Source organism: Saccopteryx leptura, chromosome 3 (assembly GCF_036850995.1).
Source record: "Saccopteryx leptura isolate mSacLep1 chromosome 3, mSacLep1_pri_phased_curated, whole genome shotgun sequence".
Taxonomy (NCBI): domain Eukaryota; kingdom Metazoa; phylum Chordata; class Mammalia; order Chiroptera; family Emballonuridae; genus Saccopteryx; species Saccopteryx leptura.
In genome coordinates this window covers 334883850-335172207 of record NC_089505.1, presented here as the reverse complement: position 1 = coordinate 335172207, position 288358 = coordinate 334883850, and the positions used below count along the sequence as shown (strand labels likewise).

General features: G+C 42.7%; 3 protein-coding genes across 5 annotated transcripts; 2 read left to right on the top strand and 1 right to left on the bottom strand.

Moving 5' to 3' along the window:
• The first annotated feature begins 104092 nt into the window (after nt 1-104092).
• On the top strand, nt 104093-186745 carry NIPAL2 (NIPA like domain containing 2). Of its 2 annotated transcripts, none has more exons than XM_066379203.1 (11): nt 104093-104325; nt 122895-122963; nt 123975-124143; nt 145570-145629; nt 156025-156146; nt 166776-166872; nt 173366-173501; nt 175386-175474; nt 180615-180678; nt 182301-182395; nt 183978-186745. In XM_066379203.1, the coding sequence occupies exons 1-11, from the start codon at nt 104191-104193 to the stop codon at nt 184088-184090; spliced, it is 1149 nt and encodes a 382-aa protein (XP_066235300.1). In that variant the 5' UTR covers nt 104093-104190; the 3' UTR covers nt 184091-186745. The 2 variants fall into 2 exon arrangements, with proteins under 2 accessions (XP_066235300.1, XP_066235299.1); XM_066379202.1 differs by having other exon boundaries at nt 123972-124143.
• Nucleotides 186746-213463: 26718 nt separating this feature from the next.
• On the bottom strand, nt 213464-262256 carry POP1 (POP1 homolog, ribonuclease P/MRP subunit). Of its 2 annotated transcripts, none has more exons than XM_066379199.1 (16): nt 262170-262256; nt 259296-259439; nt 257152-257319; nt 255586-255761; nt 253708-253956; nt 247092-247179; nt 246144-246331; nt 245179-245435; nt 244971-245064; nt 240880-240991; nt 240177-240296; nt 232351-232466; nt 230149-230340; nt 227569-227723; nt 217196-217513; nt 213464-215523 (listed from the first exon to the last, which is right to left on the bottom strand). In XM_066379199.1, exons 2-16 carry the CDS (start codon nt 259435-259437, stop codon nt 214887-214889), a joined length of 3012 nt encoding a protein of 1003 aa, XP_066235296.1. In that variant the 5' UTR covers nt 259438-259439; nt 262170-262256; the 3' UTR covers nt 213464-214886. The 2 variants fall into 2 exon arrangements, with proteins under 2 accessions (XP_066235296.1, XP_066235297.1); XM_066379200.1 differs by having other exon boundaries at nt 230149-230247.
• Nucleotides 262257-262335: 79 nt separating this feature from the next.
• Nucleotides 262336-280903, top strand: RIDA (reactive intermediate imine deaminase A homolog). The gene is made up of 6 exons (XM_066379198.1): nt 262336-262536; nt 274649-274754; nt 276438-276492; nt 276719-276787; nt 279342-279397; nt 280473-280903. The coding sequence occupies exons 1-6, from the start codon at nt 262472-262474 to the stop codon at nt 280533-280535; spliced, it is 414 nt and encodes a 137-aa protein (XP_066235295.1). The 5' UTR covers nt 262336-262471; the 3' UTR covers nt 280536-280903.
• The last annotated feature ends 7455 nt before the right edge of the window (nt 280904-288358 follow it).

The following is a 288358-nucleotide window of genomic DNA, read 5'->3' as shown; positions in this document are numbered from 1 at the left end:
TTAATAATTACATTAAATGTAAATATTTACACACACAAATTAAACAAATATTTTCAGGATGAAAAATAATGAACCAACCATTTGTTGTCTATAAGAAACTCAGCTCATGATAATGGTATAGGTTGGTTAAAGGGAATAGAATGGGAATTACAATATATAAACACTAATCAAAAAGAAAGCTGTATAATTTTTTTTTAAAGGAAAGCTGTAGTGGCTATATTAGTATCAGTATTATATGGTAATTTTAGGGCAAAAAAATTACCAAAGATAAAGAGGGATATTGCATAATGATAAAAGGGTCAATTTTTAAAGAAGTCATAACAATCTTAAGTGGGTATGTACCAAACAATAAAACTGCAAAGTAAATGCAAAAAACACTGATGGAAATGAAAGGGGAAATAATCTTCAATTATACTTGGAGATTTTAATACTCTTCTCTCTGTAATCAGTAGAACAAGTAAACAGAAGACCATCAGGGATACAAAACTGAATGACTACATCAACCAAATAAATCTAAGAGACATGTAGAACATTCCACTCAATAACAGTAAAATATACATTTTTTTCAAGCTCACATAGAACATTCACCAAGATAGACCATATCCTGAGTCATAAGTCATAAAACAAACTTTCCCAAATTAAAAATAGTTGAAACACTAGCAACACTTACAAAAAGAAGAGGAAAGACACAAATTATAAATATTAGGAATGAAAGTAAGGCTATCATTACAGACCATTCATACCTTAAAAGCATAATAATGAAATAGTACATGTATGTTACACACACAAATTCCATACCTTAGATGAAATGGAATAATTTCTCGAAAGGTACAAAGTACTAAAACTCACCAGAGGAAAATTGATAACATAAAATGTCCTATGACAGTTTTGGTTTTTATTTATTGATTTTAGAGAGCGAGAGGAAGTTAGGGGGGGGACATTAATCTATTGTTCCACTTCTTTATGCATTCCTTGGTTAACTACTACTGTATAAACAAAAGGCATCACCCTTTCTGTTACACGTTACAAGCTGATGTTCCTACTTACAGGATCTGCAGATCACTAATCATATCCTTAACTTTAAGCCCCTGCCTACTCAACAGCCTCATGCTCCTCATTAAAATAAGTCAAAGATTTGACCCATGGTATAAAAACCAATGGGGAATGTGATGGGGCAAATAAGGTCTGAATACAATAGAAAATTTTTAACTTTGCACAATAGTAAAGTGGCTGAGCATGTAGGCATAGGGCGTGAGAACGTGGTTTTCTGGTTGGCTGAGGACAGAATGACAGGAAACTGCTCCCCAGAATACTGTACAAGCTCTGTGTTAAACTGTTTTTGCAAAGGAAACGGGTAAACCAGGATGTGGGGTTTTGCTTTAAAACTAGCTTTGCACCGAAGGTCGGGGCTGTTCACTGGAATCCCTGCATGGAGTGGCAGCGGGCAGTTGCCGGCCAGCTAATAAAGGTTCTCTAAATTCCAATTAATTTGAGCTCTAATCAATAATTACTCATGGTCGGTCCACAACACCCACCTGTTAGAATGTTTTTAAATAAATATACTGACAGCACCAATTGCCAATGAGGATATGGAGCAACTAAAACTCATACATTTCTGGAAGGAGTGCAAAATGGTACAGATCCATTAAAAAAATGTTTTAGTTTTTCATTGAGTGAAACATACTTATGACCCAATAATTGCACCTGCATATCTACCCTAGAGAAATGAATATATATGTCCACACAAAAAGCTGTGTATGAATATTTATAGCAGGTCTATTTATAATTGTCCCAAACCAAATATCCTTCAGTGGTTGAATGAGGGGTGGGTCGTGGGATCTGTGTTGCATCTATCCATGGACTAGTGTTCAGAAATATAAAAAGGAATGCACTGTTGATCCATGGAACAAATAGAATGAATCCCAAAGATTTTATGTACAGTGGGGGAGGGGGCACGCGAAGCAGTCACAAAAAGTTTACATACCACATGTTTCCACTGACATGATGGGTTTTTTTTGTTTTGTTTTGTTTTTTGACAGAGACAGAGAGAGGGAAAGAGAGGGACAGACACACCAGAAGGGAAAGAGATGAGAAGCATCAATTCTTGATTATGGCACCTTTGTTTCTCATTAAGTGCTTTCTCATATGTGCCTTCATGGGGGGGGGGGAGGGGCTACAGCAGACCGAGTGACCCCTTGCTCTAGCCAGCGTCCTTGGGCTCAAGTTGGTGAGCTTTGCTCAAACCAGATGAGCCCGTGCTCAAGCTGGCGACCTCTGGGTTTCGAACCTAGGTCCTCTGCATCTGGGTCAGGCAACATGATGTTTTTGATAGGACAAAATTATTAGGATAAGAGTAGACGAGTCATTGCCAGGAATTAAAGGTAGTGGTGTTACTGGAAAGGGGACCTGACCCTTCAGGTCTGCCTAGCGACAACTGGTAGTGTGTGAATTCTTTGTGCAGGAAACATTTCACAACATGAGTCCAGGTGATTTTGAGAGTAAGTTTATTAAAGCTGGGGGCAGTGAGACAGGAAGGACCGAGAACAGAAGAAGCAACAAGAGAGAGCCTAAGAGGGCTGCTTTGGCTCTCTCAAAACCTAATGGGAAAGAAACAGCTACACTGGGAAGTCGGCAAAAATGGGAGCCACGGTGACAGGTTCAGGGGCTTATCCTGGGATGAGCTGCCACTGCCCACTGCTTCCCTGGTTGCAAGTCTTGTGGGGACCCTTCAGAGTTTGGGAGATGCATGCCTTGAGGGGAGAAGATGGGGAGCGGGAGGGGAAGGCTCAGCATGCTCCCTGGAGGGAGAGGGTGCTGGGTCCTTTGTTTTGAGGGTTTTAAAGACTGGCAGTTTAGGACAGGATTTCAATAGAATAGCCACCAGGTGTTCTAGGTGTGCTCTTTCTGGGTTCGTTAATCAAATAAGTTTGTAAATATGATATATATGTTTGCTCACTTACTGTTTGCATTGGGTGTGGGAGACAGGCTGTAAACTGGCAAGGTCCTTATAGCCTAAGGTGTGGTTTTAAGACTAAGCCTTTCCCACCCTTTTAATACTAAGATCTTCTAAAAACTAAGCTTTTCCCCCACACCCTTGACTGTTGCATGATGTGGGGTGGTGCACTCTTATGAGGAATCCCATTTATGCCTTAGATAAGTGGCTTTGTATCAGAGACTTTCTTGTTTGTATATTGGCTTAAAGGCTTTAATTTCTACATTATAAGATAAGGCAGATGGGGGGAGGCTCTCTCATTCAGATCCTGCCATCAGCATTGCAGAAGAAAGGCAGTCAAGATGGCGGAGTGCTGAAGGAGAAGCCAGTTTGTGCAGAGTTTGTGCAGAGAGAAGGAGATGGGGAACAGAGGTGAATAAGGCTGGTGAGGTAGAACCTTTGATTCTAGGAAACTTGGATGAGTCAGTGGCTTTGGGAGCCCTGAATGGAAAGGGAAGTGCTTTCTCACTGTGTGTATTTCTCACCCACCGGGTGCAAGCTATGATTAAAGGTAATGGCCCATCAGTTCTTGGCTCCGTTGTTTCACTACCGTCTGTGCAAATCAAATGCGAACCTGTATGGGTCAGGCTGTGATGGTGGCCGCAGCCACTGGCTTTACAGGGTTGTTGTCTTTATTGATTAGTTAGCCCCAGGACAGGGGGTCATTAGTCATTGCAGCCTGTCCTGGTATTGCCCACCTCTGTTTGGCTGCTTTTCTGGGCCTGCAGCTGTATTACAGCTGAGGCCTAATGTTACCTCTAGGGAGGTCACCGTCTGTATCTGGCTGTAAATTGCTTGTCCAGTTTGTTCAGCTCTCTGTCTCAGTTTCTCCATTTTACTCGCCACAGAATTTTCCTAGCTTCTGACTATCCTGTCTCAGTGGGAAGCAGGGACATTGAAGGGGTAGCACAGACAGTGTTTGGGTTAATGGAATTGTTTGGTCTCTTGATTATAGTGATATTACATAAATCTATACATATGTTAAAATTGAAAGGTCTGTCTCAAAGGGGATCAATTTTACTGTATATTAATTTAAAAAATAAAATATTTAAAAGTAGGTAATGAAGTCTTCCACCCCCACCTTCATTTATCCCATTCTTAGTCCCCCCTCTTCCAGAGCTATCCATTGTTACTAGTTGCTCATGCATCCTTCCAGAGTTTCTTTATGTATATACAAACAAATTCAAATACTATTTCTGTTTTCCTCTGCTTTCTCAGGAGAGTAACACAGTTTACATGTATTTATTTTACTTAATATATCCTGGGGCTCTCCCTGCATCAGCAGTAGAAGGCTATTCTTTGGTTCCTAAATTCTGGGCGGTTTATTTTCAGTCTTGGGTTTGGTTTAGCTGAATGTTTTCACATATTGTATACACAATCTTTGGGGATGAAGGATTGTTCTCCAGGACTGACAGCACCCAAGGGGCAGGGAGGGTCTATTTACTGAAGTGTTCAGCCAGGTACAGGGTACACACAGGCCTGCAGCAACTGCCAAGGGCAAGTCACTGCCAGAAATAAATAGTCAGATTCAAGCTGTTATTGTCTCAGACTCTGGCTTATCTGGTAAATATTTGTAGAATAAAGGGCTGCATTTTACTGTGGTTGGAAGGAATTCAGGCATCACCAATTCTGGGGCCCTTGGGGTTCATTCTGTAAAGCCAGCAAATGCCAGAGACTGATGCCTGGACCACTGGCTTAGACAGATAGACCCTTCCCATGACCAGGAAACCTTGACTCCCCACCCGCCTATAGTCAGTCAGATCAGACAACCCACACCTCACCCACATGCTTCTCCCAAGATGCTGTCTATCACCAGTGTCTGATCTTAGCTGATCTTCAGCCTTCTGCTCTAAGATGTATAAAATGTTCCCTTCATCACACTCCCCAGAAAGTTTCCTGTGCATTTACTTGAAAAATAATACAAATTTTTGGTTCACATAAACCCAATTAAGACTAGACATGATTGCTACTGTTCTCAGCACACTTCTCCAATGCGGGTGGAAGTCCAAATTCTTGATTCTAGATCTAGAAAAACAGAGCCCCTTGTCCCCCTTAAATTAGTAATACAGGGAATCCTCAAGTTACCACACAGTTCCGTTCCTACAACAGTGACGTAACCCAAATTTTGGTGTAAATTGAGACACACCCTAGCCTAACACAAACGGAACAGAAGTAAACATACCAGGGGACACTCCCTCACTCATATACCGTGTTACAGTGTCTTGTCCCACTGCGCGCAACCAAACTAGTTTGCCCATGTAGTCCATAAGTATGACTGTTGGGCAAATGAGTTATAAAATCTGTATTTTCTGATTTTGCTCACTCTTATTGTTAAAAATGGCCGCTGCTCACATGATGATGTTCTCATGAGACACAGCTGACTGCTTTCATGCTTGGGGAGGGGCTTGGTTATCCTAATGTGTGCTGGGGGAGAACTTTTGAGTCAAAAAATTTTTAAAGGAGGAGCTAGGAGGCCATTTTGGGGAAAGAGACCATGTTGTTGTAGAGAAGAAGAGGCCATGTGGTTGTAGAGGAAGGAGGTAGCCAAAATGGTGGAATGCTGAATGAAAAGTCAGTTTGTGCAGGAGAAAAAGATGGAGAACAGAGGTGAATAAGACTGGTGAGGGCCTTTGATTCTAGGAAACTCGGATGTGTCAGTAGCTTTGTGAACACTGAATGAGTGAGTGGGTTTTGGTGCCTGTGTGTTTGTTTTTTACTCACTGGCAGAATATAAGGCTAGAAATAAAGGAAAATGGCCCACCAGGTCTTGGCTCAATTGTTTCATTACCTTCTGCCTGAATTAAATGCAAACCTGCAAAAGCCAGGCAGCTGTGATGGTGGTCGTGGCTTCTAGCTTTACAATGACTAATGGTGTAAGCTAAAACACTCATGTCTCAATTTTTTAAAGTTTTTATGGGAGTGAGTGTTGTAAACTCAAAACATCATATGTCAAAACTGTTATAACTTGAAGATCCCTTATGTAGAGAGAGAAGACAGTGTGGTATAGTGAGAAGATGGAAAGAGTACAGATTTTGGGCTCTGATACTCAAGATCTGGGGTCAAATTCTAGTTCTTCTACTTACTAATGTCAACATAAGAAATTTACAAACTTGTAAGCATTTCTTATAAGTTTATTTGAGCCAAACTGTCAACAATCGCAGGGAAGCAAAGTCTCAATGGATTGAGAAAGTGCTCCAGAAAATGGCGGTTTTACCACTTATTTTATACAGATATGTAAAGGGGTTACATGAAATTGATTGGATTGGTGATAGGTTAGGGAAGTGGGAGAAAGCAAAATGGAGAAATCTCTGGGATTGGATAAAAAGTGCTGAAACTTCTTTTAGGGTGGCATGAATAAGATAGTTCATAGTTAGTTAACATGATAACAATAACAATGAGGGGATTTGTGGGTTCCTGCCCTGGTAGGACACCTGCCCAGAGGGTGGGGCAGGAAAAGATTACCTGCATGTTATCAGGTACAATATTGCAGATGCAAAAGACAATGGACAGGTTAGATCAAGGTAAACATTGACCTTTGTTAGAGAAAAATATCTCCCTAGGATATGATTACCCACCATGAACTGCTTTTAGTTAGAAAGTTTTCATTTCAGACCACCCTGGGGGGTTACTTTAGGTATCTGAGTTTGCAAGGCCACCATGCAGGCCTTTCTTGAGCATGTCAGGTTTTTGGTTTAGCCCCTTTTCTGTCCACGCTAACCATGTGACTTTGGCAAACTCCTCAGATTTTCTGACTTTCAGGTTCCTCATTCATAAAAGCCACGGCAGTTGTAAGGATGAGGGACAAGGATATAATACACATCATATGGCGCCTGGCATATTGTTGAAGTTCAAAAGAGAAAAAAAAAGCAGATTTTAATTTTTTAGTGTCTTTAGACAGAGAAATTTCTACCAACCTCTTCAGGTGATGTGGTAGCATGGTGTGAAATGTAGCGATCACGCATGCCAGAAGGCCTGCGGTCGCTCCAGGCTCCCTAAATGGTGTGACTTTGGGTGAGCTATTTAATCTCTCGTAGCCTCAGTTTTCTTATCTGTGAAAATAATACCCACCTACAGAGTTGTGACAATTCAATAAAATAATAAAGAGTAGTGTTCAACATATACAAAGTGTTCAATAAGTATTATCAGGAATGCAAGACACTAAGGCAAATCTTCTGTCATGTCATGTCTGCTGACATCCCACTGACCAAAAGAAGTCATGCGGAAAGCCTTCTCTGCCACAGTGGGAAGAAGCAGACCTTACATAGACAAGGGTATAGCTATATAATCTTATTACAGGGGAGTGAAGATTGGGAGCAATAACCCAATTTACCACAGGTACCTACCTGGGATTTTGACCCTGGCTGGGGCAGATGAGCTGTTAATGGCACCGATCTGTTTCAGCCACAGAACCTTATAAACAGCAATAATAAAAAAGTAATTATAACACTTGCCATTAATGGAGCACCAACTCTGGTGGGAGGGGCCATTCTCAGAAAACAGAAGTATGAGCTGGGCAGACAACTGAATTAATTTCATTTCTGATTCTAAGTTTTCCCCTTCAGATAATTCTGTAAGTTATGGTGTGGACTGTCCCATTTCAGGGAAGTTAATAATAAAGATGAAATACAAGAACAATGATAAGATTAATAGTAATAATATTTATTGGTTATTTTCTATGTGTCAGGCACTTCATGCGCATTATCTCATTTAATCCTCATAATAACCCCATGGTATGGATGTTATTTTTCTCATATTGTAGATGGGCACCAAGGCTTTCAGATCAAGTGGCTTTCTAATGTCATACAGCTTGTAGGGAGCAGAGCTGGAATTTGAACTGTTAGTCAGAAACCTGTATTCTCATTTTCCTACTCTTCCCCTTCCTTTTGCACCAAAGTCTCAAATGCATCTGTTCTACAGACTTGAAGTGGAGCAAATGTCCTAGACCCTTCAACCACATTGGGGAAGTGTATAAACAGTAACAAGGCTATAGGTGCTTACATTAACAGAAAATTTTATTCACCCAATTTATGAAGCATGTTCTGAGCAAAGAGTTGAACAGAAAGTACATGAGGGAGATATGTGTCCAGGAGCTGAAGCCTGTTTTGTCTCGCAGAGATGGGTAAAAGGGGCTGAGGGATGGTGGTATCCTGATGGTGGAACGTGTAGGCCTACCTAGCTGATGGCCAAGGCACCAGGCTCAGAACTTGGAAGCTGCCCAGAAGAGCCCTCTGTATTAGTTTCCCAGAACTGCCTTGACAAAGTAATACAAACTGGGCTTAAAACATCTGAAATTCATTCCCTCACAATTCTGGAGCTGAGTATTCTGAAATCAAGGTGTCAGTAGGGCCACAGTCTCTCAGAGTTGGGAAGAATCTGTACTTGCTTCTGGTAGGAGCTGGCAACCCGGGGCATTCCCTGGTCTGCAGTTGGAAAACTCCAATCTCTGCTCTACCTTCACACAGCCTTCTCTTCCATGTTGATGCTGCACCCAAATATCTCTCCTCTTATAAGTATACCAATCACATTGGATTAAAGGCCTACCCTCACTCAATATGACCTCATCTTAACTTCATGACAGCAGAGAAGACCTTATTTCCAAAAAGAGTTCACATTCACAGATCCTGGGGGTTAAGACTTCAACGCGTCTTTTTTTGGGAGACACAATTCAACTCATAACATCCTCCATGACCTAGGACTTAGGTGGGGTAAACACAGTGCCTCCCAGTAGGTACTGCTTTGGAGCCCTTAATGCAGCTGAGACAAGGGCTATAGGTGCTTACGTTAACAGAAAATTTTATTTTCTGCTAGTCGGCCTTTAGAAAAATTAAAAAGCAGAATCCAGAGAGGTCATTATACAGTTCTGCTCTCTTGCAGGTGTGGGACCATCCCTTGTTTTGTGACTAAAGACTTGCCAGGTCCTGGAAACATCTGGGAAGTGTTTTCATAGAGAAGAATTAGACATTTGAGGAAACTATCCGAGAAACATTCCTGATGCAGCTCTTGTACTGCCTCCTGCCTCCATGTGTTCTGGGTGCCTAAAAGATCACAGGCTTTTGAGGGAATACCCGGCTCCATCTCTCACTAGCCATTCCACCATAAGATTTCACCTCTTTGAGCCTTGCTATTCCTCATCTGTCTAAATGAGACTATTGATACTTTCTTGGAGTTAAGAGAATAAAATTATATAATGTACAAGGAAGTGCACCTAGTTCAAGTGTTCAATGGTGTGTTCATTTTCTTTCCCTTCCCTGCCCTTAATAGATGAGATCAGAGGGATAGTTAAATCACTTATCACTTTTAGTAGTCCAATTCAATAAATGAGTATTGAGCACCTACAGTATACCTTCCTTTGTGCTGGACTGTCGTGGTCTAGCCACAATGAGTCTATTATGGGGTCTTCAAATGGGAAAAGGTATGAAATTAAATAAATGATAGAGATTTAAAAAAACACACACACACACACACACACAAATGGGTTTGGGATAATGTCACAGAGAACAGTCTCTACCATTCCTGAGCAGTAACATGGCTGCTCCCAAAAGTGCATCAGTCTTCATTTAGGGAAAAAAACGTAGTCCATTAGCAATTCAGTTGTTTCCAAGACAACTCAAAGACAACCCCCACCATACCATTCAAATCTAACTTTACACCAATAAGAAACTAGCTTCCAGCCTCTTCCAGAGAACATGGATGGGACAAGTGAGAATCAGCTATAGTTCTTTATTAACTAGGCAGGTGAGGTGGGGGGTTAAGCCCAATACCTCTGTCCTCAAGATATACAGATTGTAAAAACACCCTGTTTATATTTCAGTCCCCAACAGATCCCCCTTCTGTATTTTTTAAAACTTCAATTCATGTGTTGTGATTCATACTCATTTGAATTCCCATGTTCCAGTTTGGAGGCAGACTGGAAAAATATAAAATAAACAACAAAATTAAAATAGCTAATGCTAACAGATACTATAACAAGTGTCCTAATATAACAAAGTGATTAAAGCCTATTAGATTATCAAGCAAAGTCTTAACTAATACAGTAGGATCTAAAATAAAATTCTTACAATCTTAAATGTCCTTAACATGTTAATATAATTTTACCAAGTTCATGCTGACACCATCATCACTTCATATTATTTGTAAATGTAACCCAACCCCACTTCAGTCTGAGAACTGTCCCAAGGAGCAAGAGTCACACACATTCAGGAAAAGTCCACAAGGCACTGGAGTTGTGGTCACATTTCCACACTTTGCAGCTAGAGTCCAAGTCCCAACGACCACTGCTTTTAGCTGGTAATGACTCAGGTAGACTGGAAAAACCATTTGCAGCACATATGGAGATGGAGCTTCTGTTTTCTTTAAAATGGAGAGATGAACCCAGGGTGCCTTTCTCTGGAGCTTTGCAACTGTGGCATGCTGAAGAGAACCTTGGGATACATTATGCTGGGTGGCAGAGGTAAATTCGTCTAAATTAGGAGCAAGTCCCAGCCTAAAATAGGCATGGGACATTGAGGCAAGAGGAATAAAGGAGACACTATATATTAAACAAAGCAGCAGAAAATAAGACTATCAACATCCACAACAGAGATCTTTGAGGGATGAATAAAAACCCAAATATTTTCCAAAAAATAAAAAAACCCCAAATATTCAGGCAAGGCATGGTAAGTGGCCCTTGTGTCCATAAGAAATGAGATTAGTTTACCTGCTACTTGGAAGAAATACCCTAGGCTCGTCCACAGAGATGTGAGATGGGGCCAATGACCCTGGGCATCTTTAGCCTTCAGTGGCAAGTCCCAGCAGGCTGGGCAAGGTCAGGTCACAGGTGGCTGGAGCAGGGCTGGAAGAGACTGAACCCTCCTTTAGAGGAAGCAAGGGGGTAGCTTACCTTCCAGTGTCCCTTTTTCCCACAGCAAAAGCATGGCCCTGGTGGGGGCCGAGAAGCCTGGTAGGCGTTAGCTCAATGACCTTCCTTTCCACTATTGAAGCAGGGCCCAAATGGAGTCCTATGAAGCCCCTTCGGGACATTGGAGCCTTTAAGGGCGTATGCTAAGAGCTGGTATTTTTCTTGATCTCTTTTGGGCTCTGTCTGCCTTTTCTGTTCCTCTAGGTCATTATAGACCTTAAAAGCCATGTTCAGAAGATCTCACTGAGGGGTTTGAGGGTCCTCATTCACCTATATAAACTTTTTCTGTATATCTGGAGCTAACTGGAAAAAGACAAAACAGCATTATTAGCTGGATCAAATAAAAGAGGGTAGAAATTTGCAGGAGAAAGAGGTTTGGCATCTCCTGTAGGATTTCAGAGTCTCTCAGCTGCGGAATAACCCTGTACATCAGTATTAAAAAGAAATTTTTTAAAGTAAAAAGCATGTTAAAAAAAGATTTGCAGGAGTTCCAGGATATGACTCCCCACCTTTTTTATACTATTTATAATTGACCTTTAATTATTTGTTGAGTATATTGTATAATACCTTGACTTCAAAAATTGTAAGAAATACTTTTCTTTATGTTAACTTTTAACAAAATATAGTAAATGTGTTTTTAAGTAATATTCCCATATTTATTAAAACATTTTTATTTCTTTTGTTCACTTACAATCTAAAGCATAGGTATTCTTGTACTGTATAAAGAAATTAGGCATATTACACAAATTACAACAACATAACAAATTATACAATTTCAACAATTACAAAGATAAACTTCACCAGTCTTTGAGCACTTTGCCAAAAGCGCAAAATGTCTTCAGACTTTTTTTTTAGCCATATGAAAAGCTTCCTGGGGCTGGATGAAGGCCTTTTGCAAAGCCGCCCTTACCCCTATTAGGGTATTTCATATTGTCTAAAATTTGTAAGTCCATGCAACAAAGGAGCCAGTGCCCGCTCTTGTCATAGTTTAAGAATTAGTCTAAGCACATAGGGTCTTAGCCATCCCCTTCATCCCTGCTGTTTTGGCAGGTCTTACACTGTCCTAAAGAGGAGCACATGGCAATGGCAGTTAGCATTTCCATCTCTGGTTTAGAAAGCATGATGACATCTACCCTTATGTTCTAAAATCACAGACCTACCCAGAGAATAGTAGGTACTAGTTGCTGCTGGGCTCTCACCTTCTGGAGACTGGGGATCACAACTCCAGCCCAATTTTCCTCATCCTCCCAAGAGTAACTGGAAATTATTAGCTCCTGTTGCCAGGCTTGGGCCCCAGACCACCTCCACCTTTTGCTACGGGCCTTGCAGTCCCAGCCCTGGCCTCCTGCCGCCATTGGCTCTCTACAACATCTAGGGCAATTTGCAATTTACAAACCTGTGATTCTTTTTGTAGAGGCTGCTCCATTACTAAGCAAATTTTACGAACCTGATTGGCTTCCTCTGGTGCTTGCTTCAGCTTTAGGGTCGGCATTTCTTTCTCCTGCATTTGCTCCAGTTTGTTCTACTGATCAGTTTGCAGGTCCCAGGCAGCCTCTTTCATAGAGCGCTTGGTTTCCTCACACATGGCTGTAAAAGTTAGACAGCCTACGATCCCCAATAGGACAGCCATAACAGCAGCCAGTTGGCACTTCACCATCTTGGCTGTTTCTTTTCTCCTCCACGTGTCCTTTCTTTGCTTTTTTTGCAATGCAAATTCCAGGAACTGAGTGAGAGCAAGCCCCCAGTCTGCCCCATGTCATAGTGTAGAAATCAAAACCTTTAAGCCAATATACAAATAAGGAAGTCTTTGATACAAAGTCATTTTTTTGAGGCATCAATGGGATTCCTCATAAGAGTGCACCACCCTACATCATGCAATAGTCAAGGGTGTGGGGAAAAGCTTAGTGTTGAAAAGATTTTAGAATTAAAAGGGCAGGAAAAACTTAGTCTTAAAACTAAGCCTGAGGCTATAAGGAAGGACTTTGCCTGCTGATAGCCTATCTCCTACACACAATGCAAACTATAAGCAAGCAAACATATATATTATATTTACAAACTTATTTGACCCATATTCCATTTTATTTAAATTTAAATGAGCACTCTTTACTTATTCTAATTAAAATAAAAAATTTGTAGGGATGATATTATTTTATTTTTTAATATTAAAGCCGTCATATCCAATTTTTGTATGCAAGAACTTAATTCAGGCCTTAAAATTACATTTAGACAACATTAAACAAAGGCCAAAGACAAACAAGAATTAGACAAATTAGACAAATTAGAGAGGAACCCAGGATTTTAGAGTACAATTATATTAGAAAGTTGCCTGCTTGATTTTACTTAGGGCTATTTTGATAGGAACATAAAGGATAGAAACTAAACAGAACTCTCTCTCAAAAAGTTTCGAGAATGCCGTTTATGAGATTCTGTTTAGCCATATTCAAACAGGCATTCCCTCTGCTCTCTTTTCAGGCATAGAACAGGAAAGAAATAAAATGACTTAAAACATTAAAGAAAATTAGATAATAATATAACTTTAAAAAGCATCTCAGTTTTCTAATTATTTTTAAATTCAAATAGTTGCTATAACCGGCATCCAAAATCCCTCCATTTCAACCCCGGCTTGATGGCAGATTCAGCTTACCTGGGAGGGGATGCTTCTCCCCTGCCGCTCCAGGTTTGCATGCCCATCATGGCCTGGAGTCCCCAACAGGCTCCGTGCCGGCATTTTGCTTCACACGCCAATTGTTGTGGCTTGCACTTCCAAGAGGGGAACATGGCCGGGCTGTGCTGGTGGCTGCTCGGCCTCAAGGCGGCAGTAGCCTTCGTGGCCTTTCTGAATTCTTTGCCCCTCAGCATTATATTTAGATTTACACTTGTTCACCCAGAGTTTCCCTTTCCTACAACATGGGCAATGGTCTGGATTCTTAGGAGCCATTTGGGCTCGAAAAAGAGGCCGAGGATGATATCCAGGGGGAGCAAGGGAGTTTCTAACAAAATGCCCCAACTCCCCACATTGGAAACAAGATCCATTGGCATAAATATTTCCCTGACTTTCCTTCTTTCGTTTGTTTTGCCTTTTATCAAAACACCCTGGAATTCCTGTCTTAATACCTGTGGCAAAAAGCAAGACCTTCCATGTATGAAGGCCTAATATCAGTACATATTTTGATATAAACTTATTTTTTTACTACTATTCTTTTAACTTCTGGAATCAGCTGTGAGACAAATTTTTGATATTGCTCATTAGGACCTTGCCTAATATTGGTGAATTCCTCCATTTCTTCCCCAGCATCTCGAACTTGATTCAAAGCTTGTTGGAGTGGGGATTTCCAAGGGTCTGAAACAAAGACCTTGGGAGCAGAGGGAGGCAGAGGCACAAAGTTTAAAATGGCCACGGTCGTGGTATTCTCATTTCCCTAGTTATTCTCAGACTCCAAGTTCTTCTCATATTTACATTCCTATGTTTCTACCTCATTCTGATCAAACAACTTATTCTCAAATAAAACCATTTGTACAAAAAGAAAAAGGTCACTCACTTTTGAACCTATTTGTCCCATGGTTATTTACTCCCAAATTACTTTATTATTATACACTCCCCCCACACTGTACTTAAAAGCTTCACTCTCTAAAAGCTTTTTACTTACTCTGTGTGCACACTTCTGGGGGCTTTTATTACCTCTCCTCTTTCCCTTTTTCGATGGCCCCACATTGGGCACCAATTGTCCCAGTCCAGCCATGACAAGTCTGTTACAGGGTCTTTGAACAGGAAAAGGTATGGAATTAAATAAATGATAGACAGAGACTTAAAGATATATACATACAGATGGGTTCGGGAGGATGGCATGGAGAACAGTCTCTACAGTTCCTGAACTGTAACATGGCTGCTCCCAAAAGCACATCAGTCTTTATTTAGGAAAAAACATGGTCCATTAGCAATTCAATTGTTTCCAAGACAACTCAAAGACAACCCCCACCATACCATTCATAACTTTACACCAATAAGAAACTAGCTTCCAGCCTCTTTCAGAGAACATGGGTGGGACAAGTGAGAATCAGGTATAGCTCTTTATTAACTAGGCAGGTGAGGTGGGGAGTTAGGCCCAACACCTCTGCCACCCAAATATCCAAAATTTAAAAACACCCTGTTTATATTTCGGTCCCCAACACTGGACCCTGAGGATACAACAAATAATATTAATTCTTGTCCTGCAGGAACACAAAAGCAAGTAAAAATATGGTAAGTATTAAGTGCTTAATCTGTGCAGTTCCTTCACATATAACACCCCGCATTTTTACAACATTCTATCTGGTCTTATTGTCCCGTACAGCAGACGAAGGAATGGAGGCTCATATGGAAAGAAAACAACCAAAGATCATTCATCTGGGATTTGAATGGGCCTAACCTAACCCAAAGACCTTGTCCCCCAATGAATATTACTTATAATTTAAAAACTATGGCCCTCAGGGAACAAGGTTATTTTTTTACCTGGATCTAAAGCCTGGCCTAAAGGGAAGATAGTTTCAAGAAAAAGAGGGGTGGTGTTAGTGTCTCTGGTTGGTGTGTGGCCCACCAAGACCATTGGGAAGATGGCACACATTTGAGTTCACATTTCGCATGCTTCTTGGTTTTATTCCTAGTCTTGCCATGAATACGTGTTTGATGAGTAGCTATGAGATGATCAATTTTACCTTTGGAGGTGCCAGTTCTTATTAAGAGGCCCTGCTAGTTTATTATATAAGACTCTGAAGCTTGGGGTCAGTGTTAAGACCAGTGTTCTTTAAGTCACTTCAGTCCCAGACCAACAGTGAAGACCCAGAAGGCCCTGGGTTCCTGAGAGCTAGTGGTGTTAGGGAAGGAGGGTCTTGTCAGGCCATGGAAACAAACAATATGCATTACCCTTTCCTGGACTGTAAAAGATTAAAAATTACATTTAAAATTTTTGACTGCTGATAGCTTTCAAACCTCACACCTGGGCAAGGTGGTAAGAATGCTCAGGGGCACCTTCCCTGAGCAGTAGCTGGAAGTTCAAGGCACACAGGCCCCTGGCAGCTCCACAGCCCCACTCCCTGACTGCTGTGGATAAAAAAACAATTTTTTTAAAACTAAATCAAGATGTGGCCACAAACTGAGCCTGGCAGGCCCTGGAGGGCCTGCACAGTGGCCTTGCGAATGCAGGGAACTAAGGTAACACAGGATGGCCTAAAACAAACCTGTCAAGCTAGAAGCAGTTCATGGAGGGTAGTCATGTATTAGGGAGGAACTTTCTCTAAGCAAAGGTCAATGCTTGCTTTTACTCAAGCCTGACTGCTGTCTTTTGCATCTAAGATAATGCACCTGATAACATGGCTTTGGAATGTAAGGATCATCTTCCTTCTCCATCAGGCCAGACATCCCACCAGAGCAGAAGCCAGTAGACCCCTCATTGTTATTGTTCTGTGGACCATTAACTGCCCTGTTCCTGCCTATGTAAATGTTTCAACAACATATACGCTTCACTTTTATCCAATCCCAGAGATTTCCCCACTTTGCCTTCTCCCACCTCCCTAATCCATCACCAGTCAATTTCCTGTGACCCCCTACATCTTCCCCTTTGATTCTGATGTATAAAGTAAATGGAACCACCATTTTCTGGAGCACTTTCTCAATTCGTTGTGACTTTGCTTCCAGTAATTGTTGACAGTTTGGCTTCAAATAAACTCATAAAAAAATTCTTACAGGTTTGAAAGTTGTTTTACATTGACACTACCATAAAATCTCAAGCCATTTTCAGATCTTCTCAGGAGCCTGTCCTAATCTCCCTAGAAAGTTTCATTATGTGAGTAAAACCTTTTTTTAATAACCACTTGGTGCATATGTGGTGACATCAGTCTCAACATTTGAACCAAATTTTGGGGTGGGGTACAGCTCATCTTTATGGAGTCACTCAACACAGCTCCTTTGTGTTATCTCTGCAGGCTCACGCTGCTCTAACATGTCTAGAATGATTTATTCTTCCTTCACTACCCCCACCCCCACTCTCCTTCCTACTAGGAATTCCCATTGAAGGGAAGACCCTCACTGAAATTGTATGATACTGAAGTTTATTTTCTGGGGTCCCAAGTCTTCCTTTGTTTTATTTTTCCTGCAGGACATTCTTCTCATGTTCCTCAGTTGTTGAGTCGCCTGGTCATTTGCCACACCTCCACACTCTCCCCACCCGTCCTTACTTAAAAAGCAATAAAAAAAAAAATCTAAATAACTCTTTCCCATTAAGGCCTGAATGACTTTTGAATTTTAATACATTAATTTTGTTGGGAGGGACCCCTCAATAGTTTTAGCAAAAGACCTCACTTGCTCAGGGTGGGATTTTAGACAACAGCAGGACAATAAGCCTCTGTGTTGTTTGGGTCCTCACTCCCAAATGTTTTGCCTTTCAACTTTCAGTTAAAATTCTATAATTAGAGCTCCATTCCTCTGGTTCAAAGCTTCATTCTTCTATTCAAAGGAGACTTCTCCACCCCATTTGTAATTGATACCCAGTGTGTACACAATTATCACCTCCTTTCCTAGCGGCAGACTTTTATGGGGAAGGAATGGAAGCCAGCAGGATGTCTGATAAGGGAGCAGGAAGAAAAAAGAAACTTCCATGGGATGAAAATTACAGGGCTGAACAAGTATGGTCAGAGGCCTGGAAATTTTGGCATGTCCAGACTTCCAGGGACCCTTAAACATGTCTAGTGGCACACAGCACAAAAGGAGTTTGACCTAGAGAATGTTAGTGCTGTCAGTGCTCTCAGAGGCCACCAACCTAACCTCATACCTTCACAGATGAGAAAACCAACATACTGAGAAGTACCCTATCCAAGGTCACTGAGCTAGCACCAAGACCAGGACTAGACATCAACTCTCCTGTCTCTAAGGTGGCACCATCATTATTGTGATGTATCACAATGAGCCTGTTATAATCAAGAATAATCTTTATGAGTGAATTCCTTTTCTTAATACATTACTGGAGCTCACTCATGTTCTAGTATGCTTTTGTAAATGCAGAAGAAATGGGGATGCCACTTCCTGGAACTGGCCTAGCCCTAGACATGTTCATGGAAGTGTGGTGTGCGTATGAACATTGCCATATATTCGAAGGTATGTGTGGGTGTGACAACAGAGTGGGAACTGGTATGCTACCATGTTAGCATATCAAGGAATGGGAATCCCTTTGTTCCCCTAGAATGGACAGCTTCCTCAAATCCCTGCAATTTTAAACATAGGTTTAATGTTCCTCTTTCTTCTCAAACATATAGAAATGTTATGGAAACTCAAGGTCCCCACTTGATTTAGGAAAATACTAGACTGTTTAAGAGAAAACTCTTGAGATTCCAAAATGGTGACAAAGTAGGAAAATGTCTCAACTGCCACCTCCCAGAACCAAATTAGATTGCAACTAAATTTAAAAACAATCATTTTGAAAAACCAACTTCAGACTAAATGAAGAAGAGTCCATAACCAAGGATCACAGAAGAAACTACATCAGGACTAGTAGGAAGGGTGGAGATGCAAAAAGGGCTGCCCTGCTCCCAGGGACTAGTGGGGCTGAGGGTCCAGAGGGACTATCACTGTGGGGAGGTTTGCCCTGAGAAGTATCAGTCCTAAGCCCCAGGCTGGGTGAGAGGGAAGTTCATTACATTATAACCATACTTTAAGAAGCAAGAAAAAGCTCAAATAAACAATCTAACCTAAAGGAAATAGAAAATAAAAAACAAATAAATCATAGAGAAAGTAGAATAAAGGAAATAATAAAGATCAGAGAAGAAATAAATGACATGGAGGCTAAAAAAGCAATACAAAAGGTCGATGAAATCAAGAAGTGGTTCTTTGAAAAGGTAAACAGAATTGATAACCTTTAACCAGACACACCAAGAAAAGAGAGAGAGGACCCAAGTAAATAAAATCAGAAATAAAAGTGAAGAAGTAACAACTGATATCAATGAAATACAAAGGATTGTAAGAAAATACAATAAAGATCTATATGCCAAAATATTGGACAACCTAGGCAAAATGGATAAATTCTTAGAAACATACAATCTTCCAAAACTGAATCTGGAAGAATCAGAAAACCTAAGCAGACCAATTACAACAAATCAGAAAACCTAAGCAGACCAATTACAACAAATGAAATTGAAAAAGTTATCAAAGAACTCTCAGCAAACAAAAGTGCTGAACTGGATGGCTTCACAGGTGAATTTTACCAAACATTCAAAGAAGAATTAACACCTATCCTTCTCAAGCTATTCCAAAAAATTTAAGAGGAAAGAAGACTTCCAAGCTCATTTTACGAGACAAACATTATTCTAATTCCAAAACCAAGTAAAGACACTACAAAGAAAGAAAAGTAAGGCTAATATCCCTGATGAACATAGATGCTAAAATTCTCAACAAAATATTAGCAAACCGCTTCCAGCAATACATTAAAAATATCATACATCATTACCAAGTAGAATTTTTTACTGGGAGGCAAAGCTGGTACACTATTCAAAAATCAATTGACATATTTCATCAAATAAACAAAATGAAGGATAAAAATCATATGATCATATCAATAGATGCAGAAAAAGTATTTGATAAAATCCAGCACCCATTTATGATCAAAACTCTCAGCAAAGTGAAAATACATGGAACATACCTCAACATAATAAAAACCATATACAATATTGCAAACCAACAGCTGACATCATATTCAATGGGCAAAAGTTAAAACAATCACTTTAACATCAGGAACAAGACAGGGGTGCCCCCTTTCATCACAGCAATCAGACAAGAAGAAATAAAAGGCATCCAAATTGGAAAAGAAGAAGTAAAACTCTCATTATTTGCTGACGACATGATATTATACATAGAAAACTTTAAAATCTCAGTCAAAAAACTACTGGACCTGATAAATGAATTCAGGAAGGTGGCAGGATATGAAATTAATATTCTGAAATCAGTGGCATTTATTTTAGGTGAAAGGAGGAGAGATAATGAGACAAACTCCCACATGCACCCCAGTGGGGATTCATCAGGCAACCCCATATGGGGTAGATGCTCCAGTACCAAGCTATTTTTAGCTCCTGAGGTTGATGCACTCTAACAGAGCTATCCTCAGCACCTTGGGCCATGCTCAAACCAATCAAGCCAGTGACTGTGGGAGGAGATAAGGAAGAGAAGGGGTAGAGGAAGGGGAAGGTGAGAAGCAGATGACCATTTCTCCTGTGTGCCCTGACCAGGAATTGAACCCACAACATCCATATGCCAGACCAATACTTTATCCACTGAGCCACTGGCCAGGGCCCAGTGGCATTTTTATGCACCAACAACAAACTGTCAGAAAGAGAAATTAAGGAAACAATCCCCTTCACTATTGCAACAACAACAACAAAATAAAGTACCTAAGAATAAATTTAACCAAAGAAGTAAAAGACTGGTACTCAGAAATTATATGACATTGAAAAAAGAAATCAAAGAAGATATAAAGAAGTGAAAGTATATACCTTGTTCATGGATAGGAAGAATTAACATTATTAAAATGTCCATACTACCCAAAGCAATTTATAGATGCAATGCAATTTCTATTAAAATACCAATGGCATACTTCTCATATCTAGTACAAATATCCCAAAAATTTATATGGAATCAAAAAAAAGTAGCCAAGTAGCCTCAAAAATATGAAAATGAAAAAATAATGGGGTTGGGGTATTACACTTCCTGATATCAAGTTATACTACAAGGCCATTGTAATCAAAACAGCCTGGTACTGGCATAAGAACAGGCATATAGATCAGTGGAACAGAACAGAGAACCCAGAAATAAACCCACACTTTTTTCTTTTTTTTTAATTTATTTTTTAAATTTTATTTTATTTATTCATTTTAGAGAGGAGAGAGAAGGAGAGAGAGAGAGAGAGGAGAGAAAGACAGGGGGAGGAGCTGGAAGCATCAACTCCCATATGTGCCCTGACCAGGCAAGCCCAGGGTTTCGAACCGGCGACCTCAGCATTTCCAGGTCGACGCTTTATCCACTGCTCCACCACAGGTCAGGCCTAAACCCACACTTTTATGGTTAATTAATATTTGACAAAGGAAGCAAGAATGTACAATGGAGTAAAGATAGTCTCTTTAATAAATGATGTTGGGAAAATTGGACGGTTACTTTCAAAAAAATGAAACTAGACTATCAACTTACACCATTTACAAAAACAAACTCAAAATGGATAAAAGACTTAAATGTAAGTTGCAAAATGATAAACATCTTGAAAGAAAACAGCAGTAAACTCTCTGATATTTCTCATAGCAGTATTTTTGCCAATATATCTCTGCAGGCAAATAAAAGAAAGGACAAAATAAGCAAATGGGACTATATCAAACTAATAAGTTTTGCACAGCTAAAGACATTAACAAAATAAAAAGACAACCCCTTCAATGAGAGAACATATTCACTGATATATCTAATAAGGGGTTAATAGCCAAAATGGATAAAGAACTTCCAAAACTCAACACCAAGAAGGCAAACAATCCAATTTAAAAATGAGCAAAGGGGCCCTGGCCTGTTTGCTCAGTAGTGAGTGTTGGCCTGGCGTGTGGATGTCCTGGATTTGATTCCCAGTCAGGGCACACAAGAAAAGCACTCATCTACTTCTCCATCCCTCCCACTCTCACTTTTCTTTCTCTTCTCCTCCCTTCCTGCAGTCATGGTGCAATTAGAGTGAGTTGGCCCTGGGTGCTGAGAATGGCTCCATGGCCCTTGCTTCAGGCACTAAAAAATGGCTGTGGTTGCAATGGAGTAAGGGCCCAGATGGGCAGAGCACTGCTCCCTAGTGGGCTTGCCGGGTGGATTCTTGTTGGGGCATATACAGAAGTTTGTCTCTGCCTCCCCTCCTCTCACTAAAATAAAAAAAAAAAAATTTTTTTTTAAAGGGCAAAGGATCTGAATAGACACTTCTCCAAAAAGGACATACAGGTGGCCAATAGGCATATGGAAAAATGCTCAACATTATGAATCATCAAAGAAATGCAAATTAAAACCACAATGAGATACCACCTCACACCTGTCAGAATGGCGCTCATTAACAAATCAACAAACAACAAATGTTGGTGAGGGTGTGGAGAAAAGGGAACCCTCCCGCACTGCTAGTGGGAATGCAGACTTGTGCAGCCACTGTGGAAAACAGTATGGAGATTCCTCAAAAAAATTAACAATAAAACTACGTTATGACCCAGCTATCCCACTGTTAGGAATATACCCAAAGAATCCCAAACAACTGATTCATAAAAAGATATGTACCCCAAGGTTTATTGCAACACTGCTTACAATAGCCAAGATCTGGAAACAGCCTAAGTATCCATTAGAGGACGAGTGGATAAAAAAGCTGTGGTATGTATACACATTGCAATACTATGTGGCTGTGAAAAAGATGGAAATCTTACTTTTTTGCAGTGGCATGGATGAACCTGGAGATTATTATGCTAAGTCAAATAAGCCAGGCAGGAAAAGACAAATATAATATGATCTCATTTATATGTGGAATCTAATGAACACAATAAACTGAGTAACAAAAGAGAAACAGGACAGCTGTCAGAGGGAAGGGGGATGAAGGGATGGGATCAGAGAAGGTGAAGGGATTAGTGAAACTATATACACATAACACATAGATACAGATAACAGGACAGCAAGTCCCGGAGGGAAGGGGTGTGTGTGAAGATATGGGGAAGGGGCAAGGAGGTGAAATAGGAATGAAAAGGGACTTTGTATGAGACATGGGGGGGCCCAATGTGGGGAGTTGAAGGTGTTATATTCTGTGAGACACTGGAAACCATGTTAACACAGTAAATTTAAAATCTTTTTCAAAGGATTAAAAAAAAGAGAGAGAGAGAAAATTCTCACCCTTTCCAAGTCAGAGGAATCTCATGGCAGAAGGAACCTGCTTCAACTCCCCTCGCCAAACCACCAGCACAGGAAGAGAGGCTGTAGCCCTTGGGTGTTTCTCTCTGAGCGATTTGACATAGTTTTCATTTCTTTGAGGATCTAACATATTGTTTCTTGTAAGACTCAGGCAAGATTTCCAAGTTAAACAAGGGAAAAGGGCACTCTCCTCCCCACTGTTGTTTTCCTGTTGCTCTGAGCCCTGCAGTGTCCTGGGACCATGGCCGGAGCTGTTGATGACACAGTGCAGATGTGAGTGGTAGAGTCAAAGAAAGCTGGTAACCAAAGTGTCCAGCACACTGCTTCTCAAACAGAATCAATGTGGAAATACATATGTGGATATATGTGTTTGCTTTTCCTGCAAAAACTTCAATTAGCAAGAAAATTGCAAGTGACCGTAATTCCTCCAGCATTAAAGGGAGACTTCATGCTAGCACTGGAATTTTCAAGTCAATCAGCTTCCTTCCTCAATGTGGTTCCCATTAGTCAGAACGCTGCCCAGAAAGGCTGTCTTGTTTCACCTGCTTCCTCTAAGGAAAACCTATAGTTGCTTTGTTGCTATGGTAATCACTAAAAGGATAGCTGGCTGTAGTCCAAGCCCAAGCAGTCCAGAAAGAAGGGAGGTGTCTCCCTTTGGCTCTGGGTGCCAGAAGATGAGAAACCTGGGCTAGGATGTCATTCAATAGACAAGCTTGCTGTGCAAGTCCAGAGCCATAAAACAGCTATTGACCCTTAGCCCTGAGGTTCAGCAAGAATAAAATAAGATTTCTGAGGGCTTCCCATCCTTGTCAGCTTCCTCTACTCAGTTTTCCTGTTGTTCCTGGGAGCCCCAACCAGAAGAAGCAGAGCGGAAAGGAAAGCTCTCCAAAGATGACTTCTACCCCTACTCACTCCCACTCACTCTTGCCCAACCCCTGCTGGGATGCAAAAGCAGGAATAAATGGGCTGGGGTAAACTTCTATTTATTTACTTTTTTAAACTTTGGCAACTATTGTGTACTTTTTATTCAAATTTAGCTGATGTTTACTGAACACCTATTATGTGCTAGGCACTGTGCCAAGTGCTTTTACGTTAATAATCTCACACAGTCCTACGACAATCCTGCAAAGAACTAATATTCCCGTTTTATAGATGGAAGTCCTCTGAGATCAGATGGGGAGCTGATTGTGGAGGTCCTGCAGGCTAGAAAATGGAAATAGAGTACCAAATCAACACTCCGGGGGAAAGGGCCTGGGTTCTAGCCCAGTTTTGCCTTTTACTGGCTGAGACATGGACAAGTTACTCAATTTCTGAGCCTCAGTGTCTGATGGCAAAACAGGAATTACCTTTGAAGGTTGTGAGAAATAAATAAATAATATATGGGTAATTAGCATACAGCCTAGCACACAGTAAGCAATCAATAAGTTAAATGATGATAATGATTCTTTTAAAAATAGGTCTAGAGTGCAGGTCAGAACTGAGGAGGAGGATGGGGAGAAAAGATAGGAAGCTATGGGTTTTATTTAACATTAACTCAATAGGAGATGGGGAGGGACAGGGGGAAAAACTATCAATAAAACAGAAGTAAATATCATATCAAATAAATGTTATGAGACGAGTAGCATATAAATTAATGGAGTAAGTATGAGTCTAATAAAAATGTTAGGATGGCTGGTTTCTTAGGTGAAAAAAAATTACATTACATCCCTTCCTCACACCACACTAAAAAAAAGCTCCAGATGGCTTAAAGATCTAAATGCTTAAGAGAATGTTTTTATGACATGGAGACAGGAAATAATTTATAAGACATGAAAGTCAGAAATCAAAAAAATTGTTGGAATTTAAAACTTTTGAAAAGATAAAGTAAAAGGCAAGTCACAAAGAAAGATTAATATTTGAAATACATAAAGTAATTCTTTAAGTCAATTTTTAAAAAAGACAGAGAGACCAGCAAAAAAATGCGGAAAGACTATAAACCAAAAAGTTGCAGGAGCACGCTGAATATCCACTATACACACAAAAAGATCTCTGGACCTTACCAATGAACAGGAGTGTTCAGTTTAATTAAGGAAACTCACTTCCGGTCAAGAAGGCAGCAAAGGTAAAATGCAGTACTCGAATGTTCCCACAGCCACATCAAAATTACAACTAAACTACAGAACAACCATCATTCAGAACCACCTGATATCAAGCTGAATGGAAGTCCTACAACTAAAGATACAAAGAGAAAGAGAAGTCTCCATAACTTCTGGCTACAAAAACCTACAGAAAGCTGCTAGAGTCTTAGTCAGTTCCTCTTAAAGGATCCATGCATGGATTTACTCAGACTCACTCTCCCTGAACTTCAGTGCCGGGGCAGCAGCTTGAAAGGAACCAGGGACATATGGGGAGGAACTGAACTGTCTGGCATGAAGGCAAGATTTGGAGGGGAGCAGCTTTTTGCCAGACAAAAGTGCTGACAGAAGCCATTTTTCCTTTTCTGAGACCATCCCCATAGAGCCATCGACCTTGCTCACACTGTTTGCCCTGCCCAGGTGATTCACTGAGACCGCACTGTACCCAACTTGTGAGCCCACCTAAGCCATTTCCAGTGGCGTTTCCATACAACTGGCCACTCTTACCTCATGCTTCAGACTTTCTTAAAATCTTTCAAACAAGTAGCATCTGGCCTCTGTGTACCCCGTACCTCTTGCTAAGTGGTCACAGACCTGGCACTAGGAGCAGCCAGCCTTGGTTTACAGCTTGACCTCTCCGGGGCACCTCCAAGTCCAGCACAAGTAGCAGCCATTTTCATATCACTAGCTTGTGCTAGGTAGCACAAGCCATGGCTGACCTTGTACCTCCTGGGAGGCCCCACAGCCAGTGCACACAGTGGACAGCTTCAGACCATGCTGAATTACAACCCCACAACTTCCATGAATGACACAATTAAGGCCAGATTCAGTAAGCACCAAAGCCGCACTGAAACAAGAGCTGTTCCATAGTGTCCAGCCCTGCACAGCAGCTTCTCCACTAGAGTCATAGGCAGCCATTGCAGCCAATTAGCCTGGGAATCAATCCCTTCCAGTGACACCAACTGCAATCAAAGCTCAACTACAACAGGAAAATGCACACAACCCACACAGGGCACACTTGGACCACCAGCTACAGTGACTAAGGAGGCTGTACCACAGGGCTCTACAGGACACCTACTATATAAGGCAGGGGTCCCCAAACTACGGCCCGCGGGCCACATGCCGTCCCCTGAGGCCATCTATCCGGCCCCCGCTGCACTTCCAGAAGGGGCACCTCTTTCATTGGTGGTCAGTGAGAGGGGCATAGTTCCCATTGAAATACTGGTCAGTTTGTTGATTTAAATTTACTTGTTCTTTATTTTAAATATTGTATTTGTTCCTGTTTTGTTTTTTTACTTTAAAATAAGATATGTGCAGTGTGCACAGGGATTTGTTCATAGTTTTGTGGGTTTTTTTATAGTCCGGCTCTCCAACGGTCTGAGGGACAGTGAACTGGCCCTCTGTGTAAAAAGTTTGGGGACCCCTGATATAAGGCCACTACCAAGCCGGGGAGACAGAGCAGCTCTATCTGATACATAGAAGCAAACATAGGGAGGCAGACAAAATGTGGAGACAAAGAACCATGTTCTAAATGAAAGAACAGAAGAAATCTCCAGAAAAAACTAAATGAAATGGATGCAAGCAAAATACCAGATGCAGAGTTTTAAACAATGGTTATAAGGATGTTCAAGGAACTTAGTGAGAACTTCAACAACATGAAAAAAGACACATAAACCATAAAAAACATCTGAAATTAAGGATACACTGAAATAAAGAGTAATTTACAAGGAATCAACAGTAGAATAAATGAAGCTGAGAATCAAAACAGCGATTTGAAATATAAGGAAGCAAAACACACCCAATCAAAACAGCAAAATGAAAAAAAAAACCCATAAAAAATAAAGATAGTGGGACAATTTTAAGCATACCAACATTCGCATCATGGGGATGCTGGAAGAGAGAGAGCAAGAAATTGAAAATCTACCGTATTTCTCCATGTATAAGACGTTCCAATGTATAAGAGGCACCTTAATTTTGGGGCATGAAATTTGAAAAAAAAGTATTACATAAAGTTATTGAACTCAAGTTTTATTCATCATAAAGTTTATACAATTCCTCATCACTGTCAAAACTCCCATCCATTAGCTTGTCCTCATCTGTGTCTGATGACTAATCACTGTCTTCATATATTGCCTTGTCCTCAGTTCCGTTTATGGCATTTGAAATGCCACACTTCCACAACTACTGTATAAGATTTCCCCAGTTTTTAGACCCCAATTTTTTTTTAAAGTGCATCTTATACATGGGTAAATACAGTATTTGAAAACATAATGACAGAAAGCATCCCTAATCTGGTGAAAGAAATAGACATACAAGTCCATGAAGGGTAGAGAGTCCCAAACAAAATAAATCCAAAAAAACCCATACCAAGACATATCATAATTAAAATGCAAATTGTTAAAGACAAAAAGAGAATCTTAAAAGCAGCAAGAGAAAAGCAGTTACTTACTTACAAGGGAGCTCCCTTAAGACTGTCAGCTGATTTCTCAACAGAAACTTTGCAGGCCAGAAGGAATTAGCAAAAAAATATAATTAGAGGATATTTCAAAATGAATAAGAAGCAATAAAATATCCCCTAATTTTTGCGAGCAGTGTAGTCAAAGTGATGAAAAGCAAGGACCTACAACCAAGATTACTCTGCCCAGCAAAGCTATCATTTAGGATAAAAAGATATATAAAAAGCTTCTCAGACAAGAAAAAGCTATAGGAGTTCATTACCACCAAACCAGTATTACATGAAATATTGAAAGGTCTTTAAGAAGAAGAAGGAAAAAAAAATGATAAAAATATAAATAATAAAATGGCAATAAATAAATATCGATCAACAATTAAATTTAAAGAAACAAAGTAAATAAACAAGTAGAACAGAAACATACTTAGAGACACAGAGAACATTTTGACAGTTTCCAGATGGGAGGGGTGTTGAGGAGATGGGTGAAAAAGGTGAAGGAATTACAAAGTACAAATTGGTTGTTACAGAATAGTCATGGGAATGTAAAGTACAGCATAAGGGATATAGTCAATAATATTCTAACTGAGATGATCACTGAGTAAATTATATAAAATCTAATCAATGAGGTATATACCTGAAACTAATATAATATTGTATTTCAACTGTAATTGAAAAGTAAAAAATAATTAAAAGAAAAAAATTAAAAATAAACAGGGAAATTCAAGTTCATGTATTTAGCTTGGTAAAAATTAAAAAAAAATTATGACAATATAAAGTACTGGCAAAAATTCAGGGAAACAGGAATTCAGCAAGTAAGTAAAATTATTTTGAAGAACAATTTTGACAAACAATAAGGTTGCAAACACTCATACCTAGCAAACTGAGCACTCTACTTTTACAATATATTCTAGAGAAATTCTTGTATATGTTTCGTGAATGTGCCTTATAGCAACCAAATAATTTGAAAGTCACAAAATGCCCACCAGTGAGAATATGGATAAAATAAATAAGCTGTGGAGCATTGATATTCATATAATAGAAAACTATACAGCAACCAGAATGCATGGATCCAGTCTATATGTAGCAATAGAACTAGATCTAGACAAGACGATGTTGAGTGATAAAAGCAAATTAATAAATAATACGTATAGGATGATATTATTATTCATCCAAGTTTAAAAACATGGAACAATGTAATATATTATTTGTCAATACATGAATGCATACTAAAATGTAAAGACAACGGCTGGAGACACATGGAATTCATCATAGTGGTCACTTTGGGAAAGGAGAAAGAAAAGGGAACAGGTCTGGGGTGAGGACATGGGGTATTTTAATTCTAATGTTTTATTTCTTTTTAAAAAAAGATCTGAAGTAAAATTTTTAAAGTAAGCATTTGTTCATTTCAGGTGGCAGGCATATGGATTCTTCTAGATTTTTTTTCTCTTAAAAATAAGCAGATCTGGGATCATTCTGCCTCCCATACTTCTTTTCATCAAGGGGTAAGAGCCAGAAGTCCCATCAATTATGAGAGGAACTTCTTGTTATTCTTGAGGGACCTTTTTATCTGGTCTCTGACAGAGTGCCTTTTTCCCCTCTGGCTCATGGATCTGTCAAAGAATTTAACCTGCCTAGAGTTCAGCTAGAATTTCTGATAGGAATAGTATTAAAAGCAAAGCATCCATTCTAATGGTATCGGTGGGAAAATTATACAATGTTACAAGTTTGGTGAGTCAAACTCTGAAATACAAACTAGAGGACTATTGCATCAATATGGTCTCAACAGGAAACAATAAAATTGGAGACTATTGCAGGAGTGTGGGCAGGGTTATGGGAACACTCAGGGTGGTGAAGCACAAGAGTGGGAAGTCATTAACCCCCTAAGCCTAAGGGGAGGAGACGGAACAGCCTAACTGTGACCCAGTGAAAATGAAGCAACGTAAGGCCTTACCTAAAGCCAGAGACAACGCCAAAGAGGAGAGAGGATAGGGAATAGCTGAAAAGAAATACCCCACACCCATCTTTCCTCCCAGCCTTTAGCCTCTTCCAGATACCTCCCACTGGGGAAGCCAGTTACAAGGGATTCTGGGAGATGTAGTCCATAGGATTCAGTGATGGCATGGAGATTCAAGCAAATGGTGATAACCCAGTCTAAGAGCTGAAAGAATCCCAGTCATAAAGTTAATAAATTGTAGCCACACAGTGTAGTTTGGAAGAACAGAAAAAGAGACCTGGACCTCCCTGTCTTTGGAGAGAGGTCACTGTTAAGGAAGTAGAAACTAGAGAGGAAGAAGGAACAGAGATTGAGATTTGGGCTCTTGCTGAGTCCCTGGGAAAAGAGGTTGGCAGACCTCACTAGTCCCAATGTGGGGGCAGAAGGAGCTTCAAGATGGACCAGAAGGATTTGGCAGCCATGGCTATAAAACCCCATCTGTTTCCTTCAAGTAGGAATTCATAGGTAGCCATAGTTGCTGTGTGCACAGATGTGGAAGGAAGCAGGCAGCTGATGCAAAGCAGGTGAGTGGGAGAGAGAGGAGCCTGTGTGAGACCCAGCATCCGCAGGTGGGAACTGCCAAGACCACCCTCCAGCCTGAGGCTGCCCGAGCCCCATGGGAAATAGGCCTGTCCTCCTCACCAGGCTCCGGGTGCTGGAGATGCCTTCAGGAATCCCTGGCTGGCCGCCTCCCCCAGTGGCCCTCCAGTAAAGTGGCATCTATCAACTCATTAAAAAGGTTTTTCTCAGCTTCTGGCTTTGCAGCTATGATCTGCATGGTTTCATTGAGACACAGAGAAGAGCCCTAGGGGACAGCTCAGGCCAGGGCCATTTGATACTGCTCTCCTGTCCCCGTGGGCACTTTCCTAGTGCCTGTCAGGTTGTGTGAATTTATAAGCCCCGTACTTTAGCAATGGTCAGTAGTGGAAGGACAGAAGGAGTTCACAGGCTCTCCTATGGTCGTGACATTTCTGTGATGACATCATTTCCACTCACCCTGACCTGAGGCTGCCTTTCATCAGGGAGACACAGAACCTTAGCCTCTTAAATCTGGGAGGGGTGGTTCTTAACCTCCTTGGGGGCCCCAAATCCTAGCCATGTGGTGACATCATTACCCATTCACAAGACTTCCTTAAGGAGAATTTTGGCTTTTAAAAAGCTTTATTTCCATCTTAGCCAGATAGTTCTGTTTGTTGAAACCTCATTCCCTTGAGCAGGGTCTGTGAGTTCAATCCCTAATCAGGACACATATAAGAACAGATCGATGTTTGTGTGTGTCTCTCTCCCTTCTTCTCTCTCTAAAAAATCAATAAATTTAAAAATACATACATTTAAATTTTTTCTTTCCCACAGCACATATCTGGCACTCAATGATTGCAGGATTGAATCTGGTCCATATTTCCTGAAGGGACACGGGGCTTGTACTAGAACCCTGCCCCCATTCCTGTCTACTGCTCTTTCTACTGTCACTGTTCTGCTCAGTGATGTCCTTGGGAGTGTTTCCTACAGGTAAAGGGCTTAGCATTTGGATTCACAGGTTTCCTGACTGCTGGCTTTCCTCCAAACACAAACGGTCTCTTCCTGGCATAAAGCTGGGTGCCGTGGAAAGCTCTGAACTCATTTTTTTTATAGGAAAATGTGTGCTGCCAAGTCGGGCTCCCGGGGGGACATTTTAGCTGCGTGACTCATAGGGTATTCAGAGATCCTGCTCCATTTAAGGGTGAACTATTTACAAGCATGTGTAGGTTTTTAGCATTTTACAGTGGTTTGTGGGGAGGGTGGAGTATATATTCAGAATGTATGGACATTTTCTGGACTGTAAATAGAATTGTGCATGTCTCTGTGTGTGTGTGAGAGAGGGAGACACTGATGATAATTATGTGAGAGCTTTCTAGAAACAGATAGCTAAGTCTTCAGATCTGAAAGGATTTTCTGAAAATTAGACCTGCAGTCTCCTTGGTTGCCAAGGTGCCAGCAGATGGACCAGGCACAGGAAAGAGATGCAGTTAAGCAAGTGAAGGAAGCACCCTCTCCCAAGCAGCCCTGGCTTAGCTGTGATTCTGTGATAGTAATTCAGGGGGAAGCATCACATTCTCCTTCCTCTTTACCCCAGTTTCTAAAACTGCGCTATGGAACACTCTGGGAAGCAGAAGGAACAGATGCTCACTCACATCCCGTAAGCAGCCTTCACCCTAGATCTGGGAAGGGATGGATGTCTTCCCAACACCTACTTGGGCAATTAGCTAGATGCCCAGAGATTTTGATGGATGGATGCAGACTTGACTCCAAGGCAAGATTCTGGCCCTATCACCCCCAGCTCTAAAGGACAGTGAGTCTGCACTGGTCTGTGGGGAGGGAAGCTCTGACGAGCAGGATGGTGGAGGAGGGACCAGCAGGACTATCACAGACACTGTAGCTCACCCTGGAAAGCCACCCAGTTGTTTCAAAAGAAGACTGGGAACCATTCTCTCTCCCCTGACCTCATCCAAGCTGTCGACAGTGCTGTCAGTGCTAATTCCAATGAGGATCCCAAACCTGTGCTTTTCCCTCATCTTCCCACAGAGCCACTTTCACCCACGTCAGTGTTCTCCCCACAGTTCCTGTTAACTGGTAAAAGGACTCTTAATTCCTTCCATACCGTCTTTCTTCACTCTCTTCTAAGCACATTTCTTCCTGGGTCAACCCACTTTCAAACACCCTGCCGAAAGGAACACTTTAGTGCAAGCCTCCTCAGAGGGACTTCTGCCACCTGGAATCTGACCTAACAGGCTCCACTGAAGAGCTTGCGCAGCCTGTGCAAAGCCAGCCCCAGCACACAGAGGACTTGGGCTAGCAGCAAGGACTACTCTGAGGTCACCCAGCCTTTGGGACTGGCTTGCATCAAAATGCTCTATTATCTGAATTGAAAAGCAACAGAACTTGCTATGGCTCCTTTGTCCCCAAACCCCAGCACCACATTCTGAAAGCCTGCTTCTGTAACTTACTCCAGCCTGGTCAGACCAGCAAAGCCACTTCATTTCTAGGTCTCTTCTGATTTCAGCATGCTGGGTGACAAAACATTTAATGTTCCAATGAAATATACATCATGTACACAAGATATGCTGCTTTATTGTTCATCACTGTCAACGTAGCAGGGCAGCTGGAGACGAGCATTTTGAACTCATGACTTTAAGGCAACCCAAAACAGATACTATAAAGTCTTTTTATTAAGATCATATTATATGATCTTTTAAATATCTTATTAACTAATCCAATCCTCTCAACAACCCTGAGAGATAGTGTTACTATCCCCATTCTACAGATGAGGAGACTGGGGCACAGAGAGGTCCCCCAAGATCCACAAAGGTGGTAAGTAGCAGGTAGCTTAGCACCACAGTCTGTATATATGTGTGACCTGACTGGTGGTGGCGCAGTAGATAGATAAAGTGTCAACCTGGAATGCTGATTTTGCAGGTTCAAAACCCCAAGGTCACTAGCGCGTCTCACCCTCTCTCTCCCTTCCTGTCTCTCTCTATGTCTCTCTCTGTCTCTCTCTCAAAAAAAAATGTGTATATATACACACACACACAATTCCTATTTTAAAAAAGAAATGCTGTATGTCTGAAGCCACTATCCCTAGCAGTATGGGCAGGAGGCAAGGCCGAGCCTGGGCTGTAGAATGGGTAGGCCTTCCACTCCCAGTAAGCAGCTGCTCATGAACACTTATAAGAGCCAAACACGTAATGTCTCTGTCAGCCACTCTGGTTGTGGATGGGGTGTTTCATGTCATCTAATTCTCTTCAGGTTTCTGCTTCAGTGGGAATCTGACATTAGCAGGTTATCAGGCTGATGGAATCGAATGTTGACCTTATCATTAGATTACCTGCAGAGCTTGGGTCCTAAAGATAAGGAAGATGTGAGAGAGTAAATTGAAACTTTACTTTTGTGGCTCTCTGACAGCCTTGGAAAGTGTTTTAGCAATCCCTGCTCTCCATTTGTTTACATGTCATTTCGCATCAAGGTAGAGTCGAGAACATGTAATCACATAACCTCAGCCCAACTGGCCTGTTAACAAAGCTTCCTAATTGCTGGAATGCCAGGTGAACCACTAGCCTTAACTACTTTACTCTGATATTTTGTTAAGCAGAGATGATGTCCTTAAACACTGAAAAATAGCTTCATAATATTAAAGTAGTGGGAGTATTTGCAAGAGGGAGAGCTCTCAAAGAAGGGCTATTGTTTATGGAACCAAGAACCCAGCCCCATCTGTAACAGATGCACCATTCACAGGCCAAACTGTGGCATCATTTTTTTTTTATTAAACTTTTTATTTATTTATTTTTTTATTGATTGATTTTTTTAGAGAGAGAGGAGTGAGAGAGAGAGAGACAGAGAGAGAGAGAGAGAAGAGGGAGGAGCAGGAAGCATCAACTCCCATATGTGCCTTGACCAGGCAAGCCCAAGGTTTCAAACCGGCGACCTCAGTGTTCCAGGTCGACGCTTTATCCATTGCGCCACCACAGGTCAGGCTGTGGCATCATTAATAAGAGATCTTACTTGATTTAAAAAAAAAAAAAAAAAAAAAAGAGGCCCCAAAAGCCAATGTTACCTTGATAGCTTGAGGGGAAAAATATTTTAATTCAGAAAATATTTTTTGAGTTCCAACAATATGACCGACATTGGACTAGGCATGGGGACACAGCAGGAAAAAAGCCCCACTTTTGTGGAGTTCACAGTCTAGAGGGGTCAACAGACATGTCAGCAGGTAGTAACTCACAGTGAGCAAAAGGTACAGTAAGGATGAGCCCAGGATGACCTGGAAGAGAGACATCAGGGGTGTTCCTCCCATTCTTGGAGCTCAGGAAAGGCTCCCCTAATGAAATAATGTCTAATTCAACTTTTGAAGGATAAAAGAGAAGTGGAGGGCTGAGAAGAGAGCTCCAATATGATCAAAGAGCCAGAGGAAGAGTAAACACTTCGCAGGGGCAAAGCCAAGGAGGGACAGAAGAAGGCATATGTCCCAGTCTCTGGGGGCCTCTCAACCATGAGAGTATGGGCAACTTCTAGCCAATGTTAAGAAGAAAAGACCCAAGATACATTACAGCACCCCAGCACCACTTACCTCTGTTGGGCCACTCAAAACATGGCACATCCAGGAAGCAACAAGACTTTCTGAATGGCTAGACAGAAAGAGTAAGAGGTGATATTCAGAGATATTCTTAGCAAGGAGAGTATGGAGGGCCTTATAACTTGTATGAAAGAGTTGGGCTCTATCCTAGGAACAGTGGGGAGCCACTGAAGGATTCTAAGCAGATGAAATTTTGCAAGATCCTCTGGCAGCACTATGGAAGGAACATGGCGGACAGCATCAAGACTAGAGGTTGGAAACCCATCACAGTCACTCTGGAGGGAGATCACAGTGCCCTGATTCTGGGGTCAAGTATTCATTTAAGACAACACTCATTTCTCATTTTCATCTCTTCCCCTTAGGTTCTATGGAGTGCTATGAAGTCAAGACATTTGCTTTTACTACCAATATTCAGCAGTAACACAGGGACGCTGCCCAGTCTCTGCCCTTGGGAGCTCGCATCTCTTGCCAATAATACCGTGACTTTGTCCTCAGCACAGGAAGGAAATACTGTCTCCCCAGCTCTTTTTCTCAGGAAAGTCCCCTTCATTTACTTCTCCCTCTCTCTCTCTCTTTTTTTTTTTTTTTGTATTTTTCTGAAGCTGGAAACGGGGAGGCAGTCAGACAGACTCCCGCATGCGCACGACCGGGATCCACCCGGCACGCCCACCAGGGGGCGATGCTCTGCCCCTCTGGACGTTGCTCTGTTGCGACCAGAGCCACTCTAGCGCCTGGGGCAGAGGCCAAGGAGCCATCCCCAGCGCCCGGACCATCTTTTGCTCCAATGGAGCCTCGGCTGCAGGAGGGGAAGAGAGAGACAGAAAGGAAGAAGAGGGGGAGGGGTGGAGAAGCAGATGGGCGCTTCTCCTGTGTGCCCTGGCCGGGAATCGAACCCAGGACTTCCGCACGCCAGGCCGACGCTCTACCACTGAGCCAACCGGTCAGGGCCCCCTTCATTTACTTCTGTGAGATGTTTGTGTCTGGACAGGGTTTGGAGTCCGTGAGCAAGTGCGTGTGTGCACTGCAGGCCAGCTAATGGGTGGCTCCGCTTTTCTTGGTTTCCTGGATGCAGGCGAACTTCAAACGGGGCAGCTTCCTCCTGATGCTTATCTCCACAACCCATTCCTCAGAATGTCCTGCCCGTTAGCTTTCAAACAGCACCATTTTTGGTGCCAAGTGGCTTGCATCAAGGTTTGGAGCGCCACTGGAGCATAAAACAACAGCATTTCTGACTCTGCCTCCCTCTCATCCCCCTAAAGTTTGCCTATCTGTTCCCTATACCCCCACAAAACAAAGCTGTACACTTCCTGAGAAGCACCCCTAAACCTGAGCCAGCCCTCGGTCCCTAAAAAGTATTTGGTTTATAGGTCATCACTATAAAGCATTTTAAGAGTTGTTGAAAATGCGGGAATGCCATTCCTGGATTCCCAAAGGCATTAGAGGTATTGGCTGAAAAAGACAGGATACTCAGTGCACCTCCATTATCTCTGAAAATCCTTCAGTGGCTACCCACTGCTCTCGGGAAAAAGCACAATCCCACTGGTTTTCTGGGTTCTTTTGGACAGTAGGGTTCAGCCCTGAGTCCTCACTCTTTAACCCCCATGTGTTTTTTATTGAGTAAAGAGTGGGTCATTTGGAGACTTGTGAAAGCTGTCTCAGCAAGGGGAAGGGTTCCCCCTTCTGGCGGGCAGCTCCTCTGCCTTAGCCCCAAGTGCTTGCGAATCTCCCTCTACGCATTGGGTGTGCTCCTGGAGATTTGCGCATTAAATCCGATCACAGGGTAAGTGTTCCTGGGGCATGCACTGCTGAAAGGAAATCCATGGAAAATCCTGTTTGTGAAGCGAGAAATCCTTTTGTGATGGGCAATAATCACTGCTCTTCCTCGCCCCTCCATCTGTTGACGCTGTGGGTTTGGGCCTTTGTTGAAAGGGTTCTCTAGATGCTGATGTTCCTGCTGAAGACCCCGAGCCTGATTCCTGGGGAAGGGCTATGGGACTGAAGCCGAGCCTGATTCCCGGGGAAGGGCCATGGGACTGAAGCCGAGCCTGATTCCCGGGGAAGGGCCATGGGACTGAAGCTGAGCCCAAAATGCTTGCACATCCGACCTTGCCATGGTTGCCGAGGCTCCGTGGAACCCCAAGCTTGTCTCTGGAAAGTGGTTGCTACTTCTCGAAGCCTGACTGGGGGGTGTTATCAGCAGCCTCAAGGGCCCTCCTCTGGCTGACTCAGCTGGACCAATGCACACATCTGGAAAAGGCTCAACTCCTCCTGTGGGCCTTGGCGATAGAATGATCAGGAGGGAGCAGGAAAGAGAGGGCAAAGAGAAACATCTCCTCCCATCAGAAGGGTATCAACCCCCACCCAAAGGGACTGTGCCTGTCACAATTAGGGCTGTTTTCCCGTCTTCCAGATGTTGTGTGTTACAGGATCCTTTGTTGGTAAGCACACCCATGGCAGCCTTCACAGCAGTCGGTGCCAGCCTGAAGGCTTCAACAATGGGGGCTGCAGTTGAGTATGAAGTATGCTGTGCCAGGCGCTGAGGTAGGAATGCTGTGTTTCTGGGAACATCATGTGGTGGTATTCCCAAAAGCACAGACCCAGTTTTGCTTTGTGAACTCTTTGTCGTTAGATAGAATAAGGGCCCCACCTGAGCCTGGAGACTTGGCCTAAGTGAATAATTAATAGAACTAAACTTCAAGGCCAAATCACTTTTGTGATTTGAATCCTTGCCATGAGAACCCACCTTCAAGGCCAGCATTGTGGTTTTACCTGGAGCCCCAGGAAGATGGGCCCTGGGTAGTTCCCAGACCAGACTCCATAGAAATCAAAGTCGAGAGAAGCCTGGCTGCTTCTCTATAATTGGTTGCTGTGCTAGAAATCACCAAGGAGACCATCTGTGGAATCCCCGCTAACCCAGCCATCAAAGGGGGCCAGAAACCACTGGACTTGAAAATTATGTTCACAGCACCTTTAGCTTGGAGCATGAAGGGGAAACCCAGGATAAAAAGCACAAAGACTCTTTCCCTCTTCAATCGGGAGGGCAGACAGGCTACATGCGTTTGAAAGTGGTTATAAACACCAGACCCACCAACTACAATTTAGGAGGTCTTATATGTAATCTGCCCAGTCCCAGATACTTTAATTCTGTGTTGCAGGGAAGGAGTGCCAGCTGGCCGCTGACCGACCATGCTCAGGGTTCAGTTCTAAACAGCACTGTTTGGGAAAAGCTCAATATAAAACAGACAGCTCTGCATGTGTTTAGGTTTTGCTTTCTTTCCACTTTTAAATATTAAAAATTGACTCCAGCTGTGGGGTAGAAAGTAACGCCTAACCTATAAAAACATTGACAAATAAATCACAATGCAATTTGCTGCGCATTTTTGTGAGGTCTAAACACCAGTTCTTGAAAGGAATTTTCCATTATTGCATCTTGGGAAGATAACTTCTTCATAAAAAATTCATTTGACTTTTATATTTCATAAAATCATCACATAGCATTCCCACATTCGGAATCTGCATGTGTGCTGGAGCACCCATGGCTTTCGGCTTGGCTTTCCAGAATCCTAAACCTCTCTTCCATGACTTTTGCAGGAAGGAGGAGAGCATCAGAGCCTCACCTGGTCGCAGGAGATGATGCTGCATCCCCTGCCTAGGGCCCTACCCTCTGAAAACCAAGATGAGTTGAGTCTCCATAAAAGGCAGCTCTTTCTGTGTCTGCAGTGAGTGCCAAACTCCCCTAAACAAACTCTGTCTGTGTATGCACACCCTTGAGCATCAACCCCTTCCAAGCAAGAAACCCTCGACTGTATTATTTCTTGGTGGTATCACTAAGTACTGGGAAACAGCACTTAAGGATTAGTGGTGGGAGGCCCAGAAGAGAGGAGGAGAGAGTGCGGCGAATTATAATCTCCAAGCACTTTTTCCCAGAAATAATACAGTTTCCAGCCCAGTTCACGTGGTATCAGCCATGATAGTGTAGGCATGTGGCACTAACAAACAGCCCCAAACTTCCAACTTATTTCTGCTTATATTACATGTCCATCACATGTACATTGCATTGTAATATTTACACCAGGAGCAACCACTATCTGAAACATTGTCAATGCTTGTGGTGGAAGGATAGGACCATTTTGGAAGGCCGTTCACAGGTCATTAAATGCTCACAGCTTATTGGCCAGAACCATCCTACCTTAGGGAGTGGCAGGAAATGGAATTCTACCTGCTCAGAAGACGAGAGCTGGAATGACTTGGTAAGTGGCCTTAATGAACATTATATCCAGTATGTCTACTTAATTGTGGAGGTCCTTCGCAGTGTCTGTATGAGCCAGCAACCCTTCTGGGCCCTGGGCCTCAAAGATCATAGCCCTGGGAGTCTAGCTTTGGCGAGGCAGAATGGATTGACTGCAGCTGGGCCTTTAGCAGATCCCCTCTAGCAGGGTCTGGCCAGTCCCCGCACTTCTCCAGTGAGTGCTACACCTAGCGACCTACTCAGAAGTGAGCTCCAGCAGTTGCTGTCACGTTGGTACTGCAAAGCTCTTTGTAGATCTAAATAATTGGATCAAAGAAATGTATCTAACCAAAGCTGAGCCAATAGGATTCATTGTCCCAGGAATTTAGAATTGTAGTTCAGAAATAGCTAGTTTTGATATGGTGCGTGTAATTTTGGAAGCTCTCTCAAAGACATTTTCTGCCATCTGCAAAGTTGAACTACAGGGCAAAAAGAACATGCCAGACATGCAGAGAGAAGTAAATACAAGAAACCACAGGCGGAGAGAGAGAGCGAGAGAGTGCGAGAACGACAGTGAGACGAGGGAGGAATCAATTGTACAAAGGTACTTGATTCTAGCATGAAATCAGCACATGGTTGGCAAGGGAGAATGAATATTGTACATGAAGATATGAGCGTCCACCACAGAAGGTAATCACTTAGGTCAAGGTCACTGAATGTCTGAAAGTTTCCCGTTCAAACACCGAGACTATAGAAAAAGGCAACACCTCACACCATTATCAGCCACAGCCATTTTATGGTGGATATGTTTAGCAAGTTAGGCAGCCATTTGGTGACACCCTTGGGATTACAGAGTTTATGAATCTCTTAAATCTGCATCTCCTTTCATCCACGCTAAGAGTCCTGGTTCTCAAGGACACAGGGTATGATAGAATTAGAATATCTCACAATTACTTATTTGTTTTATCCCAAATTGCATACATAGCTGTCTCAAAATAACAATATCAATTCTACCATCAATATGATAACCAATAACATTTTAAAAGTTTTTGTATATTATCTCTCCATTCCTCCCCCAATTAAAAAGTAGTTATACTATATCTACATTGTTAGAGCATAGAGTTATTGGATACTTTACTCTCCCTCATAGCTTTCATTTAGTCTTAGTGTGACAAGTAATTATATACAATATTTAATGCTACCCACAGTGTGATTGTGATTGTTCAAAGTATATTCTCTAGCAAACTGCATAGGGAGGACTTATGGGACCACTGTCCCTAAATTGTTGCATATTGATAGCAGTATCCCTGTATGCTTTACACCTGAAAGTCAATTTTGCTTCATACAGATCTTTGGCTTGTAATTTCTTTCCTTGAGTATCTTAATCATGTTACTTTACTTTATTCTGTCATAAAATGTCACTGTCAAAGTCTGATGCTAATTTATTTTTTTCTTTTATGCCACATGCTCTTTTTTCTAGATGCCCAAAATATAATTTTTCTTTTTCCTTAAAATATTGAATTTTATTAAAATATACTATGTTAAAAGAAAGAAAGAGCCTGACCAGGCAATGGCGCAGTGAATAGAGCATTGGACTGGGACGCAGAGGACCCAGGTTTGAAACCCTGAGGTCACCAGCTTGAGCGCAGGCTCATCTGGTTTGAGCAAGGCTCAACAGCTTGAGCCCAAGGTTGCTGGCTTGAGCAAGGGGTCATTCAGTCTACTGAAGCCACCCAGTCAAGGCACATATGAGAAAAAGCAATCAATGAACAACTAAGATGCTACAGCGAAGAATTAATGCTCCTCATCTCTCTCCCTTTCTGTCTGTCTGTCCCTATCTGTCCTTCTATGAAGAATTGATGGTTCTCACCTCTCTCTCTTCCTGTCTGTCTGTCCCTCTCCTTATCTCTGTCATAAAAAGAAAAGAAAAGAAAAGAAAGAAAGAAAGAAAGAAGGAAAGAAAGAAAGAAAGAAAGAAAGAAAGAAAGAAAAGAATAGAAAAGGAAAGGAAAGGAAGGAAAAGAAAAAAGAAAAGAAAGACCAAAAAAGGCCTGCTTGTCCAGGCGGTGGCACAATGGATAGAGCATTGACTTGGGATGCTGAGGACCCAGGTTTGAAACCCCGAGATTGGCCAGTTTGAGCACGGGCTCACCAGCTTGAACGTGGGGTTGCTGGTTTGACTGTGGGATTATGGACATGACCCAATGGTCACTGGTTTGAGCCCAAGGTTGTTGGCTTGGTCACTGTCAAGGCACATATCAGGAAGAAATCAATGAACAACTAAAGTGCTGCAACTAAGAGCTGATCTTTCTCATCTCTCTCCCTTCCTGTCTGTCTCTCTTTCTGTCTCTCTGTCCTCTCCTTCTCTCACTAAAAAAAAAAAAAAAAAGCCCTTGCCAGGCTTAGTGAATAAAGTCTCATCCTTGTGCACCAAGGTCATGGGTTCAATTCCCTGGTCAGGGTACCCCTATGAGAAGCAATCAATGAGTGCACAACTAAATGGAACAACTAAGTGAAACAATGAATTAATGTTTCTCTCTCTCTCTCTCTCTCTCCTCAAATCAAAGAAAATATTTTTTTAAATAAAATATATTATGGAGTTGGTCATTCAGATCTATATTCCCAAGTACATGGTGCACTTTTTCCACCTGCTAAATTAATCATTTTATTATTATAAAATAGCCTTTTCATTCCTGGTAATATTATTTGCTTTGAAATCTAATTTTTGACATTAGTATACCAATTCTAGCTTTTTTATTATTTTTAATTGAGGTAATACATATAGCATGAAGTTTACCATATCCATTGTGTTTAAGTGTACACTTCAGTAGTGATAAGTATACACATGTTGTACAACCGATCTCCAAAACTCTTTCCATCTTGCAAAACTGAAACTTTATTCCCATTAAACAAACTCCCCATTCTTCCCTTCCTCTGGCACCTGGCAACTACCATTCTACTTTCTTTCTCTATTAATTTCACTGCTCTGGTTAGCTCATATAAGTGGAATCATATGACTGGCTTACTTCACTTATAATATTCTCAAGGTTCATCCACATTGTATCATGCGTCAGGATTTCCTTCCTATTTAAAGCTATGTATATACCAAGATTTTGTTTATCTTTTCATCTACCAAAACTTGGGTCTATGAAAACTTGGGTCCCTTCCATCTTTTGGCTATTGTAAATAACGCTGTCATACATGTGGTTGTACAAATACCTCTTTGAGATCCTTTGGATATATAACTAGAAGTAGGATTGCTGGATCACATGGTAATTCTTTTTAAAAAATTTCTGTTGTTTTTATATTTTTTATTGAATCTATTGCGCTGGCATTGATTAATAAAATTTTATAGATTTCAGGTGTAAAATTCTATAACACACCATCTGTATACTGTACTGTGTGTTCACCACTTCAAGTCAAGTCTCCTTCCATGTCCATTTATAACCCTTTACTCTCCTCTACCTTCCCCACTCCCACTTCCCTCTTGTAGTCACCATACTGTTGTCTGTGTCTGCGGAGTGTTTCTTTTTTTCTTTTTTATCTCCCCCTCCTCCTCCTTCTTCTTCTCCATTTTAATTTTTGAGGAACCACCACACTGTTTTTTAATAGTGTCTGTACCATTTTACTTTCCCACCAGCAGTAATAAAGTGTTCCAATTTCTCCAAATCTTCACCAACACTCGCTTTTTTTTTTTTTAATATAGTAGCCATCCTAATGGGTAAATAGTGGTATCTTTTATCTTGATTTGCATTTTCTAATGATTAGTAATGTTGAGCATCTTTCCATGTGCTTATTTGCCATTTGTATATATTCTTTGGAAAAATGTCTTTTCAAGTCCTTTGCTCATTTTTTAATCAGGTAGTTTGTTTTGTTTTGAGTTGTACAAGTTTGAATTGCATTGAATACAAGCTCTTTATGTATTCTGTATATTAACCCCTTCCCAGATATATGATTTGCAAATATTTTCTCCTAATTCGTAGGTTGCCTTTTCATTTTATTGGTTGTGTCCTTTGATGAACAGAAGTCCAGTTTTATTATGATTACTATTAGGATTACTTGTTTTATTTTATCCTTTTGTTTTTAACCTATTTGCTTTTTTTTAATTATTATTTTTTTTAAAGATTTTATTTATTCATTTCAGAGATGGGAGAGAGAGACAGAGAAAGAGAAAGAAAGGGAGGGGGGAGGAGCCAGAAGTATCAACTTCCATATGTGCCTTGACCAGGCAAGCTCAGGGTTTTGAACCGGCAACCTCAGCATTTCCAAGTTGACACTTTATCCACTGCGCCACCACTGATCAGGCTTAACCTATTTGCTTTTTTAATCCGTTCTGACCATCTCTGCCATTTAATTGAGGGTGTTTAAGCCATTTACACTTAATATGGTTATAAAGATAGTAAGTTTAAATCCACCATTTTGTTTTCTATTTTTCCCATCTGTATTTCATTCCATTTTTCTCTATTTTTGCCTTCTTTTGGATTAACCGAATACTGTTATGATTCTATTTGATCTTCTTTGTTGATATATAAATTATAACTCTATTTTTTGGTTGTTGCTTTAGCGTTTACATAACATTTTATGCATATTATAAACCTTTACTTCTACCCTGTTTTTCTGGTCTTCCTGCTATTGTTGACACATATTTTACTTGTATGTATGTTATAAATCCTAAAACATATTGCTATTCCTTTAAACAGATAATTATATTTTGAAGAGATTTAGATAATAAAATATTTTTACATTTACATGTGTACTTACCATTTTCGGTTTCTTCATTTTTTGTGTAAAGCCATATTTCTATTTGGTATCATTTTTCTTCTAATGGTTCTGGAATCTGTATAAAAGAATAATTTCTTACAATTTGGGTCTGCTGGTGATAAAAATCTTTCAATTTTTTACATATGAAAAAGCTTTTATTTCATATTTTTAATTTATTTTTTGTATTTTTTGTGTTTTTTGTATTTTTCTGGAGCTGGAAACCGGGAAAGACAGTCAGACAGACTCCCGCATGTGCCCGACCGGGATCCACCCGGCACGCTAACCAGGGGCTACGCTCTGCCCACCAGGGGGCGATGCTCTGCCCCTCCGGGGAGTTGCTCTGTCCCAACCAGAGCCACTCCAGCGCCTGGGGCAGAGACCAAGGAGCCATCCCCAGCACCCGGGCCATCTTTGCTCCAATGGAGCCTTGGCTGCGGGAGGGGAAGAGAGAGACAGACAGGAAAGAGAGGGGGAGGGGTGGAGAAGCAGATGGGCGCCTCTCCTGTGTGCCCTGGCCAGGAATTGAACCTGGGACTTCTGCACGCCAGGCCGATGCTCTACCACTGAGCCAACCGGCCAGGGCCATATTTCATATTTTTTAGAAGTTCTTGTGTGTGTGTGTGTAGAAATCTAGATTGATGTAATCTTCTAATTTGCATTGTTCCCAAAAAGAAATCTGCTGTCACTCTTGTTTTGTTTCTCTGTATATTAAGTACCTTTTATCTCTGACTGTTTTTATGATTTTCTCTGTATCCGTGGTTTGAGCAATTTGATTGTTGTGTGCATTCATGTACTTTCCTTTATGTTTCTTGTACTTGAGGTGTATTGAGATTCTTGGATCTGTGAGTTATAGTTGTCATCAAATGCAGAGAAAAATTGACACTACTTTTACAAATACTTTTTCAGACCTCTTCCCCTCATTTCCTTCAGGCACCCCAATTCCGCATTTACTGGGCTATCGAAGTCGTTCCAAAGCTTGCTGATGCTCTGTTAACATTTTTAAATTTTTTAATCTCTGTTTTATTTTTGATACTTTCTATTGTCTTAGATATTGTAGTTTTATACCTAGAAATTCAATTGAAATCTTTTATATTTTCCATATTTCTATTAAATTGAATTTTCATATTTCTATTGAATTGAATATAGAATAGGTAGAAAAACTATTCTAATGTCTTTGTCTGTTAATTCTAGTATTTGTGTCAGTTCTGGACTGGTTTCTGCTCATGGATTATTCTCCTTGCGGGTTGTGTTTTCCTGCTTCTTTGCTATACCTGTTCAGAACAGGCATTATTCCCAGGTCTCTGTGAGCATAATGTACTGCCCCCTCTAATCCTTTTAGGTGGTTCTTTCTCCAACCTTGGATAGTACTGATCGGTAGGCTGCTGAATAACCTAAGAAGACCCTCTTCAGGTTTCTGGAGTTCTTTCTCGGCACAGCTTTCTTCTCTGTAATCTGTCATGCAACTCAAGCTCCTTTAGGTCCTCCTGGACTCATAACTTTGTTTCCCCAGCTTGAAGAATCTGCTAGAAACCTCCTGGTTTTCTTCTCCCTGCATCACATCCTGGAAACTCTCACAAGACAACAAGTTGGGACAAGTCTCACCTCTATTGTTTCCCAGGTCTTGGGGATCGCTAGTCTGCATGGTTTCTTATATTTTGTCCAGTTTGGGGCTTGTTTCATATTGGAAAGTAAATCCAGTTACTGTATTGTGGCCTGAAGACAGAGGAGTGATGTGCTTTTTCAACGTGTGATTTCAATTTTTTTCAAAAATGTTTTCTTGAGTTGCACATGTTAGTATTTTTTCTGTCCCGCTTTAATTTTTATCTTCAGGGATTTTTATTATTGTATGTTAAATTTTCTTTGCCTGTGATCAACATATTTTTTCTTGAATTCTTTTTATCTCATTCACTCCTTCCTTTATATCTTAAAATTTTTCTTATTTCCATTTTAAAAACATTATCTATTGTATTTTTACTCCTTGTTCCTTACAGTTTAGTCTTTGTTTCTGAAATATTTTTTCTTTTATTTTTACATCTTTTCTGAGTTCTGTCAGCTTATTTCTGAGTTTTTCTATTTCTGACTTTTGGTGTTCTTTCAAGTCTTAAATTATTTCCTTAATGTCTTTTGGTTTATTTTGAAGTAATGCTATAATTTTGAACTATTTTTGTGGGCGCATTTTCTTGTTGTTTTTATTATTTGTAGGGCTGTTATTCTCATTGTGTCTTATTTTTAAGTAGTAATTTTATACAGACTTTGGCTGCCACTTGTTTTTATGTGACTTCAGTTTTCTTAGGCATGTGGAATGAGGCAGGAAATGAGGTTCAGGGAAGCTTTTCTAACTGCTCAGAGCTCCCTCTTCTGTTGCTGTGTACTGTTAATAAATACATGGGGTTGTTTTCTGACACTTCTATACCGTCTTTCCACATTGAATTGGACTTATTCTTTCATTCTGTTCTTATTGTCCATGCTTTGATCAATTTGGCTCCATTCCCATAATTTATTCTGTGTGTCTTTGTCCTAAAAGGGAGGTTTGAATTAGTTTTGAGAGTCTAAACGCCTAGAAAGATCCAGCCTTTTCAGTCCTTGTTAACACGGACCACTTTTAATCACGTGATGTTGGAAAAATCAACACCCTTCTAGTTTCAGCTACTCTCTCAAATTGGCCTACTATGCTTTCCAATGTGTATCTGTTGGCTATTTGTTCCTGGGTGTGTCAAACCCTGCTCCGTTGCTTCTTTCTTCTCTCTCCTACACAGACTACCATGCAGGATTTTTTTACTATTGGTGATTTGTCTCTAGCCGCTTGTAGTTTGAGGTTGGTGGAGATATCCTGTCACCTAGTTTTATTTAAATGTTGTCCATTAGTTTTCTGTTTTGCTATCTAGTCTAGCTGCACTATCTATTTTTTTGAGGGGATTCAGACAGTTTGAGATAATCATGATTTTCTGAAAATTCTGTATCTGGTAACCAATATTTTGAAAAAGCTTCTTCTTTATTAGCAAAGCTCTAGACCAGGGGTCTCAAACTCGTGGCCCGCCGAACAATTTTGTGTGGCCCGCAGACTAATCCACGAAGTTCAAAATATTTTGGATAAAATTAAGTAAGCCTAGGGGCCTACTTGTATTTTTCATTTCTCTAGCATCCTAGCTAGATATTAGCTTAGTTAACAGCAGTTGTGATGCGAACTACAGTTTCTGGTCGTTTTGTGACACTGAGTAAACTGCATGTATGATTGTGCTTGTTGTACTGATTTTTTTTTTTTTGTTTTCAACTGCAGTGAGAAAAGTGTTGGGTAACAGTTGCCTTTTGTAGACCTAGTGCGGCCCGCCGAACGGCTGTGATCTTGCTCTGCGGCCCACATGCTGAGTTGAGTTTGAGACCCCTGCTCTAGACAGACCAAGACCAGAAAAAAAAAGTGAGCAATGGAATTCTTACTAGCATGAAATGAAGGAAAGCACTGGATGGTTGTTTAGTGCCTTCAGTATGGGTGCTGAGTGCTAAGAAACGGTGTTGGTACCTGGAGAGTTGCTGTATTTCTTTCTAGTGTTCAGTAGCTATGAGCTCGTGGTTCTGTGATAGGAATTTGGGCCTGTATTGCCTGATCCAGTGTACATAGACATCAAACCACTTCAGGCTTTGCAACTTGCAATGTTTTGTTTTAAATGAAAATGATCTATTTTCACATTTTCACTGATACCTAGGGCTTTCAACTCTAAAATTCGGTTCTTCTAAGGCTATCAAAATATTTGACTTATCTTTTCTGACCTTAGAGATGCAATTCATAATTTCTGCAACCCTACGTTTGCTACCCTGGATGTCACAGGATAGGAAACGGTAAAAGTCCCGGGCTTCTTGCTCATGCTCTGCTGCTTCGGCCGCGCTGCTTTCCAACTGAGTCTGTCTGCCCCACTCCTGAAAACCAGTCAAGGCCATTTGCGAAGGGGAAGAGAAAAGGCAGCGGGCAGTGAGTATGCCTAAACTATGCTGAGCATGCTGGCCCTGTCCGTCTCCTTCTGGGCTGCTGGGCTTCCCTGGCTGCCTGACCCTGTGGAGAGTCTCAGAGCATTTGCTATCAGTCACTGTCTATTTGTTTGAACCAGAGATACAGGGAACCAAAAAGGCAGAGAGATGGATTCCTAGATGAGGGGGACTGTGGCATTGAAAAACATGGTAGAATAAGATAAAACTCATTTCCAGACGGGAACAGTGCCTTTCTAAGTACTTGGTAGATGATCACACACAAACAAAAAACCAATTGTGTTTTGTTCAGTGGCCTAGAACAATGTTCAAATGGATTTTTTTTACAGTTCTAGGGTCCCACATGGCCCAGTCTCTTTCCAAAATCACATTCAAAGAAAATGTATTTCAAAAACTATAAGCAATTTGTATTTCATTTTATTTCAATTACTTTATTTTTTATTTATTTATTTCTGTGTGTGTGTGTGTGTGTGTGTGAGAGAGAGAGAGAGAGAGAGAGAGAGAGAGAGAGAGAGAGAGAGAGAAAGAAAGAAAGAAAGAGATGAGAAGCATCAACTCATAGTTGTGTCACTTTAGTTGTCATTGATTACTTCTCACATGTGCCATGACTTGGGAGCTCAAGACAAACCAGTGACCCCTTGCTCAAGCCAGAAACCTTGGGTTCAAGCCAGAGACCTTGGGATCACTTTGATGATCCCACTCTCAAGCTGATGACCTTACACTTAACCTGGTGAGCCAGCTCTCAATCTGGATGAACCCACACTTGAGCTGGTGACCTCGGGGTTTTGATGCTGGGACCTCAGCATCCCAGGTTGAGGCTTTATCCATTGTGCCACCACAGGCCAGGCATAGCAATTTTTAAAAGTACACTAGTCTTTACTCGACTCTCTCGAAGATGAGGATCTGATTTCTAATCTCAGGCAACATAATGTACAATCAAACTTTCACTCATCTCCACTTCTCTCACTCCACCGCTACTCCATAGCTCTCCCTATCGTCTCAAACACTTTCCCTGACTTCCAGCCTGTAGCTCTTTATCACGATTTTCTCCACTCCCATTAATCTCTGCCCCGATGGCTTACTAGAAGTTGCCACAGGGGTTATCATAGCTTCCAGGCTGCTCTAAGGAAACCAGGAGACTTTACAGCTCCCTGCTCCTGGTCTGCCCTTGCTGCCCACAGAGGGAAGGGGGCGGGAACCCTGGGGGTTACATTCCCTGCTCACTCTGAATGCTTTCCTCGCAAGTAAGTCCAGAGAGGAATAACTAATAAATAAAGCTATCCTCCTTTATAAACTTAATCAATAATGAAAAATGCATTTGAAAAAGCTTCCAAATCAGCCCCTGGGGTCAGTGAGAGTGATGAGAAGGGGCTTAAGAGGCTGGGTAAAATCATTAATCGCCAACCCTATGGGTGGGCAGAGCTTCCAAGAGACAGGTCTCTAAGGGAAGATTTGGGGATAATCCTGGTTATTGCGGGAGCAGTGTATATGTGGTCCAGACCCCCTGGCAGTTTTTAGGAAAATTCAGATTTGCTTATAATTCTCTTACAAATGCTTCAGTGTCACCTAGGGTAGTTTAAATCTGGGGGGAATATGGAAAAAGTTGAAGTATTATGTAGTGACCTAGGATGATCAAAAGTTACTAATGTGCTTAGAATATAGGAGAATATGGAGACCAGAGAGAGGCAGTATGGTTCGTGTAAGCAGGTAGTCAGCAACAAGATAGTTCTGCAGAAGCAACAAGAAAGTAATTACCTATTAATCTAGAAGGTACTGGGGGACCCATCGGCATCTGAAACTCATGGGCAGTACTAAAAAGCTCAAGGCAAATATTGTTTCCTGGAGAAGTGGATGTCCTGTATGTGATAGGCCTTTGATGCAGGAGCATTGGATAAGGATGCAGAGACCAGAAATGGGGCTTAAAACAAGGAGACTGGTCGCAAGGAACAAAACAGAGCCTAGTTTTTAGAATCAAGAGACAGAAACAGAACTTGACCCAAGAAAACTGAGTGAGGATGAACCCTCAAAGTATAAAATATAAGTGTCAGGTGCTTTTTCCTTCCTGAAAATAAAGAGATGGGCAGGGAAGATGCCTCCTTGCTCTGGCTTCAGTGGTTTTTTGTTTTGTTTTGTTTTGGGTGACAGAGACAAAGAGAGGGACAGATAGGGACAGACAGACAGGAAGGGAGAGAGATGAGAAGTATTAAATCTTCATTGCAGCTCCTTAGTTGTTCATTGATTGCTTTCTCATATGTGTCTTGACTGGGGGGCCACAGCAGACCGAGTGACCCTTTGCTCAAGCCAGCGACCTTGGGCTCAAGCTGGTGAGCCTTGTTTAACCAGATGAGCCCGCAATCAAGCTGGCGACCTTGGGGTCTTGAACCTGAGTCCTCCACGTCCCAGTCTGATGTTCCATCCACTGCGCCACCGCCTGGTCAGGCTGGCTTCAGTGTTAACTCTGCAAATGTAATGGCTGGAGTAGAAGCAGCCATTGTGCAACCGTGAGAAAGTGACACCAGCATTTGGCAATGGTAGAGAGGTGGGTGGCATTTGAGTGACTGCTGCCATTGTTGGGACACCAGACCACCTCTGTACCTTCTCACATCATCTTTCAATATTAAATATTAGATGGTTTTGTGGTTTATGCCACTCCTAGGAGGGTTTTCTGTTATTTCAGCCATATCTAACTAATACAGCCTTCAAATCTTAGTTGAAAATTCTCTGTCCTTAACTAGTTCCTTAGCAGACTTGGCTCTCTGTCCTTGTCCTCCCGCCCTTCACCCATAAGAGCAGCTCATGAGTTAGAGCGCTCTATCTGGCTTGTCTTTATTTGATCTGTGGACACCTCTGAGGAAGGGCTCTGGCTTTTCTTCTCTGGGCATTCTGAGCCTCACACAGTGAGCTCTCGTTACTGCTCAGGAACCTGGCCACCTGCCCCTCTACTGGATCAGGAAGCTCCAGCCATCAAAAAACCTGAGAAATCACTTTGTCCCAAGGATTGCTTCCAGAGCCTGGGGTCTCTGAAGCCTCTTCAACTAGAAATGTGAGGTCTCAACTCTCAGATTTTGCCTCATCAGTGCCTTCAAGTACTGAGCTGTTGATTTATTGCCAGCCCAGTCTCCCATGGCAGCCACAAAGTAAAGATTTCATAAGTTGAATGTCAAAGGTGAAGTTCTGTGCATGTTCTGGAAAAACCACTGGTGTGCAAGTGGGGACTATGGTCCCCCGATGCCGAAAGACAGAGATGTCCCCGAATATGGTATGAGAGCAAAAGCTCTTGGCCTTCCCCATAGCTGCTCCAGATGCCAGACTGAATAGGTGTCTGCCCATGTGGTCATGACTCTAATTGTCAAGCAAAGCAAGGGAGAGGAATCTGGGTATGGGAAAGTTAGGAGGCTGGGTGGTGCTGGTGAAGAAAGGTCCCCTTCCTCCCTTCAGTGCAAATTGCTTCTGTGAGTCCCCTAACTGCCACATGCAGTTACCAAGTCTCAGGCACCCACAGTACTTTGGGTGTGGGTTAGGATGCCTTAGAAGTCATCACATGGACAAGCCACATTATACGGCTTTCCAGAGTCCAAACAGCAGAATGTAGGTATGCAGTATGGCTCCTCACTTCCTAACTATAGCCCACTTACCTCCCTTTTCTGAGCCTTAGTCTTGCCCTTTAAAATGGGAGCATCAGTTGCTACCTTAACAAGGTCAATCCAATGAGGAATAATTTGGTTTAGTCTGTAGCCAACCCTTAACAAACATTACTTGAATCCATATGGATCTCCAGATTAGATTAGTCTTGCAGTGTTATCTAAATGCAGGTAGCGTCAGGCAAGGCTGTATGATGTCAGCAGGAATCATGTCTCCTGACCACTTGGCTTTGCTCACTTCCATCTGTGCAAGTGTAATTCTCAGGTGAGCCTTCTCTCTACAAAAGCAAGATGGCCCCCAACAGTCACAGGCTGATATCATAGTCTTTCAGCTCTCCAACAGATAGAACTTCTTTCCCTTCCTCCATGATACCAACACTAAGGACTGACCCATGGTTCCATGTTCAGACTGGAGACAGTCAGTGTGACCCAGGAGAATGGAATGTACTGACTGGCCAGCGTGAGGTCGAGTAACCACCTTCTACATGGAAACTAGTGAGCTGTTCACCCTGTTTCTGAGGAGGGAGATCTGGGATGCCTGGCAGAGCAGGGATAAGTGTCCAGTGTAGCCAGTGCTTAGTTTTCTGGGATATACCTGCTCGTAGCCTTACCCACAGCCTATGCTTCTATTTGCAAAGGAATCCATGCAGCACCTCTTTCCTTACCAAGTCGTATCAACCTCCTTTTTGAAGACAGAATTTGGGGTCACTCCCAGCTTCAAGACCTAGTTTTTGTGTCCCATTACAACCATTGACTTTTGTTTCCTATTACAATCATTTATTCAGTTAACCAACATTTGTTGAACACCCACCATGTGCTACTCTGAGTTTTCAGGACTGTTAATTATTTCAAGGAGCTCCATCACCCAGGAGCCTTCCAGAGGACATAAGTTCTGTCTGAGCCAGCATCTGAGGCTAGCTTCCAGTCCCACTCAACCACTCGCTGTGTGCCCCTGAAGGAATTCCTTCCCCTCTCTGGGCTTCTGCTTTCTCATCTACAAATGGAGACACTGGGGAAAATGATACCTTGGAACCCCTCAGCTCTGTCATACTGTGTTTCGGTCTCAGAACATGCCTTTCTAGCTGTGAGTCAGCCTAGGACAGAAGATGACCTGAGGCTTTCTATGTCTATGAGGACTGCAGGCTTCGAGTTCCTGTGAGGATGACCAGCACTGCTGCTACAGAAAATCTCCTGTGAAGTGTTTGTGAATCCCAAGTTCTCCCCTGCTCCACACACCCTGAAAGGCAGTTTGAGATTCTGAAAGGGAAGTGTAGGGAGAAAGTCACATGGAAAGAAGGAGATGGGAGAAGAGGATGATGTGCAGCCCATCCATCACCTACCTCCCTACCACTTCCTTCTTTCTTTCCTGCCTACCCCTCCTTTCTCTCTTGTAGCTAAAATTGGTTCTGGCTGCCTGAAAGACTAGAGACCCCTAATGTCTTGGTAGACAAAGAAGGGGTCTCTCTAAGACATGCCAATGGGGAGGACTTTGCCTCTGGTTGAGTCTAATTTCTCTTCACTCTTTGGATATTTGGGGACATGAATTAATTCTCCTGGCCACTCTGTCACTGATCTGTCAGTTCATTCAGCAGCTCATCACCTTATTTATTCATTTGTTTCCTCTTTCATTTATCTTATTTTATTTTAAAGAAGAAAGAATATTTATTAGAACAACACAGAAGACCCAATAACAAACACAGACTAAAGTAGCTGGATGTCTCAAAAGACTGGATCCAACAACTGGTAGGACTGATAACTCCCTGACTTTATTGTTCTGTGACCTTGGGCAAGTCAACCACTCTGAGTAACATTTTTCTTATTCAAAAAATGGTAGGATAATTCCAGAGAGCCATCTGATGTGTGCTTGCATGTATTGGCACAAGGACAGACTATGCATATGAGACTGTTGGCCTTGTAATGTAAAGTGATCAGCAAGTTCCAAAGAGACACCAAAATTACAGGAAATTTTCCAGAGAAGATTTATTAAGTTGACTGGTTGCATGGAGCTCACAGGCTCAAATCATGCAGCTTCGAGGAGTTGGTGTTCAGGGTTTATAAAGGCAGGAACTACAGGATTCAGTTAGGGAAGTTTTAGAAAGTGCAAAAAGCCATTTCCCAGGAGTAGAAATTGTGGTTAGTTCATCAAACAGTCTCTTTTCTGACTGTTACTGACAGTTCGACTCGTGGTCTACCTCAGTTTGCAAGTTTGCACAGAAACATAAAAATTTTCCAAGTGGGGGTTACAGAAAGCATAAAAAATACAAGAAATGGTATTTGCTTATGCCAACAGTATTTTGATTTTCTGGCACTTTGTCACACTTGGTTGTGCCAGGAGAGGAGAAATGGAGCAGGGATGGAGAGGGAGAGTGGCAGAGGCAGGGAGCCTGTGAACTTGCTCCTTATACATTTCTGTACTGTTTTATTTGTCTTTTTGAAATTAAAACAAATAAGCCCCAGGAAGCAGAAAAGTTAAATGAAATCAATGTATTACCTTCCTCTTAGGGTAAGCATTAAATGAGTTACTATATATAAAGTAAGTAAAATAGGGCCTGGTATGTATAAGTATTGAATAAATGTTAGTTGTTATAATAATAACAATTATTATTATCATAATATTTTATTACCATCACTATTACTTTTCAAGCAGCTCTGCAAAATCATTCACATTTGTCATGTAACTCCAGAGAACTAAGGGTCCCCTTTAGTACTGGGAGCATGGCGCACCTGGAGGCCCAGGGATGCTAACAGTAACATGTTTCAGGTAGGGAAGGTAGAAACCTCAAGGTGGTTCTGGTCAGGCTGCCAGCCCCCAGGGCAACCCCTGTGCTCTTGTCTAGTGCTGCCAGCTTTGGGGGCTCCTCTGCACTGGTGTGGGAAGGACAGATATTCCATTTAGTCTCGCCACTGGCACACCCTTGAAAGTCCAAGAAGATCAAAGGGACAGGGAGGGAATATTTGGGTAGAAATTGAGTCAGGGCCAAGCAACTAAACAAATGAAAACTCGGGAAATGAAGAATACAATGACTGAACTGAAAAATTCAATAGGCAGCATCTTCAGCAGACTTGATAAAGCAGAGGAAAGACTCAGTAAACTCCAATACACTGGAGGTTTTCTGAAATTACCTAGTAAGAGGAGCAGGAACAAAAGGAAAGAAAAAAAATGAAGAAATCCTCTGAGACTTATGGAACATCATCAAGAAATGCAATAAGACATATCGAGAGTTCCAGAAAGAGAAGAAAAAGAGAAAGGGAAGAGGCAGAAGCTTATTTAAAAAGTAACTGAAAACTTCCAGGACTCATGAAGCTCAAAAGACCCCAAATAGGCTGAATTGAAAAAGGGTCTACAGTGAGACACAGTACAATTAAGTTGTCACAAGTCAAAGACAAAGAGAGAATTTTGAAAACACCAAGAGGAAAGCAACATATCACATTCAAGGGAACTCCATATTATCTATATATTCAGCGGGTTTTTCAGCAGAAACCTTAAAGGTCAGGGGATAGTAGGATAACATCAGGATAATATCGTTCAAGTGCTGGGGCGGGGGGACTACCAACCCAGAATACCACGCCTGGGAAAACTGTCCTTTAAAAAAAGGAGAGATAAAGATTTCCTAGACAAATAAAAATTGAGGGAGTTTGTGATCCCTAACTTTACAAGTAGTGTTTTAAATGGAAACAAACGAATACAAAACAGCAATACAAAAACATCTGAAAGTATAAGTCTCACTGGATCAGGTACAGACAGATACAGAATGATGTAATACTGTAATAGTGGTATGTAAATCACTATGAACCATGGTACAATAGTTAAAAGACTGAATTATGAAAAATAACTATAACTACACAAAATTGTTAATGAACAGATGCATAATAGAAAAGATGTAAATGCTGACATCAATAACACAAAATGTGTGTTCAGGACTAGATATCTTCACAAGTGATTTTTACCAAACATTTAAAAAGAAATTAACACCAATCCTTCTAAAAGTGTTTGAGGTAAAAAAAATAATAATAATAAATAAGGAACACTTATGAACTCATTTGTGAGTCTAGAATTACCCTAATTCCAAAGCCAGACAAAAAATTAAAAATAGAGCTACCATTTTACCCAGCAATCCTTCTGGGTACATATTCAAAAGAATTAAAATCAATATCTCAAACACATATCTACACTCCCATGTTCATTGAAGCATTGTTCACTTTACAATAGTCAAATCATAGAAGCAACTTAAATATGAAGACATAGAAAAGAAATGTGGTATATACAGACAACCAAATATTATTTTATTTTAAAATGAAAAAAAAAAAAGAAAAACCTGTCATTTGTAACAACAGGGATAAACCAAGAGGATATTAAAGCTTAGTTAAGCAAGTCAAACATGGAAGGACAAATGCTACATAATACCACTTATATGAGGAATCTAAAGTAGTCAAAGTCATAGAAGAGTGTAGAATGGTGGTTTCCAGGGCTTTGGCTAGAAGAAGAGAAATGGGGAGGTATTTGTCAAAGGGTATAGAATCAGTTATTGAAGAGGAGTAAATCCTACAGGTCTACTCTATCTGTAGGATACAGCAGATCCAATGTACAGCATAGTGCTTAGAGTTAATAATGCCTTGTTGTATTCCTAAAACTTAACTAAGGTGGTAGATCTTAGAGTAAGTAAGATGCTTCATCATCAGCATCATCGTCATAATAAACAAAAAGTATAGATGAATCTTCTGGATATGATGAATATGTATATGGCATAGATTACGGTGATGGTTTCACAGATATATACTTACCTCAAACATCAAGCCATATATATTAAATACGTACAACTATTGTATGTCAGTTATAACTCAATAATGTGGTTTAAGAAAAGAGAGGATATAGAAAAACCTGATTTGGTCTACAGAACTGAAGGTTTTATGGACAAGGCCACTGGGACATGTTTATAATCCATGTTAAGTGAGCAAAACTGGCACAGAATGTTATAAACAGTGCCATTTTGACCATATCAAAAACAGCTAGAATTCAAAGCCCAAAAGTAAATACACAAAAATATTATAGCAATTACCTACAGGTGGTGGGGTTACAGATAATTTTTACATGTTTTTCTTATTTCTCACACAAGGAAAAAAATGGTGGTGATTTCAGAAACTGAATTTGTAATAGTCACAGTGTTTAGTTGTAGGTGATGGAATATACTCTTTCTGGTTTGAGAGATTTATTCCTGGGTGCTAAGCCTGAATTTCTAGAACTACCAGAGGCCTGAGCTGGATGCCTCATGACCAGGGACAGCACAACCTGCACAATCACTGAATCCAACCCAAGACCATTGTCCTGGAAACACCACTGACGTCGATGCTCAGGCCCAGAAACTAGAGCCTTTTGTTAGAGGAGAACCTGACCCATCTGTTCCCTACCAGCAAGTGTTCCTATCTCTCCACTACCCTAGGTTTCTCACTTCTACATTTCAAGTTTTGGTCAGAGTAGCTGAGGCCACCTGCACAACCCTAGCTGCAGAGGAGTCTAGCAAACGCAGACTTCAGTCTCACAGAGGTTGATGTACAGAAAACCTTGGAAAGATGGTGTTGGTACACATGTTAAACAAATCAGTCTGTAGGATCCACCAGAGAAGAAAACAAGAGTGACCAAAAGGATCACTTGCACCCTTGACATCTTGAAGGCTACATGAAAGCTCAGTTATCTATTGTGTTATATTAAGGACAGCAAGAAGCTCTCTCTTAGTCCAGAGAGCACTGGCTGTCATAGCACTAGCCTTTCTTTGTAGCCTACTCAGGGCACACTGGCCTGACTTCCAGTCCCTAACATTTCTCTGCCTGGGGACTTTCCTTACTGCTAGAGACCCCATGGCCACCTGAAGGTTAGGCTGAAGTGTATAAAGACTTACCATCCCCCCACAGGAGCAGAGTCAGTTGGTACCCCAGCTGCCTCTCCCCTTGGGTGGGAGAACTCTGTACTGCTCTGCTCTGGCTCCTAGGGCTTCCTAGTAGACCAAGCTCATTTAGCCCATAGTGGCAGGCTCCCACGGTGATGAGTTCCCCCAGCTATAAGCCAGTGGATAACTACCATTTTATTCACTGCCTTCTCTTCCTTCTCTCACTCTCTCACCCTTCAGTAGAAGGGTGCAAACTCATCTGCAAATAAACTCCTTGCACCGGAATCCTTATTGCTAGGCACTTCTGGGCAGCTCAATCCGAGGTTCCCTGGTCTAAGCATGTAAAGCCTCGTTCTAGCTCTGGAAGACCTTCTGGGACAATCCCCTGGGTAGGGGGTTAACACATGTGAGGACCGCTTCTGTGACCTCACATCTGCTCATGCCAGCTAGTCAAGTCATTCTGTTCCTTCTTCTTATCCTCACTGACAGGAAAACAGAGGGCTCCCAGACACTCCTGATGCCTACACACTTATGCCACGACCATGGGCACACACAGATGTCTTCTGCCCCAGAAATCTGCCCAACCCTTCTCTGCCTCTTGTGCCCTAGGACCACTAATAATATACCATCCTCTGCAAATGCCATCCTTGCTTAAAAGTTGCCTCTGCTGTGTTCTATTGTTATTGCATGAAGTTTGAGCCAGCTCGGTCAGGGGTTCACTCAACAAACATTCCCTTGAAGTCTGCTTTGAGCCAGACTGCATGCTGGGCTCTGTTGTGTGGGGATGCATCGTCTTTTACGTAAGTCACCCTTCTCTCCATGCACGGCATGTCTGCCCAGGAGCAGTTGCCCAGCAGCTTTGTGGCAGGGAGCCCACATTCTCAAATTATACCTGTAGGCAGGCAGGGAGAGAAGCAGTGTTACTGATTAACCACTCGGAGGCTTGGACAGCATTCACGGGGGCTAATTGTTATTATCACCTCCAATCCACAGATAAGGAAATTGAAGCTCATAGACGTTGAGTGACATTCTGAGATCAGTTGGCAGGCAGTAAGAGATGGAACTGGCTGGAACCAGGAAGGTCTGACTCAGGGTCTGCTTGTTCTTGGCATGCTCAGGCCTCTCAGACACGAGACATCCTGGAACGATGGGACTTCTAGCATTGTTGCATTGCTGTGCCTCAGTCATTTAACAAGGAGCCTCTCTACCTCAATGTGGGAGACAGAGACAGTACACAGTCATAAATAAGAGCACTTCCAGTGGCACTGAGTGACAGCGGGCGAAGTGATGGGGAGGAATTGTATGTTAGTCATCTATGGTTGTGTAACAGATGACCCCGATATTCAGCAGCTAACAGGAGCAAACGTTTATTGCCTTGGTCTCTGTGAGTCAGGAACTTGGGAGCAGCGTGGTTGGGGGTTCTCATTCAGGGTCTCTGAAGAGGTCATATTCTAGATATTGGCTGGGACCACATCATTTGAGGAGCTGGAAAATCTATTTCTATGCTCAAGGAAAGAGGCATCAGGTCCTCACCATGAGGGCTGCTCACAGGAAGTGGCAGCTGGGTCACCAGGGTGACAGACTGAGGTGAAGATTAAAATTGAGGCGCGCAGACATACACGTACACACTAGCCCAGCCTACTCTCTTTTCCGTCAGGGCATGACAGAATGAAAAGCAGAGACAAAGGACAAGTGCTCCCTACTGCTCCTCCCGGGGATTGCCAGGGCTCACTTATCTGTGACTTGCTTTTGCTTCACGCTTTCTTTTTTTCTTTTTTAAGTGAGAGGAGGGGAGATAGAGAGACAGACTCCCACATGTTCCCTGACCGGGAGCTAGGCGGCAGCCCCCGTCTGGGGCTGATGCTTGAATCAACCAAGCTATCCTCAACACCTGAGGCCAACACCAGGACCAACTGAGCCACTGGCTGTAACAGGAGAAGAGAAAGAGAAGGGGTAAAGTGAGGGGAAGAGAAGCAGATGGTCGCTTCTCATGTGTACCCTGACTAGAGATCAAATCCGGGACGTCCCCATGCTGGGCCAACACTTTATCCACTGAGCCAACCAGCCAGGGGCCAAGCTTTCTAAAAATGGCTTTGCAGAGTCTTCTGGCTGACAGCGGGCTCATCAGCCCCCTGTCCTGTCCTTGGGAAAGGAGACAGCCCAGGTTTCTGTTGGCTATTCCCATCTTCCATCAACTGCCAGTGTAGGGAGCAGTGTGGGCCATGTTGGTATGTGCTGGTGTCCTCCCGTGATTTCGGGACAGGGAGTCCAGTGTCCTTCAAGAACAAGGCAACAGGAATTCACGTTGCTGAGAGCTACTTGCTTTATGTCTCATTTTCTGCTGGTGAGAGCACAGGGGAGGTTGGGCGCTCCCAGGAGAGGCCTGGGTCAGCCACCTGTGATAACAGGGTTAGATGTTCAAGGAGCTGTGAGGACTCTCCCTTTTTAAACTAATAATTTGTTACTTGGTTGAACAAATGCTCATATTCTTCCATTTTAAAATTGTGATTTGTACACATGAAAGGCACACAAATATAGAGGCATACATATGTATATGTATGTATATAATTTGAAGATTCATTACAGTATAGACCCCTGTATTCATGACCCAAGTCAGTACCTGGGACATTCTCAGCACCCCAGACGCCTCTGGTTTGTCTCCTGACGAGAACCTCTCTCCCTAAGGTGACCCAGTACCCTAACTTTTATGACAGTCATATCCCTGCTGGACTGCATAGTGTCACTCCCAGGAGGGCACCTCTCAGCTGAGACGTTGAGTTTTGCCTCTTTTCCCACATCCAGATGAACGGTGATGTGTGCCCTCGCTGCGCACTGGCTGCCTGGGCAGCTCACCCTGATGCTGGCTGTGGCCGGGGCTCCTGCGGTCCCGTGGCTCTTGAGTGTCCTTTGTGAGAATGGGCCACATTCATTCATTGTCCTGTTAGACACAGGGGGCACCATCCAGCTCAGGGCTCCAGAAGCACACTGCCCCGGGTCCCGTCACAAGTTTCACTGGCGTTTATACCTCTGAGCAGAGCCTCTGGGTAAAAGGGTGCTCTTAACTCCCGGAACAATAACACAGTCTTTCGAAGACGAAGCACTTTTTTGTGTCCCAGGCTCTATGCTGGGCAGAATCAGGAAGGTGAGGGGCAGCATTCATCAAACTATTTATTCAAAGAAATCTAAGCTGCAGGCAGGCTGGTGCCATGGGGGAGGGGCAGGCTGCTTTGAGAGGGATGAAGGGAGGGGGGCCTGGCTGAGTAGGAAGAGGGTGGTCAGCGGTGTCCCCCTGATTGAGCTAGAGACACAGTTGCCGAGAATGACTGATGGTCAGGAGGTGTCCACTCTGAAACATTTCGAGCAGAAGGAAGAGTGCATGAAGGGACCGGAGGCTGGAGGGGGTGTATTAGTCAGCACCGGCAGCCAGAACCAAGTGCCACAGCCTGGGAGGCTTAGACAGCAGAGGCTGATTTTCTCACAGCTCTGGAGCTGGAAGTCCCAGATTAAAGTCCAGCAGAGCGTTGCTGGTTGTGAACGCTCATTGGCTGACAGCCACTGCCTTCTTACTCTGTCCTTATGAGGCAGAGAAAGTGAGCTCTGGTGCCTCTTCCTCTTCTTGTAAGGGCACCAGTCTTACTGGATCAGAGCCCCATCCTTTGACCTCGTTTAACCTTGAGCACCTCCTTACAGGCCTCGTCGCCAAATATAGCTACACTTGGGGTCAAGGCTTCAACATATTGAGGGAGACATTCCATCCACAGTGGGGGGAGGGGAATATGAAGAATTAGAGAACGCATGGTGTGAGAGGTGAGATTCCTTTTGTTTTCTGTTTTGAAATTAAACACTTAAATTTAGTAGTTTAAAACAATAATCATTTGCTGGACCTATGGTGGCGCAGTGGATAAAGCATCAACCTGAAATGCTGAGGTTGCCAGTTCAAAACTCTGGGCTTGTCTAGTCAAGGCACATGTGGGAGTTGATGCTTCTTGCTCCTCTCCCCCTTCTCTCTCTTTCTCTCTTTCTTTATCATTCTCCTCTCTCTATAAAAATGAATAAATAAAACCTAAAAATAAATTAAATTAAATACTAATTAAATAAATAAATAAAATAAAACAATAATTATTTTCTCTAGGTTTCACAATTTGGGCAGGCCCAGAGGACAGCTCCTCTCTGCCCCATGTGACATCGGCTGAGGCCTTGTTCACCATGGCTGACACCTGGGAGCTCAGCTGGGGCCGATGGCCACGGACCTCAGTGCTCCTCCATGTGGTTAGGCGGGTTCTTCCTTAGCACAGGGCCTGGTTTGTAAGAACCACAGCAAAAGTTGCTAGTCTTCTTAAAGTTTAGGCCTGAACTGGCAGAGTATCATTTCTGTATCATTGTAGAAGTCCCAGTCCCAGTCACTCTGCATGGGCTTCACATCAGGAGGGCAACTGGCATCTCTGTGCCTTCGAGACGTCCTACCCAAAGTTCCTGGTGAGCTTGGAGGACAGCCTGGAGACCCCTGGGGAACAGAGGAGGGGTCTTCCTAGCTCAGCCCGGAGACCCCTGGGGAACGGAGGGGAGGGGTCTTCCTAGCTCAGCCTGGAGACCCCTGGGGAACAGAGGGGAGGTCTTCCTAGCTCAGCCCGGAGACCCCCGGGGAACAGAGGAGGGGTCTTCCTAGCTCAGCCCGGAGACCCCTGGGGAACAGAGGGGAGGGGTCTTCCTAGCTCAGCCTGGAGACCCCCGGGGAACGGAGGAGGGGTCTTCCTAGCTCAGCCCGGAGACCCCCGGGGAACAGAGGAGGGGTCTTCCTAGCTCAGCCCGGAGACCCCCGGGGAACAGAGGAGGGGTCTTCCTAGCTCAGCCCGGAGACCCCTGGGGAACAGAGGGGAGGTCTTCCTAGCTCAGCCCGGAGACCCCTGGGGAACAGAGGGGAGGGGTCTTCCTAGCTCAGCCCGGAGACCCCCGGGGAACAGAGGAGGGGTCTTCCTAGCTCAGCCCGGAGACCCCGGGGGAACAGAGGAGGGGTCTTCCTAGCTCAGCCCGGAGACCCCCGGGGAACGGAGGCGGGGTCTTCCTAGCTCAGCCCGGAGACCCCGGGGGAACAGAGGAGGGGTCTTCCTAGCTCAGCCCGGAGACCCCCGGGGAACAGAGGAGGGGTCTTCCTAGCTCAGCCCGGAGACCCCGGGGGAACAGAGGAGGGGTCTTCCTAGCTCAGCCCGGAGACCCCCGGGGAACGGAGGAGGGGTCTTCCTAGCTCAGCCCGGAGACCCCCGGGGAACAGAGGAGGGGTCTTCCTAGCTCAGCCCGGAGACCCCGGGGGAACAGAGGAGGGGTCTTCCTAGCTCAACCCGGAGACCCCTGGGGAACAGAGGAGGGGTCTTCCTAGCTCAGCCTGGAGACCCCGGGGGAACAGAGGAGGGGTCTTCCTAGCTCAACCCGGAGACCCCCGGGGAACGGAGGAGAGGGCTTCCTAGCTGCAGGTTCGCCACTAGGCTCCAGCTTGGGTGACACTTCAGAGGCTGGACCGTTTCAGCTGGGCCCTTTCCTCCTTCTTTACTCTTTTCTTCTTCCATTTTTAGCTTCTTACAGCTCAAGTTTGTGGGAGGGGGATGGTTCTTATTAAAGTATTTAATTCTTCCAAGTCTTGTAATAAACTTGATGTTTCAGAAAAATATATTGGATGTTCTTGTTTGCACCCTTCCTGCACAGAATCTTCCAGTTTGGGAATCCTGTAGTGATATAGTACCTGAACTTTTTTGTTTTTAGTGAGAAAGACAGAGACAGAGACAGAGACAGACAGGTACAGACAGACAGGAAGAGAAAGAGATGAGAAGTATCAGTTCTTTGTTGCTGCACCTTAGTTATTCATTGATTGCTTTCTCATATATGTGTTGACCAGGGGGCTCCAGTTAAGCCAGTGACCCCTTGCTCAAGCCATCAACCTTAGGGTCTTGTCTATGATCCCACGCTCAAGCCAGCAAAGCCGCACTCCTGGTGAGCCCGCATTCAAGCTGGGTAAGCCTGCACTCAAAACAATGACTTCGGCTCTGGCCGGTTGGCTCAGTGGTAGAGCGTCAGCCTGACGTGCGGGGGACCCGGGTTCGATTCCCGGCCAGGACACATAGGAGAAGCGCTCATTTGCTTCTCCATCCCCCCCACCTCCTTCCTGTCTCTCTCTTCCCCTCCCACAGCCAAGGCTCCATTGGAGCAAAGATGGCCCGGCCGCTGGGGATGGCTCCTTGACCTCTGCCCCAGGCTCTAGAGTGGCTCTGGTCGCAGCAGAGCGAAGCCCCGGAGGGGCAGAGCATCGCCCCCTGGTGGGCAGAGCGTCGCCCCTGGTGGGCATGCCGGGTGGATCCCGGTCAGGCACATGCGGGAGTCTGTCTGACTGTCTCTCCCCGTTTCCAGCTTCAGAAAAATACAAAAAACCAAAACAAAACAAAACAAAAAAAACAATGACCTCGGGGTTTCAAACCTAGGTCCTCTGTGTGCCAGGCTGACACTCTATCCACTGTGCCACAACCTTGTCAGGCAGTATTTGAAGTTAATTTGGAAAACTGAATGGGAAAAGAGAGAATTATCATAGTAACTCTCAACAGCAACAAATGTGGTTCTGAAGGGGAAAGGCTGTGAACCAGACTGCAGGGCAGAAAGGTGGACCTTGTGTTACCTTCCTGCATTCACAATATGTAACATTTGCAGAGAGACAGACGGGAACTTCTGGTCCTGTGGCAAGTGTTTATTATACCGATAGTTTCACAATAGGGTAACAAAATGTTTCCTGACTATAATGTAGGAGTTAGGCCTTTTCCCTTTCCTGTCAGAGAAGTGCCCCAAAGTGTGGGCCTGACCACAGAAAATAAAGAGGAGGCATGAGGACCAAAGCAAGTTCAGGTCCAATGAACAAACGCCATGGAAAAGACAAGCTCTGGGTTCCATTTCTATCCCCGCAGCTCGGCAGCAAACCCCTTTCACATCTTCAGCCTCTGTTGTCTCCTCTGTAAACTGGGGCACAGAAGTGAGGCTGAGGCCAGGGATGCTGACCAACGTTGCTTAATGGCATGGGCTCAGCTAGAATCCTGGCTCATTATTGTGACCTCTCCTTATGGTGACCTCAGAACAGTTAGATAATCTCAGTGCAACTTCGTATCTCTAACAGGGGGTTAGGAATTCCTACCTCACAGAACAGTCATGACAATTGCACGGCACGATTATTTTCAAGCACTGGTACTACAGAGCAGGGCTGTCAAACCCGTTGGCTCATCTCCTCCTACCACCACCGCCACCATCACCACCGCCATCATCACTGCATCTCACCCATCCATCCAGAACAGGGCTGGCCCCAGACACTGGGCTGCTGATTCTGCAGATGAGTGCTGGGGAGATGTAAGCACAAAATGTACACGCATGTGCAGACGAGATAGCCCAATTTACTCATGTTTGTAAGGCAGTCGTTTGCCACTTAAAACCACTGTCTATAAAAGCTATCCTATGGACAGTGGTTGGGTTGCCAGGCTGATCCACCCGTGCTCTCTGTTCAGAGGAAAGCCCGGAGACCCATGTCTCTCCCTTTGAGTCATGCTGTATGACTCAACTCCTGGCAACCTGCACCAAGCCTCTCCAAGCGGAAGCCCAGATGTTCCAGGGTTGAGAACTGAGGACAAGGGGTACAAATGGACCTTATCTATATTACCCATTATCCTCATTTTTCTTCCTTGCTCTTGCTGAAGCAGCTCCAGTGAGTGGGTTCATCTGTTCCTTCTAGCTATTGTAGGAGAATTAAAAGTCCCATTTGAGATTATGATGAACAATTTAATGATGTGACTGTGAATTAGGGCATAACAGCAGACTTGTCACTTCATATTCAGGCTTCCATTAGTTGAGCTGACTTGATGCTGTCTGACCAGGAAACGAGCCCTGCAGCGCACTCTCTAGGTAGGGCAGCTGGGCTTCTCCGGGAGCGAGAGGAGGAGGGAGAGCCACCATGACACCCGATGGGGTCACTCAGATGCAGAGGATGGACAACAGAAAGTCTCCGGTTAAATGGGAACTCCAGCAGCAATACCTAACTTATTCTGAATTGTTAAAGAAGGAGGAGCTCTAAAAGAATGCATTTTTTTAGACAACCAAAAGCAAATGCTTTTTTCCAAAAATGGAAACTTCTAAAAGCACATTCATCATTGTTCCATGCTGTAATGGAGTTGGGTCCCAAGGAGCTTTGGAGGCATGTAGGGCGATTTGCCCTGGCACTAAATGACCCCCAGCTAATGTGCTTTTCTATTTGTGGACTCTTTTGTCTTTTTTTTTTTTCTGCCAGCTACCACTTTGTCATGTGTCATCTCTCAACATTTCCCACTCTGCTTGTTTGTCTTTAAAGTCTGCAGGAACTAGAGGTAACAGGAAAAAAATGAGAAAATCAATCTGCTAGAACAGTATTTATATATTCCATTTGATTCTAAGGCAATAAAGTTGGACTAAGAATGGTTCTTCCGCTTCACTCTCTGTTTGTCATTGCTGCTAGCCACCTACCCAAAAGGCGTGCATGCGCGCACACATTGAATATCAAGGCCCTGCCTTTCTTCCATCCCAACCCCTGCCATTACTGCCTTCTAGTATTCTGCTCTGGACCCTTGTTAACCACATTCCTTCCAGTTGGAGGGGTGTAGGTGGAGCTCAGATGTCCGGGCTGTCATGAGAGCAAGTCCCCATCCCCATCTCAGAATGGAACAGAGCTGTCGTTGGGAAGAGAAGGGGGGCATCTCCATTTCTATTCTTGCCAAACCTGTGCAAACCTTAGGGTGAACCAAATCCCTGCTTTATTCTAAGACATTTCAATGGCTTTATTGATGACCCACCCTGCACACTCATAGCTTTTTGGGTTCTTGGCCTTCTCAGTTTCAGGTAACTTCACCTGCACTTCCAGACCTTGGCACTGTCCTGCTGAACTTCATGAGTACTCCCAGAGTTGTGGGTATTAAGCACATCAAATATAATTTGCTAACTCAGGCCATTCCCTTCCTAGCCTCTGCCATCTTAGAGGCACTGAGCTTAGAAAACCCAGGCCTTAATTTCTTTTAAAATATGGATCCATTTTTCTTCCCATTCCTGCAGTACCAGCATTTGGGGAAACCAGTTGCTTTCTCTTTGATATCCAACTTTATTTCTTTGATGAGCCTAGAGAACTTTTAGAGTACAAAGGCCTCTAATAAAGAATTTCTGCAAGAGAGCTTATCTTCTTCACCTAAAAAAAACCACACACACACATGCACATGAATCTGAGAGTAACATAATAGTGGAGATGATGGAGAAATACTTTCCAGATTTCAACAGAACAGACACAGCTCTTAAAGAGCACCCAGCCACACATGGGCCTGCCTTGTTCAGAGGGTTTCCACATGTAGTTCAGTCTATTCTGGTATACCCTGCTCCATTTCTCCACTCTGCACCTTCCTCACTTCCGTATCAAGAGCACCTCTTCCCTTGAGTGCGATGTTAGTCCCATATCTGGCCACTGCTCTTTAGATTCATGCTTCATGCAGCAAGACACAAATCAGGTTGCCTACCTTTCCGGGCCTTCTCCATGCAGGATCCCCACTCTTCAGTAGGAGCGCCAGGTTCCTCATGATTTGGCCTCTCCATCTCTCCAAACTCACCTCGCATCATTCCCAGTCCAGTCAACATCAAATCACACGTAATTCCCCTCACACATCTTGCCAGTACTTGCTTCTGCAGGGTGATTTATGATGTTCCTCTTCCTGGATGACCTTTGCTGCTACCCTCCCCTCTCACTGCCCATCCCCTTCTCATGACCAGTTTCTGGTTGTCTCTGACGTACAACTCAGGTATCACATCTTCCAGCCCCGTTCTGGGTTCCTAGAAGGAGTCTGGTTGGTGCCCCTCTACAGGACTCCCATAGTATTGGTTAAGGCTATATATCTTAGAATGTCCCACATTGTATTGAAATTATCCACCGATATGCCTTTAAATGACTTTAAGTGTCTCAAAATTACTTTTTCATCTCTGTGTCCCAGCCCCAACGCACCAAATACTTCATAAATATTCACTGAACAGATCCAAACTGAGAAGATTATGTGGATTTTTGTGATACTTCTTCATAGTGAGTCACTCAAATAAAGATACCTACTTAGAGGTCTGTTTGCTTATTTCTGGGTTTGACTGAGATTTCTAGGAGTCTAACTACTAGTTGATCAATGTCAATCAATTTATTATACATTGACTAGACATCTACCATGTGTCCAGCATTGTGGAGAATTATACAATTATACTTAGAGGAACTAAACATGGTCCCTGACTTCAAGGAGATTACAACCTTGACGATTTTTCTGAAAATTAAAATATCATTTACATTATAATGTTTTGAATAAAAAGGACATTAGAAAATTCTCTTTGTCCTTTTTTGTCTGAAGCTGTTTATTATTAGCTAAGGTTCCCAAGCCACAAGGTTCTGGGTTTTGTTTGGCAGCCATGGTCTGCCTGAGAGAATTGAGGAAATCAAACAAAGACAAAATATTATAGGGGACTGTGTATTTCAGGCAATGAAAACACTAGAAGTTAGAAAAGCAACTATAGACAGAAAGCAAGAAAGATGAAGACCTGTTTCTTTTTTTTTCTCTCTTGGGAAAATAAATCAGAATGACCCACTTAAAGAGATTTTGTGGAATAAGTTTGTTCTCTAGCAGTAGTTGTGTGGCCCGAAGTCAGTGGTTCTCAAACAGGAACAATTTGCCCCACAGGGGACATTTAGTGATGTCTAGTGACATTTATGGTTGCCCCATTTGGGGAGTGGGGTAGTCTCCTGGCATCTATCAGCGGGAAGCCAGGGATGCCACTAAACAGCCTACAAAGCAAGGACAAAGCTCCACAGCAAAGAATTATCCAGCCCAAAGTGTCAGCAGTGATGGGATTGAGAAATCTGCCCTATATATTATAGGGCAGGATTAGCATTAATTCTGTTCTAATATTTTATACACACAAAAAGTCAGCCTCATAAATGGTCCTTGGTATCACAAGCTTGACCCCTGGCTGGCTCTGAGTACAAAGCCGTCACTTTCACAGGGGCTGGACAGAGCTCTGGGCTGATTTCTGTGCTATAATTAGTTTCTAACTAACTACTCTCATTCTCTTTTCCCTTTCTTGACCCCAGCTGCTTTTTTTAAAAAAAAAGAAATGAAATGAACAAGAACAACTCTACAAATACCCTTTGTTTATATCATTGGCTTTTCTTTTTCTTTTTTCTTGGCCGGTATGGAGTAAAACACAATCTATTGGAGAAAATCCCATCACAGGTTGCTGCTACAGCTTAGTGGAAGCTCACAGAACACAGCAGCCCCTCACTCATGGGAACTGCTCAGTGTCAGACGCCTCAAATGGAGATAAAATGCAGAGCTGGAGTCCGATCCTCACAATTTGTTCATTGTGCTCTCCCCCCAGTAGATACTTCTGGATTATTTACTTGTTTAAACACAGTGGTACATGTTTGAAGTATGAATACTCCCATCCATATTGTTATATTTTCCCTGTGCGGGTCATATTTCTTCTGTCAATAACATGGGCTCGGTTCCTCTTGAGTCCCAAATTATACTTCCTCATAAGGAATAAAATGCTGTATTTTTCTTGAGATCTTTATTTCACATGACTTAACTAATGACTAAAGCGAAATTGAGAAGCTCAGGAAAAGGAAATTTCTCCCTCCATCAAAGGGGGTAAACTAACCAAAGGAAAACAGGACACCAGAAGCTAGAATGGCGCAGAGGATTTAAATATGTTCCGTAAACCTGGAGGCTAGATTAGATCTACGGTTGGTCCTCTTTGCCTGTCCATCAAATTATTCCTACAACCATATCATAAGGCCAACACTGACAAAATCCTTCCACCATTTGTTGCCAATTTTTTCCTCTTGGCATTGAAAAGATGTAATGCTATTAAATCTCTCCAATCTCGCCCTGCCTCTTGTCTCCCACCACTCCTGACTCCATATACCCAGATATCCCACAGTAGCTGCTAAGTCACATCTCCAAATCCTCATGCATACTATCTTCCCTATTTGCCCACCTGGACCACTTTCCACCTTCAGGACCTCACTGAGCCAGCACTTTTTGTGGCCTGCGACAGTCTTCACCTCCTTGGATATTTCTGTGTCCCTGCCACAGGTGATGTCGGTGCCTCACTCACATCTCCTAGGGCTACCTCAGAATCCACCAGGGGATTCTGGAGACAATTCTTGCACATGTTTATAGATTTATTTCACAAGTATTTGTTTCTCTTGATTTGAGGGCTTTCTCTGACCATAAGAACATGTCATCCTCACATAGAATAGGCAAAGGTGCCAAGGAGTTAATACCCCAGCAGCCACCCTAACCACAAAGGTGCAGGAATACATTGATAGACACCCCAACATTCTTACTTTACAGTGGGACAATTCTGAAGGGTGTTCTCCACCCAGTGTCACAGGGTTACTGCTAGGTCTCAGCAGCCACTGCACAGCCTTCACCTGCCTATAAATACACTTTTGTGTGTGTGTGTGTGTGTGTGTGTGTGTGTGTGTGTGTGTGTGTGTGTGTGACAGACAGAGGAACAGATAGGGACAGACAGCCAGGAAGGGAGAGAGATGAGAAGCATCAATTCTTCGTTGCGGCACCTTAGCTGTTCATTGATTGTTTTTCTCATATGTGCCTTGACCAGGGGGCTACAGCAGACCAAGTGACTCCTTGCTCAAGCTAGCAACCTTGGGCTCAAGCTGGTGAGCTTTGCTCAAGCCAGATGAGCCTGCGTTCAAGCTGGTGACCTTGGGGTCTCAAACCTGGGTCTTCCGCATCCCAGTCCGATGCTCTATCCACTGCGTCACTGCCTGGTCAGGCTAAATACACCGTTGATTGGCTTTTCCTCCTCTGTTTCACTCTCTTACTCTCTCTTTGTGCTTGTGGATTACCTCTTGCAAGTGAATGGACCTAAATTCTTTATTACAAGGTCTACTTTTTGGGAAATCTAAATTAAGACAGTCCTGTACAAACTTCCATTATTATTTAACTACTCTTGTGTTGTATTTATTTGTTTCTGTGTGTCTCGGATAGTTCTTTTCAGGGCAAACACTCTTTGTTATTTATCTTTATTTATCCCTAGTGCCTAACATCTGGGAAACCCTCTATAAATCCTTGCTGAAGTGAACTGAAAGAGAAACATACTAAAAGGCTTGAGGAATCACCTACAGAAGACCCAGAAGGGTGAACCCACAGGCACAGGGATAAAGAAGAGAAGAGATTTATTTAAAGAAATGGAGTTGTGGCCTGACCTGTGGTGATGCAGTGGATGAAGTGTTGACTTGGAATGCTGAGAGGTTGCTGGTTCAAAACCCTGGGCTTGCCTGGTCAAGGCACATATGGGAGTTGATGCTTCCTGCTCCTCCCCCCTTCTCTGTCTCTGTCTATCTGTCTGTCTTTCTATCTGTCTCTCTCCTCTCTTAAATGAATAAATAAATTTAAAATTTTAAAAGTCACTTTCAGTATATTAAAAAAAAGAGAAAGAAATGGAGTTTTGAGGGAAACCCAGATTAATAAACAAATATTGAAAAACTTCTAGAAGCAGTGATCAGAAAGTGCATCTACTGAGGGGATTTTTCCAAGCAGATGGAAGTAGTACCATAAATGAATAAAAGGTGGGCCCTACAGTGGGAAAAATACACATGGGCATTTCCCTAACAAAGAAGAGGGAATATCCAACTGCATGGAAGGTGTAGACTAGACTGAACGCAGAGTCAAGGTAAATGGGTAACCTGGCTCTTTTTAAGGAGAAACGTCCTGGGATGGTTGAGCCTCAGACTGATGTGTCACATGACATCAAGGTTTAGCTCTCTGCACACTTGTCACCTATTTGCATTAGTGTCTGCTCAGCAGTGAATGTTAACATGGTGGGGGAAATACAATTTGCTTTCTAAGTGGTCAAGCACGTGCTAAGCATCCTGGAGCAGTCAGTGGAAAGAAGAAAGGGGGAAGACGATGGTCTTGAGACCAGGTGGCCCAGGTGCCCAGATTGGGCAGCACAAAGCCCCAGGAGCAGAGCACTGGGTATTTATTGTTTCATCACAATGCTGCAGCATTCTATTTTTATGTGTTTTTTTTTATTTTTTTATTTTTTGTATTTTTCTTTGGTGAGAAGTGGGAAGGCAGAAAGACATACTCCCACATGCACCTGACTGGGATGCACCTGTATACTTACTAGGGGACGATGCTCTGCTCATCTGAGGTGTTGCTCTGTTGCAACCAGAGCCATTCTAGCACCTGAAGCAGAGACCATGGAGCCGTCCTCAGTGCCTGGGCCAGCTTTGCTCCAATGGAGCCTTGGCTGCAGGAGAGGAAGAGAGAGATAGAGAGAAAGGAGAGGGGGAAGGGTGGAGAAGCAGATGGGTGCTTCTCCTGTGTGCCCTGGCCGGGAATTGAACCTGGGACTTCCACAAGCCAAGCTGATGCTCTACTGTTGAACCAACCAGTCAGGGCCTACAGCTTTCTTAATTTGTTTTTTCTTTGAACCTTCTCTTTCCTTTCATTTGTGACAATGCAACCTTAATGAAAAGCTTCAACTGACATAGCTGGAGAGGCAATGTAAAATACAATATTCAATTTGATAAACATTCATTGACAGTCTACTAAGTGCCAGGTCCTGTGCCAGGGGCTAAGCCTGCAACAGACAAAATATTATCTTTACCCTTACCCTCAAGTACCTTCCAATTTAACAAGATCATATTTATAGTCTTGTCAAATATACATATACATAAATATGCCACATTTCCTGGAGAGCACAGGAAAGTTATGCTAATCCCACAAAGGCAACAAGGCAAGGACGGCTTTAGAAAAGAACAGAAGTTAGAGGCAAATTTTGAAGCAAAACAGGTATTTCAGCAAAAAGTGAAGACGGGGCAGGCATTCTAGACATTTATTCATTTGTTCACTTTCTTATGCTGGACATTGTAGAGTTCCTATTTTCTGACAAGTATAGTGAATAAAAGGACAGTCCTGCCAGTTAGGGAGCACACAGCTGAATATTAGGAGCTAATGAGGAACAGGCTGCAACCAAATTCTAGGACAAGGACAAAAAAGAGAGTTAGCACAGAGTGCTGTGGCACACAGAATGGCAAGCATGCTCCCAGCCTGGATCATGTTAAGTCAGGGCGAGAGTCAGGGATAACGTGCTACAGGAGATAACGTGCTACAGGAGATGGCGTACCAGCTGAGACCTGACAGTTGAGTAATTGGCCAGGTGAGGACTGAAGCAGAATATTCTGGGCAAAGGGGCCTTTCTGGGCAAAGACCTAGGGTTGAAAGGGCCCGTTTGGGAGGACAGTGAGAGATGAAGACTGGAGAGGTAAGCTGGGACAGGTCATGAAGGAGCTTTCGAAGGAATTTGGACTTTATTCCTCTAGCAATGGGAAATTATTGAGAGGCCTTACGTATGAGCATGCTATGTTCAGCTTCGCATTTTAGAAAGATTACTCCTGCCACCAAGTGAGTAAAAAACGAATGGGAGAGGAGAAAAGGGAGAGGCAGGAAGACCTATTGGAGGGTGGGTGTAGTAATTCACATGAGAAGTGGGTGTGTAGGAATGAGTGGTGATGGAGGTAGGAATGAGGAGGAGTAACCTAGGTGGCACATGCACACGCCATAGGCACCAAAGAATGCCGTGGAGCTGAGAGCTGCCACATTAGGTGGATATAACCCACAGTCTATGGTAGAAATTGATGAGAACTGAGGCCACCTAAATGTTGGTGGACTTCCAAGGCATGCTAAGAAATTTGAAATGCACTCTTGGGGGAATGATAAACCACTGATAGATTAAAGGAAAAGAAGATTGTAACTCTCATTTTGAAGATGAAATTGTCACCAGTTTGGAAATTAAAGCAATAGTCTAAACGCAAAACTTAGGAACGTGAAAATTCTATGTAATAAAAACAATCTAGGCTAGAAAGAAATGACTATCTTTCACAAATTCAATTTTCCTCTGCTTTTATGTTCTAGTCAGGCCCTCAATGGATTGGATAATGTTCACTCACATTGGAAAGGGCCATCTGCTTTACCGTATTCACCAATGAAATGCTGATTTCTCCCAAAACACCCTCAGAGACACACCAAGAAATAACGTTTAACCAAATACCTGGGCCTCACCTGACCTAATGAAGTTGACACATAAAATTAACCATCACTTATTGTAGGCACTTGGTGTTAACCTTATTTGCTTAATTACTATTGTGAGGATTAGGCTAAATAATATATATAAAATTCTCAGCAAAGTGACGGTTCCTACAAATTGATAAATAATAGCTATTACTATTCAATTATTTTATTATTAATGTTGAAATTATGAAGTAGTACAATAGTGAAGAGCCATAGAATTTGTGTCTGAAAACTATGCTGACCGTAAACTTTGATGAAAACACTTTTCACATACTAAAATGAAAGAAAGCTTTTTCCATTGTATCACAACAGTTGGAGGTAAGGAAGCTGGTTAATTTACTTTGAAATATTATGATATGATTAAGAAAAACAGGCATGTGATGAAAATGACTTGATAGATGTCAAACTCCTCAAACACCTATATAGTATCCTATTTTTTCCCCAATGCATAGTTAGTGCAAACTGTTGCATTGTCAGTGCAAATTGTTGCAAAAGTCAGTTATTTCTTCCTAGCCTAGATTCTTTTTGTTACATGGAGGTTTTACAGTTTGCCTTTTTGGGTCAACAAAACATCAGTTGGTTATTTTTTCTTTGACTTGCACGCAGAAGTGTGTTTGACCGAAAAACAGAACGAAGCAGAAGATGGATAGTGTTTGAAACCTGTGGCCCTGCTCAAGGCCCTGTGACAGCAGGTCTGCAGTCAACCTGGGAACAGCCACCTTGCTATGGAAATCTAGGCCATCAGAGTGATGCAAACACTGTGACCTGGGCTTTTGGATCTTTCATCACCAAAGGATTTACAAGGAATGAGTCGGAGTCAGGCCTCACCTCCTGCACAGAATATGCAAACACACAAGAATAAGAGATTCTCTTCCATTGTGTCAGAACAGCTGGAATTTTTAATGAAGAATTGAATGCCCTTCAAAGGACAAATTGATGGGTGAACACTGAACCCAATAGTATCCTAAACTCTATAAATTCCCCCAGCAAAAAGTAATAAGTAATGCTTGTGCAGTCCTGTGAGATTATTTTCCTCTCCACGCCTCCTGGTTTCACATGTGCTCCATGCACTCAGGAGCAAAACGGGGGCCACTGCACCATGAGTGTTCACTCAGCAAGGCTGGGGGCTTAGAATCCTCTCTGACTCAGCATTCTATGATCTCTTGAGGCTAGTTCCAAACCGGCCCCACAAAGGATCTTATTACTTTTCCAAAACACTGAGGATCATCATTTAGACACCAGAGTAGAAACTGCTGCGATCATCTAGTTAAAAACAAAGAGCTATCTGGTCAGGATAAGAGGCTTATTTCCCTTTGCTCACTCTGTACTTGAGGTCTGTTAGTACCACCTGAGTCTATTGAGACCCATGTTGAATAAATAAGACAAAGTTTTCAAATATGTAACTTTTTTACCCTAACTTACTGATGTAAGTATATACATATTACTTGATAATAAAATCATCAAGGTATAATACATTTCTTGTTTTTCTTCTTTCTCTTTGTCTTTTGGAAATAGTACTTTAAATTAGATGTAAGAAATGGGGGGAAGATGAGCCACAGAGTGCAAACAGGAGCTTGGCGCACTGAGTCAGCATGAGGGTTCTGAGTCCATGTTTCCTTATTATGCCCCATTCAAACCAATTCACGAGCACACAGAAGCCTGCTGACCATTCCCATGGCAAGTATCTGTGTTTAAAAGCACATTAAATAGCATTCCTTGCTGGAAATTTTTCCATTTTATTTCCTTGGTGATATATAGACTGTCCTTCTCAAAGAGGTTACAAGCTTCAAGAGAAAAGAAACCTAAAATTTAGTTAAGATATTGAGTGTGTGGAATAAATCAGGACTACCAACAAAAGAGAGAAAAAAATGTTAGGACGTTGTTGGTCAGTGCTAGAAGTTGTCCTATTGGACTTTATGAAGAAGATTCCGATTAAACATAATCCAGTGCATTGGCACTGAGCTTTCTGTCCAGTTCTATTATCCTTTATCATGCAATTTTGAATAAGTAACTTAAACAGAAACATTTTGGACTTGAACAGAGCATGGTTCCTGAATTCAGACAAATCTGGGTTTCGGTCCTGGCTCTGCTATTTAAATAGATAGTGACCTTTGCACGTAAATGTCTCTGAGTTAGATTCCTCATCAATCAAATGGAGAGGTAATCTTTACCTCATGTGATTTTCTGAAGAATAATAGAGATGATGTGTATAAATTGCCTTCCACTTCCTCTTGTTTTCTTTTCCCAGCTTTAAAAGATGAACTATAGCTGCTATCTACTTGTCTAATAACCTATGGGGAATATTAATTTAGATTAGTTAATGCCTAGAAACCAATGTTTGTGGATAAAATAAATTAGCTTACAATTAAACTGTTATTATTAAGAATTAAGTAGTGCACATCCCCAGGGGCATGACAATCAGTAGAATTCACATGGCTCTTCTGACCTTGAGACTCTAAGCAATGTATTCTCCAAAGCAAAGTGCGGCCCCGGGTGGAACAGTGGGTTTTCCTCTGCCTGCATGGACACTGAAGTTCTGCCCAACTAGTATGATCTTCAATTCAATTAATGACCAACTCTGTTGTTTGTGAGATGCATTTTTTTTTCTTTTCTGAAGCTGGAAATGGGGAGAGACAGTCAGACAGACTCCCGCATGCGCCCGACCAGGATCCACCCGGCACGCCCACCAGGGGCGACGCTCTGCCCACCAGGGGGCGATGCTCTGCCCCTCCGTGGCGTCGCTTTGCCGCGACCAGAGCCACTCTAGCGCCTGGGGCAGAGGCCAAGGAGCCATCCCCAGCGCCCGGGCCATCTTTGCTCCAATGGAGCCTTGGCTGCGGGAGGGGAAGAGAGAGACAGAGAGGAAGGAGGGGGTGGGGGGTGGAGAAGCAAATGGGCGCTTCTCCTGTGTGCCCTGGCCGGGAATCGAACCCGGGTCCCTCGCACGCCAGGCCGATGCTCTACCGCTGAGCCAACCGGCCAGGGCCTGTGAGATGCATTTTATGGGGAAACATTCCAAGACAAGTAAGAGTGACTTGTAGCATCTTCTTTTAGTTAGTAGGTAACGTTTTTCTCGTTTCTAAGGTTTTGTGATGGTACATGAGTGCAGATATTTAAATACAATGACTTTAGTGGTTTGTTTCATGAACAAGTTAAAATTCCCTATCTGACATTGCCCAATAGAGAGTCTTTAACTATTTGGTTCAGTCACCTCTATGCACCAAAGAAATAATATGAGTGACTGTGCATGTGGGGAGAGGGGTATCTCAGTTTGTAGTTAATAGCATCAATATTTTAAAGTCAGATAAGCTTTAAAAAAGTCAAAGTTATCTTTTTACAAACACAATTGCTGGTGTATCAATGTTTTTGTAAGTAAAGTCCAATAAAATCTGTCAGGTTTTTTTTGCTCTTGTCCTAAAGGACCAAGACTATAAGAAATTTTTCTCACACTTAATGATTTAATATTTCAAAAGATTTCTCTTACAATGTAAGGATACAGCTTACAGCAATATCAACTTCTAGGATAAAGGAGGAAGACCCTTCTATTTCTAAAATAAAACATGCATTCTTCATTACCCAGCAGAGCCTGCAGCTGCCTAGCAATGCTGTCCCCAGGGACCCTGCCCACGACGAGCCCATGATAAGATTTTATGTCTCTAATATGAACCTTGTTTATACAAAATTCTTTTTTTTCCTGAAAATATAGCAAAGTGCAAGGAATTTTGAACATGCCATTTAAAATTTTATCCGTACTACTTCTTAAAAAGCCTCTCAGATTTATCTTGTTAAAGAATAAACCAGTTGTTGCTTAATAAAAACCTAAACATGCAAAATTTGGCCAATTTCACTAAGACTCTTAATCTGGTGGCCACAACATCACTTTTGTTAACTGAAAGGAAAATTCTGAAATGTTTAAACCAATTTAAGTCTTTAATGTTGTCAAAAAAGAGATAGATACCTGTAATGCCTTATGGGGCATTTTGAACTTTTTTTCTTTTCCAATTTCTTATCCTTACAATACAATAACACAGGTAAAAAGTCTTAGCAAGTATCTAGGCATTCAGTAAAAGTTATCTTTGTTAATAAAAATTCCCCTCATAGCACTGGGAGCTCCTTTAGTTTAAAAACCAAATGCCAAGAAAACATTTCTCCAATGAAGAACTCAGGTCAATAGGCTAGAAAAACACAGAAGTGGAGGGTCCAGAGCTGGACCGGGTGAAACAGTCCTCAAGTTTATGTTCTTCAAAGTGCTGCTTGAGCTCTACGTCTAGACATCACTTTCAGAGAATGACATTCCTACTTTCAAGAACTTCAGCACCAAGATTTATTGGGAAGTTGGGAATTTGTATCTAAACCGAGGGGCCCCCTACCATAACATAGCCAATGCTGAGGAATAGGATTTATAATCCTTTAGAGAGACGTAATTATTTGGCCACTACATCATTTTCATTAACTGGAATAAAAACTCTGGGTGGTTTTGAGAACTCAGTGGTAATCATACAGGATATGCTGACATCTGGTGGCATTGATTAAGCAAATACTTACAAATTAATAAAGCAGCATTGTACTTAGAATTATTACTGCGTTGTTTTTAAATATTCAGAATTCCTTTGGAGCTTTTCTAAACTTCATTTTAAAAGCCTTTGCTCTTTCCCTGTAATATTTATTATCTGGCCTAGTTCATTCATTAAAGCCTTCAGTAAAACCTTGTATTTTAACTCAGTGTCAATTAATCCTAGATTCATAAGGCTAGGTGTGAACTATTCACTAATTTAGGACTCCAATTTTAATAATAAGATCTAAGTGGTAATCTAATTTTTATGGGTTTTTCTGTTTGTTTGTTTGTTTGTTTGTTTCAAGGAAAAATTTAACATGGAATAAATGTGATTTTACTAGTTTCTTGTTTAGGAGCCAAGAGTAGAGAGCTTCCCACAGTAAAAATGGGCTGTGGTATGTACAATTTCATGCTACTAAATCATTTGACCTTTCAAAAATATATCTAATCAAATTTAGAAGAAAATTACCACTGTCTTTTTATTAGTATGACTCTCTCCAGAGTTGTCCATCAAGAGAAGTAAAACAATAGTTTCCACCCCGCTTTTTTAAAGTAAAAATTGAAAACAGATTTTGACTGATCCAAAGTCAGTGTCAAGTTCATGAACAGAATCTGAGAGTTGCTAAGCCTTGGTTCTTGCCACCTTTTGATATGTGTTTCCATTTAAGATGAGTGACATGTAGTCAGTTGTCATGGTTTTTAAAAGATTTCTGTAAGGTCTGACTTTGCATCAGATCCTGGACTAAAATCATGTTTAAATTTTGTTTCCTCTCATCTTTTCCTGGTTTTGATTATTTTTTAAGAGTAGTTGATGGTCTCATGACACGAGCCTCTATTTTGTATTTTGTATCTCGTGTTTTGAATTTTATGTGAAATTGTGGGTTTGATCTTTGACCTCTGTTTACTATAATACTGATTTGCCACTAATTTGATAGCAAGCCATAGGGATCTACTGTAAACATGCTGCTCACTTTACAAAGCTCTGTTTTACTCTTAAGTGAAGAAATATGTGCATAGAATATAATTGAAAAGCTCTTGCAGAAGTAATAAAAACCACATAAGTTTTCGACTTCCCAGGTAGCACTCAGATTAATCACTTTCTGTGACAGAAGGACTAGTAAATTGAGAGGAAGTCATCAATGTAAGTAGGTATAAGCTTGCATTTAGGTTTGGCCCAGCCAGTGCACTCATCCGGAAACGGGCAACATGGAGACTGCTCAGTCCTGTCTAGCTGGCTTGGCTCTGATCCCAGAGAACATTGATCATAGGTGTGGTCAGCGCAAGAAGTGAGGTTAACCCTGAATTATTTCATGCACTAATCCTGGGGGAGACGGTGTCAGTGCAACTGGGAAGGGATGCACAGCACAGACACCTGGGGACAGTCACTGTCTGTGACAGAGTGACGCAAGTGAGCAGCATCAGGGCTCAGACAGCCTGCGCTGCAGGAAGCACTGAACCTGTGAGGTAATGTTTCCCTGCATTTTATTTTCCAATTATCAGCATTTCCAAAAGTAAATGTCTTCAGTTTTAATCCCACAACGAACAGTAGTTACAAAATAGTCATGTGGATGTAAAGTACAGCATAGGGAATGCAGTCAATAATACTGTAATAACTGCATATGGTGCCAGGTGGGTACCGGAAATACCAGAAATGAGGTCAAGCGTCTGATTGTCTAACCAGTATGCTGTACACCTAAAACCAACACAAAATAACAGTGAATATAAACTGTAACTGAAAAATAAAATTAAAACATAAAAAGAGAGAGAGAGAGAGAGATGAGATGAGATGAGAAGACCTTGGTAAAGCTCCAAGGAAGGGTTTGTCTCATTACAGCTGTGCCCCGAGCCCAGGCCCAGAAAGCACAGCACAGCACCGGCTTCGGGTAGGTGGGCATAGGGCAAGGCCAGCGTTTGGGGAGGAAAACACTTGTCTTTCTCTTTCTCCTTATGATGTCAACTGCCTGTGAGTTGCTGGCCTAATGTCTTATTGGTGTATAGCCCAAATCTTAATTTTTTATGGGCTGGTTTATGTTATGCCCAGTTTGAGATCCCTCAGCCCTTAGGACTCTGGGCTTCAGCTAAACATGGTATATCAGTTGCTGTCCTTGAAATATTTTGATTCAATCGAAAAGAATTTGGCTATTAAAAACACATTTATGACATTCAACCTGGTCTCCCTTTTTCAGTTTCATCTCATTTCTCTTCATTATATTCAGAGATAGCATGAAAATAAAATCACTTGTCTAACAAATATGTATTGGGTCCCCCACCTTCGTCGTGCACTACGCCAGCATCGTGGAGGAGAGGGGAAAACCGGCCGCAGTTCTGTCGGCCACGTGGGGGCGACGTGCGGCACACACGTGCGAGGTTACAGAGCAATTTAAGAATTCATTGCACAGTGCAAACACCCAACCAGGAGAGAGGCGCCCAAAGCATGGTAAGATTGTAAGGAAAAGGAATGGTATCCAAGAAAGTAGATGAGTTCAGAGGAGGAGAAAGGAGTGCTAGTACTGGAGCTTGAGGAGGTTTGCTAGCAGAGACAGGAAGTGAATCTGAACTCAAAAGATGGCATTCCACGTAGAGAAGGGAGCAGAATTCCAGAGGGCAAGAGCAAACGAGAGGAAAGTGAGCATCGGGCGTGTTTGGAAAACAAATCTAACTTAGAGAAAAAATTGCATGGACATGTCACCTAGTGCGGGAGACGAGAGTTTCAGTCCTGACTCAGACCCTTACTGCTGTGTGACCGTTAGCCAGTCTGTCAAGCCAGCTAGCCCTGAGCTTATTTATTCATTTATGTAATGAATATAGTGCCTCCTCCTCTGACATGTATGAGGATACTGTAAAGATCAAATGAGGTAATAGGCATGAAAATGTTTTGTGATACCAGCATAAGGGGCCCATCAGAGAACGCCTGAAATGCCAGCCAGGGTTCGACTTTAATCCTTTAAGTAATAAAAAGCCATTGAAGATCTTTGAAGGAGCAAGTGAATGACATGATGAACAAGGTGTAAGGAACCTAATTCCCTTCTCCAACTCCCTCTTGCAGCCCGGCAATCAGTCTCTCTTTTCTGCTGACAATTTTCTGTGATGTCAATTCAACATCTCCCGCAGGCACCGGGAGGAAACTCCATCCCAGCTCTTGGGAAGAGCTGTGCTCGCCTTGAAACAATCATACTATGTAAATCAAAGTCCTTGCTGCAGCTCAGGCCTCCCATTCACTTGAGCATATCTATTGTTCTTGGAACTTAATCAAATTTATTCACATTTCAAGATGCTTCGTACTGTGTACAGAGCATTCTTGTACTGTATCACCAGAAAGCATCCTTGTTTTATGATGTGCTGTCTTTGGCTAAGTAGCTCTGAAGATCATTAGCCCTTTTCCCCATTTCACTGCCTTGCTGAATCCAAACACACTTCTAAGCCCCTATAATCTCTTAAATATTTACCCGCCTTTTGAGATGAATAGGTTTATTTTTTCTTATATTTGAATGTTACTTTAATCACTGCTAAAAATTCATGTTATTACAGAGTTTAACTTAGCAATGAGTCATTTTGTAGCAGCAAGTTGGAAAATCATTAAATATCCAAATGCTTAATCAAATACAGTTAATTTTTAAAAACACATTGTCTAACTTAGTTTCTCCTTCCTCTGTTTCAAACAATCAAAAGGTTTGCAGAAAATTAAAAGGCAATGTCTAAAGTCTTTATTTTAACCCATGAGTGTTTCTCCGATTTTTAGTTCCTATACGTCCAGGTAAAAGGATGAATGGATGAGTGAACTAAAATAACTAGATCCGGAAAAATGTATTTATTTTTATATCACTCATCTCTTTCAAGAGTTGGCAAACTTTTTCTGTAAAGGGCCAGACAGCAAATATTTTCAGGTTTGTAGGCCATTGGGTCTTTGTCACAGTTACTCAGCTCTGCCATCGTAGTAGGAGAGCAACCAGGGACTATAATACAAAAATGATGGGTATGGCTGTATTTCTATAAAATATTACTTAGAAAAACAGGCAGTAGGCAGATTAGACCTTTAGGTTAGTTTAGCTCACTTGTTCTCAAACTTTGGTGTGTATCAGAATGACTTCAGCAACTATGACAAAAAAAAAAAAAAAAAAAAAAGATGCTCAGACCCCAGATTCCAGTTCCATGGATTCGGGGCTCCCAGGGTTATTCTGACACACCAGTCTAGGAACTTACGCTCCTTTTCCTTAAGAAATACAGCTCCAAAGTTATAACTACCAAAATTTTGATAAGAGATGAAGAAAAAGACAAGAGAATGAATTAAAGTTGAATCAATGAAGCCTGACCAGGCGGTGGTGCAGTGGATAGAGCGTCGGACTGGGATGAGGAGGACCCGGGTTCGAGACCCGAAGTTGCCGACTTGTGTGCGGGCTCATCTGGTTTGAGCAAAAACTCACCACCTTGGACCCAAGGTCGCTGGCTCGAGGAAGGGGTTACTCAGTCTGCTTTAGCCCCACGGTCAAGGCACATATGAGAAAGCATTCAATGAACAACTAAAGTGTCGCAATGCGCAACGAAAAACTAATGATTGATGCTTCTCATCTCTCCGTTCCTGTCTGTCTGTCCTGTCTATCCCTCTCACTGACTCTCTCTCGGTCTCTGTAAATAAATAAATAAATAATCTTAAAAAAAAAAAAAGTTGAACCAATGAAGATTAGCATATTTTAAATTGGATGAAATACAACAATTTCTTCATTTCTAAAAGTTTTAGGGATGAACAATTATTCTATTTTGAAATTAAATTTGATGGGATGATACTGATCCGTAAGAGTGCATAGGTTTCAGGTGAACATCTCTACAGCATTGAACTGTTGATTATGTTGTGTGCCCATCACCCAAAGTCAATTTTCCATCACCTTATATTTGTCTCTCTCTACTCCCCTCTCCTTCATTCCGTCCTCCAGGTAACCATTTCACTTTTATCTATGTCCAAGAATCTTAGCTTTATATCCCACCTATGTGGGATATATATTTCAGGGACAAATAATTTTGATCCATAATCTTAGCTACTATTAGTGTCTACAAATCATTTAAATAGTAACATTCAAATAAATTACATAACTAAAGCTATAGCCAAATAATGTTTTGGATTTAGTCCTTAAAATGTAAATTAAATTTAAACAATTTCAACTTATTTTAGAAGTTTTATCATTCCAGCCTCTAAAATAGTTTACTACTATGATTATTAAAATTATTGCAACCAAAAAAATAACTTAATAATAAGAGCTTTACAGCCCATAAAATACCCTATTGTTTTAGCATACCATCAGTTGATACTTTATAAATCTGGATCCAGACTTTTTCCAGAAAGCTTGTTGAAAGCTATTCAGTAAAGCAATGAAAAGATAGAAAATACTTTTTTCCATATAGAAAATGAGGGGAGCATGGGTCCCACCCTGTACAAAAGCATTTCTCATACAAAGAAAAGGCACTCAAATTATAAACAGATGGCCAATCTCATGGCAATCAATTAAAATGTATCAGGTGAGGTCTGGTTCCAAACTTGAATTCCCTTTTTGTTGGCTAACCCCAAGAGTTTCTTCCACAGTGGGATGAGCTGCTACGTGGAACTGCAGGCTCGGGCCACTCTTTGTCCTCCCTCCCTCCGTGGCAGGGATAAGACTGCTGCACAAGCAGAGATCTTGGCATGTCAGGAGGCTTGCATTGCTCCTGAGCCCATCTGCCAGCTGGTGGTGAGAGATGGGGGAGTGAATGTAGCCCTTCTTGGCCAGTAGAGGAGTTTCCATTTGGTGGAACTTTGTTATTCAACTCAAAGCTAATAGTGTTTTTCTTTTATTTCATTATTTTCCTTCTTTTCTTTTAATAGTCTGCTCCCTGACTTGCATACTGTACAAATACAGTCCAGTTTTTTTTTTAAAAAAAGAATAAGAGTTCAATTCTTGAAATCTAAACCTAGACTGATGAATATATATGCATAAATTTCCTTGCATTTCAATTTTTGATAAATGAAAGAATAACGCTTTTTAGTGTATTGAATGACAAAACAATAAATAAGTTCCTCTTGGCTGTGAAACAGCTGGACATTAGAACAGAAAATATTCAATAGTTTGATATTTTAAATTGGTTTTATAAGTGACACAAAGCTGTTTTAAATATGTGATTAATGATGTAAGACTTTAATGTCTGTATAATTAAGAAACAACTTCTATGGCTTTTTAAATTGAATTTATTGGGACAACATTGGTTAATAAAGCTATAAAGGTTTTAGGGACAAAATTCTATAATACACTGTCTGTGTGCTGTACTGTGTGGTCACCACCCCAAGTCAAGTCTCCTTCCACCACCATCTATCCCCCTTTACCTTCTTCCTCCTCCGCCCACCCTCCTTTCCCTGTAGTTGCCATCTGTTGTCCATGAGTTTTTTTCTTAATCCTTTCACCTTTTTCACCCAGCACCCCCGCCCACTTCCATTCCCTCTAACAGCTGTCAGTCTGTTCTCAGTATCTATGAAAAAATAATTCTTGTATTTGCATTTGGCAAATGTGAACTAATTTATAAATGCTTAACAAACATAGTAATAATCCCTGTATGTGTTCTAATGATGACACATTTAATACTCTGGTTTTTATTTCGAAAAGCTGCTAATCCTCGACTTATCCTCACTGAAATGAGTACTGGTGCTCTCACTGGTTTTGTTCAAAGCAAGGTGAACCATAGTGAGCCCCTTTCTGAAGCCTCGAGTAATGCCTAATAAATGATTCTCAGCAGTGACCAAGTGTCCGCCACAGAATTGCTGATCCTGTTCCAGTCAATAAAGCCCATAGTATTCTGGAACTAATTCTTAGAGGTCAAACATGTGACTGTATTTTCCTCAAAGATAATGGAATAAATGCCTTTATATTTGCTTAATTTAATTTTTTCCCCAAAAGACCAACATCATGGCCCAAAAATGTTGGTTTACTATCAAACTGATATTTTATTTTAAAAGTCACAATTCTTTTAAACAATTTATTCCTCTGAATTATATTTCCTCTGTGTCTCTTTTCAGTTTAAAATCAACCCCTGTAGTTCTCTCATATTGTGAGCCAAGATGCACATTCACATCACACCTAATAGCCGCCTCCCAGTCCTCTACTGTAAAGTGGGCATGTTTAAGTGGTTACTTAACTTCTGTCAAGTGTTACTGACCTCCTTAAGAATAACAAAAGGAGCATCCTACTGAAATCTTTTGGGGTACCATTAAAAAATGAAAGTCAATAAAGTGAAATAAAGAACAACCCATTTGGCCCTGGCCAGTTGGCTCAGTGGTAGAGCGTCGGCCTGGCGTGCGGAAGTCCCGGGTTTGATTCCTGGCCAGGGCACACAGGAGAAGCGCCCATCTGCTTCTCCACCCCTCCCCCTCTCCTTCCTCTCTGTCTCTCTCTTCCCCTCCCGCAGCCAAGGCACCATTGGAGCAAAGTTGGCCTGGGCGCTGAGGATGGCTCCATGGCCTCTGCCTCAGGCGCTAGAATGGCTCTGGTTGCAACAGAGCGACACCCCAGATGGGCAGAGCATCACCCCCTGGTGGGCGTGCTGGTGGATCCCGGTCGGGCGCATGCGGGAGTCTGTCTGACTGCCTCTGGTTTCCAAATTCAGAAATATACAAAAAAAAAAAAAAAAAGAACAACCTATTCATTGTAATGGAAATCTTATCATACAATGTATACTTTTCTCTTTTTTTCTTCTTCCGTCAAGTATCAAACTATTGTATAACAACATCTCAAATAAACAAAGCTTCTCAGTTCCAAAACCAGGACAACAGAAACACAAAGATTCTCTCCTGGAGGAATTTATGTCTTCTCCAGATGACAAAGCATAATATTTTAGGTTATGTATTCTTCCTCCGGTATTGTATCTGACAAAATCCTATCCATCCTCTGACACTCTACACAAGTTTGATATACTCAGTAATGTTCCCTGACCTCCACAAATCATTCAGCCGCCTCATTTGGGCTTTGTGTCTTTCTGACACCATTTGGCACGCAGATTTGCCTGCAGTTGTTTTCTAACGGCTTCATTTCTGTGTTTTGTAGCTTGCCCAAATAGTAAACGCTCATGAGGAAATGAAAGCCTATGGCTGCTGGCTCCAAACTCTAGGATCTTTCTCTCCCCATCATGCATCTCCTTGAACACTGTTCTCTGTTACTTTTTTCTCGGAAGAAGGGAGAGGTTCTTTTCCTCAAAGAACAGTAACTTAATATTTCACACGCTGTCCAACTACAAGTCGGGCCTCTGTAAGTTAACATGCTTCTAACTGGTTCTCTACTCCTTGCATTTCTCCTTCTCTGTCTCCTTCACGGGCTCTGCATCCTCTTTTTGCTCTTTCCAGTTTCCAAGTTTCCTAGAGTTTATCTTCAGTCACATTCATCTTTGGTGTTGTCTATATCAATGACTTCATTTATACCCATGAGTTAAAAAACACTGCTCAAGTGTGAATTACTTAGTTCAACTCTCTAGCCCTGCTCTCTCTCAAGTTACACTACTATATTTTCTAGTACCTTTTTAACATCGCCATTGTATTTAAAAATTCATTTCTTCTGGATCAGCTCCTCCTTCTACCTTTCCAAGTTCTCCTGAGTGAGAACCTCAACATCATCTTTTCCTTTTCTTGTCTCCCCACTCCTGCTGCGAGACAAATCTTACGGGTCCATTCCTTCTTTGCCATTCCCAGTGACATCTCTCTAATTCAAGGCCGCTTTGCCTCTCTTCTGAACAACGGCAACAGATATCTAACTTGTTCTCTCACTCCCCGTCTCCCTGTCCCAACCTTTCCTACACACGTTTTGCCACCAGGGAGTAAATAATACCAAAGCAGAGGAAGTAAGGCTAGACTGGTCCTTGGCCTTAAACAGAGGAAAAACCAACATTTAAGGATCAAGGTAAAATAGATCAATATATCAAGAGTTCTAAAATATTAAAAAATATAAATAGAGGGTGGGGAAAGGGAGAGAGTGAAAGAGAGAGAGAGACAGAGAGACAGAGAGATCAAGATCCTGAAGGGAGTTCCTGAAAGCCCAGGAGAGGCAGGGAGAGATCAGATACTAACGAGAGCATTCTGATACTGGAATGTAAGATCTCTGTTAACCACCTGTCTTCTTACCATATCGCCAAAAATTATATTATTTGGCATTAAAGCAAAACACCCCAAGTTGGTAGTCACTTTATTTTGGGTTTTACAATTAGTTGCACCTATCAGAGCAATGATTCTCAAAAGATTGGCAGAATAGAAAGCCAGAGCAGTGTATAAAAGAACATAAACCTAGATCCTGGGAATGGAAGCAACAATTACTACCACATCATTCCCAATACAATCTCCTTTATAAGGTTGTATTATGTATAGTTAGCCAGTAATGCTGAAGACAAAAAAGGTTACGTTTTTTAATCCCAGGTAAACATTTAGACTTTATCAGAAACAATAAAAGCAAAAAGGTGTTTTTATCTAATAATATACACATTGCATCCTTGAAACAAAATGTTTCTCATTTGACTACACTTTTAAATCATTTGCAACTAAATCAAGAAGCAGAAGAATAAACAACTATTAAAAACTCCTGGGTACATATTTAGTTTCCAGCCAAAGGTAGTCAGCCATTAGGAAGTTTATGCATTACCAAATGAAAGCATCTTTATTTAGAGCAGATTTTTACTAACTGTGGTTTCCAATCCATTAGTGAGTTGTGAAATCAATTTAGTGGGTCATAACCAACATTTTAAAAATAAATTAAATTAAATAAAACAAAGATGTTAGAGTGTATCATTAACTGTAAGGGTATCATTTCATCCAACTTTTATTTCAGTAAATATAGCTGTTTGTGTGTGTGCTATGTCACAATGTAAAAACTTCTTGTGTGTTACAATAAAAAGAAGTTTGAAAAGCTGATTTAGAGCAGTATAATATGCTTCCTGCTACTTAAAAAGAAAGAAAGAAAGAAAGAAACATTAACAGCAGCAAATTCCATCAAATTTTACTGCTCACATTGTCCTACATATCGCTGAAGCGACTGTGTTAAAGAGATAGCTTGCCTCTCTCTTGTGCTCCATCCACCTCAGTGCCTTTCTTTCTGCCTTTTTTTTAGAGAGAGAAAGGGAGAGAGCAGGAGAGAGACAGGAAAATCTCTTTCTGCATGTGCCCTGACCAGGGGTTGAACCAGCAACCTCTGTGCTTCCGGACGATGCTCTTTTAACCAACCAAGCTATCCAGCCAGGGCTGCAGTGCATTGCTTGCATCAGTGATTCCCAGAGTATTGTTCATGGACCCCTGAAGGTCCTGGAGGCCCTTTCAGAGTCTACACATTCAAAACTATTTCACCGGGACATTATTAGACTAGGACGTTATTTGTCTTTTCACTGTGCTGATATTTGCATTGATGGAACAAAGACCATGCGTTTGCAGATTTTTCTGAAAGTACTAATTTCATTTACAATGACCTTGATAAAGCAGTAAAAAGTATTTATTTTATTAAATGTTGACCCTTGAGCGCACATCCTTATATCATAATATTCTGTGTGAGTAAATAGGAAGGTCTCATAGAGACCTCAATGCAAGGAAAGCCACGTGCTGTGAACTGAGCTATGCATTTAAGTGGAAATACCAATTCTACTTGGAAACAGACGATGCTTGTTCAGATGCGGGTGTAGGGCAGACATGGTCTCTAAAATGAAGAAAGTGAGATTATCACTTCAGGGAAAACAACTGAAAGTATTTATTGCTAGTAATAAAATTCCAGCTTTAGAGTGAAAATAAAAAGTTTTTGAGAATACCAATACTTAAAGAATTTTATGATGAAATCAGTGGTGATATTAATGAAAGTGATGGTTTGACATTGTATAATGAAGTGTGTCAACATTTGGAAGATCTGCATAGTTCAGTGAATCAATATTTTCCAAATGACCAATACATAACACAAGACAGACCAACAGATTTTAAAGCAATGGAATACAAAAAGTTTTTGATGTGACTCCACCAGCTTTTAAGAAAGTAACCTCTGAAAAACTACTGCTTGCTGAGTTTGGGTGTCAAATCAAAAAGGAACACCCACAGTTATCTGAAAAGGCTGTTAACATACTCCTCCCTTTTCCAGTTACATATTTGTGTGAAGCCAAACTTTCTTCATCTATTTCAACCGAAATGAGGTATCATATCAGATTGGCTGCAGAAGCAGTTATGGAACTCCTGTTGTTTTCTTTTAAGCTACCCATGAAAGAGATTTATAAAAATGTAAGAATGCCAATCTTATCACCTTTTTTCATTATAAGTCTCTTATTTCCGTTATTATACAGTAGGCTTATTATTTTTATGAATAAATAAATTAAAATTCTTTTTCTCAGCTTTATTTTCTAATACAACAAACATCGGTAGATTTAACACAGAAACAAAAGCTCTTTCGGGTTCTCAATGATTTTTAAAATTTATTTTGAAAGGGCTCTGAGACCGGAACATTTGAAAAGCACTGTCCTAGACCTTATTTGATTCCACTGTGAAAAATCATTCAATGCAAAATATAAATACATGTTGGAGTTTCTGAGTCAGTAATTAGTTGTTATTCAATGTACATATCATATAGTAGGCAAGGGAGACATAGGGCACCAAATAAGATCCTTAATGTTTTCTCTCCTGCTGATCTTGATTTTAAAGTGTTTGCTTTAAATTGTGATCCTGTCAAGCTGAGTATCACAGAGAAACACAACCTTAATTCATTAGTAGAAGCTACTAGTCTAATCTGACACTTTAAATGCCTCTTCTCACCTGAGATGTGCATCACACACAATGCAGAAGGCCTGCCACAGTGCTTCCAACATCAAGAGCTCCCCTTGATGAGATGCCAGTCCGAGAACCCATGCTTCCAGAACACTCCAGAGCAGACATTATCCTGCAATGAAAGTTTGTACAAAATCAGCATGACTTAATTACATTCATCACACTGAAAATCAAATTCTATGCCAATGATACATTGCATTGGGAGCTTATTTTACAAACATTAACTAATTATTCTGCAAAACATCCCTGAGAGGCAAGACATAATGATATATGAGCTAACAACCTAATTATGTCTAATTATTCATAAGATTTCCCCTGTCCACGTGTTTTCTATTGCAGGTTCAGAGAAGTGGGCCTGCTACATGCTTAAATCAGATGTGGAAATCAACTATCGTTTATTCTAGCCAGAATTCTCTTGCTACAAAGCACCCACACTTCTTTTTAGAACAGATCATCCTGTACCATTTTCGACTGGAACAGCTCATAAAAACGCCCAAACCCCAAAATGTTAATCTAGCGCTGAACTCATAGTCCTAGATCTTAGACAACATTTACTCCTTCTTTCTTTTTTTCATTTACTCCTTCTTTTTACCCCTAGGCGATTTTTATTATTATCCCAATTGCTTTGACCAATTTTGCTCTACTGTCCTCTTTTCTTCGCACAGGATCTTCTGCTGTAAAGATACTCACAGACAGAGGCCCTAACATACGTGATGTTTCTGTCCTCCAAATTTTGAACTCAGAAGGCCAATGCTGCCTTCTCTGTGCTTTCGTGCCTGTTTCCATTCTGAACTGAACACTTCCTGGATTTCTTCAAGCGCTCCGCATTCCCACATGTCTTATTCCACTTGAAATTAAGTAACTTTGTTCCATCAGATAATTCCACTTTGGCCTCTCTTCCCCTGGAAGATAGGTCTTGAAAGTGAATGTCAAATGTTTAAAAACATTGTTAGGAGATGTATTTGTGAAGTGGGGTGTTACTATTTTGAAAAAGAGGGCATTATACAAGTGTATTTTAAAATGTATAGATTATTTCAGGAATGAGAAATAAATAATAATACTTAAGAGAGCTGTATTCGGGTTCTCCAGAAAAACAGAACTAATATATAAAGATAAAGGTATAGATTAGCTATAGCTATAGATATATAGATACAGACGTATAGATACAGATATTAGATACAGATATAGATGCAGATATAGACACAGAGATATAGTGCTCACAAAAATTAGGAAATATTTCAAAATGAATATGAAGTGATAGAAAAGAAGCATTTGATTTCTTTTTATTAAACAACATCAGAAAAGCAAATGACAAGTCAAAGAAAGTTGTTCTATTATGCAAATGAGATGCAAAACCAACTTTAATTTCATTGGTGAAAATGCACTAAACAAAAGGTTGATAGTACTGGAGTATCTGCACGTTCCCTGATGCCCTAATCTTTGTGAGCAGTGTAGAAAGAGAGATTTGTTCTAAGGAATTGACTCACCCAATTTGGGAAAAGATAAGTACAAAATCTGCAGGGTGGGCTGGCAGGCTGGGAATCCCAGGAGGAATTGCTGTTGCAATTTTGAGTCCAAAGACAGAATTCCCTCTTCTTAAGGGAAACCTCAGTCTTTGCTCTTGAGGCCTTCAACTGATTGAATGAGACCCATTATGAAAGGTAATCTACTGTACTCGAAGTCTACTGATTTAAATGCTAATCATGTCTAAAAAAAATACCTTCACAGCAGCATCTACTATGGTGCTTGACCAAACAACTGTACACTGTAGCCTAGCCAAGTTAACACATAAAATTAGCTTCACAAAGACCTACCTTGTTTGAGAAAGCATTGGAAGTGACTCTATTTTCCATCTTTGCAATCTTACTGGCTAACAAAGTACCTCCTATACTAGGTGTTCACTATTTATTCAGTGGTCAAGTAAATGAATCTTGTGTTTCCAATAAAATTGTAAACTTGAGGGACAATGTTTCTCTTGCATTTTCTGTAACTGTGGCAATCACATAACCCAAGTTTTCCAGGGCAGTACTGATTTCAAATGTTCTGTCCCACTGTCACACCGTGTGTCCGGATTTTTCATTGTAAAAACTATGGTTACCAGACCTTTAACAAATAAGTAGTTTCATGCTGAACACAGTCCTTAAATCTCACTAAATACTTACTGATTGAAATGGAATTTCCAGCCAATGGACATTTTGTTTAAAATATGACAAAATACAACTGGGAGAAATTATCATTTTTCTTCTCATTTATTCCTGAGACACAAAATGCAATCTGGTTCTTGTGTTTTAAATTTTCCATGTCCAGTATTCAGGGTGTGGTATAATGAATTGCTGAGCCAATATGAAGTAAGATACTTGGTAATCAAGGGCAAGTTTAAACAGTGTTGAACATTTTTTTAGTGTGAGCAAACATGCAGGTAATATATCCAGGAAAGAACTTGTAGAGAAAGGGAGGGACACAATTTAACAAATAAAAATCTGTTTATGGATTCACTGTGCAGGTAATAAAACCTGCTGATTTCAGGAGGAAGGTTGATGAATTTTTTTTTAAGACATAAGAAGACAGAATCAAAAAATAAATAAAACATTAAGGACTGTCTTTTTTCCAACAAAAATGACTTGGGGCTTTTCTGGACTGCTGAAATTATTTTCCTACTTGATAATCTGATGTGATTTTTAAAACTGCTGGTTTGTTCCAAAGTGATATCTCAAAGGAATACAAGTTATACCACTTGGAGTTTAGATAGCTTTGGCGAAAATTTAAAGCTATTATAGAAAAATGAGTGATGAATTATCTTCAGGGAAGCCAGAAAGTGCTTGAACCAAAAGCCTTCAGATAATCAAAAAATTAGTGAGATTCAGTGTCAACTTGGGTACAGGGAGTGAAGTTATGGAAGGGATGAAAGATGTCCCAGTTGCGTGGTAGGAGACTGGAGTTTTGCTGATCTCATTACAACAGACAAAGAAATTAGTACAGAGAACCAGTTTGAATTATTTAGTAGAAAAGCAAAGGTGATGAAGACATATCCACAAGGATGTTCCTCTTAGTGTTGTTTAGTATAACAACAACAAACCAAAGAAACTAAATATTTAACAGTAGATCAGTTAATCAAATTATGGGCTAGCCAAATGATGCAATGCAATTCAGTACTTATAAAATCATATTGTAGAAGGATATCTAATGTCATGGGGGAAGGGAGAGAGACAGGAACATGAATCTCTTCCTGTACACACACTGACTGGGGACTGAACCAGCAACTTCTGCACTTTGGGACAATGCTCTAACCAACTGAGCCATCCAGCAAGGGCTTGTAGTAGTTCCTTCTCATGTGTGCCTTGCCTGGGCCAGCCCAGGGTTTCAAACTGGTGACCTCAGCCCTCCAGATCAAGGCTTTATCCACTGCACCACCACAGCTCAGGCAATATATTAAGTTTAAAAGGCAAGTTATAAACGATTATATTATGATCTCAGTTTTGTTTCAGAAGGGAAGCATAGGTGGCAACGTGTCTCCTTCAGCCCTTCCGTCCTCCCCTGTCCTTTGTGCCTGGTGGTGGAAGGAGGGAGTCCTCTGACATAATGCAACATCATAAAAACTATGCCAACGAAAGTGAAAAAAAAGAAAAGAAAAGCAAAGGTGATGAGTGATTTTGAGCATGAATTTAAGTGAAAAATGGAGATACCCTGTAAACAGCTAGAAATACAGAATAAGAAGGCAGGTGAGAAATCAGAACCAGAGCTGAAGTTTCCAGGAACTTTAATATAGACTTTAAATAAAACCCAAACTATTGGCCACAGTTAACCCTTGCCTCCCCTACATCTATCCAAGCCACAAATGTACTCTTCCTGGACTACAGATAGATGGGGGATTTGAAGGCCCCGTGCAGGTCTCTGTACTTTCTGGGACATGTGATTGGTCTCTTCTCACTGGGCATGCTCTCCTCCTTTCCCTAATTCTATTCCCCAAGAACCCCAAACCCCAACTTCAACTCAAACTTCATGTGTTACTGCCCCCCTTACACACACCTATACACACTCATGTGTTAGATTAGTTGCCTAACTTCCAGAATACATAGTATTTAGTTCTCCCATTACACTATATAACTTCAAGTTTAAGGTTCCCCGGGGCAGGCATTGCATCCTTCCTGCTCATTTTTATACTTCTAATTCCATTACACATAGTAGGCACTCAACAAATTGAATGAACAAATAAATTATCAGACAGGGTTGAATATAGGCAAGATCACAGTAGATAAAGTTCTTGAAAATGTGTGAAAAAGAGGATGATAATGCATATTGTCAAAGGATTGATAGTTGATGATAGTTGATACTTCAGATAACAAGTTTAGCAGTGCCCTGAAAAGTTAATTCTCTGTTGTATTCATGTAAATTGTGGAATGGATGTTGAGGTGAAGGTGCTGTATTCTGATGTGTTTTCTTTGGTGAGACATGCAAGCATAAAACACACCCATGAGGATGGTGGACATATCTTCTAAGACTGTGATGGCGAATCTTTTTATAAAAACCACCCACTTTTGCAGTGCTGGTCAACCTGGTTCCTCCCACCCACTGGTGGGCATTCCAGCTTTCATGGTGGGCCAATCGCGGCACCGTTTGGTTGCTCTGTTACCACCCACCATGAAAACTGGAACGCCCACTAGTGGGCAGGAGGGACCAGGTTGACCAGCACTGCAAAAGTGGGCGGTTTTTATAAAAAGGTTCGCCATCATGGTTCTAAGAAGTCAGAACCTGTGGTGGGATTCAGCTGGTTTGCACCATTTCAGCAGAACCAATACCTAAATTTTTGTTGAATTCTGCAAACCAGTTGTTAAAATGGCACTTGTAATCAGGGTTCTCTCTAAAGAGGGCGCCTGGGCAGCAGCCCAATGTAGAAATCACAAATTTACATTCCTTACTCTATTTATTTAATTATTTTTTTAACGTTCATCTGCGCAACAGCGTATTCTAAGTGCCCATAGTAATGTTCATTCCGTCCATAGGTGAAAAAAACTGCAAGTGAGAATGCCAATCAAGAAACAATATGGAAATATCTTAAATAATAGTTTTATTATTTTTTGTCAGGTAATATTTAATATTTTTTCATTAATATTTTAAACCTCTTATAACATAGTCTAGTTTTGTGTACCTCTTTTATTGTTCTTATTTAAGTATTAAATGCATGAAATAATAAACTACCTTTTGGTATATTGTTTCTTTATACTTAAAACGGTCATTAGGACAGAGAACTGGTTGTTAAGTTATTTGAATTCCGCCACTGGCCAGAACTCATCCTCCAGGGCAGCCGCCTGCAAGAGAAGAGGGTCCTCCAACTGGACGTGGAACTGAGAGGTGGGCTTGACGGTGGTTAGAGGAAAAGGCTTGATCTGGCTTCTGACCTGGAGCTGTGCTTTCAAAATGGCTGCCGCTAGACACGTGGCTGCTGAGCACTGGAAATGAGCTGGTCTGAACGGAGATGTGCTGCAGTGTAAAATACATACCAGATTTTAAAGTTGGCACAAAAAAATAGATAATATTTAATTAATAACTTTTATATTGATTACATGTTGAAATGATAGCATTTTGGATTTAGTGGGTTAACTGAAATACGTTAAAATTAATTTCACCTGTTTCTTTTTAATGCAGCTATTAAAACTTGTAAAATTCCATAGGGATCTCGTATTATATTTATTTTGGACAGTGCTGGCTTAGACTGAAGAGGGAATCTCTGAACGTCCCCCTGGGTGGAGCTGTTAGTGCAGCAGAGGGAATAGGCCTGCTATGTGCCGGGCACTGCGTGCACTGCGCTAGGTATTGGAGTGACAGGAAAAAGCGGGTGGGGACAGCCCTGTCCTCACCAAAGGTGCTATCCAGAGACATGATTCACCTCTCTCCCCAGATGGGAGATTCTCCTTCCACTACTGCCATCCTTGGGGGAAAGAGGATGGTAGAAGAAAGTGCAACAATTGTTATTATTTTGTTTGTTGTTATCATGATTAAATTTGTTGAATCTTTTACTGTGTCAGACATGAGCCTATTTCTGTGAATCTTCATTCATAATCTTACAAAGCAGAAACTATTGTTATTTCCATAAAGAAGAAGAAACTGAGGCTTGGGGAGGTCAGACAGTTGGTTAGGAACAAAGGCCGGATTGAAACTCAGATCTGCTCTAATCCAGTGTCCCTCTGCTAACCACCGTACTCTGCACTTCCTTTTCTTGAAAATACGGAAAAACAGTTACATTAATGTCTTCAGCTTGTGGAAATTCACTATGTATAGACACTATCCTGAGGACTTGACACTTGCATATTTAATCCTCACAGTAACCCTAAGGAATGTTGTTCTTGCTGTTGCTGTATTATTCCTGTTACAAGCAGACTTCAGAGATACTGCAGATTGGGTTCCAGACCTCCACAACAAAGAGAATATTGCAACAAGGTGAGTCACACTAACCTTTTGTTTTCCCAGCGCACATGAAAGCTATCCCTACACTATACTGTAGCCCATTACATGTGCGATAGCATTTTGTCTAAAACAAATGTACATACTTAATTAAAAATACTAATGCCAAGATGCCAATGCTGAAAAACAGGGCTGCCACAAAACTTCAGTTTATTAAAAGAACACGATCTGCCAAGTGCAATAAAACAAGCTGTGTCTGTATACAAATGAGGAAATGGAATCTCAGAAGTTGTGAAATAACCTGTACAAGATCATACAGCTACTAAATCGGAGCATTATTGTAATCCTAAATCTCCTCTACTTAAAGTCTTCTAACTGTTCCATCTCTTTTAAATGCCCATAAATAATACTTTTTAAAATGTGTCTGGCAGGTAAAAGCCAACCTTCTGTGATTAGAGATTATCAGATATCTCAAGAGATTTTAGAGAGAGGGATTAGTGACTCCTAGAGTCTCTCTCTCTTCCTTAAGTGTTAAGAGGAGAAAGAAAACCATTGGGCTGACAAGTAGCAGAGTTTACAATGTGACATCGCACATGCCACTTCCACGTGTCCCCAAAGAACTCCTGAAAATCCCACCTTGTGTGCCGTGCAAGGGAAGAGCCAGACCTACCCGGCTCGCTTTATCATCTAGGGCACGCTGGTGCTGTGCACCCTGACAAACAGGACAAACAGGGTGGAGACAGTATTAACTCCATGCATGAAAACAGGTAGGCTGCCTTCCTTTCTTTTAGTCACGTGCAAATCCAGAAGGGCTTTCCAGAGGATGCCTGTGCCGCTAGGTAGGACTGCAGTGATCAGCGCGGCAGGTTTAAGAAGTTGTGTTTGAGAGAAGATGCAGATGACACTTCACACTGATCCTAGAAATTTTGACACACGGTAAAGTAATTTTAATTGGCAATCTGGGCCTCAATCTGTTTGGGCATGCTGCTCTCTCGGCACCGAGCTGATCAACGGTGCAGCTGCCCACCAGACCACGGCTCACTCTCTGTCCCTGCATCTTTCACTTTTGTTCAGTGTATTCTCCACTCCTGACACACTCTCTCTTCTTTCCAACACTTGTTTTGGTCCACTCTTCCCTCAGACCCTGCCCAAGGATCACAACCTTCTTGAAGTTTTTCTAGACCAGGTTCAGCCTGCTAATTTTTGATTTTCTAGAATCGAAGATTAATATCCTCCTGCAATTAGCACTTGGTTATCTAGTTCACACCTCATTTATACTTATTTATATCTTTATGTACATGTTCTGTCTCCCAAGCTGGAATTAAGCCACTCAAAGCAAGGGACAGTTCTATTTTCCCCTGTGAATTACAGATTCCTTCCTGGAACAGAGCCATGTGAGCCCCAGGCATAAAGTAACCTGGGATGTTGACGATCATAATGACAGGGATAATAATAATGATGATGGAGAAGGAACAGGGGAGAAGGAGAAAATAGGAAATAAGTTCTATTTAAGTAAAATGTTCACAGAAACCTATAGAACAAATCAGATTACTTTATTATAGAGATCAAACTCCAGGCTGCAGAAAAATGATAGAAATGATCACATTTATGTCTCTGAAATTTCTGTCTGCCACATTTATCACATCTGGCTTTATAAACCATTTCATCAATATTAAATGCAAAACAAAATTGGCTCTTTTTTCTGCCTTGAGGAGCTCAATGTGATGGTTAATTTTATGTGTCAACTTGACTAGGCCACAGGGTACCCAGGAATTGAGTCAAACACTGTCTTAGGTATGTCCGTGAGGATGTTTCTGCATGAGATTAACATCTGAACTGATCTCCTTAATGTGGATGGACCTCATCCAATCAGTTGGAGGTGTGAGTAGAAGAAAATACTGAGGAAGAGGGAATATCTACTGGCTGAATGTTGAACTTGACATTGGTCTTTTCCTTTCTTCGAACTTGGACTTAGAAAATGGACTCTTCTGAGGTCTCAAGCTCGCCAGCATTTGGACTAGGATTTATACCATCAACTCTCTGGTTTTTAGGTCTTTGGACTAGGACTGGACCTACCCCATCCGCTCTCCTGGATTTCCAGTTTACTGACTGAAGGTCATAGTACTTATTAGTCAGAGAGAGAGAGAGAAAGAGCGTATATTCTATTGCGTCTGTTCCTCTGGAGAACCGTGCCTAATACATCCGCCTACCCAGACTGCGCATCTGAGCAGCAGCAGTCCTGACTCCACAAACCAGCAGTGAACATTGGGTAATCTACTTCTCTAAGTTGAAATTCTTGCTTTTGCTATTTAAAAATGCAAAATTTAAAAGTGCTTTTAAGAAACACAATGCCTTACCGACTTCACAAAGCTTTTGTAAGGATCAAGTGAAATAAGCGACGTGAGAGTGTTTGTTACTATAAACTACATAGAAGGGAAAGCAACGCCAGGATGTAGTAAATACCTCTGGACCTTGGATGTGTGGCCATTTGTCTAATCCTATATTTTTCACTTCAGAGCATTTTTTTTGGTTTAGCAATTATATCTAAAATCTGTTGTGTTGACACCTAAAATTAAATATTTTATTCCTAAAATTAATATTCTTATCTAACTTCCCTCAATACTTCTACAGTTCAGGACCAGCTTCATCAGTGACAAACTTATTATATGGTAAAATTGGAGGGGCAGTTTTGCATGCCCCACCCCTATCTGCCCAAATTCTTACTCCTTTGACAATATAACTCCTTTGGGCGTGAGGTCATATTACTAGAGAAGTCCATTTGGAAAGCAAATAATGCAGAGGATCTATTATGTTAGAATCTTGGTATGAGTTCATTCCCAGGTGCCTCTTTGAAAGTAGAGAGCAAAAGAATGAGACATAAGACTATGGATGAAGGTAGTAGGGAGAGATGTTGGTATACTGTTTGTGGAGGACCAGGTTGGGCTGGGACACAGTCCTGGAAAGTCCTATAGAGTCAGACATCAGTAAAGGCGTGTAGGGACAGGGTGTAGAAGGATGGGGGGGGGGGGGGGGAGGAAGGGTAAGGAGAGAGTTCTCCAAAGAAGTCAAGAAACAGTCAGCATCCTAAAAGGGGTTGGACACTAGATTAACATGTTGTCAATTGACTACTTGTGTTTTAGAGCTGGCTCTGTTTTGATTTCTCCAGGCCTGAGACCAGATGCTCTCCTCAGCTCTCTCCTCCCTTGGCCTCTCTCACCTCTCTCGCGATCTCTCTCTCTAAACCCTGCTATTGCTTGGGTCCTGCCTTCATGTTCATATGGTTCCCAAAGATGCAGTTCAATTCGCTGCACGCCCTGAGGGTCTCACCGGGACTGTGCTCCACCTTTTAGTCCAGTTCCACCCTTGAGGGACCTCTCCCACTTCGAGAGTCATCTCCTTCTAGGGAGGATGATCCCAGCACTCCCCTCCCCAAAGCCCCCTGTGGCTTCAAAGTGATGTGCAAATAAATAAAACTCCTGCTCTCTCTTAACAGACTCCTAACCTGTTCCTTATCAAAGGTCCTTTTTAATAATAACTAGTGAATTCAAATTTATTGAAACATTATTGTTACCTATAATCTGGCAGTCACCCCAACACTCAACTGAAACTGTTCAGAGAAAAATCACCAATGACCTTTATTGGTCATTATTGCCAAAGCCAATAAACACATTTTATTTCTTGTCATGCTGTTCTTTTGCTGTCAATGGCATTATTCAACATTTTTGTTCCTCTCTCCTTAGCTTTTATAGCACTGCTCTCTGCAGGTTCACTACAATATTGTTTATTGCTTTTGTCTGCTCAGCATTTCTTCACCACACCTTGGTAACTGCCCCCACCTCCCTGAATAAAGTACACACATGACATAGGAGCGCCAATTATAGTACTAAACCTCTGTCCTCAGTGATTGACCCAGAAATGGGTCACATATCCCAAATCAGGCCAGAGTTCTTCACCAGGATTTCTAACTGAAGCTGGTTGAGAATATACTTAATCAGTCAGTTTTCCTGTATGATACTCTCAAAATCTCAGGGCTTATCACAACCACTACTTATTTTCTTGCCTATGGGCCAACAAGTCAAATGTGACAAGGATTAGCTTCAGGTGTGCTTCATAGGTTTCTTCCTTCTTTCTTGACCAGGGGCTGGTTGGGTCATCCTCTTCTCAGGATGGATCACAGGAGCACAGAGCCAGTAGAAACATGTGATACCATAAGGTCTTGGTCCAGAATTGTCACATTGTTGCTCTGTCCACATTTCCAAAGAAAGCCATGTGGCCAAACCCAATGTTATGGGAAGATGCCACTAGTGGGAGGAACTGCAGTCACTCGGCAACATGAGAGCATGTATAACGCAGATATCCCTGCTTTGGGGGGACATCAAGGACTGTCATACTACCTCTACCTTTTTGAACCTAAGCTCTCAATGTGAACAAAAAAGGGGTGCTGTAATATATCGAACCTCACAGATTTACAAAATCAGTTAGATTTACAAAAGTAACCTCACAGGGTGGTCTGATTATAGATAAATTCCTAATTTGTCAGGTCATGGTGGGTAGTCACACCTCAGGCACACAACTTCTTCAGGAAAAGCTTTATCTTTGCCTTAAGCGAGCCCTGTGTAATGTTTTTGTGTGTCTAGATCAGCGGTTCTCAACCTGTGGGTCGCGACCCCAGGGGGTCGCCCAAAGCCATCGGAAAATACATGATGCATATCAGGTATTTACATTCCGAATCATAACTGTAGCAAAATTACAGTTATGAAGTAGCCACCAAAATTATTTTTTGGTTTGGGGTCACCGCAACATGAGGAACTGTATTACGGGGTCACGGCACTAGAAAGGTTGAGAACCACTGGTCTAGATTAAGGCACCTTTGAATGCCTCCTTTTCAGACCCTTCAGGGTTATTTATATTCTGGATGTGAATCCTTTGTCAGTCATATGTGTGACAAATAAATGTTCTCAGTTTGTGATTTGTCTTTTTAGATTTTATGCTCTATTGATGTATAAAATTCCGTAATTTCATTATAATTGCATGTATTGATTTTTTCCATGTGATTTGTCTTTTTGTTGTTTGTTTAAGGAATCCTTTCCTATCTTAAGGTCATAAATAGTAAAGCCAGGACTTCCTGAGTACTTTCTGTGTTTCAGTACTCACTATTTCCCTTTTACAGATGATGAATGCAAGGCACAGAGAAATTAAGCAACTTGATCAAGGTCACACAGCAAATAAGCAGTGGAGTCAGGATTTGGACCTAGACAGTCTGTCCTTAGCATCTGCATTTTAACAACTGTTCAAAATTCCTGTCGTAGAGATGGTGTCATGCTATTCTAAAATTAAATTTAAAGTTTTGCCTCTCTCCTTAAAGTATATAATCTCAAGTTGGCTTTTATATGTGAAGTAAAGTACCTGGATTAATCTTCACCGTAATAACTACTTTTCCCGTTGGACACTCATCATTAATGCAACTAGTGCTGACTAATTCATGCTAAAGATGAATTTTAAAAAACAAACTATTGTGCGGCTGCTGCAAGCGGTGATCCCATACAAAGTGGGCAGAATGTAACCCGATTCTCTAAGTTCACCATGAAGCTCAGCTTCAAATGATGTGGCACCAGAATAGAATTCTTTGAATTAACTGAGGAAGACAGACCTCCACCTTTCCAGCGCTGAATACAGGATGTTGATCAAAGGCTTGTGGCATCTTGTCAAGTGAACAGGATATCCCCTGAAGAAACCCCAGCAAGAGGTAGAGGCCATCACAAAGTCCTGAACAGCATCCAGCTCCACCTACACAGCTGGGACCAAAATAGCTCACCCTGCACTGCTGCCGCCTCCCTGTGAACTGTGTGGGAAGGAAGACTGGTCACGAATTCCTTGCTTCAACCACCCCCACTCGCTAGGACAGCCCCAGCAACTGCAGTGGCGTCTTGGAATCTGGAGAACAGAACGTCACAGACAACCCATCGTACCTATTCTGTACCAAGTGCTGTCTTTCTCTAAAATTAGAGGTTTTAAACAAATACCAAGAAACTGAAAATGATTTTTTTGTTTGTTTGTTTGTTTTTTACAGGGACAGAGAGAGAGATAGATAGGGACAGACAGACAGAAACAGAGAGAGATGAGAAGCATCAATCATCAGTTTTTCGTTGCGACACCTTAGTTGTTCATTGATTACTTTCTCATATGTGCCTTGACCACGGGCCTTCAGCAGACCGAGTAACCCTTGCTCAAGCCAGGAACCTTGGGTCCAAGCTGGTGATCTTTGCTCAAACCAGATGAGCCTATGCTCAAGCTGGCGACCTCAGGGTCTCGAACCCGGGTTCTTCCGCATCTTAGTCCAACGCTCTATCCACTGTGCCACTACCTGGTCAGGCGGAAAATGATTTTTGAAATTAAAAAATAAAATGGGAATGAGCTGAGTGTAACAGAGTATGGGGACCATATCATAAAGAGTCTCATATGCCAGGCTTAAAAAAGTATGAACTTCATTGTATCAAAGGGGAGATTTGGAAGCATTTTAAACAGGAAAATAGCGTGATACATTTATTATCATATTTTGCTTGTTAGGGACTGTGTGACTAGTTACAACCTAAGTGATAGAATATCTTAAAGAGTGGTTGTGCCAGGCTCTGCTGGGGGTGCCTTCCCACAACATCCTATTTATTTCCCACTCTGAAGGCTGGAAATGCTCGTCACTTTTCCAGTATCCCTTGCAGGTAAAATATGTATATGAGACCCAGTCTTGGCTAACGGGACCTGAGATGGGAAAGCTGCTCGGAGGATTCTAGAAAAGGGTTTTCTCTCTAATAAGAAGATGTATAAGAAGAAATGCCCATTTGTTTCTAAATGTGGCCATGTTTGCACGTAATGCCTGGAGCTGCCACCATGAAAAGGGACAAGGTTAATACCCCAGGGATGGCAGAGCAGAAAGATGCAAATGGTAACATCATAGAACCACAAATAGCCACATTCCCCCTGGGAAATAACAGATGCTTGTAGTTTAAGCCACTTTTATTTGGATATTGTGTTACTAGTACTCTAAGCATCTCAACTGAAAGAAGCATTAATAAAATCACCAACACAAATTCATATGATGTATAGAAAATATTAAAAATACTTTCTTTTCAGATATTTTAAATAAATGAGTCTCTTAAAATTGGAAATATCTACCATATTAACTGTGCACAAAACATTTTGGGTGCTCAAGCAAGAAACTATACACCTTCTGAGATGACATGCTTTGTTTCTTTCTCTGAAATGATTCTCATTTTCTTCTCTTATTTGCATATTTCCCCTAAAAAGCATTGGAAACTCTCCCTGTTCCCCAGGAGGCAGCAATTCTCTTCTCTTGAAGGTCTCTCTTTCATGAAGTCATGGCAGTCAAAACATTATATTTTATAAGAAGAATCTCAGCTTTGTGTAAACAAAACAATTGCAAGTTCCAGTGCTTCTGGCAACAATATAGAATCACAGAATCCTAAAAGGTGAGATAAACCTCACTGATCCTTTGTAGTAACACAGCATGATTTGAATACAGGTGAACCCAGAACATCTGGTTAGAGATCTGTAAGACCATTAACAAGTGTCACCCGTCCTAACTTTTACACACAGTAGTAGCTGGCAACTTCTCAGCAAGTCATACTGGTTCCTTTTGAGGAAACCCCATCCAGCCCCAAGCGGGGTCCTCCAGCTGCCACAGGGAGTCCTTTCCTTCCTAGCGGGAAGGATCTATCAAATGTTGGCACTGAGGTTTAATCTATCCAATCTTCATTCTCGGGTTGCTTACAATATTTTCGGGAACCCGTGAGTTTTCCATATGCAAATTAAAAAATACAAGTGAGAAACACGAATGTGATTGATTGAGATCTGGAATCGCCAGGTACAGAAAGGCGAAGGTAGCCGCTTTGGAATAGCCACTGTCTCCTATCACTGCCATTCACCTGGACAGATATTGACTGGGCGCCCACTAGAAGGGCTGGAAAGGGACTTGGCGATGGCTTCATTGTCGCCCTGACAGGCGCGGACACCCCCGCAGGCCGGCGCGGCCATCAACCGCGGGCACTGCGGTCGGCGAGGGTGCCGAGCGGGCCGGACGGTCCCGGGAGGCGGCAGACGGGGCTCGCCGCGCGCACCTGGCCCCGGCGGAGGGAGGCCGCAGGGGGCGGGAGCAGGTGGCTCGCGAGCGCCCGCGGCCCCGGCACCGCGCAGGACGTCGCTGCGGCGCGGCCTCGGCGGGCGCGCCTCCTCCCCGGAGCCTCGAGGAGCAGCCCGGCGGGAGGCGGCCGCGCCCGAGCCCGAGCCCGAGCGCGGGGAGCGAGAGCCCATGGCGGCGCTGGCGCTCGGAGACTCGGGGGACGCCGGCAGGGCCGCCCTGGACGAGCTGTCCCGGAACTTCACGTACGGGGCGCAGGGCGGCGGCAATGGCTCCCTGTCGGGCGCGTGGTACCGCAGGAACCAGGTAAGGGCCGCCCGCCGCGCGGCGCGCCCCCGCGCCGGCTCGGAGCAGCACGGGCGGCCCACGTGCGCGGCTGACCTGCGGTTTGCACACGTTCCCTGAGCTGCCCCCTCTGGGGGGCCGGGCGCCCGCACCGAGAGCGGGGCGCACGGGGCTGCGGCCGCGACCTCTGGGGTCAGTCCCGGGCCGCTGGGTCCCGACCAGCTCGTCTCCCAGCCCGAATCTGCCCTTCCCCCCGGAAGGGTTCTGTGAGTGCGGGGTGAACATGGATCTCCTCCATCCATATTCCCCCCAGAATCATTTTAAAGTTAAAAACAGTGACACCCCCTTCTCAGAAGCAGGGAACTCAATAGGGGCCACCAAATGTCGCCCCCGCACAGATGCCCGGTGTGTTCCCGCGGCCTCATGGCAGCTCTGCCATCTCCGCGCGAGGAACCGATCCTCCGGGGGCACCAGCCTGCCTCCCCTGTTTCCTCTCCGGCCCTTGGGAAATATTGTCAGCCTAATAATGCCAGTTTACGCTGGAAATGTATATTTAACAACGTCAAAGGGGATTGGAGCTGCCCTTTTATTTCGTGCTTAGTTTAAGACAAAAAGCTCTCACGGCACTTCCTGTAGCTGCTTTTATGTCTCTCCAATGGCTGTGGCTAAGTGATCTCGTCACAGTGGATTCCAGGCTTCCTCCTGTGCTACTTTGTTCTGACTCTTTAACAAATCAGTTGGGCCTTTTTATTTTGCAACAATATAATCATAAAATATTTGTTGCTGTTGTTCTAAAGTGTGATTTTTAACCAATAAACAAATGTCTAGAATTCTTTTGTGTTTTGTAAATGTTCATCCCCCCCCCCCCAAAAAAAAATCTAACACAAGATTATTTATATAAAGTAAGCATGTTCACCTTAGTTCTACAGAGAGGAGAGTATGGACTTAAGTCTTACCACAAAATGTACTAAAATAGGAAAAATGTGGGATCCCAGAGCCTCTTGAATGTGAGTAACCGGTTCTGTTTTCTCCTTTCTTCCACCCACAGGAGTTGCAAAGAAAATTGCTTTTTATGGGAAATCCTTTGAGTATATGTTATATTATGCTAATGTTAGTATATGTTATGGGCATGCTATAACGTGTTTATGCTAGAAGCACTCCTAATAAAAGTTTAGGAATAAATTTTTCCTTTTTGGTGAAGAAATCAGAGTGTTAAGTAGATTTGACCTACCATGGCACCATCCAAAACAGGAGAAACCATTGTTTAACAGTGGGTACCTCTGTCGTCATTAGTTTTCCTTTAATGTTTCCTGGAATTCAAGATTGTCTTGGCTCTCTAATCCCTGAATACAGATTACCATGTGACATAAATGTGAGGGCTTTGTTTGCAAAGCTTGACTTGCTTTTGACAATATATTTATACAGGTTAGAAAGGGTGTATCCACAATATGCTATCTGAAATTACTCAGCTGAAATTTAAACTGTAGCTAGTTTGAATAAGACCATATCAGTTTTCCCATTACTGTGCAAATTTAGGCCAGTTTAGAAGACTGTCATATTTTACCTTTCAGTAACTGCATTTTTTTTAAAAAAGCAAAAGCAAAACTTGATTTTTTTAAAAATTCATTCAGTAAGCAGTTTATGGAATGTCTCTAGTGCTGACCAGGCCAGTGAAAATAAAATGGAATTTGATTTTTCTCTTCTTTTTTGACACGAACTGAAAATAGAAAGCTGAAAATTTGGGTGGCTGAAAAAAAAACAAAATGTGAGATTAAAGTTTAGGACTGCCATACTCAATTTTAGCCTTGGTTGCTGGAAAGTTGGGATTTAATCAGTTTTATCACAACTTAAATATTTGGACAGTGCCTGTTCACTGATAGCCCAGCTCTCTGTGTCTTTCCAAGTGATAACCATCACCTCTGATAAATTAACCTTACTCATAGAAAACAGCCAACTCCTCTGAAACTCTTTTCTGTAGGAGTTAAATCCTTAACAGTGTTCTCACAGAATCAGTATTGTGTAAGGCAAAGATGTGAGTACTTTAGAGGAGGAAATTTCAACACTAGTAGGAAGTAGTAGGGGAAAAGTAGTAGTAGAGGGGGAATGTTTTGGGGAGCCCGGGCAGGGAGGCCTTTGCCCCTTTTGTGTCACCCAGAAGTCTGCCTGTGAAAGTACATATGCAATGGACTTCTACAAAGATACTTTCTTTATGTCTGATCCACAAGTTTGCAGAATAGAAAGATACTACTTCTAAGATGGTATTGAGCTCCCTGCTTTGTACAAAGCGCTATGTTCCAAACTCCCCAGTGGATGCCTCAAACCACTGATCTACCGAACCCTATATATACTATGTTTTTTCCTATACATACATGCCTGTGATAAAGTTTAATTTATAAATTAGGCACAATAAGAGATTAATAACAATAATAAAAAAATAACAATTGTAACAATATGCTATATTAAAAATTATATGATTGTGGTCACTTTCTCCCTCAGAATATCTTATTGTAACTATTACTTGAAATAAATTGCTTGCTGTCACAGCTTCAGGGGAGCCATTGCTGACGTCATCATAGAGGCTCAGTGCTTTCAGGTGCAACATGTTGCTGTCTTGGAATACATACATTTTCTGTTCACCTCTTCCACCCACAAATCTAATGCCTTTTCCATCTTAATTAAACACTTAAAATGCACTGTGGCCAGAACTTTTTGCAGTTTGGGGTGTGTCACAATTGCATGAACAGAAGATTCATTCTCACTACAGATCTTAGCAACCTCAGCCTAGAAGTGTTTTTCTTTAAGTCGAGAACATTCACTTTTTCACTTAAAGAAAGCACTTTACAGTTTCTTCATGGCATATCCGAATTGTCAGCATCACTGCTCTTGCACTTTGGAGCCATTGTTAGGTACAGTAAGGGTTACTTGAACACAAGTGCTGTGATACTGCAGCAATCAATCAGATAACCAAGATGATACAATGTGACTACCAGGCAGGGAGCGTATACAGTATGGAGCGATGATTCATGTGCCAGGTGGGATGGAGTGGGTAGGCCTGAGCTATCAGGCTACTCAGAACAGAATGAAATTTAAAACCTAAGAGTTTTTATTTCTGGAAAAAAATTTTTTTAAGTGAGAGGAAGGGAGGCAGAGAGACAGACTCCCGCGTGTTTCCCACCTGAGATCCACCCAGCAAACCCACTAGGGAGCGATGCTCTGCCCATCTGGGGCCCTTGCTCCATTGCAACTGGAGCCATTTTTTAGCCTCTAAAGGGAGGCCAGGGAGCATCCTCAGTGCCTGAGGCCAACTCGCTTAAGCCAATTGAGCCATCACTGCAGGAGGGGAATAGAGAGAGACAGAGAGAGCAAAGAGAGAGAGAGAGAGAGAAGGGGGAGGGGTGGAGAAGCAGATGGTTGCTTCTGTGTGCCCTGACCGAACCTGTGACTTACAGATGCCAGGCCGATGCTCTGCCGCTGAGCCAACTGGTCAGGGCCTGGAACTTTCTATTTAATATTTTCCGAACACAGTATGGTAGGTTTAACTGAAACCAGAAAAAGCAAACCTGTGGGTAAGGGAGTACGACGGTAGTCTTCAGACCAAACCCTTCTTTCCAGAAATGTTATTAAGTGCTTGGGGAGATGAGCTATGCAGTTAACTCCAAAACAAGGCAGTTTGTGGTAGGTGTCATGTGAGTAATATGAAGTCATATGGAAATTCAGAGCAAGGTGACTTTTAAAAGACCATCAGGAATGTTTTGTGGAGAGGTGATATTTGAGCTGGACACTTAAGGATGAACGGAATTTTACTGATGAAAGTATACATAAGGTCAGCATGCCAAGAAAAGGAAAAGTCTGGGGACAAAGGAGTATCCCACGTGGCCTGGGTGTTTTTGTACCTAGAACAGAAGTCAGTGGCTGTGCTGGTTGCAGCGGAAGATGGAGACTGACCATGAGGTGGAAATATAGTTGGGGCCTTACGTATAGTCATGAATTGCCTTGAAGGAATGGTTAAGGAGTTTGACTTTTATGGGGAACCACTGACGGTTTTTTGAGCAGGGAATTCAAGGAACCAAATTAAATCAGAGAAATTTAAATTAGGGTTAGCAGGATGCAGAGGCCTCAAACTGGCAAGCTGTGGACCAAATCCAGCCCATAGATGTCTTGTTAGACCTACAGAGAACTTTAGAAAATGTTTAATGCATTGCCAACCTTTAAAAATGAGTGGATTATATATGAAGTTTCAAGTTTCCACGATCTCTTTAAATATTAGAAGTTCTAGCAGCACTCAGTCCTCCTTCCCACGTGCTGTGAGCTGGAATTCACAGTTTAGAACAGCTGTGCTCCCCAGCTAAGCCCCTCTCTTTCCTCTCATCTCTTTTACCTACTGGGCCTTGCAGGCAGTTTGCAACTAGTGTTAAGAGGCTGTTGTCTAGTCTATTCTTTGCTGTTAACTAGCTGAGTGTGTGTGTGCAAGTAACTCTTAGCTTCAGTTTCTTTACCTGCAAAATTAGGGTTGGAATAGAAGATCTCCAGGCTCCCCTGGCTATCTAGTTAAATAAATAAATTCCATACCAGCAAAGATGAATGGATGGATGAATGAATGGATGGATGAATGTGGGAAATATTGTGAAGGGGGGTTTTGCTGCTGGTTCCTTTACGTTTATGCATAGCATATTGCTAAATATATAAATTCACAAGGACATTGTTAAGAGGTTTATTCTGCATGGAGTCAAATGGAAATTCAGAATTTTTGATGTCCTTTATTTGAACTTTTGATTTTCAATGGCTTCAATTTATAAAGTCAACATATTTACAGGGAAATTGATACAACTTGGCACTGAAGAGGCTAAGCAAAGAGACTGACATTTGTTATGCATTTACTGTGTGACACTTTATAACTATTATCTCATTGGAGCTCCCAACAACCTCATAAGGTACATATTATCCTCACTGTTCATGTAAGGAAACTTGTGTTAAGTGCTTCCCCCAAGTTCTTACAGCTAGTAGGTTTAACTGCAAAGCTATTTTTATTCTATTCCTGAAGGCCATTGCTTACAAACTAAGGCTTGCAAAAAAATGTGGTGGTAAGAGTAAATGTGAGAGGGAAAGTGAATATGGCTGTCACACTGTTGTAAAGAAAAATCATATTGAGTTTCATCTTGCCCTTTTATTGATTTTGCTTTTCCTCCATCTAGTTCTTTTCTGCTGGTAACTTCATCTGACTGTCTCTTAAAAGGGCCAAAGTGGTAGAGCATCGGCCTGGCGTGCAGGAATCCCGGGTTCGATTCCTGGCCAGGGCACACAGGAGTAGCGCCCATCTGCTTCTCCACCCCTCCCCCTCTCCTTCCTCTCTGTCTCTCTCTTCCCCTCCCGCAGCCCAGACTCCACTGGAGCAAAGTTGGCCCGGGCGCTGGAGATGGCTCTATGGCCTCTGCCTCAGGCGCTAGAATGGCTTTGGTTGCAACACAGCAACGCCCCAGATTGGCAGAGTATCGCCCCCTGGTGGGCATGCCGGGTGGATCCTGGTTGGGCGCATGTGGGAGTCTGTCTGACTGCTTCCCGTTTCCAACTTCAGAAAAATACAAAAAAGAGAGAGAAAGTGCCAAAATTTACAAATAACCGAAGGGCCAGGTAGAGGTTGCTGAACCTCTCCATTTCCTTTCCAAGGAAAATCCTTATTTTGTTTTGTTTATGTGGATTATTATTATTATTATTATTATTTTCCTGTGTATCCAACATGGCACATTCCCTTTACCAGATATTCTATGAGATATATGTATTAAGTAGCAAGGAGAGGGAAGGAAGAGACATTGCCTCAAAGCACCTGTATCAAAGCTTTTGTAAGAATAATAATTATAATCCCATGGTTCTTGTTAGGGGACCAGAGTCTTAATTCTTTTGTGAATTTGGCAGACAAGGTGCTTGCATTTAAATCTACCTGATAATCCTCTTTGTGGCTTGATTCATGCTAACTCGTAGGAATATTTGCATTGATGCAATCAGCAAAATTCAGGCTATGGGCAACACTACCCGTTTATGGATTTACATGGCTCGGTTTCTTCATTAGTCATTTTTACAAGAAAAACAAAGGGAAAACTGTAGATTAAAATAGACCTAACAGTTCTAACAGAAAAAAAAACACCCAGCCTTCAATTATAGTGTTTAGGGATGCAGACTTGGGTGATAAGACTGTAAGGAAAAGCAAAGAAGAGACTGCTGTAAAGTCAGGGCAGTTCCTTCCGCGAAGGGAGTGGGTGGGATGGGATGGGGCAGAGGATGGGCATTGGGTGGACGCCCAATTTCTGTTTCTTGATCCGGATGGTGTTATAAGGGTGTTTACCTCATAAGAATTCATTTTGTTCATCTTCATCATTTTTCTTGCAGTTGTCTGTATCTATTCTATAATTTTAAAAAGTTTAAAAATAATATTAGCATTGCTATAACTGTTCAACTCACATGTTTTACCCAGATAGTGTGGGAAATGGTATGCCTTATTTATTTTATTTGCTTATGAGAATGACTATTTACAATTTATTTTTAAAATGTTGGCGATTGTTTAAATTGGCATTTGAGAGCTTACCATGGAAAGGATGACATTCCTCTAAGGTGCCCTTTTTATTCTTGTAGAGTGCAGTTTTAAAAGCTCAATCTCTTTACTAGATATGTTGGTGAGTTTGTTAATTTCTCCAAATAGTGGCTTTCTGTGTGGAAATGGCAATGATAATAACACTACATACTTATAGAGTTGGTGTAGGAATAAAATAAGAGAATTTATGTCAAATAGTTAGCAAAGTGCCAGGCACAGAGAGTACTCAATAATTAGTAGTATCACAGTCAACTTATATTTTGGGAAATGTCATAAAATATATAGTACTTCTAATAATTAGTGATTGGACTTAGGTTGTTACAAATGAAAATAAGAGAAATGATATCCGTTATCACTAGTTTCTCTATACTGTACCTCCTGCCTTCCTCACTCCTGTTGATATTTGCCTCCCTGTCACTCTCTGGACATACTCACATTCCAGAACACTTCCTAACTGCATTAGTTTGCTCATTGTAATACTTGTTATCTTGAAGTAGGAAGGCAAGGATTCTTCCTATGACATTTGCCTCTTTCCAGGCTTCTGGGTTGAGGATGTGAGAAGCCCAATAGAGTTTTTGGTGGCAGTAGCGGGGTCACATTTCCAGACACTGTTTATACTTTAACCCACCAGGAGGACCAGCACCCCTAGCCTGGGAAGGCTCATACAGTGTTAACATGAAGACTTTGATGCCATTTATTTTAGCTTGAGTTTTTCCCCCTGAAAGTCCAATGTTCCTCTATTCAGTTTATACCTTTTATAACCTTCCCCCACCACCACTCCTGTGTTCTAGCTGACAGACTTACATTTTACATGAAGTTGAAGCCTTCACAAGAACATCATAATTGCCTGGGGATTGTCGGATTTACACTCTACTGCCCCTCCACGTAGCTCTCATCATGTGCACACCTGTCAGACATTTGCCTCACCTTGTCACTTGCCTGAAACCTTGGTCACTCCCAGCACGGCTAACATATGTCTAGTTATGAGCAAGCACCACACCTCAATGAAGAATGTGTGTTGTCCTGGCATGACTCCTCAGAGACCCACCCTGGCTCTGCCTGGAGTGAACGTCCTGCTTCCTGCCTGCAGACCAGCACTGGCTTTCTGAATCACCTTCTTTGCGACTCTCAGATTATCTTCTCTTTTCAGTAACTTGGACCACTGGCCTGACTTCTTTAGCTTACAATAGGAGCTCATCTTTCTTCTGGCCTTTGAACTTGGCTTCCCTATCAAGAATGCTTTGTAAATTAAGAGGCTTAACTTGAAAGTCACAGAAAACCTAAAGTCTAAAATTAACTGGCTTAAATAATAAAAGAAATGAATCCGTTTGGATGCTGTGCAAGGCCAGAGATTATGGGCCCACACAAGCCTTGAGTCAGAGCTCTGACCACATGGTGGGCACTCAGTTCTCACTCTCCTCTTCGACGTTTGTTACTCAGAGTTGCTGATCTCACTTTTAGTAGGCTCTCTACTCTACCCTACATTTTCCCTTTCACTTCCAGGAGAGAAAGCTGGACTTTCTCAGCCAAGGGCAATACATGGCCTTTATTCTGACTAGATGAAGTTAGGTCCATGTCCTTTCCTGTACCAGTCACCAAGGCTAGAGTTACTCAGCTTGGTGTCCCCAAAGGTCACGAGCTCCCTTGGGAAAGGCTGGATGAAAGAGGGTCCTGTAACCGAAAGAAAGGGATACTGTGTGGCCTGCTGCAGTGCCCACCAGGTGGGCTCGATTCCTCCTCCTGGGGATGATGGTCTTCTCGGGCGACTCTCAGGCCAACCCCTCCCAGCCTGGTTGGGACTTGCCCTTCCTGGATCCTGTCTCACAGGAGCAGCCCCTGGAATGTGACTCCCTATTTAGCCTGCCTTGTCTTTGTGAGTGGAACCTGAGCCATAACCACCTTCAAAACTGAAAGGATCAAATCTGAAATATTTTTACTAACATCTTCTCTAAGCAATGACTTATTTCTAAATTCTAGACTTATCTTTCTCCTCCCTCCAAAAAAGGAACTTCAAGAAAGGCTATTTTGAAATAAGTAAATCGGAATATGCAACGTAATCAAATGTCAAAATAGTCTGGAAATGTTTTCCCTGAACATATTGACCTGATTTATCAATGTCACCACATTAAAATTAATAAAAAAAAAAATAACCAAAAAAAAAAAAATAAGTAAATCAGAAAAAAACAGGAACCACATTATTCCATACGTAGGTGGGACATAAAAGTGAGACTAAGAGACATTGATAAGAGTGTGATGGTTACGGGGGGAGGGGGGAGAGGGAGGGGGAAAGGGGGAGGGGAGGGGCACAAAGAAAACTAGATAGAAGGTGACAGAGGACAATCTGACTTTGGGTGATGGGTATGCAACATAATTGAACGACAAGATAACCTGGACATGTTATCTTTGAATATATGTATCCTGATTTATTGATGTCGCCCCATTAATAAAATAAAATTATTTAAAAAAAAAAAAGAAAGGCCATTTGTCCTGCCTACTCTTAGAGAAGTCAAAGGAAATCAGCTAGCAAAAGCCGTGCCCCTGGCTCAGTTCCTATCTTGCCTCTACCTACCTAGCAATTTCTTCACCATCACCAAGCACCTCTTTAGTAGGTACGAATCTCCTAAAAGCTTAGTGGACTTACGTGAAATAGGTATGGTATGCTAGTGCAGTGCTGTATAGAGTCCTAGATGCTATTTAGCATTGCCAGTATCTCATTCAAGTTCAAGGTGATCCTGTGAATTCTGGGGGCTCTTTATTTCTTTGGGCTCTGGACTTGCAGTGCTCTGATTGTTCTGGGCTGTTTGGGAGCTAGCTGCTCTGTGTTCCCTCTTGCCACAGCCCATGTTAAGCTTGATTAGCTAAACTGACAATGAGGGCCTGAAATACAACCAACCTTCCACTCAATAAAAATCATAAGCCGAGAGCCCTTCTCAACCAAGCAGTGCTGGGCAGTGGTATCAAAGAAATCAGAAAGCATGGACTGGGGCCTCAGAATGTAGCTATATATGTATGATATACAAAGTGTGGAATATGTGGGGGCCGGGAGAGAGAATGCTTTAGAAATACTTGGAAAACAACATTTAAAGGGCTGGTGTGAAACTTTTCTCTCTTACACTATTGATGGACTGTTTATGTTAAGCTTCTAGGACTAATGTGGTACAGTTATGTAATTATAAAGAAGAGAGCCAAAGGAAAAGAGGGACTATTGTAATATATACCTTTGGCTATGGTAGGCTGAGTCACAGCGGTGAAGGAGTGTGTGGTTCTCTGTGAGCAAGGTACAAACAGACCTCATGTTGCAAGCAGCTGCCATGGCCATAAAGTAGAGAAAATTTTATAAGATGTAGAACATTTTATTATTCTTATGAAATATACTTGCAGACCCAAATCCTAACCACCACTGATGAGTCCTATGGGTGTCATATGTGGGTTGACCATGAGGTGTGTTGGGACTTGGCTGTTGGACGAGTGGGATGTGAGAATTTTGCCAGGAATGGGGGGCTTGGGGTATTATCTTGGCTACGAGGACCTGCCTTTTGGTGGCCATGAAAAGTTCAAGTCTCAATGGCCAAGAGGTGTAGAAAACTTGAACTTGATCCCTGCCTTAATGTCGGAAAGATCTGGCCTGGTGGGTGGTAAGGGCCACAAGAGTCCCTGGTAGAGGTCCGTCAGCGAGTAACAATGACATGATCCCTCCCACGTATTGAGTTGGAAACTCACGCGGAGACTGGGGCCTGACATGGACAGTAGAGTTCAATTTCTAGGGATGTGGGTCTGCCAAAGCGTAGCCAGAGTTCAAGGCAGGCATCGCTTTCAAAGGGACACGTACTCCAGAAATCCAGACAGGTGTGAGGAAAGACTTGTAACTAAGCCAGCTCCCAAGTTTCCAGCTTTATGGTCGGAGGCCTCTTCCAAACCCTGGACTGGCCCTGCAAAAGGCAGCCTGCAATCTGCTTTGGAAACAAAAGATTACAGATTTTTAAAATTATTATTATGAATTTGTTTTTATAAAATTTGAAAATTAAGGGAGCTTTTATTGATCTGGACCCCAACAACAGCATTCTTCCTGTTCAGAATGTCTGTCCTTGTATCAAAGATTCCTTTTCCAATATTATATGGGGTTGATTTGTTTTGTAATAGGACTAAGTTTAAGACTTCCTTAACTGATATCTCACCTTTTTTGACTATTGCTGCTCTCCTTTTAACAAAGTGTTAAAAAAAAAAACAAACCCAATGGATGTGTTATGAAATGTATTCCTTTTCCCATAAATTTGTTCTGCTGAAACTTAAATTTCTTAAGAGCAAGAAACATAATGTCTTCTTAGTAAGCTTAGTAAGGCTTATCCTCAATGGAGTTCAGTTTTTAAAAATAATGAATGTACAATTATGTAAGTAAATGTGTTCCTGAGTTAAAGGAAAAAAAATGTAATAGTTCTTAATTGTACAGGAAAGCAATATGTTGGACTTCTCTGCCTAGGTTTTAAGGCTGATAAAAAGTTGGCACAGGACAGCTTTAGAATAGCATCGATAGACTGTGCTATGTAACCCTACCCTTTTCTTCTGGCTTGAAATTGCTGGGTTTGGATTCAGTGTCATGAGACTGTCTCAGGATAATAAGGCAATAATCTTAGAGCATGCAATCACCAAGATAACAAATTAAAAATCCATTTCTCACTGAAATTTTTTCTTCTTTTTCACACATGGGATTATAGTTTTAACTCAGCGTGGGTTAGTGTTGCAGACAACTCAATTATATCTAAGGGCAAAGAGTTAGTGGTAAGGATAGTCCAAGCCGTTCAGTAAAGAGCATTGCGTATTTCAGGTCATCTCCAATGTTTGCTGCTATGAACGTGAATATTGTTTCTTCATGGCCCTATTGTAATGAACTCACCTGACTGCCCGTATCTCTTCTCTGACCTCCTGAAGTAGTCTCCTACTTGGTCTTCCTGTTCCCTGCTCATGCTCCCTGCCAGGCCCCGCTCCTCACGCAGCCAGGAAGAGTTTTCTGAAAGTCAGCTCTGCACCTACCCTTCTCTAGGGAGAGTCCTGCATCTCCCGGCACCACCTGCATCCATGGCGCTCTGCCTGCCTCTCCAGTCCAGGTATTCTGGCGTCTTCTGCTTCAAGGCCCTTCAGGGCACCCTTCTTACTGATGATGAGATTAAGTTAAAATCTTGACATGAGAAATTATTCTGGATTATCTGGATGGACCCTAAGTTCCATCACATGTATTTTTATAGATATAAGAGGAAGGCACAGGGAGATCTCACACAGAGGAGGAGAAGGCAGTGTGGCCACCACGGAGACAGAGATTGGAGTGCTAAGACAAACCATAAACCAGGGATGTGCCAGCAGCCACTGGCAACTGGGAGACGCAAGGAGGAACGGGTTCTCCACTGGAGCCTCCAAAGGGAGTACAGCCGGTCCTTACTGCAGTGAAATTGACTTGAGGCTCTGGTCTCCAGAACATGAGAGCATAAATTTCTGTTGTTTTAAGCCACAAAGTTTTTGGCAATTTGATGCAGAAGTCACAGGAAACTAATATACTCTGCAAACGAGGCAGATTTGCGCTCTCTGTCCCTTCTGTTCCCGTGCTTCTATGGCGCATACCACTAGTATAGATTTAACCTGTGGTAGTCTGTTATTGGTTGCTTTTCTTCTTCTGAGCTTCTAGAAGGTACTTTGCATCCTCAGTTCCTAATATCAGACCTAATATTTAGCAATTGCTGAATAAATACCAAATGGATGCATGACTGAATGCATGGCATCTGATATGAGCTTCCTCGAGTTGTCTGTCTCCCATATCTACCATCTTCTCTATGGTAATTTTTATTTAAATTCTTTTTTTTTTAAACTGTGGTTTTTTCCCCAGTGTCTACATGTGGTTTTTTTGTGTTTTTTTTTTTATCTTTTTTTTTTGTTGTTGTTGTTTTTGTTTTTAATTTATTTATTCATTTTTTTTAGAGAGGAGAGAGAGAGAGACAGAGAGAGAGAGCAAGGAGAGAGAGAGAGAGAGAGAGAGAAGGGGGAGGAGCTGGAAGCATCAACTCCCATATGTGCCTTGACCAGGCAAGCCCAGGGTTTCGAACCGGCGACCTCAGCATTTCCAGGTCGACACTTTATCCACTGCGCCACCACAGGTCAGGCTACATGTGGTTTTAAGTTGTACAATGGGTTTATTTTTCTCGTTATCTTTCCTTGGTTCCGCCAGCTCCTTTTCACCTCCTGCTTTTATTTCTTTTCTTGTGATCACTTTCCCTTTTAACTATATAATTTCAAGTCAATACGTGTTCTCTGGAATTTCGCTGGGTATGTAAAGCACTTTTTTCAACTTCTTACTTTGAAAATGTTCTAACCTCCAGAGAATTAAGAAGAGCAGTCTAGTAAACACCGTATGTCCCGCCCCTGGAGAGGCACCCATTAACATTGCACAACACGTGTTTGTTCTCCCTCTCTGTATGTTTATTGTCTGTGTGGATTCCATTTGAAAGTAAGCGGTGTACATTATGAGTCTTCATCCCAAAACACATAAGGATGAATTTGGATGTCCTGTTCCTTCCTAACTGTTCTGGAGGTGACATATATGTCTACCTGTCTACTCAGTGCAAATTCAAAACAACTGCAGGTCAGTCCTGAGAGTTTCCTGTGAGATGGGGTGAACTGAGCACCTATTTCTCAGACACATCATTCCCTTTGCAGGTTCAGGCGCTTAAGTTCATTCCTGGAATGCAACTGACCTGAACCTCTCAACCTGTGGTATTTCAAGTAGTAGAAACTAGATCTCTCGTTTCCACGCTCAGGCGTAATTTACTTCCTAAAACCGGAGATAGCATTATTCTAGTTGCGAGTCGAATATGGCTATTACAGTGTTCAAAACTAGCTCTGATTGGGGTCTAATTCTGAATTCATGGTCTGTTTTAAAGACAGAGCGAGGAAGACAGTTGACTTCAGAGGTAGAACTGGGACAGGCTATTACCAGTTCCACACCCCTGTTATCCTATCCCATCTCCATCTAGTCAAACTGCCCTACCCATGGATTACAAATCAATAACTTTATGTAAAAATATCAAAAGAACATTCTGGCACAAAAAAGTAGGATAGGAGATTGTTATTTCAAATAAAACAAAAGCATCCCTACGACTAATCAGCGCTGATATTTTGAACCTCATTTTAGATAAATTGTTTGCTGTGGGTCTCGCCATCTGTTTACCAAGATATCCTGGGAGAGCCAGAAATTAAGCTCTAGTGATGACAAGAGTGAGCACTGCAAAAATTAAGAGCATCTATCTGTGTCTGTGCCCTGCACTTCTAACTGCGTTATTAAGCTGTGGAGCAAGCAGCCTTTCCTTCTATTGTCTTGGTTTTAGCTTCTTTGCACTGATAAAAAGAAACAGATGCTGCTAATTTTAAAATTGTGGTTCCTTGACATTGACTAGCCAGAAGGTTACCTGTGGCAGTCTATGAAAAATGGTCATTCAGATGTAAGCTGGGTGGCCTGGGGCCAAAACTTGCCTGCTATCAAGGTGTGTGACTGCACAAGTCACTTTCCCTCTCTGGCCCTGTTCTCTCCCCTCACCAGTCTCCAGACCAATATGGAGGGCAGGAAAGGGGGTGGAGGGGAAGTGTGGAGCTCTAAGCTGCCACTGCTTCTGAAATGCTGGATAACAGATAACACTCTGAATAAGGTAATGATGTAAACTAGACGTCTTTAATCTAATTTAAATGGCAAGTTTACAAGGGCCTGCTCACTGTATGCAAATGATACTTTCTGATTGCAGATGAGGGTTTTGTAGTCATTAAAGCACATTTACCAGAGCCTGTAATTGGAAACAGCACTTGGTAGAGGTTTCCTCAAGTTACTGTATATCCTTGAAGGTAACCAAACCACCTTCTGTTAGAACACTGCAAATGTGAAGCTTCCCTCCTCAATAGTTAGGGGCATTGGTGAGGATTTACTGTGTCACTGCTATTTACAGGTATGTGCTAAATGAACTTAATGTGCACGCAATTAACCTAATTGCCGAATTAGGTAAATTTTCAGAAAAATAAAGAATACAATATACCAGTTTATACCAGGAAACTGTTTCTAATATTTTCTTTATGCCTCTGTATTTCTTGTTCTTTTAGAATAATATCAATTAACTACATTTTAAAAGTCAGCAGGGCCTGACCTGTGGTGGCGCAATGGATAAAGAGGCATTCTGGAACGCTGAGGTCACCGGTTCAAAACCCCGGGTTGCCTGGTTTTGTGCCCCGGGTTGCCAAGGCACATACAAGACGCAACTACTAATAGTTGATGCTTCCTGCTTCCCCCTCTTTCTCTCTCTCCTCTCCCTAAAATCAATAAATAAAATCTTAAAAAAAAAAAAGTCAGTAGGCAACTGTATATTGTCTCCCCTGTTTCTCTCTTTCTATCTCGCTCTTGCTAAAAAAAAAGAAAAAAAGTAACAATTTATCTGGCAAAAAGCAAAGACGTAAAATTATTTTTTGTAACGACTTGACTGAAATATAATTCACATGCCATGCAATTCCTCATTTGAAGTGTACAACGCAGTGGTTTTAGTACATTCACCGAGCTGTGCAGCCATCACCACAGTCAATCTTAGAACACTTCCATCGCCTCAGAAAGAAACCCTCCACCCTTCAGCTGTCCTCCCAAGCCTCCTATCCTTCCCAGCCCTGAGTCCCCTCGAATCTGCTTTCTGTCCCTACAGATTTGCCTATTCTGGACCTTTCATATAAATGGAATCATAAGATATGAGGTCTTTTGTGACTAGCTTTGTTCCACTTAGCATAAACTTCTCAAGGCTTATCTAGATTGTAGCATACATCAGTGCTTCATTCCTTTTTATTGCTGAATAATAGTCATTCTACATTTTGTTTCTTTGTTCACTAGCTGATAGACATTGGAGTAATTTCCACTTTGATCTGTTATGAATAACGCTGCTATGAAGTGGCGTATTGCTGTAGTCCTGATTTGCCTTCTCTGATAACCGATGATCCTGAACATCTTTTCATGTGCTTATTTGCCTTTGTCGTCTTTGGAAAAATGTTTATTCAAGTCCTTTGCACATTTTTATTTGGGTTATTTTTCTTTTTAGAATTGAGTTGTAAGAATTCTTTATATAATCTAGATACAAGTTCCTTATTAGATGTATGATTTATAACTATTTTCTACCATTTTATGGGTTGTCTTTTCACTTTCTTGATTGTGTCCTTTGAAATATCATACAAACATGTTTAATATTTGATGAAGTCCAATTATTTTTTGTTTTGCTGTTTATGATTTAAATGTCTTATCTATAAGAATCCCTGGCCATATCCAGGGTCATGAAGATGTACTCCGATGTTCTCTTCTGAGAATTCTATAGTTTTGGCTTTTACATTTAGGTCTCTAATTGATTTTGAATTAATTTCTGTACATGGTCTGAGATTAGCAGCTGCACCGTTTTACATCCCCACCAGCAAAGCACAGGGGCTCCACATCCTTACCAACACTTGTTATTTTCTTGATTTTTTTGGTTTGTTTCATTGTTTGTTAGTTTGTTGAATTGTAGCCATCCTAATGGTGTGAAGGGATAGCTTATTGTAGCTTTTATTGTTATTTTCTAATGATTAGTACTGTTGAGCATCTTTTCATGTGCCTATTGGCCATTTATGTATCTTCTCACCCTGTTCCCCCCAAAATAAGACCTAGTGCAATTCTTTTCAAGCTTAGAAATATAAGGCCTCCCCTGAAAATAAGACTTAGTTCATCTTTAGGAGTAAAAATGAATATAAGACACTGTCTTGTTTTCGAGGAAACAGGGTAAATTGTTGTACATGGAAATATAGTTACAAAAATTTTTGGTGGAATTCAGAGTTTGGCTGGCTATGCTGATATTTGTGATGACATGACTACAGTATATTAATGTTGATTTTTTTTGTTCAACGATAAACATGAATTCTTGTTCATGGAAAAATAAGACAACCCCTGAAATAAGACCTAGCACAGCTTTAGGAGCAAAAATTAATATAAGACACTGCCTTATTTTCGGGGAAATACAGTATGTCTGTTCAAGTCCTTTGCCATTTTTTTTTATTTGGGTTATTTATTTTGTTGTTGAGTTATAAGTTCTTTATATGTTCTGGATATTAATCTTTATCAGATATATGATTTGTAAATATTTTCTCCCATAGTGTGAGTTGCCTTTTCATTAGGTAAATAGTGTCCTTTGATGCACAGAAGATTTTAATCTTTTTTTTTTCTTCTTTTCCAAGTGAGAGGAAGGGAGATAGAGAGACAGACTCCGCATGCGTCCCGACGGGGACCCACCCATCAACCCCCATCTGGGGCCGATGCTCTGCCCAGCCGGGGTTATGCTTGCAACTGAGCTACTTTTAGCTCGTGAGGTAGACGCTCCACAGGACCATCCGCAGTGCCTGGGCCAATGTGCTCAAACTAATCAAACCATGGCTGCAGGAGGAGAAGAGAGAGAGAGGAAGAGAGAGAGTGAGAAGGGGTAGGGGAGAGGTGGAGAATCAGATGGTTGCTTCTCCTGTGCGCCCTGACCAGGAATTGAACACGGGACATCTGCACTCTGGGCTGACGCTCTACCATTGAGCAAAACGGCCAGGGTGAAAAGATTTTAATCTTGATGAAGTCCAATTTATTTGTTTTTTTCTTTTGTTGCCTGTGCTTTTGGTGTTATATTCAAGAAAATGCCAAATCCTGCTACCAATTTCTAAACACTTGGCCTGGTGGCATTTAAATTACTCAGTGAATTATTTAAAGAATTTTGAAGTAAGTTTTTTCTATTTAACAATTTACTTTTATAATTATGGAAGATTTTCATAATTATTCATTCAACCTCAAACTTCATCTGAATCTTTATTTTCCTGATTGCTGCCAAATGCATTTAATTGTAAATCAAAGGCATAGAAATAGCACATTGTATTACGATACAATTTTTCCCCATGAGGAATAGTACACAAAATTATTGCCAACTGCCTTTATTAGGAAAAAAATTCTTTACTGATTAAAGACTATGGATATTCTATATCAATTATTAAATGGGTTTTCAACTTTTTTCATTTTTTAAAAATAATGAATTTCACTTCAGCACATATAATAAAGTTCTAAAACTTCAAAGACATTTTACATTCTAAAAAGAGTTCCTTATGGTTGTAATGTTCATTTGAAATTCAAATAACTCTTTGGAATTTGAAGCTAGCTAGAAGTCATGTACTATAGAAGAGGGAGGAGATCCTTTACGTTATTTCTAATTTATAATGCTAGAAAATATTTTGCCTTTGTATTTATTTATTTTTATTATTACTTATTGATTGATTTTGAGAGAGACAGAGAAAGAGAGCGAGAAGCATTCGTTTGTTGTTCCACTTAGTTGTGCATTCACTGATTGCTTCTCATATGTGCCCTGACCAGGGATTGAACCAGCAATGTTGGTATTTTAGGACAATGCATTAACCAACTGAGCTAACCAGCCAGGGCCATACATTTGTATTTGAACAGTAGCTGCTAATGCATCTTTTAAAGACATCAAATAATAGATGCACTATCTATAGTAAACATCTTGGGCGTTTTGTAGCCTATTTAGTTCTTGTTATAAACTATTATACACTTTTCCAAGCAAGTATTTCTCAAGCCCCTGATTTTGTATAGTAGGTGATGTCAGAGAGCCAATAGAAGCCTAAGATGTGGTTCTCTTCCCTCAGAGAATTTGCCATTTATAGAGCCTAATAACACACATGACAATATAAAAGAAGGAATAAGGGATGTTCACTGTTTAGAATCTGAGAAAGTAAAGGTGAACTACTAATCCTAATAAAATCATTAGTCATATTTCAAACAGCCCTCACAAATGGGTGCTAACTAAATAGTTGCTGAATGAACAAATAAATGAGTATATTAACTTAAATTTTTTGTTGTTTTGTTTTTGTTATTTTTAAGTAAATATCTTACAGTACTATTTAGTGTACCGTCTAAAGAAAACATTTTCTTTTTCAGATTCACCTTTTTGGAGTTTTGCTGGCCATTTTAGGAAACTTGGTAATCAGTGTTTCCCTAAACATTCAGGTAAGAAGCAGCTTACACTTCTAACTGAATTTTTTGAACACATGATTTTAAAGGGCCACAAACAGTTTTGCCTTCTTGGCTCTTCCTCCATTGAAAATATAAAGATTATATTTTATGATCTCACTAATAAAAAGACAAATATATCCAGCTGGATCACATTTATATTTTTTCTTCTTCTGATTTTAAAAGAAATTAAATGTTTCTGTGGGCCTCTTAATAGTATTGTGTATCTTAGGCCAGGTGCCTTACATGGCGTACGAATTTGTACCGCACTTAGAAAGATGTTCATAGACTTGGCATAAACTAAGATTTTCTTTACCAGTCTATGTTTTCTTCTAGTACTTTTATTATTTTCTTTAAAAAGTTTAAAAAGTAATCTATAATTCTACATACTTTTTATAAGGAAGTTCAGTTATCATAAAGTCACTAAGGAAATAGAACTTCATTTAATGGCCAGTTTTTCAGGAATTAATATGTTTAAAATACAAAGAAATACTCAAACCAGATACAGATGAGACCCACCCACCCACCCAACTCCTTCCTCCAAAGCATTCTGGCTTCCTGTGTTTATTGTGGTTGCTACTTTGACACATAAATTTGAACCTCTTTTCAAAAAATTTTCTTTAATAATTTATTATCTTTATTTCATTAATGTTCATCTTTGCATCTGGACTTTTTGATATTCAGGTGTTTGGTACTGGACTAAAAAGGTCATTTAACTCTTTCACATACACCTAATCTTTAGACAGTATTGATACTTATTTTACAGTTATTAGAAGAACTAAGCAGCCTACATATGTATAGACCCTTAAACTCTAAAATGCCATGTCAATATTAATCACTTCTGCCGTTAATATGTTTGGAACAAACACAAAACCATAATAATTGTCCTACAATGATCTGAAAATAAAGTTTAAAGCCATGATGTAAATTTATAAGGCCAAAAATTTATGGCAACTTTTAACAGGGTAGAAATATTTTCTTGTTTACGTTCTGGTTTACTTCTAGAAGTATTCTCACCTTCGGCTGGCGCACCAAGAAGCCCCAAGGCCATTCTTCCGGAGCCCGCTGTGGTGGGGCGGGGCCGTGCTGATGGCCCTGGGGGAGGCAGGAAACTGCGCAGCCTATGGACTCGCCCCCGTTACTCTCGTCGCTCCGTTAGGCTGTATGTCTGTTACAGGTGAGCCGGTTTTCTATGTTTTGACAAACGGAAATTTTAAGAGATTGGAAAGTTGGTGAAAACTTACAACTCAAACAATTCATGCACAAAGAAAGAAAGTCTAATTCCTGTTTCCTTAGCATGTTAATTTGGAACAATTTACTACGAATTTCAGTTATCCACTGTCATGCTGCCACATAAACCATGAATAAACTTGCATTTTGTAGCTATCGTACTGATTTCCAGTCTGAATCTTAATAAGTTAACAGTAACATCTAATGTTATACTGTGCTTTTTAATCACTAATGAGTCATCTAAAAGTATTTGTAATACAGTTTACATTTATTCATATGTTAACCTGACATTACATACTTAGATTCTTTGATGCCTGATGTTAACTCCATAGTTTTACATCCCTTTTACATTAAGAATTGTTGGTCAAGTAAGTTTGTAAATATAATGTATATGTTTGCTCACTTATAGTTTGCATTGGGTGTGGGGGACAGGCTGTAAGCAGGCAGGGTCCTTATAGCCTAAGGCTTAGTTTTAAGACTAAGCTTTTCCCCACACCCTTGACTGTTGCATGATAGAGGGTGGTGCACTCTCATGAGGAATCCCATTTATGCCTCAGATAAGTGACTTTGTATCGGAGACTTCCTTGTTTGTATATTGGATTAAAGGTTTTTATTTCTACACTATAAAATGGGGCAGAGGAGCCCATGCAGGAGGGGAGAGCAGAGAAAGGCCACATGGAAGAGAGGAGAAGCAGCCAAGATGGCAGAGTGCTGAAGGAGAAGCCATTTGTGTAGAGTTTGTGCAGAGAAAAGGAGATGGGGAACAGAGGTGAATAAGGCTGGTGGGGTACAAACCTTTGATTTGAGGAAACTTGGATAAGTCAGTGCCTTTGGGAGCCCTGAATGGAAAGGGAAGTGTTTTCCCACTGTGTGTATTTCTTGCCCACCAGGTGCAAGCTAGGATTAAAGCTAGTGGCCTGCCAGTTCTTGGCTCGGCTGTTTCATTACCGTTTCTCCAAATCAAATGCGAACCTGCATGGGCCAGGCAGCTGTGATGGTGGCCGGGGCTATTGGCTTTACAATAATTAATTTTTTTTGTTGTTTTGCAAGAGAGACAGAGACAGGACACAGGAAGGAAGACAGATGAGAAGCATCAATTTGTAGTTTTGGCACTTTAGTTGTTCATTGATTGCTTTCTCATATGTGCCTTGACTAGGAGGCTCCAGCTGAGCCAGTGACCTCTTTCTCAAGTCAGCGACCTTGAGCTCAAGCCAGTGACCTTTGTGCTAAACCAGTGGCCATGGGGTCATGTCAATGATCCATGCTCAAGTCAGCAACCCCGTGCTCAAGCTGGTAAGCCTGTGCTCAAGCTGCAACCTGGGAGACTCAAACCTGGGTCCTCAGCATCCCAGACTGACGCTTTATCCACTGCACCATCACCTGATCAGGCTATATGTCCCAATTTTAATATTTCTCTAAAAGTTATAAGATACTCTTGAAGAATGCCTAGTTTAAACTGAAATAATATGTATTCAAAGAGAATTTCATTTTATTTTGCAAGTAGTTTCCCCTTCTTAATCATTTAAAGTATTTAAAATATACTCATGATATATAATAATAGGATATTTAGCAAAGAATACTTTTTTAACTTTCTAGAAATTGTTCAGTTAAAATCACCATGCTGTTACTGCTCTATATTGACTCACAATTTATGTAATCTGTTACTATTTTTAAGATTCTGATAAAGTGATCAATTTGGGCATATCCTATCTTTTATTTACTACACGTACTATGTATGTGGACATTCTAAATTTTATCTTCTTTTCAAAATCTAAGAAATAACAGATAAAAGATCTAGTTATATTGTCAGCTTGGGACATGTACAGGCCCCAGTTCAGAAGGTGTTGTATTGTTCTACATATGACTATATACTTAGAGCTGGTCTTTAGTTTTGTTTCTTCTTCTGCTTTGTGCTCAGTTTCCATGAAATAGCCAAAGGAAAAAAAAAGTGTCTACGCATATCGGACAGTTACCTGGGGGAGGCCTGAATGCACCGCATTGCGTTGAAATTCTCCATTTATCTAAAGAACCCCAGTCCTGGGTAATCATTTTTCTGGAAACAAGAAAAAGAGAGCTACTTTAGCTCAAAGAAAGGGGGATATAGCCGGATTTATTGTAAAGATCAAAGATTTCATAGGAATAAAATATAGCCAGGTCCCGTAGGACCTGAAGTGAAAATTCGGAAGTTGCCAGAAATTTAGGGCGAGCCTTGTTACTTCTCGCCGACCTTCAGCGAAGCTGCCTGTGAAACTGCTCATTTTGGCGTGACCTGCTCGCAGCTCTCATTAATCTCAGGAAGCCTAAGTTTCCCACCTTTTCCTCAGACAGCGTCCTGTCCCACTGAAGGCCCCTGTGGGGCCAGTCCCCCAGCTCAGACTCTGAGTTCTTTGCTGTGATGAGTGGGTTTTCCTAATGCTTCACATCATCGCTGTGTGCGTGGGATCTTAGCCCCAATTAATGTCACAACTTTAGTACATTTTTAGCAACTTCCTCTCTGTCAGGTTAAAATAATTCAAAGAAGTAAATTATAGCCTCAAGCACAAGTGATTTCCTACTTTACACTCTTGGTCAACAATAATATATGCTCATAAATAATATTCCCACACTCCTGAGCTGAATTTAGGGTATTGTGAAATATCATGGGTGGGTTAGGGACTGCCGGTGATTGAGAAGTTTCCCTAGCACAACCTCCCACCATCCTGAGACTCTTTATAAAGATTGTATATAGAAACTCTAGAGAATTTGAACTAACGGGGAAAATATTTTTTAAACAGATGTATCTTATGGCTGTATTTACAGATGAGGCCGAAGAATGTCCATATTTTTCTACACCAGAACTTTTTCCCCCTATTATTTCTTCGGAGTTTCAAGAAAGAAATCAAGCTTCCCTTTGAACTGAGAAGACAAGATAATGCCTGTTACAATGTTGCATGGAGGTTGCATATTCTTTTCTGGCCTTTGTCTTTTGTTGCTTTACAAATTAAAAAAGAAAGAAAGAAAGAAAGAAAATCTAGAGCACATTAGAGAGTTTAGCTCTTAAATCCAAGTGAAGGGTCCTTTCTTCCGCCTTCCTCCCTCTGGCTGCTTCATACCACATGCTGTGCTCATTTCCTTTCCCGGGAGTCAGGAGCCGCTCTGCAGCGGTTGTGTGTATTAGCCTCACTGCACACAGATGCTAATATGGCAGACCTGCTGTTTCTCTTACCTAATCAAAATTCCTGCTCCCTTTGTACACCACAGTGGAGCAGGTTTTTTGTTAGGACTGGTAGGTAAGAAGCACTATGGTAAGCATTTTGGATATTTCGTTTGCACACTACCCTCCTTCCCAGCCCAAATCATCTTTTCTGTCCTTTCTTACCCTCTGTCTGTGTGTTCTGTTATTCCTCACTGACGTGCTCACCTCGAGATAGCATTTCTCATGCAGTAGTTTTACTGGTGCTTTCGTAAGTGTTCAAAGAAACAAAGAATTCCATAATCAAACAAGTTTATGAAAATTTAGATTGTAAAGCTTACACAGGTGCTGTTAGTGCGGGGCTCGGAGCCCTGGAACCAGTCCAGGTACAGTGTCAGTCTTCCAGAGGCAGAGGCAACAGACCGAGCTTCCCACACCTGTTGACCACAAGATGCTTTTATATGAAGCATCTCTAGAAATAATAGCTCTGCTGAAGACCCTTTGCGGAATTCTTAAGACAATGCTAGTAAGAAGTCACAGCGTTCTAGGGACTCAGCCAAGATAGATGACTCGCCCATGCCTGGCAGTGGGTTGGACACTGGGAAATAATCCTGGTGCGTAGACAGATCTGAGTGGCCAGGGTTGGGTCCTGCTTCTTGAGAGACAGTGTCAGAGCCCTTGTATCTTTGGGTCATCTTGTGCTTTTACCCTACTTTTCTCACCAAAGGTCTTTGTCAGTGAATAATAGACCCAAAAGCTTAGTCTGCCTACTATGCTGGTTCTACTGACAGTGTGGTTATAGCTAGATGTTGATTGTGTTTGTGTTTTCATAATTAAGAAGCCTTAAAGGATGGTTTTCAATTCCATTTAGAGCCAAGGCTGGATGCTTCTCCAGTAAGTCAGGACAGTAGAGTGGTCAAGAGCAGAAGCTTTCGAGCCATACTGCAGAGTTCAAATCTCAGTCCACTGGGAAGCTCTGTGACCTTGAGTGAGCCATTTAAACTGGTTTATGCCTCACACTTCTAATCTGTAAAATGGGGATATAAAGAGTGCCAGCCTCAGAAGTTGTCATGGGGGCCTGACCAGGCGGTGGTGCCATGGATAGAGTGTCGACCTGGGATGCAGAAGACCCAGGTTTGAAACCCCAAGGTTGCCGGCTTGAGCACAGGCTCATCTGACTTGAGCGTGGGATCATAGACATGACCCCATGGCTGCTGGCTTGAAGCCTAAGGTCACTGGCTTGACCCGCAGGTTGCTGACTGGGGGCAAAGGGTCACTGACTCAGCTGGAGCCCCCTGGTCAAGGTATGTGTGAGAAGCAATCAGTGAACAACTCAAGTGCTACAATTATGAATTGATGCTTCTCATCTCTCTCCCTTCCTTTCTGTCTGTCTGTCTGTCTGTCTTGCTTAAAAAAAGAAAGAGAGAAAAAAGTTGTCACAGGGAAGAATTGAGTAAGAACTAACAACTTAAAACATTTTGGCTGTCTAGTATGTGTTTGACTCGGTTTATCATTATTATTATTATGTTGAAAAAAAGTGTATAATTCCTTTTGACAGAACTTACTTCCATGCCCCCAAATAGTTTATTTTTCTAAAAATGAATGAATCGGCCCTTGCTGGTTGGCTCAGTAGATAGAGTGTTGGCCCAGCCAAGGGATGTCCCAGGTTGTTGGGCACACAGGAGAAGCAACCATCTGCTTCTTTTCCCTCCCTCTCCCCTTTCTCTCCCTCATTCCTTCTCACAAACAGTGGCTTGATTGTTTCGCCCCAGGCACCGAGGGTAGCTTATTGGTCAGAGAGTTGGCCTCAGGTGCTAAAAATAGCTTAGTAGATTCAAGCATTGGCCCCAGACAGGAGTTGTTAGGTGGATACCTGTTCATGCACATGTGGGATTCTGTCTCATGATCTCCCCTCCTCTCACTGAAAAAGAAATAATAATAAAATGAATGAACCAATTCAAGAAATGCTTTTTATTGTTCTTATCCATGTAATGGTTCATTTTCAGGGTTCTGAAAAGTAGGATCCTTATAGCTCATTTGTTAGCCATTAAACAGTAATTACCTTTTGACTCCTCCACATATTCCCACCAAAACATTCTTAGTAAATACCAGAATTTCCATATAACCTACCAAAACAAAATACAATTAGAAAACAGACCCAGAAGTTTGTCAGAGGAAAAGTGTTAATAACCTACGATGTGTGTGCAACTTTGTCTTCTTGCTCTGGCTTTATAGCACTTTCCTTTACTTGCCAATTAACTTCCGAGAGCCTAAAGGCCAGATTTCTTCAGATTTAACTGCAATAAGAGTGTTTTGTGACCTAACTGCTGGTAGCACAGTGGATAGAGTATTGACCCAGAATGCTGAGCTTGCTGGTTCGAAACCCCGAGATTGCTGGCTTGAGTGTGGGCTCCTTAGCTTGAGTGCAAGGTTGCTGGCTTGACTTGAGCCTGAGGTCCCATGGCTGGTCAAGGCATGTAGAAGAAGCAATCCACACAGAATTAAAGTGAAAGCAAGTACAAGTTGATGCTTTCATTCTCCCTTCCTGTTTCTCACTCTAAAAAAAAAAAAAAAGGGAAAAGTGTTTTCAGAAGAACCATGTACAGAAATCTAGTAAAAAGGAATGTTAGATATTCTTTGGAACTTATACTAAAATTTTAAATGTCTGCTAATACTGCCTGTCTCAGGTACACCTTCTCCCTCGAGGCCTTTCCTGGCTGCTAGACTAAATTAGGCAGTCTTGTTTTCTGCTCCCTTAGCAACTACGTGGGCCCTCCTCTCATCCAGGAAGTGCCTTTCTGAGTTAGAAAAGACAGCCTTTCTCACAATACTATATTTCTGTCTGTCTTCAAATTGTAATGCATTGATTTTATTAAAGCAGGACACTTTGATGCCATCTGTCAGAAAATTGTCCTAAGAAATAGACAAATCAACAGACTCGGAGATGTGGGTAGTGCATCCTTAGACGCAGTGTCTTCGTGCACCGCACCACCTCCTCGGCTGCACACGCCGGCCCTGACCTTGTAGACAAATCAACAGACTCGGAGATGTGGGTAGTGCATCCTTAGACGCAGTGTCTTCATGCACTGCACCACCTCCTCGGCTGCACACGCCGGCGCTGGCCTTGTAGACAAATCAACAGACTCGGAGATGTGGGTAGTGCATCCTTAGACGCAGTGTCTTTGTGCACTGCACCACCTCCTCGGCTGCACACGCCGGCCCTGACCTTGCACTTCCTCTTTGGCAATTCTCCTCATGCTCTCAGTGACTTTTTTAATGTCCAGCCTGGCTGTTCACTAAGACCCAGGAGACTGGGGACTGTGTGTGTCTGGTTGCCTGCCATCTGCTTTTCTAGAAGAGAAAGTAACACAGGTAAATCACATAGCATGGCTTCATAGAATTGGTTTGAAATTGAATTTTGATAAAACAAGAATAAGATGTTCTATCCCAGGGTATTGGAACAGAAAAAAAAACATTTGTTTAAAAGATTTAAATTCCTGATGAAGCACAATGGCTAAAAATTTCATTGCAAGGGACTTGTTCACTGTCACGGCGACAATTAACTACTCATACACGAGGGACCAAGCGGAGGCAAGAGCCCTAGTCAGCAGACTGAAGGACTGAAGCCTCATCTCCAGCTTTACTCAGGTATTTATTAGCCAGTACAAAGAACTCAAGGAAGCAGACAGCAGAAGTTTTCAGGGGTGAAGGACAAGGAATATGCTGACTTCTAATCTCTGTCCTGAGAGCCTAAACATTTCCTGTTACTAAATCTTATCCTGCTGTTTTGCTATTTCCAGCACATATTGTCTCCAGTACAGATCAACAAAGGCTAAGATGGTTAGGTGGTTGCAGTGGAAGGAGAAGGACAAGCATAGAGAGAAACAGGTTTTCAGGGGTTACAGGTGTGCCTGCATTTTGTAGAACTTCTTCAGCATGCCTGGTTAGATGTTTTAAAGTGTCCCAGGTGATGTCAGGCGCTCCCTGAGTGTTTGGGAGAGAGTTAAGTGTTCTTATCTTTTTCGGGTTCCTATCCAGAGATGGATTCACTATCAGCTTCTGGGTCTCTGGAACCAGGTTGCTTTCTAGGTGCTGATGCCAATTTGTGATAAGGCTTCATATGTCTCATGGTATTCAGAGAGGACCTGTTGACGACAAAATTGCAACATACCCTTGCCCTCGGCTTGGTAACTTGACTGGATTCTGCCGCTCAAGGCCGGCTAATACATCCCGGTACAACACAAGAGGCTTAGGCTGTTGCTTGGCTGGTGCAAAATGCTTGGCTGCAGTTAAGTCCAGATGAGAAATGTTCAAAAAATTGAGAGGAAAAAGAGCCTTATACAACTGTCTTTGTGGGGTGAGTCTCTCCTCCTGACTCCCCCTTTTCTGTTTGTGCAGCTGGGGCCTAAGAAGGCTATTGCTCTGTCTGTAATACCTGTGAGTTTGGGTGAATTTCTCAAGCTCCTGAGGCCCCTAAAAATGTTCTAATTTCCCTTTTTATTTTCCTTTCAGAACAACCCTTCTTCTAAAGTCCTTCCTTTTTTCCCCTTTTCTCACCTTTGTCTACTTTCTCAGTTCTTTCTCTTTTTTTTTTATCTCTGCACAAACCTTTTACAACCTGCACCAACCTTCTGCAACTCACACAAACCTTCTTCACCATTCAGAAATAACCAGCTTTCAGAACAATTTACTCTCTTCCTTTTTCTTTCAAAAGTACCTCTATACTTTATACCTTTTATTATTAAAGCCATACAACTTCTTTCTAATTAATCAGAATTCTCAATGTTCAAAAACCTTAACTTTCAGAGAGGACTAAGTTAGTAATTAAGCAATTTTAGGTGGATACATTTATGAACATATTTTTATGACCTTTAGAAACAGGTTATTTCATTGGCAAACAAAGTAATATTTTCAAAAGATATAATAGAGATAACAGGAACCTTTTGTAAGCCTAGGCCCTGGTTGGCAAACTGCGGCTCACAAGCCATGTGTGGCTCTTTGGCCCCTTGAGTGTGGCTCTTCCACAAAATACCACGTGCGGGCGCAACCTCGATAAGGAATGTACCTACCTATATAGTTTCAGTTTAAAAAATTTGGCTCTCAAAAGAAATTTCAATCGTTCTACTGTTGATATTTGGCTCTGCTGACTAATGAGTTTGCCGACCACTGGGCCCTAGGGAAAACAAATATATTTTTTCTGTTAAGCACTTTAAAAGACATTAATCAAATTTAAACTAGTAGTAATATCAAATGCTTTTCTAGACTACCTGGTTAAAAAATAAATTGGTATAACTTTATATTTTATAGTATGATTAATAATTGCAGAGAAGGCAAGACTCTTTATTTGTCCTTGCCAGCCTTCCAAGATGACAGAAAAGAAGGGAGGGGATGGACTACTGAGCTGCTTAGATTTTAAAAGTATTCTCCTTTTTTTCCAAAGAGCCAAATCAAGATTATCCTAGTTACAGCATTAAGTGTAGTTTTAACTTGGCCTGCTAATTTGCATAAACACAATAGGAATAGTAATTGATCATACTGGATTTTTACAATCTGCTTTGCTGGGACTTTATAAGGAATTTTTAGAGTGAGTTTTAATTAGCTTCTCAGGGCACACACAAAAGCCAAGCTACACAGTTGCTATTAGACTCTGCCTGAATCTTTCTGAAAATGTCCTTCTTTCTCACAGTTGTAACAGGTTTGTGGCCTTGGTCACAGACTGTCTCCGTTTCCCAACACCCGGGTCCCTCCTGAAGGCCTTGTCCCAAAGGCACTTCCCAGAACCTTCTGGGGAGGGAGGTTTGCATAAGGGGGGGAGGAGGTTTGGGTGAGGAAGATGCTTAATGAGGAAGTTGCCCTAGTGGGAGGTTGGGTGAGGGGAATTTGAGTTTAAAGGGGCTCTGGACTTAAAGGGGCCCTGGACCCAAACCTAACATTCCAGCCTTTTGTGTTTTTTTTTAAGGAAAAAGTCTCTTCTTCTGTACCTACTTCCTGCTGGTTAGGGTCAGTGAAATATCTCGGGGGAAGGGCTGGTCTGAGGTTCGAGCTGGGTGGTAAGGACAGTGTTTACAAGCTCTTTCCAGTCCCAAGGGATCAATTCATATCCTGTCCCAACTGCTTCAACCATCCCCGTGGTAAAAGTGCTTTCCCAGTCTCTAAGTCTAAACTTCCTTCCTTCAGACACCAAAGGTGTTGTTGTCCAGTCGGGAGCAAGAGGGCAGGTAAATTATCTGACACCCTGCAGCCTGGAGGAGTCCCCGTAGCTATAACTTGAGACTCTGCTGCTCAGGGGAAAGGGATATCCCCTGGCCTGATCCCTAAAAGTGACCTCGCTGCAGCATTCAAGGGCTGTTCCCCTGCTGCTTGTGTCCCTTACCACATGGGATGAGTGGACATCCTTTTCCTTTGCCGGGCTTTGGGAGGTCATTTCTTTTGACAAGTGGTTTCCCATATGAGGAACTACTTGTCACAGCAACAATGAACTAACTACTCAGAGTAGCAAACCTGCCATTTGGTTCTTGTTCTTCACAGTGGGAACCACTTGTCGCAGTGACAATGAACTACTCAGAGACCAGACGAAATGCTCCGAGGGGCCAAGGGGAGGCAAAACCCTGGTCAGCAGACCAAAGGACTGAAGCCCTGTCCCCAGCCTTACTCAGATACTTATTAGCCAGCACAGATAATTCAAGGAAGCAGACAGCAGAAGTTTTCAGGGGGTGAAGTAAAGGACAAGGAACATGCTGACTCCTAATCTCTGTTCTGAGAGCCTAAACATTTCTTGTTGCTGAATCTTATCCTGCTGTTTTGCTGTTTCCAGCATGCAGTGTTTCCAGAGTGAGTCAGAGAGACCCCTGGACTCTCGTCCACTCAGGGTTCTTACCCTAGGGCACCTTGCTGTCTCTAATTGTCATCCTAACTATGCATATTTTCACATCATATTCCTACAGTTCACTCTTGTAAGTACTTAAAGGTTGATAAGCCTGAACTTTGGGGGGTGAGTTAGATTATTCGTGCATCTGCAAAGCATATCCTTCATTTAATGTTTTTCTTTTTCTCTTCATCCCCATGACTGTGATCTGTGCTGTGTCTAAGCATTGAGAGATGATTTAAAATAAAAAAGTTATCAACAATCCAGAGGGCCAAAGCCACATGGAATTAAGAAAATTCATGGTAGACCTGATTCAGTGTAAAATTAACTTGTCTAGGGACATCCAGGGAGATCACTGCAGGGGCAGGAAGGGTGGAGCAAATAGAACATGATGGACATTTTTCAGTTTTATGCCTCTGAGCATATTTATTGAAAGGAATTAGAAAAGAGTTCAGAGAATATGTCATCCTTTTTTCCAGTTAAACTCAGGCAATACTTTAGAAATAGTTAAAGGTAAGAAAGTCATATTGGATGTGCATCCATTATTCCAGGTACCATCTGAGACACATAAATTTATTTTACTTAATTATTTCCCAGATGAATAGAAGTGAATAATAAGTAGATTTAATTTGCAATGAATTGTATGAGATCAAACACTTGGACCACTGAATGGAATGATCAAATTAGTAGTAGCTAGGTCTTCTTGGCCCTGGAATAATTTCCTAAGAGAAGTAGTCGCCCTCTTCATAGGCTAATGTGGATTAAGCTTGGACAGCAAAGGCACTGAAAGGATGAGAAGAACATGAGACAGATGACGGACAAGTCTTTCCCATCTCTCATTTTCCCTAACACTCTGGCTTTTGCTCAAAACGACATTCATGATGTGGAGTCCGTGTTTTGTGCACTTCTGTTGTGCTGTCAGGAAGCTCTGGACTGAAACAGGTCTGTAATCCATTAGATGATGGGTCACCACAGCCAGGAAGCCCGGGCGAGGCCTTTTGGAATTCCAGAGAAGTCATCTCAAGCAGAAACTTCAGTCTCCAAGATTTTTATTAGAAACAAATGAAAGGAAACATAAACAGACAACGAGCGAGTGGCCGGTCACGTTCCACAAACCTAGATGCTGCAGATTGTCCCAGTTCTTAGAGCCCTGTGCTTGGTGCTGGGCTGGATACACTCCCCGGGGCTGCAACCCTCCTGGGCTGCTTGTGACGGTGGCACTTCACACGGACACTTATTTTCATGATGGGAACATGCGAAAATATCCTTATTCTCAGTGATGTGCTGTCTCATCGGCTTTAGCACATTGTCCCCAAACCAGCCTAAATAAAATGTGTGGGATAAAGCCCTGAGGCTCTCAGTTTATGTCTGTCTGCTCGTGCGCTCGGCTGAAAAGCATTCCGAAAACCTAAATCTTTATTTGAAACGTCTTTTCCATCCATCCTTATTTTTTGAGAATGCCACGAAGTGTTTCTAGAGAAATTGCTATTAATGAAGTAATGTGCATTTAAATTTATAATACAATATAATAGAGTTAATCTTTTCAGTGATAGCATTTTTACTCTTTTTGGAGTCTTTTCAAGTTTAATCACTAATGTGTATCAAGACAAATGTAAAAAAGAAAGGATTGTTGTTCTTAATCCGGGTAAATTTCCTTATTTAAAATTATGCAAATTGCTGATGAACGAACTCTTTATTATTGTCAGTAAATGACAAAAGCAATGTTTTATTAAGATGAATTACTTGACACTTTTATTCCTGTCATTATGGATGGTAGGCCAACTTTGCTCTCTCTAAAGAAACATTTTTCAAACTGTCATATCTCAGATCTTCAAATCCTAACTCCAAAGCTACATTGAAATTGACATCCTTTTTCCCTGCAGTTCTACAACTGACAGGGAGTGGTAATTATGCAGCAGTCAGTACCTCAGGACAGTTAGAGTTGACTGAGTCTGTGAGCACGCTCGATGTGCCCACGGATGTGTCCACGTGTTTGAAGCTTGATGGTGACTGACATGAAAGTGCTCTTGTGGTTTGCTTTTTAACAGTACAATAAAGCTGCCATTCTAAATGCTCAGAAACCACAAGCCAGATATTTACATGTGAGGATCTGTTTGTAGCATTACTATATAAATATGTTCTTTTTATGTCATGGGTTATTTTTTTTTTAAAGAGAGTTTTCTTTACTACTTTGTCTTCTACTTTCCTGTATTATAAACACGTACCCTGAGCTATCTTCAGAGCGTAGACACTAAACAATAAATTGAATGTCCAGGATATGAGTACTGATGAAATTTTCATTTGTAGACTAGATCAGTGTTCACAAACTGGTGGCCTGTCGACCAGATCTGGCCTCTGCTGTGTTTTGTTTGGCTGAAACAATGGTTATAAGAGTACAAATTATTTTCCTATGTTTAAAAACTGGACTGTGACACACAAGAATTAGATTTTTGTCCAGAAGAATGAGATTTGGTAACACTGGACTTGCAGTGTGCTAGGGCTGAATTATGGCTGCCACCTGTTGCTGATCCTGTGTAGTCCTAGTCACCACAGCTCTGCTGCCCCTCATTGCTACAGCCCACCACCCTCATAAATTTTTACTCTTTACACGATTACCTATCTGGCCACTGTTGGCATCTGAGTTTGTGACCTGTGAACCAGAGGTGTTTTTTTCTTTCCAGTTGAATCAGACAAGAATATCATATCATAATTGCATTTAAGTAATATATAAATAATTTTTTTAATGCTTTGGATTAAATTTGTTTTTTAAGAAGTCGTCATAGGCCCTGGCCGGTTGGCTCAGTGGTAGAGCGTCGGCCTGGCGTGTAGAAGTCCTGGGTTCGATTCCCGGCCAGGGCACACAGGAGAAGCACCCATCTGCTTCTCCACCTCTCCCCCTCTCCTTCCTCTTTGTCTCTCTCTTCCCCTCCCGCAGCCGAGGCTCCATTGAAGCAAAGATGGCCTGGGCGCTGGGGATGGCTCTTTGGCCTCTGCCCCAGGCGCTAGAGTGGCTCTGGTTGCGGCAGAGCAACGCCCCGGAGGGGCAGAGCATCGCCCCCTGGTGGGCAGAGTGTTACCCCCTGGTGGGCGTGCCGGGTGGATCCCGGTCAGGCGCATGTGGGAGTCTGTCTGACTGTCTCTCCTGGTTTCTAGCTTCAGAAAAATAAAAAAAATAAAAAAATAAAAAAAGTTGTCATAGACTTTGGCCAGTTGGCTCAGTGGACGGAGCATTAGCCCAGCATGCTGACATCTGGGGTTCAATCCCCAGTCAGTGCACACATGAGAAGTGACCATCTACTTCTCTCCCCACCCCTCCACCCCTTCTCACTCTCTTCCCCTCCTGCAGCCAGTGGCTCAATTGGTTTGAGCATTGACCCCAGATGCTGAGGATAGCTTGGTTGGTCCAATTGGCCTCAGGTGCTGAGGATAGATCGGCTGATTTCAGCATCAGCCCCAGACAGGGTTGCTGGGTGGATCCCAGTCAAGGCACATGCGGAAGTCTGTGTCACTATCTCCCCTCCTCTCACTGAAAAAAAAAGTCGTCAAAAAAGGGTAAATAGGCCCTGGCCGGTTGGCTCAGTGGTAGAGTGTCAGCCTGGCGTGCAGAAGTCCTGGGTTCGATTCCTGGCCAGGGCACACAGGAGAAGCGCCCATCTGCTTCTCCACCCCTTCCCCTCTCCTTCCTCTGTCTCTCTCTTCCCCTCCCGCAGCCGAGGCTCCACTGGAGCAAAGATGGCTCGGGCACTGGGGATGGCTCCTCGGCCTCTGCCCCAGGCGCTAGAGTGGCTCTGGTCGCAACAGAGCGACGCCCCGGAGGGGCAGAGCATCGCCCCCTGGTGGGCAGAGCGTCGCCCCTGGTGGTCATGCCAGGCTTGTCTGAAGACAATTAGGTATCTGAAGACATCTAATTTGACTAGCAGTGAAACTGTTAGTGGTGGAATTTTGATAGAATATATATCTATATATTTATATGTAGATTTAGATATATAGATATAGATATATATTAAAAATAAGTATGTTGGAGGTACTTCTACCCTCATCTTTCAGATTTGAGAGAACATGAGGTTTTCTATAAGATTTTTGCATAAGAGAATAAGAAGACTTTAAGTTTTATTTATCTAGCAAAGAAAGTAATAAAAAGAACATTCTATTAAGATACATTTACTTGTAACTCATTTAGGCACAAAAATCTAAAGTGATACGTAAAAATCTACCCTTGAGTTTAAGTGCGAACATATAGAAATGTTACCGAACTCAAGGGGTTTACCACTTGGGGTGTTCTTATTCAAGAACAAGTAGTCATGAAGTAGTTTTATTTACTTGCATCAAGTAAGATTCACATCCAAGCCCTGTCTTCCCAAAGGGAGGTGTAGCCATTACTTATATACACTATTTGGTTCATTACCTGTCAATTTCTTCTTTGTAATTGGCTAAATTTATCTAGTTGGGGTTCTGGTCAAGCTCATCTTGTTGTAGCTCCATCTGCAAAATACTGTGCTACATTTTAACATTTAACAAGAATAGCATTAGGATCCACTGAGACCTTGAGACCCTTGTCCTAGCTAACAAAAAACTGATGCTTAACTTCTGAGTTCCTAATCCTCATTAGTAGCTGTTACAGAAGAAAATCCAAATCAAGTTTGTACAAACTATCTGAATTGTGGTGCACCAGATTAATTTATAGTGTTCTCTCTCTCTCTCTCTCTCTCTCTCTCTCTCTCTCTCTCATTTGTGGCCTGCTATGGATCTTAGAGCACCAGTTCTTAACCACATTAAGCTAAGTAACTTTTCCGTAATAACGACCAGGTTTTAGACCAAGTCTGAGTGATATCAAAGAGGAGAAGAGTGGAGAACAAACTCAGTTTATTCCTAAGTAAATCAGGAAGCATTAGGAAGCTTGATGCCAGGACAAATACCTACACTTGGAACTGGCACGGTCCCCCACATCTAGACTTGGTTCAGCTAAAACCACCAGAATCTTATTTGACCTATACCTGTTTTCATCTGGAAATCTGAATCACAATGCCCAGTTATAAGTTTCCTTATCTCAATCTTGACCAGAAAGCATCTTCATTCTGATGGTTAATCTGAGTGACATGGCTGAAAAGAGTATAGGTGCCTCACCAATAGGAGTCAGTCCATTAAGACTTTTGCTAAGATTCTTTGTGGCCATAAAGGTTTATGGCCAAGGCCAAATTAATATATTAATGAACTTCCCCATGGGAATATTATTTGAATCAAAGAAAATACTGGCCCTGGCCGGTTAGCTCAGTGGGTAGAGCATCGGCCTGGCGTGCAGAGGTCCCGGGTTCGATTCCCGGCCAGGGCACACAGGAGAGGCGCCCATCTGCTTCTCCACCCCTCCCCCTCTCCTTCCTCTCTGTCTCTCTCTTCCCCTCCCGCAGCCAAGGCTCCATTGGAGCAAAGATGGCCCGGGCGCTGGGGATGGCTCCTTGGCCTCTGCCCCAGGCGCTAGAGTGGCTCTGGTCACGGCAGAGCGATGCCCCGGAGGGGCAGAGCATCGCCCCCTGGTGGGCGTGCCGGGTGGATCCGGTCGGGCGCATGCGGGAGTCTGTCTGACTGTCTCTCCCCGTTTCCAGCTTCAGAAAAATACAAAAAAAAAAAAAAAAGAAAATACTAGAAAAAGCTTTCCTGTTCTTTCCCCTTTTGGATAATATTCCTGCTATCTTTTTTTCCCAATGATTTCTACATAACTACTGTTTGAATTGTGGTATATTATCTTCATATACTGCCTTCACCTTTTTAAATGGGTTGTTATATTGGAACAGCAAGAAACAGACGTTTGCCACATAATGTAAGTAGTCAATTAAGGCTTTATTTCAAAAGCCAGTGACCAATGAGGGAACTAGCGTTCCAAAAACTTGCAGCACTAAACACACTCAGGAGCAAACTTTTTTATTTATTTATTTATTTATTCATTTGAGAGAGGAGAGGGAGAGAGAGAGAGAGAGAGAGAGAGGAGAGACAGAGAGAGAGAAGGGGGGAGGAGCTGGAAGCATCAACTCCCATATGTGCCTTGACCAGGCAAGCCCAGGGTTTTGAACCGGCGACCTCAGCATTTCCAGGTCGACACTTTATCCACTGCACCACCACAGGCCAGGCCTCAGGTGCAAACTTTTAAAGGAAAGATTACATTCTGGCCAGGGTATGGGAGGAGGGGAAGCCTAGCAGTAAACCAAAGAGTGAAACAAACTCATTTATAATGTTTATCTATAGGACTAATTCAGGGAGAAACATTCTGGGAACACCTGCAACCTTGTGAAACTAGCCCAAGGCCACATCTTGTAAAAGCAGCCTCAAGGCCAGGGTTAGGGAGTCTGTTAGAGAAAGTTCTGCTGAGAGTCTCTTTGCTTCATTTCAGTGTTATGGTCATTCTTGTCTACCTCTGGAATCATTGTGTGACACTGTGTAATGAATTTAACCCAGAGTACTCCCTGTACAGACCTGTGTCCTATGAAGGCCAGAATGGGAAGGGATTCGTGAACCTCTGCCCAGATATGCCTGTAGTCCAAAATATACACAAAAGGGTGAGGGCGGAAGTAAATGCTCACTAATAACTATAGTTTAAGCTTACCTAGTACAAATCTATTTAATTTACAAATGTGTTCTGTTTTAATGCTTCTTAAGCTATTGATTGTGAATTTTTTTTTCCTGTTGTTAAATCTTCAATTTTACTACAGGAAAAAGTATAATAGATTTTTACCCTTTCTAAGTGTTCATTAAATGATGGTTGTGGTTATATAGTAACAACTAACAGGGTTGAGTTTGACAGTCCTCTGACTGCAAATGTATATGGGAGCACTTCAGTTTCTTTTTCTCCTTTTAAAAAATTACTATACTCAGAAGTCATGTTATTAACTGTTGCTCAGATACTGTGTTTTTGCTCTGTACAGCTCTCATTGTAACAATGTTCTGCTAGATAAATGAGTTACAAGTAAATGTATCTTAATAGAATGTTCTTTTTATTACTTTCTTTGCTAGATAAATAAAACTTAAAGTCTTCTTATTCTCTTATGCAAAAATCTTATAGAAAACCTCATGTTCTCTCAAATCTGAAAGATGAGGGTAGAAGTACCTCCAACATACTTATTTTTAATATATATCTATATCTATATATCTAAATCTACATATAGATATATAGATATATATTCTATCAAAATTCCACCACTAACAGTTTCACTGCTAGTCAAATTAGATGTCTTCAGATACCTAATTGTCTTCAGACAAGAGTCTTTCTTTTTTTCTTTTCAGAGAGACAGAGAGAGAGAGTCAGAGAGAGGGATAGACAGACAGGAATGAAGAGAGATGAGAAGCATCAATCATTAGTTTTTCGTTGCGACACCTTAGTTGTTCATTGATTGCTTTCTCATATGTGCCTTGACCATGGGGCTACAGCAGACTGAGGAACCCCTTGCTTAAGCCAGCAACCTTGGGTTCAAGCTGGTGAACTTTGCTCAAACCAGATGCGCCCGCACTCAAGCTGGCGACCTTGGGGTCTCGAACCTGGGTCCTCCACATCCCAGTCCGATGCTCTATCCACTGCGCCACTGCGCCACTGCCTGGTCAGGCCCCTAATTGTCTTCAGATAAGATGTCTTATCCTCAACAGGATTGATTCAGTCTCAGACATCTTAAGTGAAAATATATATTCAATTACTTGTATAGGCATCATTGAGCTAGTAATGATCTTTACAGCTCTTCATGGAAGTTTGCCAGGTTCTTCAAATGCCTGTAATTGTAAAAAACATAAAGTTATACATTGTATTCTGTTGTGAACATAATTAAAAGCTGTTTCCTTGAGGGGAAAAAAAAAGAAGTTCATCAGATAATTTTTTTTTAGAAAGTAAAAATAACATTTATGTTTCATAAAACTGATTACTATTTTACAGCAATTGATATAATTTGATGCATTAGTGTAGTTCAAGCTTACTGTTACCAATCATGTCCTTTTCGCTTTCAGCGATGAAAATATCTCCCGCAGAACATTTTCCCCTATTCCTTCTGAAAGTGAAATTACTTATGAAGCTGTGACAAAAAGAGAAGGAAAACAGTGTCTTTCCTACTTCAAGGGAGGCTGTGGAGGAACTAGAAAGAACTTGGACTGAAATAAGGAAATAGGTGCCAGTTCTGATTCTGCTGTAATGATATAAATGTTTGTTAGATGAACAAATCAAATAACCACTTTGGACCTCAGTTTCCCAATTATAACATTAAGGACCTGGAGTAGGTTATCTCTATCTCTTACTAGCTCTAAAATTTCCTGCTTCCTTGTAAACAATATCTTTCTTCTCACTCGAGTCCTTTGCTGTGAAAGAATCATCTATGGTTACAATGGAATGCACTTGGTGTGTGTTAGTGTAGCAATACTTTGCCTATTTTGTATAGTAATCTGTCTCCCTCTGCTTGGATACATTCCTTACCTAATTGCACAGGAAGTCAGTGATGAGGGTGGGAGAGGGGTCTTGGTTTTTATACCCTTTCTAATGTTCTAACATGTGAAATTAGTTGCCCTGAATTATTTTGGTTTTAACCTGAGACAGAAATTTTTAAAACATTTTTACATCTGTCCCAAACTCAATTCTTAATGTAATGGGCTATGTAACTGTAGATTTAAAAAATTGCTTTAATGTTTAAAACCATACCACACAATTAATTCATGCTTGATGGACATTTCCTATGCTCTGTTTATTCTGCGTGAATCCTTCATTCCTATAAATAACCTTCCCAGGAAAAGTTTGCAAGTACATAGCTCAACTTGAATGAGAGAGAGCAAGATTGAGAAAAGGAAGGAGAGAATATGGAAGGATTCCAGTTTACTTGAATGAGGTTTTCTGGTATAGATTTGCCATTTTTTTCTAAACCAATTGCCAGAATACCAGATATAGTTATATTAAAATTTATTTGACTTAATGAATTATTATACAGACTCATTAAAATTATATCTATTGCCTGACCAGGCGGTGGCACAGTGGATAGAGCATTGGACTGAGACATGGAGGAACCAGGTTCAAAACCCCTAAGTCGCCAGCTTGAGTGCAGGGTCACTGGCTTGAGCATGGGATCATAGACATGATCTCAATGTCACTGGCTTGAGCCCAAGGTCACTGGCTTGAGCAGGGGGTCACCCGCTCTGCTGTAGCCCCCTCTGGTTAAGGCACATGTGAGCAAGCAATCAATGAACAACTAAGGTGCCGCAACAAAGAATTGATGCTTCTCATCTCTCTCCTTTCCTGTCTGTCTGTTCCTTTCTGTTCCTCTCTCTGACTCTCTCTGTCTCTGTCAAAAAAAAAAAAAATTATATCTATGAAGAATTTTTAATGGCATGGAAAATTGTTTATAATATAGTGACTGAGCAAACTGAGAAAAGGAAATTGGCATTATATATACTTGATCTCAACTAAAGGAAAATAAAGACACTAACATATTAACTGTGGTGTTCTCTAACTGATGATATTATTTGGTAATGATTTTTTCCCTGTATTTTTACTTTTTAAAACTTGGCTGATAATTTTTGTTAAAAATTTAGAACACAAATTATGTTGTGTTTTGTTCTTTGTATCATTGCAAGTTTGTATTTCCCCATGCCTCTACTTGGAGAGGAATGGCTCCAAAGGAGGAGCACCTTGGAGGGATTCAACTCACCCACCTGCTGGGCCACAGTAGCAGGCAGGCCATAGCTCTATGGGGTTGAGAACTCAGTAGCCTCAGTAATGGGAAAGGGGGTCCTAAACATCACAAGGGTCAGCAAGTGCAGAACCGATCCCACAAACACTTATTTATATGCTAGGTTCTAATTACACACTGGAGATATTAGAAGAATAAGATATATCTCAGAGTAAAATGCACTGAGAGTGTTTTGGGAGAAACAGACGAATCTTAGGTGTGATGAAAAGGCGATATTACAAGGGGTAATCTCATACAAGGGTGGAGTGGTCAGCCTCATGGTAAGGATGAGGTGGGATCCAGAGGAGATGTTTTAGTCTAGTTACTCAAGAGGATAGAGGCAGAGTTGCATAAGAAGTGGCACAAATAAAAGTCCTTTAGCATGAAACTAAATGGTGACTGGGAGTTATGACTATTTTAGTAAGGGTGAGTGTAGACCAGGGGTCCCCAAATTAAATTACGGCCCGCGGGCTGCATGCGGACCCCTGAGGCCATTTATCCGGCCCCCACCGCACTTCAAGAAGGGGCACCTCTTTCATTGGTGGTCAGTGAGAGGAGCACATTGACCATCTCATTAGCCAAAAGCAGGCCCATAGTTCCCTTTGAAATACTGATCAGTGTGCTGATTTAAATTTACTTGTTCTTTATTTTAAATATTGTATTTGTTCCCGTTTTGTTTTTTTACTTTAAAATAAAGTAAAAAAACAAGATATGTGCAGTGTGCATAGGGATTTGTTCATAGTTTTTTTATAGTCCAGCCCTCCAACGGTCTGAGGGACAGGGAACTGGCCCCCTGTGTAAAAAGTTTGGGGACCCCTGGTGTAGACTAGAAAACAGATCAAGGGCAAATGTGGCAAGGAAAGTGGCAGGAATGAAGTCATGGATGGCTGCCTCTGGGTGCTGCCTTAACCTGTAAATGAGAAGAAGCTATTAAGAGTTATACAGCTGTGGATTGACATTAGATTTGCATTTTAGAAAAATTACTGTCATGGTGCTAGGGGGAAGGGGTAGTGAAATGGGAGGCCCCAGTGGGAAGCTGTTAGAGTGGTCTAAGCCAGAGGTGAGGCTGGCCGGAGCTGGGACTGACAACGAAATGCAGAGGACGAGATGGATTTGAAGAGTGAAGTTCAGATTTAACAGACCCAGTAGTAGCCTGTTGGATGTACAGTGTGAAGCAGGGGGTGACTAGGAGGAGTCCGAGGATTGATAGTGGTATCATATGAATAAGGAGGAGGTGTTGGGAAATACTGAGTTTCAGTTTAGATTATAAAGTTAACACTTCCTTCTTTCCACCCTTTCTTTCCTTCCCTTCTAGCTCTTTCTGCCTTTTCCTCTTTCTTCCTCCTTCCCTTCCTCCCTCCCTCCCTTCCTTCCTCTCATTCTTTCTATTCATTCATTCATTCATTCATTCACTCAGGTATTAAGCCCTCACTATATGTGGGGCACTATTTCAGTCACTGCCTTAGGGCCACTTTCCATGTATCCTGAACCATGAGGGGAAAGAAGTCATTTTTACAGCCACAGCTACTGGGTGTCTCTGACCAGGACACAGCTAGTCAGGCCTAAGACACAACGGCTTAACTCCTTTCAAATGGCATTGCATAATATATGTTTTTATGTTGGAAGCACCACTAATGGCCATTTTCTTTCTAGGTAGTGTCTTTATTTCTGTTATGTTTCTGAAAGAAAATTTGAGAGCCTCAGATTTACTAGGTAAGTAATTCTTTAATTCATGTAATTATAGTACTGTTTAATCAGGAAATCAATAATACTATTCATAAAAAAACATGTGCTTTAGCCTGGCCAGGTGGAGGCACAGTGGATAGAGCATCGGGCTGGGACACTGAGGACCCAGGTTCAAAACCCTGAAGTCGCCAGCTTGAGCACAGGCTCATCTGGCTTGAGCGTGGGTCACTGGCTTGGCCCCAAGGTCACTGGCTTGAAACCCAACGTTGCTGACTTGAGCAAGGGGTCACTGACTCTGCTAGAGCCCCCTGGTCAAGGCATATATGAGAAAGCAATCAATGAACAACTAAGGTGCCTCAACAAAGAATTGATGCTTCTCATCTCTCTCTTCCTCTCTCTCTCTCTCCTCTCGTGCACTAAAAAAAAGTGCTTTAAAAACTGGGAACAAATTACTGAAATGGACATAATCTTGGAGCTGCCATCTGCTCTTTTGTGGGAAATACTTCCATTTTCATTGTGCCCACTGCCCATGCTATTGACCACAGCAAATTGTTATTTTATAGTATATTTATTATGAATTTAATGAAATGCTTATGAACATAATAAAATCCACTAAATTTCACTTCAAAGGCCATATCTGTTAGACTGTTCCATGAAAGTACTACATAAAAAGGAAAGCCACACACAAAGATTGGATGTCCCAGTTAACTACCTGATTTATATTTAGCTCGCTCCAAACGTAATATAGAACACTGCTCTTCAAAATTTTATGTGGAAATACAGCTGTTAGTGGAAAATAACAGTAGTCTTTCTGGCTGTAAGAACGATTTGTTATCTAGCAAAGCCATCATATATTAATTATGTCTTCTGCCACTTGTAGGAAATATAATTGGTAAGAAGAATTGTGGAGATTCACATTTTCTTCCTTGACAAAATCCTGTTTGAGTTGCTGCTGACATATGACAGTGAATTTGATGCTTTAGGCACTTTAAATAAAACAGTGTCAGCTCGCTTCCAAGGAGATCACATTTATCTAAAAAATTTGAGCTTTGAATGCGATGCCAGTTGTGCTGTGTGGGGCCTTTGTTTCTCTGACCACGTTCCCCTTGAGCCTGGTGCCCTGAAAGTGTTTTCGCTTTTCTTTTCTTCTGTACTTTGATTCTGCTAGCAGAGTTTTTAGTCACCCTTGTCAAGTTTTTCATGGCTAAAATGCTTTTCCAAATGCACTCCTGTATGAACTCTATCTCATCAAATATATTATTTTTCTATGCTGTTTTTTAAGTGTGTGTCTGTGTGTGTGTGTGTGTGTGTGTGTGTGTGTTATGGTCTGTGCAGTCATTTGGGGAAATTGTCAGGAATCAGAAATAAGAATGAGCAGTGCCTGAGTTTGTAAGTTAAAAAGCATAGGTCCTACATTATTCTTCTCATTCACCTAATGTCTTCAGAAAACTTTTAAGTTGTTTTCTCTGTAATACACCATCATTTGTAATTAATTCTTGTTTAATGTTTAAATTAATCTAAGATATTTAATGAAGTGATACAGATGGATATAAAGGGACACTTGATAATTATCGTGGTTATTAGTAGTAAAAAGGTGACTAATTAAGACAGAATCCCTGTCCTGAAATAATACAGTAGTTGATGATTATAGATAGATAGATAGATAGATAGATAGATAGATAGATAGATGATAGGTAGGTAGGTAGGTAGGTAGGTAGATAGATAGATGATAGATAGATAGATAGATAGATAGATAGATAGATAGATAGATAGATAGATAGATACTGTAGGTAGATGTCTTTTTAAAGCAGGAGATAATATGTATCATAAGGCCTTAAGCCTTTAGTTTAGAACAGCGTTTCTCAACCTCACACTACTGAGATTTTAGGCCGGGTAGTTCTTCACTGTAGGGAGCTATCCTGGGCCAAGCTTGTAGGGTGTTTAGTAACATCGCAACTGGCCTTTACAGATTAGATGCCTGTAGCACCCTACACCCGTTTTGACAATCAAAAATTACTTCAAACATTGCCAAATGTTCCCTGGGAGGTAAAATCACCCCCAGTTGAGAACCACTGGTTTAAGGTAAGGAGAAATTACTCAGGCTGGGAAACTCAGAGAATCTTTTTTACAGTAGAAGTAACATTTGAATGTGCTCTGACAACTGAATAGGACAGACATGGGCCACATCCAAGCATTTGGAGGAGGGCATAGAGAGGGAATAACACGAGAAGTATTCACAAAGGTGCACAAAGGTAAGGTAAGTTTCTATTAATACTTTATAACAGCTGCCAGGAAAAGTTAGGAAAAGGATAAATGAAAGTCCTTTCATTTAGTAGTTTCTCCTTTTTTTTTTTTTTTTTTTTGTATTTTTCTGAAGTTGGAAATGGGGAGGCAGTCAGACAGACTCCTGCATGCGCCCGACCGGGATCCACCCGGCATGCCCACCAGGGGACAGTGCTCTGCCCATCCGGGGCGTCGCTCTGTTGCGACCAGAGCCACTCTAGCACCTGAGGCAGAGGCCATAAAGCCATCCTCAGAGCCAACTTTTCTCCAATGGAGCCTTTGGCTGCAGGAGGGGAAGAGAGAGACAGAGAGGAAGGAGAGGGGGAGGGGTGGAGAAGCAGATGGGTGCTTCTCCTGTGTGCCCTGGCAGGGAATCGAACCTGGGACTCCTGCACGCCAGGCCGACACTCTACCACTGAGCCAACCGGCCAGGGCCAGTAGTTGCTTCTTATATGTGCTTCTCATATGTGCCTCAAACCCTCAGGTGAAGCATTCCAGGTCAACACCTATCCACTGCACCACCACAGATCAGACAATATGACCAACTTTATTCCCAAAAGCTACTAAAAAAAGGGTCATAAGGAATAGTAAACATACTCATAGACACATGCATAGAAATATACCAAACAAAATAAAAACTCTATTAGTTCTTTAATTTTTTGCTAATTTCTCTTATTTTAATAACAGCTAATCTTTTTTTAAAAATTTATTATTAAATAAGAGGAGGAGAGGCAGAGACAGACTCCTCCATGCACCCCAACCAGGATTCACCCAGCAAGCCCCCTACCGGGCTATGCTCTGCCCATCCATCATTGCTCCATTGCTCTGCAACCAAGCTGTTCTTAGTGCCTGAGGTAGAGGCCGCAGAGCCATCCTCAGTGCCTGGGGCCAACTCATTCCAGTTAAGCCATGGCTATGGGAGGGGAAGAGAGAAAGAAAAACGTGAAGGGGGGGTGAGGAAGCATGGTCATCTCTCCTGTGTGTCCTGAGCGGGAATTGAATCTGGGACATCCACATGCTGGGCCGATGCTCTACCACTCAGCCAACTGACCAGGGTCACAGCTAACCTTTATAAAATATTTATTCTTTCCAGATACTATAAGTGTTCTATATGAAATATCTAATTTAAATGTAGGAACAACCCATTTACATAACTGATACTTAGAGAGGTTAAATAACTTGCCAAAGGTCATATACCTAGTAAGTGGTGGGCTAATATTCTAATACTGGCCACCTGATAGAACTACAGTGTAAAGTCTGAGGGCAAGTCTCTAGTATTAGAAAGCTGTGTCACCTTTCAGTTACTTCATCTCCTTAAGCCTCAGTTTCCTCATCTTTACAATGGAGATAATATTACCTATTTCATAGGATTAAATGAGTTCATGTATATAAAACTTTAAGCATAGAGCCTATGATATAATATTATGATCATTACTATGACTACAGCCATCAGCTACCACTATACTGTAGTGGTTCATCAGAGGAAACCTTGATTAGGATATTTTTGCAAACTTGAGTAATCCAGGTAACATTTCCCACAGCTCTGGTTGGGGTTCTTATTTTTTTTTGCCTTCCTAACTTGATGCTTTTTGAGTAGGGCTATATAACTGATAGCGTATTTCTTTCATACTGTAGTTAAAAGTGACCAATTCTTGACTTTAGTATCATAAAATAAGGAAAGATTTAGTCACCAATTCCATACCCACGCCTCCAACAGCAATATCATAAGATTATGATGACCTGAGATGTAATAACCAATTTCATACTTAGGGAAAAGTTTCTTCCCAGATCTCAGTCATTTGTTAGGTCACATGTCTTTTCTTTTGCCCTATATTGCTGTTGCCTTGAGAAAATTTGGCCCTTTCTGTTAAAAGCCGAAAATGCAGTTTGTTTGTTTTTTTCTTTACAGAGACTAAAACCAAACAGGGAAAAGAATAGTGACTCTTTTTTTAAAAAGATTAACATATAAGCATGCTAAAAATTAAATTGTCAAAATGTACAAAAGAAAATCATTTATTTTTTCCTTCTTGAAGCAAGTGAAAGTTTGTTTTGCATGCTGGAACAAATGAAGACTTTTGGACCATGTGGGAACAAGCTGAACTAATTTATTGCCAAATGTTGCTCTGTGACTATGAAGCTTTTCACCACTAGCCTCAAAAAATGACCTCACAAAAGCTATGTCTGAAAGGAATCGCCAACTATTATTAACTCAATGACAAGCTTTGGACTGTGTTCTGATTCTTAGTGGATTAATAACTTTAAATTATTTTTATGATATTTTTTTCCTTTAAAAAAAGCACCAGATTTCTCTCCCCTTTAAATAGCCAAAAATGATAGTATGTTCCCCCTCTCTTCTCCCTTAGTCATCAAAAGTACTGAATCTAATAGCCTGTGAGATCCTAGTTGATTTAAGTCCAGATGGTGTTATCATAAAAATAAAAATTGCAGTCAATTCATCAAGCACTCTCCAGAGACTTGTAACTTAATTATTTCAAGTCACCTATTAATGGTTTCCCCAGATAGAATGTCAAGAGATTAATAGTGAGATGAAGACCATCTCTTTCTGTCCTTCTCCCACACAAGAGATCAGCTTGGTTTGGGGCCAGTATCTAGAACACTAATCTAGCCAAACAAACCATTATTTCTGGTTGAGAGGACAGATTGGCTACTTTGGTTTCAAAAGATGCCTCGAGAATGGCAGACAGATTTGTATTCACCGCATTATTGAGACTCCTCTGTCCAGGGCTCCTTCAGGATTTGGTTGCCATAAGCCTGAGAATCTGGAGAGAACGTCCCAAATGGTTTGATGGTGAGGAGTCCAGTTTATTCTGTGACTCCCGGTACCTCACAAAAATAATAGCTGGACCCCCGTTTGTCAAGAGATGTGTTGCAAGGACCATGAGAATAAGATGTCAACCTTAATTGGAGTCAGGCTAGCTGAATATTAAAAAACTCGTAAGGCTACCAGAAGTAAGGTCAAGTCATATTCCAGAAGCTAGACAGTAGACAGTTAACACTAGCTAGCATCCAGCTGGGGAGTAGGGACAAGATTAGAAGGGATTTCAGGTTTTACTGAAGGGGAAGGGTGGGCTGGGAAACCGAATGTCAGCAGAGAAAGAACTTGCAAGTAGATCTTGGGATCCAAGGCTCACATAGATGAGGAACTCAGCAGGCTGGAGGTGCCAGTGAACAGAAGCATCGGGAGTCTGATTCTAGGCTGTTTTCCCTTCAACCACTTTATACTTCATTTTCAGTCCACAAGTATCTACAGGAGACTTTACAACAGAACAGCCGTAGCCTCCTTAAATAGAGCCTGCCGTCTCACAGCTGGATCCAGTTAAATGTCAGACGGTTCCCAAAGTATAAAATATTCCTCAAAGCAGTACTTCAGGATGATATAAATGGTCAAATATGTTTAGAAAATATTACAGCCATGTCCTCCTCTAGCCGATTCACAATGAACACTAACACATTGAGAATCTGAGGAGTCTTTCAGTAAAAGAACTTATTTAAGTTTGTTTAACTCACCTCCTTCTAAATAAATTTGACTTGAAACCTTTTTCGGTGGAGTAGCCATCTTATGAAACTGGTTCCAGTGTGAAGATGCTCTTCTAAAGGAACCTCAGGGCCAGTCAAGGACCACTGCCAGGAGAAGTCAGTTTCTTCTGTCCCCCAAGGAGGTGCTGCACCTGGCCTCAGGCTATGCTCTGCGCGGCTCCTGGGTGCCGGATGCTGAGACTACAAGATGAAGGACAGCCCTGAGTTGTCCATTCATCAACCCTGGTCCTTTATGTGTCCAAGAGGCAAGAGAGTGTATGTAATCATTAAGAAAGTAGACTACCTGGGTTCCAATCTAAGCTCTCTACTTAGCTAGCAAATTCCAGGCAAGATAGTTATTTCCTCTGTGACTCAATTTCCTCATCTGTCCAATATGAATAATAATAGTTTAATAGTCTGCAATGTAATATATTATGTATATACATATAGTATATGTTATAATAGTATAATTATTTTTCACAGGTTTATTGTAAAGATTAAGTTATATATAAAACATTTGAAATTGCCTGGCCTGTGGTGGTGCAGTGGATAGAGTGTCGACCTATAATGCTGAGATCGCCGGTTCGAAACTCTGGGCTTGCCAGTCAAGGCACATATGACAAGCAAGCAATAATAACTAAAATGAAGCAACTGTGAGTTGCTACTTCTCGCTCCCTTCCCCCCTCTCTCTCTGTAAAATCAATCATTAAAAATCCTTCAAAACATTGAAATTGTGCTTATAAGTCTTAGCTATAACCATTATAGTTATTATCACATTTTAGTGTGATAGTAATACAATGTAACTCTCATGTCAACCATACTTGTCTATGAGATCAATAGTTTTAAGAACATCACTTTAAAAAAATGATTGCAGCCCTGGCCGGTTGGCTCAGTGGTAGAGCATCAGCCTGGCGGCGTGCAGAAGTCCCGGGTTCGATTCCCATCCAGGGCACACAGGAGAAGCGCCCATCTGCTTCTCCACCCCTCCCCCTCTCCTTCCTCTCTGTCTCTCTCTTCCCCTCCCGCAGCGAGGCCCCATTGGAGCAAAGATGGCCGGGGCGCTGGGGATGGCTCCTTGGCCTCTGCCCCAGGCACTAGAATGGCTCTGGTCACGGCAGAGTGACGCCCCGGAGGGGCAGAGCATCGCCCCCTGGTGGGCGTGTCGGGTGGATCCCGATCGGTCGCATGCGGGAGTCTGTCTGACTATCTCTCGCGGTTTCCAGCTTCAGAAAAATACAAAAAAAAAAAAAAAAAAGATTGCCCCCCCTTGGCATATGCCCTCTAACAGTATATCTTGTCTGTAAAGACCAGGGATGAACTTGTTTACCTATTTTGCACAGATGGCAAGTTTATAGGAAAAGACTTTATTAATATTTGTATATCATGTCAAGCTAAATCTGAAACTCCCACCAGATCATTGTAGACCCTTAAGTGATTCAAGTTGTATTTGATGAGATAATGTATTTGCTGCGGGTCTAGGCATGAGGGTGGCCGGTGGTCACATCCCCACGTCACGGTCACGTCCCGTTGTTGACCTGCAGCTTACCCACAGCTGCTCCAGTCTGGTCCCCACCAATACCCACATCTCAGTGCTGTGCATACCAGTTCCCTGAGGACAGTAATGGGCAGCAAATATAGGGCTGCTAATGTTTCTTCTCTGTGACCTGTTATGTCATTTCCTTTCTTCTGTCTTCTTTTAACACTGATGAAGAGAAGCCTGCACTAGGCGCAGCCAATTTCTTCCTGCCTGGCCCTTCCGTTCTCAAATTGGGTTTTTAACCTTTTAGAGATGGCCCCAGTGACAGCCCCTGATGATCCCTGGACTATAATATTAGAGATGCAATTTTGAATTAGTTTTTAATCTTAATTTAAGCAGTCTTTGACTCTTGGCAGTCAGCGTCTTGAGATGACTCTGTCCCAGGGTCCTCTGTCACGTCAGGCCTCCAGGTGAGCTTTTCAAACCTAGTTTCAGCTCCCCAAACTGGTTTCTTGCAGAGCCAGACTTCTGGAGGCCAGCAGGTATGACAAGTTCACCTGGACCTAGAGATGAGAAGACTGAGTCACAGAGGGATAAAGAACGTCCAGCTAACAAGTAGCAGTGAAATTTGAATTCTGTGGGAGAAGTTTCAGCTTAGATTAGACTTCCACAATCCAATTCTTGACTTGAAATTTGGCCGTTTCCATGGGCAAAGAGTGTGTCAAGTACTGCTTCCCTTCCTTAGTGTTTCACTCTTCCAGATACTCCTTTGGGCAAATGGACCAGCAGAAGGTAAGCTAGCAAGTTATCTAAGTCAGAAATCTTTGTCTTTCAAAAGAGGTAATGTGCACATGATGCATAAAGGAAACACTTAATCACATAGAAAAAAAAAAAGGACACCAAATACACGAGCATATAGCAGGTAGCAACTATACAGATTGCTTTAGTAATTGTTGGAGGTAGCTGAAATTAAAATTATCAAGGAAAAAGAATGTATGACCTACTGAACTGCCATAGAGTTGCTTACTAGACTCACAATGATGTGATGCTCAGATAAAAGATAATTGCAAAATCATTAGTCATTTTATTTGTTTTTAAGGAGTTTTGAAACTCAGTGAAGATCCACATTGGTGTAAGTGGGCACAGGATACAGTTGTGGAAGCAGATGTGAAATGGGGGGGAGTGTCAGGATGTGACACAGGGACCATTTTACAATGTTAGTTAAATAAGTAGCACTCCCTCCATATAATGAAATACTATGCAGACTTAAAGAGAATGAGGCCGCCATACATCAATGGACACATTCTCCAAGATGTTCTGTTAATTAAAAATAAAGCACAATACAGGAAAGTGTGTATAATACCATCTGTGTCAAAACACCAAAACTCATACATACTCCCACATGCACACATGCATAAAATATTTCTGAAAAGAAAACCTCAAGAATTAGTGGCAGTAGGTAACTTTGAGGTCAGTAAGTAGGAGGCCATCAGACTAGAAGAGAGACTTAACTCTTTGCTGAGCACCCTTGTGTGGCCTTTCAATTCTTTGCTGTATGCATGTGTTACCCATTCAAAAGTAAATTTTAAAAAGGAAATGTGAAAGACAGTGGAGACAGTTAGATGAGACAAAGAACTGGCAGAGGAACTCAATATAAATAAGTTTAGATTTCACAAAAGCAAGTTGGTCGTCTCTAAGACTACTTATGACATTGTTTCAGCGCTTTATTCTACTTTACTACACCAAGTTTACAGAACTGTTTCTTTTCATCCCTTCTTCCTAGGTACCTCATATTGAATGATTATAAAAGATATTTTTTCCTAAGGAAAGGACAAGGCTGACCAATAACTTTGCCCAAGTTCTTATGTACAGTTTTTATAATTTTTCTTTTATTACAGTGCTTAATAATATGCATTATTTTTTATTTTTAAAAGTCTCATTAGAAATAGCTTTTTAAATTGTGAATATAATTCATGTCTTCACAAAGCATAACAGAATAAATTGTTACTTAAACAAAACATTTTATAGCTTCTACAATACTCTGAATGGCTATTGTTGCACTTGTGTGAAAAATCAAATGCTCTTTGTTCTCAGAAACTAGAGTTCAAAATCCTAAATTATTTGGTTACGAAGAATAGGAAATTGGTGACTTCACATTGTGAGATTTTTATGGACAAACTAAATTGTTTCAGGTTGGAGTCGATGCTGGTTATAAATGATACACACCACAATGCTGACCTCCGTGATGAACCCAGTTGGATTCTGTTTTCCAGGGTGCTACCTGGAAAATGCTACATCTATTCTTTTTCTCGGGCTGCTAATTATTAGTAAATTAGTCGTTTTCATTGTTATTGGGAAGCGTCTTTCCTTCACCCGTCCTGCCACGGTCACTCCCCCCACACACATTCCCTTCCTCCATTATTTGAAGTGATGTTAAAGCGATGACAGTAACACATTCCTTACATAAGTTTATTATGTGATCTTTTATTCAGCTATGCCTGGAATTCTAGAATCTAAGTTGGATTAAATAAATCTCACAACAAAGTCAGCGTTCACCTTCGTTATTTCTGCTAAAGGGACTCCAATAAATGGCGATGATTAAGGTGCTCATTAACCAGAGTTTAAAAATGTAAAATCACCCAAGTGTGTGTGTCAAGGCTCCAAAGATGAGTAAGTGCAGAATGGGTGGTCAGGCGATGGGCACTCCGCATGCTCTGGCTCTGACATCAGATCTAGGATCTAGATCTAGGTTCCTCTTACACTTACTGGCACACAGGAAAGAAGCAGCCAGTTTAGTTGTGTTTCCTGTCTCCATATGCATATGTTCAGAGCTTCCCAGCTATGGGAAAGCTTCTCAGGAGAGACCAGCATTCATCTGGAACAACAGAGAAAAATCGGAAGTTATGTCCTGCTCGTCCATTCCCTGGTCCTTATCCCTCTTTAAAGGTAATGCGCTCAGGTGAATGTGTGATGCTATCTAGGGATGGTTTGATGAATCATGTTTTAATAGAGAGGGACTGTCAGCACTTTTCCAAGTAATGCTCAGTCTATAAGAAATGTTTAACATCAACAAAAACTGAAATGTCCCTTTTCAACTTGTTTTATCTTTTCAATTTTATTTAAAGGTATGACATTGGCATTTGCAGGATCATATTTGTTGGTGAACTTTGCTCCAAATATAACTCAGGCTATCTCTGCAAGAACAATACAGTATTACTTTGTTGGCTGGCAGTTCCTGATCTATGTGGTAAGAATTCCAATGAATTATTATGACAGAAGCATTGCTATCTAGACCACTGGTACATGTAGATGTTAAAGAATGAATCTAAGCTTTTCTTCTCAGCATTAGTATCTCATTAAAATGTAAATATATTGATATTTGGCTGGTATGAAAGTACAGGAGGTCCTTGGATTATGACACAACTCCCTTCCTATGACAGCGACATAACCTGAATTTTGGTGTAAGTCGAAACACACCCTAGCCTAACACGAATGGAACAGTTGCACTTTTAACAGTCCAAAATGGCATAGGTAAGCACGATGCCGACTCCCTCATCAAGGGTGGCCAACTCTCTCACTCATATGCTGTGTTACTGCATCTTCTTCCACCACATGCAACCAAACTAGTTCACCCACATAGTCTGTAAGTACAATGCTAACGGCATAAGCCGAAACACTCATGTCTCAATTTTTTTAAAGTTTTTATGGGAGTGAGCATTGTAAACTCAAAATGTCATATGTCAAGACTGTTGTAACCTGAGGACTACCTGTATTTGAAACACTAACTCAGCAATATAAGTCCCCCAATTTCCCAGGTATCCTAACCATGGGGGTGACCCATTATTGGAACAATTTCCACAAATTTCAGAGGAACATATTTTAGGATAACTCAAAGTAAAATAGACAAATCCCCCAAAAACCTCCTTATAAGTAAAAGTGAAGTACCTGAAGACTCATTTTATTTCATTAAATTTTATTCAAGATAGATATTCTCTTCAAAAATTGGTTTCAATGGAGAATAAGAATATTCTAGGAAGGGCAAGTAATTGGAACAAAACTGGAATAGTTGAGCATTTAACCAACGCAGCAGGTTGGTTGTATGTGGAGAAGCAGATAGCAGTAGGACAATGCTGAGAGATATGTAAAGGAAAGAGTAGAATGAGCTGATAAATAAATTGGAAGCCACTAATTGGGATATTTTATCTGATGAAGTGACTGTATCCAATGGGTATAAAGGAGAGGACATAATTGAAATGGTTGGTGTATAACTTGTTATAGAAATTGGTTTAGCCTGTCCAGGCAGTGGTGCAGTTGATGGAGTGTTGGACTGGGACATGCAGGACCCAGGTTCAAACCCCCAGGTTACCAGCTTGAGCGTGGGCTCATCTGGTTTGAGCAAGGCTCACCAGCTTGAGCCCAAGGTCGCTGGCTTGAGCAAAAGGTCACTCAGTCTGCTATAGCCCCCCCCCCCCCCCCGTTAAGGCACATATGAGAAAGCAATCAATGAACAACTAAGGTGCTACTACAAAGAATTGATATTTCTCATCTCTCCCTTCCTTCCTTCCTGTCTGTCTGTCTCTATCTATCCCTCTCTCTGTCACACACAAAAATTGGTTTATATGGAGAATAAGAATACTCTTGGAAGGGCAGGTAATTGGAACAAAACTGGAATAGTTGACCATTTAACCAAGAACTGAACTGGTAAACAGTTGTGAATTTAGTCAAAAGAATCAAAGCACAAAGACTCATGTATTTTTAGGATTAAATGTGACCTCAGAAAGCTATCTGCTCTAGTGCTTTGCCATTAAAATAGGTAACACAGTATGATCCTACTTTATCAACTTATTATTTAAAAGTTATTGATGAGGCCCTGGCCGGTTGGCTCAGTGGTAGAGCGTCGGCCTGGCATACGGAAGTCCCAGCTTCGATTCCCGGCCAGAGCACACAGGAGAAGCGCCCATCTGTTTCTCCACCCCTCCCCCTCTCCTTCCTCTCTGTCTCTCTCTTCCCCTCCCGCAGCCAAGGCTCCACTGGAGCAAAGATGGCCCGGGCGCTGAGGATGGCTCTGTGGCCTCTGCCTCAGGCGCTAGAGTGGCTCTGGTTGCAACAGAGTGACGCCCCGGATGGGCAGAGCATTGCCCCCTGGTGGGTCAGCTGGGTGGATCCCAGTCGGGTGCATGCAGGAGTCTGTCTGACTGCCTCCCCGTTTCAGCTTCAGAAAAATACAAACAAAAAAAAAGTTATTGATGAATTTTGCTCCAAGTGTAACTCAGGATATTACAGCAGAACTGAATGGTATTGTATTATTGTTTGGCAGTTCCTTGTTTATGTGACAAGAATTCTATACAGTGTGTCCGTAAAGTCATGGTGCACTTTTGACCAGTCACAGGAAAGCAACAAAAGATGATAGAAATGTGAAATCTGCACCAAATAAAAGGAAAACTCTCCCAGTTTCATACCTATTCAGTGCAGTTCGATGTGGGCTCACACACAGATATTTTAGGGCTCCTTAGGTAGCTATCCCGTATAGCCTCTACAGACTCGTCACTGACTGATGGCCTACCAGAACGGGGTTTCTCCACCAAACTGCCGGTTTCCTTCAACTGCTTATCCCACCAAGTAATGTTATTCCTATGTGGTGGCGCTTCGTTATAAATGCACCAATATTCACGTTGCACTTTGGTCTTGGATTCTAATTTAGCGAGCCACAGAACACACTGAACTTTCCTCTGTACCATCCACATCTCTACTGGCATGGCCATGGGCTGCTCTGCTGTATACACGGTGTTATGTCATCATCTGCACATGTGCACATGCTGCCACATCATTCTCCAGAAACTAAGAGGGTTTTCCTTTTATTTGGTGCAGATTTCCCATTTCTATCATCTTTTGTTGCTTTCCTGTGACCGGTCAAAAGTGCACCATAACTTTATGGACACACTGTATATCTTACCATCTTTGATGTATAATTCTGATCAGTGGAACAAAAATATATATTTATAGGTCTTTTCTCTTTATAAGCTCCCACTCTACTCCTTTCTCTTACTCAACAAACATGCTTTGATTTCTCTATTTGAAAGAGAACTTTCAGACCTGACCAGGTGGTGGCACAGTGGATGGAGTGTCAACCTGGGACGCTGAGGACCCAGGTTTGAAACCCCAAGATTGCCAGCCTAAGCGTGGGTTCATCCAGCTTGAGCTCAGGCTCAACGGCTTGAATGCAGGGTCGCCGGCTTGAGTGTGGGGTAATCAACATGACTCCATGGTCTCTGGGCTGGATTGAAGCCCAAGGTCACTGACTTGAGCCCAAGGTTGCTGGCTAGAGCAACAGGTCACTGGGTCAGCAGGAGCCCCTAGTCAAAACACAAAGGAGAAAGCAATTATTGAACAACTAAAGTGCCACAACTACAAGTTGATGCTTCTCATGTCTGTCTCTCTTGATAAATAAATACATACATACATACATACATATATACCTCAGGCCCTGACTGGGTAGCTCAGTTGGTTAGAACATCGTCCCACCTTGCCAAGGTTGCAGGTTTGATTCCCAGTCAGGGCACACACAAGAATCAACCAATGATGGCATGAATGAGTGGAAGAGCTAGTCGACGTTTCTCTCTGTCTCTGTCTCCCTTCCTCTCTCTCTAAAAATCAACGGGAAAGAAAGAAAGAAAGGAAGGAAGGAAGGAAGGAAGGAAGGAAGGAAGGAAGGAAGGAAGGAAGGAAGGAAGGAAGGAAGGAAGGAAGGAAGGAAGGAAGGAAGGAAGGAAGGAAGGAAGGAAGGAAGGAAGGAAGGAAGGAAGGAAGGAAGGAAACAGCATAGGTCTTCTATTAAAAACAAATCTTCATACACTACACACACTTTAATAAACTATCTTATTTCCCTTCCACTCACCACCAAGCTTTATTCCCCTTCATTTTCTCAGCTTTTATTCACTCATTACTCATTATAATCCAGTGGATGCCTCCCTATGAATTACCAAATGGAGTTTTTTTTTTTTGGGGGGGAGGTCCTAATTCTTCTTCAACTTTGTGCAGCATTCGCTCGTGGCCCATCACTTTTCCTTGACCTGCTCTCCTCCCTGCTTCCTCAGTTTCCCTGTTTCTCCTCCTCTTCTGACTGTTCCATCCAGACTCTGTTTCTCCTCCTTCTCTTCTGCCAGCCACTCTTACCTATTCATGCTAAGTACCTGTCCAGGGTTTTCTAGGGCGATCTCATTGCCCACCCTACCATCATCCTTTAGAAGGACTTTCAAATTCATACCTACATTTTCTTCTTGGGCCTCTTCTGAGCTGCAGATTGATTGTTCTCATCTGTCCACTGATTACTCATCCCTACCTGGATGTCCCAAAGGTTCCTCAAATATAATATCTCAAAAACTGAACTTAGTACCTTCTCCCCTAAACTCCTCCTCTCTTATATTGGAAGGCCCCCCTGGGCCCTGCCCTCCCTCAACCTTTAAGATTGGGCTTCCCAACTCAGATCAGCCTTTCTCAAGTCTGTCATACTTTGTGTCTCTGCCTACCCCACTGCATGTTCCTACTTGTTCACCACACCCAGTCCTTTAACTATCACAGCTGTCATCAGTCAAATCTAAGAACTAGAAGGACTTGTTGAGTATTTCATGATAGTCTAAACTTGAAGTCCTACCAACACATTGCTATTCTTTGCCTATAGGCAAAATAAAATTCTTCATCCAGAAAGGGTGACATGGTTTGTGACCAAAAAAAGTAATAGCCTAAGTTAAGTCTCCTTTGGAGATTAGAGATGCATCAAGACTTTTTTGAGAATAAATAACATTGTTTGATGATGATGTATTTTATATTGTTTTAACACCAGAGAAAACATTTTAAAAAGAATAAAACTGGCCCTGGCCGGTTCGCTCAGTGGTAGAGCATTGACCTGGCATGTGGAAGTCCTGGGTTCAGTTCCTGGCCAGGGCACATAAGAAAAGCACCCATCTGTTTCTCTACCCTTCCCCCTCTTCCTTTCTCTCTATCTCTCTCTTCCCCTCCCACAGCCAAGGCTCCATTGGAGCAAAGTTGGCCCAGGTGCTGAGGATGGCTCCATGGCCTCCACCTCAGGCACTAGAATGGCTCTGGTTGCAATGGAGCAACACCCCAGATGGGCAGAGCATGGCCCCTGGTGGGCATGCCAGGTGGATCCTGGTCGGGCACCTGTGGGAATCTGTCTCTCTGCCTTCCCACTTCTCACTTCAGAAAAAGAAAAAAAGAAAAAATAATAAAACTACTTTTTAAATTAAATCTTATATTTCCACTAAAAAAATGAATCTGAAATTTCAGTTTGCCATTTTCCAAAGTCAACTCTTAAATTTATTTATTCACTAATTCATTCAATTTTTTAGTCATACTAGGTATAGATAAGAATTGTTGTAGTAGGAATTTTACAGTCCTGGGAGAATTCCATCATCCTGTAAAATAATGAAAGTATATTTGAAAGTAAATGTCACCAAAAAATGTAAGTAATTCCAGATATTTATAAGACAGCATTAAACAAACCTTTAATAAAGTCACATTTGAATAAAACTGTTGGCATTAGATTCTAAGGGGAATAGATCTATATTATCTTAGTTTGGAATTTAATCTATTATATGTTGCATCTCTAAAGACCAGAAGTTATCAATTATATACTAAGATCTTGAGCTAAAGTTTGGTTTGAATCTGTTAAACATCTGAGTAATTAATGTTTAATCCTTGGATGTGGCAGAGTCTGTGCTTTTGTGCAAACCCTGCACAAACCTGACTGCAAAGATCATAGCTTCAATAATTAAGTCTATTCTTTGAAATATCATTCATCTGACTGTTTTTGAATTACACCAAGTATAAAAGCAGTACCTGAATTGCCTTTTAGGACTGTTCAAAAAACTAACAAAATAAATAAAAATATTTTAAAGTCTGAATATGTTTTACATTTCTCAAAAGGGGATTGTAAAATTGTATTACAGACTGGCTGATAGCATCTCCTTGTCTCATGTGTCTCCCTGCACCAAGGGAAAGTCCATTTTACCTTTCAGGACTACTTTAAGCAAAGCCTCACCCACAAGCCCAGGAACCTCCTCTGTGGGGCAGGAGGAGGATTTGAGAAGCCTGGCGTCTACCGGCCAGTAAAGAATAAAGTGCCCTTTGCTCACTCACTAAAATAGCCTTTCTTAGCCTTTATTCATAGAGGGGTAGTTCTACCTGGTGCTTGCCAAAGAACAAAAACAAAGAAACCGAATGGGTTTTCAAGGTCAAGCTAGCTTGGAGAGGCGCTGTGTAACATGGCCCACACTGAAAAATTCATCATCTCTGTGAGCGTGTTGGGAACTAGAAGTACTTTAGAGACAGACTTAATTTTGTTAATCCAGCATGCCCCAGGCTTATGTGACCATGGGGCCCTTTTCTGGAAAGATCTTTTGTTGATTAACACCTATTAACTGGGTCTGCAGAACCCACATGAGGAAATGCAGCCCTAAGCCTCAATTACTTAATGCTCTTTGGCAGGCTTGAATGTGGCCAGTTTGCCCACCCATATTTTCCAACTGACTATTCAAATTGAAACCTCTGTTACGAACATAGAATCCTTCACAAAATAATCTGCATGGTACTCATTTTCCCTCTGCCAGACAAAAAATTAAATCAGCAGAAGCAGGGGCCCAGCCTGTCATCTGGTGTAATTTCATGCCCCAAAGCCAATTAGCAAGTCAGCGTTTCTGGCAAAGCTGCTTTAAAACCCACCACCAGGTGTGCAAACCTGAAGGGGGGAAACTGTGTTTGTGAGACCTCAGTATCTACTGCCTGCGGCGTGTTTGCTCCGTAGTGTGAGTGCAGGCAGCTCGTGTAGCTCTGCCCGCGAGCACGCTTCTGCAGTAGCAGCAGCCAGGACCCTCGCTCCGACTGCCCTCTGCCCTTTACCTGCAGGACAGCCCTGTATGTTAGCAGATAGGGAACCTGAGGTAGGGAGGTTCAATAACTTGCCAAGGTCACAGAAATACCAAGGGCAGAGCCAACATTTAGAAGCAGGCCGTCCACCTCCGGGCGCACACTCCCACGCACCTCACTGTGCAGATTCATAAAGGCTGACCGCCGGGCTGAAACCTCTGTCCAGACCTGGCCTTACAGAGAGCCTTTGTACAGCTCATTTCTTCTGGACAAGGAAGCCGTAGCAAAGCCCTTGTTTTCCAGAAAGCACTTGGTGAGAGAGGACGAGGTGAACGCGGACTCGGATTTTGGTCCCGGGAGTGGGCGTCCGTGGTGAAGTTCTGCGTTTCTCTGTCGTCCCATCGGCCTATGGACGGCCAGTGCTCTTTCTGCCACTGAAAACAGGGTGAGAGCGAGTGCCTCTAAATCTAATCACAGTGGAGAACCAATCCAAAAAACCCAGAATCAATTCAGAAAACTCATTTTGGTCCCTAAATTAGTTTCCTATTGCTTCCATAACAAATTGTTATAAACCAGTGGCTTAAAACCACAGAAATTTATTAATTTAGTTTTGAAGGTCAGACATCCAACACAGGTATCACTGGACTAAAATCAAGGCATTGGCAGGGCTGTATCTTGCTAGGGCCTCGGGAGGAGAATCTGTCTGCCTGCCCTTACCAGCTTCTAGACACCACCAGCTAGAAGGTTCTCTCTTTTAAACACTTGTGTAATTACACTGGTGCCTCTTGGACAGCAAGATAATCTCCCCATCTCAAGATCTATAGCCTTAATCGCATCTGCAAAGCCCCTTTGTCCTGTAAACTAACATATGTGAAAATTCAGAGGTTAGGAGATAGACATCATTGGGGAGCCATTATTCTGCCTACCATAGCTACATAACGCCTCTGGGCCTTGGTTTCTCTATCTGTAAAATGGGGATAATTAGCAGTGCCTACCTCCAAAGGTTGTCGTAAGGACTGAGTGAGTTGCTTGAAATAGAATGTATAGTGAACACACAGAAAGTGCTGTTATTTTCTCTGACCTCTGAGACAGCAGCAAAGCCGCCTCCTCGTGGCTGCAGCAACCTGCAGGCATCACAGCTCTTTAATATTGGCACTCTCAGGGAGGGGAAAATGTTGCTATAAAAGAAATAACAGTAATTCATGCTGCTTGAATATTTTATTCCTGTGAGCTCTATGAGTCTTGCCACAAGATGCAACCCAGGGCACCTGCAGTCGTTGTATGAATAATAAAAATTCATGTTTTATTTATCTGAAGCCTCAGAGGTGGAATTTACAAAAAGTCATGCATGATTGTTTAGAACTAATAACTACCCTTATCCTCCACAAAAACTTAATAATGGCCCTGCTGACTGATTTAGTTAACATGCTGTGTGGAAGTGCAGGAAGAGCTTGTTTCTCTCCACCAATGAATACTGGTCCCTGAATCCCATGAGAAACGCAAGCCTGTGGCCGAGCAGAGACCAAGCCAGGAGGGATGTTTCTGTTTACAACTGATGAGTTGCACAAGGTCTGGACACCCAGTATTTTGATGGCAGCTTTTGGGAAAGCAAAGAGATAGGGGTTTAATAGCTTTTGTAGCACTGCTTTATTGAATCAAAGGCCTTGGCAAATAAGTTTTATAAGGAAAAGTTACAATAATTGGTTTAATCTACCACGAAAAGAAGACTAAGGGATGACTTAATTTTCCATATTAGATGAAAAGGTTTTTAAATGAGGAAGATTTGGTCCTGCTGCTTTCCGTGCCCACAGAGGATTAAAGGAAAAAACAAACCAAACAAGCGAAACCTTGAATGGAAAGAGTAGAGATTTGTGCAGACAGACAGGGCGCGGTAAGACGCAGTCCTGAGAGGCATGTGGCCCTACACCCTGGCAGTGTTTAAGGAAGAACTAGGGTTGCTGTTATTTATTTGTCTGATGTCAGAAGAGTCAACATATTTATGATTTCAGTTCCTGGGTACCGTCTCTTTGAAAATATAAGACAGTTGTTTTAGGTTATCTTAAGGACCTCAAAAAAGAAAATATGATTAAAATAAAAATAAAATTGAAAACTCAAACTCACACTAGAGTCTTCTTAAGGTTAGGAAAATTTTAAATGTTAGGTCAATATTTATCGAACCTTTGGTTCATTAGATATTAGGTCTGTTTTTTGACATGTTGTTCGGAATAAATTTGAGGTGTAACTTATTCACTAATTCCCTAAAGCCTTACTGAGTGACTGACTCAATACCACACACTGGAGCCAGATAAGGGCCCTGTTCTCACAGAGCTGATGTGCCAGTGGGGGAGACAGACAGGAAATACATAAAATCATGAACAAGAAGTTTGAAAAATGATGATAAAAGGCCAGCTGAAGTCCGGGGTGTAGTAGGATGACAAGGTGTCTCTGTCAGATCAGAGTAGTCAAGGAAGAAGTCTCAGGGGAGGCGACGTTTCAGCTGAGATCGCCGGGAGCAAGTTGCGCAAGCTGAGGTCAGAGAAGACGGCTGAGGCTTTGTGAGTGAGGAGGGAGTTTGGAATCTATCTTAATGTGATAGGAAACCATAGGAGAGTTAAGCAAGGAATGACTGGACCTAATTTATATTTTGACTACATGTATCATCCTGGATAAATCTCATAAACATAATAATGCACAGTGAAAAAAAGCAAGCAAGTAAAAGCAATATGATCCCACTTGTATAAAGTCCACACATATGCAAAAATAAACAGGATATCATTTGGGAGATACATAAAAATGTGATAAACTATAAAGAAAATGAGTGGTAAACACAAAATTCAGTACAGTGGCTCCTGGGAGGTTGCAGGAGAGGGGTGTGCAAGGGGGCAGGGTGCACAGCAGACTTCATGGGTCTTGGTCGCTTCTGTTCCTTAGGTAAGGAGTACGTGAGTACTTGTCATATCACTGTAAATACCTTATATGTTTATTATATGTAGTCTCTATGAATAAAATATTTCACTATCCAGATTGTGGGGTTTTTTGTTGTTTGTTTGTTTGTTTTTTGTATTTTTCTGAAGCTGGAAACGGGGAGAGACAGTCAGACAGACTCCCGCATGCGCCCGACCGGGATCCACCTGGCATGCCCACCAGGGGGCGACGCTCTACCCACCAGGGGGCGATGCTCTGCCCCTCTGGGGCCTCGCTCTGCCCCTCTGGGGCCTCGCTCTGCCGCACCAGAGCCACTCTAGCACCTGGGGCAGAGGCCAAGGAGCCATCCCCAGTGCCCGGGCCATCTTTGCTCCAATGGAGCCTTGGCTGCGGGAGGGGAAGAGAGAGACAGAGAGGAAGGAGAGGGGGAGGGTGGAGAAGCAGATGGGCGCTTCTCCTGTGTGCCCTGGCCGGGAATCGAACCCAGGACTTCTGCACGCCAGGCCGACGCTCTACCACTGAGCCAACCGACCATGGCCTCCAGATTGTGTTTTTAAATGACTCCTCTTACTGCCGAATGGCTGGACTGTAGAGAAGCAAGGGTGAAATCAGAGGCGAATGACAAGCAATTGCAGTGGCCAGAGGGTGGCAGAGAGGAAAGGAAGGGAGGAGTGTGGTGCTGTCACCTGCTGGGGGTGAGGAGCCCAGGAAGAACAGGTAGGAGAGGTAGGCAATCAGGAGTTAAGTGTTGCCCAAACACATGTGATATGGCTGTTACACATGCATGTGGAGATGGTTGGTAGACACTTGGACAAATGAAACAGGAGTGGCAGGAAGGTCGAGACTGGAGATCTAGATATGGGCACATGGGCACAGAGGTGATGTTAAAGCTCTGGGTCTGGACGGCTGAGGTTTCTTATATTGTTCTTACCTATTTGTAATTGTCCTTACTTAGGAACTCCAGTCACCTCACCCTCAACTCTCATATGATAACTGTTGCAAAATCAAAGCAGCGTAACATTCTGAAGACTTGTATGGAATAATTTATGCTTTACTCTTTTATTTCCAGATTTTAGAAATACTGATTTTCTGCATTCTCCTATATTTCCACAAAAGGAAAGGAATGAATCACATTGTGATTCTGCTAACCCTGGTGGCACTTCTAGGTGAGGATATTTTGTTTCCTAATTTTCTAATCTAGCCATGCTAAGTCATAAAATATTTGAAGGAAAATACTTGAGCATTCTGTTTCTTTCTCATTGTTTCTACTTTTCAACTCTGATCTACAGGAAAAAAAAAACTGTGTCTCAATTATGCAAAATATACTTTGAATGTCTATTGCTACAATTGATATATATTTAATTCTTTAAAAATACATTTAGCAATTTTTACTTTTCTGTAATTTTATTTATTCTCTGACAACCTAAGGATTTTTTTTCTTAGTAAATAATGGAAAAAATATAAAAACAAATATCAAGACCTATCCTGTTTACATTTTCTAAACTTTAAGATGTGGCTAATATGAAACATAAATGTGAGCAGTATGATTTTCTTATATACAATATTTCTTCCATTCATTGTTTACCTGCTCATTTCCTTTTTCCCCCCAGAGGTACCTTATAAGACTTGAAAACTGATGCTTAGATAAATCCAGTATGTATATATTTCTCCTTCACTACTCCTTCTCCCCCCCCCCTCACACACACACACTCACACTCACACACACACAGACACACACATACTTTCATACATATCAACACTAAGAAGACCTAAGTAATCATTGAAGAAATCTCTTTTTAAAATATTATTTGTAGTTCTCCCCTTGCCTCTTCTTTGCCCAGACATCCCCGGTTGTTTGCTGACCCCGCACGTTGTATTTATCCCAGGGCAGGGGAGCTGCCCGGTTAGTGAGGTGCTGGGGCTTTCTTTTTCTTTTCTCATTTCATCAACTAGTTCTCTCCTTTGAATGGAAAGATTTGTATTTGTAATAATTGCTTATACAATAAAAACAACTTTATACCACATTCAGGTATGCTGTTGATCAAAAGAACAGACAACAAATTTTATATTTGTTTCCTTCCAAATTACCAAACAGGAAGAAACAAAAACAACTAAGAGAAAATAATGTACATTATACAGGAAAATAATGGGGGAAAGAGAAAATTTTAAATAGGAACATCAGATAACAGAATTAAGATCATACATATCAGTTAAGAGCATAAATGTAAATGGGGTTAGTTTACCCAATAAAGAAGAAAGATTCCCAAATGAACTTTTAAAAAATTCCCTAATGGATTTTGAAAAAGATTCTGAAGTTGTACTCATTCAGTTTGCGGTGGTTTAGTTCTAGAAGAGTTAGTTGCGCCTTTTCTGACGAGCTCTTGTTGGTTGTAAAATAGTTGGACTTAATTTATAAATTTTATCTAAAACAAGATAATTTAAATTGAAACTAAAAGAAAGCAGAAGGTCATAATATTACTTTCTAAATTAAAATCAAGGCAGAAGTATTAAATGCAACAAAGGATTCTGGTGGTTTCCCCGTTGTATTTAGTTGCTAATCAGACAGAATAGGGGTTGGGAGGAGAAGGCATCAGGAAGGAGGTGCCTGGGCCCGGCAGCAGCTGTTTCTAAAACTACATTAACAAAAAAGAAGAGTAGGATACTTATCTTAGATCATGGGAGATAAATAGATAGAAAAATAGGTAAAGCTAGAGAGACTGAGTATTTAAGTTTGATTTGGCAGCTCTAATATTGAACTCTAAATCCTAAAAATAGGGAATACAAAATTGGTTGTATAATTGGCCACAAAGAAATCCTTGACAAATTCCAGGAAGTTGAAATAGTACAGACCAGCCTGCCCTGTGGTGGCGCAGTGGATAAAGCTTCCACCTGGAACGCTGACGTCGGCAGTTCGAAACCCTAGACTTGCCTGGTCAAGGCACATATGGGAGTTGATGCTTCCTGCTCCTCCCCCCTTCTCTCTCTTTCTCACTCTCCTATCTAAAATGAATAAATAAAATCTAAAAAAAAAAATAGTACAGACCACATTCTCAGATCACAGTGAAGTAAAAAACAAAATAATAACAAAATAGAAAGCAATAAAATCATACCATGCAGGAATGTTAACACTACTACTCTTAAACTGTAGTTAGGCCAAAGTAGAAAACAAGATTTTATTGGAGTGTACATTTTTAAGTTATTCTGAAAACATCTAATATTAAACCTTTATTTATAACTAATGCTGTATTTAGAAGGAAATTCATTGTTTAAAATGTAAGTCAATTAAGCACTCAACTTAAGAAGGGGGGAGGGGAATGCTGAAAACCTTAAACAAAAAAAATCAGCCAAATATTTTTCCAGCAAAATGGCTTTATTTGGGAACAACAAAGAATTGAAATCTGGGGTGTTCTTTTTCTCGCCTGACCTATGGTGGCGCAGTGGATAAAGCGTTGACCTGGAAATGCTGAGGTCACCGGTTCAAAACCCTGGGCTTGCCTGGTCAAAGCACATATGGGAGTTGATGTTTCCTGCTCCTCCCCCTTCTCTCTCTCTCCTCTCTCTCTTTCTCTCTCTCCTCTCTAAAAATGAATAAATAAAATAAAATAAAATAAAATAAAATAAAAGAATTGAAATCTGGAATATGCAGTCATGGTGGGCCACATGCAAGTCCAATAAAAACAAGGGAGAGGAAACTCTTACAGAGGGGAAGAGGAGGCTGGGGGGACCGTTACACCATTCGTAAGCCTTCTCCAGGTTGTTCTTCGTGACACATCAGAGCTCCCACTTGGGCCTCCCTATTTAGTTATTTTTCTTCTTTCCAAGTGAGAAGAGAGAAGATAGAGAAACAGACTCCCTCATGCGCCGCAACCAGGATCCACCCAGCAACCCCCATCTGGGGCCAATGCTCTGCCCATCTCGAGCCATGCTTGCAACTGAGCTATTTTTAGTGCCTGAGGTGGAGGCTGCATGGAGCCATCCTCAGCACTTGGGGCTGATGCACTAGAACCAATCGAGCCATGGCTGCAGGAGGAGAAGAGAGAGAGAGAGAGAGAGGAGAGAGGGGAGGGGGAGGGGTGGAGAAGCAGATGGGCGCTTCTCCTGTGTGCCCTGGCCAGGAATCAAACCTGGGACATCCACACACTGGGCCGACACTCTACCACTGAGCCAACCAGCCAGGGCCCCTTTCTCATTTTAAAATGAAGTTTCTGTTTACTAATTTTTTATAGAAATAAAGCTGAGCCAAGCAGAAAGGAATAATTAATAAAGGGAAAGATTAATGAAATAGAAAACAGAAAAGCAATGGATTGATAAACCTAAGAATCAGTTCTTAAGAGACACTAAAATAGATCCTCTATAAGAAAATAAAAGGGAAATCTCAAACACCCAAAATTAGAAATAATACATACATATAAAATGAAGATAAATATGAAAAGTTGAATAAATTTCTTATTTTTAAGTGAAAATAACTGGAGAAAATAGAGTAGTTGTGAAAAAGCTACATCCTAAAAAGGACCAGACCTAGACTTTCTTTCACGTTCAATCTAGAAGGTAATACCTTTAAATCTGTAAGGAACATATTATTCTGGTGTTGTTCAAACCATTTGGGGACATAAGAAAACTTTTACTTTCTTTTATTTAACATAATCAGTATAAATACAGATCCCAAATAGCATAAATAAAGAACACTATAAACTAATTTCACTACTGAATATTGATGTAGAAATCTCAAATTATAAAATTTGCAAGTAGGGTCCAGAACACACAATACTTCTGACCAAGGATATTAATGAAACCAATTCTTTTCTTTGTAGCACTTATAATAATTTCTGCTTACGTGTTCTACTTAATGGTGTAGCAAATACTTAATGGAAAAGTAGTTTATACTGCATGGTTCACAAGTTATCATACATATTTATAGTCAGAGATAGGAAAATAACTACAAAAAAAAATTCCCAAATGTTAAAAATGATATGGAGATGAATGTTGAGATTACAAGTGATTTTCATCTTTCCTTCCAGGTTTTTCTGCATTTGCCAAGTTTTCTTAAGTGAGCATATATAGTTTTATAGTTTACAAAAATGAGTTTAAAGATTATTCATAATCCCAGTGCCTAGAGATAACCACTCATAATATCTTGATGTAGTTTCTTCTAGCCTTTTTTCTGTGTCTACATAAGTACTTTCTATTTTTATATATGTACTATTAGAATGAGACTACATTACAACTTTGTATTTCTACCTGTCCTTGTCAGCCACCTTCCTCCCCCCCAAAAAAATCTTAAAAGAATTTGATACCAGTCTAGAAATAACTTTCAGAATTATAATAAACAGTGATTAATCAGTTGGTGATTGTGCATGCTTTGAAAATATAATGATTAACTATAACAACTAAAAGTTTAGCTGTTTAATAAAGAATTCCAGTTTTGTTTTTATTTTGTGTTTAATTATAATTTAACATCAGAGGGTGGTTGAATTAGATGAATTTTTTTTAATTCGATGACCTTTAAGGACCTTTGCAATCCTGAGGTTCTGCAGCTAATGGAACAGTGTGTTCAACTGTTTCTTCATTAATGATCCCTTTGGGAAACCAGGCTGTTTGGACTACAAGACCGTAACTAGACTGTGCTCTAATTGCAAGCAAATTGTTTAGGAGAAAATCAAGGTCCTTCGAGAGCTAACCTTACAAACTTAAACCATCAAATGACACACATCTCGATAGATACTTTTTTTTTAAGATTTCATTTATTCATTTTAGAGATGAGAGAGAGAGAGAGAGAGAGAGAGAGAGAGAGAGAGAGAAGGGGGAAGGAGCAGGAAGCATCAACTCCCATATGTGCCTTGACCAGGCAAGCCCAGGGTTTTGAACCAGGGACCTCAGCATTGCAGGTCGACGCTTTATCCACTGCACCACCACAGGTCAGGCTCTGTAGATACTTAACATTCCCAGATTCGCTGAGGTACGACTATTTTGTTATAATCTGTAGAAAATATGTAAAAGGATCAGGTCAAAAGACATTTAAAATGAAGAGGTGCCTGGCTGTAAGGGCTTCTTTGTTCAGAATGGGGGTTAGTTTTTAAAATTTATCACTGGGCCTCCTCAGTTAACTTCTAACAGAAAAAAGAGCCTGATTTGGAAGTGTGCCCTACTACCCTTCAAGTTAAAGTATATTTTCAGTTTTGGGAAAAAGAGATTATGGAACACTTTCCTGGTTAGAACATTTCACCTGCTATTTTAAACCTACCCTTTATATAATACCTTTTCAAAAGCTAAAAGGAATAAAGTTCCAATATCTTATGACCAGATAGCAACAGCAACAAATACAATATTTCTCCTTCACATTGCCTTTGACAATTATATTGATTTCATGTAAAAATTATTTTTGTATTTTTCTGTTGGTTTCACCCTATTTATGGAATTATAGGTGACAGTAATTTTAAGGCACCTACGAGAGAAAGAAAACACTCTTTTTCCTGCAGAAACATTGTGTTTCCAGAAAATGCTTCATTGCTTTCATACTGATATAACCAAACCAAGTCACTTTTTCTTCATCGCTATTTGGAACCTAAGAAAACTTTGTGGCCCTGGCCGGTTGGCTCAGCAGTAGAGCGTCGGCCTGGTGTGCAGGGGACCCGGGTTCGATTCCCGGCCAGGGCACATAGGAGAAGCGCCCATTTGCTTCTCCACCCCCTCTCCTTCCTCTCTGTCTCTCTCTTCCCCTCCCGCAGCCAAGGCTCCATTGGAGCAAAGATGGCCCGGGCGCTGGGGATGGCTCCTTGGCCTCTGCCCCAGGCGCTAGAGTGGCTCAGGTCACGGCAGAGCTACGCCTCGGAGGGGCAGAGCATTGCCCCCTGGTGGACAGAGCGTCGCCCCTGGTGAGCGTGCCGGGTGGATCCCAGTCGGGTGCATGTGGGAGTCTGTCTGACTGTCTCTCCCCGTTTCCAGCTTCAGAAAAATACAAAAAAAAAAAAAAAGAAAAGAAAACTCTGTAAGGGACAGCTTCCTCTTTAGCACAGAGAGTGAGTACACATGCTTATGTAAATCTTACAGTAATAGTTGACTGAGAAATGAATACCCAGCTTGATCCTGCTTCCTATTGATGTCTTCAAAAACTGTTTTTAATGAAACATCTAGGCATTTATTAACAAAGGGTTCATGCATAGATGAAGTACAACTCTTAGTAAACTCACAGAGTAAGTTAGTTGCTTTTCACTTTCTTCTCATCTACTTGGCTTTACGGTTTTTCCGTGTAGCTTAGTAGTTATTTTCCTATTAATATCACATATGCAACCTGATGTTTCTTACCTCTTCCCTTCATTGTTTTCTCCTTTCCCATCTACCAGTAATTATAACCTCTGTGGCATCCTTTCAACAGCTAGGGCTAGAAGATAAGCATCTTGCTCCAAAGATAAAACGCACATGGTCACCCAGCAGATCTCTAGGCTAGCTGATATAAATAAGCAAAGTCTGAAGTCCAGCCCAGCTTGAACAACAGGGCTACCGCCTAGCTGACGTTACAGCCTGCCCTACACCTCTCACAACAGTCTTCTTTCTTAAAGCATAATTGGGGTATTGACTACTCTACCGTGTAAACTTAAGATATTCATTTGCAATTCTATCTCAGGTATGTATTTTATTTGTGTTCTCTGTTTTCTTTTTCAGCCTCATTGACTGTTATTTCAGTAAAAGCTGTCTCAGGCATGATCACTTTTTCTGTGATGGATAAAATGCAACTAACATATCCCATCTTCTATATAATGTTTATCATCATGATAGCATCTTGTGTTTTCCAAGTCAAGTAAGTTAGCTTCTACGTCCTCACCAATCTTTCAACATTCCTGTGCTTCTTCGAGCATTAATCTCTACTGGCATCAGATGATAATTAAAATGAGATGCAACTGATTTCGAAGGGTGAAGGGGCTACAGCTTATCCTCAGCTAACATGCCTTGCAATATCCTTCACATTCAATAAGGAGTTTTTGCTAAGCATTGCCTTCACATCCTGTGAGTTCTAAAGTGCAGCCGTAATCCAGCTAAGTGCACTTTGATACTTTCCTGATGCTCTTCTGCTTGTAATTAATATCCATTGTACACAGGTTGTCATTAGCAATAAATCAAAGGGGCAGGTCCACATCCAGGACTTCATTCTAAGTATAGGAAATGCATGAACCCTTCACCTTCACTTCTGAGCTCATGCTCATTAATTGCCCAGGGATGGACAAAACCAGACGTTTGGCCGGGAGGGAAATCCTTTCCCCAAAACTTTGCATCTTTGGCCAGAATTTGCTTCGTGCCCAAGGGATTGTGGAATGATTGTTTTATGTTTCTCTTGGGGCCTAATAGTGGTGACATGGAACATTTTTAATTTCTGCTCTTCCTCCACCTCCATCTGCTCTAATCACCCCCCTCCCCATTTCACATCGTGAGTATGCCTTTGCCTGCGAGGCTTGCTTGAGTTAACCAGAAAGTTTTCTGTTTACCCCAAAATGCTATGCACAACCACCATCCCCATGCCAGCTAGGAAGTCAGAGCCCGAACTTGGGAAGGAGTGGTTCCTTCCTTAGGTCTTAGAAGTAGTCTAGTTTTTACAGGTTGTCTATAGGCCTTGTAACGAGGAGTGTGGAGAACAGCCAGAGGAGCCCAGTGTTTTGTCACTGTTTCATTTGTCACTTCCTTATAAGACTGTGTTCCTAATACCTGAACCTTGCTATTTTGCCTCATCTCTTTCCTCTTCTGAATTGGTACTGCTGTCCCACCTTTTAGAATTTAATGATTAGCACCGTTATCTTCACTCTATGCTGTGTGAATGTAAAAGGCAGCTAGAATTGAAGGTAAACTGCATTCTTATCCCCCTGTTTCGGTCCTTGCATCTTACACTAGAGTTGTGTGAACACACTCGAATGTAGAGCTGTGCCTTTTAGCCCTGGCTGCCTTTATACTTAGCTGAGGAGGTTTGTTATATATAATATACACACACACATATATGTTTACACACATGCACACATGTATCTATATGTACAGGAACACCTGGGCTCAGCCCACACAAATTTTTTTTTTTAATTTCTCAAGAATAGGACCTAAGCATTAATGCTTTTTGAAAGTGCCCAGGTGATGCCAGGGCAGTGCCCTGCTTTAGAAAAGCTTCTGCCCCAGACCGCGCAGCACAGCACAGTTGTGGGAATCTGAATTATGTTGGTGGCCAAAGTGAGAAGCTGAGTTTCCACATGTGCTCTGCAGCTGGAGTCCTAAGCATTGTTTTTGAAACATTAAACATTCCTTTACTTCTCCATCTTCTTTCTTGGCACGTGGCATGTCAATGCATAGCTATGCTATTCCCCAGATATGATATTTAACAGATTCTAGGGTCTATCGTAATGAATCAGCCCCAGTGTGATACCGGTCCAGCAGCTTGAATTGCTTCCAACTCAAACTTCTGTGGCCTCAGAATATGATTAATTGCTTTTCATTGTTACTGTTGTTGGTTTAAACAGACCATAAAACCTGACATCTGATCTCATACATCAGATGCATATAAGCTATGACTGCTGATTGGAAATGCCCTTTTACTACACTTCCTTTCCCTTTGTAGTTGTAACTAAAGAACATGCATTTCTTGATGTTATTGTTAACATTGCTGAGCATCTCTTAAAGCCAGAGCTTCAGTAAGTGCCTTCTGTTCTAGGTTCCTGAATCAAGCCACGAAACTCTACAATACAGCGACGGTGGTGCCAGTTAACCATATCTTGTTTACAACCAGTGCCATTATTGCAGGTGAGTTTGGGCTTCCTATACTTAGGTGTTCTACCCCCACAACAAGCATATTGAGAAAATCAAGGAATTTTTAGGTTATTGCGATCTATGTAGCCCGTATCCCCCCAGCTTCCATTCCGTGTCTGAATTTTGTCCATAACCTCATCTAGACAGGTTATTCTAAGTGGGCAAAGGACCTCATATAAATGCCCCCAGTACTCTCTGCTTCCTGAGATAGCTCAGTCTGCCTTTATATATTACTCTGATTATTTGGAGAGCTTTAATTATTGGAAAGTGTTTCTTTATATTAGATTGAAATTAATTCAGTCTAATTCACAGCTTCCCTGTGAATTCAAGGCACTCATCTTAGTTCTGCTTTCTGGAGTCTTCTCCTTGCCAGCCCTCTGATGATAAAAGCAGTTGAAGGGTCCTCTTGTGTCTTGTCTTTGGGCCAAACATCCCCACTGTGAACTCTTACCTCCCTGCCCCTCACCATCTTGATCAGAGAGTGGGTCCAAAACTGGATCCAGTGTTCCAGGGAAGGCCAGACAGGTGAGAACAGAAACTATGACTTTTACTGTTCTGGCCTCTGTTTTTCTACTATTGCATTCTTTTATTTTTATGGACAATTTTTAAAAATATGTCAGACAGAATAGTGTTTTTAAAAAGTATGAAATTGAAACTTGGTCCAAACTAAAATACAGTAGATTCAGGTATATACCACTCCTAAATTTGGTATTGGTTTGTTCTAGCTCTCTGGCTTATTGGGTGAATTCACCACCATCTTATATTGGGACTCCATTTCCCATTGCAAAATGTGTATATTTAGGAGGTGATTGGGAATTGTCTGTTTCCTAATTGGTTCATTTTATTTCATGACAAACTGTGACTGCCAATGGGAAATTTTTAAAAGTAATTAATACATTTTCTGTTTCCCAAAATTGAACCATACTATTTAAATTATTTTTAATTTATTGATTTTTAGAGAGAAGAAGGGGGAGTGAAAAAAAAACTACAACACATTGATTTGTTGTTCCAGCCATCCATACTTTTAAAGAGAAAGATTATGCCCCGGACATTTTTTTCTGGGGTTTTTTTGTTTGTTTTAGATTTTATACTGTTGACAAAAGAAAGTGAGAAAAATTTGCTCATTTGTGTGCCCTAGAGTTATTAGAAAAGAAACAAGGTAAAAAAAGAATTATAGGCAGCCTGACCAGGTGGTGGCACAGTGGATAGAGCATTGGACTGGGATGCAGAGGACCCAGGTTCAAAACCCCAAGGTTTGCTGGCTTGAGCACAGGCTCACCAGCTTGAGCGCGGGGTCACTGGCTTGAACGTAGGATCATAGACATGACCCTATGGTTGCTAGCTTGAGCCCAAAGGTCATGGGCTTGAGCCCAAGATCACTGGCTTGAGCAAGGGGTCTCTCACTCTGCTGTAGCCCCCCACCCACCCCAGTCAAGGTACATATGAGAAAGCAATCAATGAACAACTAAGGAGCCACAACGAAGAATTGATGCTTCTCATCTCTCTCCCTTCCTGTCTGTCTGTCCTTATCTGTCCCTCCCTCTGTGTCTCTGTCTCTGTCACACACACACATGTTACAGGCATGACATTCAGCCTAATCATTAATATTAGTGTGCTAAAAATATATAAAAAGAGTTCCCCTCCAAAGAAGGTTTTGTAGGAGGGCCCCCAGGGCTGGATCTCACTACTCAGCACACAGAGTAATTGACAAGTCAGGGAGGCTGCAAGTTTCTGGGAGTGATAACAGTTCATCTGATGTTACTGAAGTATTGAATGGAAGTGAGGCTTCTTCCGGACTTCCCCTCTTTGTCTTCATCAAAAAGGGTAGCTTGAAATCAAAATTAAAATGAGATATATTTTGCCTACTAAGTTAATAAAGTTTTATTTTGTTCTTTTTATCATAATAATCACTACTGACAAGGCTGCAGTATCACAGACATGCTCATGGAGTTCTGGGTAGCATGGTACCACCTTCCTAGAATTGAATTTCATAGTTTTTATCAAGAACCTTAAAATGTGCCTGACCAGGTGGTGGCGCAGTGGGTAGAGCATTGGACTGGGACACAGAGGACCCAGGTTCGAAACCCTGAGGTCGCCGACTTGAGCGCAGGCTCATCTGGTTTGAGCAAGGCTCACCAGCCTGAGCCCAAGGCGCTGGCTTGAGCAAGGGGTTATTCACTCTGCTGTAGCCCCCTGGTCAAGGCACATATGAGAAAGCAATCAATGAGCAGCTAAGGTGCTGCAATGAAGAATTGATGCTTCTCATCTTTCTCCCTGTTTGTCCCTATCTCTCCCTCTCTCTGTCTCTCTCTCTATCACAAAAAAAAGAACCTTAAAAATGTTTTCACTCTTTGATTCTATAACTCTACAACGACAAAGAAATAACCCAAATAAAAAATGGGCAAAGGACCTGATAGACATTTCTCCAAAGAAGATGGACAAATGGCCAATAAGCATATGCAAAGATACTCAACATCACTAATCATTAGGAAAGCAAGTCAAAACGATGAGGAGGTACCACTTTATGTCTATTAGGATGGCCACTAGAGAAAATAAATAAAAAAAAAAAAAACAGAAAATAACAAGTGTTGGTGAGGATGTAGAAAAACTGTAACCCTTTTGCACTGCTGGTGGGAATGTAAAATGGAGTAGCCATCTGGCAATTTGGACATATGTTCAAAAGAGCTGAAAGCAGAGACTCAAAACAGGTATCTGTATGCCTGGGTTCATAGCAGCATTATTCACAATAGCCAAAAGGAGGACGCAACCCAAGTGTCCACCAACAGGTGAATGGATAAAGAAAATGTGGTATATGCATGCAATGAAATATGAAACATGTATATATCAACCCCAAAAATGAAGGAAATTCTAACACATGATAGAACACAGATAAACCTTGAAGACATTATGCTAAGTGAAATTAAGCAATCACAAAAGGACAGATACTATATGATTCCACTTCTGTGAGGTTTCTGGAGTAGTTAGACTTATAAAAATGGGAAGCAGAGTGGTGATCGCCAGGAAGCAGAACGGGGAAGGAGGAGATGGGGAATTATTGTTGACAGGGTATAGAGTTTCAGTTTTGCATGATGAGAAAGTCCTGGAGGTCGGTTATACAACAGTGTGAATATACTTCACACAACTGAACTGTAAACTTAAAAAGGGTTAGGATGGTAAGTTTTATGTTATGTGTATTTTACTACAATTCTAAAAAAGAAAATATTTTTTTAAAATAGAAATTCCACTTAAAGCAACAACAACAAAAATCCAAAAATACTTGCAAAAAATATGTACAAAGTACTTTATTGCTACTTTACTAAAGCAAAAAAAAAATAAATTCAAAATTGTCTTATGCTTTGCGATATCTGCAGCACCAAGAACAATGATTGGCATATAACACCCTCAATAAATACTGTATTGTTAACCAACTAGCAAGGCTGACATCACACACTCAAAGACTTAATTTCAGGTAATATATAATTTAGAGATAGCTTATTTAATAAAAACTCTATGGAGGCTTTGGGATCTTAGACCAAGAAGAAATCATTGAGACCAACAAGGAGAGAAGAAAAGCTCATCAGAGTAAATGATACATCCATATGTTTCTTTACCCAAAAGGGAGCACCAAAAAAAAAGAGATGGGAAAGTGAGTAATGGAGCTGGGGGTAGTAGCATCAGATGCTCCAGTGTTCTCCAGTGCCTGAGTGAGCATGTGGCCAGACCGACAGGCCACAGGACATGGCCAGAACTGACAGCATGGGAGCAGCTGGCCTCCAGCAGGAGCGCTATGTGAAAAGGCCACAGAGTCCATCCAGACTCTCAGGTTATGCTAGCTGACCCCTGGCTTAAAACTGTAGGTGGGAAATGTCACTAGAGATTTGTCTTCTTGCATGTGCACGTCCTGGACTGGGTGAAATTTCTGTTTGCGAAAGTTATTTCAAAGCCCTGGCCAGGAAGGTCAGTTGGTTAGAGCATCATTCCGATACACCAAGGTTGTAGGTTTGATTTCCGGTCAGTGCACATACGAGAATCAACCAATGAATGCATAAATAAGTGGAACAATAAATCAATGTTTTTCTCTCTCTCTCTTTCCCTTCTCTCTCTCTAAAAATCAATCAATAAATTTAAAAAGTTATTTCAATTGTGTTGATTTTATAATATGATACATTATGTAAAGTCTACAAGTCTGTTATTTCTTTTTTAAATCATTGAATATGTAACAATGCCATACAAGTATTTTTAAACAAAGCTACTGAATGTGCATTATTAGGGTTACTGTACTTATAAAAAATACCGTATTTCCCCATGTATAAGATGCTCCCATGTATAAGATGCACCTTAATTTTGGGGCCCAAAATTTGAAAAAAAAAAAGTATTACATAAAGTTATTGAACTCAAGTTTTATTCATCATAAAATTTATACAACTCCCCATCTGCGCAAAAAAGCAGGAAATGCAAGTAAAAAAATCTACAATCGCTGTATAAAATGGACCCAGTTTTTAGACCCCACATTTTTCAGAAAAGGGTGCATCTTATACATGGGGAAATACGGTATATACAGTAGTGTCCCCTTATCTGCAGGGTATATGTTCCAAGACTCCTAGTGGATGCCTGACACTGTGCATAGGAACAAACCCTGTCTATACTATTTTTTGCTGTACATACATACATTTTTACTTACAAGGAAGTATTTTATGGCTTCTCTTTGGCATATTCAAATTGCCAGCATTACTCCTCTTGTGCTTTGGGGTCATTATTAAGTAAATTAAGGGTTACTTGAACACACCACTGTGATACCACAGCAGTCAATCTGACAACCTAGATGGCTACTATGTCACGGGCAGGTGTATATACAGCATGGACATACTGGACAGGGGATGATTCATGTCCCAGGGTTGTGGGATTTCATCATCCTACTCAGAACAGTGTGCAGTTAAAAACTTATGAATTGTTTATTTCTGGAATTTTTCATTTAATATCTTTGGACCAAAGTTGACTACGCGTAACTGAAACCATTCAAAGGGAAACCAAGGATAAAGGAGGTGTCCTGTATTAACACAACTTGAAAAACAATGTGTAGCTATTATAAATATTCTTACCCTAAAATTAATTTTGTCTTCTGTTCCTGTTATAGGTATCATATTTTATAAGGAATTCCTCGGTGCAGCTTTTCTCACTATATTTATATACTTTTTTGGGTGAGTAAATGTCTCAGAGGTAAGGTATATGAAATCCTATTACTTTTCTGTAGGATTTTTGGCATTGTACCTGAGGCATAGAAAATTGGAGAGTAATATAAGAAACAACTGTTTCCTGAGCTCCTAAAGAAACATTTTTCAATTTAACACCTGACGCAAGGCTCAGTGTCTTTTCTTTTTTTTTGAGGGGGGGGGGGGAGCAAGAAAATGAGAGAGAGAAAGGAAAGGAGAGAGATGAGAAGCATCAACTCATAATTGTGTCACTTTAGTTGTGTATTGATTGCTATCGTATGTGCCTTGACCGGGGCCAAGCCAGTGTCCCCTTGCTTAAGCCAGCAACCTGGGGCTTTTCATGCCAGAAAGCCCTGGGATCTTGTCGACAATCTCTCTCTCAAGCCAGTGACCCTGCACTGGCAAGCCCGTGTTCAGAGCCAGCGACCTCAGGGCTTTGAAACGGCCATCTCAGTGGTCTGGGTTGAGGCTTCATCCACTGTGCCACCACTGGTCAGACAAGGTTCAGTGTCTTTAACTTTGTGATTTAGGTATCTGTGAGAGGGTTCTGAAACATTAGGGATTTTCAGTTCCAGATAAAATCAAGATAAATTCACTGGCTCCGCCTGACCTGTGGTGGCGCAGTGGATAAAGCATTGACCTGGAAATGCTGAAGTCACCAGTTCGAAACCCTGGGCTTGCCTGGTCAAGGCACATATGGGAGTTGATGCTTCCTGCTCCTCCCCCTCTTTCTCTCTCTCTCTCCTCTCTCTCTCTCTCTCCCTCTCTCTCTCCTTTCTAAAATGAATAAAAAAAAATCCACTGGCTCCTGTAGCTACACCATGGCCTTTTCATACTATATCAGACCTGCCTTGACCTTGGGAAACCCTAGGTTAGATCTCAATCAGGGAGCCATGGCTACCTCTAGGATCACCTAGAATAAAAGACCAAGACGGGCAGGTCTAGCTTTGGGCCTAGTAACATCAGACTGTAACACTGGTTTAATAGGTCTGGGTGTCTAGCTTTCATCGTTCGTTGATGGGCATCATTGCTGACATCCTTGCAAACAGAGAACAGAACTTTGACCAAGTATCACCACTGTATAGGATCTTCAGTTCTTGATCTGGTATTCTGCATGACCATTGTTATGCAAACTTGAGCCCAGACTACGTTCAGCATAGAAAACCATCTATCTTCAAAATTCAGTTTCATAAGCTATTTGGGCAAAGCTAAACTTCTGGGATCTGGAAACTGTGACTATTCTTATTGCCAAGGACAACTAAATTTCTTAGAAAATTAAAGAATAAATTATTTTTTGCTTGTGTTGCATGCCAGTAATGGGTTTGGGCATGCATGGATAGAAAATGAGACCTAATGTCTACCCAAAGGGTTTTGAGCCTGAATTAGCCTCCAGATGGTAAAAACCTGGGGCAGAGATTTATTGGAAGCTCTCCAGGTCTTGGTTCTGAGGACAAATATTACTGGCTGCAGCAATTAAGACAAGTTTTAGGCAGCTTACCATGAAAAACAGGAAGAACAAAACCAATGGAATTTATGTCATCATGTAGAATGTGGAACTCAGTTATTTAATACTGTGAGTTCAGTGTTTTTTATTAATATTTTTCTTACAGGTGTTTTCTGTCATTCCTTGGTGTGTTTTTGGTCACAAGGAATCGAGAAAAGGAACATCTGCCACAGTCTTACATTGACTTTGGAAACATTCCTGGTAAAACTGTATATTCTTTCATTTATAATAAAAAATGTTATTCTCATGAATTAATATAAAGCATAATTCTTATCTTCAAATAAAATGTACATTTAATGATAATACCAGAGGTGATGTTTTAACTGCAAATGTTAATAGTCGTTTATTTGGATGTCGGGTTCACGCGGAACACTAGGGATATAGAAGAACTGACCCTATTGTCTTGATTTGGGTGACGTTGCACATTTCCTCTTTGAGTCTCCTTACACGTGAACAGAGTAGGAAAGGTGCCTGACCTGTGGTGGCGCAGTGGATAAAGCTTCGACCTGGAACGCTGAGGTCGCTGGTTCAAAACCCTGGGCTTGCCTGGTCAAGGCACATATGGGAGTTGATGCTTTCTGCTCCTCCCTTCTCTCTCTCTCTCTTTCTCTCTCTCTCTCTTTCTCTCTCTCTCTCTCCTCTTTAAAATGAATAAATAAATAAAGTTTAAAAAAATTAAAAAAAAAAAAAAAAAGAGTAGGAAAGGCATAAGGAATGGCTCCCAGCAGCAGCCCCTGAGGCTCAGAGAGCCTTTGAGGGAACGTCTACAGACAGAGGCCAGGCTGTTAAGGAACATCGTTCCTGGGGAAAGCTGAGGGGGCCCGTGCTGTGTGGGGCCAAGACAGACGTTCTTCCCAGACACCTGAACCTGAGTGCTTCTTCCCGTCCCGCTCGCCTCATTCATCCCGGTCAGTTTACCACGCATCACCTTCCCGGTTAGTTCTCTGTTCTCACTGAGAGTCACTCGCTTTAGGCATGTAGACCACAGAAGCACTGTCCAGAACAAAGGAAACACTCCTCCCTGCCTACCACCCTCAGCAGTCTCTAGCTTTGCTAGGGATTTGGGGTGACCTATAGGTTTCTAGACAGGAGTGGTGATGTTCTCACAGGTTCCTCCACCACTCTGTTAGGACCCAGCCTTTGAAGCGAAAACCATTAAAACCTTAATCCTATGACTGAGAAAATATGGCCCTTTGAATTCTGTGTTCTTTCTCTTGCATTTGATCCATCTGATCAGCTAGAGCTTTCAGTGCAAGAAATGGTGTTCGTGGCATGGTGTGCATTATCGATGGCTGGTATGGTTAGAGGTTCTTCGGTAGAAAATAAAGTGTACTTATTTTTAACTCGCTTTTTCATTTCACAAAGCCCCATACATAGGATCAGGAAGAACTTTCGAAGCCACTGTGAAAGACTGATTTTCTGTGTTATTATGTAAACTCAACATGGAAAAAGAGTCAGGACACTGAGGAGAAAGCTTTGGAGAGGAGTGAATGCTTCACCTTAACCTCCCGACTGGCCCAGCCTGATTCCCACGCCCAGCGTGGCAGACCCTGTGCGGGGAGACCGCCCTCACACTGGGACGGTGCAGGGTCCCATACCTAGGGACACACAGTTCCAAGGGCTTTTTCTTCCTTCACGTTTTTCTCTTCTGTTTAGAGGGTGATCACACAGTATAAAAAAGGGGAATAAAATGTGGCCTAGACAGAGCTGAAATTATTAAGACTTATTCTTCTGTAAGAGCTCAAAAGATTTTTTTGTGTGTGTGTGATTATTATCTCCACAGGGAAACAAATGTTGGATAAAATACAACCAGATTCAAACGGCTTATCCTATGGAACTTTGCCTGATGGAAGTGACTCAACAAAGAGCCAAAGTGGAGAGAAGAAAGAGGTCTGAAATGCCGAGAGGGATGGCTGCTGGCCTGTTACTCAATACCACCTTTTTAAAAAATTGCACATGTTCCATTTGTGTCAGCAGCTATTTATCGCTGACATGTGCTAGCATTCGTTCCAGTTCTTTACCCCACCTCCATTTCTGTGGACACTCAGGCTTCCTCAGCTTTGACAGTCTAATGTGTTCATGGAATGTAACTTGAAGTGTTCCCCACACCATGGACCTCTCCCCAGTGACCATCTAACCAGCTAGGTCTTAATTAGAGCCTGGCTACCCAAGAAGGAATGTCACACAAAAATGTGCACCGCGATCCGGCTGTGGAACACATAGGCTGCTTTTCCCAGTGGCCTGTAGTGTCGGTTGCTTTGCTTCAAAGAGACACTTTTCCCCGCAACTTGACTCCTGAAACAAAGGTTTGAGAGCATTCATTTTTTAAAACCTTTTGTTAACTGCCCCATAAAGATCTCACCTTTCTGTTCCTAAATAAGAACAGTGAGTCATCTTTTCTGAAAACTAGCCCTACTGAAACCCTCCTTTAAAAATTAAGCGTGACTTTAAAATTAGAATTTATAAGTGACATTCTGTGATGAGACATACCAAAACTAAAAGACCTTGGTTGGTGGACTTTTAAAGCAAGGACAAATTTAAGAATTAGGACCAAGTTTTTAAATAAAAATATAAAATTATGATATTTTCTTCAGCTGTGAGCTCCTATTCTTGAATCGACACTGAAGAAAAAACTTAATATTCTGTGCCTTCATTTGTTTAGCTGTTGTAATTTATCAAGTGGGGTTATATGTTGTAACTCTTAACATGTCTCAAAAATCATATTTAAATTATTGATGATATTTTCACTAACACACCATTTCTCCTAAGTCATTGTTTCAAATTTTATAAATGTGTCTAGGTGAAAGGAACAATTGGAGAACTGGATACAAGCCATTTAAATCCTAGACAAAGCATACAGTCAGGTGGTCCATCTGAGTCTAGAGAGGAAGCCCAGGGCTCCTATGCCCTGAATGGCTTTTCTGTTGCAATTAGTCCCAAATCTACTAAGAAAACACATGCAGGTAGAATCCATAATCATCTGGTACTTGTGATCTACCTAATAAATTTAATAGAGAAGAAAAGGGTTAGCCTTTGTTGTAACCAACATCCTAGAATAAGCCCTGTCTTTAAGGACATTTCAAAACCTTCCATCACTTCTGACACGGCAGCATAATAAGGCTCCAGCCAATTGTCTTGCATTAGTGTAGTTTGTTTCACTCATACCTATTGAGACTGTAATCTTAATTGTTGCAGGTCTTTTAGCTTTGTTCTTTATAATACCCTGCACTCCTGACCAGTCCAACCAAACCTGGCCACAAAGACAAGATTCGAATCCATCTCCAATGTATGACTAATAACCTAGAGCCCACGTCTGGCTTTTCAACTCCTGGTAAGAATCCCTGCCATTGCAGAAAGTGTTCCATTACTTCAAATGAAACATTCATAATTTATGGCATGTTTTACTGAATTGGTCCAACATGTTGGTACTGGAAGGCTCAGCTAAGAAATGTGTCTGGTGTCTTAACTACAGATTTCTGGTGACTCTTAAAACTGGTTCAAAGATTGGGAAAATAATTAGACTGAAGAGTTTTACTTGAAGTAGGACTCTATTTATAGCTACAGCACATGGTTTGGAGCATTGCAGGATTTTGCACAGACACAAGGATAAGACCAGTATTTCACTGATCACCAACATTTGTATCTTTTTTAAAGTTTTGGGAAATGACATTGACTCATGCACATTTAAGCAACCTAGCAATGTTTTAGAAGTCAAGGTAACATATAACTATATTCAGACCTAATTTTACTTTCCATATTGCTGCTCCAAAATAAGGTGAATAGGAATTTTAGTTGTGCTGGCTTGCAAAGATTTTTTTTTAAATTATACAGCACATAAAAAAATCACACAGTGTATGACAACAACCAAAGCCAACCCAGTCCTTCTTTTGGCATCAAGAGTTGGGGACCTTTAGCCAACACTTGACTCATCTGACTATTTGTCTAGACCAGGGGTCTGCAAACCTTTCCTTTAAAGAACCAGAAGGAAAGTGTTTGGGACTGTTGGCCGTACAGTGGTGCGGTTGTTGCATGAAAGCAGCCATAAACACCATGTAAGTGAACGAGCCTGGCTGTGTGCCAGTAAAACCTAGTTACAGAACAGGTGGCCAGTCGTCAGACTGTAGTTAGCCAACCCCTGGTCTGGACTCCTCTGCCCTTGCTATGTAGCTTCTTTCTCATTCCTTGGGCACTCAAAAACTTAAAAAGCAACAACTCATGGTTCATGACGAACTAAGTACTATGGGAGTATTGAACCACGTCTTGATATTTTACATCAGGATCTTTTTACTTCTATAAAATACAAATGGTTCATTATTGTTGCCAAAGTTTCTTAAGGCAGTGGTTCTTCTGTGAATACTGCCACCTATATTGGAAGAGTCTTGCCAATCCCACACTCCAACTCAACAATAGCTTCAGAAATAATTAGCAGTTGCCTCTACTGTAGTTGATTAAAGCAGAAGCCTTTACTGTCTGATTGTTTTTAAGTTTAAATGTTTTCTTGCTCTATAATACTTTCTCTATTAATCACTTGAAAAAATACAATAAAAGACTTTTCAAGCAATGACTCAGAAGGTGTTTTTCAACCCCCATTCCACCCCTACAAGCTCCTGGAGATTCTATTTCATGGCAGAGAAAGGGGGGGAACAAACCAGATTTCATAAATTAGTGCATTTTAGCACTATTGAAGAGTAGTAGTGACAACGTGCAGGTTTTCCTCCAAAAGCAGCAGGTGCAACAGTGGACATGACTCAATGGATAGGAACATGGAGCCAGATTCCTGAAGCCAAGAACCCTCTTTCTGCTTCTTGCTTCCAAGCACACAGCTCATCCAGGAGTGGTGACTGGAAACGCGCAGCCACACGGAGGGGTGCTTCGTGCTTGCCAGGTTAATAGTGATATTATGGACATAAATATAGCAGTTGCTAAAATCAACTTTCCCAACAGCCTTCCAGACCGCTTTGCTGAAACTCCGTGGCTGGTGATGGAGGCAGTCCTTGCACTGGGCAAGGAACTGCAAACCTAACACATGTGTCTGGCACCAGCAGAAGTGAGTGCTTTAGTGGGGTTGCTAGATAAACACATTTTTGAACTTTTAGGACCAAGATCTCAGAACTGATCTTAACATGATGGTATGGGGAATTTAGAAACTGCTTCAACTCATTACATTCACCAATAGTCTGGCTCTTATGGTCATCTTAAAGTAAAAAAAATAAATAAAATTCCTCACATACACAGTTTCCATGCAAATATAGGCCTGCCTTGGGCTACTAAACATAGCGTTTTAGCAACTGTGGTAAATGCAGGGAAAAGCCTTCCCATCCAGGAATTCTTGAGTCTGCCCCTTTCTCACGAGCCTTAGGGTCCCACACAACATGCTGTCTTGTGTCAGGAGAGCAGAGCAGCTATAAGATCTGTGGCCTGTCCAAAGAAACATTTGGGGTTTTTTTGTTTTGTTTTGTTTTGTTTTGTTTTACTAGAAAAGGAGGAAACTCCCCCTTCAATGTTGGTCTTTATTGAGAGCTAATGAGTCCCAACCATGAGATAAAAGAGGAATATCAATCCCAATATCAAATAAATGTTTGGGGTGCACCCACCTGGGGCAGATGCTGCCAAGAGTTTCATGGAGTTCCAGGCAAGATGCAAGATAGTCTCCAAGTTCTAGGAAAGAATCTGCTGCCCAGGGAGCTGGCGAGTGCGTACCCGAGAAGGAGCCCAGCTGTTCCTGATGGGACCAGCATGCATGGACCAAAGCCACTTTGCACATTTGAGCTGCTGCTCTCCAGACGCGAGCTAATCCTCCCAGTGTGCACACAGCCTGCTTTTGGAGCCTTTTTCTTCATGGTTCTAATTTGAAAACCAACCTCAGCAATTTACTGAGGCTTGCGCTCTGCTCCTTCCATCCAAAGCACCTCACCTAAACCCTCTAAACACTAAACACGAACAAGGAAATGAACCAGCTCGAGAACTCTTGATCCAGAGACTCAGAGCTTGAGTGGTTTGCCTGATTATAGACCACTAACCCAATTACCACATGCCTCAAACTTAGCACATGTCCATTAATTCGCTCAAACATAATTGATCACATGCTATTTTCAGTGTATTGTGCTTAAAGTTATTAGGAATATAAAAATGAGTAAGATCTGAAGGCCAGCTCTTCGGGAACTTACTGTCTCATCAGAGAAATGGCAGCTGTCATTTACTGAGCCCTTGCTATGTGCCAGGCATTGTGCTGAGACTATTCCTCTGTCAGGGAGGTCATTATCCCTGCCTTACAGGTTTAAAATCAGGGGAAAAGGCCTGGTAGGGGCTAGGGTCCGGCAAGAGGGACACATAGGGCACAAAATTGAAGGAAGCTTGTGGGACTCTCCCCATTGCTGGTGAGAGGGCTGATCCTGCAGCTGCAGGGCTCTGGGAGTAAGCACCTCCTAACCGCTGTAGCGCCTCACTGCAGGCTGGCCCTGCAGGTGGAGTTAGTGACGTGGCTAGTGCCATTCAGCTGGTGAGTGGCAGAGCTGGGATTTGAACCCAGGGCTTCTAACTCTGTAACCCACACTCTTAGCAATAGTACCAACATATCTACATTGCGCAACAGAACAACAAAGGTGCCTTAAGAGACTTAAACAATGGGCATGGGAGCCCAAAGAAGAGTGGTCACTTGTGGCTAGGGGAGCATTCAAGGGAATTGCGGGTTATAGTGAATTAAATGTTGCCACCCAAAAGATATGACCACTGCCTAACCCCCAGAATATATAAATATGACTTTATTTGGAAAAGGGGTCTTTGCAGATGTAATTGAGTTAAGGGTCTTGAGGTGGATAGAATCCCGGATTACCTCAGTGGCCCCTATATTCAATGACAAGTGTCCTTATTAGAGACAGAAGAAACAATACAAAAAGGCAAGGGAGGAGGCCACCTGAGACTATGGCACAGCTGGGGATGCCTGGAGCCATCAGAACTGAAGAGGCGGTGGCAGATCCTTCCTCAGAGCCTCTGGGGCGTGCAACCCTACCGATACCCAATTTCAGACTTCTATGGTCTAGACTGCGAGAGAATCAGGTTCTGTTGTCTGAAGCCACCAAGTCTGTAGCACTTGGTTGCAGTAGCACTTGGTTGCAGCAGCACTAGTGCAGGAATACAGGTTGAGCTGGTCTTTGAAGTACTCATGGAATTTGGACATGGGAGGCAGCCCAGGAGCAAGAGAAACAGAACACCGCAAAGTAAGCTTAGAAAATGACCGTATCGTGGGTCATACGAGAAGGAAGACAGCCGCTAGGATGAGCAGGGTAGGTTAGAAGGTCTTGAGTGGTGAGCCTTGATCTAGACTCCTTGATCAAAGTCTGTGCTTGATTTGGGAGGTAAATGATGGCATTAACTTCATTTCAGGGAGTGGTAGGGGGCTAAGAACACAGTGTCTTGTCAAAAACTCATCCATCAGAATGCAATGACAGCCTGACCAGGCAGTGGTGCAGTGGATAGAGCACCGGACTGGGACATGGAAGACCCAGGTTCAAAACCCCGAGGTCGCCAGCTTAAGCATGGGTTCATCTGGTTTGAACAAGGCTCACCAGCTTGAGTCCAAGGTCACTGGCTTGAGGAAGGGGTTACTTGGTCAGCTGTAGCCCCCCAGTCAAGGCACATATGAGAAAGCAATCAATGAACAACCAAGGTACCGCAACTAAGAATTGATGCTTCTCATCTCTCTCCCTTCCTGTCTGTCTGTCCCTATCTGTCCCCCTCTCTGTCTCTCTCTGTCTCTGTCACACACACACACACACACACACACACACACACACACACACATACACACACAAATCCAATGACATTTGCCTTGTATCTTTCTTAGTCATTCACTTTTGATATTAAATGGCATAATAAACGTTCAACAAATAATGGCTAAATTCAAGGTTCACATTTATGGCACTCATATCCTACCAGAAATGTCCAAGAGCAGTAGGGCCGTAGGCTGGACAGTGATAGCTGAGCTGGCCCTGGGCAGAAAAGCTTTGCCCCGAGAAGGATGTGCTGGGCCACCCAGACCCCCACTCTCCAGATCCTGTATCGGGAGACGTGAAAACAGTCAAGGAGTTAGGAGTGAAAGCTGAAGCTGGACGGTTTCAAGAGTTGTGATGGTGGAAGGGGATAGCTAAGGTCACAAGCAAGTCACGCTGGTACAAACTCAAGTTATAGGGAACAAGGAATCATGAGAGTAAAAGAGCTAAGAGCCTTGGGCAGAGGAAGAGGAGGTGAGTGGATGCTAGAGGAGAAGCAAACACTCAGTAAGGGGCTGACCAGGAGAGCTGCTGGAACTGAGCCCAGGTGTATGAAGCTCCCTCCTTAGCTCATGACAACAACAGCCAAACCCTTCCTTCTCCAGCTGGCTGGAGAGACTGTCTGTTGCTCCCAGCCACCAAACAGGCCTCATTTTCACAGTGCTCACTGGGTTTCCAACAGACATTAGATGGGGCTGCTAGCATGTAAAGGGAGAGAAGGAGCCCATTTGAGAAATGCTTCATGAAAACTGGGGGGACGTTCTTTCACGTATTCAAATTATACTGCAGAACTGTTCAGTGAGAGTCCAAGCCGATCAGGGACAGTCTTTAGTTCAGAGACGGAAGAAGGTGGGCCCAAGAAAATGACCAGAAGTCCCTGGGTTTGTCTAAACCTAATCTTAATGAATATTCTGACTTTGTTCTTTCTGAAAAGTGCGGCCATCCTGCTATGTGGTAATTTAAGGATGGCAAGGCATCTGCTGAGTGAAGGAGGAGAAGAAAGGGGCACGAGGGAGACAGGAGAAAATACGAAACCTTCTCCATGTAGAGAGAAAGATTGGTCACCCCAGCCACACAGGAGAAAACCAGAGCGCCAACAGCAAAAGGGCCCTTTAAACACCCCCAGTCCTCCAGGCTGCGCCACCAGGGAGCGCAACTTGAGCAGGTGGGCCTGAAGGTGGAGGTGGAGGCAGGCGCCTCCTAGCAATGCACCCCTACCCCAGACCCCGCCCCGGTTCTTGCCACACCCCCGGGCCGAACGAATGAATCTTAGGCAAGTTCGCTCTGCTTTCAGGAAGGAAGGTTCGGGCACTCTTACGGCCCCGCGTTGGCCATGGCCATCTTCTCTCTTTAGCGTGGAGGTCTCCGGGACATTAGCAGGAACCCTGCAACCTCCTTGTTCTCAGCTGCTGCCAGGAAAGCAGGGCTCTGCGGAGGCGGACAGACACCTGTCCCCGGGCCAGCGCCCCCCTCCCTGGCCGCTCCGGGGCCTCTCTCCAACGCGCGCCACCTGCTGCCCTGGCGGCCAGGCCCAGCCTCCCACGGTCTCCGCAAGGAGAACCGGGCCAAACCACGGTGGAGGAATGACAGCTTGGCCCTGCCTCTGCTCCTCGCGTTGTTCACTAAGGAGTTCTGTGGGATCCAGAATCCTTTTCCACCGAAGCCACGGAAAGGAAAGACAGCACCAGATAAAAATAGATTGCTGGTGTTTCCGGTTGGGCAGCACCGCGGCTCGGGCACAGCGGGCTTCCCTGGACACCTACCTGGACAGGGGCCCCCTCCCAAGGACACTGAGACGTGATGATGTTTCTGTTTCCTTTCCTTCTTGAGTGTAGGTTTATTGGGTTGATTCCCCAGTCTTTTTCTAGCCCTAATTAGAGCTAGACAAATTGCTGGGAGCTTGTTTTCCCAGTTATAAGGCAGAACTGATTGTTTCTGGCCTGCCGGTCCGCAGAGGAAGATGCGAGAGAGAGAGTAGGTGAAAGGAACTGAAAAGGACGGTGGAAGAGGGCGTTCTCCTTCGGAAACAGGCACAAAGCAGGGTGGGTAGCAAAGGCGCAGGTGAGGAGACAAGCCCACCCAAGCGGGCTGGGCAGCAGTGCCCCGGACTCAGGCCTAACAACAGGTGTGCGAGCAAATCCTTCTTGAAAACCTCGGGGCGATCAAGTATGAAAGGGTCTGACTAGTGACCCAGTCTTCCTGGGTGGGCCAGGGTAACAAGTCTTTGCTACAAATTGGTATTTGGCCCCTCACACGGCCCACGTGCTGAACATGTTTTCTCCATCCAAAAGCAACGAGCACAGCCTCACTTTCCTGACTGATTTTTGTACCACAATAATAAAGTCAATAATGAAAAAAACATTTATCCCGTGGCCGGGGACACTGCACCAGCAGAGCGTTGGATCGACAGTCTATCAACAGAAATTGCTAAGAGAAACTGAAGCTCGTTAACTGATTTATATGAATGATTGAAACAGGAAAGCAGATTTATTTAATTTCCATAATTTAAAAATTGACAATTTCATAAATATCTTTTTTAAACCATCAGGATGAGAACCATCCTGTTCTTTTTTTTTTTTTTTTTGTATTTTTCTGAAGCTGGAAACGGGGAGAGACAGTCAGACAGACTCCTGCATGCGCCCGACCGAGATCTACCCGGCACGCCCACCAGGGGCGACGCTCTGCCCACCAGGGGGCGTCGCTCTGCCGCGACCAGAGCCACTCTAGCACCTGGGGCAGAGGCCAAGGAGCCATCCCCAGCGCCCGGGCCATCTTTGCTCCAATGGAGCCTTGGCTGCGGGAGGGGAAGAGAGAGACAGAGAGGAAGGAGGGGGGGAGGTGGAAAAGCAAATGGGCTCCTCTCCTATGTGCCCTGGCTGGGAATCGAACCCGGGTCCCCCGCACACCAGGCCGACGCTCTACCGCTGAGCCAACCGGCCAGGGCCAACCATCCTGTTCTTGAAAGGAAAAGAAATGAAGCAAAGTTTTTAAAAGCTAAACCAACACGTGACTATAGGGGACTGTTAGGAACTGAATTGCGTCTCCCTAAAAGTTAGGTCGGAGTCCTAATCCCACTACTTCAGATGGGACCTTATTTGGCAATAGAGTATTTATATAGGTAATCAAGTTAAAAATGAGGTCACTGCTCCAATAGGATGATGTCTTAATAAATATGGGAAATTGGATGCAAAGAGACACGCACAAAGGGGAGGCGATGGGAGGACACCGGCAGCAGACAAGCCAAGGAGTGCAAGGCTCCCGGAGCCAGGACAGAGGCGTGGACAGGTGCTCCCTTCACCCCCAGGAGCAGCCAGCTCTGCCTACGTCTTGATCTCAGACTTCTAGACACCAGAACGGAGACAATTCCTTTCTGGTTCTATGCCCCCTGGTCTGTGGTGCTCTGTTACAGCACCCCAGCAAACTAACACGGGGACCTTTCTCTTTAGGCTCCCAGCAGGTGGCCCCTGCTGTGCTGGGGAACCCTCCTCGTCCTGTGAACCTTGCGGGGAAGCAGAACGCTTCTCCACACTTCTGCTATGAAAGCTGAAAGGCAAGAATCCTTGTCCCCAACCCCTGAAAATGGGTGCCCCCTTCCAGAACACTGATTCTGAAGCACAAGGCAGTTTAAAGTACAGTGTGTCCGTAAAGTCATGGTGCACTTTTGACCGGTTACAGGAAAGCAACAAAAGACGATAGAAATGTGAAATCTGCACCAAATAAAAGGAAAACCCTCCCAGTTTCTGTAGGATGATGTGGCAGCATGTGTGCATGTGCAGATGATGACATAACACCATGTATACAGCGGAGCAGCCCACGGCCATGCCAGTCGAGATGTGGATGGTACAGAAGAAAGTTCAGTGTATTCTGTGGCTAGCTAAATTCGAATCCGTGACCAAAGTGCAATGTGAATATCGGCACGTTTATCATGAAGCGCCACCACATAGGAATAACATTACTCGGTGGGATAAGCAGTTGAAGGAAACCGGCAGTTTGGTGGAGAAACCCCGTTCTGGTAGGCCATCAGTCAGTGATGAGTCTGTAGAGGCTATACGAGATAGCTACCTAAGAAGCCCTAAAAAATCTGTGCGTGAGCCCACATCGAACTGCACTGAATAGATATGAAACTGGGAGAGTTTTCCTTTTATTTGGTGCAGATTTCACATTTCTATCATCTTTTGTTGCTTTCCTGTGACCAGTCAAAAGTGCACCATGACTTTACGGACACACTGTATATACTTTTGCCATCAGCAGTGGTGGCATCTAACATCCAGTTCTGACAGCTCTGACACCACCCAGAGCCTGCAAGAACCTGACCTTGGCCATAGGGCCAGCCATTTGGTTTCGCTTCATTCCTGCCCCCTTTCCAAGTCTAATGTTACAGTCTTTCCATTGGTTCTGTGAGTGCCCCCTCAACAAACAAGTGGATGAAAGTCAACAGAGAGCTGAGCATGGCCACTATGTCTTGACTAACCACTATGTCCAACCCCTGCCTGGCCACTGGCCCTCAGTCATCATCCTCTCAGTGTGTTCAAAGGTGTTCCCTTTCTCTTTTTCTCTTTTCTCCACCCTTGCCTCTAAACTACTTCTGTTAGTGGCACCTCTGTGCCCCCTATGCCCAGGCTGGGCCTCAGGGCCATCTCCAACTCCTCTGTTGGCTGACAGCCAGTCACGAAACAGTGACGTGATGAACCATTTCTCCAGAATCCCGCACACACTTTCTCTTCTTCCCAGACCCAGAGGCACTGCGGTTGTTTCAGGTCCTCACCTGCCACCTGCCACGCCGCCCAGGCCTCCCCGCTACTCTGCCCCATTGTCTCTGCGCCTCAGGTTCCCCTGTGCACCGTGGGCTGAGGCTGGAGAGCGGGATGGAGAGAAAGGCCTGACTCTGTCCCTACCTTTCCCACCTCATGCTTCGCCCAGGCTACAACCCTGCCCTACCCACCCTCGCAACCCTCCCCGCTCCTGGCTGGAATCTGTCCATCCCTCAAAGCCCATCGCTAACACTTGAAGAAAGATTGAATGATTTTATCAGCCAGACATGCTCCTTCTTCCCTGGAATGCCTTCCACTTCTTTTTCTGTGCAACTTTTAAGTTGCTGCACTTTGAGTTGCAGTCGTCTGCATGCTCATCTGATTCCTGGCATTCACTTGCAACTACTTGTTGAATACAATTTGCCTTGGACTTTTCTCCACCTCCACTGCCACCAGCATCACCTCTCACTGGATTAATGCTACAGCCTTCTAACTGGTCATCGGTAGAAAAGCCCAAGTCAAAGACCTGATGAGATCTGATCTCCACGATGTCTCTGCCCTGAAGGCTCCCTCCTCCCTCCTTTTCTCACCTCCTTTTAGCCACACTGTCTCCTTCTTATTCCTTGAGCACACAAAGCACAGTCTTGCCTTCAGGGCCTTTGCACATGCTGTTCTCTTGCCAGGCCAATTCCTGAAACTACTCCAAGTCTTTTCTCCAGTGTCACCTTCTCAAGGAGGCCTATTCCGACCACCTTATTTAATATCGCAACCCACCCCATTTTCCACCCAGCACTTAGTCCCCATGACCTCTTTCTCTTCTTCCTCTTTCTCTCCATACCATGGCTCACCTTCTAAAATACTGTATAACTTACGTATTTGTTATGTTTACCATTCACTGTCTTTCTCTTCACCCCCACCTGCCACTATGTGAGCTTCTCAACAGGGGTCTGTTATGCTCACTAAAGTATTCCACGTGCCCGGTACATGGTTTGTGATCAATAAATATTTGTAGCATAAATGAATCTCTGTACTCTGCACACACAGAGCTATGATAATCACTAGGTTCCCAAATCGTGCTACTTTTTTTTTAAACATAACTGCTTGGTTGTTTAGCTGCTCTTCCCTGTGCTGCCATGGAAACCACCAACCCAGGGACAGGTTGCTTCTCATCTAGTCAAGCGATGTGTAGCACCCCCCACAGAATAGAGAAACATGTGCCCATGGCCTCCACGACTGGGGGAGTGCCACAGTGGCCAGTCCGCTGGAAGTGTCCGGGTTGCCAGTGGCCCCGGGACCAGCGCCCTTGCACACTCAGGCAGCCTCATGCAGTGAGACTCCCCGGAGGACCTGCCCCTGACTGGCTGTTCCCATGCAGGTGGCTACTGCTCTCAGGAGACTGTCAATTCCAAATGTTTCCATTGCCTGCCCAGGCGTTGTTTTTTCTCTGTCCCCATAATAGCAGGCATTCACTGAGCACTTACTATAGACAAGGTACTTCACACATACTATCTCCAAGGTTCATGGCATGCTAAGTAGCTATGGCTATTCCCCCTGTGACAGCTGAGGGGGCCAAGGCTCAGGCCAGCTAATCAGCTTTGCCTTAGTTCACAGAGCAAGCCAGCAGTCGATAGATTTGAATTCAGGCACCGAAGTGTGCAGCCTTCTCACACACTGCCCTGCCTCCAGCTGTCCGCACTCCTCCACAGCAACTGTCTCAGACCCCGTGTCTGCAGAAGGAGGGCAGGAGGCAAGGCTAGGGCAGGAGTCATTGCAGGAGCCCAAGATCGTGCTCATCTCACACACACAGCCCAGCGTGGCCTGGGGAACACTGCATCACCAGAGCAGATTTCCAGAGGAGGCTGAGCTATCTCCGGAGGTCTTTAAAAATAACAAATAAAAGATCATTCCTGGCCCTGGCTGGTTGGCTCAGCAGTAGCGCAACAGCTTAGCTTGTGGAAGTCCCGGGTTCAATTCCCAGCCAGGGCACACAGGAGAAGCACCCATATGCTTTTCCATCCTTCCCCCTCTCCTTTCTATCTCTCTCTTCGCCTCCCGTAGCCAAGGCTCCATTGGAGCAAAGTTGGCCCGGGTGTTGAAGATGGCTCCATGGCTTCTGCCTCAGGCACTAGAATGCCTCCGGTTGCAACGGAGCAATGCCCCAGATGGGCAAAGCATTGCCCCCTCGTGGACACAATGGGTTGATTCCAGTCAAGCACATATGGAAGTCTGTCTCTCTGCCTCCTTGCTTCTCACTTCAGAAAAATACAAAAAAAAAAAAAAAAAGACAATTCCTTCTGTCTGGAACGACATAGGTGTGGTCATGCCTAAAAGCAGAGACTAGCTGACCCCTGATGCTCCCAGCTAGCTTTGTGACTATGATACACCATTGCTGGACACGTGGGCTCACTACGTGGAGCACTACTAAGTCTGTTTTTAACAACGCCGCCAGCCCAGGACTAAACCCTGATCTGTTGCTGCAGTAAAGGTGCAGCATCTCTGGGGAGAGCACTGGTCACAGAGGGCGGATGTGCAAAAGAGGAGGCGACCTGTTCGTGCCAAGCTTGAGGCTTCATGAGTCACAGACCAGCTCAGGGAGGGGTAGAGGACTTGAAGATTTGTGTCGGATGAGATCTTGGAATAAAAAAGAAAACAATGACAAGGAGACATGTAGAACTGCAAGAATAACAGTCCAGCTTGAAAACTGCTTAGAAAAAGGGACACAGGGACACTGCTTAGAAAAAGAGACACAGAGACACTGCTTAGAAAAAAGAAAAAGAGACATCAGGACGCACCCAGCATGGATATGTACAAACCGCAGGCTCACATAGAGAAGCCCTAAGGTTATCAGACAAAGTTTGTCTCAGGCCATCTCGGGAGTGAGCAAGCACCCATTCATTACAGGACACAGGCATGAGACTGCAGGTTCACCACAGGCAAACTCTGGTGGGAGCCGGAGAAGCAAGATGGGCGTACTGAGGGCAAGAGGACCCAGCATAGCCACCTGCCAGGAGCTGCAGACCGGTCACGAGGACATAGAATGTGACAAGAGGAGAAGAGTGTGGACAGCTTCTCAGGGAGCAGTAATGCCAGGGCCTAAGTGCAAGCATCCCCAGGGCCTCGTGCGGCTGCCCGGGACCCTGAGAGGTGGCTGGTGTTGACAGCCCTAGTCACCTCCCACCCCACCAGTTCATGTTGGGTAGAGGAACAGCAGTGAGCAGAGGAGGGTCCTGAGTGAGGACTCAGGCAGGGGAGAACCATGCCCCAGGATGCTGCTTGCTGGAGACCCGGCTCCCTAGGTCCCGCAGCAGTGTGGCTTGTGCAGAGTTGCCAAAAGTGTCACAAGCATGGAGAGATGGCCCCTTTCTTGCACCTGCCCATAACCGGGAACGTGCACTTAGGAGACCCGCCCCGGGGCACTTGTGTGGGGCTCCAGCAGTGCAGCAAGGGTGAGCTCCCCAGTCCTCTGAGCACATGTCAGGGGTGCAAATGCACCACCTGAAGCCCCTGGGGAGGAAGGGAAGGCCTGGAGCCCCTATATGAGCAGATAGGGACTAGAGCTTTAGACTTCTGTCCCCATCTACCAGGGGACATTCAGGGACAGGAGACACAGGCAGGGTGTACTCTGCAGTAAAAGGCTCTGGTGCTGAGAACATGCCATAGTTCCTCAGCTTACTCAGAGCAAAGCCAAAGTACTTCCTGTTCCCCTGTCGCCCAGGACCTGAGTCCCATCTACTTGTGTGTTGTTCACATTGCTCCAGACATACAAGTTCTTGCGCTCTCTCTCTCTCTCTCTCTTTCTTTTTTTTTTTTTTTTTTTTGCAACAGAGACAGAGACAGAGAGAGGGATAGACAGACAGGAAGGGAGAGAGATGAGAAGCATCAAGTCTTTGTTATGGCACCTTAGTTGTTCATTGATTGCTTTCTCATATGTGCCTCAACCAGGGGTGCTACAGCAGAGCGAGTGATCCCTTGCTCAAGCCAGGAAACTTGGGCTTAAGCCAGCGACCTTGGGCTCAAGCCAGCGACCATGGGGTCATGTCTGTGATCCCATGCTCAAGCCGGTGAGCCCGCGCTCAAGCCGGGGACCTCGGGATTTTGAACCCAGTCTGACATTGTATCCACTGCACCGCTGCCTGGTCAGGCTCCTGATCTCTCCTGAAACCTCCCAGGTGCTCCTCCCTCAGGGCCTCTGACTGCTCCTCTGCCTAGACTTTCCTCCCCTGGGCACCACAGGCTGCAGCGCCCCCTCCTCAGGCCTTTAGCCACCTGTCCCCCACTCAGGGAGGCCTTCCTGACGCGTTAACTGAAACTGCAGCCACGCCCTGGCACTGGGTCTCCCCCGCTCTTCTTTCTTGTTTCTCACAGTCCATCGTGCAGTCAGATAGTCAAGCGAATATTTTTTACTTATTTTGGTTATCATCTACTTCCCCAATGAGACAGGAAGCTCTCAGAGGGCAGAGATTTATTGTCTATTTTTTCCTTGCTCTGTCTGTCATGCTCGCCACCACACCTGGAAGCTAGTACTTACGTGGGCTTTACTGAATGAATGAATGAATGAATGAATGAGAGAAAGGGGAATGTCACAGAGTCCTTGCCTCCAAGGCCCTTGTCATTTGTTTTGAGTACTGTGGGTCTTATTGCTCAGAACAGCTTAGGAGCAAAATAGGCTCATTTCTCCTGAGAGACACTTTAAAAATGTTTCAGAATTTGCAGCTTTGCCCTCTGATCCCCAGCAGGAAATCCCATCAATTTCTGTCCTTTAGTCTGAAACAGGCATGGCCATGTCTAAGGCTCTGAAAGGACTGGGAAGGAAAGTCATCTGTTACTTTGTGGTCCTTTCCCATCCAGTTGACCTCGGGGCTGAGGCAGGATGCTGATGGCTGGCGTGCTGAGTGACAGGCAGGCGCTGAGGGACACTGGCGACACCAGGCATGGGAACGTGGAGCAGCAGGGCTGATGAAGGGCAGGGGCCGGCAGCGGGCAACAGCACAGGACACATGGGCAGCAGGACGACGGTAGAATGCTCCCAGCAGCACAGCACCAGCCTTACTCCAGGAGTGGGCGGCTCCATTCAGGACAGGGTCTTCATGTCTCAGATTCTGCCATGTGAGTCCTGTCTGTATTCATTAGCTAATGCTGCAAAACAAATCTCTCTAAAACTTAGAAGCTTAAACACAAATAACCATTGACTATCTCTCACCATTTCTCAGGGTCAGAAATTCAGGAGCAGTTCTGCTGGGTACCGGGTCGGGCTGCATCATCTGGAGGCTCAGCTGGGACTGGAGGCTCCACTTCCAAAGTAGTCACACACCTGCCTGGAAAACTGCTACTGGTGGTCCCTGGGGCCTCTGTTCCCGCCCATGTGGAGAGGGGCTGCCTAGGGATGAACACCAGAGGTGACGCTCACTGGGGGTTCTCTTGGAAGCCAACTACCACTCTGCCTTTGTGCCATCGAATCGTTGTTCGCAGCTGGGGTACAAGGGCCCTGGTTCCTAGCCTGGATTAGAAATCAGGTTTGCATTGCTGTGTCATCTAGATCTCATTACTTAAACTCCCTTTGCCTCAGTTTTTCACCTAGAAAATGGGTCTAATGATACTGACCTGGCAATTCAAGGATGAAGTTAGGTAACAGTCTCAATCCGTGTGAGCTGCCATCATGGAACCCCATAGACTGGGTGGCTTACACAACGGAAACTTATTTCTCACAGTTCTGGAGGCTGGAAAATCCAAAACCAAAGTGCCAGGAATGTAGATTTTATTTTGAGGCCTCTTCTCTTAGCTTGTAGGCAGCCACCATCCTGCTGTGAGCTCCCTTGACTGTCCCTTTGTGTGAGCGTGAATAGAATGAATGCCAGAGAGCTCTCTGATGTCTTTTCTTAGAAGGGCATGAACCCCATCATAAGGGCCCCACCCTCAGGACTACATCTAACCCTAATGAGCTCCCAGGGGCTCCATCTCCAAACACCATCACATGGGGGTTCGGGCTTTGACATAGAAATTTGAGGTGGGACGGATGCAAACATTTAGTCCATAACAGTAACTTACTATCAAAGGAGTAAGTTACACCCTGAGGGGTCCCTGTGTGCCAGGTGCTCGTTTCTTTACCCTCCTTACCTCATTTTCACCAGCCCCAGCAGAACAGCACTGCAGATAGCTTTGTGGCTAACAGAGCAGACTCAGAAACCAACTGCCTGACATATGCTAAGTGCTCAACCAAGATTTAACATTGCATGCTCCACTTGACAGAGAAGGAAACTGAGACTAAGTCAAGACACATGCCAGAGGCGGAGCTGGGCTGTGGAACAGGCTCCCCAGCTCCAGGCTCCCGGTGGGAAGCAGCTGGTAGGAGTCCTGGTAAAGTGAATCCTCAGTGAATGGTAACGCTGGCCACTGGTGACAACCACTGTTCTCTTCTAGCTCAGGCAGCCGCCCCGGCCGGCCATTGTGGCCTGGGGGACCGAGGGCAGACACCACAGCACGGACCCTGTCCCTGAGGCCACTCCGGCCTCTCTCCACCGCTGTCTGGCCCGGCATCCTCCCCCACTCCCCTCTGCCATGCCTCAACTGCAGCATGCAGCTTCTGGAACGAAATGGGTGCCGACCTGGAGCTTCCCACCACCACGGTCAGCCGGATGTCGCAGCATGCAGAGCGGCCGGCAGTGCCTGGCTCCAGCTCCATCCCAACCTGTCCCTGGACTTCCATTCCGGGCCAGCGGCACAGTGGGCGAGCTCCGGGCTGTGCCCTTCTCCGCTATTCAGGTTAAGGGGCTAAGTCCTGCTCATGTTCCAAAGGCCGGGCCTGAAGACTCCTAATCACTCTCCACATACCTCTCCCTACACACACACACACACACACACACACACACACACACGCACGCACACACGTGTGCACACAACATACCAGCTGTGGGATGTCTGACTGTCCTCTGTGTCTTACCGTATTAAAGCACGTGTGTTCTCTTTCCTGCCAGACTGCAAGCCCCCTGCAGGCAGAAAGCAAGAGAACCCTGTGCGCCCAGAGCAGGAGAGGGGCCGTCACTCCAGGATGTTTACCAAACTGGGTTGACTTGGAGTGAAACCCAAGCTCCGAGGGAATCTCATTCTCGCCTGAGCAGAGCCAGAAGTGCCGAGTGAAAGAATGTCTTTGTGTCCCAAACACTCATTCCAGCCCCCCTAGAGGGGGGAGGAGAGATCAGTCAACGCTGAGGACTCAAAATCTTCGCTTTGCTTTTTTTTCTTTTCCTCTTAAGGCATGTTTAGTGTTATAATTGGCCCAAATATTTTAATTCCCACAAAGATGTGTCACCTCCAGTCTCTGTAATGTCAAAATGTCATCAGGTAACCTCCCTGAAGTCGCTTTTAACTTCCGCGTCAGCCATCAACACCCACGCGGCGGGCGCGGCACAAAGCCGGTGAGGCGGTAGGTGCAGGGCCCCTCTCTCTGCCTCGCCCGTGTCTATATATATGCAAAATAGTTATAAGAAATAAAACAATCGTCTCTGTGCTCAAGTGGAATCTTGCAGACATGCCAGGCTGCTGCCTCTGTAAGCCGCCCGAGCACGGCTTGTCTCCAGAGCTCTATTATCCTCAGAAACCGAGAACATCATCATCTCTCTGTGTCATCCTTGCTGCTCTTCAAATTTTCCCCAGAACGTCATTTTTTTTTTTCAGTCCTAAGCATGTATTTTTAAATAACGGTGGTGGGAGTAATCTTCTCTAAGAAATGCAGCATTTGTGATTTCTCAGCACGCAGATTATTTTACACACGTCCGTTCTTTTTGGATACATGACGTCCTGCGGGTTCTGTGTCCGTGTAGGTCATTCCATATTTAGTACTCGTGTCGCAGCGTAAGTCATAGGTGTGTACACTGAGGCTTGTGCATTCGTACTCGCATGTGTGCATGTGTGCGGATATGAATGTAAGCACGTGCTGTGGTCTGGGGATAGGTTTGATAGTGCTCCCCAAATATGCACGTGTTCCCCCCACTTCTCAGCTCCCTTTGCCTTTATATTGGGGCTATACCACTAGTTTCAGCCACTGAGTTGTGAATAGAAGCGACTCTTGGTTCAGGGCAGGAGTACCCTTGTACCCATGTAGTGGCAGTTGCTAACAGACTAAATGTGTTTCCCCAAAATTCATATGTTGAAGCCCTAACCCTCCGATTGATGGTATTTGGAAGTAGGGCCTTTGGGAGGTAATTAGGTTTAGATGAGGTCATGAGAGTGGGGTTCCATGATGAAATTTGTGTCATAAGAAGAGAGAGATTAGAGTTCTCTCTCTCTCCCTCATGTAAGAACACAGCAAGAAGGCGGCCTCTGCAAGCCAGGAAGAGAGTCCTCACCAGGAACCAGATCTGCTGGCACCTTGACATCCCCCCCACCCCCCAGAGCTGTGAGAAATGAATGCCCAGCATGTCAGCCACCTGTGTGTGGTACGTTGGTATAGCAGCCCACGCTGACACAGCAGCCGTCTTGGAGAGAGGAATTCTAGATGAAGAAGAGTGCTGTCCAGCACACACCAGGCTGTGAAGTGAGACAGAACTTCTGGTGTGCTACACCACTGAGATTTCAGGGTTTGTCTCTTGCAGTAACACATGACCTCATCTATAAAACAATGCAGATAATACCAAGTACACAGGGTTAAGTTAGGTAATAAAAATTTAAAATCCTGTGTGCATACTCTCTCAAATAACCTATTTAAATTAAACAAGTGCCACCTGACCAGGCAGTGGCGCAATGGATAGAGCGTCAGACTGGGATGCGGAGGACCCAGGTTTGAGACCCCGAGGTCGCCAGCTTGAGCGCGGGCTCATCTGGCTTGAGCAAAAAGCTCACCAGCTTGGACCCAAGGTCGATGGCTCGAGCAAGGGGTTACTCAGTCTGCTGAAGGCCCACGGTCAAGGCACATATGAGAAAGCAATCAATGAACAACTAAGGTGTCGCAATGAAAAACTGATGATTGATGCTTCTCATCTCTCTCTGCTCCTGTCTGTCTGTCCCTATCTATCCCTCTCTCTGACTCTCTCTCTCTCTGTCCCTGTAAATAAAAAAAAAAATTAAACAAGTGCCTGAAGAGCACCTTCAACCTGCCTGGCATTGTGCTGGGTGCCCGCCAGGGACCCTGCTGCCCTCAGGACCCCTTGTCTAGCAGGGCAGACGTGTAAAGAGATTACTACATATCGTGCTAAATGTCCAATTATTGGATATTTCACAATACAAAGGAGGGAGTGGTTAATTCTGGAAGATTCAGGAAAAGTGATGCACAGAGGGCAGAATGGGCCCCATTTTGAGGAAGAACTAGAACTTGTGGGTTGAAGGAGGCAGGGGAGGGGGGGGGGGTTGTTGTGGGTGTACTCAGTGACAAAGCCCTTCGCTGGTCTGGAGAACATTCCCCTGAGCCCCAGAAGTCTCAGGCTCCACTTTCTATTGCGGATGGGTCGCTCCAGTGAGCAGGGATGGGTGAGGGTCTGAGGAAGCATGAAGTTCTCACTTGCTCCTGGCAAAAATAGAAGTTTAAAATTTTAAGGCCACAAAAAGCTATCCAGCTTTCTTCATATTCAGTGTATAGGGAGCAATGGTATCCCTGTCTAACCCCTCCCTACACACATACGTGGACTGTGGGCTCCCAGGGGACAGGGACAGACTGGGCCATATATGCCCCCTGGGTTCCCCAAGCCTGGGCCCGCTCTGGGACTAGAGCTCTGCAAAGGCCTGTGGACAGAAACCCCGTCTGCTTCCCGAGCTGCAGCCCTGAGTGACAGAACCAAAAGCCCCTTCTGCGGTTGCTTTCCTGAGTCTCCTGAAGTTCCTGCATCCGCACCAGCCCCAGACCCGACTGAGGCTCCGCTCTCTGGGACCTCTGGGAGCGCCTTTGTTGGTCCACGGCACCACCGCGTGGCCGTGTCTGGGAACTGCCATCATGATCACCCTCTCATTCCCAGTTTTAAGGACAACAGAGATCTCAGGGGCTGGTAACACTCAACCCCACCTCCTTTGCTTACAAAGTCTCTGAGTGTGGGCAGGCAATGCTTTGGCCATGGCTAATTCGGTCTTTGTTTTCCAAGAGCCTCCTACAGGCAGGTCACTGTGAGCACCCGAAAGGTTGGTTAAGGACACTGACAGATAAGGGTTTGATCCCGACCAGCTCTGTGACCATGGGCAGTACCCTCACCTCACTGAGCCTCAGTTTCCCTCTCTTTAAAATGCAGATTATGGCCCTGGCTGGTTGGCTCAGCGGTAGAGCGTCGGTCTGGCGTGCGGGGGACCGGGGTTCGATTCCAGGCCAGGGCACATAGGAGAAGCGCCCATTTGCTTCTCCACCCCCACCCCCTCCTTCCTCTCTGTCTCTCTCTTCCCCTCCCGCAGCCAAGGCTCCATTGGAGCAAAGATGGCCCGGGCGCTGGGGATGGCTCCTTGTTCTCTGCCCCAGGCGCTAGAGTGGCTCTGGTCGCGGCAGAGCGAGGCCCCAGAGGGGCAGAGCATCGCTCCCTGGTGGGCAGAGATTCGCCCCGGTGGGCGTGCTGGGTGGATCCCGGTCAGGCGCATGCGGGAGTCTGTCTGACTGTCTCTCCCCGTTTCCAGCTTCAGAAAAAAATACAAAAAAAAAAAAAAAAAAAAATGCAGATTATAAAACTCATAGAATTGTTTCCTGTGAGGATTAAAAGATGTAGGTAATCTGTGTTAAATAAGCTAAGGCTCTATTAGGGGCACATAGCAAGTGTTCAACAACTATAAACACAAATCACTTTTGCTTCTACACCGCACTCGAGTCTTGCTTCAGGATACTGGTGGATGTCAATAATATTTCCATTTTATGGAAAAGAGCCCTGAGGGTCAGATCGCTTTGGTGACCTGCCCGGGGTTGTTCGGCAGGGAAATGAGGGACTTGAAGTCAAGCCCTAGGTCTGGCCAGCACTCCAGGAGGCCCATGGAGAGTGTGGGGGTGGGGGAGGCAGTTGCTGAAGAACAGTTGGGAGCATCAAACAAAGGAGGAAAGAGGAGATGCAGAACCCGAATGCAGCCTCGTAACCTCTCTTCCTCCATGGATTTCAGGTTCTTTCTAAAAACATGTTTTATTCAGAAAGTTGGTCCTGAGAAGCACCTGCCTTGTCAGGAGACCTGGGTTCTGTGTGACGGGGCGACTTTGGAGTTGGAGGCATGCCCTCCCCTCTCTGGGGCTCAGTGTCCTCCTCAGCACGCGGACAGGGCAGGGCAGGGCCTCTGAGCTCCCAACCTGTCCCTCAGCAGGCTGTGCCTTTCAACCGCTCTGTGGGGAAGCCCCCGCGAGTTGCCCTGCGCGCGTGTTCGTGGGAGGGGCAGTCACCATTTGCCCTCAGAGACCTCTGGGTAGGAGGAAGAAAGGACACAGAACTCTGGCCTGAGGGGTGACAGATGGAAAGAATAACTCTTGAGTAAATCACACGAATGGGAGATTAACACCAATCCTCCCGGGACCAAACGCCAGTGCCCAGAGGCCCGCACGAGCTCAGAGCAGTGCAGGCTGCGGAGCCCGGCCGCTGATTGATGGGAGAGATTAAAAGAATTAAATGAGCCGAGGCTTCGCAGACCGTAGACCGAACTGGGCAGAGCGGGAGGAGAGGGCAAGTGCGTGGGATGGCGGGGCTGGGCGCAGAAGGAGTGCGTGCAGCGTCCCCGCTCCTTCTGGGTGGAGCGGTGGCTGCGCTTCGGTCTCTTTGTTTTTGACTGATGGTTTAAACAGGAGAGGGCCAACTGGGACATGTAATCATGGCTTTCCATAAACTCCTAATGACGGCAAGAGAAATGGCCTGGGTGGTGCTCGACTGGTAAATGACAGCGGTGTACCAGGGTAACATCAAAAAGAGAGAAAAGCAAATGAAATCAACTCACTTGGGACTCCAGGGCCATCTCTCCGAGAAACACAGCAGCGGAGAAAGGCTGGGGACCGTGCCAGACCACGCGGCCGAGTCCCCATCACCCTTCACGTGGCACCAAAGCAGTGAGTGAGTTGTTGACCTAGAACGGCTTAAGGACAGTCTGTGCTTGATTTGTGTTTGTATCTGACCCCTCCGGACCTGGCACAGAACCACCGACCCGCTTCTGGTGGCCCGAACGGACAAAGGACAGCCAGGAACACAGCGAGGCGCGCAGTGGGAGCTCCGGCTCAGTCAGCTGACCCAGGCCCAAACCCCCATCCGTGTCTTCCCGGCAAATTAATGAGCCCTCCAACCTCAGTTTCCACATCTGTAAAGTGAAGACGACAGAAGAGCGTGGTTATAAACACTACACGGAACATTGCACGTGTAGCCTGGTGTGGAGAGTGCTCAGTGCTCCCTCTTCATTATCGCTAATCACTGAAGCGGTTGAAACCCTTTCACTGGCCAAACTGGGAGACACGTGCCGAGGAATCACTAGTGACTGTGATGAGGGACTGTCATGCTGGGGTTTGGGGTTGCCTCACCGTCCCTGCTCCCAGCTTGACCCCATGTCTCCGGGCTCCCACCCTCCACTCTCACTCACACGAGGGGAAGTGTCCACAGATTTCAGCCTGAGGACGGGGCAGAATCCTCTGTGGGTGTGACACTGGCCCAGGAACACTCCCCACCCCTTGCTGGCCCCTGATGAAGGCCGGCTTCCCCTCGGCTGCTACTTCCTTCCCTGGGGTGGTACCTCGCCCCCACCCCCAGTGTGTTCACCTGAATGAGTGACAAGCTCTCTTTCTTTTTTTTTTTTTTAATATTTTTTATTTATTGATTTTTTAGAGAGAGAGGAGAGAGAGAGAGAGAGAGACAGAGAGAGAGAGAAGGGGGAGGAGCAGGAAGCATCAACTCCCATATGTGCCTTGACCAGGCAAGCCCAAGGTTTCGAACCGGCGACCTCAGTGTTCCAGGTCGACGCTTTATCCCACTGTGCCACCACAGGTCAGGCAGTGACAAGCTTTCTAAGGAAACCCTTTTTGGTTTGGTGTTTCCGCCACCCTGTGACCTCTCAGCCTTGGCGGAGGTGCTCTGAGATCTTCAGACCTCAGCTTTTGTCTCCTTACGAGGGTGGGTGCCTCCAAAGATGCCCCAGCCAAGGCTCTGAGAGTAAGGATTGCAGTTGCTTTCGAGAAGGCCATTCAGGTTTGTGTGGACGTGATTGATGGAGGTGGACAGGCCTGACCCGGGAACGTCCAAGATGCTTGGTGAGACCAGATGCAAACAGACACTCTGACTTCTCTCTGCAGTAGATGGGGTCAAGCTCTGGGCTTCCTCTCTCAATAGCAACACCAGGGAGTCAGGACTTGGCATCTCAGACACAACCGTCCAATGCCAAGTGGCTGAGGGGCTGGGGCAGAATGCCCCCGCAGGCGCCACCGGGCATCCCCAAAGTGGGAGGCCGTGGGAGCTTGCAGGGGCTGGCAAAGTGCCCATAAATTACTTTAAGGAACTGCTATTAGATGTTGGAAGAAAGACAAGTTCCTGGCCAGAATGTTCAGCAGAAACTAGTTCTGCTTTTGAAAAGAAGAAAATCCTAGGCTCCACTAATCCATAATACCAAAACGAGCAGCACTCAAATTTGTGAGAAGTCAGGGGCAAAAATATCAGATTTTAGAAGTAGAAAAAACCCCTAAAGATTCCCATCCTGGTGGCTCTCAGACGTGACTGTATGGACGACCGAGGTTGGAATCCTGGAAGATTACCACAAGCATAGGCTTTAGGGCCTCACCCAGAGGCTCAGAAATTGGTGTTTCTCTCAAGTTCCCAGATGCTTCCAATGATAACCCGGTTCAGAAGCCATCGGCTGAGTCCTCCGTTCCTGCAGCAACCCTGGGACACAACCCCCCACATCCCGTGACCTTGTTCAAATGCACACTCCTCTCGGGTCGGGGTGTGGCCTGAGACCCTGCATTTTCTAATGCGATGCCACTGGCCCAGGACCCCGCCGTGAGTGGCGAGACTGTTCTCCAGCCTGCCCCACTTTACTGAGGAAACATAAGTGAGCTGCCGGCAGGGCACGCCAAGAGGGGCACGTGAGGTGGCGAGGGAGGTGAGCTGGGCAGGCTTGGGCAGAGCAAGCTGGGAGCCACCTGGGCAGGAATGAAGGAAAGCTGGCCGCAGAGCCGGCAGAACATTTCCACGGGGTCACTTTCTGACCAGACAGCAGCCTTGGGACTTGTTTCCTCACGACGGTTTCAGGAATTCAGTGGGCAATATCCTCAGCTGCACCGGGTAGTGCCCACAAAAGGGAGGGAGCTCTCTGCACGGATGCCCGGGCCTGAGCGCTTGCTGGGCAGCCGGGCTACAGCTGCTGCCACTTGAGCAAGATCGAAGCTCCAGTCCACACGCCACCTGCTGGCTCTCACTTCCGTGCTCAGCAGGCACCCCGACATCTCCTCCCACCCTCCCTACACACGCACACAGGAACAGTCCCCGTCTCCTGAAGGGTCCGTGCCAGCTACCTTCCCTCCCGCTTCACGTCCCCCGGGGTCCTTTGTTGCCCCTGACCACAGCAGTCAGCTGGGAACAAGGGTAGCCCCGCCTCGCTAGGCCCCGCAGCACCTTGTTCCCACCCTTGGGGCTCTGGGCCGCCGTCTGTGGGACCCCTCCGCGCAGACTGTGGGGCTCTGGGCCGCCGTCTGTGGGACCCCTCCGGCCGACTCAGCCAGGCCAGCACTTGTGCAGACGGGCAGGGCAAGGCAGTGAGTGCGCCCAGGGGCGCCACGTGCCCCGCAGGGATGAGAGCTGGTGAGCGCAGGCTTCCCTCTTCGGGGCCTCACGTGGACATCGGAGGCGGTTCACTTGCCCCCATGGGGAAGCAGTTGAATAATGCACGCTTGGACTGGTTTTCACTTCTTCCCCAGTTCACTCGGCCCAGTCTCCCCTCTCCCGTCTCCTCAGATCACTTCCTAAAATAAACTACCTCCTTATAAGCTGCCCCCGGTTCTGCCTTTGAGGAAGCGCAAGCTCACACCTGCCTGGAGCGGTAGCAGCTGCAGCCTGCAGTGCAGGGGAGGAGGAGGCTGGAGAAGGCAGAGCCCCCGGGGACCCGGAACGTTCCAGGTTCTCCCTAAGCCAGCGTCCCTGCCCTGGGCTCAGGCAGCTGTGCAGGGTTGTTCTGAGAACAAAATATGTCTTGTACAAACATTAATTTAATGTCCTCTGTGAGATAATGGAAATGAGAAGGAAATGGGGCTTGTCTGGCCCGCAGAAGAGAAAAGCAGAGGTTAACAACTGACTTCCTAAAAATAAAAGGTTGCTTCTCAATGTTTGCTGGCACAGTAAAGATGAGGCTGAAGAGGCAGTTCGCCCATCAGTACGCTGCCAAGGGGGAGATGGCAAACCCGGGTGAAGTAATGAGCTCCCTGTCATTGGAGGCATTCAGATCATGATGGGTGGGCAAACCTATTCAAGGTAATGTGGATGGAATTTGTTCATTAGTCAGGGACTTTTAGTCATTTCTTCTATAGTCCCCTCTTTTTAAAAATCACAGAACCTTTTCAAACTACAGTTTTGGTAGGATAGGTCTGCCCCCAAAGAGGGAATCTTGACTGATCTGTAACTGCATAAACCCCCTCTTTCCAACAACATACACAACTGAACTGTCTTAGTTCTGATGTTTTTCGAGAGCAGCCGTTTTTCTTATGAGGTTTTGGCACCACCTTGTGGCTAATTTGTGCATTGCAACAAATGCCTGTGCTAAAATGGTATTGTAGTTTAATACAAACACCAACATATTTTAAGTAATGCATCAACAAAAATACATTAAACGCAAATTATGGGTTATGTACTGTGCTAGAATCTGAGAAACAACAGTGATCAAATATGAAACAGTCTCCCTCCCCTTCTGGAGGCTCACAACCTAATGGAGTGTGCAAGAAGAACAAAAGAATTTATATTTTTATGTCATCAGGAAATAAACCCTCATGATGGAAAACAATGTGAGCGGGGGAGGCTTCTCTGAGAACCATGAAGTTAAGCTCGGAAGGATGGGATGAGAGGGGACGGGTGCGCAGGGAGGGAGGAGTGAGAGCGTTGCATGGAGGCAGAGCACAGCTGGGGCCGCGTCATGGAGGCACCAAGAGCTGGACTGTTCACCAGGCACCGAAAGCCCAGTGTGTCCACAGCAGTGAGGCTGAGAGGGGTGTGATGAGACGGAAGGGCTCCACGTTTGCCGACATTTCCTTTAGTGAAAGCACACGGATGGTGAGGTTGGGTTCTTCCAGAACAGTTCCATTCTAATTTTTAAAATGACAGAGAAGAGAGATGCCATTACGTGAACTTGGCTGTCTGCTCAGATCCGGCAGGACCCTCTCCAAGGACATCTATTGGTGACAGCTGTGTGCCCCACTCAACACAGCCTCCATCTGCTCCTGTGCTTCCCCATGGCTGTTAAGTTTTTGTGTCCTTGGCTAATGACACTGGGACCTCATATTAAACGTCTAGAACAGATGCAAGTCTGTTTAAACCAAGCTGCAAGTCCCCTGGTAGCTCTCAGGAGTCCCAGCGTCCAGGCCACACCCCTGACCAGTTAAATCAGCTCCTTGGAGGCGGACCGGGACTCCAGGGCTGTGAAAGCTCCCAGGTCGTTTGACTGTGCAGCCTCAGATAACAGTAGCTGATCTGGAAGGATCCTCACTGAGAGAAAACAAATGAAAAAGATGTCATTTTATACTTGTAAGTAGTCAAGGTCGTATAAGTAATGAACCAGGATGTTTTTGGGTTCAAGACCAGGCCTCTTCCCCTGGGGCAGGTCCCCACTCTGACCACCCAGATCTCGCCACCACGCTCTCATGAGGTTGCTACCTGGCTGCTTCATCCACAACAGACCGTGAGCTGGGCCTGCTAACTGCATAGGAGTCGTAAGGTTCCCCTGGCCTTGTCCCTTATTCACACTTGCCCAAGGGGCAAGGCGTCCAAAGAACCATACCTTTTAAAGCCGCCATCCCCAGCCCGAGTCACATATCAGAACAGCCTGGAAGTTTCTAAGAAATACTAATGCTTGGGCTCAACCGAGACTGGGGGAGGCTTGGGCTATCAGGTGATTCTCGTGCAAGGAATGAGAGCCACTGCTAGCAAAGAAAAGACTGCACCTGTGTCCTGGGGTGAACGGAATCGCTACTGTGCAACGGACTATGCTCTGACTGACCCGCAGCTGCTAGTCCTTTACTTCCTACCACCTGCTGGGCAGCGCAGTCCTGGACCTGGTTTCTGTGCTCCCCGGCCTCAGACCGGCTGGCCACAAGGAGACCAGTTAAGTCTACTATGGAGTCCATCCAAACATAACTGCCCACCTCACTTCCCACTGGCTGTGAAGAAAGAACTCACCCTGGGCCTGCGGCAGGCAAGACAGCAATGCTACACGGAAAACTAGACACACCTGCTAACTTACTACTTCCAATAAAAGGAGCATGAACTTTGGGGTCCTCATGCTCCATGAGGAATTGGCACCATGCACACACGCTGCACGTGGGAAGGAAAGGTTTTTATATAGGCAGCTACTGATGCTACTTTTCTTAAAAGGAAACTACGACACTCATCTCAAAACCTAGGAGGATGTGTACCAGACAGGCACAGTGGTCACCTCTGGGTGGCGAAAAGCCAGGTGATGTTCTTATTGTCACTTATCTGCATTTTCTTGGATGAATTGGATGAATATGGTTGACGAATATAAAAACATCACTTACATAATGTGAAAGCAGAGCATAACCACACAGGATCAATTGTTTCGTGCACACCTCGGGTGGCGCTGGGCTCTGGGTGCTCACGCACGAGTCTGCGTTTTAGGACCCTCGCTATTAACTCTGCGGTACTCTCCGCCCCTCTGCGGGAGGCGGGGCCACGTTATACTCATTTGGTAGCTTAGCAGGCATCTCGTGGGATCAAAGTAAGCACATCCCAGTATATTTTCTGGACAATGGCGATGCAAAAAAAAAAACAAAACCAAAGGGAAGGAGCCTGAGGAAGGCCTCCTTAGACGGAGTCACTGTGAATCGCCACAGGAGGCGGCATATAGCTCTCCCCCAATTTATTTAGCTGTGAAACACTTTTCCCAGGAATGTTTTAGGAAGTGCTTAGTCTACCTGTCAGCGCAGCCTGACCCACCCCCGCAGCGCAGAGCGTGGCCTGTCCCCTGTGACGAGGACAGGCAGCAGGCGCCAGTGAGTCACAGCTCGCTGACTTCTGTCATCAAGCGAGCTAGGACACAGATGAAGTGGCTTAGAGCCTGGGAGACAAACGGGGAATGCTCCAATAAATATTCACAACTGAACATCAGGTGACATTTTAATTTATTGCTTACAAACACCACTAAGTTATACTTTTTTTTTTTGGTCTCATTTGGTCTCAAATACACTTAGAGACCAAACATCAGAGGGAAAACATCAGACATTTCATTGGCTACTACAGTATAATACTTCTGCGCCTCTCCCCAGCTCATCACCCCCAGAGGTATTTATTGCCAGATGCTACTGCAAAAACCCAATGCGTTTAATGGAAATAATGCCTAGCTACAATTCTTTTTTTTTATTATTAACTGAGAGGAAGGGAGACAGATACAGACTCCCTGCATGCGCCCAGATGAGGATCCACCTGGCAAGACCAGTAGGGGGCAGTGCTCTGCCCATCTGGGGCTGTGCCCATTGCTCAGCAATCCAGCAATTTTTTTTTACCACCTGAGGCGGAGCTCAGTGCCCAGCCCAACTCGCTGGAGCCAATTGAGCCATGGTTGCAGTAGGATAAGAGGAAGAGAGAGGGGGGGGGGGAAGAGAGAGAGGGAGAGAGACTGACTGAGGGGGAAAGGTAGAAAAGCAGATGATCACTTCCCATGTGCCCTGACTGGGAATTGAACCTGGGACACCCACATGCCAGGCAGACACTCTACCATTAAGCCAACCAGCCAGGGCCGACTATTTTTTTTGTTTTAAACCCACTCAAGCTCTGCTAGGAATTTATGGCAGGAAAATAAGGGACTGAGGGTATGAGTGAGACAGACTTGGCGACTATAAGTTTGAGTTTCTCTGCTCAAAAAAAAAAAGCACCCAGTTTCTCTCATAATAAAAAAAAGTGACAGTGACTCCACTCCCCCTGTGGGACAGAGTGAGACCTTGTTTATGCTCTGCTCAAAATGCCAGGTGCACAGTGACTGCATGAATGTTTAAAAGCAGCATGTCATTTTAGTCGTCACCTGGCAGAAGTATCACATTGTACAGACTATTTTCCAAAGCGTGTTCCTAAGAACCCTGGTCCTATAAGGCGCTTGCAAAAAGACTTTGCGATAAAAAAGATTAAGAAAATAGTATAGACTATTACCCGCTTCCTGGAGATTCACAATGTACATTATCACATGGAAGGTTCTAGAAGTCCATTAAAATGAAATATTTAATCGTGTTTAACCCAGAGTTTCCTAGATCAATCTGACCTTGGAACCTCTTGCTCTTTTGGGGTTTTTTTTTGGGGGGAGGGGGGTTAACACATTTCAAAGAACATATTTTTGAAATGTTCCTCTATGGCTTTAACACATTCTTCGCAGAAACAAAAAGCCCAGAAAACTTAAGAACTCCAACAATTGTTGTGTTGGTCAGAGGTGAAGAGGGCGGGGCGATCAACTCCAAGCCCTCCATTATCATTGCACCCAGTGCGCTCGCCACGACCCAGCTACCTGAGAAGGGGCAGCAGTGCATTTCCCACGACTTCCTCCTTAATGGTGTCAGTGTGAGGTGTGCTGACTACAGACACTGAACACCGCCAAATGGGGCCCATATTTCATGTACAAAGGCCAGATGTTTGTAGTCTTTTCTTCTTCTGTAACAGTTAAATCATTAAACAACCATTGTTCCTTATCACATGACTACAAGATTTCTAAATAAACTTGACAGCCCTTTGTTTCTAATAAAAAAAGGGAATGAGAAAACAAAGCTTCTAATTGTTTTCAGCAAGAATGACACAGACCAACAAATCATAATAGAAAACCTTTCGGCTGCATGTGCCAAGTAATTTCAAAGTATTAGAGCAATGATGGAGAAAGGTAGAAATCAGTGAGCTTACTGGAATGATGTAAACATTCCATCTATTTGCATCATATGTAACTTTTTTTATTCTTGCTTCCAAGGACTTTTACATGATATTTTGAAACAGAAGACTGGTTAAAACCAAACCCTCCCGTTGCGGGACTTGGCAAACAGGTATCGGTGCCCTGCAGGGATGGGCACAGCAGTCACACTTCGACTGCAATTCTTGCGAATCGGTACTGCGGAGAGGCAGGCGGCCTCAGTAACACGAGGCCCCTCTCCGCTGCTGGCTGGCTGGACAGCATATTCAGCAAGCCTGTCAAGCTAACAAACCCCAGGGCTTCTCCAGAGCCGACAGCCATGGAAAAATCTCCCTGGGTGACAAAGCCCAGGAGAACTCTGGAGCAGTGAGAAGTCACATCGGGGAGCGGGCCGGACCACAAGCCCAGGGTCAGAGCCGGCCGCCCCGCTGTCAGGCGCTCGGACGCAGCACGATCGTTCTGCCTCTTCTCCGTTTTCTTCTTCTCTTTCTGTTTCCGGATCTTGCTCTTGAATGGGTCGCGGTGCTTGGCTTCCTGGGGCCCACAGTAGAGCGGATCCCGACTGAGCTGCAGGAAGTCCTCCTCGGCTGGGACACAGATCATAGCGTGCGGCTCGGGGCTGCCCTTCCCGAGCAGGGACAGGCTGACCCACACCAGGGCCCTGGGGAAGCGGGCCAACATGGCCAGGCAGGCCTCTGGGCTCGGTTCTGGCCGCCCCCTGCCGGGAGCTCGCTGGCCCGCCCTCCTGTGCCCAGCGCTGGACCCACACCAGGATGACAGCTGCTTCAGTGATGTTCTACTCCTAAATGTTTGAGGATATTTTGTTCAAGGAGAAAATATGCAATTAGAAGATTAGGCATTGCTAAAGTCAATTTCATTTTTTATACTTGATTTTGGAAAGGATCAAAACTCCAATTTTTAAAAAAAATTAAAAATAAACATTAATACATTTTTGTCGTCATATTTTACTTTTTATGTGTCTACTATTCTGAGACAGAAAGACTAAAGGTTTCAACAGTTGAAGGCAGAGAAAAATAAGGCGAATAGACTCACTGCAATCACAGTGAAAGGATTAAAGAGGAGCTGGTAGTCTGATTAGGAAAGAAACGCTAAGGGAATTATATGAAAAGCAAAAAAGGACACAAAATTTTGAGGTTCCTGTACAGAAAAATAAGTATAAGAGGGATAGCATATTCTAAAAAACCAGAGCACAAAATAAATAAATAAGAAAAACGAGAGCACAGAATACAGGTGACTGTAAGCAGGCTGGCAGCCCGCAGCGCGCCCAGAGCAGACACACTTTGCACAGGGCCCCATGATACGGCAATATTGCAATGAATCGGTACCGGCCACAAAGTCAGACCTTTCAGCAGGAATGAGAAAGGATCTAAGTCAGTGATTTAAAGCAAGGAATGCTTGCTCAGGTTCTTCATCACCTAAGATGCATTCATGAAGGGACTGCTTCATGAACAAAGACTACATAGATTAGTAAAAGTAAACTGCCCGGCCTGACCTGTGGTGGCGCAGTACATAAAGCGTTGCCTGAAATGCTGAGGTCGCCGGTTCGAACCCTGGGCTTACCAGTCAGGGCTCGTACAGGAAGGAGCTAGGGCCTCCCCTCTGCCAGGCGCTGTTAGGCTGCCAGGGCACGGGGCTCAGGTTTGAATCTTTGTGCCCAGGGGAGGGAGCACACAGACGGACTTCTCCCTTCCTAGCCCCTGCCCTGGTGGGGCAGGCACAACCCCAGAGCACTTCCTAGCAGAGATCCACTTTGCTCCCTGCGGCCCTGCCTTGCCCTCCTGGCCAAGCCCGGCAGCCCCTCAGGCCCCAGAGGTGGGGCTACTACGAGTTAATATTCCCACTTCTTTCTCTCTCTCTCCTCTCTCTAAAAAATTATTACATAAGTTTTGTAGTTTTTTTTAAAAAATAAAAACTGGCCCTGGCCAGTTGGCTCAATGGTAGAGCATTCACCCGGTGTGTGGATGTCCTGGATTTGATTCCTGGTCAGGGCACACAGGAGAAGCAACCATTTGCTTCTCCACTCCTCCCCCTCCCCCTTTTCTTTCTCTTCTCCTCCTGCAGTCGTGGCTTGTTGGTTTGAGCACAATGACCCTGGGCGCTAAGAATTGGCTCCATGAAGCCTCCACCTCAGGTGTGAAAAACAGCTCCATTGTGAACATGGCCCCAGATGGGCAGAGCATCGGCCCCAGATGGGGTTGCCCGGTGGATCCTGGTGGTCAAGGTGCTCATGGGAGTCTGTCTATCTCCTCTCCTCTTGTTTGGAAAAGGAAAAGAAAACAAACAAACAAAGAAAGCAAAAAATGCCTTGGTTTAGGGTCTGGTGATGACAATATTTCGAGTCCAAAATTTCACCTGGGCTTTCATTAAGGAACAATGATAACTTTTACATCCTTGTGCCTCATCAGCATTACAGGAGGCAATCCAAAACATATCTGGAAGTCATGTGCACTCACCTAACGACGCAGAGGAGACTGCCAGTGGCATCCTGGCCTGATACCCGCTCAGTCCCTGCCTGGGCTGGACACTCCGTGTCCAGCAGTGCTTCAAGCTCACTGGAGTCACACAGGGACGTGCCCACTGGGTCAGACACCTGGCGAGTGCTCTCAGGCGTGGGAGCACAAGGCACCTCAGCTCCTCTCGGGGTGGAAGCTGCAGAGCCCTCCTGGGCCTGGACCCTGGATTCCCAGTCTCGGGTTAACTGCTCCCAGGGGTAGCGGAAAGGTGCCAGACTGCCCAGCTTCACATAGTTGGGCCGTTTTGCCGGAGGGCGTCTAATGTAAACCAAAGAGAGACAATGTTGAATAATTTCGGATTGAACAATTAAAATAATTGTGGTCATTGTATCATATCTCTATTTTAGAAAACAAACATACAGAAAGAAGTTCTCTAAGAAATATAATAAAGAATACCAGGCTCTACTGGCCAAGCTGTGGCTTCCTTCGGTTTTTATTTTCATAGATAATGCATCCACAAAGTAGCCCCGTGTGGCCACTGCACAACTCCAGGGAGTGTCCTTCCCAGAGGACTGAAAGTAAAGGTGTCCCCAGAGTTGTGCAATGATGTCTATGCACATTTACAGGGTTCTCAGTTCAAAAAGAACAAAAGGTGTGATGATGAATTTTTTCACTGTAATGCTGGTGGCCGAGGCAGGCAGGTTCACACTGAATTCAGGCAGATGGTGGAGGAACTGCGGAGGAGCCGGACAGCATCGGGTCATTACCCATTTATTGGAGGCTCGCAGAGACAGGTGAGCGAATAAACAAAGGGAAACTGCTTTTCGCAGTGGAGGGCAAGGGATCGGGAAAATTGCCCCTCATGGTGGCGGCCGAGGGAATCAGGGAACCACACCTTACAGTGGCCAGAGAGCCATCTGGGGAATCACCACCAAGGAAAAGCACCCACAGCTTTTCATAGAGACACACACATGGTGCTCCCACGTGCTCAGGCACTAATCGTGTAAAGTGCTTGCCACGGGGAAACCAGCGAGGAAGCCTAAGAGCTGTCTTCCCCACACTCACTCTTGACCTCTAGTGATGACCCAGCTGCCCTCCACAAGGACAGTATCATCATCCGTTTCTCCTGTAGCCTCTGGAGACATTTTATGCATGCAGAAGCATTTTTACATAATGGTGGCACACCAGATACAGTCCTTTTGCCTAACTTTTCTTACTGAACAAAGTATCTTGATCACTCATATCAGTACATTAAGAGATCCCTGTTCTGCTGTAACAGGCTGCCTGTCTCCTGCTTGTGAGACAGTCCTCACTGCAGCACAGTTTGTTGTCAAGCTGTGGCTTCTACGAGCAGTGCTGCAATGTATGACCCTGAACTCGCTGCACAAGCACCACTGTATCCACGGGGTAAATTCCTGAAGTGGAGGGGCTAAGGCAGAGTATTAGTAGCACTGGTTATTTTGACAGATATTCCCAAGTTGTCCTCTGCAAGGTGATACCAATTGCCCTTTCGGCGATGTCTGAGGGAGAGCTGAGCAATACCACGAGCTGGTGAGAACCAGGTCTGCTGTGGCCCGTACTGACCCCGGGACGCAGGGAGCAGCCTGGCTGCTGGCCAGCCGGGCTGGGGACTTTCGGGGAGTCCCAGACTGTGTCCTCACACGATGGTCTCTCCTGGGACAGGCCCGACACTCCTCCCCATCTACTGCTCACTATGTGCTGTGCCCTAGGACCCAGGCACGTTCCGACATCCCGAGAGGGCAGCTGGTGAAAACCACGCTCAGCATCCTTGTCTCACTCAGAGACCTTCACCGCACTGAAGAATATCCACCTTCACTACTTGCAAATGTGGGGAAAACAGCGTGGTCACAGATCGTGCAAAGTGCTTGCAGCCTGGAAACCAGCTGAGGCGCACGTAGGAGTCTGTCTCACTAGCTCCCCTACACACACACACACACACACACACACACACACACACACACATGCACGCATGTAGGAGTCTGTCTCACTAGCTCCCTACACACACACACACACACACACACACACACACACACACGCATGTAGGAGTCTGTCTCACTAGCTCCCCTACACACACACACCCCCCACATCAAGTCCTAACCGTGTGCATCTTTTTTTAATCTAAACCAGAACCTTTACTTAGAGGATTCTGCCGAAGATCTGTGCATTGCCCTACAGCTCCTCTCCCTCTCGCGGGCCTGGGCCTCGGCCTGGGCAGGTGTCCTGCTGCCCTCAGGCCAGTCTTCTCCTTCCTCTTCCAGGACCCCAGCTCCCCGGAAGCACATGCCATCAGATAAAACCACTGGCTCTCCCCTTCCAGCCAGGTCCTCTAGCACCTCCTGGCCACACCGCCTTCCCCTGCATCACGACTCCTGGCATTCTCAGTGGCTTCAGTGCCTGTAGACACCATCCCCCTAACCCTGGCCTCCCGGAAACGTGGGTCCCCATTTCACATCTTTCACTTCATCACATCCCAACCACACACCCCTGGTCACACCTTCACTCCGGTCACTGCGAATCCTGGCTCCACCGTAAAATCTCAACTTGAAGTACCTTTCACTTGGAGAGACGCCCCATTTCCCAGCCCACTTACCTGTCCTCTGCTACATGTCCCCAACCTCGGGACCCTCCTCTCCGTTTCCTCTACCACGTCCTCACTGCACACGGCCGTCCTCACATCTCTCTCCTACTAAGCTCAGATTCCAGGTTCCCATGAGTCCCTCCCTCAATTATACCCTCAACTCCCCCATCTGAAAGCCTATCTTGGTAACTGCCAACCTTCACCCCATGCCAGCTGGGGAAGAACACACAATAGTCCTGAACAGTCTTACTATCATATAAACACCAAACTCAAGTGGACTCACATGTCTTACAAATCTCTTACATTTCTCCACTCAATTCTATACTCTACTCTCCCAGAAAACTGTTCACAGGGACCCCCTCTCCTCAAATCTCTGACTGCCTCTCCCCTCTTCTTATTTATAGCTTATAACCTCACCTCATCACCTCACCAGAGTCTAACCTATCTCCATATGTGCTCACATTTCAGAGTAAGTCTCCAGCCTATGAAAATGAGAGAACTAAGCCTGGACCTATGGAATGCCCTACTTTGAAATGCATCAAAAATAGGGTGGATTGTTGGGTAGACTGAGGGATGAACAGCAAAATACTGTGCCCTGGATGCCACTTGTACCTCCACTCTAAGACCTTGCTCATACAATTTTAGCCTCCCTCTCCTCTCCTGGGTCCCTCCCACCAGCCAGAAAACATCCACTGCCATCAAGAATATAAGCCCATTGCACAGTAAAAGAAAAACCATCAATAAAATGAAAAGGGGCCCTGGCCGGTTGGCTCAGCGGTAGAGCGTCGGCCTGGCGTGCGGGGGACCCGGGTTTGATTACCGGCCAGGGCACATAGCAGAAGCGCCCATTTGCTTCTCCACCTCCCACCCCCTCCTTCCTCTCTGTCTCTCTCTTCCCCTCCCGCAGCCAAGGCTCCACTGGAGCAAAGATGGCGCTGGGGATGGCTCCTTGGCCTCTGCCCCAGGCGCTAGAGTGGCTCTGGTCGTGGCAAAGCAACACCCCAGAGGGGCAGAGCGTCGCCCCCTGGTGGGCAGAGCATCGCCCCTGGTGGGCGTGCCGGGTGGATCCCGGTCGGGCGCATGCGGGAGTCTGTCTGTCTCTCCTCATTTCCAGCTTCAGAAAAATACAAAAAAAATTTAAAAAAATAAAAATAAATAAATAAATAAATAAAATGAAAAGGTATATCATTTGCAAATGATATACCCACTAAGGGGTTAATATCTAAAATATATAAAGAATTCATACAACTCAACATCAATGAAATAAACACTACAATTAAAAAATTGGCAGAGGACCTAAATAGACACTTCTCCAAAGAAAACAAACAGATGGCCAATAGACACATGAAAAGATGCATCACATCACTAACCATCAGAGACATGCAAATCAAAATCACCAGATATCACTTTGTACCTACAAGAGTGGCTATTATCACAATGACAACAAACAACAAGTGCTGGTGAGGATGTGGAGAAAACGGAACCCTCCTGCACTCTTGGCGGGATTACAAACTGGTGCAGCCACCAACTGCTGCACCAACTGCTGGTGGCAAAGAGTATGGAGATTCCTTGAAAATTAAAACCAGAACCACCTTTATGACCCAGCAATTCCACTTCTGGATCTACCTGAAGGAAACAAAAACACTGATTCAAAAGAATAAAGGCTCCCCTATGTTCACTGCAGCATTACTTACAATAGTCAAGTTATGCAAACAACCCAAGTGTCCATCAGTAGGAGAGTGAATAAAGAAGATGTAGTATACACAATGGAATATTACTCGGCCATAAAAAATGAAATCTCAGCATTTGCGGCAACATGGATGAACCTAAAAGGTATTATTATACTAAATGAAACAAGTCATAGAAGGACAAGAGTTCACTTATATGTGGAATCTAAAAACAAGTAAACAAAACAGAACAGAAACAGACTCACAGATACAGAGAACAAACTGATGGTTGACAGAGGAAAGGGGGAAGAGGGCAGGGGAAAAAAGATGAAGGGAAATAAGAGACGCGAACTTCCATTTATAAAGTAAGTCATGGGATATAATGTACAGCACAGGGAACACAGTCACTAATATGGTAATAACTCTATACGGTGACCAGTGGTTACTAGACTTGCTGCGGTGATCACTTTGTTAGGTATATAAATGTTGTACACCTGAAACTGATATTGTCAGTTAATATTTTAATTAAAAATATATAAAAGCTCAATGAGGACAGGAACAGACTTTGCCTGCCTCCTCCTGCAGTAGCCCCAAGTGCTTAGAAAGGTGTTGGACACACACAGGCTCTAAATGGGTATGTGCTAAATGAGTGAATAAATCAGACAAATATGTAAAGATGCATACGAATGTTTCTTCACAGAAGCAAAAAAACAGAAGTTACTAAAGAGCCACTGGTAAATTGTAGTACATCCATACTGGAGTCCTAAGCAGCCATTCAGTTATATTTTGAGCAAGAGTTGGCTAATTCTGACTTCTGGGCAAAACCTGGCCCATGGTCTGCTGAGAGAATAAATTTTACGTTTTTTAAATGACTGAAAATAAATGAATAATACTTTATGACACATGAAGTTTATATAAAATTCAAATTTGAGTGTCCATAAAGGGCCATGCTCATCTTGGGCTCAAGCCAGTGACCTTGGGCTTCAAGCCAGCGACCATGAGGTCATGTCTATGATCCCACGCTCAAGCCAGTGACCCTGCGCTCAAGCTGGTGAGCCCGTGCGCAAGCTGGCAATGTAGGGGGTTTGCAACCTGGGTCCTCTGCGTCCCAGTCTGAAGTTCTATCCACTGCGCCACCTTCTGGTCAGGCTCATTTATGTATTTTCTATGGTTGCTTCTGTACCACAATGGCAGAGCTGAGCAGGCACCAAGAAAGTCAAAGGGCCCACAAAGCCAAAAATACTTAGTATCCAGAACTTTACAGAAAGAGTTCACTAATACTTGGTTTAGAGTCATACTTAGTGATTTGGGAAAACTATCCACTATATAGCATTAATTGAAAAAGGCATGTTTCAAAATAGTTTACATACTATTCTTTTTAAAAGAAAATTAGTGCCCTGGCTAATATACCTCAGTTGGTTAGAGCAGTTTTTCAACCAGCACTGGTCTGCTAGAAATTTTGTGCCAGTTCATGAAAGAATTAACCACCCTAATGTTGTATGAAGATTACAGACCCTATGATTACACACTCCATAATATTCACAGAACATCAGGGTAGTTAACTCTTTCATGGACTGGTACCAAATTTCTGGAGAACTGGCTCTGGTCCATGGATCAGCAGTTAAAAACCACTGCGTTAGAGCATGTTCCTGATACATCAGGGTTGCAGGTTCGATCCCCAGTCGGGGCACATATAAGAATACATAAATGAATGAAACAATAAATTGATGTTTCTCTCTCTCTCTTCCCTGTCTTCTAAAATCAATTCATAAATAAAAATTATAAAAAACTTTTATCTATGAAAAGTTTGTATGCATAAAGAAGTCTCAAGAGTAAAAAATAAGTATTATTATCAATTATTACTTAACAAATACACAGAAGACCCTCAGCTACATATTATAGGAGACCCAAGGAAAAATAATGCATGATCACTGTTCTCAAAGAGCTCATAAGCTAGCAATCCAGGAATATACCCTGTTTATTGACTCAAAATCATTCATTCATCACCCATAAATCAACAGTTTGACAGCCCAGCACTGCCCATCTCTATGGTTGCAGCAGCGAACAGGAGAGCACCATCATGGAGCTCGGTCAAGGAACTACACCAGGGGTCGGGAACCTACGGCTCACAAGCCAGATGTGGCTTTTTCGATGACTGCATCTGGCTTGCAGACAAATCTTTAATAAAAAAATATAATAACATTAAAAATATAAAACATTCTCATGTATTACAATCCATTCATTTCCTAACACTCATGTTCATGGTTGCGGGTGGCTGGAGCCAATCACAGCTGTCCTCTGGGACAACACCAAATTTTTTATTGGATAATGCGTAATGTACACGGGTCATTGTGAGGTCAGGAAGTATACTTCCCTCCTTTTAATCAAGTAGTCAGCTAGCTAATTGCAGAAACCCTTTTTTCTTTTTTTTTTTTTTGTATTTTTCTGAAGCTGGAAACGGGGAGAGACAGTCAGACAGACTCCCGCATGCGCCCGACCGGGATCCACCCAGCACGCCCACCAGGGGCGACGCTCTGCCCACCAGGGGGCGATGCTCTGCCTCTCTGGGGCGTCGCTCTGCCACGACCAGAGCCACTCTAGCGCCTGGGGCAGAGGCCAAGGAGCCATCCCCAGCGCCCGGGCCATCTTTGCTCCAATGGAGCCTTAGCTGCAGGAGGGGAAGAGAGAGACAGAGAGGAAGGAGGGGGGGTGGAGAAGCAAATGGGTGCTTCTCCTATGTGCCCTGGCCGGGAATCGAACCCGGGTCCCCCACACGCCAGGCCAATGCTCTACCGCTGAGCCAACCGGCCAGGGCCCAGAAACCCTTTTGACAAAGAAGATGACTAAAAGAAAAAAAGATGAGGAGTATCATACTTTTCAGCAGGAATGGACAGAGGAATTCGCCTTTGTAGAGAGAGCAGGTTCTATAGTGTATCTAATATGCACCGATAAAATTGCATCGATGAAACAGTCAAATATAAAGTGGCACTTCCACACATCATATTACATTTGCATAGAAATATCCAGTGGGGACAGCAGGAAGAAAGCATGTCAAGAGCTACTGTGCAGAGTGCAAGCTAGTCAGCAGCAACTTCGTGATTGGACCAAACAAGGTGACTGGAATTCGGCTAGCTTTGCTGGTGCTTTAGCAATTGTGAGAAATGGAAAGCCATTCACAGATGGGGAGTATGCCAAAACATTCATACTTGATGTTGCCAATGAACTTTTTGACGACTTTTCAGATAAAGACAAGATAATCAAATGAATAAAAGACATGCCTCTGTCGGCAAGAACTGTTCACGATCGTACCATCATGATGGCAAATCAAATTGAGGCAACACAAGTGAAGGACATAAATGCAGCACCATTCTTTTCTCTCACTTTGGATGAGTCAACAGACATAAGCCATTTATCTCAGTTCAGCGTGATTGCAAGGTATACTGTCGGTGACATGCTACATGAGGAAAGTCTTGCTGTTTTGCCTATGAAAGAGACACAAGAGGGGAGGATTTATTCAAGTCTTTCACTGAGTTAGCTAAAGAAAAAAAATCTACTGATGGATAAACTTATTTCGGTACGTACTGATGGTGCTCCATGCATGGTGGGGAAAAACAGAGGATTCGTAGCGCTTCTTCGTGAACATGAAAAGAGACCCATTCTAAATTTTCACTGCATCCTACATCAGGAGGCGCTTTGTGCTCAGATGTGTGGTGAGCAGCTTGGTGAGGTGATGTCGCTGGTCATTCGGGTGGTCAACTTTACTGTTGCCCGAGCTTTAAATGATCGCCAGTTTAAAACACTGCTGGATGAAGTTGGGAATAATTATCCTGGTCTGCTTCTGCACAGCAATGTGCATTGGTTGTCAAGAGGGAAGGTGCTCAGCCGTTTCATGCCTTGTCTGAGCGAAATCTAGACTTTTCTTGAAATGAAAAACGTCAAGCATCCTGAGTTAGCTAACACTGAGTGGCTCCTGAAGTTCTACTATCTCATGGACATGACTGAACATCTGAACCAGCTCAGTGTGAAAATGCAAGGCATTGGAAATACGGTCTTATCCCTTCAACAAGCAGTGTTTGCATTTGAAAACAAGCTGGAACCCTTCATTGCTGACATTGAAACAGGTCATTTACTACACTTTGAAAAACTGGGAGAGTTTAAAGATGCATGCACAGCAAGTAACCCTGCTCAACATCTTGATCTCCAGCAGCTAGCGGGCTTCACATCTAATCTCCTGCAGTCATTCAAAGCACACTTTGGAGAATTTCATGAGCACACTCGTCTCTCATCCACACAAGTGTGCAGTGGACAGCACCGACCTGAGTTACATCCCTGGTGTCTCCGTCAGAGATTTTCAGCTAAAAGCTGCTGACCTGAAGGCCTCAGACATGTGGATGAATAAGTTCAAGTCACTGAATGAAGATTTGGAAAGCCTTGCATGACAGCAAGCAGAGTTGGCGAGCAAACACAAGTGGGGAGAAATGAAAAAACTTCAACCCGTGGACCAGCTGATTGTCAAAACTCGGAACGCACTTCCCATCACATACCACACACTGCTGAGTATTGCTGTACCGACAATGTTTGGCTCTACGTATGCATGTGAGCAGTCTTTCTCACATCTAAAGAACGTTAAGACCAACCTACGATCACGTTTAACGGATGGAAGTCTCAATGCCTGCATGAAGCTTAACCTCACCACATATCAACCAGTCTACAAAGCCATCAGCAAAACCATGCAGCACCAGAAGTCACATTAATGGTAAGAAGTACTTTATTCATCATTGGTTAGCAATAGCATAACAACGTTATTAAAAAGAATTCAGAGACTTATTGTACTTTAAAAGTGTTGGCCTTACATAAAATGCACACATTTACTTGTATTTAGTGTTAAACATATTGTATGGCTCTCACAGAATTACATTTTAAAATATGTGGCGTTCATGGCTCTCTCAGCCAAAAAGGTTCCCGACCCCTGAACTACACTATTCAATTACTCACTCATTCATCAGTCAACAAGTTACAGTTATTAGGCCCACTGTGCACCAGGCACAGGCTTGATACTGCAGGTGCCACACCAAGAATGAGTTTCTCGGCTTCTGGGAACCTACAATTTTTTAGGATATACAGGTTTCCAATGTTAGAACGTACCTCATAGTATAAAGGAAATAAGCCTCTCATTGTCCACTCCCCCAATGAAAACAGAAAATATGTCTACAGTGAAAACAGAAAAGATGTCTAGATAGATAGATTCTAAAATATAAAGGCAGTGCTTATCTCTCTGAATGAAAGAAATACACCAGTTTATCAAGTATTTTTATATATCTCCATATAAAATCTCATAAATATGTATTATATCCGTAACCAGTTACAAAGAAACCTCAATTTCCATTTTGAGGGGGAGGGATAGTAAGTGGGAAACTATTCATAAGAACCTTAAACTCACGCCCATAATTTAGGTAGACACCATTATCAATGTAAGCAAATGACCAAGGGAGGGCTTGTAACCTGGATGGGCCCATGAGAGCCAGATAAAAGAAAATCTCCTGCCCTGGCTGGCTGGTTCAGTGACAGAGCATCGTCCCGGTGTGTGGAAGTCCCAGGTTCGATTCCCGGCCAGGGCACACAGGAGAAACATCCATCTGCTTCTCCACCCTTCCCCCTAACCTTTCTCTCTGTCTCTCTTCCTCTCCTGCAGCCAAGGCTCCATTGGAACGAAGTTGGCCCGGGCGCTGATGGCTCCATGACCTCTACCTCAGGTGCTAGAATGGCTCCGTTTGCAATGGAGCAGTGCCCCAGAGGGGCAGAGCATCGCCCCCTGGTGGGCATGCCGGGTGGATCCTGGTTGGGCACATGAAGTAGTCTGTCTCTCTGCCTCCCCGCTGCTCACTTCAGAAAAAAAAAATTTTTTTTTAAAAAGAAAGAAAATCTCCTGACTTAATTATGTCTCAGTAATGCCAAACTCAGGGGAAAGTGTTTGAAAATGCCACATTATATTAAGAGTTACTGAAGCTATTCCAAACATTATTGACCAATGTGAGTAGGCACTTCCCTCCTAAGGCATTTATCAAACTTCCTCTTAAGACATTATTAAAGAGATGCCAGTTTCTTACCTTTTATACTTTTCAAGAAGCATTTTGGCTTGTTCTTCAGCACACAGAATCCCAGCAGGGCAGTCTGGGAAATCACCTGGGATGTAAGGTGACCTTTTATACTGAGAATGCACTATAGCCTCTTTTAAGCCTCCCACCCGTGCACCTCGGTAGATCTGAAAGAAATGTCAAAGATCCTGTCAATATCCAACTTAAAGTAAAAACTTAATTATTAGTATGGGGTAAATGAGAAACGACCTAAATGCCCAACAAAAAGAGAATGAATAAATAAACGGTGGGAACACCTTATAAAGAGCTACCATACAAAAGTAAAAATGAATGAAATAGAGCTTCATCAATCAATGTGGAAAAACCTCAGTGTTGAGTAAATATAATGCAAGTTTCAAAAGCATATACACAGTGAGGTATATAATGTTTAAAAACGTGTCAAATAGCCTGACCAGGCGGTGGCGCAGTGGATAGAGGGTCAGACTGGGATGCAGAGGACCCAGGTTCGAGACCCTGAGGTCGCCAGCTTGAGCGCGGGCTCATCTGGTTTGAGCAAAAGCCCACCGGCTTGAACCCAAGCAAGGGGTTACTCGGTCTGCTGAAGGCCCGCGGTCAAGGCACATATGAGACAGCAATCAATGAACAACTAAGGTGTTGCAACGCGTAATGAAAAACTAATGATTGATGCTTCTCATCTCTCTCCGTTCCTGTCTGTCCCTGTCTATCCCTCTCTCTGACTCACTCTCTGTCTCTGTAAAAAAAAAACAAAAACAAACAACATGTCAAATACAATTACTTTATTTTGAGATACAAGCATACGTTAAAGAGGTATAAAAACATGCATGGTAGTGATAAGCACCAGAAACGGAACAGTGATTCTTTCAGCAGGGGGAGGGAAACGGAATTGGAGCAGGATACAGAGCGCTTCCATGAATATGTTTTTTCCTACGCTGAATGGCAGGTGAAGGGTATACAAGGGTTCAGTAGATAATCTATACTTTTTTGTATGCTTGAAACATTTCATAATTTAAAAATTAGAAGTATTTAAAAATATTCTTACTCCTAAATGATTATCCCTTGCATAGGCATAATCAAATTCCCTGCATAGACAGAATAGTCTTACATGTCTTTTATACTCTCTAGCTTAAAGTAATGAATTAACTAACCAGAAATAAAGTACACACATTAGATTTTTTTTTTATTTTTCCAAAGTTAGAAGCGGGAAAACAGCCACACAGACTCCCACACGCACCCAACCAGAATCCACCCAGCATGCCCACCAGGGGGCAATGCTCTGCCCATCTGGGGAGTTGCTCCATTGAAGGTCAGAACCATTCTAGTACCTGAGGCAGAGGCCAGGGAGCCATTCTTAGTGCCCGGGCCAACTTTGCTCCAATGGAGCCTTGGCTGCAGGAGGAGAAGAGAGAGAGAGAGAGGAAGGAGGGGGGGGAGGGGTGGAGAAGCAGATGGGCGCTTCTCCTGTGTGCCCTGGTCGGGAATTGAACCTGGGACTTCCACATACCGGATCGACGCTCTACCAACTGAGCCAGCCGGCCAGGGCCCACACATTAGATTTTAATTTTAAAAAATTTTAATCCTAGCGTCGGCCTGGCGTGCGGGGGACCCGGGTTCGATTCCCGGCCAGGGCACATAGGAGAAGCGCCCATTTGCTTCTCCACCCCCCACCCCCCCCTCCTTCCTCTCTGTCTCTCTCTTCCCCTCCCGCAGCCAAGGCTCCATTGGAGCAAAGATGGCCTGGGCGCTGGGGATGGCTCCTTGGCCTCTGCCCCAGGCGCTAGAGTGGTTCTGGTCGCGGCAGAGCGACGCCCCCCCCCCCCCCCCCCCCGGAGGGGCAGAGCATCGCCCCCTGGTGGGCAGAGCGTCGCCCCTGGTGGGCGTGCCGGGTGGATCCCGGTCGGGCGCATGCGGGAGTCTGTCTGACTGTCTCTCCCCGTTTCCAGCTTCAGAAAAATACCAAAAAAAAAAAAATTAAAAAAAAAAATTTTAATCCTTATAATCTATTTATTTATTTGAAAAAGAAGAGAGAGAGAAAGAAGGGGGTTGGGGGAGAAGGAATGGGAAGCATCAACTCATAGTAGCTGCTTCTCACATGTGCCTGGACCAAGCAAGCCTGGAGTGAACTGGTGACCTCGGATTTCCAGGTCAACACTTTATCCACTGCGTCACCACATGTCAAGCTTAATAAATTTTAGACAGTCAACAGGCGTATACAATCAAGCACTTAAACAAAAAGATATTTTATACATCTATAAAAATTAGAAAATTATAAAAACTTCCTTTAAACTGTAACAAATTCCCTCAAGTAAAATGTCAATATTTTATTGCCACTACTATTCAAAAGTCAGGCCACTCTTAAAACCTCAAAAATTGACAATATGTCAGCATGACTAATTAATAAAACCCTGGCTCCAGGGACTTTATGAAGTATCTTGTATCAGGACTATATAGTACAGAGGGCAGAAAAATAGAACTCAATTTCTAAGTTTTGTATCAAGTCTGGAAAGTTTTCAACACTTGGTATTTATTAGGAATGTATTTTAAATGTTGCTACTCTTAGAATCAATAACTTACGAATGGAATCCAGAAAGCCATGGCCCAGCCCTTCGGGAGCAGGACATCCCAGCCACTTCCCCAGCCTCGTCGGTCATCACCAGTCACTTTTCCAGGCTGCTGAATCAAAAGCAGAGGTATCTTGGACTCACGGGGACCTAAAACAAGCTGCGACCCAGGTACCAGCAATTCACTTCTCTTCCGGTTTAAATCCTAAAGTGGAAGAAAATAATTCAAGACAAACAACCCGTCTTCTGGGAGATTCTACAGGGCCTCTCCCTATAAGCAGTTTTAGGAAGTTAAACGCTCTTTTAAAAAGCAAGAAAAAAGTGTTCTCCATAAATAAATGTGAGCCATTTTAAGTACAAGGTATTCCCTCCTATGACAATTAGTGCTTTGGCAGAAAATGCCAAACTATCTTAAATTGGGTGAGAATATACTTGGTGATTCAAAGTTATAAAATACATATAAAATACACATTCATTTCACTAATTTCTTTATCAGGATTAACCTTATATTTTGATACTGTGTCCCTACATTTATTGTGGTTCATAATTTGTAATGAAGCAAAAAAGGTACAATTAACCACTACTCCAAGAGGGGCAAGTGGAAAAATACTCTAGCTCGTGAGAAAATTTCTCATCCAGTCTTAAGGACTTAAAATAGAAGATACTATAAATTATTTGTTAAGCAGATTGTGGCGAGTAGAAAACATTCTTACAGACTCTTCTTGGTCAATTGAGAAAACTATCCAAGGGGCTGTCTCTACACTTCAGTCCACGTGCTCCTCTCAGATGCCCTTCAAGCTGTGACCAAGTCCTGACGCTCCTTTTCCACTCTCCACTGCCACCAACATGCCGGCAATTTCAAAAATTTATCTCTGTAAGCCAGACTTTTCCTCCTTTCTCCTGGGAAGCCCCGAGGCCCGTCAAAATCAATTTATCCAAGATTAAACCCATCTTTCCCACTGCATTCGCTCTCCTGTATCCCCATCTTGGCTGAATGATGCCACCATGCTCACAGTTCAATCCCTCAGTCAATCAGTCATTAATCCATTCAAACATTTACTGTTCTTCATTCAACTACGCACTGGCGCCTATTCTGTACTCAACTCTTTCTAGAACTTGGGGATACAACTGTGACAAGTCAGAACTGGCTCTGGCTCTCTTTTAGCTGAGCTCCGAACCCCAAACTAGACCGTTAGGTGCTAATCTACAAGTCTCCTCCTTTCTCACCACCCGTCTTCCAACCAACCACCGAGTCTGGTCCATTTCACCCTCCAGGAGTATGTACTAAATCCCAGCCGCTGCACTCCAGCCACGCTACCACCATCCCGGCACCCGTCATGTCCTACACATTATGAACTATTTCCAAGGCCTCAAACACAAGTCCTCTCCCCAGCTCCTCCACCCAAATCCCCACCCCTAGTCTCAGGCACCCCCGACCGAGTTCCTGGAGAGAACTGTGACACTGTCACGGCCCAGCTTAACTCCTCCGGGGGCCCTCCATCTTCAGTCCAGACCGTTAACGTGTCCCAAGGTCTTTCATGCTCTGGTCCCTACTTGTCTCTTCAGTTTCATCTCCTCATCGTTGACTCTAGCTATTAATCTACTTGAAGATTCCTGAACATATCACCCCACTTTTGGCCTAGACCCTTGCACACGCTCACTTCCAGCAATCCTTTCTCTACTGCAGCCTTGGCCCCTGGCCTCTAAAAGCCTGGTTAATTCTAACTACCCACCTAATAGTCAAATACCAATTCCTCCACCCAGGAAGCTTTCCCTAATTGCTAGTCTGGGCCGAGTATCCCTTCTTTGGGCTTCTTTTGTACCCGGTACTTCTTTGACCGTATCCTCATAGTCTTCTACCCCATCTAATACACACAATACCTGGTCCTAGAAGGAACACAGTCATTATGAAATTAAAGACAGAAGAACAAACAAATTAATAATAAAGATCACTTCATGAAAAAAACAATAAAAGAAAAACCTGTAGATTATCATTTCAAGAAAACATCTTTGTGTTAAATTTTCTAGAGATTATGGTTTTCTAAGAACAGAAAAAACCACCATACTATGTATCATAAGTTAGAGAACAGAAAATTGTTTGAAAATAAAAGTCTATGGGATTCTATCAAGTATGATGTAACTTTTATGTTCTCTCAAGTGATGAATTTCAACCTGTCTTCATGACTTTCCCCATAATCCTTACACCATTAGTTACCTGATCCGAGATTTTATTCTCTGTGACACTCTTACAGATAGCTTGGTTCCAAATAAAGCTATGCGCACACTCCACAGGCACACCCTCCAGAAGCAGCTGTCTAACCTTCTCATTATCTAAGAGGGAAAAGAAATAGCCTTCAAATCACATCCTTTAGATCAATGAAGTCAATCTGCAAGTGTGGTCAGTTGACCTTTTGTTACAAGAAAATATTTTATAGGCACTTACCTCTCTAGAAAAATATACTTGAATAGAAATTAAGTTATTTTTACAGTTGGTTTCACAATTTGTGAAACAGCAAAGGCTCCTAAACTTATTTTTTGAATATTTATTATTGGCGTACAAGATGCATATGCCACATAAAAGTCGCTTTAAATAACTGCCTAATTCCATAGTTAAGATGATCACAGTCTAGGACCCACCGCAGAGGCAATGACAACACGCAGTGACGGCAGCAGCCCTGCGTCACCTGACTATGGGCTCAGGGTAACCCTGCGTCACCTGACTATCGGCTCAGGGCTCTCTCTGCTGCTCCCGGCCCAGGTGGTGAGACGACACTACCCTTTCCTCAACCCTATTAGTTCAGCTCTCATGACCCTTTTTTGTTGAACTATCTAGTCTTTTCTATAAAACAGGTTTTTCTACTCCTTTAAAATGAGCATATTTTCTGTGAAATAAATTATTTTATTCCTTTATGTAAGCCACACCATGCCAAACAGTATTCTAATGGGAGAAGAGAGGGATCTTCTCCAAGTATAAACATGTATGTTGACAGTAAAGACTTCCTGCATGCAGTCATTTAATCACAAGGGGGTTAAAAACATTCCAAATCTACTTTTACTTGCACTGAAAAATTGAAAGACAAAAGTCAGACAATTCAGGAATTTTAAATATGATCCTAAAATGTCAACATAGAAATGTCACTCAAAGGAACATACCTGCCTGGGTCTGATGGCTGGAAAAAAATAAGTTGGCAGCGACTGGGCCATAATGTGACAGATTTCAGGGGAGAACAAAGTTAGAGAAAATTAAATTGATGGACAGCTCTGAATGAAAGTTCCTTAGAAGCAGCAACTGCTCCTCCCACAGGGATAACAACCAGCAGTGTCTCAAGTAACGGCGCTCCGTGCTGTGAGTTCACACACCTGACCGGGAGCAAACAAGACATTTCATCCAGCCCGTGTCCACCCGGAACTTCCCTGGGGAGCACTGCCACTGGGCTGAGTGACAGAACTGGGAGTTTACTCCAGCTGCTGAGGACAGAAGAGATGGCTGACACTTCGGGTGTAAAGGCACAAGAAAGCATAACTCCACTTCAAAAATGCTAAAAAATAATAAATAAACAGATAAAACAAAGTAGATGCTCTGTCTGAACAATGGAATACCACTCAGAAAAAGAATCAGTTATCTGTGCTGTGACAACGAGCAGTCTCCCGCCACCGCCCCAGGCTGCAGGAACACCCGGGCCAGGGCCCTCGGCCTGAAATCTCTGCCTTACCCGGAACAGAGAAGGCAAACTCCCACTTCACGCGGCAGTGCTTTTTCTCAAGGGCAAGGAAGAAATAAACTGACTCAGAAATTAAAAAAAAAAAAAAGAACAGAAAGAGAAAAGAAATATACTATCAAGCCATGGAAAGACATGGAGGAAACTTAAATGCCTATCATATCACTGAGTGAAAGAAGCCAATGTGAAAAGCTACATTGTGTATGATTCCAACTACATGACCTCCAGAAGAGGCAAAAAACTACCGAGACAGTGAAAGGCTCAGGGGTTGGGGAGGGAGAAAGGGATGAAAATGTGGACACAGCAGACAGAGCAGTGCAACTGTTCTGTACAACACTGTCATGGAAGCGTTACATGGCACACGTCAATACACACGTGTTCAAAACTGCTGACTATATAACGCCAAGGATGAACCCTAACGTAAAGGATGGACTCTGGGCGACAATGACACGTGCTGCAGGTTCAGGATGACACATGCTGCAGGTTCAGGCGTTGTAACAAATGTATCACGCGGCTCAGGACACTGACGGGGGAGGCTGTGCGTGTGAGCGGGCGGGGACATACAGCACTCCACTCTCCACTCCATTCTACTCTGACCCTAAAGCTGTTCTAACATACAGACTTTATTTAAAATCAAGTATGTCTGAAGGCGAAGGGGAAGGCCCTTTAGGTCAGTGGTCTTCACTAGCAAGATTGAAAAAGGACATTTTACCTGCTAAGTCAGCACGCACCTCAGTGTACCCAGAACGACCGTGAATTCTGAATGCCCCACTAATTCTCTCCCCAAGACTGTTACAAAGCACATTCCTTCACACCGAGGCAAGAGCCTTCTCCTTGACTACATGACGCTGGAATTAGGACTTTAAAAAGGAAAGCAATAGCCTGTTTTCTCCTTTCTTAAATATATTTGAAGATGACCAAATTTTAAATTAAGACTTTCTGAATAAGTTTTACTTAGAGAAGCAAAGGAAACTATAAAAAAAAGGTTTTCTTGTTTGGAAATGAAATAAACCAAAATTACAGCCTTCAAATACACTCTTTTAAATTAAATATGCAGAGACAAGGACTACTTTAAAGGGACTTTACCTAAAGCTCTTAGGGGTTTTTTTCTCCCAAAAGCAAAAACAGAGAAGTCATGGCAAATGACTGATGACTGGACACTTCTGAAAGTCAGCTGCAGCTCAGCGCTCTAGACATGCCTGTAAAAGCTGTCAAAACTAAAGCGATGATCTCTCATCTGCCATTCTAAAGGCAACCTGACTCTTCCTGTGTTTTGGGTACATACCCCAAAGAGAGTGTAAAGAGAAAGGTTAAAACAAGCCCATGAGCACAATATAAGTTCAAAATTTTCTGAAACAAATTCAGCTCTGGAAGACAGACTAGTTAAAGTAACATGTGAAGCGAAGTAGCAGATGCTAAAAAGAGCAAATACTAAAATAGGAGAACAGAGTAGAAATTACTTTAAAATCTCATCCAGAAAACCGGTTACTTACAAAGTGAAATTGTGTAATGAGGTTCAAAGTTTTACAAAAACACATATTTAAATACAAGAAACAATCAAATAAACTTTTCAAAGCCTCTGAGAATATGCATCATCACTTCAGGTTCTTGTCCGTGGGGCGGGGGCTCCATGAATTATCTCTGTACCCTTCTCTCAATTTTGCTGTGAGGCTAAAACTGCTCTTAAAAATAATAATAATAATAATAATAATAATAATAATAATAGTAAAGTGAACAGGGAAGGGCCAGAGACCAGAGGTTAGGAGGTTACTACATAGACTTGAGCAAGGAGACTCACTAACATACACTGAGGGCTAATCATGTGTCAAGTATGTGGTATGTGTTACCTCATTTAATCTTCACAATGATCCTATATTAGTCGGGACAAGTTAGATTATGCTGTGGCAAGAAGCAATGGCCAGAAAAAAGAAAGAAAACTGTTTCCTTCTCTGTACTTTTACTACTGGAGCCAGAGTTAAGACTCCCTCAGAAAATATTTTTAATTTAAAAGCAAATAGGTTTATATGCCACTAACAGCCACAGAAAGAAGTCACACAGCACCCTATTAACCCGTTACAGGCTTAGCCTCGGGCCTGTTAGACTACAGGACAAATAAATAACCAAGACAGCAGAAATAATAACAGCATACACTGAGTAAGAGTCAGAAGATGTACAGCTTCCACCCTTACACATCAAGACAGCCTAGTAACACTGTTAAGATGTTTCTCAGCCCACAAAATGGACCAACTGAAGCTGAGTCCTAATTTTTATTTTTCATTATTATTAATATTTTTGTTTAAAGATTTTATTATTCACTGATTTGAGAGAGAGAGGAGAGGAGAGGAGAGGAGAGAGAGAGAGAGAGAGAGAGAGAGAGAGAGAGAGAAGGGTGGAAGGAGGAACAGGAAGTGTCACTCATAGTAGCTTCTTGTATGTGTCTTGACCAAGCAAGCCTGGCGGAGTTTCGAACCAGCAACCTCAGCATTCCAGGTTGACGTTTTAGCCACTATGCTACCGCAGCTGAAGCTATAGAGTCCTGATTTGTAATGTGTGATTTTGATTTAATATGTAGCCCGAACACTCTATCCAGTTTCTTCACAGCATGCTTGTAAAGTCTTATCCCTTTCTCTTACTGGTCACTAACCCCCTGAGGCAGCCGGAAACAACGCCAGGTCTTGACAAAGGGCCCCAGGTATGGGTTTCTGTTAAGCTAAAGATAACATAATGGCCAAAGTTAAGTTTTAATTCCTGAGCCCTAAAGCAGGACATCCTGGCCACATCCTCAAAGAAACTAGACTGAAGGTACACAAGCTGACCTCAAGACCTAAAATAATGACTGACTGCCCTTACCTCACTTGTAACCAACCAGCAAGACCCACAACCCCAACTCCTTACTTATGAGGACTCGTGATTTTTTTTTATTTTTTTTTTTACAGAGACAGTGAGAGTCAGAGAGAGGGATAGACAGGGACAGACAGACAGGAACGGAGAGAGATGAGAAGCATCAATTATCAGTTTTTCGTTGTGACACCTTAGTCATTCATTGATGGCTTTCTCATATGTGCCTTGACCAGGGGCCTTCAGCAGACCAAGTAACCCCTTGCTCGAGCCAGCGACCTTGGGTCCAAGCTGGTGAGCTTTGCTCAAACCAGATGAGCCCACACTCAAGCTGGCTACCTCGGGGTCTCGAACCTGGGTTTTCCGCATTCCAGTCTGATGCTCTATCCACTGCGCCACCGACTAGCCAGGCAGGACTCGTGATTTTTGCTCTATAAAACCTTGTCTGTAAACCATAAAGGGATTCGGCTTCTCCAGCACAAGCTACCTACAGGTTCTCCATCGTGTGGCGCTACACCAGAACCACCACTTGCTTTCACTGCACCTGGTGTCAGTGTAACTGGCTACCTGCAGCGCAGGTGGACAAACTCTGCTTGGTTACACTGCTCTCAATACTTCTCAAGTGCCACAGCAAGTAATGCTCCAGCACCAGCTGGGTGTCCTATAATTTAACTCAATTCTGACACTATCTACCTGGAGCTCTCAGATCCCAAAGACTAAGGGCTCAGGTCCAGACAGCTCCCACTTCAGACACCAACTGGCTAGAAAGTTGTCCGACCCAACCCCCTGTACCCGTGTTCAGCAGTTTGCTAGAACAGCTCCCAGAACTCAAGAAATCAGTTTACTTACTACAATAAATAGTAATAAAAGCACACAACCCTGGAAGAGCCAGGTGGAAGAGCTGCACGGGGCCAAGTGTGGGGGAGGGAGTGTGGGGCTCCCCGCCCGCCACCCTCCTAGTGCCTCCATGTGCTCAGCTCTCTGAACCATATACGTTAAGGGTTTTATGGAGGCTTCACCACGTAGGTATGATTAATTATTGGCCACTGGTGATTAAACACAATCTCTCACCCCCTCTCCTCTAGGAAGGAGGGGGTTAAAAGGTCCAACCATCTTAATCACTTGGCTGGTTCCCCTGGCAACCAGACCACCCTCTTTAGGGGTTTTCCAAAAGTCATTCATTAACAGAAACTCAAGTGTAGTTGAAAGAGGCTTGTTATGAATAACAAAAGATGCTCCTTTAGCCCTTTAAGGCTGTTATCACTTAGGAAATTACAAGGAAGGAACAGTTGGAAAAAGACCAAAATACGTATTTCTTAAAATTTAACAATGTGATATTCATGTACCCTCTCTTTTCATAGCTAATTCCCAGTACACATGATAGTTTGTTACTCAAATCAGGTAAATCCTTCTTTTTTAAGGTTTTACCTGGTTTAAGTGGCACCAGAATTGGTCTGTTTTGAGTTGAAACAGGCAGAGAATGACTTCTGTATAGACAGACAGACTAGCAGGTTGGAGAATGAGGTTTCAGATCACTGTGACAGAGAGCTTCTTTCATTAGCTGGCCCCACTCAGCGTATATTTCTAACTTTAGTTTTTAAGTACCTTCCTAGATGATATGTTACATGTGTTAATAACGTTGGTATAATACAATCTCCTTAAGAAGTCTATTTCTTTGCCTGACCAGGTGGTGGCGCAGTGCATAGAGTGTCGGATTGGGATGCAAGGACCCAGGTTCAAGACCCCGAGGTCGCCAGCTTGAGCGTGGGCTCATCTGGCTTGAGCAAAGCTCACCAGCTTTGACTCAAGGTCGCTGGCTTGAGCAAGGGGTTACTTGGTCTGCTGAAGGTCTGCAGTCAAGGCACATATGAGAAAGCAATCAATGAACAACTAAGGTGTCGCAACGAAAAACTTATGATTGATGCTTCTCATCTCTCTCCGTTCCTGTCTGTCTGTCCCTATCTATCCTTCTCTCTGACTCTCTCTCTGACCCTGTAAAAAAAATAAAATATAAAAATTTAAAAATAAAAAAGTCTATTTTAATGTAGCTCACATGCCAATCTATTTCTTCAAAGAGATTACTTAAAAATTTAATAAAATTTCATAATGACTAACATGATAAGCTTTTATAATAGAAATTAAGTCATGATTTTTGAAGACTTTAATTTATCCTGAACTGATTCATATTAAGACAAATGCCTTAGAAAAAATGAAAAAACAAACAAAAACAAAAGTGGTAAAAGCCTTAGAAAGGATTTAGTATAAAACTGCCTCATTCCAAAAAAGAATTTGAGGCAGCAAGAGAAACTAAGCAGAATTAAACTATAGCTTTAAGGCAGTGGTCCCCAACCCCCGGGCCGTGGACCAGTACTGGTCCGCAGAGAAAGAATAAATAACTTACATTATTTCCATTTTATTTATATTTAAGTCTGAACAACATTTTATTTTTAAAAAATGACCAGATTCCCTCTGTTACATCCGTCTAAGACTCACTCTTGACATTTGTCTCGGTCACGTGATACATTTATCCGTCCCACCCTAAAAGCCGGTCCGTGAAAATATTTTCTGACATTAAACTGGTCTGTGGCCCCAAAAAGGTTAGGGACCACTGCTTTAAGGCAATTATGGTAGTCAGTGTTTAATGGCATAGTAGATGCTGCAATTTTTATGGCTGCACCAGACCACATTGCTATTAGAAAAGAGGCAACAACTCACTTACTGAAGTCTTAGATTCTATAATTAACTTACCTAGACATCTTCAAACTCCTCTCATTCAACCCATCTTTTGTGGCTAGAATAATTTTGCTGACCCCTAGTAAGCTATCTAACTACACATGGAGGTTAAAAAATATTCTAGTCGTTATGACACACACCTGTATTTTTTCTCCAAAAATTCACAAATTGTAACAATTCACCCAAATAACTGTATTTAAATGACAGTAAATTCAATAAGATGTTATCACAACTGCTGCAAATCCCAGATTAGATTAAAATTTTAGCCAATCCTCCCATCCTCCTATGCCACTCCAGCCAAACAACTCCCTCAGGCCACGCTGAGTCTAAACCAAGACATCTCACCCTTCAGCACCTGGGATGGCCTTGCCAGGATTCGAACCTGGATCATCTGTATGGTCAGACAGAGGCTTCCAATGAGCACAAGACCAGCTGCAGGTGCACATCCCTTCCTCACGTTAAAATTCTAAAATGCCAGGCATTTTCAGAGAACCCACTTGGCAGAAAGACAGTTTTTACTAGGTACTGGAAATAAAATGAACATCAGGACCAGGCTACACGTTTCACAGCTAAAAGACCCTCCCACACACACCATCTCCTTTGGTCGTAATTGCCCTGAAAGCAGCCAGGTGGATGAAGATCACCCTCATTTTCTAGACATGAACTGCTGAGGTGTCACAAACAGAATTCTTCCCATGGGACTAACCTGCTCAAAACAGTAAGAAAAATCAGGGCGTTTCAAGAACTTTACCTTGGCATTTTTCTGGATTGGGCAAAACGCTGGATCTCTTTTGAGGCAAATTTATTCGAGGATCCCCAACTGTCAGGCCCAGAATAGTACCTGCTGGAACTTCTGCTGGTGACGTTATTCCTTTAACAACAAACAGAAAAAACCCCAAGCTTAAAAACAGTCAGTCACAATGTATATATATTTGCTTGGTTTTCAAATTCTTCTAATGAAACGTTCATCTTGGGCTATGTATTTAAAAACATGTATCCCCCCCCCCCATTTTTTTTTACCACTGACACTTTTAAAGAATAAACTAACAGTCATAAAGAGCAAAGTTTCTTACAAAAAAACACTAATATTACAGATTATCTTACAACATAAACTTGTACGTTTCTATCACTGATAACTATAGTAGCCTTACACACAAAAGCACTCATGTCCAGTAAAGAAGATTTCAGCTTAGTACCTGATAGGTGCCTTTATCTGTAACATCAGAATGCCAGTTATTTAGAATACCAACATCTTGTTTATTTGTTATTGTCATAACCAAACTCAAATAGTGGTCAAACTGCATCCCTCTCTCGTTTACTTTCTTGCTCTATTATAACAGTTACAAGTTACAAGCACCACTGCACACTAGGTAGTCCAATTGCAAAATGCTCTTTTCACCTACTTCCCACAGCTCCCTCCCTCCCCAGTGCAACCCAGTATCCCCTCTGCATACCTCCCAACAATTCAAAAATGGCGTTTTGTCTGTGGTGAAGGGAAACGCTATCAGGACTCTTACAGGCTTCACTCCACCAGTGGTGAGGTGTCTTCTCTGCGTCCACTTCCTCCTGAGAAATAACAACTCCTGTTTACCAGACAAATAATGAACCAGACAGGGGTTTTCTTATGGTTGTGACACTGCCCCCTCCCCACTCTTTTCTGTAGTGGGAATGAATGTTTTTACAGTAGAACCAGAAAAATTGTTTTTAACACAGTAATTAACACCAGACTAACTATTCTTCTAATTAGAAGCAATAATGGAGTACTACATTTCTGTCAAGATTCCGTATACTAAGAAAAACCCCTCAGTTTTCAGACTCAGCTACATTACACTGGGGTCCTGGTGCCAAGATCCCCTTGCTCCTTGCCAACTTCATCACCACCAACTGAAGCAATAAAAATCCTTACCAAAAAACCCCCACAAACCAATACCTTCTGAAGAAGTCTTCAGTGAAAGGATATATTACGACTATAGTATTCCTAGAAATTTCACATAAGATACCCAAGTATTTTACTTATTATTTTCCTGACAGAACTAAGAGTTGAGCAGTATTTTGTGGTAGATGCAACCAAACATGAGGAGAGCAAGGACTACAGGCCAGGCACAGAGGTCACCGGAAAGCTCCAGGTGCCTCGCAATGGGCAACACTGGAAAAACAAGGACCTCACTCCCAGAGTGACCTTTCCTCCCTTAGCTGGTCGTGCAGTTTCAACCCTGACCTTTCCCATCACTGGTCGTGCAGTTCGTACCCTCCTCTGACATGTCGCTAGACATGTGGTTTTGGACCCCCTTAGAGCAGGAACAAGGGGCAGGAGAACAGCCTCATACGGCCCCCATACAAGCCCTTGCAAGACCACTCCCTTAAGCATCAAGCCCAGGAGATAATAGCTGGGCCCCAGCTGTGTTTCAGCTCCAGGCCCAGAAAAGCAGCAAAAGCAGATGAAGAGAAGCCATGGCTAAAGTCAGGACCTGCTGCATTGACTAATGACAACCTGGCACTGACCCACCACACCTAGAGAGCTGATGAATATTCTAATTCTATTGATATCCTCCCCTGGGACCTCCCCTAAGCTCTCAGCCCTTAAAAGACCTCAGGGGCCTGCCTGGCCAGGTGGTGGCGCAGTGAATAGAGCATTGGACTGGGATGCGGAAGGACCCAGGTTCGAGACCCCGAGGTTGCCAGCTTGAGTGCGGGCTCATCTGACTTGAGCTAAAAAAAAAAGCTCACCAGCTTGGACCCAAGGTCGCTGGCTCGAGCAAGGGGTTACTCGGTCTGCTGAAGGCCCGCGGTCAAGGCACATATGAGAAAGCAATCGATGAACAACTAAGGAGTCCCAACGAAAAACTGATGATTGATGCTTCTCATCTCTCTCCGTTCCTGTCTGTCTGTCCCTATCTATCCCTCTCTCTGACTCTCTCTCTGTCTCTGTAAAAAAATAATAAATAAAAATTAAAAAAAAAAAAAAAAAGACCTCAGGGGCCCTGGCCAGGTGGATCAGTGGATAAAGTGTAGTCCCAGTGTACAGAGGTCACGGGTTCAATCCTTGGTCAAGGAACATAAGAAAAGCAATCAGTGAGTATACAACCAAGTTCAACAACGAGTTGATGCTTCTCTCCTTCCCTCTCTCCTTTCCCCTTTCTCAAAATCAATGGGAAAATTACAAAGACCTTAGGACAGCCCTGGCCGATTGGCTCAGCGGTAGAGCGTCGGCCTAGCATGCGGAGGACCCGGGTTCGATTCCCGGCCAGGGCACATAGGAGAAGCGCCCATTTGCTTCTCCACCCCTCCGCCGCACTTTCCTCTCTGTCTCTCTCGTCCCCTCCCGCAGCCAAGGCTCCATTGGAGCAAAGATGGCCCGGGCGCTGGGGATGGCTCTGTGGCCTCTGCCTCAGGCACTAGAGTGGCTCTGGTCGCAACATGGCGACGCCCAGGATGGGCAGAGCATCGCCCCCTGGTGGGCAGAGCGTCGCCCCCTGGTGGGCGTGCCGGGTGGATCCCGGTCGGGCGCATGCGGGAGTCTGTCTGTCTCTCCCCGTTTCCAGCTTCAGAAAAATGAAAAAAAAAAAAAAAAAAAAGACAGGACAGAGGACCCAGCTGCTCTCCCTCTGGGAGCATGCATGCACCTTACCCCACTCTTCCTCTCGGGTGCATTTTCCTCGCCTCTCTCTTTCTCCTAAGCTCTAAGCGACCCCAGGAGATTCACAACCAGCAGAGCAGTGGGTAGCAGCTACTCATCCCAGGCTAACTCCTGAACCTGTCTCCAAAGCCTCTTTTCTCTGACTTTCTTCCTGCATGGCCAATAAATTCTTCCTTTACTTGCTGCACTTTACCTCTTGACTGCATTCTTTCACTCAAGAAGACAAGAACCGAGGTCTTATCATTCCGCTGGTAAAACCTTTTTGGTTACCGTGACTCAGATGGTCTAACCGTGATATAATCCAGTAACACTTTCAAAAAACACTTCCAAGGTATCCTGTGCATGCCAAGAAAGAGCACTTGTGCTGTTTATCTCACAAATACTCAAGCAGCACGGCTTAGTGGTTTAATGTACAGGCGCTGGAAACAAACTTCCTAGGTTCAAATACTTGCCTGCAGCTCACTTAGCTGGAATAGAGCACCCTGTCTGTGCCAGGCACTGTGCTAAGCACTGGGGACAGAGTGAAGAACAGAACCGACCCTGTCCCTGCCATCACCACGCTCAGTCTAATGACACACACACACAAATACACTAACAGATGTAGACATACAAACTGAGGAAATACACAAGATGCAGTAATAATTTATGGGAGGTGTACAATTTAACTTGAGGGATCAGGAAAGGATTCCACAGGGAAATGAGATATAGATGATGAAGCCTGAGGAAAGAGGGAGGTTCGGCCAAGCAGAGTGATGGAGGCGGAATGTTCAAGCAGGTGAAGAAACAGCCGGTGTGAAAGCTCGAAGGCAGATGGGACCTGGAGCCGAAAGGAGGCCCGTGTGCCTGAAGCGCCAGCTGAGGGAGGAGGCGGAAAGGCACAGATTACACAGCTACATGCAGGGTTTTGGATTTTATCTCAAACACAATTCAAAAGCTTTTCATCACAAAGTAACACCCTGTGAATACATGGTTGAAGATTACTCTGCCTCCTGCACAGAGAAGGGAGTGAAGGGGGAACGAAGGAGCCCAGTAAGGAGCCCAGTAAGGAGCCCAGTAAGCCGCTGCCTCAGTACTGAGACGAGAGACCAGGCAGAGGCAGGGCTGAAGCCCGAGTGGAAGCAATGAAGACGAAGGAAGAGACTTTCTGTTTTCCAGTCTTTCTCTTCTAGACGATCAAAAGCTGTTTAGATCTATCATCATATTTGACCGTGTCAAGTGTGGGAGAGGCGTGGGCACTGAAAGGTTCACCGCACTAATGCAGCCCGTAAACTGAAGGGGCACCTGAGTGCCCAACTCCTAATCCAGTCTCTATTCTGGACCCGTGCTGTCAACACGGGAGCCACCAGCCAGTTACTCGAATTTAATTTTTAGTCAATTAAAATTATATAAAGATCAATGTCACCCCGTTAAATTTAATTTTCTAAATAAAAAAAAAATTAAATAAAGGTACAAATTCAGTTCCTTCGTCCCACTAGCCACACTTCAAGTGCTCATGAGCTACGTGTGGCCAGAGGCTGCCGTACTGGCCGGCTCGAGGGAGGGCACGTCATCCTCACAGGAAGGTCGACTAGCCAGTGCTGCTCTGGACACACTGTCCTAACTGTACTCGCCCCAGAAAACATGCACTGCGCTTTCAGGGGTGTTACGGGGCTCTCTCACCTGCTTATGGAGCAGACAAATGTTAAGGCCCTTCTACAAACTCACAAGCGGCAAGAATAACTTGTACTCAAGAACAAGTTAGTTTACTTACTACACTCATTTAGCATTGCTCTTCTAGGAGAAGAGATGACAAAGTCCTTAATAATAAGCATAAACCAAGAAAGAAACACTTGTGGGCAATGCCCAAAATGTTGCTGAATTGTACATTAGGTTACACAAGTTTGTTCAGAAAGTCACATTTACTCTTACGGTGTGCACAGATGCGGCTTTTAGAGCCTCGGTTAGGATGGAGTGGGAAAGCGGACCAATCAGGCGGAATCTGTTTATCTCCATTGTCAGGTCGCTGAAAGAGAGAAAAAACTTAAAATGGAAACTCCCATGATATATGACGTCTGTGCCACAGGCAAAAATAGAGGAATCCTTCAATGACAACGTCCTGGGCAAATTCAACCTGTACCTGATGGTGATGCCTGTGGCTGAAGAGATCCAAGAAGACGGTCGTTGGGCATCTCTGGTTCCGTCCCCGATAAACTTTTTTATTGGTTTAGCATTTTCTCCATCGTCTTTCCGTTTTCTTTTCTTGCCAATTTTCTCCTCAGGGAGTTTAGTTTGGCTTTTTTCTTGGGATGGTGTCAAAGGGGGGTCAGGGATGCAGAGAGTTGATTTGGCGGGTTCTACACACTGGCACACTGCTTTTATTTCCTCTAAAATATCCTAAGGATGTATTTAAACATTTTACTTTTAAGTTTTGAAATTTAAATACATTACAAATTTAATGTGGTTTAGTTTGTTATTTTTTTTCTCTCTTTAAAAATGCACATTTTTATTCCTTCACAAGTTAAAATACATTCATCATCATACTAATGGTTTTTTGGTTCCTCTGAGTAGTGCATGGCACTTAGAACAACAAACTCCTAAATGTCAATAATTAATGAAAACAACATTACTCTGAACAAATTTTTTAAAAATGAGTTTAAAGAGAAAATTTACAGTCTACCATATAAAAGCAGTGAGTATGCTAAAGTGAGAGAGAGAGAGAGAGACGAGAGAGAGAGAGAGAGAGAGAGAGAGAGACTAAACTAAATGCAGTATTAAAAATCTTCAGAATTAAAACAACTTATCATCAAACATGCTCTAACAAGCACCTAGACAACCAGTGAACCAGGCATGGTGGAAGCATTCATCCAAAGGCAATATTTCAAGCCATTTGATAGTAAGGTTGGTTTTCATCTCTACTTATGGCTTACTAAAAAGTGAGGTCAAGATTTGCTTCATTTAATATTCATACAACTTTCCTCCTTGTAGTCAAATACCAAGCCACCAGCCAAACTTCTGCACCATTAAAATCTCTATAGTACTGATTTCCAACACACATCAAAAACGCAGGAACGAGTGGTGGGGAAATAAACTCGAGGACTATACCTGTTTCAGAGTTGGGTGAAGCCAGATCCACAACTGCCTGCTCCCAGAGGTGTCGCCAAGGCTCCTCTCAGACTTCCAAATGAACGTAACAGGCCCCAGCATCTCTCGGGGGTATGTGTTAGCCCGGTAAAGCATGATACTACCTTGGCGCTTCCCAGACAAGCAGTGAACTGCTGCGAAAGTCAATCCTGATTTAAACAAAAAGTTCTATGATTTTGAGAGCTGAAACTGCAGTAGTATTCCCTGACAGCCATACTTTTATTTATTGTCTCTCTATCCATGAGGAATGAAGTCTAGATTTTGATCACTGCTTAGATCAAAGCAGCACACAATAAGTTCTCATTAAATATTTTGTTGAATGAATGCCTAAATTCATTCCACCAGCACAATGATTCTCTCACTTTATACCTGACTATATTAAAAATTATTTAAAAGCCACCCCAAGCTATATTTTTTCACTGGGGCTTGATCAGGTGGTGGTGCAGTGGATAGAGTGTTGACCTGAGATGCTGGGGACCAAGGTTCAAAACCCCGAGGTTGCTGGCTTGAGTATGGGCTCACCAGCTTGAGTATGGGCTCACCAGCTTGAGTGTGGGATCACAGACATAACCCCGTGGCCACTGGCTTGAGCCCAAAGGTCACTGGCTCAGCTGGAGCCCCCTCTCCCATACCACCCCATCAATGCACGTATGAGAAGCAACTAATGAACAACTAAAGTAAGGAAATTATGAGTTGATGCTTCTTGTCTGACTCGCTTCCTGTCTGTCTTCTCTCTCTGTCTTCCTTGCTAAAAATAAATAAATAAATAAAACATACTCGTTGCAAACAAAAACTGTCCCAAGCACTTTTATATAAGTTTAAATTCCCAAATGCTTACAGCAGATACTTCTTCATGAAATGAATAAATAATCAAAGATGAATATAAGACACAGATTTGAAAAAGTTTACCTGTGTCTATACTACACATTGGAGAAAGTGCTTTTAGTATTTCTTCCTCTTTTCCCTTCAATTCCAAACAACAGTAGTAGGATAAATCCTGCACAAAGAGAGCCACATCATTAAAAACTTAGCAATTTTACATGGGGAAAATTGCAAGAAACCAAAAGTCACATCAGAAAACTTAAGAGTCCAAGAGACAGAACAAGTTGCTAAAGCTATCATTTCATAAGTCAAAATCTGAAACCTGTCTATTCCCAAAGCAATATTCTTAAACCAATTTGAATACAAATACAGATGAATTTCCATTTAAACACAAGGTACAGTGTCCTACTTTTTTAAAGAAAATCTGTCTTCTCCCATATTCACAGATAAGTTCTGAAGAGAGTGTAAAAACTGCTGCCTCTAAATAGAGGATTATTCTTCCCCGAAATCTACCTAAGCTAAGAAGTGAGAGTCATAATGTTGCAAATAATTTATCCCATATTTCTCCCACGTTCAGTCTTGACTATAATATTCAACTTTAAGCAACATACAAGGAAAAATAAAAGTAATGAGAGTAAGACCTGACCAATTAAATAAGATGAAGAGAGATCAAACTGAGCTAGTAAAACCAGTATGTTAAAGAACTATAATAATGATTTATAGTTACCGAGTGCCAGGGCTAGACTAGCTCCTCATGTGGACTGCCACTTCATGTTCCCAACACCCGAAGAACCAGGTACTACCTGTTCTCTTATTTCACAGATGAGGACACTGAGACAGAGACTGTTATTAAATAAAGCCGTATAACCAGAAAGTGGAGAAGCCAGCATTCAAGATAGACGTAATGATCCCCAAACCAACCCCTCTCCACAGCACCTTTAAGCAATTTTAGCACAGTCAGCATCTAGAACTAAAGGGCAAATTATAGCTGACATTCTGACAAACTCACATTACCCAATGCTATCACTCACAACAGACATCTTCCCAGCAACTGGGACCCACTCTCAGTTGTCAGTAGCCAGGTAAACCTTGCCTGAATTTTTATAACAGGATGACATTGGAGAATTATAGCGAATAGCCTGGAACCCTGGAGTCAGTCTAGCTGGGCTCAAATCTCACCTTCACCATTCACCGGCTGTATGGCTATGGGTAAATTACCCAGCTTCTCTATATTTTAGTTTCCTCATCTGTAAAATGAAAATAACTACATACCCTATAGTGCTGTTGTAAGGACGAAATGAGTCAACATGTATATAAAGCACTAAAAGAGGGCCTGGCAACCCTAAAAGAAGAATGATTATCAGGGGCCAGGGGAGGAGCAATGGGAAGTGGCTACTTAAGTAGAGTTTCAGTTTGGGAAGATGAGGAAGTTCTAGAGATGAATGGCCATAGAAGTCACACAACAATGTAAATACACTTAACGCCACAGAACTGTTTATGTAAAATACTAAAATGGCTTCCAGGCATGATAGCAGCACAGGTAAACGCAGTACTCACCTCCCACAACCACATCAAAGTTACAACTAATCATTGGTTTAAAGAAGCCACATCAAAACTTGGGGGGTGGGGGCGAAGACGTGGAACACTCGTGTGCTGGATAAAAATCCCAAAGGATATCTCAGCTGCACAGGTTCCCCCTGAGGGAGCGAGGGGTCTCAACCCCACACCAGACCCCCCAGCTCAGGGTTCCTGTGCTGAAAAGAAAAGTCCCCATAACTTCTGGCTGTGAAAGCCAATAGGATTGTGGCTGAATGAGACGGAGGGCTGCTGGACTCCCAGGTGTTCCTCTTAAAGGGCCTGCACACAGACTTACTCAGACTCACTCACTCTGAGCTCCAGAGCTGGGACAGCAGCTCAAAAGATGCCAGGGGCTTACAGGGAGGAACTGAATTCTCTGGTATCAGGGCAAGGGGTAGCTTTCTCCCAGACAGAAGTGCTGGCAGAGGCCACTATTCCTCTGATAAGCCCTCCCTGACAGAGCCAGCAGGCTGGCACCATATCTGAGTCTCCGTCAACTTGGATATCACTGTTTGGCCTGCCCTGGTGACTCCCTGGGAACCCGCACCACGCAACCTGCAGCCCCACCCAAGCTGTTTCCAGTGGTGTTTCCACACAAACGGCCTGTCTTGACTCGTGCTTCAGATGTTCCTAAAATCTCTCAGACAATCAGCATCTGGCCTCAGCATGCCCCGTACCTCTTGCTACGTGGCTCCAGGCCTGGCACTAGCAGACACTGGCTTCGGTTCACAGCTTGGCCTTTTCCAGGAACCTTTAAGCCCAGCACAATTAGTAGCCATCTGCAGAGCCTCCAGTACTGGCTGTAGCCAGTTCTCCCAGCCAACTGGCCTAAGGGTAAATTTCTCCCATTGACTTGCCAACAGCAATCAAGGCTCAACTACAACAGGAGGGTGTACCTGGCCTATGGGCGGGGAGGGGAGGGAGGTGTGGGGGGCACTGGGATCAACTACAACAGGAGGGTGTACCTGGCCTATGGGCGGGGAGGGGAGGGAGGTGTGGGGGGCACTGGGATCAACTACAACAGGAGGGTGTACCTGGCCTATGGGCGGGGAGGGGAGGGAGGTGTGGGGGGCACTGGGATCAACTACAACAGGAGGGTGTACCTGGCCTATGGGCGGGGAGGGGAGGGAGGTGTGGGGGGCACTGGGAGCACCCAGCTCAGGTGGCCATGGAGGATGCACCGTGCTAGGCCCCACAGGACGCCTACTACAAAGGCCACTCTATCAGGACCAGGAGACATAACAGACCCACCTAACATACAGAAACAAACACAGGAGGGTGCCAAAATGGGGAGGCAAAGAAACATGTCCCTAGTGAAAGAACAGGACAAAACTCCAGAACAAAGATTAAACAAAACAGAGCCAAGCAATCTACCAGATGCAGAGCTCAAAACACTGGTTATGAGGACGCTCAACAAGCTTAGACGAATAGAGAAACTCAGTGAGAATTTTAACAGAGATAGAAAACATAAAAATGGAGACAGAAAACATAAAAAAGAACCAGTCAGAATGAAGACTGCAATAACTGAAATGAAGAATATATTACAGGAAATCAACAATAGAGTAGATGAAGCAGAGGGTCAAATCAGCAGTCTGGAAGATAAGGAAGCAGAAAACACCCAATCAGAACAACAAAGAGAAAAAAGATTCCAAAGTATTGAGGATAGTATAAAGAGACTCTGAGACAACTTCAAGTGCAACAAACATTCACATCATGGGGGTGGGGGGTGCCAGAAAGAGAAGAGAGAAAAGAATTGAAAACTTAATGCAGAGTCTCTAACAAGATGAACCCAAAGAGGCCCACACTGAGTCAATATAATTAAAATGCCAAAGGTTAAAGACAAAGAGAGAATCTTAAAAGCTGTGAGAGAAAAGCAGTTAGTTACTCACAAGAGAGCTCCCTAAAGACTGTCAGCTGACTTCTCAACAGAAATTTTGCAGGTCAGAAAGGATTGGCATGAAATATTCAAAGTGATGAGAAGATTGTTCCACCCAGCAAAGCTATCATTAAAATCAAAGGACAGATAAAGAGGTTCCCAGGCAAGGAAAAGCTAGAGTTCAGCAGCACCAAACCAGTATTACATGAAATGTTAAAGGGTCTTGTTTAAAAAGAAAAAAAAATTAAAAATATGAATACTAAAATGGCAATAAATACATCTCTATCAACTACTTTAGATTTTTTTAAATTGATTTTTAGATAAAAAGGCAGAGGGAGGTGGGGGGAAGCAGGAAGCATCAACTGATGGTAGTTGCTTCCCATATGTGCCTGGACCAGGCAATCCCAGGGTTTCGAACTGGTGACCTCAGCATTCCAGGTCACCGCTTTATCCACTGCACCACCACAGGTCAGGCTCAACACTACTTTAAATGCAAATGAAGTAAATGCTCCTATCAAAAGACATACCATGGCTCAGTGGATAACAAGACACTTACATATGTTGTCTATAAGAGACGAACTTCAGATTTTGAAAAAAAGACACAAACAGACTAAAATAAAGGGATAAAAAAAAAAAGGATTTCATGAAAACAGAAACAAAACAAAAGGTGAGGCAGCAATACTTATATCACACAAAAGACATATCCATCCATATGTTCACTGCAGTATTATCTATAATTGCCAAGATATAGAAACAAACTAGGTGTCTATCAACAGAGGAATGATCAACTGGTGCATTTACAAGGTGGGGCAAAAGTAGGTTGACAGCTGTGAGTGCACAAAACAGAGTTTATTTTTGTATTACTATTTATCAATTATAGTATTGTTTTCCACAGGAACAAATGTAAACCTACTTTTGCCCCATCCTGTATACAATTATACAATGGACTATGACTCAGCCATAAAGCAGAATGAAATCCTGCCATCTGCAAGCACACAGATGGACCTAGAGAATATTTTGCTGAATGAAGTGGGTCAGTCAGAGAAAGACAAATGACATATGATTTCAGTTATATCTGGAACTATAAAACAAAATAAACCAATAAGCAGAACAGAAACAGTCTCATAGATAGATATACAGTGTGTCCGTAAAGTCACGGTGCACTTTTGACCGGTCACAGGAAAGCAATAAAAGATGATAGAAATGTGAAATCTGCACCAAATAAAAGGAAAACTCTCCCAGTTTCATACCTATTCAGTGCAGTTCGATGTGGGCTCACGCACAGATTTTTAGGGCTCCTTAGGTAGCTATCCCGTATAGCCTCTACAGACTCGTCACTGACTGATAGCCTACCAGAACGGGGTTTCTCCACCAAACTGCCGGTTTCCTTCAACTGCTTATCCCACCGAGTAATGTTATTCCTATGTGGTGGCGCTTCGTTATAAACACGCCGATATTCACACTGCACTTTGGTCATGGATTCGAATTTAGCAAGCCACACAACACACTGAACTTTCCTCTGTACCATCCACATCTCGACTGGCATGGCCATGGGCTGCTCGCTGTATACACGATGTTACGTCATCATCTGCGCATGCGCATATGCTGCCACATCATCCTACAGAAACTGGGAGGGTTTTCCTTTGATTTGGTGCAGATTTCACATTTCTATCGTCTTTTGTTGCTTTCCTGTGACCGGTCAAAAGTGCCCCATGACTTTACGGACACACTGTATTTTGATGGTTGCCAGATGGGAGGCAGCTTGGGGGAGACAGGTGAAAAAGGTGAAGGGATTAAGAAGCACAAATTTGTTGTTACAGGATAGTCATGGGATGTAAAGTACAGCAATAGGGAATACAGTCAAGAATAATGTAGTGCCTGAACAGGTGGTGGCACAGTGGATAGAGAGTCGGACTGGGATGCGGAGGACCCAGGTTTGAGACCCTGAGGTTGCCAGCTTGAGCGCGGGCTCATCTGGTTTGAGCAAAGCTCACCAGCTTGGACCCAAGGTCGCTGGCTCCAGCAAGGGGTTACTCGGTCTGCTGTAGCCCCATGGTCAAGGCACCTATGAGAAAGCAATCAATGAACAGCTAAGGTGTCGCAACAAAAAACTAATGATTGATCTCATCTCTCTCCATTCCTGTCTGTCTGTCCCTATCTATCCCTCTCTCTGACTCTTGCTCTGTCTCTGTAAAATAAATAAATAAATAAATAATGTAGTAACTATGTATGGTGTCAGATGGATACTAAATTTATAAATATCTAATCATTAGGCTGTATGCCTGCAACTAATATAATGTATGTCAAGTGTAACTGAAAAATTAAAAATTACTTTAAAAAGTTAACCAGAAATGGTTAAAATCGTGATTGGCTGTTATGTGTATTTTATAATTTTTTAAAAGGTTTCTGTTTGATTATTCTGCTATATTGCTCTCAAAAGGTATCAGAGAACACTAATGGCAATGGCTTTCAAAACTGGCCCAATGCTATCCTGCCATTGGAATACAGGCCCTCTACAAAGAGCAGATTTCTAAATACACACTGGAAGAGAGAAAGCAACTGAAATAACATACTGGGGGGGGGGGGCAGGGAGAGACAACCAGATAAATACCATTACAAGGCTCTAAGGCAAACTGTCATCTTAAAGAGTTTAAAATAAACTTCTCAGCATCTCACTAGAATCCACATCAAGAAAGGCATTTGAACACAACTCAGGGCCTGTAGATGGTTCTCAAATATGTTATTGATAAATGACTACTAAATCAATCAATGTTGAGAAATCTCTAACATGACCAATGAAACTCTGCATGACCTTATTACTAGTTAGTCCGGGAGAACTAACCTCATCTTCATGTTAGCCTTGCTGTGACTCTCTTCATCTTTGTCACATGGAATTTACTTCAACTGTTCCCTGCTAGCTGGCTTCCTTCTGCCTCCCCACTCTCCCCTTCCCTTACTTCTTAGCGCTCTGCTCAAGCGTCACTTCTGTAGGGGAGCTTCTTTGTTCCTCTGTTAAGAATGCTCATAGTATGGTATACTTCCTCACAATTGTATATCTGCCTAATTATTTGATTAGTCTCAGTCTCCCATAATACCTTTCCACTGCTTCATCTCTGGCATCTAGCAAAGTGCCTGATGCTCAGTAATTATTTTTAAAATAAAGAAACTCAGAAATAGGGCTTTAGCTATTCTAAAAGTCTGTGTATCAGAAAGGGTCTGAGCAAAAATGAAACCAATCAGAAAGCATACCTGCAGAAGGCAACGGTTTGTCATAGCTCGATAGCAGGCTCTATGGCTCTTGACTGTTGGCCTCTCCCCAAGGCAGTAGCCCCACTTCTTGACCATGTGAAAACGTTTGGCATGCCAGATGTGGGTTTCTAACCATATGTTCTTCTTTTGTCTACGGTTAAATTCTAGTATGCGGTTTGTGTGACATCTTCGAGCTTTATGGCATTTGTTTTTTGAATGTTCTTTCTTCTGATGTTCTGCTTTCTCTGCCTGAAGTTTCAAGAAGAGAAGAAGCAGACCCAGTTTGCAGCCATTTCAAAACAAAGTTTAGTGTTACGAATTCCAACTTAAATTAACTTTAGATTAAAGTGTAGCATATTATACAGACCCCATTATTGTGCTTAATTTTTTTAACTTGGTGATTTCTTCAATGAAAGTAGAGAGGGAGGCAATAGAAGGTGTGAAGATTTTAGAGGCAGGCAAACGTAAGAGGTAAGCACGTCCTATCACTTACTAATTGGGCAAGCTTCATGGACTATGAAGATTAGAATATATTCAACACAGTAACTCAAGCTTATTGTGGTATTAATAGTATATTAGAGAGCAGGAAGGAATAAATCCTATACCAGCTTTTTGTTATTTTTTATTGTTTTTTAACCTCTAAGATTATAACTAAACCCAAAACTTAAGACCAAAAATCATAGAAGTGGGGGAAACCTACAATTTCATGTCAGTTACGTACCTACAGGTAACTGCTAAATGCTACCACTGGGAAACAGACTTCACATTAAATCTAGAAACTACAAATTCTTGTATAGTTTTCATTCTTAATCTCTTCCAAAGCCAAGCAAAACTTTTGTAGGAAAAAATCTCTTCTCTGTTAGTGTGTGGGCCTTTATTTACTGTGATGAACTCCAGCCCCACGACCAGCACAGTACTGGTCCATAGGAGGCACCCAACACAGAAATTCTGATTCAACTAATAAAGACGTGTAGCTTGGACAATCTCAGCCAAAAGTTTTGGTGAAGCCAAAAACAATTAGACTTGAACAGAAATTAAATTCGCCCTGGCCGGTTGGCTCAGCGGTAGAGCATCGGCCTAGCGTGCGGAGGACCCGGGTTCGATTCCCGGCCAGGACACATAGGAGAAGCGCCCATTTGCTTCTCCACCCCTCCGCCGCGCTTTCCTCTCTGTCTCTCTCTTCCCCTCCCGCAGCCAAGGCTCCATTGGAGCAAAGATGGCCCGGGCGCTGGGGATGGCTCTGTGGCCTCTGCCTCAGGCGCTGAGTGGCTCTGGTGGCAATATGGCGACGCCCAGGATGGGCAGAGCATCGCCCCCTGGTGGGCAGAGCATCACCCCTGGTGGGCGTGCCGGGTGGATCCCCGTCGGGCGCATGCGGGAGTCTGTCTGACTGTCTCTCCCCATTTCCAGCTTCAGAAAAATGAAAAAAAAAAAAAAAAAGAAAGAAATTAAATTCAAGCTCAAATTTTCAACATTAAAAAAGTTGAAAGGCTACTAGTAGGCAAAGATGCTGCCTTTTTTATTTGTTTTTTTTTTAATCTTCCAACTCTAAGCTGGCCCCACGCCCAAAACACAGCTGAAATTGCATATCAGGTAAGGTCAGAATTTTATTTTAAATCTGACAGGGAAACGTCAACTATTTAACACCATTAAAAGAAAGGGGGTCCAAATGTTCTGTTTAAAAGCAGCTATAATATACAATTATCTGCTAATTCAATGAATGATGAGAGGCTGGGAAGGAGATAAATGATTAAACCACAATATGCAAAATGAGCATGCTGTTTTTGGTTTTCATTTTAACCAATTCCGTTAGGTTAATACTTCCCACTTTCTTTTAGGAACTATAACCCAAACATTTACACTAAGTGAAACATCTACCTCTTTCTGAGCGACCTCCTGTAGCCGTCTCGGAAGGCGTTTGACATTGTGGCTCATGGCTCTCCGTCTCATGTGCCGTGGCAGAGTCTGGAAAACCAGTGAGTTCGAAGACTTCTGAGTCACTGCTTTCAACATGGCACTGATCTCAGCAGCTCGGGCCTGAGCAAAAGTAGAAGCTATCAAGGAAAGAGCGCTGTCATTAAAAGCTAGTCCAGAATCAACACTTTTCTGGTACATCTCAGAAGGAAAAGGATCTGAAGTACATGAGATTACAGTTCAACCACTGCCCTACCCCCCTATTAGCTTAATACCAATAGTGGCTATTTCTGTATTTTAAGATTGTGAATATAGTCTTCAAATTTTATTTTTCAAGTTTTCTACAAGGATTCAGGGTCACTTTTCTAATTAAAAAAAAAAAGGTTAAAGACAAGATTACAAGTTGGTTTTTTTTCTTTTTTGTGACAGAGACAGAGAGAGGGGCAGACAGGGACAGACACACAGGAGGGGAGAGAGATGAGAAGCATCAATTCTTCGTTGCAGCACCCTAGCTGTTCATCGATTGCTTTCTCGTATGTGCCTCGACCCAGGGGCTCCAGCAGAGTGAGGGACTACTTGCTCAAGCTAGCGACCTTGGGCTTCAAGCCAGCAACCTTTAAGCTCAAGCCAGCAACCATGGGGTCATGTCTATGATCCCATGTTCAAGCCAGTGACCCTGCACTCAAGCTGGTGAGCCCGCACTCAAGCCGGATGAGCCTGTGCTCAAGCCAGTGACCTCGGGGTTTCGAACCCAGGTCCACTGCACCACTGCTTGATCAGGCACAAAAAGTTTTTTAAAACGAGGAGCTACATGCAATATAGTTACAATCATTTTTAAGTACAATAATCAGAGAAGAAAGTAAAGTTCACTCCCAGATTCAGCATCATAAAGAAAAAGGAAAAAAAAAAGAAAAAGAAATAAAATTTTAATGATTTTGACTACAAGTTTTTGTTTTAATATATTCTATTCTGCTTTTCCCAAATATGTAACCACAACTATTATTAGTTTTCTTTATTGAAAAATACTTATTTTTTTGAAGAGTAAATAGAGTGCTAGAGAAATTTAAGTGAACCCCCCAAGAAAGTATAAAGAGAGACCAGAAGGTACCCATAGGTTTGTACGAGGAATATGGGGTTATGTGGTAGCAGGGGTCAGGGTGATGGGGCGACAGGAGATGAGGCTGGAAAGGCCCTGGAGACAGGTATTTAAAGGTCTCCATTGCCCTTGGAGTGCATTAAATTTGGTTTCATCTTTGGAGAATGCCATGCTGAGGAGTGTAAGTGGCAGTTACATTTTTAAAGGGGCGGGGAAAAGATTTTGAGACAAAGCAGAACAGTTCACAAATAAGAAGACAGGTAAGAAAAAGGACAGAAATTGGCCAATCAGGCCCAGGTCCAAAGGCTGGAGGTGAGAAGGGCCAGGAGCAGAAGGAAGAGACAGGGAGGCAGAGTCAGGATACATACATCGGGCTGCATTAACAACGAAGGGCTCCTAGTGCAACCAAACGTCACTTCCGTACAAATACCTACCTGTTATATACTTGGGAAGGTCCTGAGACAGGCCCTCAGGACCTGCTCTCCATCCTCCCTTTCTCTTAAACATCACTTTGGAGGAAGACTGCTCATTCACATCAGCCTCAGGTGATGAATAGTGGGTCATTCTGGTTTGCCGCTGTCGTGAAGTTCCAGAAAAGGAATCTAGCATATTTAAAAAAAAAAGATATATGTCACTCTTACCAGGAGTAAGGATTAGTGGGGAACATTTATTAGGTGGTGACACTGATCATGTTTTCAGTCCTGTAACTACCCTGTAACATGGCTATTACTATCCTCCCTTTAAAGAGGAGGGATCTTGGGACAATTGAAACCATGTCAACACAATAAATTAAAAACAAACAAAAATAAGAGAGAGACGAGAGGCATCTTGGGTAGGGAAGGTGAATTAACTTACCCAAGGTGACCCAGCTAACAGGCAACATGCTAGCTAATCGTATCAGTAAGACACATAAAAGAGCCTTCGATATCACTGATACGAGGGAACACTTCTCCATATAAATAGTGCAATGTGGATTTTTTTTTCTTTTTTTTTTTTTATTTCTGAAGCTGGAAACGGGGAGAGACAGCCAGACAGACTCCCGCATGTGCCCGACCGGGATCCACCCGGCACGCCCACCAGGGGCGACGCTCTGCCCACCAGGGGGCGATGCTCTGCCCCAACCAGAGCCACTCTAGCGCCTGGGGCAGAGGCCAAGGAGCCATCCCCAGCGCCCGGGCCATCCTTGCTCCAATGGAGCCTTGGCTGCGGGAGGGGAAGAGAGAGACAGAGAGGAAGGAGGGGGGGGTGGAGAAGCAAATGAGCGCCTCTCCTATGTGCCCTGGCCGGAAATCGAACCCAGGTCCCCCACACGCCTGGCTGACGCTCTACTGCTGAGCCAACCGGCCAGGGCCACAATGTGGATTTTTAATCTAAGCTCTCTTAAATACTACAGTCCACGTGACTTAGTATATTTGGTCTTTTATCATAATTCTCTGGCACACTCAGGTTGTGAGCCTATACTAAATTTTAAAAAATAAAAAAAAGCAAAATCTCTATACAAATGTCTGGACAGTCATACCATTCTGACTTCAAAACATCAAATTCTTATCTGTAAATGAAAAGATCAGCAGAGAATTTTATGGATTTCTGCTTACTTCCATTACGGTGCTAATTATCAAGCCTCTATAAACATGATGCATGTCACAAGACATGGCATTGCAAGGTTTAAGTGAGATAAAGTGCTAAGGTTTATCACTTGCATGGTAGGCATCCACTGCTGGATATGAATCTAGATCTTATGCGTATGAACCTAAAACATACTTAATCAAGCACAATGTACATTATGAGGTTCTAAAACCAGCACACACACACAAATAAATAAAACAAAATAAAAGCAGCACAAAATTAAATAAAGATATGATGACTGCACTGCATTTCTTTTAGGAAATATAGAAGTATAACTTAATAATTATTGATGTCAAGGGAGACATAAAATGTCAACTCAAATATATTTATATATACAGTCAGTTTTCATTATTCCCAATAGTTATGTTCTAAAAGTCCTAATACTGAATATATATTACATCGATTACAATTTTAAATCATAAAAACAACTCATCCTGATAGATCCTATTTCCTTTATTTTACAAAAGAAAAAATGAGGTTCAGAAGTGTTATTGACCTGAGATCACTCCCCAGTTGGAAATCAAACCCCAGTCAGAGCTGGCCTTGCACGATGCCACAGTTCCCACCCACTGTCCCTACCCTCTGGTCATTTCTGCATGAAAGCGAAACAAGTAGGCAGCTGGGAATGCCCACGTGGAGCAAACTGATTTTTTCCCACTTTGCACAACCATGAGTGACCACCAAAGTGGCATGAGTATTAATTTTAGGGTTACAAATAAACTTTTGTGATTAGGTGAATTTGCAAATAATTAAAGGTCAACTGTATCTGTTTTTAACTCAACTCATTTACTATACAGCTCACAAAAATTAGGGCATATTTTATCGCTTCATATTCATTTTGAAATATCCCCTAATTTTTGTGAGCAGTATATTTAGATGATGACTCTCAAAAGGTGCTGATGAAAACAATTTGCTCTAAATGGGAGTGGAGACAGTACTGTGTGTGTCTTACCTGGTTTTTGAGCTCGGAAAGGTTTTCCACCTCCATTATGGTGCTTTACACCTCTATCAGCTTCAAAGCCAGAGGATAAAGTCACATTGGTGGGCTGGTTTCTCATTTTCTTAGCATGTTTTCTTTCTTTTGCATTAGACATTTCTGGGAAAAAAGTGATGGATTTAGTACAAGGAAAGTGAACTTCCATTCAAAAATAAAAATAATAAATATTCATGTGACTTGGTATATAATAAATATTATAGGTGAATTAATGATGTAAAATGTTATTGTGATATTGACTTACAGCAGGAATTCATAACCAGGGAAATCTCTAGGGGAAGCCATGAATAGTATTAACACCAAAAACCTGATTCAACAGAAAAAAAAATAATTCTATTTTTGGAAGATACTATATTAGTACATTTCAGTTTGCAATGCCAAATAATTAAATCACATACCCATGCTGAAACTGTAAAAGGTATGTTGAAAGTATGAAAAACTGAGGTAAGAGATAAGATCCCTATGTCATGACAAAATTAAATTAGCTAACACATTTCACCAAAATTCCTGATGAAGCACAGCCACCTGGATCAATGAAATACAGCACACACTATTCTGATACAATAACCTCTACAAAAACTGAACATAAAATTTTTCTTTAATATTTTATTTACTCCTTTTACAGAAAGGGGTGGGGGACAAGAACTAGTTGCTTCACTCTAGCTGTTCATTGGTTGCTTCTCATATGTGCCTTGACCAGCCAAGCCCAGGAATTTGAACTGGTGACCTCAGCGTTCCAGGTCAGCGCTCTATCCAGTGCACCACCACAGGCCAGGCTGAATATAAATTATTGATGTTTTCATTTCTACTGAAATGAAGCTAGCTGCACCTTTCATTTGTTAACAGCAAAAAAATTTCAATTTGAACGAAGAAGGATAAAAAAATTAAAAAAAACCTGGGCCCTGGCCGGTTGGCTCAGCGGTAGAGCGTCGGCCTGGCGTGCAGGAGTCCCGGGTTCGATTCCCGGCCAAGGCACACAGGAGAAGCGCCCATCTGCTTCTCCACCCCTCCCCCTCTCCTTCCTCTCTGTCTCTCTCTTCCCGTCCCGCAGCAGAGGCTCCATTGGAGCAAAGATGGCCTGGGCGCTGGGTATGGCTCTGTGGCCTCTGCCTCAGGCGCTAGAATGGCTCTGGTTGCAACAGAGCGATGCCCCAGAGGGGCAGAACATCGCCCCCTGGTGGGCATGCCGGGTGGATCCTGGTCGGGCGCATGCGTGAGTCTGTCTGACTGCCTCCCCGTTTCCAGCTTCGGAAAAATTAAAAAAACAAACAAACAAAAAAAAACACCTGGTGGAACCTGATGGATTTATCTTACTAAATTCTCAAACTTGACATCTCCCTTTTTTTCTCAAAGTGTCAAACACCTGTCTTCTACTTGGAAATGAAATTCACTAATAACATCACCTACCAGACATATATTCTCTACCAATACATGCCTTACAATATCTCTACCAATACATGCCCTAACTGTAATGTAAAGAACTAAAAAGCAATTTTAATAATATGTATTTCCTGTATGTAAATATTTCACAAACAACTAGATGATATTATAAACCAGTGAAAAAGCTCTGAAAGTTCTTGTGCCAGGAGTTGGAAAACCAAAACATTAGCAGTATGTAGAACAAAATGAGGGAAATAAACAGGATTTTCTTTTCTTTTTTAAAAATGTTTCCATTAATTTGAGAGAAGAAAGACAGAGAGACAGAAGAATCAATTTGTTGTTCCAATTAGTTCTGCATTCATTGGTTGCTTTTCTAAGGTGCCCTGACTGGCGACCAAACCCTCAACCTCCGCATGCCTGGACGACACTCCATCTGCTGGTCCACCCAGCCAGGGCCAGAATTTTCTTACATTCCATTTTAGATGCAGGGTAGGATTGGGATCTTACCCGTCTTTTTCACTACCGCATCTCCAGCACCTAGGAGAGTGCCTTACACAAAGTAGGGGCTCAATAAGTATCGCTGATTGTATACGTGCAGGCATAAAGGAAGGAGTGAAGTGTGCTATAATGCATTATAAACAGAATTTTAAAATATTTAGCCTAGTACCAGCTCTTATGACACAGCATGACTGATTATCCGCCAAGAGACCTGCCCTGGAGCCATTTACTGAATCAAGATCACTATTTTCCTTTTTGAAATCAGATCGCAGTCAGTAGGGCTCAGCCCAGATCAAAGGGAAAAGCTTAGAGACCTCCAAGAGTTCAGAGCACTAAAGAGAAGGGTACATGGGAGGGGCTGGAAGGTGGGAAATGCCCAGAGCTCAGCGTGGTCCCAGAATGACCCAACTTACTGCTTTAAGACTAGTGTGCTGCTAGATATTTTTTAAACATGCAATACTTGACCATTTATTTGGTCAGGAGCACTAACCTCTTTTCCCTTTGACAAATTAAAAAAATGACAACAGTCAACACAACAGTAGTCCTCTGGTGTGAATGAATCAAAATTATACCTATTTTCTGTCATATTGGCAAAAAGTAGAATCTATTTTTTGGTGTACCGCAGAATTTTGGTAATTTCTGTGTGCCACGAGATGAAAAAGGTTGAAAATGGCTATTTAAGGTATAGGGAGAGGTGGTACAAGCCAATTCCTAGGCCCGGAGTAGCAATGCAGCAAAATGAGACTCGTGGAGCTGGAGTGCAGGGGCCGAAGGAGGTGTGGCGGGGGAGAGGGGCCCAGGAGCAGACAACAGGGGAAGAAGACGAAAGAGGAGGTCAGCCGGGTCTAAGGAAGTGAAGATGGGGTACGGGGCCGCAGTGCCCGGGTGCCGGGCCGAGGGTTCACACACGCACACACAATCTCCCCGAATAAATACCAGCACCTAAAGACCTACTTGCCTGATGCTCTAAGGAAGAAAGGTACGGCGTCCTGAGTCAGAATGACCGGTTCTGCGGCAGCCCCTTTCAAAACACCATGTGCGGCGAGAGAGCTGGAGGGCGCATGCGCCAGTGCGCCGCTGCCTTCACGTGGCCGGGAGCCGCGCGGAGACTACAACTCCCAGAGTGCCCAGCGAAATCTGCCTCAGTAACGCGTTCCTGGGACTACCCGGGACTAGTTAGACCCTCGGCGAGCGAGTGGTGCTAGTAGTGTAAGTGATTGTTCTCTCCGAGGTGCCTGAAGAGAAAAGGATTAGCCATGACGTCCTTAATCAGGAAGGTGATCAGTACCACGAAAGCCCCGGCGGCCATTGGTCCCTACAGGTAACTAGACTGGTCCCTACAGTAACTAGGCATGTGGAGCATGGACGGACCCCTGGCGTGCGGGATCGGGGGTACGGAGCTGATTACCGGGGTCAGAGCGGGGGTGTGGGCTTCGGGGTTCAGCCACCAACCTCATCGAACATGCGAGGAAACCTAACCCGGGAAAGGGGGCAATGCACCTGGAGACCCACGGGGAGTTAGAAACACTTTAGGACGGGGACCCTGCGCTCTCCGGACTTTGCCCAGACCTGGGGTGCCTCGCCAGTAACCAGCAAGTTCCTCCGGTTAGAAGTGATCTGTTTTGAACTTTTTTCTTCCCTTTTTGTACCAGGTTTATCGAGTTGTATAATTTATATACACCCAAAATCCAACCCTAGAGTGTACAGTTCAGTGACTTTCTACTATTATTACAAAGCAGTGCAGCTTTAAAACTATTGGATTTTATATGCATTCTTGTAGACTTTTATTTTCCTAATATAATTTTTCTTAATTTTAATTCTTCACTGTAACCTTTTTTACACTTTTCCTTTTAAAAATAGTCTATAGTGTCTGTTCACTGTTAAAAGTACTATAGCTGGCCTGACCAGGCAGTGGTGCAGTGGATAGAGCGTCCGACTGGGATGCGGAAGATCAGGTTCGAGACCCCAAAATCGCCAGCTTGAGCTCGGGCTCATCTGGTTTGAGCAAAGCTCACCAGCTTGGACCCAAGGTCACTGGTTTGAGCAAGGGGTTACTTGGTCTGCTGAAGGCCCACAGTCAAGGCACATATGAGAAAGCAATCAATGAACAACTGTGGTGTCACATCAAAAAACTGATGATTGATGCTTCTCTTCTCTCTCCGTTCCTGTCTGTCTGTCCCTCTCTCTGACTATCCCTGTAAAAAGAAAAAAAAAAGTACTACAGCTGGCAAACTTGAACTATGACAGACATGTATTGAGTACCTACATCTTCAAAGCACTTCAAGGGATACAGAAATGTAGAGCATGCTGTAGGGCAGCACCATGACAACTATCTTCTCTAAAGTCCCATCCCCATTTTGCAAAGAGAAAACTGAAGCTCAAAGTGAACTTGTCCAAGGTCGTGTGTTAGTGAAAATGACAGCTCTTTTGAACAGTCTTAAGTTCCCTCCTCTATGCCTCACTGTCATGAAAAATAGCACTTATGTGTAGCAGAACAGTAATTGTTATAGCAGGGTTAGAAATAAAATGCAAAGGGAGTGAGGAGGTACAGGAGGTGGGGAGTGGGGATGGCAAAAGAAGAAAAGAAGAAATTGATGCTAATTAGGGGCAGAGGAAGGAAAAGATTTAGGAAGGTTCCTTGTGACAGGTAGTCCTTAAATTGGGTTTTGAAGGTTGGGTTTGCCATTTACAATGTTGTGGTAAAGTTTGATCCTTAAATTATAGTTGACCTTTAAACAACATGGATTGAGTTGTGTGGCTCCACTTATACATGGCTTTTTTTTCAATACTGTAAATGTATTTTTCTTATGATTTTCCTAATAACATTTTCTTTTCTTTAGCTTAATTATAAGAATACACTATATAGGGCCCTGACTGGTTGGCTCAGTGGATAGAGCATTGGCCCTGTATGCTGACGTACCAGATTCAAACCCCGGTCAGGGCACACATGAGAAGCAACCATCTGCTTCTCTTCCTCTTCCTCTCCCCCCTTCTCTCTCTCTTCCTCTCTCTTAGCCAGTGCCCCTAATGGTTCAAGTATCAGCCCAGGTTGGTCCAAGTGTTGGCCTCAGATGCTAAGGACAGCTCAGTTGATTTGCCCATTAGCCCAAGACAGGAATTGCCGGGTGGATCCTGGTCCGGGCACATGTGGGAGTCTGTCTGTCTCCCTTCCTCTCACTTAAAACAAAACAAAAAGAATACAGCATATAGTACATACACAAAATATGTCAGTCATCTGTTTGTATTATCAGTAAGGCTTTCAGTCAAGAGTAGGCTATAAGTCCATGATGGTGAACCTATGACACACGTGTCAGCACTGACACGTGTAGCCATTTTTGATGACATGCAGCCGCGTACCAGAGAAGTATGGGGCCTCATGCGGAGAAGGACGTTTCATCCTCGGCTCCTGCACGGCCAGGTGCAGTAGCCGAGGATAAAACATTTGCTGTAGTGTAGACACTCTGTACCGGAGATCTGTAGGCCAAATCAAAAGAACTCCAGCACAGAGTGTCTAGTTCTAGGACTTCCGATTAGGCCGTTAGGGGTCTTTGACCTCACTTCCGGCCAGCAGAGCAGGGAGCAGCGGAAAGCCACGGGGGATGCATCTCTGGGGGTCCTGTGATCGCTATTACCAGCAACCACATAACCACAGCAACCATCATCTAGTCTACTGTTCTGGGGTGTCATAGATTTCTAATTGACCATCATTACTGAGATAAGTGAGGGGGAGGCTGGGAGAGGCGAGGGCCTGTGCTATGGGGTGCCGTTTCCCGCCATTAGAAATAGCGGCAGCCATCTTAATTTACATAAGATGCAACTTGCAGAATTTCAAGACAGCATCTGGGCTCAGGTGTTTGTCAACTTGAGGTCAAAGCTTGAGAATCTGGAAAGGTGCCGCTTGGAGAATCAAGAGGAGTGCCACTACAAACAGGAAATTTGGAGTGCCTGGAACCAATTACCAGACACTTTTAGCACCCTGAAAAATACAGCAATGGCTTTACTCACAATTTTTCCCTCTACATACTTTTGTGAAACCTTATTCTCAGCGTTAAATAACATCAAAACCCCAACAAAAGAAACAGATTGACAGATGAAGTTAGTAGCACTTGCTTGGGCTTGAAGTGTACAAAATATCAACCTTCAATTGAAGATTTAGCCAATGAAATTTAGCAACAAAAAAGTAACTAATAGGCAGGTTAGTTAAAGAATTCCCCCTCCCCCTCACTTATCTTAGTTCACGGCACCCCACACAAGTTAAATAATATCAAGACCAACAAAATAAACCGACTGACAGATGAACAAAGAAGTCACTAAGCAGGTAAGTTAAATAATTTATTTTTGGTTTATTAAATACAGTTATATATTAAAATTATACATTTTTGTTATTTAAACTATAAATATCGCAAAATTATGGTTTTTTTCTTGAAGTGACACACCACCCGAGTTATGCTCGGTTTTTTGGCAAATTTTGACACACCAAGCTCAAAAGATTGCCCATCACTGCTATAAGTAGTTCAATTTGGGGGAAATCAAAAGTTATACATGGATTTTCTGCTATTGTGGGGGTGGATGCCCCTATTCTCCTCTTTGTTCAAGGATCAACTATACTTGGTTAAGGACTTCAACAGGAAATCATGGGGTAAAAGGCATTCAAGATAGAGGCAATGACTTGAGGCATAGAGGTAGAAGAATATATGGCATAAAGATTTCTGGAGAAAATTTTAGTAACACAAATACCACTTTGACTCTTTTTTTTATTTTTCTTTGCCAAATCCATGTACCACCTATACCAGCGGTTCTCAACCTGTGGGTCACGACCCTGGCGGGGATCGAACGACCAAAACACAGGGGTCGCCTAAAGCCATCGTTCGACCCCCGCCGGGGTCGCAACCCACAGGTTGAGAACCGCTGACCTATACTATCATTTACTTAACACTTTTCTTTGAAATGGCTCACTTTATATAACAAATTTAAAAAGGAAACTTGACAGTAGTAATCTAAACAGAAAACTACCCAATAGAAGGTAACAATAAAAAAATAACCTCAAGTAAATAAACATTGTTATTAAATTCTAGCTAGATCCTGTAGTTGGTTCAGGACTCAAGGCCTCTATCTTTGCTAAAAGTGATGTTTCTTTAAGTTGTTTTCTAAAAATGACATTTTTCTCCATGTAATCAAAGGATTGATTACATTTCTTGGTGCTTACTCAGCACTAGGCACTCTTCTAAGTGCTCTATGGACTTTGGATTTGAATTTTTGTTTTGCCTCTTAGTAAAAATTAGCTTTTAGCAAAGTCTGGATGTGATGGTTTCCAATGAAAAACTGGAGTGTAAACTTTATTGTGTATGCAGTGAGGGGCCATCAGATGTTTTTGAGAAGGAAGTGACATGATCAGATCGCTCTATTTTTTTTACTTGTCTGAAGGTAACTGGGAGCAATGGCTAAGTTAGTCACACTACTAATTTACCTCCACAGGTTTGTTTAGTACATCAGAAATATCTTTTTCTCTTGACATAGATCCGATCTCTTTTAAGAAGGAAATTCTGATAGTAATTCGAGAAGATGTTAAGACTAGTTAAGGGGCACTTGAATCTATGTAAACACAATAAATTAAAAATTTTTAAAAAGACTAGTTAAGGGGGTATTACAATAAAAGTAAAAAGCAGTCATCTTCTTTCTTCTTCTGACTGATCCTTCTCCCTCAATCACACAGTGGTTTTACTTCAGAACAAAAGTGACTGTTAACAAAAACGAAGTGATTGTAGAGCTGGCAGCATACACCTTCCACAAAGATGCACTTTGTTCAAGAAAGAAAGTATAAGGGTAATATATCTGGTTGACTTGGAGGTGGGGGGTTACCTATCATTCTAAGCTGCAAGCAAAAGTGACTCGTTAAATCAGGGGTCCCCAAACTTTTTACACGAGGGGCCAGTTCACTGTCCCTCAGACTGTTGGAGGGCCAGACTATAAAAAAAACTATGAACAAATCCCTATCACACTGCACATATCTTATTTTAAAGTAAAAAAAAAACAAAACAAAACAGGAACAAATACAATATTTAAAATAAAGAACAAGTACATTTAAATCAACAAACTGACCAGTATTTCACTGGTAACTATGGGCCTGCTTTTGGCTAATGAGATGGTCAATATCCGGTTCCATATTTGTCACTTCTAGCTGTAGCAAGTGATATGACGCGTGTGTCCCACATCACCAGAAGTAGTACTGTACGTGAGCGACGCTGCGCTGTGCTCACTGACCATCAATGAAAGAGGTGCCCCTTCCGGAAGCGGCGGGGGGGGGGGGCCGGATAAATGGCCTCAGGGGGCCGCATGCAGCCCACGGGCGTAGTTTGGGGACCCCTGCGTTAAATGATATGCCAGTATGATGGGAGAGCGCTATCAGTCAGATTCATTGTGTAGACTTTTCAGGACATTGTGCCTCTTGTGCTTTTGTGTATCCAAAGATGATACAAGGCCATTAGAAAAGGTACTAATTTTCAATATTTTATGAAGAAAAAAAACACATTTCAACTAACTAGTTATATCCTGATACGGTGAATTAAACATGTTTTACAACCATTTGGAGACAAGAGTTTTTGTGCTTGGAGTTTATAGTTAGTGCAGTTTTTGAAAATTCTGGGTCTTCTCCAAGAGGAATTCAAATGTGTTGAACTTTCAGTCCCTGGCGTTGGGATGAGTGCAGTATTGTCACTAATTAGCTAATTGGTGCAGAACATTTCAGGGTTACTCCAGGACAGAACCTTGGGAGATTTCTACATCACATTGCTATTGCATTGCTTTCCATTTTGCTAGCACACCATCCATATAGTCATGAAATATTGAAGTGATAGTCCACGTGACGTAGAGTATGCTATAAAAACTATTACTAGGGTGCTTTTGAACAGTGTTATTATCCTTTATCTTGAGCTTAATGAATTCTGTATAGATAGTAGGATTCTTACACTCAATAAGGGTGAACTACCTAATTATTTTTGTGAAAAATCTATACTCAGATGTCCAGGGCTTACATCTAATTTTCTGAGAATAAATGAGTTCCATTTTAATGGTGAAAAATTTTTTGATCAATGCATATGGGCTTGAATTATATTTCAGGTATGGGGAGAGAATTAAAGGTACTTTTCAAATGGTTGTCTAATTCTACAGGACATTTAATAGAAACAATGTTAGCTGATGGTACTGTTCAACCTGAAAAAACTGACACATTCACAAACTCATTAGTTGGGTGAAAGCCAGATAGTGGAGAAGAATTTCTAGACTTTCAAAATCCTGTTACCAAGTATAAATTTACCCTCTTCATTTCTCCAAAACCCACATTAAAAGCCAGTAGATCCTCCAAAAAAAAAGTTTATTGACAGCCAAAGTTGTTTAAACTATTAAGTGGTTAGAGAGTAAAACATCAATAAGAAGTTAAATTTGCACTATGTGTAAGGAATCACCTAAGCCCTGAGCAGCAAGAGACATAGGAAGACATTGGCCCTGCCTTCAAGGAGTTTATAGTCTGGCATACTCTGGAGAAGAGTCAGGAAAACAACATCACTAGCTCTCATACGAGGCAGGACCCTTTGTCTGGTATAAGAAAGGCTCCACCAGAGAACCTCTGGGGCTCAGAAGAAAGACAGACTTAGTTACTCAGGGAAATGTGTGTGTGTGAGAAAGAGGGAGAGAGAGAGAGAGGGTTTTCAATGTAGTTTTGTTTACAATGAGAAAATATTGGAATCATTGTGTCTAGTTAAAGTACATCTATACAACGAAAGATTGTGCTGTTGTCAAAAGAATGAGGAAGCAATTTACTTACATTTATGGAAAGATCATAATATGCTGTGGGGTGGGAAAAAAGCATACCATATGTTTGTGAATGGGGAGAGAAGTTTTATATTTGTTTTTCTTCATGCATGAAGAAACTGGAAGAATATATAAAGAAGAGCAGTGGTTACGTATGGGCTGGGAACTGAGCAGACAGAGGATAAGGGTAGAGGAGAGATTTTAAACTGTGATTTTTTTTTGTATATTTTTCAGATTTTTGAACCATGTAAATGTTCTTTTCAAAAAATCATTAATAAATAATTAGAAAGTTTATATTTTAAATTATAAAGAAAAATGTTTTAGAACATTTCTATCATCCACCCCCAAATTCTCCCTTGTGCCCATAGCCCTAGCCGGCCACTAGTCTACTTTCTGCTGCTGTTCTTTTGTCTTTTCTAGAATTTCACGTAAATAGAATCAAATAACATGTAGTCTTTCGTTGAATCTATTTGTGGGTGTTTTTAGTTCTTTTCTCTGCCATGAATAATACTGTTCTTAACATTCACATGAAGTCTTTAGTTTTGTTTTGTTTGTTTGTTTGTTTCATTTCTTTAGGGTAATAGCCTAGGAAAGAAATTGCTGGGTTTTATGTTAAATGTCTGTTTAATTTTTCAAAAAACTGCCAAACTATTTCCAAAGTGTCCACTGTTCTGCATTCCCACCAACAGTGTATGAAGGGTTCCAGTTGCTGTGCATCCTCACCAATACTTGTCAGGGATGTCCTACTACATGAAGTGGTATCCTGTTGTGATTGTGGTTTACATTTCTGCAACAGCTAATCATGTTGAGTGTCTTTCATGAGCAGTACTCCTTAGCTCTTCATATATCTTCTTTGTGAAATATCAGTTCAAATCATTTGCCCGCTTTTTTTCATACTTCATCCATTTATTAAAAGTATTCATCATTGGACCAACCATGAGTTCAAACATTTTATCAAACTTTACCTTAAAAATAATGACAAAGAAGAATATCTAATGAATAATGTGGGAACAGTTTGCATTGTATGATCCCAAGTAGTGTAAGTGCTGAGAATTGAGAAACTACATTTTGAGAACACCACTACGTTAGATCATGGCAAAGGGTCTATAGAAAGATTAGTTAGCCCTGGCCAGTTAGCTCAGTGGCAGAGCGTTGGCCTGGCATGCAGGAGTCCCGGGTTCAATTCCTGGCCAGGGCACACAGGAGAAGTGCCCATCTGCTTCTCCACCCCTCCCCCTCTCCTTCCTCTCTGTCTCTCTCTTCCCCTCCCACAGCCAAGGCTCCATTGGAGCAAAGTTGGCCCGGCGCTGGGGATGGCCCCATGGCCTCTGCCTCAGGCGCTAGAGTGCCTCTGGTTGCAACAGAGCAACGCCCCAGATGGGCAGAGCATCGCCCCCTGGTGGGCGTGCCAGGTGGATCCCGGTCGGGCGCATGCGGGAGTCTGTCTGACTGCCTCCCTGTTTCCAATTTCAGAAAAATACAAAAAAAAAAAAAAGGACTAGAAAACTTTTGCTAGCCTGGCAAAGCAGTAAGGCAGTTTGTGTATGCCCTGAGCCTGTGTTGTACAGTATGCAGAATACATCAAGGGCAAGGAGAAAACCTTAAAATCAAACAAAACAGATTAGAAAGGCAAGACATCACTGACAGCAAACATCACATCAACAATAAATCTTCAAAGTGCTGGAAAAACTAATTGATTCTATATCCAGCTAAATTATATTTCAAAAGTGAGGGCAAAGTGGACATTTTTTGGTCAAAGTAAAAAAAAATTGTTGTTAAACACGTCCCTGCTAGAAAAAAAACACTAAAAATATACCTCAATAAGGAGTATGTGCAAAAAAGAATCATGTAAGTAAACCTAAATAAGCCCTGTGAAGAAACTAACAATATACAAAGTTGGGGCTTGGGGAAGAGGCTAAGTGAAAACACAGTAGAACTAAAATAATAGAAATAACTAAAGGGGAGAGCTGAGTTAAAGAGTTCTAAAGTCCTTCCTGTACTACTCAGGAAGCTGGATAAACCTGAGAATTTAAGTCAAGTATGTATGTAAAAACGCAAGAGAAATTACTAAATTAGAAAGACTACAAGTTATTTCCAAACCAGAAGTTTAGGATGTGAGGAAAACTCAATACTTCAGAAGTCAAAAAAGAAGGAGGAGGAAAAAAAATTAAAACATGAGACATAGAAAAGAGAATAAGATAACAGAAATAACTCTAAATATATGAATAAACACATTAATATAAACAGATTAAACTCTCCCAGTTTAAAAAGGAAACTCAGAAGGAATATTAAATTTAAAAGAAAGTTAAAATTAATTACACTAAAATCAACTAGAAGGGTGCTACTGTTTCTCTTGAACAAAGAGCTAGAGCAGTAAGCAGAATGCTTTCTAACACACCAGTGGCTTTCACAACCCAGCGGACTGCTTCAAGTGTCTGCACACCCTGGTTCATGAAATTATGGAAGCAGCAAACGGAATCAGAATTCCCCAGTGCATTGAGACTTGTCCTTTGGAGAAATAGAAAATAACTTTATATTCTACTCCCATTTCTCAAGAGAAGCTCTTAACAAGGCAGTGATTCTAGGGATAAAGTGACTTAGGACATTAGACAAGACTTCTTTCATGATCTTTGGCAGTTTTTGATGTAAAAGCGATGATCCACAGCGACCTATGGAGCTCCTTCCTTCACCAAAGCAGCAAAACCAGATGTGTTAGCAGGTACTCCCAACAGTTTTAGTGGCGTGCCACTTCGTTTTATCCCTCAGTGATCTTTCCAGTTTCCAAAGTGGGTTCACAAAACAAGAATTCTGGAGGGTATCAGCATGCTCTCAAAGGACAAAAGTGAGAAACTAGCTTCACTAAGAAACATCAGAATTCATTCAGTTACATGCTGAAAGAAAATGTCATAACTTGCGATTCCTTTAAAACCTTGCGATGAGAGACTACAAGGAAAAAATAATCCTGGAAAAAGTGTCATCTGAAAGAGGCCTTTATTATTCGGCTCCGGGTCACAAACCATGCAGAGTTTCAGAGAGCTTCACCAAGGCCTCTCCAGTCAGATCATTCATTTTGCTTACAAGCTTTTGTGTTTGTGCAAATCCAAATTCAGGGAAGATTCCAGCCTTTTCAAATTAAGCCACTTTCTTATTAAAACAGTTCACACTGCCAGTATGTTTCTGCTGGGCAGGCAGAGAGGCTTCTTCTGCTTCGTTGGCTTCTGGCTTCTATTAGCAACAACTTTGCCAGACAAGAGAACATGACTTTGTATTCCTGCATACTCGGTCTTCAGAGTAAGATCAGAGGACATACAAGTTTTGTCCTACTTTCTTCTTTTTTACTATATTTTTAAAATAGTTTTCCATTTCAACCAGACTTTACATAAATACAGGTGGCATGGTAAATTTTCCTTGATTTTTATCAGTAGGAAACTGATATATCTCCACACTGAACAACAATGAAAACTGCAGAATGAAACTGGATACACTTCATTTGCCCATTTTTTATTGGATTATTTGTTTTCATATTATTGAGTTATAAGAGTTCTTTATATATTCTGGATACAAGTTCTTTGTTAGATATATGTTTTGCAAATATTCTCTCACAATCAGTGACTTGTGATTTCATTTTCCTAAAGGTGTTTTGTTTTGTTTTTCTAAGTGAGAAGAGAGGAGATAGGAGACAGACTCCCTCGTGCCTCGACTGGGATCCACCCAGCAACCCCAAGACAGGGCCAATGCTGGAATCAACCAAGCTATCCTCAGCACCCAGGGCTGACACACACCAACCAAGCTACTGGCTGCAAGAGGGAAAGAGAGAGAGAAGGGGGGAAGGGAGGGAAAGAGAAGCAGATGGTTGCTCTCATGTGTGCCCTCACAGGGAATCGAATCTGGAACGTCCACACGCCAGGCTGGTGCTCTATCCACTGAGCCAACTGGCCAGAGCTAAATATGTTTGTCAGCAAGCAAAAATTTTTCATTTTAATGAAGTCAGTTATGAATTATTTTTTTTATAAATAAATTTTTGTTTTAATGGGGTGACATCAATAAATCAGGGTACATATATCAGGGTGCATATATTCAAAGAAAACATGTCCAGGTTATCTTGTCATTCAATTCTGTTGCATACCCATCACCCAAAGTCAGATTGTCCTCCGTCACCTTCTATCTAGTTTTCTTTGTCCCCCTCCCCCACCCCTCCCCCTCTCCCTCCTTCCCTCCCCCCACCCCCCGTAACCACCACACTCTTGTCCATGTCTCTTAGTCTCATTTTTATGTCCCACCAATGTATGGAATCCTGCAGTTCTTGTTTTTTTCTGATTTACTTATTTCACTCCGTATAATGTTATCAAGAATCCACCCTTTTGTTGTAAGTGATCGATGTCATCATTTCTTATGGCTGAATAGTATACCATGGTGTATATGTGCCACATCTTCTTTATCCGGTCTTCTATTTTTTTCTTTTACAGTGATTAAAGCCTTTAAGCAAACTCTTGGCCAGTACAGCAAGAATCCATAAAAGAGTAGTGTCCTTAACATGTTCACCAAGTCCAAGTTGGCCCAACACCATGCCAAATCCCTGAAAAATGCAACCCAACCCCAGTTCAGTCTGTTATGAGCTGTCACAAGGAGCAGGAGTCCAGGAAAAGTCCACATCCAGGAAAAGTCCGCATGGCACTGGAATTGTCACAATTCTATACTTTGCAGCTCACGTCCAAGTCCCAATGACTGCTGCTTCTAGCTGGTAATGATTCAGGTAGACTGAAAAAGCCATCTGCAGCATGTGTGGAGATGGAGCTTCTGTTCTCCTCTGCCTGGAGAGATGAGATCAGGTTGCTTTTCCCTGGAGCTCTGCACCTGTGGCTTGGGATACACTAAGCTGGGTGGCAAAGGTAGATGAATAATAGAAGTTGGCAAAAAGGGGAAAGAGAGCTCTAAATTAGGAGTAGGTCCCAGCCTGAAATATGAGTGGGGCATTGAGGTAGGAGGAATAAAGGAAGCACTATATATTAAACAAAACAGCAGAAAATAGGACTATCAACACCCACAACAGAGATCTTCAAGGGAAGAGTAAAAAACCTGACTATTCAGGGAAGACATAGTTAAGTGGCCCTTGTGCAAATGAGGTCAGTTTACCTACTTCTTGGAAGAAATACCCTAGGCTCGTAGTGTCGTAGATGGGGCTGACGGCCCTGGGCACCTTCAGCCTTCCGTGGCAAACCCCAGCATTCTGGGCAAGGTTAGGTCATAGGTGGCTGGAGCAGGGCTGGAAGAGACTGAACCCTCCCTTGGAGGAGCGAGGGATAAGCCTACCTTCCAGTGTCCCATGAATTTTTTAAAATTTTCCATGGATTTGAAAGAGAGGGAGAAAAAAGCATCAACCTGTTTCACTTAGTTTCATTTAGTTGTGTATTCATTATTCACTGATTGCTTCTTGTATGTGCCCTAACCAGGGTCAAACCCACGACTTCTTGCGCACTGAATTGACACTTTATCCACTCAGCCACCTGGCCAGGGATCAGATTTCTTTTATTTTACATTTTGTGCTTATTGTGTCCTAGCAAGGGAATCTTATTGCACTGCATTTTCCATTTATCTTTTATCTGTACATTGATTTCTGTTCGTTGCAGTCAAGCTGTGTTAGTGGACAGGACCGTCTACATTTCAGGGCAGCTCGGCCTGAGCCCCTCCAGTGGACAGCTTGTGCCAGGAGGGGTGGCAGAGGAAGCCAAACAAGTAAGTCATTTCTTACATTTGAGGTTTTCTTTACTATTTTTTAATATTGAAGAGTATTCAAAATCCACTTGGCTGATTTATTTTGGAGAGATTACCAGATAAATGCTTTTTAAGTTACTTACTGATTGATTTAAGACAATTTTATGTCAGTAGAAAGTTGGACACTTAATGAATCATTTAACAACCAAAAAAGAAACTGTTACTTCCAAGGTGACTTTAAACCTGAATTAGTGGATTAACTAAATTTATTATAGTAATCATCTCACGATATATACTTACATCAAATTATCATGTTACATACTAAAACTAATGTGGTATCATATGTCAATTTTAGCTCAATAAAACTAGGGGTGGGCGGAACCTGAATTATTGAAATTGGATGATATCTTGCCACTGCCACGAGGATTAGGAAATATTTTTATCAGGGCCACTGACCTGCCAAACAACCCCACCACCCCAGAAGTAAAAGTCAACATTTGTTAGTAAGAGAAATACCAAAGATTACATGCGGTATGTTTTTCTAAATAAAACTGGGAACTACAATCTCATCCAATACGTGTGATTAAATTATACTTTAATGCATTCACAGAGTCATTTGTAATACTCAAGGACAGAAAGCCTAAATGTCCATCCATAAGGAGTTAGTTAAATAATTCTTAAAGTGAATTGCTTCTTGGCTTTCCTCCAAGAGAATGAATCTGCCTGAAAAGTGATGAAGCTTTGTCTTCTTCTGTGAGTAAAAAGATTGGGCTGAAGTCCCATATCTTTGATACCATAAGTATGAGCTAGCAAGCATTAAAACATGTTTTCTGTTAAAGTAATATTTTATTTTAAAGAGTTGTTTTTCCTTTTTCTCAAAAAAAAAGGGATGTATTAGTAAATTATATGTATGTTTGGCACTGTTGTCTATAGAAAAACATCAGTTTTCCACCCTGTCCTTAAGTTATTATTTAAAATTTTTTTGGTTTTTTTTATTGATTTTAGAGAGGGGGAAGGAAGAGAGAGGAGAGAAATAATCAGTTGGTTGTCCTACTTATTTATGTAAATAAGTTGATTCCTATACATGCTGCAGCCTTGTATAACCATTGGGACAATGCTCTAACCAACTGAGCTACCCGGCCAGGGCTTAACTTCCTGTTTTTTCAATTCATTCTTCCTCTCCACTTTACTAAGCACATTATATTGTTGGTGTTTTTTTGCTCTTTAGAAAATAATTAATCTAGGTAATACATAGATACGGCAAAAAATTCAAAAGCTATAAGAAGCATATACAGTGAAAAGATGTGTCTCGCCCTATTCCCCCTTCCCGGTTTCCTTCATCACTCGCTCGTCTGTACCCTTCCAGAGACAGTCAGTGCTGTACCTGCAGGAACCTATATATCCTCATATACACACACGGATGGGAACTTACTGTCCATGCTACTCTTCATCTTGGTTTTATTTCATTATGTAACAATTTATGTTGGAGACCTTTTCATATTAATTTAGTTGTATGGATCTAAAACGATTTATTTTAGATTTATTTAGAGGTGCCTTAGAAAGAGTAGAGTTTCCTAAAAAGAGAAAAGTTTTTCTGCATCATCAACTATTTAAGGAGGTATGAGCAAAAAAATGATTAATTGAATTGAATTAAAACTGTGATACAACAGCAGTGCTTGACGGCTTCCTTGCCTTGGTTCACAGGCGCTTACAAACATAGGTGAAATTCTGAAAGCCGCAGGCTGTGACTTCACTAACGGTGAGCAACTTAATATTCAATTTCTGCTTGATATTTGTTTGTTCTTTTTTGAAGAACACATGGCATCCAGTATTATGTCATTCTATATCTTGGTTGCTTTTCACAATTGTTCTAATTTCTGCCCTGTTTTTATCAAGACAAGTCATAGAACCATATACTGGTTTTTAAGTAATGTTTTAGATCATACCAAATTGCTAAACCTAATGACAATATATGTATTTTCTAGTGGTAAAAACAACTGTTTTGCTGGCTGACATAAATGACTTCGGTACTGTCAATGAAATTTACAAACAGTGTAAGTAATTTTGCCCTACTACTATTTTCCTTTTTTAAAAATTGATTTTAGGCCTGACCTGTGGTGGCGCAGTGGATAAAGCGTCGACCTGGAAATGCTGAGGTCGCCGGTTCGAAACCCTGGGCTTGCCTGGTCAAGGCACATATGGGAGTTGATGCTTCCAGCTCCTCCCCCCCCTCTCCCTCTCTGTCTCTCTCTCTCCCTCTCTCTGTCCTCTCTAAAAAATGAATAAATAAAATAAAAAATTTTTTAAAAAAATTGATTTTAGGCCCTGGCTGGTTGGCTCAGTGGTAGAGCATCGGCCTGGCGTGCAGGAGTCCCAGGTTTGATTCCCAGCCAGGGCACACAGGAGAAGCACTCATCTGCTTCTCCACCCCTCCCCCTCTCCTTCCTCTCTGTCTTTCTCTTCCTCGCCCGCAGCCAAGGCTCCATTGGAGCAAAGTTGGCCCGGGCACTGAGGATGGCTCCATGGCCTCTGCCTCAGGTGCTAGAATGGCTTTGGTTGCGACAGAGTAACACCCCAGATGGGCAGAGCATCGACCTCTGGTGGGTGTGCTGGGTGGATCCCGGTCGGGCGCATGTGGGAGTCTGTCTGACTGCCTCCTCTTTTCTAACTTCAGAAAAATACAAAAAAAGAAAAAAGAAAAAAAAAATTGATTTTAGAGAGAAAGGAAGGAGAGAGAAAGAGAAACATGGATTTGTTGTTCCACTTTTTTATGTATTCACGGGTTGATTCATTTTGTGCCCTGCCTCTAGGGGTCAAACCCGCAACCTTGGCACACTGGGACAGTGCTCCTGTTTTCTTAATGAGTGTGCATAATGAAGCAAGATTGAGAGGTGCTGGTAGAGACGTGGTAAACATCTTGTCCTAAAAGATGGATAGTCTGATTGAACACATATAGTGTGTCTCCACGAAAAAGATCCAAGACATTTATATTATTATATTCCTAGAATAATATACTACAACCCTACAAATCCACTTTCCTAAAGCTTAATTTTGTTACATCCTTCTCAAGCTTTTTAAGCCCTCCTAATAATTTTTTTTTTTTTTTTTTTTTTTTTTTGTATTTTTCTGAAGCTGGAAACAGGGAGAGACAGTCAGACAGACTCCCGCATGCGCCCGACCAGGATCCACCCGGCACGCCCACCAGGGGCGACGCTCTGCCCAACAAGGGGCGATGCTCTGCCCCTCCGGGGCGTCGCCATGTTGCGACCAGAGCCACTCTAGCGCCTGGGGCAGAGGCCAAGGAGCCATCCCCAGCACCCAGGCCATCTTTGCTCCAATGGAGCCTTGGCTGCGGGAGGGGAAGAGAGAGACAGAGAGGAAGGAGGGGGTGGGGGTGGAGAAGCAAATGGGCGCTTCTCCTTATGTGCCCTGGCCGGGAATCGAACCCGGGTCCCCCGCACTCCAGGCCGACGCTCTACCGCTGAGCCAATCGGCCAGGGCCTAATAATTTTTTTAAACACAGTTTGTATTTATTTTTGCTATGATATGTTCTAGCCACCATCTCTCTTTTGGTTCTCAGTATCATTAGCTGGTTAATTACTTGACATTTCTATGCCTTCGTTTCCTCATATGCAAAATAGGGATAAAACCTTTTTTAATTTTTATTTTTTGTTTGGAGATAAAACCTTACATGGTTATTGGAATGCTTAAGTGAGTTACTACAACATGTAAACACTTACAGCCGATGCTGGTATGTTGTAAGCACTCAGTAAATGTTATCTATACTTGCTAACACTGTCGTCTTAGTGTGGAAAATGGGTGTCCCTGCCAACTGGGGAGATGAGACAAAGGTGTAACATGGAAAAAGCATCATTACTTACTCCGCCCTGAAGTAAACCAAAGTTAGCAGTGAGATTACCTGCCAGAATTTCTGGATATGGGCAGCTGCACCTTATTTAGATAATTATTTTACAAGTGGAGCTTTAAAAACAAAATCCTCTTCATATCAAACAAGATCAGAGTGTGTATTTTGTTTTTTTCCCCAGAAACCTAAGACATTTTAGAAAGTATTAAAGATATCATAGGAGTCATTTGGCAAAATATTTTATCAAACAAATATGAAAGTGAGCTTTTTCTTTTTCTTTCTTTTTCTTTTTTTTAGTGAGAGAGAGGGACAGATAGGGACAGACAGACAGGAAGGGAGAGAGATGAGAAGCATCAACTCATAGTTGCAGCATTCTAGTTGTTCATTGATTGCTTTCTCATATGTGCCTTGACCAGGCGCTCCAGCTGAGCCAGTGACTCCTTGCTCAAGCCAGTGACCTTTGGGCTCAAGCCAGCGACCATGGAGTCATGTCTATATGATCCCATGCTCAAGCCGGCAATCCCGCACTCAAGCCAGCAACCTTGGGGTTTTGAATTTGGGTCCTTAGTGTTCCAGGTTAATGTTCTATCCACTATGCCACCACCTGATCAGGCTAACTTCTTTTTCTCAATGTTACTTATATCTAAGAACTAAGAAATCTATGAAGTACTTTCCAGAGTCTTGATTTTGCAGAATTGACTATACAGCATCTGAAAACTAAAGTGAAATTCTTTTAAATTTAGATTTCAAGAGTAATTTTCCTGCAAGAGCTGCTTACCAGGTTGCTGCTTTGCCCAGAGTAAGTACACTTTAAGATAGCTAATGTACACAACTTTAAATTTCTACACTGTTTTCTGAATATAACAAACTAAGCATTGTAGCAGGAAATTTCTAAAAAGAAAAGAAATAGTCTCTGCTTTTCGGGGACATAAAGTCTGAAAGGAAACATCCAGTATTACATGCATGTGGGGAAAATTAAGAAACAAGAGATTTTAAAAATTAGTCTTTAAAATTCAGAAAATTAAAAATTAAGGCCATACATGAACACAACAGAATTAGAGTACAGTACTTAAATTGTTAGAAAAAGTAAAATATCAGCAGTAGTGTTTTAATGTGTCTTAGAAACTGTATAAACTGAACCAGATTTGTGAGTGGTTATTCTAATTACTTCAATTGGTTGTTACTCGAAATGATTAATATCATCACACTTATTCAGGTATTGGGGATAGCAGTGCAAGCTCTGTACTTAGAATCACAAAGTGTGGATTTGAAACTCTACCATTTAGCTCTGTGTCCTGATACAGGTTAAATAACCTTTCTAAGCTTCAGTGTATCAGCCTCTGAACTGAGAAAAGAACATCTGCCTGGCAGAGCTGCTGTGAGAATCCCATGAGCTAATGTATATGAACATGATTGGCATGTAACCTGGCCTATCATAGGTTCTTAGTGATGTTTCCCATTCCTTTCTTTCTTTGAAAAGTTTAATGTAAAAAGTGCTGTATTGCCTGACCAGGCAGTGGCACAGTGGATAGAGCATCAGATGGGGATGCAGAGAATCCAGGTTCAAAACCCCAAGGTTACCAGCTTGAACCCAAGGTGGCTGGTTTGGGCATGGGGTCACTCTCTCTGCTGTAAGCCCCCTGGTCAAGGCACATATGAGAAAGCACTCAATGAACAACTAAGGTGCTGCAATAAGAATTAATGCTTCTCATCTCTCTCCCTTCCTGTCTGTCCCTATCTGTTCCTCTCTCTGTCTCTCTCTGTCCCCCCCCCCCAAAAAAAGGGCTATATTGCTATATGTTTTTAGTAGGTATTATGGAGCTCTCTTAATTTATAAAAACTGACCTAAACATTGCTTCATTTTTCCCTTACAGGGAGGCCGTGTTGAGATTGAAGCAGTAGCTGTCCAGGGCCCTCTCACAGCAGCATCAGTCTAAGTGGGCCTGCTGTTACTTAGTCTGGAATGTTAATAATGTTTTTAAATTAACGTCTTAATTTTTATAATCAGTGTCAGAAAGTATGAGACTGGCTAAAGTGAAGTATTATGGAAATACCATATAATAAGGAGAATTGAACATGAATTGAAAATGAGATGAATCCAGTTACTAAAAGTATACCTAGTCAATTAAATCATTTTACTTTATTATCAAATATTTAATTTTCATGTCAGATATATGATTCTGCTTTTACTTGAGTAAAATTAAAGAATTAAGTTAGAATGGTAGAGGTAAAGAAGAAGAAGGTGGACCAAAATTTTGTATAAATAATACTTTTCTAATGGGAATAAAATAGACATGCAGATTTTTCTAGGTTTGATTCTGTTCATTTATTTTTTAAGCTTAATTTCTATATTAGAGCACTTTATGTAATTAAAGATGGGGAGGACCAATAAGTTAAAATGCTATTTTTTAACAGCATTTCTGACTTCCTATGTTTTTACACTGTTGTAATCAATTTGTAACCATTTTATGTTTGTTCTTTGAAGGCTTTGAACATTTTTAGACTACTACATAAATACCTCCATTTTGTAGAATAAATTTCAACACAAAATTATATAGATTAAGAAGTAAAAGTCTCCTCAGTCACTCTCCATTCCACTAACCTCCCCAAAGAGAACCACTGCTGAGAGTATTGAGTATAACCAGCAGGGAGCTTTCTACTCATTACATACCTGATTGTCTAAGTTTGGTTTTGGCTTGTATACATAAATGGAACTTAATATATAGAAGTCAGCAAAAGTATGTTTACAGTTGTATGGAAAATAATAACAATAATTATTAAATAATGATACAAGATTAAATTGTTTTGCGTACTCACAATAAACCTACTTTTGCTCCACCCTGTATTATTCTACAGATACTTCTATCTTGAAGATCTTCCATATAAGTACATGTACATCTACCCATTTTTAAAACTGTAGTGTAGTCTTTTTTTGTGTTGGATATACCTTCAGTGACTTAACCATTTCTCCAAACAATTCATTGCTTTCAAAATAACGGTTATGTGCCACTTAATAACAGAGGTATGTTCTGAGAAATGCATTGTTAGGTGATTTTGTCATTGTGCAAACATAGAGTGCTATTATGCAGACCGAGATGGCATAGCCCAATACACACTTAGGCTATCAGGAATAGTCTGTTGTTCCTAGGCTACAGCCTGTACAGCATGTACAACGTGAGATTAAATCATGCACAAGAGAAAAAGACACAATCAAGAGACGTGAGGCCACTGCTGGTATAACACAGCACACTTTTACAGCAAACTTCTTTGTAATAAGTAGAAAGAATACAGTTTAAAATAATGATTTAAGCTTGACTGGTGGTGGCGCAGTGGATAGAGCATCGACCTGGGACACTGAAGTACCAGGTTTAAAACCCCGAGGTAGCCAGCTTGAGCACGGGCTCACCAGCTTGAGCAAAGGGTTGCTGGCTTGAGCGTAGGATCTCTGACATAATCCCATGGTCACTGGCTTGAGCCCAAAGGTTGCTGGCTTGAAGCCCAAGGTCACTGGCTTGAGCAAGGGGTCACTGGCTCAGCTGGAGCCCACTGGTCAAAATACGTATAAGAAAGCAATCAATGAACTAAAGTAATGCAAGTCCAAGTTGATGCTTTACATCTCCCTTCCTGTTTCTCTCTCTCTTGCTAAAATAATAATAATAAAATAATGATTTAAAATTATATATAATAAATACATAAACCAGTAACAGTCATTTATTATGATTTCAAGTCTTATGTACTATACACAATCGCACTATACTTCTATACAATTGGCAGCACAACAGATGTGTTTCCACCAACATCACCACAAACACATTGCTACATGACCTTATGACAGCTATGACTTCATTAGGCAATAAAAATTTTCAATCCTGTTAAAATCTCATGGGACCACAGTTGTATATATGGTCTGTCATTGACCAAAACATTATGGGGCACATGACTATCATATTATAGCAATACTGCCATAACACTCTTCCACATACATACAGATAATGTCCTTACATATACATATTTTTTCAAGGTATTTTAGAAATTTCATGCTAATCTGAATAGCTTGGTCAACCAAAGGTAATATTAAAAGCAGTCATGAAAGGCAGTTTTATGCGCACAGCTTTTGGAGTAATTCCAAGGGGGATCTAGGCCCAGATCTACTATTTAGCTCTCTAACCTTGAGCTACTTATTTAATCTCTTTAAGCCTCAGTTTCCTGAGAGATAATAATTGCATTTTCTCAAAGGGCTGTCATAACAATTAAGATGATGTATATGAAAAGTGTTTACCAGTGTCTAGCATCCTGGAAAGGCTCGAAAGAGCTCTCACTATTCAGCAGTTTTAATAATATGGAATATTGTGCTTGGTTGAAAAGTTTGCACTATTTATATAACTAAATTTATCAAAAAATAAGTATGAGGTCTCTTTCAGTAAGCAGAGTTGAGGAGTATGGCTCTGTGAATTGATAAGATTAGGTGCTGAAAATTATTTTAGACATTTTTGCATGAAACAGTATAGTGATTAAGAGCATGGACTCTAAAGCTAAATAAAGTGTTTGAGTTAAAATCCTATTCCACCACTTTGGGCAAGTTATTTAAACTCTGTTCTGTTTCTTCTATAAAATATCTCCTGTTTTATCGGTAAAATGGAGATATTACTAGTACCTACCTTATAAAGTTGTAAGGATTAAAGAAATTAATATGTATAAAGTATTAGAATAATTCCTGGCCCATAGCAATGATGACGATAGAAGGCTTTCTATTATTTGACAATAAAAAGAAATGAGCTATGAAGTCACAGAGACATACATGTTGCTAAGTAAAAGTCAGTCTGAAAAGGCTACATACAGCATGATCCCAACTATCTGACATTATGGAAAAGCACCCCCCACCAAAAAAAATTACTGGTTGTTTGGGGTGGGTTAGAGGAGAGGTGAGTACAGGGAGCACAGGAGATTTTTAAAGCATTGGAACTACTACTTATGATACTGTAAGGGTGGATACATGTCATTATGCAATTGTCAAAAACAACAGAATACAACCCCAAGAGTGAAGCCTAATATAAACTAGAGACGAGTTAAATAACAATGTGTCAGTGTTGGTCAAATAAGTTTGTAAAGTAGGATTTTTATGTTTGCGCACTTACAGTTTGCATTGGGGGCTGGGCAGCGCCAGGTATATGTGGTCTGTGAAAATGCAAATTACTTTCCTGCTCGGGAAGGGCCACTGCTTTGCTAATGTTTGCTGGAGGAGAAGTTTTCAAGCCAGAAAGTTTTAAAAAGAGAAAAAGAGAAGGAGAGGAGGCAGAGAAAGAAGCCGTGTTTTGCAGGGAGAGCAGAGAGAATGCGGAGTGCTGATGAAGAAGCCATGTTGGCAGAGAAGGAAGAAGGTGTGCAGATGGGGAACCAGAGAGCTGAGGGGCTTTTGTGAGCTCCACTGAGACTGGTGAGGCCTTTGATTCTAGGAGGAACCAGAGAAGATTCTCCGGGTTGTGGAACTGGAGAATGTGTCAGGGCTTTGGGAGACCTGAATGAAAGGGAAGTGTTTTCCCTGTGTGTTTGCTCTTCAGCTGGTGCGAGACTTTAATAAAGGAATGGCCCACCATTTTATGGCCCCACTGTTTCTTTACTGTCTGCCTGAATCCAATGTGAACATGGCCACAATGGCAGCAGCCCTTGGCCTTATAGTCAATATTGGTTCATCAATTGTAACAAATGTACCAACTAATGAAAGTTGTTGGCCCTGGCCGGTTGGCTCTGCGGTAGAGCGTCGGCCTGGCGTGCGGGGGACCCAGGTTCGATTCCCGGCCAGGGCACATAGGAGAAGCGCCCATTTGCTTCTCCACCCCCCCTCCTTCCTCTCTGTCTCTCTCTTCCCCTCCCGCAGCCAAGGCTCCATTGGAGCAAAGATGGCCCGGGCACTGGGGATGGCTCCTTGGCCTCTGCCCCAGGCGCTAGAGTGGCTCTGGTCTCGGCAGAGCGACGCCTCGGAGGGGCAGAGCATCGCCCCTGGTGGGCATGCCGGGTGGATCCCGGTCGGGCGCATGCGGGAGTCTGACTGTCTCTCCCCATTTCCAGCTTCAGAAAAATAAAAAAATAATAAAGAAAGTTGTTAATAATTGGGGAATTCTGCAGTGGTGAGGGGAAGTATATTGGTAAACTATGTAAAAATACCCTGTAAAATTTAAATCTTTTTGTTAAGGACTTCAGTAATGCGGTCTGTGGTAGAGTCTTAAGTGGAAGGTTTCCCCTTCTGTTAAAAAATGTTGCTCATAGCCTGACCAGGTGGTGGTGCAGTGGATAGAGTGTTGAACTGGGACGCTCGGACCCAGGTTCGAGACCCCGAGGTCGCCAGCTTGAGCGTGGGCTCATCTGGTTTGAGCAAAATTCATCAGCTTGGGCCCAAGGTCGCTGGCTTGAGCAAGGGGTTAGTCCAGGCGTGGCCAACAGTTTTTGCCCCCGGGCCAGATTAGAAAGAAAACTTTTTTTCACAGGCTGGACAAAATATTAAAATTTAAAAATGTTAAATACAAAAACGAGCCTGACCAGGCGGTGGCACAGTGGATAGAGCGTCGGACTGGGATGCAGAGGACCCAGGTTCGAGACCCCAAGGTCGCCAGCTTGAGCGCAGGCTCATCTGGTGTGAGCAAAAGCCTACCAGCTTGAACCTAAGGTCGTTGGGTTCAACAAGGGTTACTCAGTCAGGGCACATATGAGAAAGCAATCAATGAACAACTAAGGTGTTGCAACGCACAATGAAAAACTAATGATTGATGCTTCTCATCTCTCTCCGTTCCTGTCTGTCTGTCCCTGTCTATCCCTCTCTGTCTCTGTAAAAAATACATAAATAAATAAAATTTAAAAAAATTTATAAAAAAATACAAAAACGATTCATTTAAGTAAACAAAATTTTATTATGTACTTTGTTTATGAATAAATGTGAGTGAAAAATTTTAATATACAATATTATTTTAATAAAAATATAATTACATACCATATAAATATCCAAACTGTATTGCAATCAATCGAAACAATATTTAATTAATAGAATGAGCTTGAAGGGGTTATATCGCAAATAAAACAATTATTTTGTTTTACAAACAGCCTGGACACGTTTTCAGTTATCAACTGCAGCTATTGTCTATGCTACAATGCCACTTGATTCAGCACACTTGACCACAAAAATAACGAATTATTTGACCTTGGGTGCACATTGGCAAACTCTGCCAAAAAGAATGTTGGGTTTCACATTGCCGCTAAACGTCAAACAGTTCATATCGAGTACAGACGAGTACAAAAGTTGTAAATCTTTATAATGGAATTTTTTTAAAAAATAAAGAAGTATTGCGAATCCATTTGACCAATTATTGGAAGTTAACCCTAGATTAGTCACACATGGAATTCTTTTCTGTGTATCACTATCTTCTTAAATATCTCAATTTCCAATAATCAAAGATGCTTCCACTTCTGAGTAGCTGAGATTTTAAAGTAGCGGAGAATATTAAAAATTTAATCACGGGCCACATAAACTCATTATGTGGGCCATATGTTGGCTATGCCTGCTGGGTTAGTCGGTCTGCTGTAGCTCCCTGGTCAAGGCACATATGAGAAAAAAAACAATCAATAAACAACTAAAGTGCTGCAATGAAAAATTGATGCCTCTCATTTCTCTCCCTTCCTGTCTGTTTGTCCCTGTCTATCCCTCTCTCAGACTCTCTGTCTCTGTCAGGGAAAAAAAAAATGTTGCTCATAGTTAACTGGTATCTCCTGGAAATACAAAGACAGGAAAATCAATAAGTGACAACTCCCCCACCAAAATGTGCTTAGAAAAATGTTGACAGGTGATGAAATTTGTCTTGGGTAACACCTGAAATTAAGTTAACCATCAAACCTGGTTTATTATTAACTATTTCATAGTTATCAAAGAAGCTATAATTTATAGAGTGTTTAGAGACTAATAAAATTGACATCTGCAAATCCAGTTTAAGAATCACCACCAACCCTTTTGAAGCCCAACATTATCCTCTTTCCCCAAAGATAACTGCAGTCCGAAATTCTGTGCTAACCATTCTCGCTTTTCTTTATAGCTTTGCCACAGAAGTTATGCATACAAATGATCATTTAGTTATGCTTGATTTTGAATTTTATATTAAGATTATACTGAATACATATATGTCTGACTTGCTTTTTTTTCACTCAGTATTGTAGTTTTAAAGTTTTTTAAAACATTAAAAAAAATACTGAGTGGTTACAAAAGAATGTTGGCCACCCACATTTCCACATGATTTGAGCAAAACCACATTCTTACTGCAGAAGAACATTCTTAGTGTAAAAGACGCGATGTGATGTTCCAATCTGTCCTCCCTCCCAACTCAGAGGAAACCAATATCCACAATTTTGTGTTTATAATTTCATTATGTTTGAATCATTAAATAAAGTATTGTTTATAAGTGTCTAAAGTAAAGCAAAAATGAAATATTTGCGCACTGTTTTGTTTTATTTATTTCTTTAAAGATTTTATTTGTTGATTTTAGAGATAGGAGAGAGAGAGAGAAAGGGGGTAGAAGCAGGAGTCATATGTGCCTTGACCAGACAAGTCCGGGGCTTTGGACCAGCAACCTCAGCACCCCAGGTCAACATTCCACCCACTGCACCACAGAGGTCAGGCAGCACTGGATTTTGTTTTGTTTTTGTTGTTGTTGTTGTTGTTTTTCTGAAGCTGGAAACAGGGAGAGACAGTCAGACAGACTCCCGCATGCGCCCGACCAGGATCCACCCGGCATGCCCACCATGGGGCGACGCTCTGCCCACCAGGGGGCGATGCTCTGCCCATCCTGGGCGTCGCCATGTTGCCACCAGAGCCACTCTAGCGCCTGAGGCAGAGGCCACAGAGCCATCCCCAGCGCCCGGGCCATCTTTGCTCCAATGGAGCCTTGGCTGCGGGAGGGGAAGAGAGAGACAGAGAGGAAAGCATGGCAGAGGGGTGGAGAAGCAAATGGGCACTTCTCCTGTGTGCCCTGGCCGGGAATCGAACCCGGGTCCTCCGCACGCTAGGCCGACGCTCTACCGCTGAGCCAACCGGCCAGGGCGCTGGATTTTGTTTTAAAGGGAATGTGTTTAACATTTCATCATTGAGTATGATGATGTTTGCTATAGGTTTTTTATATATTTGCTTTTATTAGATCAAGAAAGTTTCCTTTCAGTCCTACTTTGCCAGAGGTCCTTCCTTTTTTTTTTTTTTTACTCCCTCCCTCCCTCCCTTTCTTCCTTCCTTCCACAAATATTTAATAAATCAGATATTGTCATGAGTTTGTGAATTCTACAATAAACAGCCCAAAATTCTTGTCCTCAGGGAACTTAAATTCTGGTGAACAGACAATAAACTAATCAAGTGAATTATATAGTAGGCAAACTCATAGTAACAGAAAATAGATCCGAGGTAACCAGGACTTGCAGGCAATGGGGCATAGCTACTGCTTAACCAGTACAGAGTTTCTGTTAGGGCTGATGAAAGAGTTTTGGAAATAATGGCGATGGCCACACAGCACTGGGAATGTAGTGAATGCCACTGAGTAGTACACTTAAAAATAATTAAAATGGAAATAATTAAAATGATAAATTTTGTCATGTGTATTTTAACACAATTTTCAAAAGGTTATAAAAACAGACACGAAAACTGTTAGATTGTTAACAGCTATCAGGAAAAACAAAGCAAGAGGAGTTGGAGAGTATTGGGAATTACAAGTTTAACAAAGTTAGTGAGAATGGAGGC

Excerpts from the sequence above, each read along its gene's own strand:
- NIPAL2 (XM_066379202.1), top strand. The coding sequence starts at position 104,191 with ATGGCGGCGCTGGCGCTCGGAGACTCGGGGGACGCCGGCAGGGCCGCC. Across the intron at positions 122,964-123,971 it reads GTGTTTCCCTAAACATTCAG|AAGTATTCTCACCTTCGGCT; the intron begins GTAAGAAGCAGC and ends GTTTACTTCTAG. Across the intron at positions 156,147-166,775 it reads GGCAGTTCCTGATCTATGTG|ATTTTAGAAATACTGATTTT; the intron begins GTAAGAATTCCA and ends TTTTATTTCCAG.
- POP1 (XM_066379199.1), bottom strand. The coding sequence starts at position 259,437 with ATGTCTAATGCAAAAGAAAGAAAACATGCTAAGAAAATGAGAAACCAG. Across the intron at positions 245,065-245,178 it reads GCCACAGGCATCACCATCAG|CGACCTGACAATGGAGATAA; the intron begins GTACAGGTTGAA and ends TCTCTCTTTCAG. Across the intron at positions 240,992-244,970 it reads AAGCCGCATCTGTGCACACC|GAGGAAGTGGACGCAGAGAA; the intron begins GTAAGAGTAAAT and ends GTTATTTCTCAG.
- RIDA (XM_066379198.1), top strand. The coding sequence starts at position 262,472 with ATGACGTCCTTAATCAGGAAGGTGATCAGTACCACGAAAGCCCCGGCG. Across the intron at positions 262,537-274,648 it reads GCGGCCATTGGTCCCTACAG|TCAAGCTGTGTTAGTGGACA; the intron begins GTAACTAGACTG and ends TGTTCGTTGCAG. Across the intron at positions 276,493-276,718 it reads AGGCTGTGACTTCACTAACG|TGGTAAAAACAACTGTTTTG; the intron begins GTGAGCAACTTA and ends TGTATTTTCTAG.